The sequence below is a fragment of the Mastigoproctus giganteus genome, chromosome 8, assembly GCF_048544385.1.
Source record: "Mastigoproctus giganteus isolate SK-2022 chromosome 8, ASM4854438v1, whole genome shotgun sequence".
NCBI lineage: Eukaryota > Metazoa > Arthropoda > Arachnida > Uropygi > Thelyphonidae > Mastigoproctus > Mastigoproctus giganteus.
This window is the reverse complement of record NC_143582.1, coordinates 163286561-163574918: the sequence shown is the minus strand read 5'-3', so window position 1 is coordinate 163574918 and position 288358 is coordinate 163286561. Positions and strand designations below refer to the sequence as shown.

Below are 288358 nucleotides of genomic sequence, written 5' to 3'. Positions count from 1 at the left end.
TATGTAAACGTGGTAAAACTCCAGATCTTGGTCACCAGTCCATATTTCGACAAATGGACAGGAACAAAGCAGTAATTGGCAGTTGCCACTCACTGCTTTCCCCGCCCACTGTCCTCCTAGGTTGATATGCCTAAGGTGTTTATCCCTCCCCACTTGCCATTGTTTTTAAATTGCGAACTCGTTTTCTGATTTTAAAACAGCTGGATAGGGGATAAACTCCCTACCTAAGCTAAGCACCACCTCCTCCTCGACAACACAAAACAATCAGAAAGAAAACGCCTTCACAATAATCACCCAATCACAGAACTTGACTGTACAATCACTCCATTCTACAACCACGCCCACTGCGTGGAGAAAAGCGATACCCAAATAATGGAGTTTAGCAAAACGTGTATTCTTCCACAATGTCATTACTGTTGAAGAGGACAAATAAACTTTTTATGCACTTCTACATTTTTTGCACCATGTTCTACCTCATGAATAATTTCAACCTTTTCACCACTTCCTTTTGTTAGTAGACATGTTTCCGAAGGAAGGGTTCATTTCTAACTAATTTCATTTTAAATGACAGTAAAGTGATCTGCATACAAAGTTCTTAGAAGTCCCATTGACAAAATTCTTAGTCGTCATAAAAGCTAAGTTGCCTTTTTCATTTTTGTCTATTCCAAGAATTGGGTTTTTTCAACTACCCAATCAATTAAGAATGTTTGCATAGTTACCAAAACTTGTTTTCTATATCTGTGTAGTACACACGTTATAACAGTGAGCGACTGTATGAGAATATGCATAAATTAAAATTATTATGGCTTTTTACTCATTACAGCCGTGATCTCTTTATTTCCATGCTCATTATAACCAAGTTTGACTGTATAGGAATTTTGCTAGCAGAGACAAGGAGGTGTTATACCTTTGTATAAGGCAATGGTCATGCCACACCTTGTTCCTCCAGTACTGCATACAGATCTGGAGCCCTCATTTTAAGAAGGATGTAAGGTTGATAGAACGAGTACAGAGAAGGGCAACAAGATAGGTGAGAGGAACAAAGGGGGTTCTCTTACCAACAGAGGCTTTTAAATTTTGCAAGTTGCAGCACCTGGAGACTAAGCACCTCTGAGGTGATCTGATTGAGGTGTGTACAATGTCTTGAATGGTTTGAGCAGGCTCAATGCTGATGGAATACTTCCACTTGTTCAGATTAAGAACCTGAGGGGGCATAGATTCAAATTGAAGAAAGATAGTTGTAGAACAGATGTGCGGAAGTTTGCCTTTAGCCAGTGGGTAGTTGTTTGCTGGAACAGACTTACATCTGTTGTTGTGGAAGTTTATAGCTTAAATAAATTTAAGGCTGAATTAGACAAACACTTGGAGTGACCGGATGGGTGAAACGGGGAAGGTTTTTTTTTTTGTCTGATGCTCTGTAAGCTTTCTTTCTTGCATAATATGCTTCAACTAATGCTAATGCTAAACAAAAATCATGTAATTTTTCAATTTCAAAGGTCGACTCTTGAAATAGAAACTTTGGAAAAAACAATGACCACCAGCAGTAACAAGATCTGCTAAAACTCATCATTTTCTTCCGTTCAGCTCTTCTGAAATAAAATATCCAGAGCACAGAAAACTGTAAATAATAAGTTTTCATCAATTTCACAATTCCACATTGAAAATATTTTAGGTATTCACAAACCATTTTACCCATATTTAATCTTTAAATAATGTAATTTCTTTGCTCTGAATTTGTGGCCAGCTAAATTTTGCAACCAGTCCAGGGAACAAATTTTTGAACATTCTGATCATCTGATGTGCATAACACATTACCATTGTTGCACAATTTTTCAGAATATTTAATGTTTAATAATTTCTTATCGAATGTGCCAAGCACAGTGTTGTTAATATAGAAGTATGCTTCAAAATAAAGATGATTTAAAGAATTCTACAATATATTTCAGCAGTTTTTCTTCTGAAAGAAACAATGCCTACAATACTTTGAAAATTTTGAATACTTGATCAATTCATCATCATCATCAGCCATTTTCAATCCAATGCAGGATGAAGGCGTCTCCAGCAACTTTCCAGTTCCTTCTGTTTTGAGCACTGGCCATCCATTTACTACCCAAAAACTCATGAATTTCATCTATCCATCTTTGCCTTTGTCTTCCAGGTTTTCTTCTAGCTCCTCTTGGGTACTAGTCTGTTATTTTCTTAGTGCATCTGTCATCATGTCTTGGAGCTATGAGTCCTGCTCGAGACCATTTTAGTTCTTTAGTTTTGATAAGAATGTCCTTTGCTTGAGATTGCTGCCTAATCCATGTGTTTCTCTTCTTATCTAACAGTCTGATTCCCAATATAATTTGTTCCATTCTTCGCTGTATAGTTCTCAGCTTCTCTTCCATTCTTTTGGTGAGTGCACAAGTTTCACTTCCATAAGTCATGCTGGGGAGTATACATTGATTCATTATTTTACGTTTCAGACAAACTGGGATATGCTCTTCAGTATGTGACTATATTTCCTGAATGCTATCCATCCAAAATTTATTCTTCTCTTGACTTCCAGCCATTTATCATTATTACAGCTAATAACTTGTCCCAGATAAGTATATGACTCCACCTTTTCAATTACTGCTCCTTCAATCATTATTTCCCTTTCTGTGGCATACTTGTTCATCATTACTTTTGTTTTAGCCATATTCATCTTTAGTCCAAAATCCTTACTAACTGTGCATAACGATTAAGATTTTCCTCTAATTCTTTGGGATCGTGGTTTATGACCACAATGTCATCTGCAAATCGTAAATGGTTTAGGTACTCTCCACTCACATTGACTCCTTTCTGCGACCAGCCTAATCTTCTGAAAGCTTCCTCAAGGGCAGCAGTAAACAGCTTCGGAGATATTGTGTCTCCTTGTAAAACTCCTTTCTCGATTTTAAATTTCCTACTGTCTTTGTCTAGTCTAATAAAGGAGGTAGCACTCTCATATATTTTCTTAAAAATCATGGGGTATCTATGCCTTGTCTTTCCAGTGCCCGAAACATTGCCTTATGCTGTATGGAGTCAAATGCCTTTTCATAATCCACAAATGCCAGGCATAATGGTGTTTTATATTCATTTGCTTTCTCCATTAGCTGTGATATTACGTGAAGGTGATCCATAGTTGAGAATCCTGTCCTAAAGCCAGCTTGCTCTTTCGGTTGATTCTCATCAAGTATTCTTTCTAATCTGTTAGTAATGACCTATGCGAACAACTTGTAGATGTGGGATAACAAGCTAATTGGTCTATAATTTCCAATTTCTGATTTATCTCCTTTCTTATGCAGCAAAACTATGATTGCATTATTCCACTGTTTAGGCATCACACCTTTTCTAATGCACTTTGTGAAGAGCCCTCTCAGTTTTTGTGTTATGTCTCTTCCTCCCAATTTTAACATCTCTACAGTAACTTCATCTTCCCCTGGGGCTTTCTGATTCTTCATTTTCTTCAATGCATGTTCTACCTCATCAGGAAGAATATCAGGTATGTTGTATGTGTTGCTACTTTGCAATCCATCTTCCCCACTGCTGGCATCATTCCCTCGCTCCTTGTATAATTCTCTATACTAGTCTTCTGCTATTTGAATTATGCCTTCTCTGCTGTTTATAAGTACACCATTACTATTCTTCAATTTCAGTATCATTTGTCTTTCTGTATTACTACTCATGGCCGCTGATTTAAACCCTTTGTTTTCCCTTAATGCTTGTTCTACTTTTCTTGTGTTAAATCTTCTTATGTCCTCTCTGAGTCTCTTTCTAATGGCTTTGCATAACTCAGTATACTCAATTTTCTCCCTGTCAGTGTTTTTCCTGCTCTTCATTTGTCGTCTTCGGTTCATCGTGACAAGTGTTTCTTGACTAATTTTTTCTTCTTTGGATTTCTTTTTCCCTATAGGTTTCTTGGGCTTTATCACTTTCAGAAATTTGTAATATTCCTCGTCGATATCTTGGTCCTGAGCAGTCTGCAGAAGCTGAAACTTGTTCTTAAGTTCCAGTACATACTGCTTTTTCTCTTCCTCTGTTATTTCAAAGACCTTTGTATTATTTACTCGAGTCAGTTTTTTCCTTTCTTTTCCTACATCTATATCAAGTGTACATCTTACCATTCTGTGATCACTTGCAACATTTACCTTATTCAGGATGGTAACATCATTCACAATATATCTTCTGTTAGTGAGGATGAAGTCGATTTCATTAGTTGTTAATCCATTTGGACTCTTCCATGTCCATTTCTGTTCACCCTTTTCTTGAAAAAAGTGTTCATTACTGACAGTCCTTGAGATTCTGCAAATTCCACAAGTCTTTCACCTCTTTTATTTCTTTCACCAATTCCAAAATTTCCTATAGTTCCTCTTTCTGCACTGTTTTGCCTTTTTCCAACCTTAGCATTGAAGTCCCCCATAATAATAGTGTAGTGGGTTTTCTGCTCATCTAGAAGACTCAATTTCGGTCTACATTTCTTCAACCTCTTCATCATCATGGCTCGATGTTGGTGCATAAATCATTATAATCTTTAGCTTGTACCTCTTAGAAATCTTGAGTATTAGTCTTGACACCCTTGGTGATGTACTTTTGAATTCCAAAATGTTGTTTTTAAAATCTTTATGGACCAGAAACCCAACTCCACCTTCACTCCTTTCACTGTTTCCCTTGGTGTACAGCAGATTTCCACTTGATAAACTTATAAGTGATTCATTTCTTCTTCTTGTTTCAGCCAAACCGATGATATTCCAATTCGCATTTTCTAATTCCTTTTCCAGTTCTGATATCCTGTCTTCACCGATGAGTGATCTTACGTTATAACAGGCCAAGTTCAGTTTCCGTGCATGGCAGCCTGGTCGTACCCAGAGATTCTTAGCACCCTCTGCTTCCACTCTGATCCTCTTGCTGCCGTAAGAGGGAGAGTGAAAGCTGCTGGGGACTGAGGGCCATTTGCTTTGTCATGCTGTCATATGCTGGAGGGTTTGGTCTTTTCCTCTTCACGCTGACCAGACGTCTTGAAGAGAACCACTCTACATGTTCGTTGCCACCTAAGTGACATAACAGGGCTTACCATCGAGAAGGTGTGCACGAGTGGATTTTAGGGAGGCAGGCCAACCAGACTTCTCCAAAATCTTCTGTAATAGAGAGATATTGAATCCATCAGTGTTTTAGGCTGAGTGTCTGATAACACACAGGATACCTGTTCCCCTCTAAGCCCCCTTGATCAATTGCTTGGTGTCAATAACTTCATATATGAGGTGACAATAACGTTCCCGGACTGGTGTTTTTGCAGCCATGTTCAATGAGTTTTAAAATAAATGGAAGTAGTATGTTGTAGTTCAAACTTTTTCCAACAGATAACAGTACAGAGTTGTCCAATAGGCTGATAGATTGCAAGTAGCAGCCAGTATCATTAGTAGCATTAATGTTCTGTATCACGATTTTCTGTATTACTCACTGTTCTGTATCGCACAATGAAGCAATGAACAAATATAAAATTTTGCTGTGAACTGGGAAAATCTGCAACAGAAACATGAAATGTTGAAAAATGTTTAAGGAAATGAAATGTTAAGTCATACCAGTGTGCCTGAATGGTATAAGCAGTTCAAAATCAGGCGTGAGGATGTTTGCAGCGATCCAAGAAGTAGGTGTCTGTCAACCTCTCAAAATGAGGACAAGCTGCAGAAGTCCAGGAAATTGTGACAAAAGATTTGATCTTCAGAATGATAGCTGATAAGTAGGATATGAATAAGGAGATGATTCATCAAATTCTGCATGAAGATTTAGGGAAAAGAAGGTTTCTGCAAAATTTGTGCCGCACAGCTTTACAGATGATTAGCATTAGCATTAGTAGAGGCATATGATGTAAGAAAGCAAGCTTATTCAGCATCAGCAAAAAAAAAAAAAAAAAAAAAAACCACTACTCCCATTTCACCCCCCTCCGTTCGTTCGAAATACCTGTCCAGCTGAGCCTTAAATTTGTTTAGCCCCTGGCTAAAGGCAAATTTCCGCACATCTATCCGACATCCGTCCTTCCTCAATTTGAATTTATGCCCTCTCAGGTGATTATTCTGAGCAAGAGGAAGAATCCCATCGGCATTGGGCATGCTCAAGCCATTCAAAGCCTTATACACCTCTATCAGATCACCTCGCCGATGCCTAGTCTCCAGGCTCTGTAATTTGCAAAACTTAAGCCTTTCTTCGTAAGAGCAACCCTTTGTTCCATTCACTAATCTTGTTACCCTTCTCTGTACTCGTTCCAGCAGCTCTACATCCTTCTTGAAATGAGGCCTCCAGACCTGTATACAGTACTCAAGGTGTGGCCTGACCAATGCCTTATACAAGGGAATAATCACATCCCTGTCCCTGCTAGAAAAATTCCTGTATATCATTGACAAGACAGTATGAGCTACTCTTGCAGCTCGTCTGCACTGCTCAGAGAACTTCATATCTGCCTGCACAATTACCCCCAGGTTCTTTTCATTCTCTACCACTGTCAGCGTAGTACCACAGTTGATACGTTGATCTGGGGTACTGTTTCCCATATGTAGTACTTTACATTTGTCAATGTTAAACTTCATTTGCCACCTCTCAGCCCATCTGCTCAACCTTTCCAGATCCTGTTGCAGCAGCATAGTATCAGTAGTGTTCTTAACAACCCTGCCAACCTTGGTATCGTCTGCAAACTCGGACATTTTTTTTTTTTTTGGCTGATTCTGCATAAGCTTGCTTTCTTGCATCAAATGCCTCTAGTAATGTTATTAAGCCTGATACACCATCATCAATATCATTTATAAATACAGAAAACAACAATGGACCCAACACCGAACCCTGAGGAACTCCACTAATAACATTAGTCCACGTTGAGCAGTGTCCATTGATTACACTCTCTGTCTTCTGCCACTCAACCATCCCTTTATCCATAGCAGCAATTTGCCTCCAATGCCACACTTCTCCAATTTGTGCAGCAGTCTTCCATGCGCAACAGTATCAAAAGCCTTTCTAAGATCCAAATATATAATATCAAAGTTATTCCCTGCATCCAGTTCTTTTGTGACTACATCATAATATCCAATCAAATTGGTCAGACAAGACCTGCCCTTAACAAAACCATGCTGTGTCTGAGCTATAACTGAATTCTTGTCCAGATGATTCTGCAGTGCTTCTTTAACCAGTGCCTCCATTAATTTTCCTGGAACCGAAGTTAAACTAACAGGTCTATAATTACTTGTGTCAGCCTTTGATCCTCCTTTGTGAATTGGGGTTACATTTGCACATCTCCAGTCCACGGGTACCTCCCCTGAGTCCAAAGAAGCTCTCATAATTATGGCTAGGGGTTTGCTTACTTCCTTTGCTGCCTCCTTTAATATAACTGGATAGAACCCATCCACCCCAGGTGCCTTTTTTATGTTTATCCTCAACAATTTCTCCTCCACTTTCCTCTCAGTTATTAGAAAATAATCTAGCTCACTGCCAATGTTTCCTTCACCTACGACATTCCCCTTCCTGAATAACTCCTCATGTGTGAATGTAGATGCAAAATACTCGTTTAGATTGTTAGCCACCTGAGCTGGATCCTCAACTTTTGAACCATCAACATCCAGTGGACCAATCTGATTCATCCCTTTCCTTCTTGAGTTTAAATAGGTAAAGAACTCTTTTCTGTTTTTCTTTGCATCCTTTGCCAAGGATTTCTCATAATCTGCCTTTGCCTGCCTAATCTCCTTTGTGACTTGGTTACAGACCAACTTATATCTATCATAGGCTTCCATGTCACCCATTAATTTGTATGTATCCCATGCATTTTTCTTCTCTGCCATATGTCTCATTAGTCTGACAACCATTTAGGCCTGAACCTTGAACAATATTTCTTGGTTGGTATGTAAAGCCTGGTAGCTTCCAAGATTAGTTCCTTGAATGCTTCCCATTTTGAATTTGCTGTTGGTAACATCATCAGTTGGTCCCACTGTATAGAATTTAAATACTGTCTCAGACCATCATAGTCGCCTTTACGAAAGCAAAAACCCTTCCCTTTACCTCTGATGGTAGTTACCTCCTTGAGTAAATCCCACTTCAGCACACTGTGATCACTGCCACCCAGTGGTTCCTTTATCTGCAGATTCCTAATGCATGAAGAATCACTACTGATAATCAGATCAAGAGTATTACTCCCTCTAGTTGCCTCCCGAACATGCTGGTGTAGAAAACAATCATCCAATAAATCCACAAAAACCTTGCTAGTGTGTGAGTGACCAACCCACAAATTCCAGTCAATATCTGGGAAATTAAAATCCCCCATTATAAGACTCTCTGATTTACTGGCCCATTCTATTTCCCTGTACAGTATCTTATTATACTCATCAGAGTCATTAGGCCTATAGCACACTCCCACTCTCAATTTTGATTTACCTATGCTTATGTCACACCAAACTGACTCGACACTGCCCTGTCCATCAATGTCGACTGGCTTCACTTCCTTGGATTTTATGTGTTTTTTAACTAATAGCATAACCCCTCCTCCCCTCCTGTCCTGTCTATCCTTTCTATACACATTGTACTCCCCAAATTCCAGTTCTGCATTCCTTATATCTGTGTGACACCACATCTCTGATATCCCAACAATATCTGCCTTTGATGTTTTGAGCAATACCTCAAATTCATCAAATTTATTTACTAAACTCCTAGCATTGGTGTACACGCAAGTATACATGCACCTGTTTCTATTCTTAGCTACCCTAACACAACCCATGTGTTTACTTGTACCGCAATGACTTCCAGCAGTCTCTGAAATATCCTGAATCTTGTTTTTCAGGCTTCTGCTCATTCCAATAGAAGCAGTGCAAGAATCTCTTTCACCTCTGCCAGTGGCTACTGTTAATCCATTAGTCTTTGTCTCCCCCCAAGCTAGCAGTTTTCCGACCCACCTAACACTGCCTCGATAGCATCAGCAAATATTCTTGCACCCTTTCTATTTAAGTGTATCCCATCCCTGTAGAAGCAATCTCTCCTGTTAACAAGTACATTCCAGGCTGAAAAAAATTCTACCCCTTGAGCCTTGCACAATCTTTCCAGGGCCGAATTGATCGACAAGGCTCTCATCATATACTCCCTCCTATCGTGTCTGGGCAGAATTGCAGACACTTTCAAATTCAACCCTACTTCACGGCTTTTTTTCAACAGTGACCTGTACTTGTTAAGTAATTCCGCTGGTCTCCTACTCTTAATATCATTAGTGCCAACGTGTTGATAAGCAACAGTGTCATGATAAAAGACTTCGTCCAGACTTGTCAAGACAATTCTAATTTCTTTGACTGTGTTGTCACTGGAGATGAGTTTTGAGTGTCTCAGTACGACACAGAGATGAAGCAACAGAGCATGCAGTGGACTTCAAAATCATCACCAAGCCCCAAAAGTTTCATTTACAGAAGTCCAGAATCAAGACGATGCTGACTGTTTTTCAACAGTGTGCTTCACAAGGAATTTGTACCTGAAGGGGAGAGAGTTGATGCTGTGTTCTACATACAGGTATTTTAAAGACTATTGAAGCACATTTCCTGGATGAGGCTGCAATTTCGAGAGAAAGGCAGTTGATCTTGTTGCACGACAATGCACTACCAATTCTGCACTTGTTGTAAAGAGAAAACATGGCATTGTACTGATCAATTATCCACCCTACTCACCCAATCTAGCACCAGTGGACTTGTCTTCCACAAGGTGAAAACTGCCCTCAAAGGCAAGAGAATTCAAGATGTTGAGGACATAAACCAAAATGTAACCACTGAACTGAACATCACTTCTTTGAACACCTTCACTAACTCACTTTAGAAACTTTTAGACTGGTGTAATAAGTGCATTCCTTCAGGTGGTGAATAAAAATAAATGCATAAAAAAATCTTGATTTCCGCTTTGTTTTCTTTTTACTGCACCAGTCCAGAAACTTTACTGCCTCACTTCGTATGTTACAGCTCTAATGAATAAAATTTCTAAAATTACGATGTTGAACAAATTAGTAACAAAAACAATATCTCATCCTTGAGCAAGATCATCTCATCCCACCATGCAATACAGATTGCTTGTCTGCTGTCCATGTATAATTCTGCCTTTTAGCCCACAGGAGGGTCTGCTGCAGGATTGCATATGGTAGATGCACCAAAAATCTCACATCTGGTGAGTATGGGCTTAGCACACCCAGGGCCCCAAGCTGGATATCATCTCTTTCTTGATGATTCCCTTCTACTTCTGACTCTCTCTCTCTCAGGGTAGGCGCCTCCATAGCCAGGTGGGAAGGAGCAATGGTTTGTAGCACATGCTTCTTGATTAGACCGGGGTTCGAGTCCGTCACCACCAAATACAGAGGATGCGGAAATGTCAGGGAATGACCACCGCATATTCCCGGAGCAATATGGCCTTAGTTGCTAATGCTCCTAAACACCAAAACAACAAACAAACAAACTCTCAGGGAAATTCTGAAAAAAATTTTTTTTTTTTTTTTTTTTTGGTTGGTGCAGCATAAGCCTCAGGCTTCCTTACGGCTACCAGATTATCATAAGGCTAATAATAATAATAATAATAATAAAATAAAACTGCCAGGTAACTGTTATATTTAAAATTTAAGGTAACACCTGGTCAAAAGTGCATTCCCACTTTATATTGGCAATAAGATATAAGAAAAATTTACTGCTGGTAACATCGTCAGTTTATCCCACTGTACAGAATTTAAAAACTTTCTGAGACCACTGTGGGTGGATGGAATCTATCCAGTTATATTAAAGGAGGCAGCAAAGGAAGTAAGCAAACCCTTAACCATAATTATGAGAGCTTCCTTGGACTCAGGGGAGGTACCCACAGACTGGAGATGTGCAAATGTGACCCCAATTCACCAATAAGGAGGATCAAAGGCTGACACAGGTAATTTTAGACCTGTGAGTTTAACTTCTGTTCCAGGAAAATTAATGGAGGCATTGGTTAAAGAAGCACTGCAGGATCATCTAGACAAGACTTCAATTATAGCTCGGACACAGCATGGTTTTGTTAAGGCAAAGTCTTGCCTGACCAATTTGATTGGATACTATGATGCAGTCACAAAAGAACTGGATGCAAGGAATAACTTTGATATTATATACTTGGATCTTAGAAAGGCTTTTGATACCTTTGCACATGGAAGGCTGCTGTACAAATTGGAGCAGTGTGGCAGTGGAGGCAAATTGCTGCTATGGATAAAGGGGTGGTTGAGGGGGAGAAGACAGAGAGTGGTAATCAATGGACACTGCTCATCATGAACTAATGTTATTAGTGGAGCCCCTCAGGGTTCAGTGTTGGATCCATTATTGTTTTCTGTATTTATAAATAATATTGATGATGGTATATCAAGCTTAATGTCCAAGTTTGCAGACAATACAAAAGTTGGCAGGGTTGTTAAGGACACTACTGATGCTATGCTGCTGCAACAGGATCTGGAAAGGTTGAGCAGATGAACTGAGTGGTGGCAAATGAAGTTTAACATTGACAAATGTAAAGTACTACATATGGGAAACAGCAACCCCAGAGCAACGTATCAACTCTGTGGTACTACACTGACAGTGGTAGAGAATGAAAAGGACCTGGGGGTAATTGTGCAGGCAGATATGAAGTTCTCTGAGCACTGCAGACAGGCTGCAAGAGTAGCACATGGTGTCTTATCAATGATATACAGGAATTTTTCTAGCAGGGATAAGGAGGTGATTATTCCCTTGTATAAGGCAATGGTCAGGCCACACCTTGAGTACTGTATACAGGTCTGGAGGCCTCATTTCAAGAAGGATGTAGAGCTGCCGGAACGAGTACAGAGAAGGGCAACAAGGTTAGGGAATGGAACAAAGGGTTTCTCTTACGAAGAAAGGCTTAAGTTTTGCAAATTTCAGTGTCTGGAGACTAGGCACCAGTGAGGTGATCTGATAGAGGTATATAAAGCCTTGAATGGTTTGAGCATGCTCAATGCTGATGGGAATCTGCCTCTTTCCCAGAATAATCACCTGAGAGGGCATAAATTCAAATTGAGGAAGGACAGATGTAGGATAGATGTCCAGAAATTTGTCTTTAGCTAACGGGTATTTGGTTGGTGGAACAGACTTCCATCCCTTGTTGTGGAAGTTGATAGCCTAAATAAATTTAAGGTTCAGCTGGTCAGGTAGTTCGAATGAATGGAGGGGTGAAGTGGAAGTTTTTTGTTTTTTTTTTCTGGCTGATGCTGCATAAGCTTGCTTTCTTGCATCATATGCCTCTACTAATGCTAATGTTTCTTTTTGTTTCATCGGAAATGTTGATGTCCAAGTATTCTCCAAGGTTGCTTGAGGGAATAAACGATTCAGTACGTTGAACACTAATTTCTGACAAAGGCATATCTATGATTGTTGAATTATTTTCATTTGATGACCCTGCTTGATATAAATGATCCACAGATATATTTACACCAGCAGCATTCTTTTCGACATTTTCCGATTCAATATCTGGTCTTTTCTTTACCTTCTTCTGGACATAATTCATTACTATGTTTTGTAAAGAAATAATGTAATTTAGGTAATTTATTGACTGTTCATTCTTTTGCTTTCTTCGTTGTTCTTTTTTGGGCTCCACTTTTTCTTTTCATCCATTTTTAACTAAAAAGTTTATTAATTTATTAAATACAAATAGCAATAATAAACAAATACATTTTTGTATGTCAATTGCTGTTTTGATAGTGACTTTAACTTGAACAAACTTGAATTGAAATTAATCAACTAACAACTTTTGACCACCGTACATGGCTACATGTTTGTATACATGGGGCCTATCCCCCCCATGTCCTCCTGTCAAGTTGGGGAATCCCAGACACCATACGATATGACGCATACACATACAGTAACTGAATGGGTGTCTGATCGCTTTACAAAGTTGCATTTGTAAAAGCAAAATAAAGACTGCCGCCGCTTGGGTTTGTTGTTTTGGCAATAAGATATAAGAAAAATTCCTTCTTATTCCAGATGTATCACATAGTTAAAGAGCTCAGTGAGAAAAATATTTTAATTACATGTTGCGTCTATCTATAGACCCCTAGCGTAGTAGAGGCGGCCCCTACTTGCATCTGTTTATGGGCCCTGGTAAAGTAGGGTCCTTAGTCTTTGCCTACTTTTGCTATACAGTAGCTACACCCCTGTTTATAGTGCTCTAACATCAAAAGATACATATGAACAAGATTCAAAATCTGCATCACTTGAATATAATTCTATTTAAGTACCAGTTGACATATTATAAAGAGCTGGTTCAGTGGCATCAGCTTCAACATACTTTCCATCCCTGTTCCTTTTCAGTCCTGATGTCTCAGGGTGTGGATCTATTGTAACAACCCCTTTGGAAAAATTTTATAGGAAAACACTTTTTATGCAAAATTTTATCAGTAGACGCACACTAAGGATGATGTTTTATCTCACAAAGTAAAGAATTAAAATTCAGAAAGCATAATCTTCAAAAAATGTTACAATTTCTTCTTCTTGTGGAAAATGCTAAACTAGATAAAATAACTTCAACTTAAGTAAAATACATATGAAACTGTGAACCAAATATACAGCTTTTACAATTGCAATTGACACTAAGACACTTTTGCAATTGACACTAAGAAAAATCCCAGCCGTAATGTAAATAGCCCATGGTTCATAACTGATGAATCACATTACATGGTTCATACACTGATGAATCACATTACATGGTTCATACACTGATGAATCACATTAGTGTGCCGCTATCAAACAATTGTTCATTTCATGTGCCTTTCCTTTTACAGCACTCATTTATTGACCACAACTGCATGAACACATAGTTGCAGCAAAGCACAAAAATTGCAATTCACTTCGATGCAAATTTTGCATCCCGACAACACTTATTAACAGGATAGTTGTTTTTACAGGGACAGGATAAACACTTAAATAGAAGAGGTGCAAGATTATTTGTTGATGCTATTGGTGCAGTGTTAGGTGGGAGGGAAAACTGCTTGCTAAGGGAGGATATACAGACTAATAGATTAACAGCTGCCACAGGCAGAGGTGAAATTGATTCTTGCACTACTTCTATTAGAACATGCAGCAGCCTGGAAAGCAATGTTTCAGGGATTTCAATGCCTGCTGCAGGTCTGCATTGTACAAGCAAATACATGGGCTGTGCTGGTGTTACTAAGAGTTAAAACAGGTGCACATATACTTGCATGTATAGTAATGCTAGGAGCATAGTAGATAAATTTGAAATGCCAGTTAAGTCATCAAATGTAGAGTTTGTGGTCACTCAGGTATAAAGGATACACACTTTGAATATGGGAAATATAATGTGAACAGACAGGAGAGCAGGGAGAGGATTATGCTCTTAGTTAAGAAGCACATCAAATCTAAGGCAGTGCACCCAGTTGACATTGAAGGCAGTGCAATGAGAGTGGGCCGGTAAATAAGAATGTCTTATAATGGGAATTTTCACTTTCCAAATATCGACTGGAAGTTTTGGGCTGGTTAGCAAGCTTTTTTGGCACTAGTCTTTGTACACTGCATGTTCTGCAGATAAAAGATCCACTAGGTGGCAGTAGTCACAGTATATTGATTTTATAGTTATATAAAATGTAACTACTATCAAGGATAAAGGGAAGGGCTTTTGCCCTTCCTTTATCCTTTTTTTGCCTGTTAAGGTAACTAAGAGTGGTCTCGGACAATTTTTAAATTTTATACAGTGGGACCAACAGCAAATTCTAAATGGGAAACATCAAGGAAGTAATCAAGAAGCTATTCCTTCTTGTACTATACCTTTTATATTAACTAAGAGATGCCATTCAGTGTGCTATTAGACCTAATGTCAGATAAACTGATGACACCCATGGCAGAGATGTTTGTTATTTGGTTTTTAGGAGCATTAGCAACTAAGGCCATATTGCTCCGGGATATGCGGTGGTCATTCCCTGACCTTTCCGCATCCTCCGTATTTGGTGGTGACAGGCTTGAACCCCGGTCTAATCAAGAAGCATGTGCTACGCACTGCTGCTCCTTCCCACCTGGCTACGGAGGTGCCCCCCCCCCCCCCCCGACAGAGAAGAAAAATGCATTGGATGCATATGAATTATCAGAACCTTAAATGGTACACTGCCTTACAATAGATATAAATTAGTCTGCAATCAAGTCACAAAGGAGGTTTGACAAGCTAAGGCAGATTATTAAAAGTCTCTAGCAAAGAAAAGCTGCCAAGATTTCTTTACTTATGTAAATTCTAGAAGGAAGAGGATGAATCACATTGGTCCACAAGATATGAATGGTTTAATTGTTGATAGTAATAGCAGTAAGTATGGCATAAAAAAGCCACGGGGTTTTGCTGCACTGGCCCAAAAAAAAAAATAATAAATAAAATGAGTATACAAATTATTTGCTTCCCTCCTCACATAGGTAACTATTCAGTTAATATTTGAATTTATTTAAACTGTCAGCTTCAACCACCTGCATTTGCAACCTGTTCCAGCAATCAACGACTCACCGGCTAAAAGAAAAAATCCTACAATCTATCTAAACCTCTTCCCTCCCCTGTAATATGAATTTGGAATTTGTGCTTCCAAGTTCTGGAATTCTCTATAACAGTGAAAATTTTGCCTTCATTCATTTTACTAATCCCTCTCAGAGGCTTATAAACAATGGTGAGATGTGAATATTTTAACAATGGGCTCGCAGTTTTTCCAACTTTCTACCGAGTAAATTTGATTGGTCACAGAAATGACGTCATCTGTGGCTTCCACTAGAGGCACTTCCCATGCTCGCACTACTAGTAGTGTGTTTTTTTTTTTTTTTTTTTTATGAAAACCCCAAACACGAAAGGTATGAAAACCTATAGTACTTAGTACCATACATGGGTTGAAGAAGAAGTATTGGGGGGAGACTTTGTTCTAGAAACTAAACATGGGTTTCACCACTTCAAGCCTCCAATAAGCAAAGTGGTGGTATTGCACCGGTTGATCAGAGTCATCTACCGTGACCCATTTTTCATAACCTGTATGATATCTCGAGTCAGGGGCAGATGCGGCTTATTACCCCCTTACCCATGCTTATAAGTGAGCGTGTAAAACGTTCCTAGGTCTATCTAAAAAAAAAAACTTAAAAACCTGGTCATCATGCCTCACCTTACAATGATAACTGGATACAACAGTGTCTGGAGTTCTAACTTTTTAGAATTTTTGAATAGTATGATGTCACAATCATACTTACTGCAGTATGATTGGAACAATACAAATATTTGTCAACAATTTCTTTTTTCGTCTCGCATTTTCGTTACATTCCATTGTTAAGTTCCCCTAACAGCTGCGTATGTCACTTCAACTACAAGATCGGTACATCAATTGGTGCTGATATTTAGATATGTTGCACTGCAAATATACATCTCTTACTTTAGTTATTATAAATCCATTGTATCTTGTCTTCCAGAAATTATGAAAATCTGTGAATGATCAATAAAATATATACAATAAAAAAGCTCTTTTATTTTGTAATCGATATATATACAAATCAAGATACCTAAAAGAAACACGAAGGATATTTCGCATAAACCATCTACCGCACGTGCTCAACACACACACCTTTTTTATCCGTCATTTTGTTAACAACTAGGGAAATATAATGGATACATTTTTTTCATGATAAAATTTTAATATTGCAAATAAAAAATAACATGAAATATTTCCCATATCACAAATAACATAAAAACTATCACAAAGCATTCCACAATATAAAAACAAATATTACACAAAAAACAAACTTTCTAGAAAAAGTACACAAAAATCACAGATTAAATGAAAATAATTATTTCACAAATATTCAAGAAAAATTTATTCTAAAAATTCCCAATTTACTTCTTTATTAATATTTGTTGTCAATCTTCTGCTTTGCTCAATAGCTGAGTGATGATTACAGAGGAATGATTTGACATAACGATCCGGATCAAATTGAAGCAATGGTTTTCCATTTAGATGTCATAATCTGCAACGTGTTTAATTGTCAACATTATCCATTCATTCACTCAATATTATTCATTATGCTGAAAGCTCGCTCAGCTTCAGCACTGCTAATCACAATGATTTCAAAGATATTTTCAGGCTTTCTTAATTGAAAAGGTAATTTTACTCAATTTTAAAGATAAACTGTCTTCGACAAAATCATTAACTTTTATTTCATATTTTATCAGAAAACTTAAATTTCTTATTCAGTTTTCACCGTCTTGCCACCGAGATGAAAGTTCTTTCACATTCCACGATTTTGGGTAGCATATGTTTAAAATTTTTTTCAATGGTACTGTCATTTTCTTTATTTAATTTAAAATCACCCTGTTGCATTAATAACCTATCCTTTACGGATTAAATAATGCATTTAATAACTTGTCATGAGGTAATTTTTTTACTTTCAAATTTGATTCCTTCAAATTCTTTCCACTTCAACATGCTCTGAATTTTCGCTTCATAATTTCCTTCAGAATTTTTCAAATTATCAATAGCATTGATAGTTCAAATTATTAATTTATATGCTTTTACCATTGTGATTCTGTAAAGCTTCTGAAAGGTAAGAGAGCTCCTGCAGGATCATTAGTGCTAAATGGTTAAGAAATTCCAAATTTAAAAGTCAATTTAATAATCCGGAATATTTAAATTCTGATTCAAAATGTTTGCACAAAGCGAGATAATTCCTCCGACCCCGCAATTGCTATCTGCAAGCTAAAAGCTGCTCATCTTGGCCCAAACACACGACTGATCTTTATAGTTTCCACATCAAGTTCTTTAGCAATCATCCTTAATTTGCGCTAGTTTTTTGGAAATTGGTGATACAGTTTTTTTTTAATTATTATTGCCTATATGTCATATTTTCTACACAGTGAAAGGCTTGACAAAGTTTCAAAATCTGCCAACATTTCACCTTCGTAAAGTTTATATAATATCTTAGTTGCCTCAATCTCCCCTCTACGTTGCTACTGTCACTAGTTCTTTGAATACAGTGCAAAATGTCGGAATCACACGGATATTCTGCTACTGTGACCATGTAAACACATACAGGATAAATTTACTGGAAGGCATGGATCACTCACTTCTCCGTAAAACATACGCCCGTTTGTCAGAGTAAATGCGAACCACAACACAGCTTGACCAGATGCTGGTCAAGCTGTGTTATCCATGTTGGGAATCTTCTTAAACCTCTGACTGGCTATGGAAAGCATATTGACTAGCTTGACTTCTTGGTATGTGATTGCTTAGGTTTTACAGACACCACTAACATTGTGAAACGGTAATCCCTTTCACCCTTAATTCACTTTCTAATTACCTAAATTACCTAAAGGCCAGAGGTGAGAACAATGCATACAAAGTTGTCTCTCCTAATCCGTTCGTTACATGGAAATTTTCTTCATTCAGCAGAAACTATTTTAAATGTAATTACCAAGGGGAATCAAAAAAATTCTCTATAAAGAAGTTCGTTAAACAGAGGTCCGACTGTAATTAAATCAAAAATGAAGCAATTTGAAAATACATAACCGATCGATTGCGCCATTAAAATGCTGGGAATGGGGCCCCGCTCGCCCCACCGTTGTTTCTGCTCTGGATACTCAATAATTGCATTCAGGATTTCATTTGTAAAATAAATGATCATCTCAACAATGGGCTCGTAAATTTTAGAAAAAAAATAACAACGGGCTCTTGCGAGCCCACTATAGCTCACTACGGCTTATAAACCTCAGTCAGGTCACCTCTGAGGTGCCTGCTTGCCAAGCTCTATAGCCCACATAATCAGAGTCTTTCCTAATGGTTACCCTTTTGCTGATCTCACCATGCTTGTTGCCCGTTTTTGGACCCTTTCAAGAAGCTAAATGTTTTTTTCCAGATGAGGTCTCCATACTTGAACACAGTATTCCAAATATGATGATCCTTCTTAGGTTGCTGACAAACTGAATAGGTATTTTGTATCAACATTCACACATCAATTTTTTAGGGATGTGGATGCAGCAGGTTTTCAAATTCTAAAAGGGAGTTAAATGATTTTGTGATAACTGAGAGAACAGTGGTAGAGAAATTGTTGAAGCTAAATGCATAAAAGGCACCTGGTGTGGATGGGATCTATTGAATTATATTAAGGGAAGCAACAAAGGAGGTAAACAAACCTTTAGTCATAATTATGAGAGCATACTTAGATTCAGGGCAGATCCCCGTGGACTGGAGATGTGTAAATTGTATCTCCAATTCACAAATGGGCATAGAAGGGTGAAATGAGTAATTGCTGACCTGTTAGCTTGATTTGTGTTTCAAAAAAAATAATGGAGTCATTGGTTAAAGAAGTAATGCAGGAACAGTCGGAGCACAGTACAGTTATACTGCAGTCAGTATGAATTTGTTATGGTATAATCTTGTGTGTGACCAATCTGATTAGATGCTATAATGCAGTAATAAAGGACCTCAATATAAAAATAATATTGTTATCATATACTTGGATTTCAGAAAAGCTTTTGATCCTGTTGCACATAAAAGACTACTGTATAAATTGGAGCAGTGTAGCATTAATGCAAGTTACTGTCATGGCTGCTACGAATGAAGTGATGACTAAGTGTGAGAAGACATTTGCTGTCAACGGACTAATATTATTATTGGAGTTCCTCATAGTTCAGTGTTTGGCACATTGTTTTCTATATTTATTAATGATATTAATAAAGGCATGTCACTTTTAATTCTAAGATTAGAGATGATACAAAGGTTGGCATGATGGTAATCAGGACATGCTACTGCAACAAGATCAAAAATTTTCCAGATGAGCTGAGAAGTGGCAATTAAAGTTTAACATTGACAAATGCAAGGTATTGCATATGGATAGTAGTAATCCCAGTTTAACCTACCAACTATGTGGCACCACACTCAAGCAGTGGAGAATGAAAAATACCTTTAGGAGGGGAAAAATAATCATGCCGTCAGATATGAAGTTCTCTAAGCAGTGCAGATTGCTAGGATAGCCAATGGGGACTTTCTCAATGATATATGAGAATTTTGCCAACAGGGATAAGGAGATGATTATCCCATTGTATAAGGTTAAACCACATCCTGAGTACTGCATACAAGTTGGAAGCCTCATATTAGGAATGTTAGGATCTGTTGGAACAGTTTCAGAGACAAGCAACAAGGGGAAAACAAATGAGTGCTCTTACCAGGAAAGGCTTCATTTCTGCAAATTGCATCTGAAGACTTTGAAATCCAATTGAAGTATTTAAGCCTTTAAATTGATTAAGCTCAATGCTTATGGAATCTTTCCTCTTGCTCAGACTACACACACGAGGGGACGTAAATTGAAATTGAGAAAGGAAATTTGCAGAATAGATGTGCAGAAATTTGCTTTCAGCAGCAGGTAGTTGATTGTTCTTACAAACTTCCATCTGGTGTTGTATAAGTGGCAGTTTGAATAAATTCAAAGAAGAATAAAATTAATTATTTGAGGGGATGAACAAGTGATTTGGGAAGTTTTTTTTTTTAGTTTGCTTTCTTGCATAAGTATAACTTTTTTTTTAAGTAGAAGTTTGCTTTCTTGCATTATTTAGCACTGCTAATACTAATTTGCTTCAAAAATATGTTATGTGGATTTTATTGTACAATGTAGCCATTAAGTGAACCAATACTGATCATTAAATTGCTTTAATTGACTTTTAAAGTTGTCTTCACTTGTGGTTCATACTGTATTTAAACAATTTTTTGAAATCAGTTACATAATTTTTCTTAGAAGTTTGTTTGATCAGCTCATTGATTAATTTTTTTAAAATGACTGTTTCCATTTTAAATGATATTCCTTTTTTTCTCTAGTGGGATCTTTTAGCATTGCCACCAGGGCTGCCCTTGAGCCGATTGGGCCCCGTTCCTAGTAGAAAATTAAAAGTAAATGAAAAGACGAAAAAAGAATAGATTAAAAAGATAGATAAAAAGAAAAAACGAGAAGGAAAAAGTTTTTTTAGTTAAAGGGCTCCTGTGAAACCGCAAACAATGACTTTTTTTTTTCCATATGTTTAGAAGGGTGCCTCCGTAGCCAGATGGGAAGGAGCAGTAGTGCGTATCACATACTTCTTGATTATACCGGGGTTCGAGCCCATCACCACCAAATACGGAAGATGCGGAAAGGTCAGAGAATGACCACCGCATATCCCAGAGCAATATGGCCTTAGTTGCTAATGCTCCTAAAAACCAAAACAACAACAACGTATGTTTAGAAAATATGATCAGCATTTTATTAATGAGTACAAAGGACACAGACAAAACTAATGTTTTTATTTATTATTATTATTATTTATTTATTTATTTTTATTTTAATTCATAATATGTGAACAGCACAGTCTGTGTAATTTACAAAGGTGTGGAAATTTTGGCCATTGTCTAGGCAATTATCTCAAGCCATTTTTACACATCCCTTGAAATATCAGAAGTAATTAACTTTCACACATGTATACCCCACTTTAGGTATGGGCCAAACATAAGGTGGGGTATACATGTATGAAAATTAATTACTTTCATCTGGCTCCCACTGTATGGCCGAGCAACCCCTCTCGCCCTGCCGAATGCAGTATGCATCACTATAAAGTTGTATTGTAATGTTGGTGTGTTTTTATTTGAATAATTGTGCTCCTTATTGTGTAAATAAGTAAAATTTATATTATTCTTCATTTTATTTATTGAGTTGGAGCTGGAAGGCGACACAAACCCAATGGCATAACCAGGATGGTGCCGAGCCATTTTAGTACCTGAGGCAAGAATGAAAAATTTTGCACTCCCCTAAAATATTAAAAAATAAATTTTTAATTAAAAAAAATATGAGTTATTTAAAATACATTTCTGGTACACATTTTAATAAATATAAAAGGATGAAAAAAATGAAATAAAAACTGCTTAAAGTGATTTTTATTCTCATAAGCAGTATTTATTATAAATATACAGGTTTTTCAAAAATGATGGTCAATAATTTAAAGGTGAAAAGTACAAACTAAAATAAGCAAAAAGGTCTGAGTGAACATCGGGCCGCAAATGAACCGTTTTTTGAGATAATGCTCATTTTCTGTTAAGATCTGCCACTGACTATGGGAGCACTCTGGGAGGGTAGTCTGTATTGCTGAGATCTTGTGCATGCTGGATATGGTAGGGGTATGGTAACTGATGATGTAAAATTTGCCATGCACTGCTATGACTCAGTACATGCTCTTGCAGAGCAGCCCTCCTTGTCGAAATTCCTGGATTTTGTTCTATTCTTTCTAACACCATTTCCTCAGTATCAGGTATTATGTTTCTGAGCCTATCTGCTCGTACTCCATATGCGAAATACCCATGTTCTTTAAGGCATTGATGTACCCTGATGAATGTGCATCTGTTGGGCTGCCCTCGGCAGGGAAATGCTTCTTGGTACAAACGTGCAGCCTCAAGTACACTGCCGTTGGCTTTACCATACATGAAGTGCATGTCCGCATACTCTTCATTGCTGTAACCTCTTTCCATGTTGACTATCATTTGACAAGTACTAGTATGCCTGTCACGTCTCAGAGCTTTGAGAGTGGGGAAAGGGAGAGAATGAGCATAACATAACATAACCTAACCTAAACAAACAAGTTAGTGGTGGATCCCAACTCTGTACAGCTCACTTTGTCAGTGGTGGATTCCAACTAGAAAATGTGCAATATCTCGAAAACAATTCACTTAAGAACCCATGTTTACTAGACTTTTTTTTGCATATTGTAGTCTGTCAGTTCACCTTTATATTATTGAACATGGTTTTTGAAACACCCTGTATAACAGATTTATGCATGCATCATTCATTTCAAACATTATTTAATCTTTCTTTTGGCTCCTTTTTCAGCCTTTAACCTGAGGCAAGAGCCTCATTCACCTCACCTTCAGCACACCTCTGGGCATAACTATGCCAATACAGCTGCATTGGAACTGAGCTTGAAAGGAGTCTGTGAAATTCGGAAGACAGATTCATTTCTCAAGACAATTCATGATTTTCATTCATCAACGAGCAAGTTTTTTAAATTAAATGTAACACATTCTTATTGACCCAGTGACTGGCCACCACCCGAGTACTGTTTAGACTGATTCCAAGCTTATAGAAATATTAGTAGCATTTTTAGCAGCATTAGTAGAGGCATAGGATGCAAGTAAGCAAGCTTATAGCAGCATCAGCCAAAAAAAAAAAAAAAACTCTCCTATTTCACCCCTTAATTTTGTTCCAAATGCCTGTCCAGCTCAGCCTTAAATTTATTTAGGCTATCAACTTCCACAACAAATGATGGAAGTCTGTTCCACTAATCAACGACCCGCTGGCTAAAGACAATTTCCACACATTTTTCTACAACTGTCTTTCCTCAATTTGAATCTGTGGCCCCTCAGGTTCTTAATCTGAGCAAGAGGAAGAATCCCATCAGCATTCAGCTTGCTCAACCCATTCAAGGCCTTATACACCTCAATCAGATCACCTCGTAGGTGCCTACTCTCTAGCCACTTCAATTTGCAGAACTAAGCTTTTCTTGTTAAGAGCACCCCTTTGTTCCCCTCACCAATCTTGTTGCCCTTCTTTGTACTCGTTCTAGCAACTCTATATCCTTCCTAAAATGAGGCCTCCAGACCTGTACACAGTACTCTAAGTGAGGCCTGACCACTGTCTTGTATAAGGGGATAATCACCTCCCTGGTCCTGCTAGCAAAATTCCTATATATCATTGACAAGACTCCATGACCTTCCCTGGCAGCCCATCTGCACTGCTCAGCAAACTTCATATTTGACTGCACAATTACCCCCAGGTCTTTTTCACTTTCCACTTCCCTGAGTGTAGTACCACATGGTTGGTATGTTTCTCTTCGGTTATTGCTACCCATACAGTACTTTGCATTTGTCAATGTTAAACTTCAGTTGCCACTTCTCAGCCCATTTGCCCAACTTATCTAGATCCAGTTTGAGTAGCATACTATCTTTACTGTCGTTAACAACCCTGCCAACCTTTGTATCATCTCAAAACATGGACATTAAACCTGATATACCTTCATCAATATCACTGATAAATATACAAAACAACAATGGGCCCAACATCGAACCCTGGGGAACTCCACCAATAACATTTGTCCATGAAGAGCAGTGCCCATTGTTTTTCCATTCTCTGTTGTCTCCCATGCAACCATCCCTTTATCCATTGTAGCAACTTACCCTTTAATGCCATACCTCTCCAATTTGTATAGCAATCTTCCATGTGCAACAGTATCAAAAGCTTTCCTGAAATCCAAGTATATGATATCAAAATTATTTTTAGCATTCAGCTCATTTGGGACCACATCATAGTATCCAATTAAATTGGTCAGCCAAAACCTCCCTTTAACAAACCCATGCTGTGTCTTAACTATTACTGCAGTCTTGTGTAGATGATCCTGCAATGTGCTTCTTTTACCAGTGATTCCATTATTTTCCCCGGAACACAAGTTAAACTAACAGGTCTATAGTTATTTGTGTCACCTTTTGAACTCCTTTTGTGAATTGGTGATACATTTGCACATCTTCAGTCCATGGGGACCTCCCCTGAGTCCAAAGAAGCTCTCATTATTATGGCTAAGGGTTTGCTTACTTCCTTTGCTGCCTCCTTTAATATAACTGGATAGATCCCCTCCACCCTAGGTGCCTTTTTTATGTTTAACTTCAACAATTTCTCCTCCACTTTGCTCTCAGTTATTAGTGAAGGAGAAATTGTTTAAGTTAAAGATAAAAGAGGCATATTAGTAAATAAAAGATAGTCATGAAATATTCAGCAACACCAGTGTCAAATATTAAATATACATCACAGTCTGGTTTTATTTTAGTGTTGGTGAATTTACATTTTTTGTGTGTGCATACTCTGATTGTTGTCAGAGGGTAATATGTTTTATTTTACAATACTGTACACAAATTTGATGCATAACAGTCTGGCTGTGGACAGTGTTCTCGTTTTTTATGCCTCTCGTGCTAGATTTGGCTTTTTTCCTTTTATCTGAAACGAAGAACTGCAAGGACTAGGAATGATTTATTACTATGCTAACAAGAGACACATTTCAGTCACGGTTCGTTTGATCCTCATGTATGACATTCTGAACCTGACCAGTGTACAGTATTGGGAGGGACCCTTCCCATAATTAGCATTTATCCCATGGTGTTCAGAGAGGAATAAGCAATGACCAGGCAAAGTAAAGCTTCTACTTCAGTCACTACAAAGCATTAAGTTTTGTTAAGTTTATGGTTTTGAGGTTCATTTGCCATTTTGTACACTCTATCCTTTTCTACTGCCCTGTTTGTATACAACCAATAAGACCTGGACTTTGTTACTGGCCATGAAAAATACATTTTATTACCATTTTATATGTACTGTATCTGTTCTGTTTTTGTTTGTGGTGGAAAAATTTATTGCAAATTTAATTGGAGTAAGGTGGGAAATGAAACAAACAAATTCAGCCAATCACATAGATTTTCATTTGCTTTATTGGCAGAAAAAGTTCTGCAGCTCTTAGCATGCATCATGTACCATTCTATGATTCTACATTTTTAAGTTTCTCAGAACATGAAAAAATTTACTCATTACCACCATTTTTTCCAACTTGTGATAGAAAGGCTGAAGATGTAAGTAAATTTATTTTTCCAGGTTTCGTTCACAAATTGTGGATTCGTAATTTGTGAATGTGGGCCATTCACAAATTATGAATGATCCATGATGTTGTCTAATTTTGATACTGATATATATATATATATATATATTACTCATTGCGGTGGATTTATTTGTTTATTTTACTCTTCTTTGCATCCTGTTGCAGTTTGACAGAACAATTTGTAATTTTATTACTCTGGTGACAGTAATTTTTTTTTATTGAAAATTTGTTGAAGGATCATTTACAGATCAGAGAAAGAGATATGAATTTCAAAAAGCTATTTTTCTTGTCTCCACTTTTTTTCTTTTTTTTTTTTGCACTTAGTGAACAATGAACGAACACCTCTGAACAGAAAAGTATGCTGTGCTTTTCTTTGTGTGCAATGCAATGCCAACTTTGTAGTGATTCTGTAATAAGTGATTTTATTATTAATTGTAAGTGAATTTATTATTCCAGTTTTCATAAGTTTACATTATGCACATTCACAAATTATGAATGGTCCATGATGTCAACGATCGTCAAACTTTGTATAGTTTGTAATAACAATATATTATATTTTTAACCATATGGTACAAAGAAGCCTATGCTACACCAGCCGAAAAAATTCCGCAGTCACCCTGAGAGAGAGAGAGAGAGAGAGAGAGAGGGAGCGAGAAGTAGAAAGGAATCACCAAGAAAGAGACAAATGATGATATCCAGCTCAGGACCCTGGGTGTGCCAAGCTCATACTCACCAGATGTGAGCCCCTGGGGTTAATGTTACTCACTGCTGTAGATTTATTTTATTTATTTTTTTATCTATTCTTGGTCTGCGTGGACAGAACAGTGGTATCGCCACCATCTTTTCCCCACACCGGGTCGAAAAGGCCCAAGTTCGAATCCCGTCGATGCCGTCAGGAACTTTAATGGGCTTTTTTTCACTGCGTGGTTCAGTTAGTCAGTCTCAGGCGTAGATAGCAAAGTTTATTCCGCAGAAACTCGAGTTTTTTTGTCCAGCAAACAGATAAGTCAACCAGAGAACACACGCAATTTACAGACAAAATAAATATATGGGTATATGTAATCATTTACAGGGAACTCTACTATCTCTTTTTTTTTCTTTTTTTTTACCATTTTTTTGCATTTTGTTACAATTTGACAGAACGATTTGTAATTTTATTACTCTGATATCAGTATTTCTTTTATTGAAAATTTGTTGCTGGATCATTTACAGATTGGAGGAATATATTATAATATGAATTTGCATCAATCACTCAGAACTCTTCAGCTTCCTTTCTCTGAAACTTTTGTGATCAATGGCTCAGAGATGCTAAATATAAGAACTGACTGCAAATTTGATGGTGATTATTTAAAATGTTTTTTTTTTGTAAATATTGTACATGCACGCTGACAGCCAAATTAAGTGATATTGAAAGACATCGTAATTACAAATTACGATGTAATTTGTAATCTTGTAATCTTGTAATTTGTAATCTTGTAATCTCTAATGTCTTTCTTGTGATTACAAATTACGATGTAATTTGTAATCACAAGAAAGACAAAGAGCCCTTTAGTTTTCAGCATCAGAGAGTACTGCCATTCAAGAAAATTGGCAATACAGAAGGGGAAAAGGCAGAAAGCAGTATAGCATTTTTCATAGCTGTGCATTTGGTAATTGATCATAGTCGATCATTGGGTAGTTGATCATTTGAGTGAAATTTGTGAATTTTGTTTTTCAGACAGTAAGGTAAGTAAGAATTTCAAACTGTGAAGAACAAAATGTACTTCAATAATATGCAATGCTATAGCAGCACATTTCGTGGATAATTTAAACCCTGATTTAGGAAATAGAAACTTCAGTTTAATCATCAATGAAAGTAATGACATTAGTGTTATAAAAACGTTGGGATTTGTAATATGGTACTATTCAAATTTCAAGAATCGATTTTTGGTAACTTTTCTTGGCATAATCGAACTCAATGAATGCACTGCAGAATAAATATATGAATCTTTGAAATCATCGCTAAGAAATAATGGAATAAAGTTGCACCAACTTATTGCACTTGTACTGACAATTCATTCGTAATGGTTTAAATTAACAATGATGTATAAGAAATTAAAGGATGAGATTCCCTGTGTGCTTCTTATCAAGTGTATATATCATTTACTCCAACTAGTGGTGTCTACCACAAAACAGATTTTCTTATTGTTCTCAAACCCACCTGTTAAACAGGCTAAATACGTAGAAGAAGCTTTATAGTTTAATGAATGATGGAGTTCCACATTTTATCACTGATAAAGCACAAAGTGCAGTTATTTTATAAATTTTGTTATTCTACAACAAGTAAGTTGAAACAAAACATGCAAGAAATTTTTTCTAATCATCTGTTACCTTATAATTTCTTTTTAGACTGTAAAAAAAAAAGAATTGAAGCACACAAAGTGGCCCTGCTAAAAGGAAGAGGAAATTAGAGTCCACAGAAGCACTAGAAAAAGAATATTTCTAGTGCAATAAAATGCGCCAAGTATTTTGCTGTTATTCTTGATTGTACACCCGATATTGGCCATCAGGAACAGGGCCTGATTAAGGTATTCCTGTGCCCCGGGCAGAAAGATTATTTCGGTGCATTTTCATATCCTAGAAATCTGGGTTAAGGTGCCGACTCTGAGCTATAATCAGCTTATGAAGCCCCTGTGTCTGCACAGGATAGCACAGTGGTATTGTCACTGTCCTCCCCACACCGAGTGGAAAAGGCCCAGGTTCAAATCCCGTCAATGATGCGAGGAACTTTAATAGTTTTTTTTCACTCCATGGCTGAGTTAGTCGGTCTCAGGCATAGATTGCAAGGTATTTTCCCCAGAAACTGAGGTTTTTCATCCAGCAACAACAGGCAAATCGACCAGAGAACACACGCAATTTACAGACACAAAAACACATTGACTACATGGGGAGATGTAATCAATTACGGGAGACCTTAATATAATTTTTTTTTTTTTCTGAAGCCCCTGTAAGAATGATGCTCTGGGCGACTGCCCTGTTAGCTCGTGTTTAATCCGGCACTAATCTGGAACAAACATCCCGGACAATTAGATACGTCTCCAATGAACGTTCCCCAATACACCAGTCAGTGTGTATGAACAGTTAATAAAATTTATCAATGTAAAGAGCAGTACCGGGGAATATTTGTACAATGTGCTGAAACAGGAATTCAAAATATTAGGATTAGACGTAACTAATATCCGAGGGCAAGGTTATATGACATTGGAGCTAATATGAAAAGAAAAGTATAGAGAGAGAGACCGGCTTTAAACAATGCTTAGTTGGTGCTATAAAAAAATTATTATTATTGTTACCCGTATTACATAAACACGTTTTTGTGTCTGTAAATTGCATGTGTTCTCTGGTCGATTTGCCTGTTTTGCTGGACGAAAAAACCCCAGTTACTGGGGGGAAAACCTTGCTATGTATGCCTAAGACTGACTAACTCAACCACGAGTGAAAAAAGCCCATTAAAATTTCTCACATCGTCAGTGGGATTTGAATCCGGGCATTTTACACCCGGTGTGGGGAGGACGGAGACGATACCACTCTGCTACCCACACAGACTAGTTGGTGCCACAGAACTTGTGACAGAATTGGAAATATCTCCAGAATTTCTCACACAAGAAGATTACAAAAAAGAAAGAGGCACTTCAATTAACAGCCTGCTGATGAACCAATAACAAATCCTAAGGAAGCTTACAAGGTAAATTGCTTTAATAAAATCGCAGACAAAGCTTTGCACTCTCTAGAGTCAGGTTTCTAGCGGTTAATAAAACATAATAATCTTTTTGGTTTCTTTGGTAAATTTCTAAGAACTCCAAAGGACAATTTAGGAAAACATGCTGCAGATTAAGAAATCGCACTTTCAGATGCTAAAATCATTGAGGCAACGAATTGGTCAAGTCTGTGAAGGTGGCAGATATTGATGGCCATAAGCTAAGTGGAGGATCGTGCCATATTGATGGCCAGAATCGTGCATCAAAAATCCTTTAAATATTTTACAATTTCTTGCAACTAATGAAAGAGCCACTGGATTTTCGAATTTATTGATACCACTAAGAATATTTTTAACGATTTCAGCGGCTGTAGTGTCTGGGGAAAGAAGCTTTTCCCGATTAAAGTTAATTAAAACATAATTAATTAAATAATAAATATTTAAATTATAAATTATACAAATTATTTAATTAAAACATATCTAAGGTCGACAACGCTTCAAGAGAGACTCACCAGCCTTGCTATTGTATACATTGAAAGAGAAGAAGCAAGGAATTTAAATTTTGAGAAAGTCTTCAAAGATTTTGCCAATAAATAGGCAAGAAAAATATCCTTCTGATTAGATTTGTTTATATTATCAATATTTCTGGTCAATTGTTAACAAATTGTACTAATATAAAAATAATAAACAATTATTAATAGATTTAGTTTTTCATTATTTCAAAATATTGAGGGATTAATATTGAATTAATCCCTCATATCCCAATTTGGTAAATAAATTTGATGAATTTGAGGTATTGCTCAAAGCATCAAAGGCGGATATTGTTGGGATATCAGAGACGTGGTGTCACACAGATATAAGGAATGCAGAACTGGAATTTGGGGAGTACAACGTCTACAGAAATGATAGCTAGGATAGGAAGGGAGGAGGGGTTATGCTATTAGTCAAGAAACACAAAATCCAAGGAAGTGAAGCCAGTTGACATTGCTGGACAGTGCAGTGTCGAGTCAGTTTGGTGTGACATAAGCACTGGGAGATCAAAATTGAGAGTAGGAGTGTGCTATAGGCCTAACGACTCTGATGAGTATAATAAGAAACTGTACAGGGAAATAGAGTGGGCCAGTAAATCAGAGAGTCTTATAATGGGGGATTTTTATTTCCCAGATATTGACTGGAATTTGTAGGTTGGTCACTCACACACTAGCAAGGCTATTGTGGATTTATTGGATGATTGTTTTCTACATCAGCATGTTCGGGAAGCAATTAGAGGGAGTAATACTCTTGATTTGATTATTAGTAGTGATTCTTCACGTATTAAGAATCTGCAGATAGAGGAACCACTAGGTGGCAGTGATCACAGTGTGCTGAAATGGGATTTACTCAGAGGTAACTACCATCAGGGGTAAAGGGAAGGGTTATTCCTTTCGTAAAGGCGACTACGATGGTCTGAGACAGTATTTAAATTCTATACAGTGGGACCAACTGAATATGTTACCAACAGCAAATTCAAAATGGGAAGCATTCAAAGAACTTATCTTGGAAGCTACTAGGATTTACATACCAACTAAGAAATATTGTTCAAGGTTTAGGCCTAAATGGATGTCAGATGAACTGAGACATATGACAGAGAAGAAAAATGCTTGGGATACATATAAATTAACACGTGACACAGAAGCCTATGATAGATATAAGTTGATCTGTAACCAAGTTACAAAGGAGGTTAGGCAGGCGAAGGCAGATTATGAGAAATCTTTGGCAAAGAATGCAAAGAAAAACAGTAAAGAGTTCTTTTCTTATGTAAACTCTAGAAGGAAGGGGATGAATCAGATTGGTCCACTTGATATCGATGGTTCAACTGTTGATGATCTGGCTCAGGTAGCTAACAAACTGAATGAATATTTTGCATTGGCTTTCACACATGAGGAGTTATTCAGCGAGGGGGAATGGAAGAGGTGTATTCAACTGTAGCAGTAAGCTAGATAATCTTGTAATAACTGAGAGTAAAGTGGAGGAGAAATCGTTGAAGATAAACACAAGAAAGGCACCTGGGGTGGATGGGATCTATCCAGTTATGTTAAAGGAGGCAGCAAAGGAAGTAAGCAAACCCTTAGCCATAATTATGAGAGCTTCCTTGGACTCAGGGGAGGTAACCACAGACTGGAGATGTGCAAATGTGACCCCAATTCACAAAGGAGAATCAAAGGCCGACACAAGAAATTATAGACCTGTGAGTTTAACTTCTGTTCCAGGAAAATTAATGGAGGCACTGGTTAAAGAAGCACTGCAGGATCATCTAGACAAGACTTCAGTTATAGCTCGGACACAGCATGGCTTTGTTAAGGGGAAGTCTTGCCTGACCAATTTGATTGGATACTATGATGTAGTCACAAAAGAACTGGATGCAGGCAATAACTTTGATATTATATACTTCATTCTTAGAAAGGCTCTTTTGATACTGTTGCACATGGAAGACTGCTGCACAAATTGGAGCAGTGTTGCATTGGAGGCAAATTGCTGCTATGGATAAAGGGGTGGTTGAGGGGGAGAAGACAGAGTGGTAATCAATGGACACTGATCATCGTGGACTAATGTTATTAGTGGAGTCCCTCAGGGTTCAGTTTTGGGTCCATTATTGTTTTCTGTATTTATAAATGATATTGATGATGGTATATCAAGCTTAATGTCCAAGTTTTCAGACGATACAAAAGTTGGCAGGGTTGTCAAGGACACTACTGACACTATGCTGCTGCAACAGGATCTGGAAAGGTTGAGCAAATGGGCTGAGAGGTGGCAAATGAAGTTTAACATTGACAGATGTAAAGTACTACATATGGGAAACAGCAACCCCAGAGCAACATATCAATTCTGTGGTACTACACTGACAGTGGTAGAGAATGAAAAGGACTTGGGGGTAATTGTGCAGGCAGATATGAAGTTCTCTGAACAGTGTAGACAGGCTGCAAGAGTAGCTCATGGAGTATTGTCAATGATATACAGGAATTTCTCTAGCAGGGATAAGGAGGTGATTATTCCCTTATATAAGGCAATGGTCAGGCCACACCTAGAGTACTGTATACAGGTCTGAAGGCCTCATTTCAAGAAGGATGTAGAGCTGCTGGAACGAGTACAGAGAAGGGCAACAAGATTAGCGAATGGAACAAAGGGGTGCTCTTATGAAGAAAGGCTTAAGTTTTGCAAATTACAGTGTCTGGAGACTAGGCACCAGCTAGGTGATCTGATAGAGGTGTATAAAGCCTTGAATGGTTTGAGCATGCTCAATGCTGATGGGATTCTTCCTCTTGCTCTGACTAATCACCTGAGAGGGCATAAATTCAAATTGAGGAAAGACAGATGTAGGATAGACGTGCAGAAATTTGCCTTTAGCCAGTGGGTAGTTGGTTGGTGGAACAGACCAGACTTCCATCCCTTTTTGTGGAAGTTGATAGCCTAAATAAATTTAAGGCTCAGCTGGACAGGTATTTCGAACGAACAGAGGGGTGAAGTGGAAGTGGGTTTTTTTTTTTTTTTTTTTTGGCTGATGCTGCATAAGCTTGCTTTCTTGCATGACATGCCTCTACTAATGCTAATGCTAATGTTTCAAGGTGCCCCCCTGCCGGCATGCTCCAATTGGACCCCGCATTTGCTATGGCCGGCACTAATTGCCACTCATTCTAATTTTGTCAAACAATCCAGAAATGTGTCAAAGTATCCAGTATTACGACATTACACCCTTTAGGAGCACAGACTAGATAGAGTATCTGATCTGTGGTCCAAACTTATTCTATCAGAATTTAAAGTTGAAGCATTGCTTACATATTTTGTTACCTTACTACTAAAATCAGATTTATAATTATTAAGAATTTAAGATTTATCGATAAAAAAGTATTAGAAATATATCCCTTTCAGCTTATATGGTAGCTTATATGGCACGAGCAAAAAAAAAAAAAAAAAACCTCCAATTTCACCTACCTGCTCCTTCAATAGTTTATCTAGTTCTCCCTTGAATTTATTTAAGATATTGAATTCCACAACAACAACAGGAAGTGTGTTCCAACAATTAACCACCTGCTGGCTAAAAATCAAACTTCTGTACATCTGTTCTGCAACTGTACTTCCTCAATTTAAATTTATGCCCCCTCATGTGCATAGTCTAAGTAAGAGGAAGAATCTATCAGCATTGAGCTTTGCTCAATCCATTCAAAGTCTTAAACACCTCAATCAAATCATCTTGCAGGTGCTTAGTCTGCAGATGCTGCAATCTGCAGAACTGAAGCCTTTCTTGGCAAGAGCATCCCTTTGTTGTTCTCACCAATCTTGTTGCCCTGTACTAATTCCAGTAGCTCTACATCCTTCCTAAAATGAGGCCTTCAGACCTGTATGCAATACTCAAGATGTGGTCTTATCAGTGCCTTATACAATGGGATAATCATCTTGTCCCTATATATCATTGATAAAACCTCATGAGCTGTCCCCAGCCTGTCTGCACTGATCAGAGAATTTCGTGTTGGGCTGCACAATTGCCCCCCCCCCCCCCCCGTCTTTCATTTTTCACTACACTACCCTGAGTGTAGCATGACACAGTTGGTGTGTTAATGTGGGGTTACTGCTACCCATATGCAGTATTTTGCATTTTTTTTGACTGGTACAGCATAAGCCTCAGGCTTCCTTGCGCCATATGACTAATAATAATAATAATAACGTAACACGAGAATTTCCTAACAAAATAAAATGCAGAGGTTTCTCAATAATTTTTTTTTTTGACTAGCCAGTCAACAGCGGGGATTAAAAAAGGGTGGAAACGTTGGAAAATTACATACAACATAATAGCAGGGTTTCCCCCACAAAAGCTCAAAAATACCCTGTTATGTGAGGTTTACCGAAATTCTCTAACCGTGTTATATAAGTACTGTGCTGTGTTAGGATTTCTGCAATTTATGAATCATGTTAGAGCGAAACTGTGTTATAGAAGTACTGTATTATACGGAGATTGCCTGTATTACTATAGGCAATCTCCATATAATACAGTACTATACGGAGATTGCCTGTATTACTATAGGTTAGTGCAAATGCATCAGTTTTATTCACAGCCATCTATCAAAGTAGTTAAATTGGTATTGTTTTAATTATATCTCATATTGTTTGTTTGTTTGTTATTTGGTTTTTAGGAGCATTAGCAACTAAGACCATATTGCTCCGGGGATATGCGGTGGTCATTCCCTGACCTTCCGCATCCTCCGTATTTGGTCATGGACTCGAACCCTGGTCTAACGCACTGCTGCTCCTGCCCACCTGGCTACAGAGGCGCCGTCTCATACTGTGAATACCTTCACAATGAGTTGCCATGTTATTGCCCTACCAGGCTTTACTAATGGAGAAGACTAATGTTATTTATTCTCATAGGATACTACCACTCACACAGAACCATTTGTAAAAGGGTATAGGATAAAAAAAAAACTGCTATTCTCCAGGGTCGGATTAAGGATGAAATAGGCCCCCAGCCATATTTAAATTTTAAGCCTGTTTAATATACAGTATATATATATCACACGCATACATATAAATAAAAATGCTACATAGGTTTCTATATTTATATTGTTTATTTATATATTATATTGTTTTATTCATCCATACATTGATTGATACATATTTTTCCGCCATCTGTAAAAACTATTATTATTATTAGAAATTTTTATCACTACTTTAGAAAATATTTACACTGAAAATGAGGCCCCCTCTTCACGTAAGGTCCCCTGCCAAGTCCAGTTTGGCCATAGTGTTAATACAGCTCTGCTATCCACATTTCTGTCCATATTAGACTTAGGAAAGCAAAAAGGTAGAGGAAAGTGATAGTAGGAGAAGAAAAAGAAGAAATGCATTGAAAAGAGGAAAGGGGCAGTTACTCCTTACACTCACTCAACTAGATCACTCATAAACCCTTGAATAGGTAGTGCTTCCCCATTAGGGTAGACTGTTGCTACCTATTCTCGATAACTCGGGCAGCATCAAGATCCCTCGTACGGCACTGTTTCATGGCTTGTTCGCCACTCTTCGATGGGTGGGCAGGTACTGGTGTTACAATAGGGATAACCCTGTTGCGAAGTATAACTCCACAATACAAGAGATGCCTGATGGTGTACAACAGTATAGACATGGCTGAATTTAAACTTGTTATGGCCCTAAGCTATAACATGTATGAGGCCCTTCTATCTTCTATCTTTTAATATTGTCTCTGTGACAATATTAAAATGATTTTTTAAGAAAGTGCAAGGCCTCTTGTGATGTGAGGCCCTAAGCTGTAGCTTGTTTAGCATATATGTAAATCCAGCCCTGAGTATAGACTTAAAAGCATTTAAGGGCAAGAGCCTCAAGCTACAGTAGTATGACTAACATATAGACTAGCGCGTAAGTGCATCGATTTTATTCATAGCCATTTACCAAAGTAGTTAAATTGCCATATTTTTAATTATATCTAATATTGTGAATATCTGCACAATGAATTGCCGTGATATTGCACCACCTCAATGCTTCACCAGTGGAGAAAACTTATGTTACTTATTCTCGGTAGATACCACCACCCATATGGCACCTCTTCGAGGCTTATTGACCTCTCTTCAGTGGGTGGGCAGGTATCCTGGTGCAGTTGTGACAACCTAGTATGAAGTAATTGCTGATGTACAATAGTATAGACTAAAAAGCATTTAATGGAAAAATCCTCAAGCTATGTGGTAATATGACTAACATATAGGTTAGTGCACATGCATCAGTTTTATTCTATTGTACACCACAGACATCTCTCATATTGTGGAGTTATACTTCATAATTGGGTTGTCGCTACTGCAACAACCCAATTATGAAGGGTGACCAGGGTACATGCCTGCCCACCAAAGAGGAGCCAATAAGCCTTGAAACATCGCCATCTGGGGGAGTTTGATGCTGCCCAAGTTACCGAGAACAGGTAACAACAGTCTTCCCCAATGGGGATGCATTGCCTATTCGAGAGATTTATGAGTGATCTAGTAGAGTGAGTGTAGAGTAACTGCCCCTTTCCTCTTTTGATGGTATTCTTCTTCCTCTGCTACTATCACATTCCTCTACCTTTTTGCTTTGCTAGGTCTAATAGGGACAGAGATGTGGAGTTTTTTTCCTATACCCCTTTTGGAAATGGTGTCATATGGGTAGTAGTATCGGCAAAGAATAAGTATGATTAGTCTTCTCCATTGGTGAAGAGTTACTTATTCATGGTAGTGCAATATCACGGCAACTTGTGAAGGTTATGATATGAGATATAATTTAAATGTTGCCAAATTAAATACTTTGATAGATGGCTATGAATAAAACTGATGCATTTGCACTAACCTGTAAGTATAACTGGCATTGTGAACTCCTTGTGAACATTATTGTGAACACAAAATCTCCTTGGAACAGCAGTTAAACTAATAGGTCTGTATTTATTCATGTCACCCTTCGATCCCCCTTTGTGAATTGGGGATACATTCACACATGTCCAGTGTGCAAAGACCTCTTTATGGCTAAGAGTTTGCTTACTTCCTTGGCTGCCTCCCTTAATATAATTGGATAGATTCCATCCATCCCAAGTGTCCTTTTTCATGTTTAACTTTAACAATTTCTCTTCCAATTTCATCTCAGTTATTGCAAATCATTTTGCTCTCTGTTAAGAGTTTTATAAACTTTTAGCATTCACTTCCCTAAAGAATTCCTTGTGTGTGAATGTAAATCCTCATTCAGTTTGTCAGCAACCTGAGCAGAATCATGAACAGTTGAACCATTGTTATCAAGTGGACCAGTTTAATTCATCCCCTTACTTCTTGTTTACATAAATAAATATTAGAAGAAAGTAACTTCAAGTGTACTTTAAGTGACTTCAATCCACGTTTACCCCAATCCTGATCACTGTTTTGCTGCAGGGATATCTGATGAAATTGATACTCTTCTGAGTACCTTCTGCACATAGAGTGAGCTCTCGTCTTCCTGCGCATTGTTGGATGTTTGTTTGGTGTTTGGTTTTTAGGAGCATTAGCAACTAAGGCCATATTGCTCCGGGGATATGCGGGGTCATTCCTTGACCTTTCAGCATCCTCCATATTTGGTGGGCACCGGCTCGAACCCTAGTCTAATCAAGAAGCGTGTGATACGCACTGCTGCTCCTGCCCATCTGGCTATGGAGGCGCCACATTGTTGGATGGTAGTGGTATTATCAGCTTTCCATTTCCTAACTGAAAGTCAACTTCAGATAACGCACGGAGTTGTACTCTGTGGGATGACGCAGGCTTCGTCACACACTCACATTTTTGGCCGCAGGCTCTTCTGATTCCTACCTTTACCGACTATCCCCTATATATAAATTTATATAAAATATTATTTTGCTTTAATGATAATATAATCTACATAATTCTCAATAACAAAACACGGGATGAACAAACATATTTCTAATTCATCTTCAAAATTTATCCTTATACATTTCAAAGTAAACAGAATTCAAATATAATACATATTAAAAATCTGGCACCCTGTATGTGTTTACCCAGTCCGCTCGATACATAATCCCTTATATTAATGTGATGGGTGCGCCTTTATCTCTTGCTATGTAACTCATTCTTGGGCGCGCATAATCACATAACAGTGTTCAAATTCTCACGGACCATAGTTTACATGTCACTAGTAAAAAAAAAATATATATATATATATATATATATATATACACACAGGGTGTCTCAAAAATACACGGCATAACTTCAGGAATGAGTTCCTCATATGTAGACAATAAAAATATTTTATATCAACATAGTTGTCCGGAAATGCTTGGTTCCCGAGTTTTGAAGGTCTGTCTATGACACAACTGTTCACATCACCTTATAGTAAATGTCCACCTTCTGCCTGAATACAGGCCTCACATCAATTCTCTCAATAACACGAGGAACTTTTATGAGCATTTTTCACTCTGTAGCTGAGTTAATCGATCTCTTGGAAAGTTCCCCCCCCCTCCGGAAACTCGGTTTTTTGTTTTTCTTTTTGCTTGTTTTTCTACCGAAAAACAAGCAAATCGACCAGAGAACACACAATTTACTAACATTACACGTGGTCATATGAGCTGGTTCTCGGGCGGCTCTAAAATTACACTACTTTTTACGTTGACCCTTCTCGAATCTACGTGGCATGAGAGAACAAGTAACTGTGTAGTTCATATCGTCTTCGCCGGTAACACAGTGATATCGTCACCGTCCTCCTCACACTGGGTGGAAGAGGCCCGGATTCAAATCCCGTCGATGACACGAGGAACTTTAGTGGAATTTTTTCACTCTGCGGCTGAGTTAGTTGGTCTCAGGCGTAGATAGCAACTTTTTCCCCCCGAGACACTGGGGTTTTTCGTCCAGCAAACAGGCAAATCGACCAGAGACCACACGCAATTTACAGACAAAATAAATATGGGTTGATCATTTACAGGGGACCCTAATATCATAATTTGTTTTTTTGTGTAGTTCATATCGCATACACTAAACACCTATGTGCTGCCACTTTATTAGGTACATTCCTGCTGTGCACACAAATGGTTTGTCCCACAATGTTGCAAGTCACATGACCACAGTTGTGGATAGAAATGCAGCAGAACAACCTTTCTAGTCTCAGTTAAGCATACAAACCGTAGCAAGAATGGGGAAAAGGAGTGATCTAACTGACTTCGAATGTGGCATGGTAGTAGAAGCAAGACCAGCTGGACAACGCATCTCTGAAACGGCAGTTCTCCTGAACTTTTCACGCACCACAGTTTCACGGGTGCATCGAAAATGATGCAACCAACAGAAAACATCCTCTCAACGGCACTTCTCTGGAAGAAAATCGCTCGTTGATGAGAGAGAGATCAAAGGAGGATGGCCAGAATTGTGCAAGCAAACAGACGGGCCACAATGTCGCACATCACTTCAGAATACAACCTTGGTGTGCAGAACAAAATATCGCAACAGACCACTAGTCGCACTTCGTTGCGAACAGCCGAGGACCACATCGCGTACCAATGTTATCAATGGAGAACAAGAGAGCACGTCTCCTGTGGGCACAGCAACCCCAGCACTGGTCTATCGAGAATTGGAAAACAGTTGCTTGTTCTGACGAGTCGAAGTTCCTGCTGCATTATGTTGATGGAAGGGAGGCTCATAATTTGGCGAAAACAACATGAATCCATGGACCCGTCATGTCTGCCGACTACTGTGCAAGGTGTGTTATGGGAGAGTTTTATGGTGTGGGGAATGTTTTCTTGGCATACGTTGGGAACATTGATACCCATAGATTCACGTCTGAATGCCACATCGTTGCTGACCAAGTGCATCCGTTTATGTTGATAGTTTATCCTCAGTCAGATGATTACCTCCAGCAGGACAATGCACCGGCGCACAAAGCCGGAATCACTATAGAATGGTTCCAGGAATATGACAATGACTTTTCTTTGCTGCAGTGGACCGCTCACTCCCTGGATCTCAATCATATTGAACATCTTTGGGATGAGCTGGAAAGGGCTGTTCGCTGCAGGCCTACACCTCCGTCGACTCTCAAGGAACTGCGTGACACACTCATGTGTCTGCATGGTACTATATTCCTGCACAACGTTTTCAGCATCTTGTTCAATCCATGCCTAGATGAATTCAGGCTATTTTGAAGGCTAAAGGAGACAACACTCTACTAGGTAGGTGTACCTAATAAAGTGGCAGCACAGTGTAGATGGTAATAATAAGAAGCAAGTTAAAATAGTACAAAACATTAACTGGACACTTACCATTAACTGGGTAATCTAGAAGTTTTAATTAAATAAAAACTGAAAAATCCATTTTACAGTTTTTATTTGTTGAAAATAGATTAATAAATTTTTCATTCAAGTTTGGTACATTGTTCAAATCGGCACTGCTCGCTCCGCAGTTCATTTAACTGGTTTTATCACTTCTAAAAACTGCGTATTGGCAACCTGCCAACTAGGCATCATGTGGATCTGTGCGCTACACAGTTCCATCTACGGTTAAACTTCAAAGTTTAAAACGATTTCGTGTTTTATTCGTTTATTATTGGAAATAGATGAGTATACTATATGCTGGACCTGTTAATAAAAATATTCATTGCGTTGCATTTTCCCTGACAAAATTTCATATAACTCCGTTGACTGTATATTTAGATTTAAAAGATGGGGTGCTGCAGTTCCGCAGTGCCTACCAATGAGCTGCCCCTGTACATCATGTATTAACCAGATTGGTCAGGTATGACCTCCCCTTAACGAACCCATGCTGAGATCTGTTCAATATACTCTCCTTGTTGAATGGTGCTGAATCGCAGTCATAACTACAAACTCCGTGTTCTTCGTAACAACAAGTCAAATTCGCTGGCCTGTAATTTCCTTTAACATCACTTTTATTAGCTTGGGAGATATTAGCGCTTTTCTATGGTACGTCACTAGACTCCGGGATGATTAATCCCGGAGTCCAGTGACGCTCTAATTGAGATTTTCAATGGTTAGATACGTACACAGAGATTGACAAAAATCGGCGCCAAATGTGACAAAAAAACTGAAACCTTGCAGAGGACCAGTACTTGGAAAAGAAGAGTGCTGATCACACGGAAGAGAAAAGCAAGGACGGGGGAATGCAGCACAGACAGTAGAGAACAGACTAAACGCAGCACAGTTGCAAACAGCTTGATGGCGATCTGAAGAGGACACCCTCGCCCTCTTCACCTATTATTCCCACTTCCTTGGGGGGAGGGGACATTTTTTGTTCCTTCTCCTCCACCCCCAAACTTCTACTCTGGTGGGGCATGGGCATGCCCCACTGAAAACTGGGGCTATCTACTCTATTGGCCCCATATTTCTGTCTTTTCCCCCCAATCTTCGGTCTCCCTCCCCTCTCTACCTTCATCATAGCGAAAGCCCCACACGTCAAAAACTAAATATGATAAAATTACCTTACGCCCAAAACTCGGCCTAGCAAACCAAAGCGACATTACCCCAGCGCAGATTTTTTATTTACTTATATATTTATTTTTATTATTATTTTTTTTTTTTTTTATTTATTTTTATTTTTTTTTTTTATTTTATTTATTTTTTTTTTTTAAGGTCCTAGCCGCCGAAATCCCAGGAAATTAAGCGGCAGGATCTGCCAGAGTGAATCTACAGCTACTGGGTTCCTGGTCTGCCTCCACGGGGCGTAAGTGGGACAACGTTGGGCCTCAATAGGGGTCCAACGGCTAAATGACCAGATGAACAACGGTACAGAACACAACACATGAACAATTCCCACACACTTTTAAATCTCTGGCATTTCCCAGTGAACTGGTTCACCACAATGAAAGCAACGCGGAGATGGGGGAAACCCCTGGTGCCGTAAGACAACAACACACACTTACACTTACACTTACAATACTTTATATGAAGTTGTGTTGTATGTAAATGGATTTTTTTTTCTTCTTCTTTCTCCCCTCTCCCTTGTTTGTAATGGAAATTCATTATTCTCTGTAGAACAAATAAATATATTACACTGTATATACAGTCATTAAAACTGTTTTATAAGGAAATTCAGTACCAATCTCTGTTCCAAATTTAAGTGCAACGCAGGCCATTTAATAATTTTACTACACCAAATCAAGTAAGGAATGCTTATTTATTTATGTATTTATTTTAACTGAACCTCCTTCTGTACTCTGACATAACACTAAGGTGGCTGGCTCACTACTGATATTTTAAATTAGCGAAAACTTTTAATATGATAAGAATCCTCTACACTCTAGCTCCCATTACAGTAATTGTATCCAACCTGTTCTCGACTTAAGATCACATCAGTTTAATTAAACATGTCATATGTGACACCTACACAGATTTCTAATGTCTGATAGTATTGATTTTTGTAGGAAATAAAACAATTAATTTGTTCTAGTGCAAGCATGCTCACCTGCAAGTAATTTCAATGGTGTAACCTAATTCTGATAACGATATCCACGGTATTTTGCAAATATACTTACACCTGGGATTTTATAAGACAGCGCGCTGTTGCGTACAACAAAAGATAAGGCAGCAATAAACCTACAATTTTTCTTAAAATTTTAAGAAGTATGCAAAAATCTTGAATTTTGTAAGACGGTACTTGGTAAGCGCTCAGAAATTATACTTCGCCATCCCATTCTTTTATGTCTCACCGTGGGAGCCCCATAAAAAATTTATAGAGGAGAGATATAAAGCTTCGTGCACGTCTCTTCTGTTTCTTGAGAAGCGACATTAATGGAATTAAGCAGCAGTTGCCAACGGTATAAACCGGAACATTTGCATGTCTACTACCACTTGTGTTTCTCAGCAAAGGACCATGGGTAGAGACTTACTAAAGCTCACCGCTGTGTGAGCTATAGTTGAAGATTAATCGATAAATGCCTGCCTCATTCTTGTATCGAGTTTAAAATGTTACCATAGCTTCCACCACCACCACACAGAGGCAACGTTTCCCAGCTTGTGTAATGTGCGCCTTTTCGAACATCTGTGGATTACTTGAACAGACCTTCTTTTTGAAAAGAAGGCGTGCTTCTTGCTGTAAACGGAACTAAAAATGCACGCAGTAATAGTATTATAAAGAACCACAATAAACATGTGGGGTTCATATCGGCAGTCGCACGCTCCACATGTTTAAACTAGCATGTAAAATGACGCATGCTATGAAATGTTGCTTGAGAAATAAAATAAGTATTGAAAAACAGATCATCAGAAAAATTAACTATTCTGATAATCATTAACATTAATCGACTAGAAGAAGCTTAATCGACAGTCACGGTATCTTAGACTTTTGTAATCCCTGACTGGAAGAAGCGTTTGAACGCTAAGGAGCCCTTATGCATATTCAGTTATAGTTTATTGAACTTTTCGAAAGATAAACCATTGCTTTTATTTGTTGTCATGTTTTGCACCTTCCAAAATTCGTTTATTTATTTATTTTTTCTTATTTCAACATTATTTATTTATTGTCTCTAAAGCAAAGAAGGACAAAAAGAAAATAAACAGTGGTGTACAAAATGATCGAAAGTCTTTTCTCTTGTTTCTTTACTGTCATGAAAAGTTTTTCAAAATAAATGCCTGCATACCTTTTATTTAAATATACTTCACATTCGGTACTGTGATCTATTATAACCTTAATAAAAGATTCCTAACGCACCATACCGGACACTGTATGCCTGGAAAGAGCAGTGCTCTCTACAGAGTACTGGGCTCTTCCTTATTAGCAAAACTACCATGCCGCCAGGACCGTCACAGTGGGGTAAGGGGAGTGGGGGTCTGGAAGGTTGGTTTGGAGTGGTTGTCAAAGAACACAGGGGCAGGGAGGAGGTTTGTGAATTTCACAGAACGTAGAGGCCCAGAATTTGTAGTTTCACTGCTACTCTCCTTTCCAGAAATACGAGTAATTCCTGGATTCATTACTTTTCTTTTACTTCAAAAATAAAAAAAAATTAATTCAGTGTTGTAAAAAAAAAAAAAAAAAAATACAGCATTCGATTTCTTCATTATGTACGTTTGTTCAATGTAAGAAAAGTTAAGTTTATCCTTTAGTAATAGAAAACGAAAAGATTTGTCAGGTGTTTTTTATTTTTAAAAGATGGCACAGTCATTTCTAGCGAGAAACTATTTCATTATTAATGAAATAATAATGAAAATTATTTCATTATTTATTTAACTCTCTCTCTCTCTCTCACACACACAGTGGAAGATCCTATTATTATTTATTTATAAGTTATATTTCATATAACTTAAAGATTATATTTTGAAGTCATATTTCATATGACTTCAAAATATAATCTTTTATATGGAATTTCAAGTAGTGACTTCAAAAGATAAGTTATTTCAATATTTTATTTATTTGTCCTTTTCTTTAACGTTTAGTGCATAATATAGACTTAAATTAGGGAAACATTCCGGCGAAGGCATTACTACTTAAACGCATAGTAACAGAATAGTCTAATATAATTTCGGAAATACCATACGTGTTGATAATCCATGGATTAATTATGAAATAAAACACTTTTATACCATGTGAATAATCAAAGTTAGTATGTTAAATACTTATAATGTAGCCCTCGCGGTCAGCATAGACGATATAAACATTGCCTCCCCACACACCGGCTGGAAAAGGCCTGGGTTCGAGTCCTGTCGAGGATTCAAGGAATTTCACGGGCTTTTTTCACAACTGGCTGGGTTAGTCGGTTTCAGGGAAGGTTGCGTGATTTGTACTCCCGGAAAGTCGGGTTTTTCATCGAGCGAAAAAAGCAAATCGGCCACAGAATACATGCAATTTACAAAAAAAAATACAGTATACCAAAGCCTTAGTTCCTTGGCAGTTAATACAATTTGTACATACCTAACTTCTGATCTTATTACGTTAAATTTTATTACAAGGCTAACGTTTTCAATACGTGGCATTTCTCCATGGATATCAAACTAAGACTGCTGCATAAGGACGCAAAATGATAAAAACTTCACTGGTATTTTGCTTCTTTGTATACCAGTCTTAGAGTTACAGCTATGGAGTGAAAAGCTGTTTTAGCCGAGTTATTCATCTGATGAATAGGAATTTTGAAACGTCATCTTTGTATCAAATTTGGCACAATTAGGCCATAAGTACTTAACAAACTATCAATGAATTATTCACGTGGTATAAAAGTGTTTTATTCTATTGTTAACATCATGTGCTATTGAACAAGTCTGAATATCAAATTCAAATTGAATATTACGAGGGAAGGTTGCACGGTGTGCACTTCCAGAAGTTGGGAGGTGTAAACCCTACAACCTCGTATACATTTTACATTTTTTTTTTTTCGTTAAAATTTTATGAAACACAGACTTTGCACTCCATTTTTTCACTTTCACTTCCAAGGAGAAAAAAAAAAAAAAAAAAAAAGAAAAGAAAGAAACAAAAAAATAGTACTTTGTACTGTCTACATTCATCTTTCCGATAAATATTTGATCACTTGAAATAATTTAATTTTTTTCTGTAATTAAGGGCACTGCAAGAAGACTGGTAGTACTAGACATACACCGATGAACCAAAACCTAATATGATGTTAGTCCTGCACGTGCAGCCAAAATAATTCGTACTCTACGAGGCATGGGCGCTGCAAGATTTCCAAATGTATTTTGTGGTATCTGATACCAAACACGTAACCAGCAGATCCTTTAACTTCTGTAAGGTCCGAGGTCGAGACACCGCAGATCGGAGTTGCTATTCCAACACAAACCACAGTTGCTCGATGGGATTGATGTCTGGGAATTTGGAGGCCAGGCGCATTATTCAGCTGAAAGACGGCACCGCCAGAGGGGAAGACCGTTGCCATGAAAGGGTGTACCTAGTCAGCAATGATGTTTAAGTATATTAAAAAAAAAAAACTATTATATTTAGGCCACCCGAATAATTAAATTCATCTGCCATGCTGTGTCTTATATCTATTAATTGCGTGTGTTCTATGGTCGATTTGTCTGTTTTGACGGATGAAAAACCCCTGTTTCTGGGGGAAAATCTTGCTATCTACGCCTGAGACCGACCACGGAGTGAAAAAAAAAAAGCCCATTAAAGTTCCTCGCGTCATCGACGGGATTCGAACCCTGGCCTTTTCCACCCGGTGTGTGGAGGACGGTGACGATACTACTGGGCTACCCGCGCAGACAATGATCTTTAGGTAGACGCCAGAGTACCTGGCATATGGATGACTGGACCCAGGGTATCCCATCAGAACATCGTCCAAAGCATGACATGCAGCCACCGGCTTGTTTTTGTCCCACGGTACATCCAGGCGCCATCACTTCCCCAGGTAAACGACGCACACGTACCCGGCCGTCCACATGGTGAAACAGGAAAAGTGATTCATCGGACCAGACGACCTTCTTCCAATCACTCAAGGTCCAGTTTCGATGCTCGCGTGCCCATTGTAGGTGCTATCGCTGGTGAACCGTGGTTAGCATGGGCATTCAGAGCGGCCTGCGGCAACGTAGCCCCATTTTCACTCATTACTCCAGACGGGAGTAATGAGTCCATGTTGTGACTCATTACTCCCGTCACCAGCATTTCAATTACCGGAGAGTTGCGCCACAGTCGCCCATCTATTGCCACGTACCATCCGGAAGAGCCTTTGCCCACCTCGAGCATCGATAAGTTTTCATAACCTTCAGGTTTTTTTTAGTAATTTTAAACTGCACGAGCTATGCTATACTAAAAAAAAATGTTTTGAAAACTGCATTTTTATGTGGGAGTGCATGTTTAAAAAAAATAAATTTTTCTTTTGTTTATAATGTATTGATTTATTTTATTATATATATATTTTTTACTTCTGCGACTCGTATATCCACACTTTTGGTCGGATGGAAAAACGTTGATCGCATACAGTCAATTTTGCTTACTGCATTTTTCGAAAGTTAATGCAGATCTAATTTGTGCAAGTATTTATTAATTATTGTTTGAAAGATTAAATTGACTTTTATTTGTAGTAGGTGTCGCTCGCTAAGCTACATTGCGTTCAGGCTTCTGCTTACGTTTGCCGATTATCGGCTGATATTGTAGTTGAAAAGAATGTCTTTGAATGTTCAAGTCAAATAATATTTTGAATACACGTACGGTTGTCAAAAGACATTAACGAGATGGAATAATTGCATAATGCAGAAAACATCATCCCCTAAATGGTAGATATTTTTTTTTATACTGTAGTTTTAGTTTATTTATTAATTTATATTAGTAAGTATTCCGTTTAGTACCGAATACAATTAGTTTTTATGCGCTTTGTACAGGAATGAAATTCACCGAGTCATTATGACAAAAAAAAAAAAAAAAAGAAAGAAAGAAAAAGTATATAAAAGCTCCAGTGTAAACTTTCCTGTGTACTGGAGATATCAACATTCCAGTTTTTAATGTTTTCTAATTCCAGCTACGAGTATACAAAATACTGGAGTTAAATATATTATTACAAACATTAAAAATATTGGCATGGCTGAAATTACTCTTGGCATATGTGAAAAGCTAAATTTAAGATAGCCGTTTCAGTTATGTTAATAATATTTTCAGCAGTGTTTATTCAATTAAATATACATCGTACAGTAGTGACTTCAAAAGGTAAGCTGTTTCAGTTTTTTTTCTTTTTTATGTGCTACCCTCTAAAGTTAAGCATGTAATTTATACTGAAATTGGCGAACAGTACCGGAGAAAGTATTGCTGCTTAAATGCATTACTAGATTTGCATAAATTTCCAGAACCCTCTCTGGTGGATGTTATGAATAATTGACGGTGGTTCATCGCTTTGAGTACCGGGTGAATCTGACCTTCATGTTTGTAGTAGGGGTGGAAGGTAACAGTATCTGAAAACTTTTCATAATAATTTTGCTTTTCGAAAACCCAGTTGTTTAACTTTAAAATGAACAACAAAAAGTTGTTCATTTTAAAGTTAAACAACTGGGTTTTCGAAAAGCAAAATTCAAATTTCTCATTGTATTTACATAATACAGAGTGAGTCAGAATTATGCATAACTGACCGGTTCTGTAAATACCGTATGTACGTTAGTTCAGTAAGAATTGGTAAAGGTTGCTCAGTTTTTTTCGCTATACTCCAGAACATGGTGCACCTTCAGCCTGCCATGGTCTTGGGGTGTTTATTCTCCCCTTCCAGCTGTTTTAAAATAGGAAAACGAGTTCCCGATTTTAAAAACAGCGGAAAGGGTAAACACCCTAACTAACGCTAACCATAACAGGTTAGGCACGTGATTTTCGAAGGGACAGTGTTCTGGAGTCTTACCTTTTTTTTTTTTTCCTTTTTAATAGCAGAATAATAGTAAGCAACCACTTAGATCTTTGTGGTTGCTTACCAGCTGCGAATTGTAAATACTAAAATGTCCGGAATTATTTTATTTATTATTATTATTTTTTTTTTTTGATGAGGTCCAACTTTTAGAACGCGTTTGTAGATGCATAAAGCTGCTGTTGTCTTCACCATTTCATATCATAGAGCTAACTGCAACCATTCAATTCGTGCAGACTTTAAATTGCCTTCCTGCATAAGTTAGTCAACAACGTAATTAGCAGTTATGAGCTTCTTTTTGACATCCTATTTCATATGCTTGAGATAAGAATCAGATAAGAGTGACATTCAAAGTTCAACATGCTCGAAACAACTGCTTCCTGTTCTGGTTGATGTGGATTGGAAATGAGCCTGACATCGATCTGCATCTCAGCCCGAACCACTTCGAGAGAGAGAGAGGTGGTCAGCTGTACCCTTTAAGTCGGGGGATTGCAGGACTGTTGTTTAAAGTCTCTGAGATGTTAGGCTATGTCTTCTGATCTTAACTATCTAGACCCGTGACAACTTTGACCCAAGCTCTGTTATTATTATTCATATGGTGCAAAGAGGCCTGACGTAGCCGAGTGGTCAGAGCCAGAGTGCATAGCACGCGTTCCTTGAGTGGACCGGGGTTCAAGCCCGTGACTACTAAATACGATAAATATTTGTATTGACGATTTATTGTAAACTCTACTGACTTGGTTGTCGTGCCGGAGTATAAACAGAAAATTTAATATAAGCCGGAGGCTTATGCTGCACCGGCCAAAAAAAAAAAAAATTCCCGAGTTATCCTGAGAAAGAGAGCAAGAATCAGAAGTAGAAAGGAATCACCAAGAAAGGAAAGAAAAGAACGATGTTGTATTTATTCGCACTATATTTGGAAATTAGGCGCGTGTAAGTGGTTGCTTTAGCTCGAAGCATGCTATAAGCATTTCTAAAATGAAATATATCTGAAAAGTAGTATTTCAAGTGACGTTATTTGAAAAATATCTTCCTGCTCTAGATGGAGGAGGCCATATATTGGTATTTTAATTATTGTACCTGCTCTTTGCGACTTTTTACCTCTCCCAGAGAGAAAATTTACCCAAAATATATTTACCGCCAATTGCACACTGTTATTATTTATTTTTGATGTTTTTCCTGTGTATATCATTCACTTGCCATTTTCGTTAAAGCATCCTTGTTCAAATGGTCATTCTCGGGACTGGTCCTGGCTGAGGGCGGATGCAGTGGGTGTGAGGTACCCTGCCCGACTATTTAAAGGGATCCAACACATAAAAATAGATATATTATTTCATCAAAATCGAGGTAAGGGGCTCAACAAAACTGTTTGCCTCGAGCTTCCTACCGTACCTCCGGCCCTGGTCATTGTTTCTTAAATTAATCGTGTATTAAATGTGAGGAGATTACCAATGATTTGGATTGCAAAGATGGTGCAATTGTACAAAGAGTGACGCTTGAGAATTTGATACCAGTGACAAGTACAGTATATGCTGATAAGCTGACCGGGCTAGCCGGGTGGGTAAAGTGCCTGCCTGGCAACCCAAAGGTCGCAGGTTCGAATCCCGCCTCGAGCTTGGATCAGAGCACTGCAAAAACCTTGGGAGGTGCATTATGGCCACAGAAGCCGATGCGCCAACAACTAACTAAAAATATATATATATATGCTGATAAATAAAACAAGTTGTAAAGTTACGTGTCACTTTTACTGTGAGCCTCCTTCCTTCCTTTCTTTCTTTCTTTCTTTCTTTCTTACCAGCAAATACCAGAAAACCTCCACATCATGCCAATTAGTAACTATGGAACAGTATACGACTTACATTCGCCATCAAGGCATTTTACAAAATCAATGACCGTTCGAGACCGCTCGACGTTTATTTCGCGTTCACTTTATAGTTAAGCGTCTGTACTATCTGCTCATGCAATTAAAATATAGGTGCATAATTTTGAAGAAAATGGTTCTGATCGATCTCAAAAAGAAGTCTCTTGATTTAATAAGAAGTCCCAATACACCAGAAAACACCTCCTCATACGGAGCCCAATGTTTTGCACATCGGCTCGTTGAACTTATTCAATTATGCACCTATATTTTAATGACATGAGCAGATAGTATAGAATATTGACGCTTAAACTATAAAGTGAACGCGAAATAAACATCGTGTACGACGAATATTGCACCAGAATTTACACCAATGAGCCAAAAACTTCTCGACCACGAACCTTACAGGAGTTAAAGGATCTGCTGGTTACGTGTTTGGTACCAGATATCAAATACATTTGGAAATCTTGTAGCGTCCACACCTCGCGGGGTACGAACTGTTTTGGCTGCACGTGGAGGACTTACATCATATTAGGTAGGTGGTCATAATGTTTTGGCTCATTGGTGTACTTTACTCTGATTAGAAGGTACCGCAAGAATTAAAACCTCGCGGTCTCCTTACCTTCAAAATTTTTTGTCAAGAAATGCTAACTCAAATGAATGGATCATGAGGAAGCCTTTATTCGCGATGTGCGTATGTGTTGCGAAGCTCACTTTCATCTAAACGGTTTTGTGAAAAAACGAAACTTTCATTATTGGTCGGAAGAAAACCTTCGCCATTTCCACTAGCAACCATTGCACAGTGACCGGGTAACAGTCTGGTGCACAATTTCGTATAACAGCATTATCCGCCCATATTTTTTTTTGAGGATAATGAAAGGGTAACAACTGTGACGTCAGGCTGCTATTTTTAACACGATCGCAACCTCTTTTGACTAATGAACCAACTACTAGGTTTCTCAGTTAATTAGGGCAGTTGGTTTCAACAAGATGGAGCGACGTCTCATACCGCCAGGGTTCTCTCTCCCACTGGATGCCATACGACTGCATTTCTTTTCATAACCACATTATCTCCAGGAATAATGTGGTTATGAAATTGTTTGTCTTACAAGGTCCCCAGACCTGTCAGCACGTGACTTTTTCATGGGAAACTAAAAAAGCAACTTTTACTCTCATCGCCCACATAATAACGAAATATTGTGTGGCCGATGAGACTGAAAGAAGAATTCGTGAAGAAATTGCCAGGTTTCATTTGTAGATGCTACGCGGCATCATGGGAAACATGCTTGGAAGAATGCCTGCGCAGAGACGGAGGTCATTTGAAGGATATCATCTTCAAAATATAAACGGCATGCTGTGTATACTTAAAGATGATATATTTGTAATTTGGCGAATACAAATTCCTTATTTAATTATTGAGTTTTTAAAATCGCCGTTTCCCTGCATCACCCTGCAAATATGGGGTATTTGTCACTAATATGCTTTTCCTAAATTCTGCCTTTAAGAATATTGGTGTGGCTTATGATTTGAAAAAAAAAATGATAAAAACTGAATACTCCTGTGAAAAATTGCTATCATATTATCACGCAAAAAAAGAACGATCAGTGCCACATGGAGTATCTCATTTGCCTGACATGTAACGTACGGGTAGATAAGGCGTGCAAGGTATTTATGTGAACTTGGGCTTTCTGTATTTCTTAAATATAACACATCTGTACTAGGTATAGTATTGCGTTATTTAAGTGCTGTGCACGTGCTAGCCCCTATATAAGTTTGCAGGCATTAAACGGTTTTATTTGATAGCAGGACATTTTCTATTTCAACATTCTTCCAATTGGAGACAAAAAGAAAAATAAATAAAAAATAACCGAAGCCCGCAACGATTCATGGAAAGAAACGGAAAGATCGTATAAGGACGTTACTTAAAGGGAATTTGCACCATTTCGAAAAAAAGTTAACAGGATTTGTTCTCCTGTAATTTTTCATTGGTCACATTTTAGAGACAGGCGTCAAGCATTAGCAATGGGGGAGTGTTTGGAAGTTTTACTAACTCTGCTAATGGTTCCATTTCCTAAAGTCGTAGCAGGAGCTACACAGAGTATTGGAGTTTTCTTTCAGTTTAAGGCGCTACCAATTTTTATGTGAATAGGATTTTAACGAAATTTAGGTATTTCTGATTTTTTATTGTTGTTTGCAGCTTGTTCTTAAAAGCAACGGCTATTTCTAGTTGTTTCATGATAATCCGATCTTCATAAAGCATAAATTCTTACTGTAGAGCCTGGATACGTGGTAATCGAAGCACAGTAATAACTATTACTTGCCAAAAAAAAAAGTAGGTAAAGACTTGATTCGCACCTTGTTTTAAAATTGTTTCAGAAGTGTTGTTCTATTTTTGCTAGCCTATGCTTACGCTGTACTTTTGTGGGAGGAAAAATCTCTTTAAGATAAAATAGACGACGTTATTCTTAAGGCTCTCTTAGTATTTTTTTATTTTTTTTTTTCTCCAGAATCGGCCCCTAATTTCAGTATCCCCATGTAGAATTTACTCTCCTCATTCACCCCATGGCTATTCCGTTCCTGCTCTACCTTTGTTCATACAAATAACTTGCAAAAGGTATTTGCGGGGTTTTTCACAAATGGATCATCATTAACTTTTATGTTTTGGTGACAAACACAGTGTCTGTGGTCTTCACTACAGCTCTTGGAGACTCGCTGGCTTCCACTTTAGTGAATACAGTGCTTATACACATTACTTGCGTGCATGCTTTGTGTTGTAACGGGATTTTAATGTAATACTGTAGTGGACACGCTGTGGCATTATTTACAACGAATACCGTTTTAAGGAAAATATTTCTAGGTTCCATCCGGTTTTTCTTAAACAAAACTTCTTTAGGCGCGCTCCGGGCAGTTTTCAGATGGGAGTAACTTGCGTTCATGGATTGACAAAAAATGCAACGACAATGCGACTGTTTCCATAAGTAAACGCATAACGGGCATTTTGAACTGCCAGCTATTGTGCTACCTTAATGTCTCGTTTCTCTTACTATCACCGAAGTTGACCAGCATTAGGCCTGGATAGTAATTGGGAGGGTGGCCACGTGGTGTAGTTGACTTTTTTCTTTTTTAACTTGTAGAAAATATTCTTCCGATTTTCACGTGTCATTTAATTTTGTTAATTGGTAAGGTAATAAAGAGTAAATCTGTGCTTTATCTTTACTTTTATAGCCTGTGGATAATTTTTCTCCTATTTCGCTTATTAGAATCGCCGTTAATAAATTTAAAATTCAATTCGTAAACGTGATCAAAATGACCGGCCCCAGATACATATCGTATAGTGAATGGTATTTGGTTATGGAGTGTCCATCGTAAAGTGATTTGATCGTACAGTGAACCAATCGTAAAGGCGTAAGGTATGTTAGTGTCTAACGGCTCCTGGGATTGCTCCCATCTCCGCTGGTGTACATTGTATCGGGCCAGAGATTTGAAGGTGTGTGGAGGGCTTGTGCATTTTATTGTGTTGTGCCCTTTGTTCTTCTGGTCTATTAGCCGCCAAGCCCGTAGTGGGACCCGACGTTACCACACCGTGCCATTGGGAGGCTGACCTGGTGTACCACTGATGCTAGAGTACTCTGGTGGGTCCTGCCACCTACTTTCATGGGATTTCAGTGGCTAGGACCAGATTTGAGAATGAGATAATCGCTGTTACTTGAGCAACGGTTGTAATTTTAACAGAGCGTAGGGTTGTTCGCTGATAAATTGTTCTATGGCCTAATAGGTCGGGCAATAATTTTGATGTATTTAGATTTAGACCTGTGGGGTACATAAAAAAAAAAAAACGCCGTGTAAGAAAAAGGGGGGGGGGAGCGTGGCATGCCCAATTCCTCACCAGAGGGAAGAGTGGGGTGGCGGGGGGGACGAAAATCACCCGCGCGCGCACACAATGTGCAAGAGAAAAGGAGAGAGGCAGAAGACGAGGGTAGGAAATAGAAGGGGCCAATAGGGAAGATGGTTCCTGCGACAGTGTGGCATGCACAGTGCCTCATCAGAGGGGGTGGGGGACGAAAACCCCACCCACAAAAAAAAAGTGATATTCCGCTAGTGCAGGGAAGGCGCGGCCAGTCAGTAGGAGCCGACAACTTGGTGGAAATCAGAGTGGAGGCTCCAGCGGCGTGAGTGCTGCTATGGTGGATAGATCATGCTGGGAAGGAAGGTCTAGCCCAGGTGTCGTCATTGGGACTCTATTTGGCGAGTGTGTCGCATCCAGACTGAAGGCTGGTCCAGTAGTCCATGATAATAAATAGTGGGAAGGTCAAAACCGGTAGTCCAAGGTAGGATGGACAAGTCTACCGACCGATATTAGGTCTCTTCTTGATGATATGTGTCACGTCCAGTGGGGAGAAGTTGGTCCAGGAGTCAATGATGAGGAATTTGTCAAGGTATGTGAGGACCCTGTCTTTGTTTGCACCGCTTGTTGCCCCATCCAAGTGGGGAGACCAGTCGACTACTCGAAGTGTGAGGGGGGGTGTCAAGTTGGGTTCTGTGAACCAATCGTAAAGTGTAGTGTTTTTGGGGTCAAACGGCACCAGGGGTTTCCCCCATCTCCGCGTAGTTTACATTGTCGTGTGATACAGTACGCTGTAAAGGCCAGAGATTTAAAAGTGTATGGATATTGTACATGAGTGGTGTTGTGTACTGTTGTTCTTCTGGCCATTTAGCCGCCAGGCCTCTGCTGAGGCCAGACGTTGCCCACACTTCGCCCCGTGGAGGCAGACCAGGTACACCAATATTTTAAATAAGTACTCTGGCAGGTCCTGCCACCTACTTTCCTGAGATTTCAGTGGCTAGGACCTAAAAAAAAAAAAATAATAATAATAATAATAAATAAATAAATAAAATAAAAATTAAAAATAACTAAGTAAAAAAAAAAAAAAAAAAAAAAAAAGAAATTTGAGAGGTTATCGCGTGGTGGTTGTGCTAGAATTGTGAGGCCGAAAATTGTGGGCGAATCTAATTTGGCTGTAATTAAGTTTGGATGTGTGGGGCTTTCGCTTGCATGCAGGTAGAGTGGGAGGGAGACTGAAGGCTGGGGGGGCGACAGACAGAAGAATGGAGTCGATAGGGAGGGTGACTCCAAGATTTGGTGGGGCATGCCCATGCCCCACCAGAAGGGAAAGTGTGGGTGGCAAGGAGGGAAGGAGACAGAGGGACCGTCATCTCCCCCCCCCCGGCCAGGGAAAAGGAAGAAAAGTGGGCCAGGCAAGGGCGCCAATAAGGCTAGTGTGCAGAGAGGCTCTGCTGTTTTTTCAGTCGGTGGAATGTCATTTCCGGGACATTGTCCCGTCCGAGGTTTACAAAAGTCCAGTTTATTTTGTAGCCATTCATTGGTTAGGATCCCGTCTGAGGTTTAGTCCAGTCAGTTTGGATGTGCATTTGCGATTTCATTTTGTTCCTTCTGTTATGAAGTCGGATCCCTGCGGGTTTGATTTGTTCTAGTGGTCCTTAGTGGTGTCGAATTTTTTTTCAGATTATGGGCAGCTTTGATGGGTACTTGCATTCTCTTCATTGCAGTGGTTGCGGCTGGGGGAAGGTCCGTCTTCTGCTGAAGAGGCCCTGAGCGAATTTTGTTAGCGCTTTGTAGCTGTCTTCTTCTAGGATGAGGTGTTTCTGGTTTAGCAGTGTGAACCGAATTTCAGTGATGAGCTGGCAGCGTAGATCTTGATACAGGTGACAGTGATACATGAGGTGCTCCCATGTTTCTGTTTGGCCACAGTGGCAGAGAGGAGTGTCACTGAGTCGGAAGCCTGATAACTTGTCTGAATGCACCGTGTCCGGTGAGTAGGTATGTGACCAGGAGTCCAGGAGACAGCCAGTGGGGATATTTTGGATATACCGTCTGAATTGTCGGCACGAATTTCCGGGTGATTTCACCTTTGAGTTTTCCCAGCGGGTTTGCCAGGTCTGTTGGAGATGCAGTGTGAGTCGCTTCTTTTCCATTTTAGGGTCATTGGCTAAGTCAATCGTGTAGTTCAGGCAGGTGGACGTTTTTCCTTTGCTGAGGTGGTGTAGGATTCCACGGCGAACGATCTCCAGGTCCAGGGGGAGGGCACCCATAAGGACCTGCAGCGCGTGAGTACTCACCGTCCTGCAGGCTCCGGAGATCGTTAGCAGGGAACCAATCGTAAAGCGGGGGCTGAGTACACTGTAGTGAGCGTTGTAAGGTGTATATCGCACGTATACGTGCAATGCGCCGTGGATTGACAAAAATCGACAAGAAAATGTGACACGAAATTGTTCATTTCTCCCGTTGTATCATTCCGTACCACACACGAGCGACGCATGACCCAATCAGTACCCCTATTAATTGCGTCATGCTATTTCTTTCAACATTTTCCACAGTATTTAATAAAAAATTTCGACGGAAAAAAATTTACAATTCAACATGTCGAAGTCTAATAGCGTTGTAAGGCGTATACAGCACGTATACGTGCAATGCGACCACCGAAACCACCTCCGTTGAGTACAAAGGAGAGATCTAAGCTATTTCGACAGCGGAAGAAATTACAGCGTGCGATGGAGTTGAACAAAGAAGCCGGAGAAGGTCCATCCACATCTTCAGAAATGTTAGAAGTGAATTTGGAAGGAGTCGTCATGGAAGTTGATACTGCATATGAAAAATCCTCGAAGCAGAGTCTTAAACAAAAAGCAAAGAAGCCAAAACCGACTGCCAGAAGTACTCCATCAAATCGTTCAACAGGTAGCGGGCGTAATACACAGCCGGAGCAGCAACAGGATATTGAGAAACACCGAAGCATCCACGCACAGTTTAAACGTTCATTCCTGGATAATTATTTCATTTCAGTCTGTTCCGTGTGTGATCAGCTTTGGTTCAAGAACAATGTGAAGATTGTAGCAGCTCGAGATGACGCTCTTCTGCAAACAGCATTTTCAAACGGCTCCTTCTGTAGCCTTTTCATTTCATCCTTATTTGGGCTCTCCCGGGTATTTTGCCTTGGGTTAGGCCAGCAGGTGATAGTAGATCCTGGGCGTCTCCACGTGGCAGGGGTGGGACGTGGTGACCAGGTGTTGCTACTTCCCATTTGCTAAGAGCCAGGTACCAACCGACAATATATCAAATATACCCTGCTGGACATTGATTTTGTTCTTGTATATAGTGTAAATTCTTACACTTCAAATTCTGTAAATTCTTCAGAAATGTTAGAAGTGAATTTGGAAGGAAGTAGAAGTTACGCCAAAACCGGCCATAGGTATTGTTGAATACCTATGTGAAAATTACTTTGGACAGTGTATGCCTGCAAATTGTAAATAATGGAGGTTTTTTAAAGAAAAAAAAAAAAAAAAATTAAGATGCGTCAAAAGAATTTCAGTTTCACGCCCTCCAAGTTTTGGATAATTTTAAATGACTATGCTCCAATCCAATTTGATACATCGGCACCTTCCTTCTCCCCCCACCCAAACGCGGATGATGAGATGATTTTGTCTGAAGGATGAACGAGTCCTATTACTTTTATTAGTTGCTTTTCCTTTTTTTGTTTTGCAGCAGGGGAAATGCCCAACTCGAAGAAAATGGGTCACTAAACTGCTCAAAAAAAAAAAAGAACTTTAATGTCCACATTTTCAATTGCATTGAAGTTGAATTTTCGTATTAATTCGCGAAAAAAGGTTAAATATATAAGTTAAAGATTAAAAACAACATTTGATGTATTAATAAGTTCGAAGTTTAGCTACATTTATTATACCATATTTCTGACAGCGCGGTTCTTAAAATTTTTATACGATGTAGCATTTGGTCTTAAGGTGCGTTTACACCTAGACCATGTTGAGGGAGTCTCTTCTTGGTCAAATGTGTATGGAGTATTTATATATGTGTAGACAGAGCTGTTGAAATGAAGGGAACGGCCCTTTAACACGCACGTGACAAATCGGAGAGAGACAACTGCTCTCCAAGCGAAAGTTTTCAGTCAGGGGCACATCCTATCCAGGTATCATCGTAAAGGGGACATGAACACCAGGTTTTTGAGTTTTTTTTTTTTTTTAGATAGACTTAGGAACACTTATACCCATGTATAGGGGGTGAGGGCATTATTTTAAGGTGGTAGATGACTTTCATCAACCGGTGAAATACCACCGCTTTGCTTATTGGAGGCTTGAAGTGGTCAAACCCATGTTTAGTCTCTAGAGCAAAGTTTCCGGCATCCCCCTCCCCCCATACTTCACCTTAAACCCATGCACGGTACTAAGTACTATAGGTTTTGATACCTTTCGTGTTTGGGGTTTTCATAAAAAAAAAAAAAAAAAAAAATTGTGTGAAAGATGTGTCCAGCAGCGTATATGACACATCCGTGGCAGATGAGTCCGCGTCTGCCTAGAACATGCAAATATACGATGGTCAAGTACACATGTAAGGATTGACTTGGCGCAATATAGCCTCAAATTCTGATGCTATATTGTGCCAACCCTAAACAAACAAGCATATAGCGGATGGCCATGCACATGAAATTCTGCAACCGTGTACTTTGTAAATTATAGTTCACGAAGTATTTATTTCAAGTCAGTTGCTTCCTACTGCAAAGCAATATTTTGTAATTTCTTTAAAACACGAGAGAAAGAAGTTTCTTAGGGATCAATTACTAAAAAGGTTTATCGATTGATTCATTCAGTAACTGAAGTAGTTTTTTTTTTTTTTTTTGCAGGTTTTTGAAATTGTAGTGCTTTTTGCCGTTAAAAGTACCATTACAGGTGAGTTAGCCAATGCTCCAAAACAGTGAAATTTTCAAGTCTGATGTTTGTTTCATAGGGAAGAATCACAGGTGTGTTCATTTTCCTAATACAGTAACATCTTGCTTTAACGGGCTATATGTGAGTAAATAGGCTTGGAATGTTCTGGTTTCAATACATAAATTTCGTTACGTTTCGTTAATAAAATTGCCTGCAGATTCCCAGAGATCAATCATTGCAGTTGGGACGAATCTGTCATATCGACCGATTATTTGTCGCTATACAGAAAGTATTTTTAAATTTTCTATCGTGCTGCATGGTACAGTACGAACGAAACTGGTTCTGTAGACGCTGCTCGTCATATCCGAAGTCCGTTAAACCAAGAGTTTACTTTTAATAATGTTCAAATTTAAATAATTGACAGCCAATTTTTAGTCTCTTAATTTTATAATAAGTTTTGTTCGCTAAATAAATGGAATGACAGTATCTCCTATTAATAGGGGAGGCCCTAGACTAGTTTTCACTTTCGGAAGGACCATGCTAATTTACAATTAGCATGGTCCTTCCGAAATTCCAAGGGCAAATGTAAGCTGAGGTTTTTGGTAAATTTGGAAATATTTTGGCCCTTTTTTCCATTTTTATGTTTAAGTATTTAAAAAAAAAAAAAACTTAAGCTTTTTCTGAAGTTAATTACTCTGATTGTCCATTCATCAAACAATGTTTGAGATAAAAGAGAGACAAAAAAATTTTCGGAATAAATTTGTATACGACAGCTAGATGATGTTTCAGTCTGATTATAAATAAAAATGCATTATTTTTCATTTAATAATTAAAATCTGAAATTTTTTATACCTTTCTCAATATGGATACTTTAGATTTCCAAATTAGTAATTGCGTTTGAGAACCTACGAGGCGTCGCGCCACCATTTGTGCAACTATTTACTTGGGGAATAGCATGGGACCTGACAGGTGCTGACGTTGTACAGTTTCGAATTATGCATTTGTTTCTAATTCAGGGCCACTTGTTTTTCCGCTCCCGCCACTATTTATATAAATATCCACCGTATAAGTCGATCTCCTTATTTTTATTTTTTTATTGACAATTGTGCTTAGTCATATTTACCATTATAAGATGCTTTTTTTTTTTTTTTTACAATTATATTTTGCATCTCGCGTAGTGATCATTTATAGTAAATTACCACTGTCTACTTTTTTAGTTCTATTATTCTGTTTTAATTATATCGTAGCATTTTATCATACGTCACAGTAAGCAGTAAAGAAAGCGGTAAGCGTATGTAGTGCTCCTTGACTAGAAAGTCATGAAAGTAAAACTTACAGGCGACGAAGTGAATCGCCCTTATTGATGTAGTATGTATGCACGGGATACTTTGATTATTTAACCGAGCTCGAACTTAACTACTTCTTGTTGCTTGCCCTTATTAATGCTGTATTTGCTAATTTGTTTCACTATACAAAATGCCCTAAATAATGGAAGCGAATTTGCTATAGGAAAATGAAAATCTCGAGAAGTGAACCCGAAAACACAAACAACCCCTAGCTAATTCCATGGCATTTTTATGACTAATAAAGAAGAAAAACAAATTCTTTTTTAAAAAGGTGAGGAACAATGTATATTTGTGTAAAAATATGTACGCCATAAATATAAATATATTGGTATTAATTTGAAAATAGCGCTGCAGTTATTCGAAAAAAAGGTAGTCGAAAAAATTAAGATACAAACCAGCTGAGATACTGAATTCACGAATATTAACTTAATTCTTTAAATAAGTTTTTGCATAATTGTATATAGAAAAGTTTAGAAATGAATTGCGGAACTGTTTTTCTATTTCTACTGTCTACATTACTGTCTATCATGATTAATTTCAAACAACGTAAGACTGTCTGAGAAAAATGTTTTATTTATTCATTTATTTATTTGTTATTAATATTATTTTTTTTACAAAGGAGATACCTAATGGAATATATTTAAATTATCAAATACCCATTTATTTTTCCTGGTGAGCTGTACTGTGATAAGTACTATATGTGGAAAACTATTTCTATTTTTTTTTTTTTTTTTTGGCAGCCGTACGGAGAGCTCTAAAATTTTATATATATATATATATATATATATATATATATATATATAACAGCTGCAAATAGTTGGAGAAATTAAGAACAAAGGGAGGGTGGGGATAATGTTATCAAGTAATTTCAATTAATCTTATATTAGTTGAAATTACTTTAACAATCTTACATTTCAAGTAATTTGCTTTTACACTGTTCTCTAAAGAGAAAAAATTTTCTATGCTTTTATCTCCTCAAAGTAATTCGGGAGGGATTGAAGCAAAAGAAGCCACTTCCTCCGGAGGTGTACCCATAATCTGGAATATAGCCAAAATGAATGTTGAATCCGCCCTAAGTAGTACACAGATGAAGGAAACTTTGATCTATGAGTTTTAATCTCTAATAAATTATAAAAGTCCACTTTTATAATTTATAAGAGTATCTCTAGGTAGCAGTTCGTCTCTGTTGTTAATGAAATTTTTATTTTCCAAACAGAGCATAAATCCATCCAGAGTTTAACACATCACAAACGGCTGGCGTTTGTGTGCGTGTAGTGTATTTAGGCGCGTTAGCTAAATGCACTATGCGCTTATTATCCGCCCGTTGTTCGCATGTAACAATTCGACTCCCAGTCCACGAATTTCCTTTAAATTTTATATTTGGGCCTTTTTAAAAAGATTTGTGAAGCCATTCCAAACCTTCATTAAAATCGGCCCAATAGAAATCCAGCAATTATTATTTTATTTATTTATTATTATTTTTTTCCTGCCTGCTTGTGGAAACTATTCCCAGTAGATGAATTTTCATGAAATTTTACATTTGGGTCTTTTCGAAAGATTTCCAAATTTCATTAAAATCAAACCAATGGAAATTCGGCAATTATTTCTTTGTTCGGCCGTCCGTACTGGAATCGAAGTGGATGGATTTTCATTAAATTTTATATTTCTCTCTATTATATAAAGATTTGTCGACCCTTCCAAAATTTAATTAAAATCGAACCAATAAAAATCCGGAAATTACTATTTATTTTGTTTTAATACATATCATAGGCTGTATATATATATATATATACCGTATATTATAGCAGAAGAAGTGGATATTTGTTTATCGTCATGCACTGGTTGGGGAATGAATGGGCAATATGGCGGACGCTCAGAAACGAAATATTATCGGTTCGTGCTTTTTTGTTGTAACTAGCAAAAAGCAACGTAGTTGCTTTTTGCTAGTTACTATTATAAATCATGAATTATTACTATTTAAAATGTAACGCGCTGCTTACATTAACTAACTTATTATAAATTGTATAGTAATAAAAACTTCGTTTCTGTTATACTTATTCAACTTCACTGCATAAATGTAAGCACCTAATAAACTTAAATAAACGCTTACTATTTAATGCACTGAGCTTTTTAGAAATATGACATTAAAAGCTGAATAAATATTGATAAAATTAATAAATTATAAATATTAATTAGTATGTTTTACTTACGTTTTGTTTATTTATAAAAGCTTGCTGCTAATGTGCATCGTTGTCATACTGTGGAGGCACTTCATTGCGAGTTGTCTTGGTGTTGCACTACGCATCAGTGAAAGCATTGCTCCCACTGGAGCAGTGCTTAATATTTAAATTGCGTAGTGCAATATCAAGGAAAACTCTTGATGAAGATTCCTCCAATTTACAAGGTCTATGCACTCAGTGGCAAACTTAGCTTGCTAAAATTACGATAATGTTCGTGGACTTATACCTTTTAAACTCCTTGGCTCTATGTGGCCCTCCCGAAATACGAACGGAACATTTATTTTTATTATGAGCAGGGCTGATAGACAGACCACTCGAAACGAGAACCTATTTATACACTTATTCCGATCCTTGATCATTGCAGCATGAATACCCATGAGCTTTTCCTCCATAAACACTTTTCGTCTTTCACTAGTTAATCCATTTGTGACTGGAAGTTTTCTTAAATTTGTGTATAGATTGTTGATGGTGAACTTATTTCTGTGGTGGCTTCGTTTCACTCCTATTTCTAAGGCAACTTTCCAAAATTATTATTACTTGTTGCAGATTGTACACCATTCCTGTGCTGATAATCTGAAACAGGGGGAATGCTTCATTCAGTGAATTGAATTTTTTTAAATGAACACTATGCTATCAAGGATACAAACACTGGCTATTAGTATACCTTCCCACCCGACTTATTAAAGATCTCAGAAATAATTAATTGGCATTTTAAATTTCTTTTATATCCCCTTCCCTCCAGAAAAATTGAAAATTTTCCGATGATGATACCCATGAATGTTTCTAATGTAAAATGCAATGTATATTACCTGCAACAATAATCAATACTTAATCCACTTACTCGTTCGCTCATATGGATCAACGTAGTCTTATGATTTCGGAGTGCTTTCAGTTCGTTACTCTTCTTTACTACTTTTCCTACAGTACAGTACTACACTGTTTTTATATGCTGGAGTCTGATGCTTTCTTGTCTTTACAGCCCTGGAAACCGCGAATACCTCCCCCTTTTTCTTTTTTTTTTCCTTTTTCTTTTTTTGTTCCGAGACCAATGGTTAGTCACTAGTTGTTTTGCTCAGGAAAGAGCGCCTTTCCTCGTTCCATTTTTATTAGTTGTAGATCTTCGCACTCATAGCGCACATAAACTTAAGTGAAAGTATTTAAATTTTTTTTTTTTTTTTTTTTTTTGTTGTGTACCAGCCTTAAGAAGCTTCTTATACTTAATTTTATTACTGCAGTATTTTATTTTAGCTGGTCCTAGATGAAAATCGCAGATCTGCTAATATAGTCGTACTTAGTATCAGTACTTGGTGTTAATTTTTGTTTAAAATTAGTTATTATACTGTGATTTTAATTATAATTTTTATAATTGGACTAAACTCATTTTTCTAAAATCAGTTCAGAGTCACAATAGAGTGTGAAGCACAGCAATATGAGTTTCAGAGATGTCAGTAAAATAGTTGCCTGAATTCAGGTAAAGCTGTTCCAAATCAACGTATCCCACATTCTTTAGGAGCTTCACTCCGAAATTTTAAAATAGATTGAACTCTTTTAATGTTTTCCTGTACACCACTGCTTCAGCCTTCCCCAAAAAGCAAAAATGCTGATGACGCTCTATAGTATATCAAGAATTAATTTCTCTTCCATTTGTTGCCATTCCCTGTTCATTTCCAAAATCTCCAAAACACGTTTAACTGGTCAAAAATTAGCTTTAACTTTCAAAACCTTATCTTTAATCCCAGCCACTATGTAGCTGGGATTATGGTAGTCAAGTTGTCAACTCCGTCTGTTCCTCCCATTGACAGTAAAATTGTCTAGATATCCGACACCGTTTGGTAATTTTGTATAAGATTTTTTCCCCCCGAGCATTTCATCATTGTTTTTAAAGAAATTATCTGGCCAACCCAGTATGCGATTGACCGAATTTGTTTTTAAAATTCGGGCCCAATCACTATTGGTATAGCCCCCCCCCCTTTTTTTTTTGTTTCCATTTATTAATACACACAGTTTACATACATTCATATATATACAAAACTTACATAGATTTATATATATACATTTCCATCATGTGTGTGTGTGTACGGGTATCATGGTGGCTCCAGGGCAGTAGGGCGCCTCCGTAGCTAGGTGGGAAGGAGCAGCAGTGCGTAGCACACGCTTCTTCATTAGACCGGGGTTCGAGCCTGTCACAACCAAATACGGAGGATGCGGAAAGGTCATCAGGGAATGACCACCGCATATTCCCGGAAAAATATGGCCTTAGTTGCTAATGCTCCTAAAAACCAAATAACAAACGAACAAACCAAGGCAGTAGCCCATCTCCACCGTTGTTCTCTGTGTTGATGTAGAAACTCTGGGCCACTTCGTCACCAGGGAGCAGCAAACACCTGGACAGCTGCCGCCTGGTGCCCGTTAGTATACCCCCATTCCATTTATTAATAGACACAGTTTACATACATTCATATTTATACAAAACTTACATAGATTTATATATACATTTCCATCATCCAGGGCTTGTGTGTGTACGTGTATCACGGTGGCCTATCTCCATCTTTGTTCTCTTGTGTTGGTGTAGAAACACTAGGCCACTTCGCCACCAGGGAGCAGCGAACACCTGGGCAGCTGCCGCCTGGTGCCCGTCCCCAGGCAAGATGAAACCGGCCTGGGTCTGTATGTGCTTATGTGCACAAATTCCCGCACCCACCGGAGGTAGTGCAATACCGGTGGGTGCCAACAATCCTGCTGCCAGGTTGCTCAGACCTGAAAACCAGCAAAAAAAAAAAAAAAAAAATAATAATAATAAATAAAAAAAAAATAATAATAAATAAAAAATAAAAAAAGATAAAAAATAAAGTGGTATAGTTACCCTTAGTAGTACCACTACCTATTTTTAGGTAAACATACCACTCGATGCTTAAATTATAGCAATTTATCACAATAAATAAATTCTCTATTGCTAATAAGTACAGGACATGTACTAGAGATAGTAATGCTCAACACGGCGACATGGCCAGGAGTTTTACATTATAAATGAAATTATAAATGAAATTAATTGGCAAAAAGCAAAAAAAATACCGTTACATGGAAATTATGAGTTACAAACATGTAAATTATAATAATGAAAAATGAACTAAACGTCATATGGAGGAAATTAGCATTAGTAGAGGCATTTGATGCAAGAAAGCAAGCTTATGCAGCATCAGCCAAAAAAAAAAAAAAAAAAAAAAACCCACTTCCACTTCACCCCTCTGTTCGTTCAAAATACCTGTCCAGCTGAGCCTTAAACTTATTTAGGCTATCAACCTCCACCACAAGGGATGGAAGTCTGTTCCACCAACCAACCACCCGCTGGCTAAAGGCAAATTTCCGCACGTCTATCCTACATCTGTCTTTCCTCAATTTGATTTATGCCCTCTCAGGTGATTTTTTCTGAGCTAGAGGAAGAATCCCATCAGCATTGAGCATGCTTAAACCATTCAAGGCTTTATAAACCTCTATCAGATCACCTCGCTGGTGCCTAGTCTCCAGACACTAATTTGCAAAACTTAAGCCTTTCTTGGTAAGAGCACCCCTTTGTTCCATTCACTAATCTTGTTGCCCTTCTCTGTACTTGTTCCAGCAGCTCTACATCCTTCTTGAAATGAGGCCTCCAGACCTGTATACAGTACTCTAGGTGTGGCCTGACCATCGCCTTATACAATGGAATAATCACCTCCTTATCCCTGCTGGAAAAATTCCTGTATATCATTGACAATACTCCATGAGCTACTCTTGCAGCCCGTCTGCACTGATCAGAGAACTTCATATCTGCCTGCACAACCACCCCCAAGTCCCTTTCATTCTCTACCACTGTCAGTGTAGTACCACAGAGTTGATACGTTGCTCTGGGGTTGCTGTTTCCCATGTGTAATACTTTACATTTGTCAATGTTAAACTTCATTTGCCACCTCTCAGCCCATTTGCTCAACCTTTCCAGATCCTGTTGCAGCAGCATAGTGTCAGTAGTGTCCTTGACAACCCTGCCAACCTTTGTATCGTCTGCAGACTTGGACATTAAGCCCGATATACCATCATCAATATCATTTATAAATACAGAAAACAATAATGGATCCAACACTGAGCCCTGAGGGACTCCACTAATAACATCAGTCCACGATGAGCAGAGTCCATTGATTACCACTCTCTGTCTTCTACCCCTCAACCACCCCTTTATCCATAGCAGCAATTTGCCTCCAATGTCACACTGCTCCAATTTGTGTAGCAGTCTTCCATGTGCAACAGTATCAAAAGCCTTTCTAAGATCCAAGTATATAATATCAAAGTTATTCCCTGCATCCAGTTCTTTTGTGACTGCATCATAGTATCCAATCAAGTTGGTCAGGCAAGACTTCCCCTTAACAAAACCATGCTGTGTCTGAGCTATAACTGAAGTCTTGTCTAAATGATCCTGCAGTGCTTCTTTAACCAGTGCCTCCATTAATTTTCCTGGAACAGAAGTTAAGCTCACAGGTCTATAATTACTTGTGTCAGCCTTTGATCCTCCTTTGTGAATTGGGGTCACATTTGCACATTTCCAGTCTATGGGTACCTCCCCTGAGTCCAAGGAAGCTCTCATAATTATGGCTAAGGGTTTGCTTACTTCCTTTGCTGCCTCCTTTAATATAACTGGATAGATCCCATCCACCCCGGGTGCCTTTCTTGTGTTTATCTTCAACAGTTTCTCTCCACTTTACTCCCAGTTATTTCAAGATTCTGTAGCTTACTGCTAGAGTTGAATACACCTCTGGCATTCCCCTCGCTGAATAACTCCTCATGTGTGAATGTCGATGCAAAATATTCATTTAGTTTGTTAGCTACCTGAGCAGGATCACCAACACTTGACCCATCAATATCAAGTGGACCAATCTGATTCATCCCCTTCCTTCTAGTTTACATAAGTAAAGAACTCTTTGCTGTTTTTCTTTGCATCCCTTGCCAAGGATTTCTCGTAATCTGCCTTCGCCTGCCTAACCTCCTTTGTAACTTGGTTGCATATCAACTTGTATCTATCATAGGCTTCTGTGTCATGTGTTAATTTGTAAGTATCCCATGCATTTTTCTTCTCTGCCATATGCCTCATTAGTTCATGTGACATCCATTTTGGCCTAAACCTTGAACAATATTTCTTAGTTGGTATGTAAAGCCTAGTAGCTTCCAAGATAAGTTCTTTGAATGCTTCCCATTTTGAATTTGCTGTTGGTAACATCATCAGTTGGTCCCACTGTATAGAATTTAAATACTGTCTCAGTCCATCGTAGTCGCCTTTACGGAAGCAATAACCCTTCCCTTTACCCCTAATGGTAGTTACCTCTTTGAGTAAATCCCACTTCAGCACACTGATCACTGCCACCTAGTGGTTCATTTATCTGCAGATTCTTAATGCATGAAGAATCACTGCTGATAATCAAATCAAGAGTATTACTCCCTCTAGTTGCCTCCCGAACATGCTGATGTAGAAAACAATCATCCAATAAATCCACAAAAGCCGTACTAGTGTGTGAGTAACCAGCCCCCAAATTCCAGTCAATATCTGGGAAATTAAAATCTCCCATTATAAGACACTCTGATTTACTGGCCCACTCTATTTCCCTGTACAGTTCCTTATTATACTCATCAGAGTCATTAGGCCTATAGCACACTCCTACTCAATTTTGATCTCCCAGTGCTTATGTCACACCAAACTGACTCCACACTGCACTGTCCAGCGATGTCGACTGGCTTCACTTCCTTGGTTTTTATGTGTTTCTTAACTAATAGCATAACCCCTCCCCCCTTCCTATCCTGTCTATCCTTTCTGTAGACGTTGTACTCCCCAAATTGCAGTTCTGCATCCCTTATATCTGTGTGACACCACGTCTCTGATATCCCAACAATATCTGCCTTCGATGTTTTGAGCAATACCTCAAATTCATCAAATTTATTTACTAAACTCCTAGCATTGGTGTACACGCAAGTATACCTGCACCTGTTTCTATTCTTAGCTACCCTAACACAACCCATGTGTTTACTTGTACCGCAGTGGCTCCCAGCAGTCTCGGAAATAACATGTATCTTGTTTTTCAGGCTTCTGCTCATACTAATAGAAGCAGTGCAAGAATCTCTTTCACCTCTGCCAGTGGCTACTGTCAATCTATTGGTCTTTGTCTCCCCCCAAGCTAGCAGTTTTCCGACCCACCTAACATCAGCATCAGATAGCATCAGCAAATATTCTTGCACCCTTTCTATTTAAGTGTATCCCATCCCTGTAGAAGCAATCTCTCCTGTTGACAAGTACAGTCCGGGCTGAAAAAAATTCTACCCCTTGAGCCTTGCACAATCTTTCCAGGGCCGAATTGATCGACAAGGCTCTCATCATATACTCCCTCCTATCGTGTCTGGGCAGAATTGCAGACGCTTTCAAATTCAACCCTAATTCTCGGCTTTTGTTCAACAGTGACCTGTACTTGTTAAGTAATTCTGCCGGTCTCCTACTCTTAATATTATTAGTGCCAACATGTACAACTATATCACCTTTTGTGCCCTTAAAAGATGATATTCGCTCTACAACGTCATCAACCTTTGCCCCTGGCAGACATACCCTGGTCCTGTTCCACCTATCAAAATTATCTCAGTTCCACAGATGGAATCCACTCGAGGAGCATGTGACGGTATTTGTAGTCGGTAGCTAATTTCTGAAGGTCGACTCCAAGACGGAGCAGTGCCTGAATTTTGGGAAGTGCCTGGGCAGGTAGGAACCGACTACACAGTTTCAACCGGTTGTATTTGAGGATTAGTGTGGGCTCTGACCTCAAGGATGGCGTAGGATTGTGCCACTGACAGAAATCCCAGATGTTTGGGGCGTTTATTACTCCTGTGTACATTTTTACTGAAGTCATTAAACGCCTGCTGTCAATTAACCTCGGGAGCCTGGGTACATTTAGCTGCTCAGCCATGTCAGTTGTTCAATTGAGGGGGTCGGCGATGCTTATTTGTGGCCCATTTCAGGGTCCAGTATTCACACGAGAACACCGGTTTTTGAAGTGAAGGCGACGCAGATGCCCAAATTTCAGCAGCATATAAAATAGCCGGATAAACAGTGGCTTGAAGATATCTTGTAGTGGTTGCGGCATCGTTGGAATGAAGTAAGTGTTTCGCTTTCCAGCGTAGGGTGTTAAAACGCTTCCGGAGGTATTCTGTGTGATTATTAAATTTCAGCTTCGGATCAAAATAGACCCCGAGATCTTTATGGCAGGTAACCACTGGAATTAAAGTACCTAAAACTGAAGGTTGAATTATTGTTGGTTGCTGTTTCAATGAGTAAGTCATTATTGCAGATTTTGACGGGTTAAGGTTTAATCCAAACATCTTCAAGTAAGTTGAAAGAGTGGTCAAGTTCTCTGTGATGGAAGACGTAATTTCCATTGGGTTTGCAGACGGTGGGATTAAGGTAAGAAACTTTATCTCGTCGGCATATATTAGAGCATCATCACGATGACTCATGAAAGGAATCAGAATCGCTGAGAAGAGAAGGCCAGACAGGACACCACCTTGAACTCCTGCATTAATTTTTCTTGTAAAGTGAGTTTTCTTCAAAGTGAGGTGGACACTTCTATTCTTCAATGAGGCGGTGAGGAAAGCTAGTAGGTCTCCATTAATCCTGAAGAAGAATTGCAGGAGTCTGAGAAGGGCTGTGACGTCTAGGCTGTCAAAAGCAGCTTCAATGTCAGCGTGCACTATAGCTAATTCAGATTTAGTTTCGAAGGCTTGAAGAATTGATGTCTGTGCGGCCATGAGGTTTGTTATGGTGGATCTATTTTCGACTGCGAAATGGAAATGTTTCGGCTTCTGTGGCATCATCTGTTTGTTTAATGCCGGAAGGAGTACCTTTTCTAGAAGTTTGAGGAGGGTGGAAGAAGTTGAGAACAACTTAAGTTTAGTGATGACAGTGCCGAGTCCAAACAAGGCCTGTAGTAACACCAAAACGAGTATGACTTTTAACATTACATCATCTACACTATTTACAATATAAACATTTAGTTGTTGCCAAGGCCCAACTCGGGCAAATACAACGGCAACCAACACAGCATCTTACGTTTTAAGTTTTCTCCCAAACTGACGGCTTCTTTATAAGTCCTCACCTAAGAGCCATGTACTTACACAAAAGCATAGCTGTAGTTTAATTATAATTAGTACATGCTCGCTTCTGTCTCCAAAGCTGATCAGATGTGTCCATAGATGATATCCAACACAGAAAAAGCAGAAAGTGCTTTTGTCTCCAGTTTTGTCAAAAAGCAGCAATGTTGGTAGTATACAGAGCCGTCGAACGCGTTTCGCCTGAAGTCCACGTCCAAGAAGTCATTGAGAATGGAGTCCTGTTCACACTTAAGTCACTGTAGAAATTGCACCCGTTGTTTTATATTGTGGTTCTAGGTTAGGTGACTTGTCACAATATGGAAACTGTGCTCCAAAGCCGATTTCCATCTATAACTTTAGATTTTCAAGATCTATTAAGTGAATTGCCTAGCAGTTCACTTAATAATGTTCACTAAATCCAAGGTGGAGAAAATCTGTAATGCCTTGAAATTACTTTTATTTTCCACAAGTATGTTTACATTAGCCTCCGTGAGATCTGGAACTGCGGTTTGTAGGTCCAATCTGACCTGTGAGTATAATAGGCAATGGAAAAGTAAATGATCCCACGTCTCCAATCCTCCGCAGGTGCATTAAGGATCAGGTTTCAATCGTCTTTCGAAGAGCATAGAAGTGAGGGAACCATGACCTGTAAGTAACTAAGATGTGGTCATAGAGGGTGTAAACCACTGGAAAACTTGAAACTTTGAAACAAAATCAGCTTTAGGAAAAAATTTCCTAGTAACCAATCCGTGCTCACTTTCATCCCAACGTATTTGCCACACCTTTACAATTCCTCCCAATTCTCGTCTTTTCTATCTTTAAGTTGTTTGCTGGATTCGAGGAAATCCCCAATATTTCCGTAGCAAGGCCCTTGATGATATTATATACAGAGCAATGACTCAAGGCCCTTGAGTCATTGCTCTGTATATAATAAACAGGTCAAGGGGCATCATACCACTTAACACCTGTAAAGCATTATTAGATACTGTTCTAGGAGCACAATTGATAGCCAAAAGAACAGAGCGTTGTACAGATATCAGTTTGGTACGTATTTTCTTGGGGTACGTAGTATACCCCCAGGAAGAGTGGGAATAAACTGCCTCTTAGGCAGTTTATTCCCACTCTTCCTGTGGGTATTGTAAAATAAATAATTTATTCCCACTCTTCCTGGGGCACTTTTTATTGTAAAATAAATAAGAATCGTTAGCTGTTTAATACGTTATTTAGTGCAGCCACAAAGGCTATGCATTTTTTTTTTTTTTTCAAATATGATGGATAGTGACATTATCTAAGCATATCCTTAGCCTCGTGTTTCTCAACCAGCGGTCTTCTGTGACGCTGTAGCGAATTGCCGCTTGCTTTCCTTTCCTTTAAGGTTTGGGTCCAGTACATTATGATGAGCGTACACCACCGCTACCAACAGCCAAGGAAGCATTTCATGCCCCTCTCCCCTTCATCCTTCAGATCACTATTAGATAGACCGAAACGAATGAAAACTAATTTAATGAAAGAAATTGAATGAAAGTGTTAGATGAAAATACAAACTATGTAGCGCGCGCGAGAGAGAGAGAGAGAGAGAGAGAGAAAGGCAATTATCAAGCAGCACAATATTGGCAATTATTTTCTAGTTTTATATAAAATTACAATATATATGTGTCAATAAATGCAAATTAGTATTAGCCATACATGTAGTACAAGGAGGCCGCAGGCTTTGATGCATTGGCCAAAAAAGAAAAAAGTAGGTAAGAAAATACAAATTATGCGCTTTCCTCCTCGCGTAGGTAACTGTCCAGTTGACCTTTGAATTTCTTAACTGTAGGAGCCTCAGCTATCTGCGAAGGCAACTTGTTACGGTAATCAATGATTCGATGGCTAAAAGAAAGCTTGCTGCTAGATCTAAACCTGTTCCCTTTGTCATTTTAATTTATGCCTCCCCCCACTTCTGGAATTCTTTTTAATAGTGAAAAATTCGCCTTCATTCATTTTACTAATCTCTCGGAGTCTTATAAACCTTAATCGGATCTCCTCTTAAGAGTCCTGGTTTCCAAGCTCTGTAGCCCATGCAATCGAAGTCTTTCCTTGTACAGTCGCCCTTTTGCCGATCTCACCATGCAAGTTGCCCGTTTGTGGACCCTATCAAGAAGCTCAGTGTCTTTTTTTTAGATGCACTCTCTATACTTCGATACAGTATTCCAAATGCGGTCTTAAAATTGCCTTATACAGTGGGATTATGACCTCCCTATCTCTACAGGATATTATCCATAGGAACACAGCCGCCTATGGAATATTATCTGTGTTCCTGGCCGCCGGTTTTACTCTTCCCCCCCCCTCCCCTAACACATTCTGACCTAACTCGCGGCATATTTTCAAGCATGGTTCTATATTTATCCAACAAATCATTCGTGTTCGTTTAATGTCATTAGTCATCACATGGGTAATAATGCTCTTTTTAACCCCCTTAAAATCCGAAAATCTCTTGGTGACATCATCAGGCAAATACAACCTGGTTCTGGCCGCCTATCCTTATTACAAAAAAAATTACCCATTTCCCTGACAATAAAAAAAAAAAAAAAAAAAAAAACTGCAGCCATTATCAATCCACTTGTAGGATGGAAGTCTCCTTAACGATTCATGTTGAAGGAAATGGACCGTAATCTGTCACGCTGGTCCAGCGCGGGTTGGCAGATCGACCGTATTTAGCAGTCAGGGGCTTGAACCCCGGTCTACTAAAAGAGCGTGTGCTAGTGCACTCCAGACCCTGACAACAGTGCATCTCAAAATAAATCTCTTCCAACGAGAGCAGTATGCATTTGTGCATTCTGTTCTGGGACCCGAATCGATAGTGCATCACTTGGCAGGTCACGAGATACTTGTCTCTAACGAGCTCCCTTTTCCAGGGATTCGTTTCCAGGGCAAGCACCCGTTTCTTCAGGGCTCAAATTCTTCTGGTAATGGACCAACTTTTTAATTTGAGATCGGTACACTCCTTACATCGGGTGCAAACAACAAAATCGTCAGTTGAGCTTTGTTTATTTGACTACTAGAAGAACCTTAGAATATATGCCATGGGCTGTACAAGGAACGAACTCATAAGTCACATCGGAAATGTCCGCAGGCGTTTTCGTTTGAGTCAATGTTCTTTAGCGATGCATTGAAAGTGGATCTTGTAACAACCATTACAGTATTTAGGTAAAATTTGAACTTAAGAATAAAGATGACAGAAATTAAGCTGTTACCAAAACTTTATTCACTAGTGAAGTTAAAATTAGGCTACCTAAGTTATCGGAAAGAATTTAACTTTGCAAAAATACTTTATTAGAAAATTTAAGAATTAAATTTACAAAATACTGTACTATGATGTGGAACCAGGTCGGTTAAAGATGTTAATATGTAAAATAGGACAGTTAATAATAGGTCAGTTAATATACAAAATAGGAAAATGTTATGTTTGCTGTGGACATAACAGCAAAATAGTTTGGGGGTGTACAATAAAGAAAAAGAAATAAACTTTGTTTTTAAATATTTCTTGATTACATAAAAACAGTACATTCCTTATTCTGTGAATCGGAGTAAAAGTTATCATTAATGTAATGTTTAAAGTTGAATTGTGAAGTATGTGGCTGTATTTGAGAAATTTGCTGCCGAACATTTGACTTCAATGATATGGTAAATAACTGTACAATGTTATTGAAATATGCGTCTTTTAGTTGGTTTCTGGTATTATTTATTTGTATTCATGATTGAGAATCCTTGCTTACATATTTAATTGCTTCCAAATACACTAGTGTACAAACGGTATTATCCAAAATATTTGGGTAAGAGTCATAAAATAGTTTTGTAAAACTATTTCGATCGTAGCAAGTCTTTGAATATCAGTTAGTTCTAACTATTAGTACTCCGTAGCCGAGTGGACAGGAGCGGGAGTGCTACTGTGTGCCCTAGTGGGCAGGAGCGGGAGTACTACTGCACTCCCGCTCCTGCCCACTCGGCTACGGAGTACTAGTAGTTAGAACTAACTAGTGCAGTAGCACACGCTCTTTGAGTAGACCGGGGTTCAAGCCCCTGACTGCTGAATACGGTCTATCCTGCCAACCCGCACTGGACCAGCGTGGCAGATTATGGTCCACTTCCCTCAGCATGAATTGTTGAGGAGGCTTCCATCCTGCAGTGGGTTGATAATGGCTGCACTTTACTTTTTACTAGTACTTGTTAGATTTACTTTGAGCAACTGCAACTAGGAAAGAATTATTTTCTAATTCTCAATATTATTGACGTTAAAAAAAAAAGGTAAACTGCAGTCATTATCAACCCACTGCAGGATGGAAGCCTCCTCAACAATTCATGCTGAGGGAAATAGACCATAACCATAATTTAACAGTCAGTGACTTGAACTCCGGTCTACACAAAGAGCGTGTGCTACTGCACTCCCGCTCATGACCACTCGGTTACGGAAGCCGTACTTGACGTATTGCGTCTTAATTCTATAAAATATGGTCACCTTGATGTAGAGAATCCCAAGAAGTCAGTCTACTACAGTACATACCCAAAAGAATTTGTGTTCTTGTTTTTCAAACATTTTCATTGAGTTTGGAATATGAACAAAATTATTTTTCAGAATACGGAATGTATTTTTTTTTTTTTTTTTTTATGTAAACAAGATTCGATTTCAGGATTTGAGAAAAATCTTTAAAAAATTTTAACTTTAATTTTGCAATATATGCATTCACTAAATTAGTAATGTCAGCTAGAAAACTTGGATCCCATTGCCACTTGGGATCTTTAATATCGGTAATCATTTGATTTATTTATTTTTTTTTGCGCATAAATATCATAATTTATTCCAGTAGACTTCTAGTGGACCAGCTTATTTCGCAGTGGTGGACTTGGTCTTTGTAGTCCGCTTCGATTTCTTCATGATTTTTTTTTAAATAGGCAATGGCTAAGCCCTTTTGATTTTATGAGATTTATTGCTTTTGTAACTACCTTAATTACGTTTTCAAACCCAAGATATTTTCCATATAAAAAATGTATAATTCAATATCAGTGGCCTTTCACGATCACCAAGGTAAATAGATAAAAGTATGACAAAACCGATATTTATTCCTATCGTGGATGGGGTTACATTTACTATTTTTTTTTTTTTTTTTTTTTTATCTATTGATACGCTATTACACTTTTGCAGTACAGCTTCAAACTGACCTTTTAGGTGATCTCTTTTGCCTGTTTCGCCACTGCCATGTGATAGTAGAACAAAACTGCGCAAACTCAACTATAGATACACGTTTCGCCACTAGCAATGCGATAGTATGATATAATCTGAGTGTAGCGCACGCTTCGCCAGAGGCGCCTCCGTAGCTAGGTGGGAAAGAGCAGCAGTGCATAGCGCACGCTTCTTGATTAGACCGGGGTTCGAGCCCATCACCACCAAATACGGAGGATGCGGAAAGGTCAGAGAATGACCACCGCATATCCCGGAGCAATATGGCCTTAATTGCTAATGCTCCTAAAAAATATACGGTACCACAATGACTGGGTCTCGTGGCTTATAACAACTTTGACTTAATGAATCCAATTAAAAAAAAACAAAAAAGCTAGATTGTCTGCAGGCCATAGTTTGTGCACCATGGGTTAGGAGAATTTTTGTTTTTTAAAGAAATTCTAAGAAGTTTTGTATAACATCCTCATGCATTGCATTTTACAGAGAGAGAGAGAGAGCCTAAACTGATGCATTCGGTAATGCCAGATGCGTGGATTGTTCTGCTGTCCTCTTTGCTAGCCCATCTGGTTTGTCTCCATTTTCCCCCCTAGGGAAATAAACTGTATACCGACAAAACATACTGCTACAGTCTACACAATGTCTTCAAAACATTTGCACTGCAAGTGTAGTTGTACTCTTTCCTCCAACATTGCCATAGCTGAGAAACTTCCAACTGAATGTAACAGCTGTGCTGCGGAATTCTGTGTGATTCACATAGCTTAAACTTCCATTGGTCAACCATACCGAGCAGTGTTTTATGTATTGACTCAATTAAGGCAATTCATTATGTATAACGGAAGAAAATGAATGATAACTTTACTCGAACAGATCTGGAATATTCTTAAGAAATTAAACGACAGCAAGCAAAGTATCCTGTCTTGTTGGATTAGTGCTTACGCTGAGTAAGCGAACGTTCCCAGGAAGCGAACGTGTGCGGCTAAGGCCGCACACGTTCGCTTCCTGTGAACTGTTTCCATCCATCCTTCCTTGATTGCACTATTTGCGAATTGTAGATTTATTATAAAAAAACGATGGGTTGAAAGGAGACATATCTGGCAAAACAAGGTGTACAACAATTTATTCCTGCGGCCGTAGCCTGGTGGTCCAAATGCGAGGACACAGAAGTACATGCGCTTTGAGTGATCATAGTTCAAGTGGAAAAGCCCGCATGATTATTGCGGCAGTTTTAGCATTAGTAGAGGCATATGATGCAAAAAGGCAAGCTTATACAGCATCAGCTAATAAAAAAAGAAAAAAAAATCCCATTTCACCCATCCATTATCTCCAAAAGCTTGTCCAGTTCTTCCTTGAATTTATTTACGCTATCAACTTTCACAACAACAAATGGAGGTTTGTTCCAGCAATAAACTACCCGCTGGCTAAAGGCAAATTGCCACACATCTATTCTACAACTGTCATTCCTCCATTTGAATTTATGCACCCTCAAGTGCGTAATCTGAGCAAGAGGAAGAATCCCATCAGCATTATTGAGCTTGCTCAAGCCGTTATACACCTCAATCAGATCTTCGCAGGTGCCTAGTCTCCAGATACTGCAATTTGCAGAGCTTAAAGCCTTTCTTGGAAAAAGCAATCCTTTGTCTCCCTCACCACTCTCGTTGCCCTTCTCTGTACTCGTTCCAGCAGCTCTACATCCTTCCTAAAATGAGGCCTTTACACCTGTATGCTGTACTCAAGTTGTGGCCTGGTCATTGCCGTATACAAAGGGATAATCACCTTATCTCTGCTAGAAAAATTCCTGTACATCATTGAAAAGGCCCCATGAGCTGCTCTGGCAGAAAACTGCACTGCTCAGAAAACTTCATATATGACTGCACAATTACTCCCAGGTCTTTTTCATTCTCCACTACCCTGAGTGTAGTACGGCACAGTTGGTACGTTACTCTGGAATTACTGCCACCCATATGCAGTACTTTGTCGATGTTAAGCTTCAGTTGCCACCTCTCAGTCCATCTGCCCAACTTTTCTAGATCCTGTTGCAGTAGCGTATTGTCGTTAATAACCCAGCCAACCTTCGTATCATCTGCAAACTTGGACATTAAGCCTGATATGCCTTCATCAATATCATTGATAAATATAGAAAACAACAATTGGCCCAAGCCCTGGTTTTGCATCTCTGTCATGTGAACTGCACTAACTTTCTGTAGTCCTCCCTTAGTATAAACAGAAAACTTATTTTTTATATCAAACCGTGGAAATCCACTTTCCGCGATAACAGATATGAAGAAGACTGGCTGGACTACGGATAGGGCACACCTCCACTCGACTCATTTTCTTACATCCACTGACTGGCGATAGTACCGCATGGATTTGTTATCTACTTTAAACGGATAAAATGTTGTAAAGCCGTCTAGATCTCAATCACAAAAGTTACTGATGAAGTTTTACCTTTGCATGACTGATTGTCATTTTAATGACACTGTAATTGTAAATAGTATGTCATGTTATTTTATTAATTTATTTCGGTTTTTTTTTTTTAACTAATGTGTAAATAAAATTGTGAAGAAAATTTCAACTTATCGGGCTCTGGGCACGCGCCGTTGAGTAGTGGTGTAATGTGCGTCTCCTTCCCTTCTCGGGAGGGAGATGAGTGTTCATTTAGAAGTGTGAACTAACGTATTGGGGTTTCTTATTTTTCAATCTCTAAAAATATGCCCATCTAATATTTCAGTTTCAGAGTTTTGACGTTTATTTCTTAATGTTAATTTTAACCCGAAGAATAACTGTCAGCTATAATGGCAAACTGCTGGAGGCATTATGTACATAATCTATAAAAGTGCTGTTTTCGCTTCAGACATCTGTTGTGAACAGAATCGAGCTATCTGCCAGTAAACAAAAGGCTCCTATTACTACTAGTGGACAGCGCTGTTCGGATAGTGCACTTAGACATGATTTAAATAGCGACTCGTGATCGCTTTTCTTAAGAGCAGCAACAAAAGAATTATTCGCTACGTCCGTTCTGTCGGAGATATATACGTCTATGTTACCCCTCCGGGTGCGATTTATTTCTCCTTAACGCTCGTCGCGTTTTTCGGGCGAAGTACAGATTGTAGTAACTTCTTCCACAATAAATAGACCAATGTTTTGTGCCTTTTCATCGTAAATGTCTGCCGATTTCAGTTAGGCCTTGGCATAACGGATAGACTAATGGCATAATAATAATCAATGTTTTGTGCCTTTTCATCCTTAGTATCTGCCGATATCAGTTTTCATCACATTTAATATTTGTTAATGTAAGACGACCAGTAGTACAACCAAAGTTTTTATTCGGATGAAGCCTGAGCATCGAGGTCACTGCTTAGAACAAGGAAAAATTCCTGTCTTTTTTTTTTTTTTTCTCCTCATCGACTGACGAAGGTCAGTCGACGATAGTTAAGTCCCTGTTTTTTGGGGGAAGGGAAAGGGAAAAGTGCTACTGGCCATTCTTGCAATGGAAGAGGAGAGTGATGTTCAGCTTTGTGTTGGACCACAAAATTCTGTTACAAGCAACCTTCAGTCAGCTTGCTGATTTCTTTGAACAAGGTCTCTCTCTCTCTCTCTCTCTCTCTCTCTCTCTCTCTCTCTCTCTCTCTCTCTCTCTCTCTCTCTCTCTCTCTCTCTCTCTCACACACACACACGCACTTTTTATTTTGAATTTGTCGAGTTCTGAGTTTTGTCAAAACAAAAAAAGCCTAATAGGGTAACCATCAGCCAAATTGCGAGTTCCCGCAGGAAGCTATAGGATCAGCCTTGCGCTCTATCTTGAAAGTTTTACGTTTACTTTATTTCATTGGTGTTAATATACACCAGATCCAACGTCAATTGTTTAGTAACTTTTCCACATGAAATTTACACATTTTGCTACCGCTGCAATCTTATCCTGGATATAATTTTGCATTTTTACACGAATCTTGTATCCGGAAAGAAAGATGTCTGTTAAGCCACTAGTTGATCGAATACGAATAAACTTATTTTACAAATGCTTTACGTAAAATATAATGAATAATTTCGTAAAACCTATGGACAGGAATGGAGATGACTTCCAGTATTTGAAAGCCATCTCCATTTGAAATATGTGAAAGCTTCGCGTCGTTATATTTGCTGTGCAGCAAAAACTGAGGTAGCAAGGAGTGCATTAGGGATGCATACCATTAGGATTGCTACTAGACTCTGGATTCGTTTGGATTAGAGAAGTGCGAATGTCTCATCCATTCATAAGAGAGGGGATAAGTTGGAAATGAGTAATTATAGTTCGGTAACACTGACTTTTGTGGTGGTTAAGATCTTGATAATAATTAATAATAATAATCTAGAGGGAACCCAATGGTTTTTTTTAAAGGAAAAAAGAATCCTGCCTGAAAAAGCCTGTTTAATACTGCGATGAAGGCGTGAAGTTTAGGTGGTGGAAACAATTTCCATTTTGTATATCTAGATATTAAATCTTTTGGTTCTGTTCCCCACGAGAGGCTGCTGTACAAACTGAGTATTCTGGGACTACTGAGAAGCTCCTCAAATGGACTAGGGGCTGGCTAAGTGAAATGAGATACACAGCGGTAATTATTGGACATTCTTGAGAGTAGACTAATATGGCGAGCGGGGTATTTCGAAATTCAGTGTTGCCCCCACCCTCTTGTTTCTGATTTTCCTCAGCAATATTGATGACAGTAAATAAATATAACCCGCATGGGCAATGTTAACAGTTTTCCGATTTAAAATTAGGTAAGATGGTTAACAAGATCAGGTTATTCCACTTCAGAATGACTTAGATTGGTTGCCCTGAAAGATGGCAACCTTGTTCTGAAAGATGGCAACAAAAGTTCAATCCTGTTGGTTTTGTATTTTGGGAAAAGAAAGTGGGACGACATATACGCTAGCTCACATGGAATTAATGGTGCTTCAGGAAAGATTTATGGGCTATGATGCAAGCAGATGTGAAGTTTTCCTTGCAGTGTAAGCCGGTAGCCAGAAATACTCATTGTGTTCGACAACCAGTAGGACCTTTGCCAGCAGGGAGAAGGATGTTATTGTTCCTCTTTATAACACGATAGTGAAACGTTTTCCGAAATATTGTATTCAGGTCTCGAAGCCTCACCTAAAAATGACAGACATTCTTGAGAGGGTCCAAAGAAGGATATCTAGATTGATTGGGAGCGCTTAGGTTTGCTGTGCAGCAAAAACTAAGAACGTCTAAGATGTCTACTGCAGATCCTGGAGACTAGACACCTAAGGGGTGACCTGATATACGTGTTAAAGTCCTTCAAGGAACAAGCAGAATGAATGAGAGCGGTATTTTCATATTGGCAAGTGAAACAAGGGACAAATATAAAATTTTGGAAGGCAACAGAAGATTAAATCGCAAAGTTCACCTTTGGTCAGCGTGTGTTGTTGAACATTGGAGTAAGTTGCTTCACAAGATAGTTGAGATAGCCTGACAAGGTTTGAAGCAGAAATGGAAGATTTTTTGGAAATGGGAAAATTTTGATTGACTCGGGGTGTCCCCGCTCCCACATTTTGCTGATGCAGAATAAGTTTGCTTCCCTGTATAATTTGGCTCAATTAATGCAATTTAAAACAAGTTTTCACATATCAGTGAAGTCAAAATGAAAGGGTTTTCGTCACTTCGCAGATCAGAGAGCTAAGTGAAAGATGAACATTTTGAAAGGGTGTTAATCCTTAGGAATTGGAAGCTTAGAAATCCTTCAAGAAAAAAATTTAAACTTTTTTTTTTGGTACAACAATTGACTAGACAATTATAAAAAATTTTGATTGAGAATTTATTACAAGTCTACCAAACTCTCGGTTGCAACGTGTTTTTAAAAATACAATCCCCCCCCCCCATTTCCCTCTAGAGTTTCATATCAGATAATCTTTGATAGGTTAGTGATGGAGAAAGCGAACGTTTTCTTCAAGATCTTGATGCCACGAAGAAACTTTATCAAGGAATGTGGAAGTTCCGTAGGCTGGCAGACTATTACTGAACTTTTTTTTAAGACTGCTGATCAATAAAAAAGGAAACTAAAAATGACTATATTCACACAGTTTATTGTACTTAAAGTTTAATTAAAAATTTCAATAAGCATAAGCTGCATTCCTTTCTAAATTTATGAATGCTAGGCGCGATATCCGACTTCAAATATGGATTTAGCTCATCAAAATCCCTGAGATGTACCATATTTTGTAAAGAAAAAAAAATCAAAAGATTAAAATTTATTGCCCATTCTTTTTTGTGAAGTAAAACTTCATTTTTCTTCTAAAAACCTTCCTCCACGTCACACTCAAGACTACATGGCAATTATTAGCATCCTGGTTTATTTTACACACAGCTCTTGTTATGCCTCGAGTAAAACTAACTCTCGCATGATGCCTTTAAACTGATTGTGAAATTGAACCTGTTGAACTCCTAGAGGTAAGAAAGCTGGTGCTCGCACACAGTTCTGTCGTCAGGCTAATACATCTACACGTATTAGCTTGATGAATTTTTCGTTTCGTTATTCGTTAAATTTTCCATTTCAAGAAAAAGGCCCAGACTTCCTTCCTCACTTCATACTCTCAGTAGTATCACTCCCCTCTCCTTTTTACTTCTGTGCAATAATCCAAGTCGTATAACTATCAAACATGAACATCGTGCTACAGCTACTCATAAAGACTTCAGTAGTTCAAGGGACTATAAGTAGCTCTTATATTGAAAGGACCTGTTTTTTAAAGACCAGTACTCAATGGTTAACTGAATTAAAACAATTTTTGCTCTCTCTCTCTCTCTGTAGTTGAAACAACATTGTTCTATTCTCTAGTTAAAATTTAAATTGTGAGAGACACTGAAATTAGTTTTTTTTTTTTTTTAACCTTAGTACTATAAACAATATTTCAATCCTGATTGACCTATCATCAGAGTTATGATTTTGTTGCCTTTTTTTATTTATTGTACCAGGCGGTTCCTGGCAACCTAGCCTCACATTTGAATATCATGCAGAGAATGAAGTACAATAACATGCAAACAATATCATACAGATACAGCCTTTTTTTTTTTTTTTTTTATGAGGGCGGTCTCAATCCAGACCATGTCAATCCTTCCGTTTTTATGCCACATCAGCATCTTAGGCCATATTGCGCCTGTGTACAAGTACTTAGGCGGATGTCTTAAGGCCAGAATGGACAAACGAGACTATTATTCGTCATGCTGCTCAGATGGTTCAGTATTTCTGGGAGAACCAAAATAAACAATGTTGACTGCGATGAGATTTTAGATATCGCGAACAACTTTTACCACAGAAGTTAAAATATAACAAAATTTAAAAACATTGGTTGTAAACACTATTTTTGAGAATTAATTTCAATCGGGCACGAAACGAATGATGGAATGCCGCTCCATTCGCCATAATCATTGCGTAATGTCATTCATACGCGTTAATCTGTGGTTCCGCGTAAAGATGTGCCAATTTCTGTATTGGCGGGCGTTTTGCATTATCGTCTGCTTACTTGCCTCTCCACTTGGCATGCGTATCGTTTCCACGGTGTCGTGGGTTTTGTTATACAGTATTTTAATCATCCATTACTAACAAGCTCAAGTTGGGAAAAGACCTGTTCCCGAATAACTTCTGTAAGGAGTTTATTTTATGATTTACCTCCTGTTTGTTCGTTTTAGTTGGTTTTATTACATTATTTTTTATTAGACCACTTTATTTTATATTACTTTAATAAAAAAAAAAAAATTATCCAGCGCCGATATGCATGTCGTGTAGGCGAACTATAGCCCAACAGCTCGTGCGCTATTAAACCCCCATAACACACACATGCTAAAAACTAACTTGAATAACTCACGAGAAGAAACTTTACTCCCTCCACCTGAGATCGGGTGAAGCGAGTGAAGTTTTTCCTCGTGAGTTATTCGAGTTTTCAGCACACACACACATGCATATCGGCCCACGATCATCACGGCAGACTAATTTTAATACCCGACTCAAGAAGTCGAGTATTAAAAATGTACTGAAAATTTTTTGCTATTTATGTATCCATATTTATCCTTTCGATATCGGAGTTTTCCCTCTACTTTTTGATCGATAATAAAGGATTTTATAGATAACTGTAATTTAATATAATTAATGTTTAATAGACCTATAATGTAAATTTTCGTTAAATTATTTAATTAAATAAATTTAGTTTAACTATTGAATAGCAATTTAATAAACAATGAAAGTCAAAGACGCATTTCTGATATTTGGCTGTCGGCGTAAAAAATCCTAATTACTCTCTTGAAGATCTGGAAACAGTATGACCTCATGTATAATCGAAGCGATTTGTTCATAATCGTACACAGCGACAGTTAAAATTCGTTAGCTTTTCAGTTATCAGATTTATGAAATGCACAATAGCCTGTTGTGAATATCCTTGCATTGAGTTATTTTAGCAAGATATAGTACCTATCACAGATGACAATGCTTTGATTTACGTTGTTGCTGCGCATTACCGACTTGTCTGTTGGGAAAGGATTAGTATTAGTAGTGGCACATGATGCAAAGAAGCTCATAATGGCATCAGCAAAAAAACTAAAAACTGCATATCTCATTTGTCCATCCCTTCTAACAATTTGTCTAATTCTTCCTTAAATTTATTCACACTACCCACCCCAAAAACAACAGAAGTTTGTTCCAACAATTCTCCCATCTATTACCCTGCAATCATTCTTTTTCAATTTAAGTTTAGGTGCCCTTTTATGTGTCGGCTGAGCAAGTTAGAATTCCATCGGCATTTAATTTACTGAATCTATTTGATGCTTTAAACACCATCTTCCCGCAGGTTCTTGATTTCCAGACCATACAACTTGCAGGACTGAAGTCGTTCGTGATAAGCGTACCCTTTTCTCGCCCTGACTAATCTCGTTGCTCTTCTATGCAGCTGTTCCAACAGATTCATCCTTCCTAAAATGAGCCTTTCAGGTCTGAAAGCCTCATTTTTGGAAGGTACTCAAGATGTGGCCTAGCCATTGCCTCATACAATGGCACAGTAATTTCCTTGTTCTTGCTGGCAAAATTCCTGTATATCATTGACAGAGCTCCAGGAGTCGTCCTGGCAGCCTGTCTACACTGCTCAGAAAACTTTCTACAATTACTTCCAGGTCTTTTTCTTTCTCCGCTACCTTCAATGTGGTACCACCTAATTGGTATGTTGAATTAGTAAACATTTTATAATGATCGACTTCTTTAAATATTTTTAACTTGAATTGTGATCCAATATAATGTCTTACTTATAAAACCGAATGTTACACATAGACAAGATAAGTGTTTTTATCCTCAGTGTCAACAGTTATTTCCCATTGTGCAGTGGACTTGATCAACATGTAATAAACTTGAAGAAGAGTAGCACTTACGAACTGAATGTATAAAAAAACAAAATTAAATTTCACTATTGAGAAAGAGAGAGAAAAAAAAACTATTTAGTATCCCGTTTCATCTTTGTCAGGACACCTCACCCAAAAATGGATCGTCTGGTCACCCTACTGTAGACCATAAAGCAAATTTGTCTTCAATTATGAAATGAATGCGAGAAATGCAAGGTGGGAAAGGCGACAGGGGAATTCTCTTTGAATTAAGGCAGTACAGGGTATTCTTTGTAGTTTCATTATTTCAGCCAGACTTAGAAAGTGTAATATGTATTGCCATTTTTATATCCATTTTCAAGAAAGGGACCTCGATTTCCCAGAGAGTAGTTTATATTTTACCACTGAACTTTTTAATATTTAAATTTTTATGTTATAGATTGAATGCTTTCACGTTTTACCTAAATTACTTAATTTTCTACTATTAGGTATTTTAATTCAGGGAAGGCCGGAATGCGGGAAATGCAATTAACACGAGATTCTCAGATCCCGTGGTGATATTTAGCGTTTTTTCCAGTTTCATGAAAGATGACGCATATGTGAATTGTTAAATTATTTCTGTTAAGATGCTTTTTAATTATTTTGAAACTTTACTGATTTTTAAATGGCCGTAATGTTCACTGCAGTGCATTCAAAATGCTTGAAACAGCAGATAAAAATACTGTAATTTTTTGTTTCCCTAACTGTAGCGTATGTGCATTTCCACCTGTTGGATCAAAGTTTTTTCCATTTCGTTTTTACTTCATTTAATAAAATAATTTATTTTAATGTGGCTACGAAAAGTTACAAGTTGTCAGGCGGAGATACATTTTATGGAAAGCTTGGTACAAGGTTACATAGGTATGTGTCTTTCAATTTCACGGGACAACAATCTCTCCATATCATTATACATAATCCCATTCCTCAATGATATTCCGGGTACTGTGCTTTTTCTGTACTTAGTTCCTAAGTATAGAATGTTATTGTTATTTGGTTTTTAGGAGCATTAGCAACTAAAGCGATATTGCTCCGGGAATATGCGGTGGTCACGGGCTCGAACCCCGGTCTAATCAAGAAGCGTGTGCTAAGCACTGCTGCTCCTGCCCACCTGGCTACGGAGGCGCCAAGTAAAGAATGACGCTTGTTCCATTAACGTAGTTTTTGAGTGATTTTTAATTAGTGTTAAGCTTTTCTTATGTACTCATAATTTCATTATTTTTAGTGCCGATCATTGCTTGTTCGCGTTTTTCTGCCTTTAGCTTTAGCCAGTGTAATTGGTGATGGAGGCCTTCGAAAGAAATGTCTCTTTTGCCAAGTTTGGGACGTACACCTGATATCTGCACAGGATACACAGATCAGCGCTTCAGTGCAGTAGTACTAGCATTTGTTGACCATGGTTTCAGTCCTCGTGACCGCAAAATGTGATTAATGATAATGTTATTGACAAATAAATAGTTCTAAACTCCTCTGACCTATGTGATCGCGCCGGAGTTATAAACATGACTTTTTTCACATTTAGTTAAATGGATCCATTGTTAATTCATATCGGACGAAGTTATAGAACTGGGAATATATTTATTTTTAAAAATAAATGCCAGAGAGCTGCTCGGGGATGCAAGAATCATTTCGTATCGCTGAAAATCACGTCAAAAGAATCATTATTTGCAAATCAATTCTGCTTTATTTTACTTATATATTTTAAAATCGGTAATAAATAAAAGTACGAAATATGTGTATTGCAAAAATTAAATAAAAAACTTTGTTCAGAGAGCATAGTTTTAAAAACTTATTTTATTTATAAGAAATGCCGTACATTCAGAATACGGTTCACTAGATAAATTCACTGTTACTTTTCATATACTGATACGTGATTTTTGTTTTTAACGTTACGTCTCCCCCCCATGCATTTATAAGTCAGTATAGCAACCGAAAAATGTGGATATATAAAAAAAAAAAAAAAAAAAAAAGCATAACGCATTCAGAAATGTAGTAAAGGAGTGATGAGTTATTTGCTGTATTTTTTAAAAATATATTTTCTCTTTTTTTAAGTGAATGCTTCCATAGCAGTACTGTATTTACAAATCTGGAAGAGTGCCGAAATAATGGTCAAACCTTTAAACTGCGTAAACGGATTAAGTTCGTGGTCAGCCCTTCGGCTAATCACGAGCCACATCGTGTAATGAGAAATTCTTTTATTAAGAGTTTACTAATGGTAGGAATCATTAAAAAAAAAAAATACCTCGTTCTTTTGAAACGTCATAGTACCATATGAAGGTACAAAGGATGAGTTATTTTGGGTTTGAAACAACTTTTATTTTATGTATGGTAACTGATTTCTTTATATAACAGAGACTAATTCAACAATGACTGTTTTCTAGTTTATTGCTCTATTCGACAACACACAACACAAATAAAATCCAAAAATTCCATCGTCTACTGCAGTGGTGCGCAAACTAAAGGGGCGCAATTCCCAGAAGGTACGTATGTTCACGTGCTGCTGGGGGAGGGAACACGAAGGCGTAACTACAGGCTTGTTGTAACCAAGTGGATAAAGCGAAAGTACTGTATTGTAGTAGACTCATTTGAGTTGTCCGTAGTTGTCGTTTCTAGCTTGTAAATTTCTTTATAAATTCTGGTCCATTTCGGGTGGTCTTACTGGCCCCCTCCCCCCGGTGTTTAAAAAAAAAATGGCCGTCACCACCCAGCGATGACGAACCTGCCAGTTTAGCAGTCTCGCCACTGAGGGGATTTGAACTGCTTATTGTGGTGTATCCTTTTCTCGAAAACGCAATGTTAAAGATTATACTGTGAAAATGGAATTGTAAAGTAACAAAAAAAAAAAAAATATATATATATGCTTTTTTCTTTCATGTTCCACTTTCAGGCCTGACGTAGCCGAGTGGTCAGGAGCGCGATAGCACACGCTCTTTGAGTGGACCAGGATTTGAGCCCGTGACTGTTAAATACGATTAACAATCTGTATTGATTTATTGTAAACTCTACTGACCTGGTGGTCGTGCCGAAGTGTAAACAATAACTTTTTATTAGAATCTGCAATATGCTTCCAATGAAGAATTTAACCAGTATACAGCGGGGTGACCGTATTTATAGGAATAGAGGAAAGTAGGAGGGGAGGGGAGGGGGGTTGAAGGAGATAGCGACCTGAAAAGTTTGCGCACCTCTGGGCTACGATATATTCGATTACTAAGACAGAGTGAATGACATCATTTGGAATAAATACTGTAATTCTTCATGGAAATTTTCGTAAGCTGACTGGAATTATAACCAAGGTTCTGAATGATGTTTTAATTAATTTTGTTAATGGATTGTTTTACTGGTAGAACAGGAACTCAGTGTATTGCCGTAGGCTGGATTCAAGCTTACTTATTATTTATTTATTTATTATTATTTTTCCGTTCACGAAATTTCATCTTGTTCAGGAACATATTGAAAAGGTGGAGATCCTCTGTGCTGTGTCGCATCCTGGGACACAACATTCTATTAACGTTAAACCGAATTGGTGTGCATGTCTGAAACAAAAATGACAAACTAAAGCATGTTGAAAATACACTGAAATGTGTGCTTTATACATTTTTAAACGTTTAGACCTTTCAGTTTAAAAATTTGTCGATATTTTTTAAAGTAGACTTATCGAAACACTTGTTGCTTCTCGTAAGATAAACAGAGATGCCTGAATGCGCGTGACAGTTTCTCAGAGTAGCTCGAAGGAGAGAGAGAGGAACATGATAGAATGAGTGCGAAATCAGTCAGGTCCTTGGGGTCAGCAATGCACGAACTGTTTCTACCATCATCAGCAGCAACGAGCGAGGGGTGGCAGGTTCGTGCACGTTCACGGGTGATTTATCCAGTTCTGGGTAGGTAATTTAGGATGCGTGTTCTCGGGATTTCATAATGCGTGATCCTGTGATGTCAGGCTGGCTGCTGATTGAACCGTACTACATAAACATAGCGTCCGTAGTCCGAGTGGCGGGCGTTATTACTTTGCACGCGGCCTCTACTGTCAAGTAGTTCTGGCCTACACCTAATCAGCAATCCCATTTTTACGGCCCCTCTGGCTTAGAACTTTAGTTAGAACGCTTGTCTGACCTTCGGGTGGTCTTCCCGCTCGAGGAGGGAGCGTTACCTTTCATTTGCAGCGTTATTTACAAGGAAGCCGTGCAGGCCCCGCAGGAATTGAACCAATCAACATCCTCCCTGCTGTAGCGGAGAACAGCGGTGCATTCACTGTCCTTCATCAGTGCGAGATCGGAGGCGGTAGCGGCTGTTCGGGACCACGACCTGACGGTGGCTGCAGGCTGCTAGCTGATTGGTTAGGGAATGTTCAGAAGATGTGCGACGATATGTCTGGTTTGCTGTCGGTCGGGCTCAGGGGATAGCTGGCTGCGGACACAGGCACTGCCCCTAACACGCCAGGGAAAGGGGCGGTCGGGCAGGCAGGAGGCGTCGGAAGTACGTGAGGACTCACTGGAGCTACGGGGGGTTTCGGCTGTGGACATGGGCTTGGGCAGGATGCATTCCACTTGCCGGTGCAAGGAGACTCGGCGGCCACTACCTTGCCTGCAACGAAATAGTAACAAGTTCATTTAGGAATGAAAAACAGAAATTATATGTAATTAATAAAGCTTTTTCTTTAATATTCGAAATGAACAGTTTATAGATTTGCACATAACACTATTCTAAAAACCCGAAATATTTCTTTTTCTTTCTCCCTACAGTACCATATTTATATGGGGAATGTGACCTATGACATATTGGCGGTGCTAGTGACAGTAGCTAATATGACAGCGTGTCATAGGCACGAAAGCGACAGAAGCACTGCGTGTGATGATGCATTCATTGATTACTGGAGAAGCTCACGCTGCCGCTTTCATGCGTTTCAGTATCCCTGAAGGAGAAATTCACATCAATATGGCGGTTAATCAGACCCACAGAAAATGCTTTCTTTCCATGATCATTGATTTTGTGATATGCACAAAAGCTTTGCTCTGTTATGCTTTCCTTGTACTTTTCTCTTAATGGCGTTTTGTTTCTACATACAAATAAAATATTTGCATATGCAGTACTCATAAAATAATTGCATTAGTAATCAGTAAATTAGATGCTTTATCCTTAACAGATTAAAAAAAAAGAGAAAATATGAAAACAGCATATGATTTGTGACATTAAAATCATTTGGGAACGCTTATTTTTTTTAATAGATTTCAAGACAGCCTAAAAAGTTATACTTGACAAGGAGAATAACCTTCCAACGCTTAAATTTTCAGTGGTATCCACTGAAAATAAATAACAGAGGCGTTATTTATTTGAAGTAGTGAAATACCAGCTATCTCGTTGTGAAGGCAACTACAATATGAGATACTATTAAAACGATTCCTTTTACACTACATATGTAGTTCAAATTTATGGGTAAACTATGGTGTATCTACACCGATATTATATAGTAGCTTTAACTGAGGAATGATTAGCAACCAGTTAACCCTTTTAAGAAGTTCAGAATATCCGTTTATACAAAAAGATCCTTCAGAAAACTGATGCAGCGCCGCCTCATATTTTTTTTTCTACAGGCAACTTGTCAATAGTAGAATTCAACAATTACTTGAGGTTTATTATTGTTTTTAATGTATAATTAAAGTATCCTCTCGAATGGTTATATCTGCTCAGCAGACGTTCTTGACCAGAGAGAGTGAAATACTTAAATTTTACATCAAATATTATGAGGAGGGGAAAAAAGATCCTAAAACAAACGATCAGTGTAATAATTCCTGATAACAGAGGATTTTTCTTTCTCCGGCAGACCTCGTGGTTTTCGCTCTACTTAGAAAATCCTAGTGCTCTAGAATTGGGAAAGTTTTTGAATCAACTTAGTCTAACGACAGGCACCTGAAATTCTAGCAGCTTGCATTGGTGGACAACGGTGAAAATAAATTAACCTCCTAGAATCATTAGTACGCAGAAATTCTTTAAAAAGCTAAAAACGGCATAGTTTTAGTTGTATCTCATATTGTGAATACCTTCACAACGAGTTGCCATGATATTGCACTACTTCGATTAAGTAACGCTTCACCAATGGAGAAGACTACTGTTACTTATTCTCAGCGGATACCACCACCCACCAGACGGCACCGTTCCAGGGCTATTTGGCCCGTCTTCGGTGGATGGGGCGGTACCGTGGTGATGCAATGATGACGAAACAATTCTGAAGTATAATTCCAGAATAAGAGATGCCTGATGGTGTATAAAGTGAATTAGACTAGAGCACTTTAAGGGCTTAAGCCTCAGGCTGCGAAAGTACAAACTTGTATGTTGTCTAATTCTTTTGCAGTCTGAGGCTTAAGCCCTTAATGTCTGTTTATTTAATACTGCTTTTATCACTTCCCACATCGACTTTTAAAGCAAATGTCTTTATAGATTCTTTTTGTTTTTTTAATATGACAGTCTGTTGGCCAATACCAATTCTCTTGGTTTTTTTTTTTTTTTTTTTTTCCAGGACCACCATTTTCAAGTTGTTCTATCACTTTGATCATGTTAATGATAGTTCAAGTAACGTGTTTTCTTTTTATTCCACTTTTCAATTCTTTAGAATTGAAATATATAAAATATATTTACTTATGTACATATATACGTATAAAGAAGTATGCAAATGAAACGATATAAGCAGTAATATCCGTCCGACTCAGAGTCAACAGCGATACTGAACTACACGCAAGACAATGTAATGTATTGTAAGAGGTAAAATCTTACATGTTTAATATTTAAAAAAAAAAAAAAAAGTGAGATTTATGTAAAATAAAGATTAGGAAATGGCAATATGGGGGAGCGAACCTTACAAGCCAAGGGATTAAATTAGACAACGTCTGTACAAGGGGAGCGGTAAGTGGAAAGCTGTTAGCAACCTGGGTACACTCGATTCCCAGCTCACACAGACAAACCAAAACAATAGAAGCGCGTAACTACTGCTATTAGCAGAAGGTGGCAAATCTGGTAAACAATAGCGCCGTGGAACATGCTACTGTCAGGACATTTCTTTATTCGTGACACCTGGAGAAGAGAAGATAGTATATACGGAACAAAATGCTGGGAATTAGATTTAAGGCTGGCTGTCGTAATGGCAAAGTTGTTAGATCGTGGGAAATTAGTCTACCACAGTGTAACTATAAGCGGCTGACTTCAAAGGTACTGACAGCCTGAGAAAATTTACAAAGTTCTTAAAATAAGAAGGGATAGGGCACAAAACGGACACCGTGAGAAAGATTAAAATTAGCTCTGAAGATACATACAGCTTGAGAAATTTTAAAGGACGAATAGAAAATAGGGAAAGTTGATAAAATGAATAAGATTGGTTAACTGAAAATTAGAGCGGATTTGACATATGAGGGGCGTTGCCGAATTGAGATGAACAAAAAGTGAGTGAAGAGGGGGAGAGAGGTGAGACCCCGCAGTTGAGCAATAGGTGGATGGTTATGGAAATGAGTTAGACATGAGACCCCGCAGTTGAGCATTAGGTGGATGTTTACGAAAATGAGTTAGGGGAAGACAAAGTGAGATTCTTGTGGGTGTTTGGGGAAACGAGTTAAGAATGACAAAGTCGAGATTCTTGTCAGAGAGAGTTGTAAAAATGAGTTAGAACAGACAGTTGGGTTTTTCGTCGATATAGGTAAAAATGTGTTAGTAACATGTACAGTTGAGAGTTCTGTTGTAGTAGAAAATATGTGTTGGAAAAATGAGAAGGGTAGCGCCCTGGGAAGTTTTCTTCTGGAAAGAGTTTTAATAGGTGGAGCGGAAAAAGCGAGGGTAGCCCCTATGAGCTTTCTCCTTGTGAAAGGTTTTAATAAGGTGGAGAAAAAGAGCGAAAACTGCAGAATTAGTAGCTCAATGAGAAGGAAGGAAGCAGTGAATGGAAGGTAGCCGAATAAAGTGGAGGAAGGACGCCAGATCCATGCAGCAAAGAGTTCCTGATAATTATTTATAGCAGTTCCAGGTGAAAGCAGTTGAAGGAGAACCTCAGTGAGCCAAAAATGGAAGTTTGAAACCTCCCCGGAAAGGAAAGAAAAAAGATAATAGTAAGTAATGTAAGTTAACAAGGAAAGTTAACAAGGACTGTTAGGAAACAGTATAGTGATTAATTAAAATGAAAAAGAGTGGTAACACTAAAAGTAAATTGATAGAACAATTATCTCTGAAGTAAATTATATATATACAAACAGAGTTTAATTATTTAAAAAAGGCTATTGTAGAATGCAAGATAAACGAAAGATAAGTAAGAGATTAGATTGTTGTCAAATGATTATATAATGTGTTAGGAGGATAGTAAAGTTAATATGAGAAGGTTTTATAATGTTTTAAGGATAGATAATTGAATATAGGGTTAATATTAATGAAGAATTGTTGGTTCAAAGATAATAATTGAATTCAATTAGATAATTGATTGTTTTAAAGATAAATAATTGAATATATAGTGTTTGTATTGATGAAGAATTGTTGGTCCAACTGAAAGACTAATAACAAATAGAGACTTTAGGAAAATTAAGATTGGTCTTCAGTTATTGTAACAGAATGGTGAGAACCCAGAGTATAATGAAGAAAATAGCATATTGATTGTTAATATAAGAATAATATATGCAAGGTATCCTATATTTAACTTTGTATGCATATTACATGTTTTTTTTATTCAATTGCTTATTATGTTGTGTGTGTGTGTGTATGTATATATATATATATATATATATATATATATATATATATACATATACACACTATATATATATATATATATATATATATATATACATATACACACTATATATATATATATATATATATATATATATACATATACACACTATATATATATATATATATATATATATATATACATATACACACAACATATATATATATATATATATATATATATATATACATATACACACAACATATATATATATATATATATATATATATATATACATATACACACAACATATATATATATATATATATATATATATATATATATACATATACACACAACATATATATATATATATATATATATATATATATATATACATATACACACAACATATATATATATATATATATATATATATGTGTGTGTGTGTGTGTGTAAATAAACTTTGTTGCTTATTAAAATGTGTTGTTTGTTATTCCTGAACACTCAGCCCTTCCGAAGGGAATTATAATTGAGAAGTTCCCTTGAATTTGGAATTCTCCTGTAAAGTAAAGTCAGATGTGTAAGTGGGGAAATTAAAAAAGGTGGATAAACAATATAAGGGAACATTTAAAGAAATAAAATAAAAATAATCATTTAAATTTTTCCACCCCCCACAGTATGTTCCGTGTCTCTCTCTCTACACAGTCAGAGTGACTTATCTGGCTTTCTAAATACCGTGTGTCTTTCAAAGTATTCAACTGTGAACAGAATTTTTCATATTTCGATCCGGATTAGCGACGGTTTACTGTGTGTGTGTGTGTGTGTGTGTATGTATATATATATATATATATATATATATATATATATAATATTTAATTCGAATCTTTTCAGGATTTTGCCCTTGTAACAGTAATATATATCTGTCTCAATTTACACTACAATTTAATAAATTGACTTTAAGATCCTAATGTATCCCTAATGCAAATCTTAATCCTAAATTATTAACATTAATCATAAGCCTTATCTCTTTATACTAGTTTAGAAACTTTTTTTTATCAATTGTATTTATGTATTTTGTAGGAGCGCACAATATCAGGTAAACATTATTCGTTTGGCCTTATTTATTAGAACTGAAGAATTTCTTTTAAATTTTACTCGTTATTTAGAATAATTTTAGACTGCTTAAAAATTGGCTCTGCACTTTGCTGTTTGGTAGTCAATTTAATTAAAAAAAAAAAAACATTTGAGTAAGAATGGAACATCCTTGTAGCATGCTTTCGACACCTTGTTGAGTACATACTGCGACGAATCTAGGTCGTTCTGACTGCTAAAGGGGGAACTACTCCCTATGTGGTAGTGTACCTAATGAAATGGCTATTCAGTGTATGTTCCTAAAATTAACTTCGCGTTACAGAGACAATAAAAACTTGCCCATGACTGTAATCGTTGAAAAATAGCACGGCGTTATAATATGTTAATTTATTTCTTTATCTTTTATATATAAAATCGTTTATTGCCATCCAATAAATTAAGGGAAATACCACAGTACAGCCAAGTTACGGGATTACATAAATTGAGTGATAATGATAACATACAAAATAGACATCAGGGTCAAGATTAAAGCAGGTGGCTAGCTTTACGGAGTTGTTGATGAATGAAATATGGAGATTTTAGACTGTAGAGATGGAGTGGCTCTGGTGGTGTTGGGTGGAATTCGCTACTGAAGAAAGGCCCCGATATTAAGGAAGTCGCTTTGGCCAGCGAGTATTTTTTTTTATTATTATCATCAGTTTATTTCTCTTAGGAGAACACCCGGTTCATGACAGCGCCTTCTTTTCGCTTGTTGCTTTGTATTCCACTTCCGGGGCATCTCTTGTTACTGTCCAAAAGTAGTCAGCGAGCATAGAAGCGTTCCACCTACCCTGATATTTTCTTTCCATTGCTTAAATGTCTTGGTGGAATCGCTCACCGTGCTCGTCACTCACTGCACCACAGTTGTCAGGGAAGAAGTACAGATGAGAGTCGAGAAAGTGGATTTTCAGTGACACGTTGCAGCCTAATTGATGATACTTTTCTAGCAGGTTGTTCAGTCTCAACATAGTTTCCAGCTCTTCGATTTCTCAGGAAGTCATGCACAACACTTTCAAAGGCTTCCCAAGCTGTGTTCTCATTACCCTAGAGGATTCGTTCCAAGTTTTCATCCTTTAAAAGTTCACGAATTTGCGGACCAATAACGATTCCTTCTTTAACCTTAGCATCACTCAACAGTGGAAATTGTCCTCTCAGGCACTTGAAAGCTTCTCCATTCTGATTCATCCCTTTAACAAAGTTCTTCATGAGTCCCAGTTTGATGTGTAAAGGGGGCAGAAGAATTTTGCTTCGATCAACCAGAGGATTGTGCTCGCCATTTTTTCCCCCCGGGGCGCAGATTTGCTATACCAGTGGGTGTTGACAAATGAATTACTAGTGGAGAACTTCCACAACTTATCCTCACTAACACCCAGTAATAATTATATTAAACAGATATATACAATACTTTTTTTTTTTTAAATATGCTCAGTCTCAGAATTCCTCAGAACCAAGAAAACAATATGTAATATACAATGGACAATTAACAACACTGTCTACCCTGTCCGCTGGAACTTTCAAACCTGTTGACAAGCACAATGAGATAGCTACTAAATGATTCTCATAAACCTTGTGTTTCACAGAAACCAATCTTTACAATAACATTTGACATAAATCTTTGGCAATGTTGCATTAGCCAAAATCAATGCAACATTAATTAACACAAATAAACAAAATAACAATCCATATAAGTCATCACAATAACAATTAATTTAAATCTTCTGTTTACACAAACCTTTTTTTTGTCTTTTGGTCATTTGTGAAGTCAATTCCCAGAAGAACTGAAGTTCTTAGTCGAGTCCTCAATATGAAAACTGATCTTGAGAAGGTTTGCAGAGCAGTCAAGTTATTATGGTCTTCAACTAAGATATTTACATTGTTCTCCAATAAGTTTGGAACCGCAGACATTAAATCCGTTCTAAGTTGAGAGTACAATAGACAGGTCAGGAGTACATGAATCCACGTTTCATGTTCCCCACATGTGTAGTACGGATCAGGCTCCAGGCCACGCTCAAATAATTTAGCCCGAAGGACCCATGCCCTGTTAGCAGATAAGAATTTGTCATAGAAGGTCTAAACCACGAAATAACTCCAGGGGTTGTTGAGAATTCCACTTGCGCAATATACTTTCATGTTACCAGCCCAAATTCGTTCTCATCCCATATTTTTTTGCCAGACAACAGTAAATTCCTTCCAAAGCCTTTTTTCTCCCTTTTAAAGTCGCTGGCTGGGTCAGTCGTAATTCCAAGCATTGTCTTAGACTGTCCTTTTTTAGGTACTAAAGCAAATCCCGAAAAGCAATATACAAGGTGATTCACTACCAGTGCGACAAACTTGCAGGAGGTGTAGGGGGCACAAAGACGAATCGGAATCACATAGCATTACAGGGTCCGAAATGCCTTCGTCATGCGGTATAGGACGTTAAACGGGAGGTCGCGTGAACAGCGATCTCGCTGGAAGTCAGCATTTGCGAACGGTTTCTGTTGAAGAAACCAAGTAGCAAAAGTCCTCCGGAGTGGATAATCCGCAGGCACCAATGATTAGACGCGTTGCAGATGGTATGAACTCATTTGGTTTGTTGACAGTATCCTCCATACAGTGGATTGGGAAATACCCAATCGTTGGCCTATAGCTCGAGTACTCTGATTGCCTTCTGCAAGACGTAGGTCATTCTCCTCATTGTCTGGCGTCCTCGTCGTTCGCTCTCGATTCGTGGCACCTCTCGTGAAACAACCAGTCTCACGTAACCTTCTGTGCACACGTGCGAAAATCGTATGATGAGGAGCACGCCTGTGCGGGAAACGTTCCTGGTACAAGCGCAGAGCGGCGCGCCCGTTACAGTCCGTAGCTCCATACGCGAGGTGCATGTCGGCCAGTTCAACGTTTGAATACTCGTCCATCCTACTGCCTCGGGAACCGGTTCGCAAATGCTGACTTCCAGCGGGATCGCTGTTCAGGCGATCTCCCATTCAACGTCCTATACCGCATGACGAAGGCATTTCGGACCCTGCAATGCTATGTGATTCCGATTCGTCTTTGTGCCCCCTACACCTCCTGAAAGTTTGTCGCACTGGTAGTGAATCACCCTGTATAAATCTACAGGAATGTACCGCTAACGCCAAGTATTTGGAGTGTGTTGTTTGAAACAGTCCTTGGAATATAATTGATCGTCAGAAGAACTGATCTTTGTGTGGAAATAAGTTTCTGTTTCACTTTTACCTTTGATGCTTTTTGGTACCAAACACTTGCTGCGTATGATATAATAGGCAAAAATATGGTTTTATAATAAAGGTTCAAGGTTTTCTTTGATAATCCCCTCTTTCCTGGAGACTGATAACTGAGGCTGTGAAAAAAAGGATTTATGTATCAAAATTCCCTGAGTTTTGAGACATTAGGCAGAAAACTGAATTTATTATCTAAGGTGATACTCAAATATTATTATTTTGGGTATTATTTTATCGGATTCTGGGCTAAAATGGTTCTTAAAAGTAATAAAACTGGTTTTACTGGGGGATATTTTCAGTTTGTTGACTGTAGCCCATGACATCAAGTCATCTAAGATAGGCTGTATTTTCTCTTCAGTTATTCTTGTGCTTCCATCAGCAACGATCACCATGTCATCCGCATAGGTTATCTTAATGATACCATTGTGTTTCCTCGTTAACCACTGATCCAGCACAGCGTTCCAGAGGAGAGGTTCCAGCACTGATCCTTGGGGCATCCTCTTGATATCTGAGCCCAGTATGTAAGATGTTTTGCCACCACCTTAATATGTCTGTCGCTAAAGTACGATCGCATAACAATGTAGATATACGCATCACACTCTGCGGATCTCAAGCTCCTGAGGGCACTTTCCCACCATAAAGTGTCAAACGCGCCCTGAAAGTCCACAAACACAGCGAGTACATATTTGGTAGGTGAGTTGGACACAGTTGGTCAGAAGATTTATAGCGTCTTCAGTCGACCGTCCTTTCTTGAAGCCGTATTGTGCTTCTAAACATAACTGATGATCTAGCATTTTTTTTGATTCTTGGGGCTAACATTCGCTCAAACAATTTCCCCAGGTTTGCTAAAAGCGAAATAGGTCTGTAGGCCCATGGATCTGATATTAATTTCTCAGGCTTGTGCAGTATCTTTAGTAGAGCTATTTTCCATTGACGAGGAAATATTCCTTCTAGTCACTTATTCATCAAATTTAAAAGAATGTGTGGAAAAAATTCAAAAAATTTAACTATGACCATTCTCAATCAGGTCAATTAACTATGACTATGACCATTCTCAATACCTGGGCATTTCTTACCATTTAGCTTTGCCACGACAGAGCCCAAATCCAGGAGTGAAAAGGGTTCAATGTCTGATTGTCCTTCGTACTTTTCATTATTATGACGTATTTGCATTTGTTCAGGTGAATCTAGATCCAATATATTTTTGGGGAATAGGTTGTTAATTATGGAATCCACCATAGACATCCAGTCTTGAGTCTCTCCTGAAGCCATTTTGTTCCTTGATATCCGGTAAAGCAAGCCCCGCGGTTCTTTATTTCCTATATCCGTTACAAAATTTTTCCAACAACTTTCTTTTGAGTTGGAAATTGCCTTTTGATAGTTTTTGCTTAGAGTACTTTAAGCTAACCCTGAAGGTCCGAACATCCTCGGCAGAAAGATGCCTATGTCGCTGGAATTGTTTTCTAGCCTGTTGAACTTGCTTTCGCAGGTTACTTTAGTCTGAAGACCACCAAGGAACAGAAGTTCTTCTGGTCTGCTTTCTTTTGGATGAGTATTCCATTGTCAAATACAGGTGGGTCTGGACGAAATTTGTAAATTCCATTGCCGTCATAACATTTAAACTATCTACAACATCTGCAGAGAAAATAACGAGAAGGTAATCTCTGAATTTGTTCAATTTAATGGTATTCATTGAGAAACGTCTAAGATCGTGTGGTTGTGAATCATTATATTGCTGTAGAGGCTTCAAACCAAATACAATAGCGCGGTGGTCTCTATTCACAAGGCTTGGAATAACATCTTAGTCAGTTAGAATTTCATCTATTTTAACCGTGGTAAGAATGACATATATGTTTGATTCGCCATTCACAGTAGATAATGTGAACGGCTTGTCAGGCAAGTTTTGCACACTTAAGTTGTAGGATGAAAATAAATCCTCGAGAGCTAATCCTCTAGGGTCGGTAAAACCGCTGTGCCAGAAGTTGGATTTGGGATTTAGATCCGCTGTTACTATACGATTTTTAGAAGCGAAATTAGTACATATATTGTCCAAACGATGGAGAGTCAATTGCATGTCTTCACTTGGTGGACAGTAAACAGATGCAATGTAAAAATTTATGAAAGTTGTAGATCTCATTAAACAGATCAGTGTCAGTGCACATACCTGTAACGTTGGTAACAACCAGATCATTATTAATAGCAACTATGGAACTTTTTGGAGGTTTGTCAAGCGAATGAATAATTCTTGCTGAGGTGGGAAAACCCATAACTTTGTTTACCCCACCCTCTACCTGCAAAGAATGAAAGGATTCCTGTATGCAAATAATATCAAAATTATTTTCAAATGCTGTTATTCTAATCTCATCCATTGCCACTCTGCAGCGCTGACCATTTATCTGAAGAACTTTTATCCCCTCATATATAATATTACCTAGAATTGGATTCTTATTGGCCAACGCTGTTGCTGAATTTGAACCATTATCACTCATGTTTGGTTCTGCTATCCTTAAGTTATACTGCTTTTAAGTATTCTGGACACTTGGCATCCCTTACAGAATGATTGTAATTTCTACCACGTCTCTTGCCGTTGATACATTTTGGAGAGTCTTCTTTATGGGGACAATCTAAGGCTGTCCAAGAGAAGAATGCTGCATATAGTAATTGGCTTGTTTCTAATTCTTCAGTTTCATTTTCTGCCTACACCAAAGTTCGCAACAATTGTAAAGCAGTTATTAATCAGTCCAAACTAGAGTTTGAACAGGCTAAGAGTAGAAAACTTGCTTCTTGCTCTAATGGTAGCCGAGCATTCTGGTCTCTTGCCAAAGCTATTGGCCGCAACTTTTGCCCATCTCTGCTCCCACCTCTGTCCAAACCAGATGGTTCTGTTGTCACTTCAGCCAAGGATAAAGCTGACCTGCTAGCATCCCATTTTTCTTCCAGCTCATGTATTAATGATCTTGGTAAAACACCTCCCACCATTCCTAACACGCTCCATTCAATGCCTCCTGTGGTCTTCCGTCAAAAGGATATCAGAAGGATTTTGATGAATCTTGATGCTAAGAAAGCTCCAGGTCCTGATAGTATTTCTCTACTTGTTCTCAAAACCTGTGCTCCTGAACTTAATCCTATTCTTTGCCGCCTTTTTTCACTTTCTTATTCCAAAGGTGTTTTTCCTTCTGCTTGGAAATTTGCTCATATCCAGCCAGTTCCTAAAAAGGGTGACAAATCCCTCCCATCAAGTTATCGTCCCATTGCAATTACTTCTACTCTTTCTAAAGTAATGGAGAAATCAATTAACCGCCAACTCTTAAACTACCTAGAAACCTTCCATCTGATCAACGATCGCCAGTATGGATTCAGTCTGTGTCGATCCACTGGTGATATTCTGGCTTATGTTACCCATTTATGGACTAATTCAATGGAAAGGTTCGGTGAAACACAAGTAGTTACTTTGACATCTCAAAGGCTTTTGATCGTGTTTGGCATAAAGGTCTTCTAAACAAGCTTCCATCTTATGGTTTGCCAACTGTTTTTAGTAATTGATTATCCAGTTTTCTCTCTGATCGCTCACTGAGGGTGATGATAGATGGCTCTCTATCTTCTAACATCTCCACTAATGCCGGTGTCCCCCAAGGTTCAGTTCTTTCCCCCACTCTTTTCTTCTTGTATATTAATGACCTTCTTCCATTGACTGGAAATCCTATGCATAGTTTTGCCGATGATAGCACATTGCATTCAACTTTCCATTTTGAAAAATCTTGTCCTGCTCAATCAGCTTCAAGTTCTCGAAAATCTGCTGCCAATTCCTTAAATGCCGATCTTCAGGTAATTCTCCAGTGGGGCAAAGACAACTTAGTTGATTTCAACCCTTCTAAAACTCAGTCTTGTCTTATCTCGCAAAAAGGATTCTTCTGCTGCTATGCTTATCTTTAGTGACACTCCGATTTCTAGGCAAAATGATATATCTCTTTTGGGGATTACCCTGACTTCTAATCTCTCTTGCCACAAGCACATTACAAATATTGCTTCCTCTGCATCTAAAAAACTTGGATTTCTCTTTCGTTCTGGGGGTTACTTTTCTTCCAAACAGCTGCTCACTCTGTATAAATCGCAAATCCGCCCTACCATGGAATATTGTTCCCACATCTGGGGTGGTGCCCCCAAAACCTCTCTCAGACTTCTTGATTCCATTCAGAAGAGAGCAGTTAGGTTAATTAATGATTCATCTCTAACAGTCTGTCCACTCGCTTTCTCATAGACGCACTGTTCTTCTGAATTGGCTTCTATAATTCCCGCTCTCTCTTTCAAAACAGTCCGAACACGTGCCGCCAACATCCATTTACTGTCCAACTTCAAACCCACAGAACCAACTTTTCATCTTCCTCATTTATTCATTCAACTGCCGTTTTCTGGAACAACCTACCTTCATACGTATTTCCTGAAAATTACAATCTACAGAAGTTCAAGTCCAATGTCAACAAATATCTTTCGTCTTCTCAACCCCCAACCCAAGCACGGTACTAAGTACTATAGGTTCTAATACCTCTCTTGTTTGGGGTTCACATAAAAAAAAATCTCCGTAGACATGACCACCCTCTGTACAGTGTCCAAAAGAAACTGCCTTATACGAACAAAACTGTGCCGAGTGGCCATACCCCAAACAACGGAAACACTTGCTTACAATCGTAAACTTACAGAACCTGTGTGATGTGAATCCTAGATAGATTCTATTGCTATCTAAAATATGCCGCATCATGCAAAGACTAAATCCAATCGCCCAATTAACCACTAAATCTGAAAGTCACCTCGTCTTTAACTTCATCCTGCGAGAAACCACAGTCAAGTTTTTAACGAAAAGAGGGACACCATATATTAACACTGTTGGATCAGATAACCGAGGTTTCTCCATCCTAAGACCTATCTCTTTCAAAGTAGAAGCAGAATAGATCCTATTAACATCCACCGAATTTGTGGACTCCACAAGGATCCCCCTATTCCTAAGGAGACGAATACTTTTTACGTTCATCTCCTTTTGGTCACGCTTAATGACTTGAGTCACCTTCTGCTTTATATTCTGACTCGAACTCAAGGAAGAGTCCTCAGTAGTCCTAAAAATAATCAGATTCTGAGGATCAGGCACACCTCTAGGAACTGATAAGGATCTATCCCGACTTACACTGTCAGTCCTCTGTTTGGATCTTGGTTTATTCTGAATGACAACAGGATCAACCAACTTGAGATACTGCCGCACTACCTCTGCATAAGACTTATTATGAAGTTCAGTCTGGCAATCTAACATTTCTTTTATCGGAGAAGCACTCTTCCCCAGATCCCTAACTCGTACCTTAAGGCGCTCATTGTCCACAACCAAAGCTGTGGTCACTGCCTCCACGTCAGCCCAGAGATCAATAATTCTATTAGATGCTGGTTTTGTTATTTTACTTGAATCTTTACACATTATTTCTCCCAAAGCCCTTCTTATCTTAGCCAATGTCACATACACCTCCGAGGCATGGCGCCTCCGTAGCCAGGTGGGCAGGAGCAGCAGTGCGTAGTCACACGCTTCTTGATTAGAAGGGGGTTCGAACCCGTGACCACCAAATTAGGCCGCCGTAGCCTAGTGGTCAGGCGCGTGGGTGCATAAGTACACGTGCCTTGAGTGACTGGGGTTCAAGCCCGTGACTGCTGAATACGGTGCTGTTTCTTGTATTCTGTCTATCTTGTTAACTCCTCTGACTGTTTGGTCGTCCCGGAGTATAAACAGAAAATTTATTTATTTATTTAAATATGGAGGATGCGGAAAGGTCAGGGAATGACCACCGCATATCCCCGGAGCAATATGGCCTAGTTGCTAATGCTACTAAAAACCAAATAACAACCACCTCCGAGGCATATAATGATTCTCCGAGGTTCAAACCATCTATAAAAGAAATCTCTTCGTCCTCCCTTCTACAAACATTAACTATCTTATCCCCTGTACCACTTGAAGAATCAAGAACTCCATAGCCCTCACTGTTCTCGGCTGTGCTAGCTCGAACTTCTTTAACGAGAGACTGTCCTTCATGTGAACAGGTATGTTCGCGTCAGACGGCACCTGGGATTTCTCCCATCTCCGCTCCTTCATGTGGACAGCATGGCCTACAGGAATTGAAGGAAGAACGTTGCCATTGTGGAGAAAAGCAGCTTTTAAACTTAGCTTTGATGAGTCTATGAATAGTCTCCAGTCCTGTGGGTTGTGCTCCACATTCAAAGCTGTCATCAAACCGTTGATATCACAGCAGGAAACAAGGTTTTCACTTTTAAAATATGGAATCAAAGCATTCTGCCTGCTCCTGTACACGGACACCTCGACATTTGGTTGCAGAAGATTCCACTATTGGAGCCTTGATCCCAGAAGTTCTGCTTTATCTTTCGATAGCTCTAGGTCTCGAAATAATCACTTAATTCACCTTGAGTGATTCTGTGCGACTCACTCGGCGACTCAGGTTTTGGCACAAAATCAGGATCCTGTGATGTTGAAGGCCCAGGTTGACCATCATTCCTCACACTGTCCCCATCTTCTTCAGACTCCAAAGTGTACTGTTCTGTAGGGTGAGGTACAAGCAGACCATCCCCATGTGCCACTGGTCGGATAGCTGACGGGATGTTGGGGTATTCCACAGTCCATTTTTTTTTTTTTTTTTTTTTTGACATGCCATGCTGAAGAGGCGGCACCATGCAGAAATAAGTCATTTACATTACTTGAAGGCTCCCTCCAAATCATTGGAATGGCAAAAAGCATTGATCGTCCTTTGTTATTCAACCATCCACGGTGATTTACAGCATATGTGTTGCCAAGGGTTTGTCTTCATCCCCTACCTTACAGCCAAAACAACGGTAGTCGGCTGTCTTCACAAGTGAAGTCAATTGGCGTTTCTGAGTGAAAAATGTCATATCACCACACATTATGTGTGGTGATATCACATTTTATCACACTCTTAACACATTTACGTAATTTTTGTCCATAAACCTAAAAAAAAAAAACACATACAAAAAATGGCGTATCGGTTCCTGTCTCGTGTTATCAACCTAGACTTCTAGACTCCAAAATTCCCTAGTATTCAACAATATTTCCCTAAATCATAAGAGAGGCTATATGGTGGAACCAAGAACTAAGAGTTTTAAATGTTATATTCGTTTTTCTCATGCTGAAATTAAGAAGAATTGACTACTTTCAAGCCAGAAACATTTTTGGTGTTGACCAGTGTTACCGATGTTTATTGCTGCTTCTTCGAGATCTAATGTTACATGAATTTCTGGGCATTTGTATAAGCATGGCTTAAATTTTCAGCTGCGAGGGCTCTCCCCGTTACGATACATCACCGCCAGTGATGTACCGTAATGTTAGTTTTAACAAATGCCTAGTTCAGTAACAGAGAACAGCAATGAATATCTGACAGAGAAAAAATCTCTCGCATTGCACGATAAAAAAAAATTAATTCTTCTTAAAGAATAATTACAGCAGGGTTTGTGCAGCTCTTATTAATTTACAGAACACTTTGATTTTCATAATGTACTGTGGAGAAGCGCATACTAAACAAAGATCGCCAAATGTTGATTTTTCGCCATTATAACTAGTCATGTGGTTGACGAAATGTATGTGACTAGTTATAATCAGGGATGGGATCCTCTACTAATCGGTACACTCGTCAATAAATAATCAAGTACGTACATGACATTACCGATACGGCGTTTTCGTCCATTTCGAGTCCTGGTTATGTGGTGTGGAAACAGCACTAAAAACAAAGTTATTTTTCTACAGACTCTTAAAAACAAGTGCGATTGTTGATACGAGTACCAGATGCTTTCTTAATATTTAAGGAAGTTGCAGAATTTTTAATTTGCGTATCAGTGGTGGAGCATTCACTACTGATATGTTATACATGAACTTAGTGGTAGTCTACAAACTGAGGGAACAAAAGCGCAATAAACCCTAACAAAACCCAAAATAACATATGCCGCAAGAATGAACATCGGAGACCACCTCTAATTTCACTACAACCACCACAACCTGATGCACCAAGAGAAAGTTACACCAATCATCTGTGACTAAACCTTACTTCTAAATATTGTTCCATGGACGGGACATAGTTCCCATGAGAGAACTGAAACAACGAATGACATCACCTGCATGGACTGAAATCGGACTTACACCCAAATCCTAGCTGATTGTCCAGATTTTTTACTTACCGATCTATGGACGGAGTCACCACCGACGAGGACACACCCATTGTGCAATGACTAACGGACGGGACTTGTGTCCCACGAGTGAATACCTAACCAGGACTTGCATAAATCACTACCAAACCTAGACATTGGATGGAAACACCCTCGCTGGACCGCCTGGGTTCCCGGATGGCACAACCCTGTTGCCTTGGCACCCAGCCTGCAGCCTCTTTGCATCCACGCCCTATTGGCGATCTGGGCCAGTCCCCTTGTTTTTCTCTCTCTCGGCGGGGGGAAAGAACGGTTTCGCCGTCTCCCCCCTTCTGCCACCCCTCTTTTCCCTCTGGTGGGGCATGGGCATACCCCACTGTAAACTGGAGTTGCCTTCCATTTCGGCTCCATATTTCCATCTATCTCCCCATTCTATCTCACAATAACGTGAACACGCCCCACACAATGTGAAGTAACCAATCCAAATTAATTTCGCCGAACATTTTGGACTTCTCCTAGTGCTTCCCTCGACGCGTACGCGATCATAATTTTTTTTTTTTTTTAAGATCCTAGCCAGTGAAATCTCAGGAAATTAGGTGGTAGGACCTGCCAAAGTGAACTATATACTAGTGGGTACCTGGTCTGCCTCCATGGGGCGAAAGTGGGGCAATATCGGGCCTCAGTAGACGTCTGGCGGCTAAACGATCAGAAGAACAACGGTAGGCATCACACATGTACAAAGTCCATACACTTTTAAATCTCTGGCTTTTCCAGTCAACTGGTTCAGCCACAATGTAAACTACGCGGAGGTGGGGGAAACCCCCTCTCGTGCCTTTGACCCTAGACACACTTTACTGATATGTTATGGGGCCATTAGAGGAAAGTTAAAAACAATGGGATTAACAGACAACCCCTCAGATAGTCCAAAACTAAATCATTTTGCATCTACATTCACACATGAGGAGTTATTTAAGGAGGAGGAGAAGGCCAGATATATCAAACTCTTAACAGGGAGCTATTTTGTAATAACTGAGAGCAAAGTGGAGGAGAAATTGAAGTTAAACATAAGGATGGCACATGGGGTGGATGGGATCTATCCAGTTATATTAAAGGAGGCAGCAAAGGAAGTAAGCAAACCCTTAGCCATAATTATGAAAGCTTCCTTGGACTCAGGGAGTTCCCCGTGGACTGGAGATGTGCAAATGAGTCCCTAATTCACAAAGGGGGATGAAAGGGTGACACTGGTAATTATAGACCAGTTAGTCTAACTTCTGTTCCAGGGTAAATAATGGAGTCACTGGTTAAGGAAGCGATGCAGGATCATCTAGGCAAGACTGCAGTTATAGTTCAGACACAACATGCGTTTGTTAAGGGAAGTCTTGTCTGACAAATTTGATTGTATACTATGATGTGGTCACAAAGGAATTGGATGCAAAGAATAATTTTGACATCATATACTTGGATTTTTGGAAAGCTTTTGATACTGTGACACATGGAAGACTACCGTACAAATTGCAGCATTAAGGGAAAGTTGCTATTATGGATAAAAGGATGGTAGAGAGAGAGAGATTGATTGATTATCAATGGACACTGCTCTTCATGGACTAATGTTATTAGTGGAGTCCCCCAGGGTTCAGTGTTGGACACATTGTTGTTTTCAGTATTTATCAATGATATTGATGAAGGTAAAAAAAGTAAAGTAAACTGCAGCCATTATCAACCCACTACAGGATGGAAGCCTCCTCAACGATTCATGTTGAGGGAAATGGACTATATCTACCACGCTAGTCCAGTGCGGGTTGGCAGCTCGACCATATTTAGCAGTCAGGGGCTTGAACCCTGGTCTACTCAAAGAGTGTCTGTTACTGCACTAGCGCTCTTGACCACTCGGCGACGGAGGCTCCGGTTAATGTCTAAGTTTGCAGACGATACGCAGGTTGGCATGGTTGTTAATGACAATAATGATAGTACAAACTTTGTATGCTACTGCAATAGGATCTGGAAAAGTTGAGCAGATGAGCTGAGAGGTGTCAACTGAAGTTTAATATTGACAAATGTAAAGTACCGCATATGGGTAGAAGTAACCCCAGAGTAACGTATCAACTGTATGGTACTACACTTAGGGTGATAGAGAATGAAATGGACCTGGGGGTAATTGTGCAGGTCATGGAGTTTTGTCAATGGTATATAGGAATTTTGCTAGTAGGGATAAAGGGGCGATTGTCCCCTTGTATGAGGCAGTGGTCAGGCCACACTTTGAATAGTGTATACAGGTGTGGAGGGCTCATTTTAGGAAAGATGTAGAGATGCTGGAACGAATACAGAGAATGGCAACGTAATTGGTGAGTGGAACAAGGGTTGGTGTTACCAAGAAAGGCTTAAGTTCTGGAAATTGTAGCTTCTGGAGACTTAGGCACCTGCGTGGTGATCTAGTTGAGGTGTATAAGGCCTTAAATGGGTTGAGCAAGCTGAATGGTGATGGGATTCTTTCTCTTGCTCAGATTAAGAACCTAAGGGGGCATAAATTCAAATTGAGGAAAGACAGTTGTAGGTTAGATGTGCGGAAATTCGCCTTTAGCCGGCGGGTGGTTGATAGTTGGAACAAACTTTCACCTGTTGCAGTTGGAGGTCAGCAACTTAAATACATTTAAGACAGAAGTAGATAAACATATGGATGGTTGAAATGGGAAGGGTTGGTTTTTTTTTTTTTTTTTTTTGGTTGATGCTATATAAGCTTTCTTTCTTGCATCATATGCCCTACTAATGCTAATAAGGATCAGTGTACGATTAACCCTGGGGAGGGGTTTATCTTTCGAACCAAGAGTGAGCCTATGTTCCCTACTGAAAAATGTTCTGGATTTTAAAGTATCTGGTACGTGCAGGATTTTTTCTTACATAACTATTATTTTGTTTCGTAATAGCGCTGCTAGACTACGATTTCTTCACAACGTACATCACGAGTGTTGTAACAATATATAGGGTGATTCACTACCAGTGCGACAAACTTGCAGGAGGTGTAGGGAGCACAAAGACGAATCGGAATCACATAGCATTGCAGGTTCCGAAATGCCTTCGTCATGCGGTAGAGGACGTTAAACGGGAGGTCGCGTGAACAGCGATCTCGTTGGAAGTCAGCATTTGCGAACGGTTTCTGTTGAAGAAACCAAGTAGCAAAAGTCCTCCGGAGTGGATAATCCGCAGGCACCAATGATTGGACGCGTTGCAGATGGTATGAACTCATTTGGTTTGTTGACAGTATCCTCCATACAGTGGATTGGGAAATACCCAATCGTTGGTCTATCGCTCGAGTACTCGTACTCGGATTGCCTTCTGCAAGATGGAGGACATTCTCCTCATTGTCTGGCGCCCTCGTCCTTCGCTCTCGATTCATGTACCTCTCGTGAAACAACCAGTCTCACGTAACCTTCTGTGCACACGTGCGAAAATAAATAAATAAAATAAAATAAATAAATTTTCTGTTTATACTCCGGGACGACCAAACGGTCAGAGGAGTTCACAAGATAGACAGATTATAAGAAACAGCACCGTATTCAGCAGTCACGGGCTTGAACCCCAGTCACTCAAGGCATGTGTACTTATGCATCCACGCGCCTGACCACTAGGCTACGGCGGCAAATCGTATGATGAAGAGCACGCCGGTGCGGGAAACGTTCCTGGTACAAGCGCAGAGCGGCGCGCCCGTTACAGTCCGCAACTCCATACGCGAGGTGCATGTCGGCCAGTTCAACGTTTGAATACTCGTCCATCCTACTGCCTCGGGAACCGGTTCTGAAATGCTGACTTCTAGCGGGATCGCTGTTCACGCGACCTCCCGTTCAACGTACACTACCGCATGACGAAGGCATTTCGGACCCTGCAATGCTATGTGCTTCCGATTCGTCTTTGTGCCCCCCCCTACACCTCCTGCAAGTTTGTCGCACTGGTAGTGAATCACCCTGTATATGTCTACATAAGTTTAATTTTTCTATGTTTTCTGGTACCGTTCGCCATAGTATGATACATCACCGTGCACGACAACGCACCTACACGCGCAGATCCATTCTGGTTAAACAGTACTTCTCTAAACATGGAACAAAGTGTTAGAACATCCACATTGGCCACTAAATTTCTCGTCATGAAAATTTTTACAAGGTTAATAAAGTGCTGAAATGCATTTGTTTTAAATATGCTGATGAATAAATGTTACCAAATGAGGAGAGAATTAGTCACGTGTGCTCAGCACACTTGATTGGATTGGTGCTTCAGTGTTGGTTTGTTCCTGCCAGAAGTTCGCGTTGTCAAATCGATGTTTTTTCCAGTTTTTGTAATCTAAGAATAGGAAAAATTAATAGTTCCACAATGAAACCTTCATAGAATTCTTGATTTTGTTTTTTTTTAACTATATTTTCCTGGTGTTCAAAGCAAAGATATTTTTTATACCTGAGATTTTTACAGACCTACCTGTTTTTCGTATTTGTTAGTGACCATTTCCAAATAGTAATAATATCAGTTAAAACATAAGTCATACTTTTTATATATAAAAATGCTTTACAGTAGAGTTTTTCTAAATTGCGTCTATTTAAGCTCGGATATCTCCGGCTACTATTTCTTGTCAACTCGCCCCAGAAAATTTTGAGCTACTTCGATAATGTGTTCAGATTCCTCTGTCTGGTTACAGTAAACAACCTACTTAACTTTTGGAATTCACGGCTATGCACAGTAATCTCCAGGAAATAAAGTTTTCCATTTCAGCCTTTAACTGACTTCAGAGATGGGTGCGTAAAGAATTCTTTGATCTTTCATTTTTCGGACTTCTTGTTGTTGAAAAACACAGATCTGGCCGAAAACAGTGACGTACCGTATATGAAATTTATATGATTTACAGAACTGCAATCTTTCGAGGTTCTTTAGAAGTTTGCGGTTTTAATGCAAGCTACACGTAACCTACAGCAGTGAGGCACGCGTGATCCCGATACTCGAATCCCTAGTGAGAAAAACAGATGCAGAAAACAACTTCTGGCAGGAATTTCTTCTCTGCTAACATTATTACAGTTTGCGAGTATAATAACGTTATCCGTATTTGCACTTTCATAAATTACCTTTAGAATTGTTTCAAAATAAAGCGCACTTTTCTACAGTTCCTTCGTTAAACCATGGCATTATTTACAGTCATCTACATTTTACTTGCCCAACTGCTTTTCTATTCTCCTAATTTAGTGACACATTGCAGCGAAAAACATTTTTCATAAGAAAATAATTTCCTGTCATTTTTCGACATATACGTGTCCTCGAAGGGTACATTCTTACGGATTCCGCCAGGGTAGATACGTTAGTAATGAAAAATTATTAGTCAGATAATTTCAGATGTATATTAACACCTATACCCAGTTTAACACATAGTAGTACTTGTTATATTCATCCTTTTAACTAAACGGTTGTACAGGAGGGAATATTGATATAAAATAAACAGATAATAATAAGTTTTTTCAGTTTGGTTTTTATTAGTGTATGTGTTCGAAGAATTTCAGTATTTCCTGAAAGAAGGTACTTTAATAAGATCTTTTCTAAACAATTTTCTGGATGTACAACCATTCTTTTAATTTATAATTCTCCTGATACAATCACCAAACTTGAGCATTTCACCAGAGAGCCCTACACCGTCTTTTTGTTTTCACTCGTGGATGAATCAGCGGTAGAGAAAAATCTATTAGATAATGTTTTTTTTTTTTTTTAGTATATTTCTGTTATTCAAAGGCTGATGACGGGTTCCAAACAATATTAATAAAAATATTCAAACTCTAGATGTATCAACCGTAGTGAGAAAAACAGATCAATCATATGAATGATATAGGATAAATGTGGGAGAGATGCTTCGGCAGGAGAGACCCCATTGGAATTATCTCTAGGTTGATCCAGTACAGGGTAGTATTAGTTGTTTCATTTACCGCTGATTTCTCGAAAAGTTAACTTTTGCAGTGGAAAAAAATAATAATAATAAAATAAATAATATATATATATATATATATATATACACACACACACACACCGATGAGACAAAACATTATGACCACCTAACTAATATGATGTTGGTCCTCCACATGCACCTAAAACAGCTCGTACCCAGCGAGGCATGGACACTACAAGATTTCTACATGTCTTGTGGTATCTGGTACCAACACCATCCTTTAACTTCTGTAAGGTCCGTGGTTGAGACGCCTTAGATCTGAGTTGCTGTTCCAACACAAACCACAGATACTCGATGGGATTGATGTCTGGGGAATTTGGAGGCCAGGGCAATATCTGGAAGTTTTCCTCATGTTCCGTGAGCCAGTCTCGAACAATCCGGGCGGTGTGGCATCGCGTATTATCCTGCTGAAAAACGGCACCGCCAGAGGGGAAGACGGTTGCCGTAAAAGGGTGTACCTGGTCAGCAATGATGTTTAGGTAGGTGGTAGACATCAGAGTGCCTGGCACATGGATGACTGGACTCAGGGTATCCCAGCAGAACATCGCCGAAGGCATGACATCGCTGCGACCGGCTTGTATTCGTTCCACGGTGTATCCAGGCGCCATCATTTCCCCAGGTTAACAATGCACACGTACCCGGCGGCCACATGATGCAACAGGAAACGTGCTTCATCTTACCAGACGACCTTCTTCCAATGCTCACATGCCCATTGTAGGTGCTGTCGCCAGTGAACCGTGGCGCCATAAGAGAAACTCCATGAATTCGGATTGAGTGACACCCCCTATGCCACTGCGGTCTACGCGAGACATGGGGGCACTTGATGTACGACTGCCCACTGTACGAGGATCTCTGCTGCCAATTTATGACCACCACCCAAATAATGCTACGAGACCAGGAATATCTGATACTAACTGAAAAAGATACCTATAGTGCCTTCACTCAATATGCGCAAGACCTCTTCACAAGAAGGTGACTCTCCCGCATCCACTACCACAACAGAGAAACAACCATGAAATGAATAATCTATGACAGCAAACAATAGGAACCAACAACTAACTGCCTCAAAAAAAAAAAAAAAAAAAAAAAACATGACAAGAAACCAATCACACGAACCGGACCTAACCCACGAAAAGTGCACACCCGATATGTGGACCTCCACCGGAGGGAACGCAGCCTCATGAGTGACTTTCTACTCAGCTGAATTCCAACCAGCCCAATGAGGCCACAGAGCTTTCTGCATATGCCAGTCATAATGGCAATCGGTGCCGGCGCTCTTGCTGGACCCATCTTTCTTTCTCCCTCCCTCTGGGGTAGGGGAGGAGACAGGAGGCTGTCCCTCCTGCCTTCTCCCCTACTCGCCAACCCAGATTTTCTCCTGGTGGGGCATGGGTATGCCCCAACCCATGCCCCACTGACTTATAATGGGGTCGTCTCCTCTATTGATCCCATTTCTCAGTCTCCCCCCCCCCTCTCTCTCTCTCTCTCTCTCTCTCTCTCTGCTCGCCAGCATATACCCCACAGGTCAAAATTTAATAGTTCGAATTAAGTTCTCTCACATTTTGGTCTTTCAATCTAGCGATCAACCCACGCAAACGTAATTTTTTTTTTTAGGTCCTAGCCACTGAAATCTCAGGAAACTAGGTGGCAGGACCTGCCAGAGTAAACTACAACTACTGGGTACCTGGTTTGCCTCCACGGGGCGAAGTGTGGGCAACGTCTGTCCTCAGCAGGGGTCTGGCGGCTAAATGGCCAGAAGAACAACGGTATACGACATCACACACCTCCAGATCCATATACTTTTAAATCTCTGGCCTTTACAGTGAACTGTATCACACTACAATGTAAACTTTGCGGAGATGGGGGGAACCTCTGGTGCCACTTGACCCTAAACACACTTTACACTTTACGGTCAGAGGACTGGAATCTCTTCAAAGAGATTCCAGTCCTCTGACCGTACTGACCAGATCAGCTGACAACTTCAAATCCAACAGCCTTAGCCCAGATCAGCAACAGATAGAAAAACTTATAACGGAAGCTGCAAATGCAGCCATTGAAAAGAAAAAAAGCCTGCTTATAAAGCTGTCCCCTGGTGGTTATCTGAACTGCAAGCACTAAGTCACCAAGTTAATACCAGCCGAAAACGCTTTCAGCATGCTCGAAGATCCTGGCCTCAGGCTGAAGTTGATGTCCTGAGACAGTGCTACCATGAGGTCAGGAATAAGTTCACAGCCAAAATCAAGCTCCGCAAAAGGCGATCCTGGGAAACTCGTCTCCACGGAAGGAAACACTGGCCCTTGGGGAGAGGTGTACAAAGTCACCACCAACAAACTCCCCAGGGGAGAAGTGGTCTCTGCCACTAAACTGCCACAAGGATCGTATACAAGAACATGGAAAGAGTCGATCAATAATATCGTGGACACTGTCTTGCATCCACCGGTTGACCCCCACACTCCGGAACAGCTAAAATTCTATGAAGAGAATGAAACTTACCAAACATCAACCATAGAAGATCCATTTACCCTGGAGGACCTCAACACAGCAGCATCCAAAACGCGAAACAAGAAAACACCGGGTGAAGGTGAAATCGAACCCGAATTAGTCAAAAAATCTGTTTAATTCATACCACATAAAATCCTTGATCTCTTTAATCACTGCCTCTCAGAGGGCACCTTCTCCTCTGATTGGAAAACTGTCAATGTCCGACTCATACCAAAAAATCCGACCAAACCTCAAGCCCTCCCAGGGTCATACTGGCCCATTTGCCTTGCTGTCAATGCTGAGTAAACTACTCGAGCGACTTCTTCACCACAAAATAAAAGCAAACTATCAGGAAGCTGGACTCTCATCACCGAACCAATATGGATTCCGGAAAGGGCGCTCCACTGTGGATGCACTCGAAAATATCACTGAAGCGGCCAAAAACTGTGACTGCAAATACTTCCTAGTTATATCCATCGACTTCGCTGGAGCCTTTGACTCCCAATGGTGGCCCAGTGTCCTGGGAAGGCTCCAGAGAGCTCATATACCTGGTAACCTCTATCAATGCATCAAATCCCATCTTAAGGACAGAGAAATCACTGTTAGTGCCCCATACTGCCATCTTTCCAAGCGAGTCTACAGGGGTCTGTCCTAGGGCATCCTCTTTAACCTGGTCCTGGATGATTTTCTTAACCTTGACCTTCAGGGTGTCAGAGCCCAGGCGAACGCAGATGACCTGGTCCATCTGACAGCAGGGCCTAAATGGAAACCACGGCAAACCAAGCTATTTTCATCCTACAAGAATGGGGCAGCCAAAATTTCCTCAACATCTCGGCAGAGAAGACAAGTTCAATTCTCCTAAAAGGCTCTCTAGACCTAAGAAGCCCCCACAAATCAAGGTCGGAGGCACGACCATAAAGCTCAAAACTGAACTCAAACATCTTGGTTTGGTTCTGGACAAGAATCTCTCCTACACACCATACCGCTATCTACGAACCAAGATAAGAAAATTTTCTGCACTCATTGCTAGGATTACCCGGAGGGACTGGGGCCTGAAAAGAAAAACGCTCTCCCTCTTTTAAAGGGCCATCTTCGTCCCGGTACTGACCTACGCAGCGGTTGTATGGTATAAAAAGGCAACTACAGTAGTGAATAAATGCAAGCTGGAAACAATTCTGTTAACGATCACTAGAGCATGTTGTACAGTCAGCACCCATGCGCTCCAGGTCCTTGCAGGTACTCTTCCCCTGGACCTGGCAATTGTCTGCTGTGGGCTGCTTTTTCAACTGTCAAAAGGCAGAACAACCACCTGCATTGGCTTCACTATAGACCCAACAAGCAACAAGAACCTGGAAAAGGTACGACTAATGACATTCCTGAAACAATCCTGGCAGGACAGATGGTCAGCCTTGACAAAAGGCACAGTTACCAAAAAATTCATCCCTGAGATTAATCTGGTATATCCACATCCTCCGGCCTGGTTTACACCTGGACTACACACTACATATCTCCTGACTGGACAGCTCTTTCAGGAAAAAACTCTGACTTTGGAATCTCGGAAACACCGCAATGCTCATGCGGGCAAGAGGAATCGTGGGAGCATCTCATACACGTCTGTGAAATCTATGAAGACCTGCGATGCCAGCTAGTCACAAGGATCCACTCCTTACTCCGAAACCAGGAACACCTAATAATACAGGAAGAAGAATACTACAGGGCATTCACCCAATTTTCTCAGGGCCTCTTTTCACAACAAAGATCCCTGCCACTTCCATAACAACTACTGATCTCCCGACTCTGGCCGACACCCCAACAAAATGGCGACGGAGTTGCACAGCTGTGTGACAACAGTACCCTACAAAGACAATATCAGGAACAGATAACCATGGCGCAGCAAGCCCAAGGATTCCAAACTCAAAACTCCAGGAAGACTCTCTGTCCCATGACTCAGAACTGGACAAGACAACTGCAGCATTCCATCTGATTGCCAGTCCCTGAACCCCCGTACCAGACTCTCACTAACTGCAAACTCAACCACTGAACATCGGCATGCAAACTGGAACTGTCAATGGACTCCAACAAACTTAACAGAACAAGGACTCTGAAAGGAGTGGACCCCCTGTCTTCAACATGACACTGAACTGAAACGACGAAATAGGAATACTGAAGTCCCCTTACTTCAATAAACAGAGACATCAGATCGGACTTACACTGGATTGGACTACCTTCCAACTCCTCAGATTGAACTAGAAGAATTGACTACCTGATATGACTTCCTCTTGCAGCTATGGTGCCAAGGCGCCCACTGGCGATCCAATACCATGCTCCCTTGCTCGGTATTTTCTTTCCACCACCTGGGGAGGAGGAATAGACTGTCTTCTTTCCCCCCTATTTTCTACCTCCTGGTGGGGCGTGGGCCTGCCCCACTGATCTTCCCAGGGGTTATCTTTCCTATTGACCTCCTACTCTGACTTTCATCCCCCAGTCTTCAGTTCTACACGTACTCTAAGTCAACAGCGAATGTCCCACACAACCAAAATTTAAAGCATCCAAATTAATGCGCAGACTCTCTCGGCCTCGCAATCCTAACAGCATCTCATCCCGTTTTTTTTTTTTTTTTTTTACAAATAGGTTCTAGCCACTGAAATCTCAGGAAATTAGGTGGTAGGACCTGCCAGAGTAAATAACTAAATACTGGTGATGACTCGACGAGGCATAGTGTGGGCAGCGTTGGGCCCCAGCAGGGGTATAGCGGCTAAATGGCCAGAAGAACAATGGTACACAACATTACGCATCTCAAGATCCATATACTTTTAAATCTCTGGCCTTTACAGTGAACTGTTACACCCACAATGAAAGCGACGCGGAGATGGGGAAACCCCTGGTGCCGATAGACACGAACACACTATACACACAGAGGAATTCACAAGGTAGAGAGAATACAAGAAACAGCACCGTATTCAGCAGTCACGGGCTTGAACCCGGGTCACTCAAGGCACGTGTACTTATGCACCCGCGCGCCTGACAACTAGCCTACGGCGGCCTAGGTAATAACAACAGCTGACCTTGAGCATCCCACCAGCCATGCCGTTTCGGATATGCTCTGACCCAGTCGTCTGGCCATTATAATTTGGCCTTTGTCAAATTCGCTTATGTCCTCTGCCTTTCCCAGCTGAAGATCAAAAGTAACACTGATTAACAGAGCTCAGTATCAGGTGTTTTTTATACCGTGTGCCGACCCCGTTCACCTGCAGTTGCTTCGATTTTCATAATAGTTCGCTGGTCATAATGTTTTGGCTCATCGGTGTATATATACACTCGTATATATCTTTAATTGTGACCGGTCGTGGATCATTGAATGAAAAACTTTATGTTGGGGCTTCATCATATTCCTTTTTGTGTAGAAGCCGAAAGCATGTGTTATACGATTTCTTCAGTTATATAGACCTAAGGCGGCAACTTACAGAAATTGTTGGCTCTATTTCTCCTGGAAAAGAACATACATTTGTATTTTTAGAAAATGTTCACCATTTGACGGTATTGCACACTTTTTTGCAAAAGTAGTATTCACATCTGTAGCTGTTACATCATCGATGTACTACTACACATTTTTCCAGAGAATATTGATGGAGGAGAACTTTCCGAAGCTGTGGAAAAGCTGTTTTGTAAAACCTATTCCCAAAATCTGTAAAAGACTTCAGACTAATCGCTGTCGGATGCTCTCTGCAAAAAATCTTTGAAGAAACAATCCTGCACACCATTATCGAGCATTGCTTTAAGCACAAGCCAGAATATCTGCTCACTCATTACTGCCACAGAGATCGACCATCACCAACCTTATGGGGACGCTGCTAAGGATCTAGCAAGCAGCAATTGGATATAGTCTTTTTAGATGTGGCAGCCGCATATGATAACATATCCATCCCAGCTCTCATAGTCATTATGCGGGACTACTTTCTCATTACCAGAAATACCATCCATTTATTAAAGAGCACCCTTCGGCGCAGGCATATTACTGTGACAAACGAAAACATGTATGCAACGTATGAGGTTGATAAAGGTGTCCCGCAAGGCGGAGTCTTGTCTGCCACAGCCCTTGAACCCTTCTTAGCCCAGAACAAGAAACACTTCATCACATACGCCGATGATATAAAATTTTTTATTGTCTCAGAAATCAGCTGACTACCACAACCAAGTGGCTAATACTAAAATAAAAGAACTTCAAGAGTATCTAGATTGTATCGGGCTGCAGTTGAATGAAAAAAAAAAGACGGCACAAATGACTTTCACAAATAAAATAAAGCCAAACAAAATGGAAATATATGTGAACGGCATCCTCGTCCAAAAGGCGCAGTCACACATTGACATCCGTTGCTTTGGGCAACCAGGCAGGAGCTCACTGGTATTAGAGACCCCGGTCTGATGAAACAATACATCAACTGATGTGTTATTTCTATTCCCCCTATACGTTGCACAAATCTGGTCTTCAGCTCCCGAAATCAGTATCAAAGCCTTTCTAGGACTCGAATACTGGCTCTTGAGATGGCTAAACAGAATTTCAGCTAAGCCTTTTACCATCTCAAGAGCTATACTATACTCCAATTTAGAGGTCACGTCAAGAAACATAATGACGCTCGCTCAGCTTTTAACGGGACGGCTGGATGCATCGAAAGCCCGAGAGTGGATAATAATACCCGGCGAAGAACCAAGACGAGTTGCAGATAAGGAACCGCAACTCAAAGCGGCATTTACGCAGTTGGATAGCCTCGGAAGATTCTTTCCAGCAAACACCATCCAGCTATTCAAAAACCTCAATATCAACCTGAAAGGCTCTGCACTTTCAAATCCTGCAGAAAGGAAGTTCTCGAAAACTCCTACTTGCAAATACAGATGTAAGGATATCGTTTCAGCACCTTGTTCTGCCAGGCACGAGCCACTGGGCTTTAGGAAACCCGACCTCATCAAGAAATAGATATCAGGATTGTCCTACCCACCCCACTCTAATTCCCAGAGAAGAACCAGACTGCTGGAAACAGTAAATTGAACTCTCAAATTTTTATTTTGCTGTATTGCGGTCATTTCTGTTGTCATGATGTTTCGTATGCTGTCCGCTGTTTTGATTGTAAATATTTGTGTATATGTAAATATGGTGAAACTCCCACTTGTGTGTGTTTAAGCAGAAGGTATGCTTTAATTGTCACGGTATTAAGTTTTTACCAGTTTATAGTAGTTAAGTAGTAAAAGCCTTAGCGGGTAATTAATAACTCAAGTATTGTATATTCCAGATAAAATGTACTTATAAATCAGATAACATGTATTTTATAATTGTATAACATCTTGTAACATAGTTGTATATGTATGATCACCCCCTGGCCATCCTGGATTGGCTGTATCCGGGTGTTCTCCTAAGAGAAATAAACTGATGATAATAATAATAATAAAGAAAACGAACAGTTTTGAATATCTCTACAGCATAAGTTGTGGTTAATTATGTTTTGGAATACGTAGGAGTTGAATAGTAATATTTTTTTTTTTTAAAGCTTGGGTGGGATGGGTTCCCAGAGGTTTCTTGTTGTCTCATAATTCTGAGACCATACTGTCACAGCTACTGGATGGGACTGGCTCACCTTTCAGTGGTGTGGACGAGTACTCAGAAGCCGCTTTCCAGGAGATCACTGCTTCTGAGTAGCCAAGTGGCCAGAACAACATAACCAACGCCACACACACATATCTGGCCCCTTTTGCAGAGTTCTTTCCATCATCATAGAGGCAACGAGGCGGAGTTGAACGTATGTTCTAGGTGCCGCCTTACCTATCCACATACATGTCCACACATCCATATCCTTTCAAGTACGATTCCGTCTTTCATATGATCTCTCGAGCATAACTAAAAGAAGATGAGAATTTCCCAAGGCTCTGTGCCACACTCTTTGCCGTCAGGATCGACTGTAAACCTGACACAGTTTATGCATACTTGTATGCTAACGATCTCGCCGTCCCATGTCATTCTCAAAATATACGACTGATCGAAAGACAAATACACGGCACCATTAACAGAATAGTCTCTTGGGTCAAAAACAATGGATATCGACTTTCTAAACCAAAATCAACTGTATTGCTCATTGTATTACTTTCCAGCCTAGTTTTGGATTGCTTGGTTTTATATTTGATGGAAAAAAAAAAAAAAAACACTAAACTTCCTAGATCAAAAGATATTCGTACCAGTGGTCTTAGGAAACTCGATCTTCTTAGAGTAATTTTTTTTTCCCTTCTATGTCATGGGGTGCAGTTCATTATGTTGCTTTATCTGTACTGCTCACTAACCAGATCCCAATTAGATTATGGATCTCCTGAATATGCCTCAGCCACAGCAAGTGCTCTGAAATAGCTTGATCCCGTAAATCACACAGAACACTACGAGCTGTACTGGAGACTTTCGCACACATTACCCATTTTAAGTCTCTATACAGAGGCCTATGAACCGCCACTACATCTTCGATGACAGGTTCTACCACTAAATTATGCAGCCAGAATTGGCAGCCTTCCATATCACCCCATGTAGCAATATCTATTCATGTCAAAACCGACTGAACATACTATCTGGCCCTAGTCTGCAAACCCTGAACATGGGTAACATACTTCAGAAAAATAGCATGGAAACCTAGCCAAGGCAAATGGCCCCGATACATACTGATGAGGAAAGGATAACCTTCCAGATATCAACATTAGGCAGTTACATGTAGTTCATTCTACTCGGTTTAGAAGTTCCATTGAGCTATATTCAGATAGATCCAAGACTGGCAGTACAATTGGTATAGATGTAGTCCTGCAAAATGCCATACTTCAGAGTTATATGGTATCCTAATAAAAGAATATAAAACAAGCCTCACATACTCAATCCATCATATATACTGATCCATTAAGTGCTGTAAATGCTCTGCGTGTAAATCTTCCTCCGGTCATCCTCCGCTACAGAAAATTTGGGCACAGTTAATAAAACTTCATGTATGTGGTCAGCTCATAATTTTTTCTTAACTCCATGGACACGTTGGAATCGCAGGAAACTAACAGGCAGATTCAGCTGCAAGAAGAGAAACCAAACAGTGGCAGTCCAGTTTCAGAGGAAACAGAAAGGAAGAAACCATTCCAACTAGACTGCGCATTTAATAAAATAAAATTTCTGTTTGTACTCCGGGACGACCAAACTGGATCAGAGGCGTTCACAAGATAGACAGAATACAAGAAACAGCACCGTATTTAGCAGTCACGGGCTTGAACCCCGGTCACTCAAGGCACGTGTATTTAGCACCCGCGCGCTTGACCACTCGGCTATGGCGGCTTGGTCATGCATATCTCATTCACAGTTAACCTACTTATATTACGTCTCACAATGTAGTACCTGTTTATGCCCACTCACAGTAAAGCACATCATCATTATCATAGAACGGAAAACTGCTTTCTTCTCACATCTTCATAATTGCAGTCAGTTAATAGCAGTCTTCTAGGAGATTGACAGGCCACGTATAACATTTACCCCTAAAACTGATTATTAAATATCACATTATCTGAACTTCTGTCACTTGTAAAAGAAATGAGTAAGATATAAGACAGTAATCAGTGCATAATAACCTAAGTTGTTGATGCACCAACAACAACATAATAATTCATTAACATCCAGTGCTACTGATGCTCCGAATTCTCCTATCACATCAACCTCAGCTACATTTTCCAATGAAGAATTCAATTTATTTCCCTTATTTTCCCTTACACCTATCTTCTAACAGAAACAGACAAAAATATTAAAAAAAGATGCTTTCTCCAATCAGAACAGCAGAAAATCAATGAAAAGAAAACAAGATGTTAAAAGTATAGTTTAGTGCTATAGCCTCAGGGTAATGTAGGAAGTTGACTAGCGTACAAGTTAGTGCAATTGCATTTCAGTACACAGCAAACTACTTAAGTAGTTATATATTGGCATCATTAAGTATATCTCATATTGTGAATACCTTTCACAACGAGTTGCCATGATATTGCACTACCTCGAATAAGAACCGCTTCACCATAGGAGAAGACTATTGTTACTTATTCTCAGCGGATACCATCACCCATACGGCACCGTTTCCGAAACAATCAATCAGCTATAACAAAATAGGCGAATTTAAATCTTCTGCAAAAAAACAAGACTAATGGATTCAAATTTGATCAAGGTTGAATGCTATACTGGACGATTCAAAATTCTCATAACCCGTATATCAGTAATTAAAATGCTTTAATTCTTTTACTATCAGATTATGTAATTAAAACAATTATGGTAGTAATTGTAATAATAAATCTTATAAACATCAACTATCTTTTCATCACGTTTTATAGCCGCCGTAGCCGAGTGGTCAGGTGCGCTGGTGCATAAGTGCACGTGCCTTGAGCGACCGGGGTTCAAGCCCGTGATTGCTGAATACGGTGCTGTTTCTTGCATTCTGTCTATCTTTTGAACTCCTCTAACCGTTTGGTCGTCCCGGAGTATAAACAGAAAATTTAATTTAATAATGAACACAGGCCCTTCCACTCGGCAAACAATCACGCTACAACTGTGCTACCGTAATCAAATCTTGATTCAAACATTTATAAAACAAATGTTTAAATCAAGAATAAACCAGTTAAACATCTGGAGGAGGAAGCAAGGAACTATCCTCTCCTGGGTGGGGGTAGCTCCCGTACGAGAACCTTGAAAGTTCAATACCCCTAAAACGGGGCATTAAAATTTCAAGAAACGCGAAGTGTCGTGGTCTGTAACCTCGTGTGTGTGTCGGGAAACCGGAATACCCGGAGAAAACCTCACTCCACGGCCTGAGATCGACTAACTCAGCACCGAGTGGAAGAAGGCAGGAAAACTTACTGAATACCTTCTACTGGATTCGAACCCAGGCCCTTCCACTCGGCGAACAAGCACGCTGCAACTGTGCTACCGTGAACCGCACGAACAGCGAGCGCAAGTCAAATTATATGCTTTACGGGGGGGAATGTAATAGTGGTATCATTATAGGTAAGCGAATCATTCATCTTGCGATGCTACAAGCAACTTAAAATTGCGAAACTCAAATATCGTTAATTCTTTTACTTTTAGATTATGTAATTATAAACATTGAAAATGTCAAACTTCTTGACAAGGAACAGTTAATGTTTTATCATCAACTCCGAGAACTACAGGTTTAGCAAACTTTATATATATTGTATATATTTATATACAGGGTGTCTCAAAAATATTGGTACAAACGTTTAGGGGGAGGTAAGTCACATCTAAAGGAATATGAATCGCATAGGAACCCATAACCGGAAACGTCACGGGAAAATAGTAGCAGAGGCACAAGAAGTAGAAATGACACAAGACAGTAATTAGTGACAAATATTAATTTGACATTATATTAACAATGGAGTACGAGATGGATGCATTTCATGATGTTAAAACAGATGCTCGAAGGTTCCACCACGAGACGCGATGCATGCGTGACACCGACGCAGCATGGATTGGAGGACACGGTCGAACACACCTGGAGTTTCTTTGACAGTAGCAGCAGCGCAGACGAGTCTCGCCACGAGATCCATTTCCGTCTCCACAGGCGATTCATACAAGATAGATTTGAGGGCCCCCCCACAGAAAGAAATCAAGGCTCGATAAATCAGGTGAGCGTGGGGCCAGGCAACGGGTCCACCACGGCCAATCCATCGACGCCGAAAACGCCTGTTCAAATGGTCACGAACACACCTTCCATAATGGGCAGGCGCCCCGTCATGTTGAAACCAAATGTTGCGTCTCACATTTGCTGGAACATCGTCAAGTAACCCTGGTAGAACTTGTTCAAGAAAGATCCGATATTTAGCGGAGTTCATGCGGGATGGTAACAGGTATGGGCCGACTAAGCAGTCACCGACCATACCTGCCCACACATTTATTGCGAAGCGATGTTGTGCCGCATGGGGGCGCACACCGTGTGGGTTGTCGTGAGCCCACACATGAGCATTGTGCTGATTGAATAACCCTTCCCGAGTGAAATAAGCCTCATCCATGAACAAAACATAGGTTGGAAAATTCAAGTCTTGAACACTTTCTTGGAGAAACCACTGCGCAAAAGCCACACGTGCAGGATGATCTTGGGGAGCAGTAACTGAACCCTTTGGAGATGAAAGGGGTGTAAGGAATCGTCGTGCCAGACACGCTGTACACTGCAACGAGGCACTCCTAAGGCAGAGGCAACGGCACGTGTGCTGGTAGTAGGATTATTCTGGACGGCATTCAACACACTTTCTTCCATGGCGGGAGTCCGCGTCGAACGTGGTCTACCCACACTACTCCTGTTACCTCTAAATGACCCATAATCGCAGAAATTTTGATGCACACGCGCAAACAAACGGTGGTCCGGTACATGTCTGTCTCAGAAGCGTTCTCCATAAATTCGTTGAGCTACTCGTCCATTGCCCTCTGCTAATCCATACACTAGGTGCATGTCTGCCAGCTCACAGTTCGTATATCGATGCATGCTCTTCGTACTGCTTGAATGAGTAAACCAGAAATTTTCACTCTCGCGAACTGATGAACTGCGCCGTGTACCGACTTACGGTGACGTTTCCGGTTATGTGTTCCTATGCGATTAACATTCCTTTAGATGTTACCTACCTCCCCTAAACGTTTGAACCAATATTTTTGAGACACCCTGGTTGGTGCTTTGTACTGAGATAGTTGTAGACGAGTTGCAGTTTAACCCCCCCCTTATTCCCTCATCTTCAAAAAATATATTTTTCTTTTTATCAAAAAAAATATATAATATATTTCCTTTTTGACTTTTTATGGCACTATATCCGTATTAACGAAAGAAAGGGACTGACAGTTAAGCTTGGTGAGGAAACCAAATCTAAGTTGGGGGGGGGGATATTTATTTATTAATTTTTATTTCCTTGTACCTTAGTATCACCGTCAGTGGCCAGTGTTATGATTTTCGTACAGAAGTGCCCCACAAGTTACCTAACTGCATTAAAAAATGAGAATTTCCAGGAGCTGAGGGATATTCCCCCCCCACATACACATGAGTATACTGTATATATTAGATGTGAGTTGTCAGTTTCTCACGTTCATTTACATCTAATCCATTCATTTTTCTCATTTAATCTGTTAATACATGCTATCATTTCCATAAAGTTTCTCTGAATTAACAGTCTAAACTCTCTCTACAGTTTCAAACACTAAACTGATTCAATCTTAATCACTTTCTCATTTTCTCTTAATCAGCAATATCAATTCTCTTCACAACAGCAATCCATAAGTCGCTAACTTAATACTAACAATTTCATGTAACCTCTCTTAATTTAGCAATATCAATTTTCTTTACAACTTCAACCAATAAACCAACTCAATACTAAACATTTCCTTATTTCTCGTGTTTCCTCAACTTAAACCTTACTCTAAACTAATCTCCCACTTTATCTAAGTACCATTTCCAAAACAGCACAGTTCAGAGGACTTACTTTCCTTTTCTTTCACGGTGGGATTCCTTTGTGTGGGTTCCTTCCCCGGAGTACGGTGATCTCTCCCTCCCTTCCTCCCTCCTTAGTTACAGTTCTCTGTTAATACTGAAGGAAATTAACACAGCAGTAGTAGAAGCTAGGGTACTATCTGACTGGCTTGTTATTCAACTTCCGGATTAACTTCTAGCACAGGAACATGCCCGACGGAACCCTTCCTGCTGGACACTCCCAGAACCGGACCCGAACTGACCCCAGAACTACCAGTGGAAGTTTGCAATCCCTCCGAACAACAACCACAAACCCCTCTTCTGGTGCGAGCACCTTATTTATTTCCTTCTCATTTATTTATTCATTGAATTAATTGCAAATTACAATCGACCCATGTACAACTTTTTTATACGCAAACTTATGTGCAAACCCCTCTGGGGTTTGCACGTATTTACCCCTATCTAATTTAAACCTGACCCAATCACGGTGTTAGTCTTTAAACTCACTCCTGTTCCTTTGGTGGGAAAAACAGAATATTTTTCCCGCACAACGAAACGCTTTCATCTTTTACCTTTACATCATCTGTTCACAATACCTTTTGAACTGCTCCATACCGACACCCTTTCCCAAAATGAATTAAGTGTCGCATCTTCAAGTAGCGAGTAATAGAGGAATTCAACTATTGTTCAGAAGCTTTTAATTTTAACCCTTCCGCACCTGCCATATCATTGTTCACCATATTCCTTAATTGCCCTACCAGGCCTACTTGCCACTAATGGAAATATTTCCGTAATGATGTTTTCGTTATTCCTTAAGTGTTTTACTTCCACACACACACTATACTTACTAAAAGAAATATATTTGTAAGATTTTGTCTTATAGTTTCATGACGTTTTCAGGTTTCTGTTGCATTTGTACTGTGTATAACAATCCCTCATTTTCAAATTCAGCAGTATTAATGATTTATTGTTGTCGATTTTATAACCCTTTATGTGAATAAATCATGGATAATTATTTTTTAAATTAGTACCGAGAAACCTGTATTTTTGTAACAATACCGGGATTTGAATACCGAAAAAAAAAATTACCGGGATCTCGGTATTGTAAACCCTACTCCCCATCTCCTTCAACCCATGCACGGTACTAATTTCTATAGGTTTTGATACCATTCGTGTTTGGGGCTTTCATGAAAAAAAAAAAAAAGACTGTTTGTGAGACACACACACATATACAGCTTTAAATTTTAATTGTAATGATACATATCAGTTGTCAGCAACCTTTTTTGTACAGCGGGTCACAGCCTGCTTTTCAATTTTTTTTTTTTTTTTTTTTTTAATGGGTCATAACAGTCGATCGGTAACGAACACTGTAGTATAGGTTATGTAAAATGTAATTAATAAATAAATAAATCATTCACGAATCTTATTTTTAAATTCAGTTCTATGTACATTTATTTATATACACGTAGTAATAATAATTTTTGTAATGAAGTGTAAGAATTTTTAATGGCTTCCTTGATGCTGAATTCATCATCAAGGAAGCCATTTATTTAGGAAGGTTTACTAAATCTGTTTTTTTTTTTTTTTTTTGTATGTTTTTAACCGCACACACGATTCTGAATTGTCTCTTGTTAGCCTGATTCGTAATGCGTTTAACATGTATTTCATATGAGAAAATATTTCAAATAAATGGCGATTGAAATTTAGGGTGTTACACGCATTCGTATCAGCAATCAGGAATACAACACGCTGTTGCATACTGCAACCATGCTTGCAAGGTGCTCAGTTCAGATTGCGTCGTGAATTTTTAAATGAATTAAAATATTCTACGGGTCGTAGGTTGCCGACCGCTGATATAAAGGGTGTTTCAAAAATGATTGTCAATGATTTGAAAATTTGCCTTTAGCCAGCGGGTTAATTGCTGGAACAAACTTCCATCTTTCGTTGTGGAAGTTGATAGGTTAAATAAATTTAAGGAGGAACTGGACAAACATTTAGAGGGAATGGTTGTGTGAATTTTTTTTTTTTTTTTTTTTTCTTGGCTGATGCTACATAAGCTCATACGCTTGCTTTCTTGCATCACATGCCACTATTACTAATTTAAAGGTGAAAAGTACAAACTAAGGTAAGCAAAAAAGTCCCAGTGAACAGCGGGCCGCAAATGAACCGTTATCGAGATAATGCATATTTTCTGTTAAGATCTGCCACTGACTATGCACTAGTTTAGCAAAAAGCTGTGAATCCTTTGCTAAGAGTGGTTTTATTAAACATAAGATAATACATTTTTAATTTTTGGTTTCAACACCACAGGATTTTACAGATGTTACAAAAGGTGGTCAAAATGTTGCCCTTGCATCCGTACGCTGCATTGAGTTGCGAATCCTCTCAGGCATTCCTGGTTCATTTCTGATTTGCTACCAAAAATCACCGCTAGTACAGCTGTTAATTCCAACAAGTATTCAAGACGACAATAATTATCTGTCGCAAAAATTGTCTGAATGATTCGCGGAACATTCTTAAGATTTTCAACATATACCCAAGCCTCCTAATTTTCAAGATCTGAATCCAGTTGAGAATGTCTGGGATATCTTGGAAAGGGCAATCCGACTGCGCAGTTCTCTGCTGACTACAATACAGTTGACAAATATACTGATGAAAGGATGGCCAAATCTGGAGGTAGACTCCCTGGGACACATAGTGCAATCCACACCACGACGTATATGGGCTGTAATTTGGCAAAAGGTGAAGATACTGAATAGAAGTTTATAAATTTTGGCTTAGGAAACGGTACTTGTAAAAAAAAAAAAAAAATTCCGTGGATCTTGAAAGCCACTCTATATCTAATGAAGTAGAAGAAATATGCTTTACTAGATGTAAATAAGTATGGCCACTTGCTTTTAATTCCCACAAGTTGCAGCAAATGAGAGCATTCACAATTTGTGGAGAAACATTGCACACGGAATTGTAGGATTCGTGAAGAATGTGCTGATGCTGAGCCATTACAAGGTGGCACTCAGACTAACGTCCATCTCCACCTGTATATTCTGTATTCAAGTAGAACCTCTACAAAGGGGCCTGCAGTGTAAAGTGTGTGTAATATGTTATAAAAAAAAAAGGCCTCTGCCACCAGGGTGCAGGCACCACCTGGTGCCTATCCCTACGCACGTGAAGCCGTGCCAGGGTCTACTTCACTGTCTGCTCTAACACCCCGCACCCACCGGAAGTAGTGCAATACCGGTGGGTGCCAACAATCCCGCTCCCAGGCCTGATGCTCAGCCAGATGATCTTTATTATCATTGTGTATTGCCAAACCAAAATATTTAAGTCTAGTATGTCCAGAGCTACTATCTATGCTTTGCCAGTCAACAAAAATGTTACAGTTAGTGTTTTATCACTCGTCGTCAATTTATTATGTTCCATTTTTGTTTTCATAATGCAAGGTTGCATGACCTCTATGTATTACTTTATAAAATATATTTTTAAGGAATAATATTAGTATATGCGTAAGTGTCCAGGACTGCCCAGTTCTCCCTATATAATCACCCCCTCCCCACCCGTTTACGGCAAGAAATTACACCACTAATGGAAAATACGCAATTTAAAGTATGTCAAGGTGTGTTTGATTTAATTGCGGTCTCCAGCATTTCTCCTATATGCCGCTGTAGAACTCCTCTGACCGTTTGGTCGTCCCGGAGTATAAACAGAAAATTTATTTATTTATTTTTTTTATCTGAAAAAGCATAAGGCCAAGGCCGGCGAGTGTATGTATGTATGTATGTATGTAGGTGTGTGTTGTTATGTTGAGTGCCAACACCTGGCGACTTTGCAGCCAGAGGGCAGGGAACACCAGGTATCTTCCCCCTGACTCCCAACCTTGGCCACGAGAAGGCGTGCCAGGGTTGGGAGTCAGGTCACTTTCGCTGGGGCTATCAGGCAAGCCTGGGAACCCCAAGGTATTCAAGAAGGGAAAATAGAAGTAGTATTGGATGTGGAGGGGGAAGGAAAGTGGAGAAAAGCAAGGGGAAGGCATCTCCGGAAAAGAAAGTGTTAAAAGTTAAGGTTATAAAAAGAAATAAATACTAGTGGGCCAAACTGACACATTTCAGTAAGGCCACCAATGGTTTCAAACAACAAATAACTAATGCTTATTTTACAAGGCCATCAATGGTGATGCTTCTCACAACTTGGAGAAGAAAACAAATATCTTATAAAGAATGTCAAGGAATGTAAAGTGTGTGTACATTCACTTTCCTCGGTTGTTAGACTCCACAATTTGGAGTCTAACAACCGAGGAAACTGTTCCTCATACACTGAGAGAAAAAATTAATGATCTACATTTGGTCAAACCTACAACCCAAATACAACTCAATTTTTTACAAAAGATCTCGGTCAATTAAGTAATTGTATCAGCAGTTATTCAATTTATATCTCCAGGAAACGGAGAAAGGAATTACGGAATAAGAATCAACACCAACTTATTACTTATTCAGCACAAAATCAAGTGTGTCAGTCTCTAACATAGTTCTCACTAAAGCCAGTTTACATGAATTGAAAAGGCAAAGTAACGTTTACATAACATCTATTTGAAAGCTCGTATATCACAGTCAAAGAGTTCCAGTAAAAAGAATGAGCAACGTAGTAGAGCTCAACTGCCCTCAGACTGGAGAAAATAGCTGACAATATTTACATGCAGATCACTTTACAAAAAGTGTACTCAATCTGTTAGTGCATTAAAGGTCTATTTAACAGTCAGTGACAATATACTACCCTGCATTGAAATATCAATGTCCAGGTAAGAAACTGATAGATTTATATCAGAACCAGAACAGCAAAGTATAAAAAATTTATATATTTACAGATCAGTTCACCACTCGTGGGGGAACCACAAAATATTATTAGTTTAACTGTTTAAAATACTAACACTTCAATATTAACAATACGTTTCCTTCTCTCGAATAATTTATCTCCAAAAGTAGATAATGCCATAAAGCTTCCTTATTTTCAAGAAACCTAGCAATATTATCTGAGTCATAAATACCAGTTAAAAGCTGTAATTCGTTTCTAATGTCTGGATATGCATAGCAGTCAAATATCAGCTTCTCCACCCTTTCTGGAACACCGCAATGACAAAGTGGAGAGTTAGCTAAGCCCAAAGCAAATAGTTTACTATTCAGGCTACCATGACCTGTAATAAAAAAAAATAAAAAAAAAGTGGTGTTTAATCCAGGGTTAAACCAATTAAGGTGTTTATTATAATCTGAAACAATCTGTATAAATTTATTTGTAACCCGACCAAGTTCAAAGGTAGACCAGTTTTGTTGCCACTCTCTCAAGAATTCATTCCTGAGTCTATTTAGTTCATCCTTCTCTTGTAACTGTACAGTGGCGGACAAAAAAAAAACAAAACAAAACTGCATCACTTGTGAATTTTGCAAATAATGTGTTTTGTGCTGCATTGTGAATTGCAGAAACGTTCGAAATTCATTTGTTTGATGGGATATATATATATCTTTGAATGAAATCTAATAAAAAGATTCCACCTGATATACCTAATTGCCATACATAAATATCTTCCCAAAGGTTAAAATGAGTAATTAATGGAAATATCAGAAATCATGCCAACCAAACATACATTTTATTGCATTTACGTGTACAAAATGAAATGACAAGTTAACGTAATAGTATTATGTATTGTAAATCAGCAAAATAAGTCCTCAATATTTTCTTGAGGAGAAGAAAAATGCATGGGATGCATATAACTTATCAGGCGACACAGAAGCCTATGGCAGATATAACTAGCCTGTAATCAAGTCACAAAGGAAGTTAGGCAGGCGAAGGCAGATTACAAGAAATCTTTGGCAAAGGATGCTAAGACAAACAGCAAGGATTTATTTACTTATATAAACTATAAAAGGAAGGGGATGAATCTGATTGGTCCACTTGATATCGATGGTTCGACTGTTGATGATCCTACTCAGATAGCGAACAAACTGAATGAGTATTTTGCATCTACATTCACACATGGGGAGTTATTAAGGCTTGAAAATTGCAGAAGGTTATCAAATTGTAGCAGGGTGCTTAATGATTTTGTAATAACTGAGAGCAAACTAGAGGAGAAATTGTTGAAGTTAAACATAAGAAAGGCACCTGGGGTGGATGGGATCTATCCAGTTATATTATAAAGGAGGCGGCAAAGGAAGTAAGCAAACCTTTAGCCATAATTATGAGAGCATCATTGGACTCAGGGGAGGTCCCCACGGATTGGAGATGTGCAAATGTATCCCCAATTCACAAAGGGATCGAAGGGTGACACGAGAATTACAGACCAGTTAGTTTAACTTCTGTTCCTGGTAAAATAATGCAGTCACTGGTTAAAGAAGCATTGCAGGATCATCTAGACAAGACTGCAGCAATAATTCAGACACAGCATGGGTTTGTTAAGGGAAAGTCTTGTCTGACAAATTTTATAGGATATTATGATGTGGTTACAAAGGAACTTGATGCAAAAAAATAATTTTGATATCATATACTTGGATTTCAGGAAAGCTTTAGACACAGTTGCGCATGGAAGACTACTGTACAGATTGGAGCAGAATGGTATTAAGGGTAATTTGCTACAATGGATAAAAGGATGGTTGACTGGGAGAAGATAGAGGGTGGTAATCAATGCGTGCTGCTCTTCGTGGACTAATGTCATTAGTGGATTCGCACAGGGTTCGGGGTTGGGTCCACTGTTTTGTATATTTATCAATTGATATTGATAAATATCAATTGATAAATATACAAAAGCTTAGTGTCGAAGTTTGCAGATGATACAAAGGTTGGCAGGGTTGTTAATAACAGTAATGGCAGTTTGTTACTGCAACAGGATCTAGAAAATTTGGGCAGATTGGCTGAGAAGTGGCAATTGAAGTTTAACCTTGACAAATGCAAAGTACTGCATATGGGTAGATGTAACCCCAGAGAAACGTACCAACTGTGTGGTACTACACTTGAGGTGGTAGAAAATGAAAAAGACCTGGGAGTAATTGTGCAGTCAGATATGAAGTTTTCTGAGCAATGCAGACAGGCTGCCAGGGCAGGTCATGGGGTTTTGTCAATGATATATAGGAATTTTGCTAGCAGGGAGAAGGAGGTGATTGTCCCTCTGTATAAGGCAATGGTCAGGCCACGCCTTGAGTACTGCGTACAGGTCTGGAGGTCTCATTTTAGGAAGGATGTAGATTTGCTTGAGCGTGTACGGAGAAGGGCAACAAGATTGGTGAGGGGAATGAAGGGATCCTCTTACCAAGAGAGGCTTAAGTTCTGCAAATTGCAATGGCTGGAGACGGAAAATGGCTGCAAAGGACAAATTGCAATGGCGCACCTGCGCGGTGATCTGATTGAGGTGTATAAGGCCTTGAATGGGGTTCAGAACGCCTGAATTCTGATGGGATTCTTCCACTTGTTCAGATTACGAACCTAAAGGGGTATAAATTCAAATTAAGGAAAGATAGATGTAGAATAGATGTGCGGAAATTTGCCTTTAGCCAGCGAGTGGTTAATTGCTGGAACAAACTTCTATTTGTCGTTGTGGAAGTTGTAAGAATAAATAAATTTAAGAAGGAACTGGACAAACGTTTAGAGGAAATGGTTGTGTTAAAATTTTTTTTTTTTTTTTTTTGGCTGATGCTGCATAAGCAAATACACTTGCTTTCTTGCATCACATGCCACTAATACTACTACATTATGTACCAGAAATTTTCAATAGGGTTCAAATCTGCACTGTTGCCGGGCCAGTCAAACAATAATGGCAGCATTTCTAAGGTATGACTTGCACCTTAAAGGAGAACAAAATGAGGTAAAACATTGGTGTATGTATGTTTTGAGACAAGAAGACAAACCCATCATTAAATCTAAATAGCATAAAACTTACCAATTTTTCTGTGCAGCAAGGTGCTGAGTCCTGTTGAAAAATGCAGTTTTGGACGTGTGTGGTGATGATCCCTAATTACGGGTTTTGAGGTACTCCTCCAAGGTAACAGTGTAGGTTTCTGCATTCACCGTTCCGTTAATAAACTTAATTCGCCCCACCCCTTTGCTTGTTATGCATCCCCAGACCATCTGACCGCCAGGGAACTTTACAATCGGTGTTATGCAGTCAGGATGGCATGCCTCCGATTTTCATCTTCCGACATATCGCTTCCCATCCGATCCATGCAGATTGAATTTCGATTCTTCAGAAAAGATGACTGTGTCCCATTGATCTTTTGTCCATGAAACATTCGTTTTAGCCCAAGCCAGTCTCTTGCTCTTCCTCATTTTTTGGGTTAACAAAGGCTTCTTCTTTGACATAGGGGCATGCAGACCACATTCCGAATGCCGTCCTTGGATAGTTCGTGCACTTGTTTCAACACCAGAGGCCATGTCAAAGTCCAGTTTTAGAACAGGAGCACTGTATGGCAACTCTTCACATCACCGGTTTCTGTTGACTGGTGGCAGCCTATTTTATCAGCGATAGCACGCGTAGAAAGCCTTTCCTGGTACAGAGCAACAGCTACACTTTTTTTCTTGGTGTCAACTGAACATATGGAGCCATGCTTACACCTCCGCAAAACAGGATACTAATGAGCGTGTATACCCTTCCAACGCCGTATTTATAGAAGCGACTGACGCAATACCTTGCAATTACTGTCTGACGCAATACCTTTGCTTTGCGATAAACAAAATAACTGTAATCAAACAATATCTTATACGTCTTACTAAAAATATTACTTTTTTTTAAGGTGATGCAGTTTTTTGTCCGCCACTATAGATCATAAGTAAAATTGTCCCCCCCCCCTATCAGGGAGAGTTCTCCTACGATGATACATTAAATACTGAAGCATCATTTCATATTGGATCGTGATTATCTCCAGGTAACCATGACAGTTTAAAATACCATATATGCAATATGTCAGTTCACAATGTATGTTCTCTCCAGTGTAATTCTAAACCAATAGTAGACATAAGTTAGATGATGTCACGTAGAGTATGTCAGCCTCCTGTAACGTTTTAGTGCCAAAACTTCCCGCCTCTACGCCTTCCTAGTCTAGTAGAGCAGCGTTTCCCAAACTGATTTCAGTGGAACTCTAGGAGTCCGTAGACCAGTTCCAGGGGGTCCGCGAAACAGCGGTCGACCATATATATATATAACATATTGCATATGTTATATATAGGAGTCCGTAAACTTTTTTTTGATTTTTGAAAGGATCCGTAGATCTCAGTAGCCTGGGAACCACTGTAGTAGAGGAAGAAGATAATATGGCCAGAAAATTCATTCCAATGTTTGTTTTTTAGCAACAGCAAAAATTATGAAAATAAACCTATGCCAGTACAATTTTGTAGTCAAATATAGTTGCCTGACTGCGTACGGCCGCCCATGTTTCCAAAAATATAACTAAAAACCTTCCCAAATCAGTATTTGCGGAGAGCACACAGTATTTGTGAAAAAACAAAGTTGATAGTTAGAAAAGCCATAGGCGCCATTATGAAAACTAAAGAGAATTCCAAGGTATCAGACAGTTTTAGAAATCCATTTCCATCCTGAAAATAACTCCAATTGTCAACCTGAAAATTATCATTCCTGGGTAGCCAAAATCACACAAAACAAACAGGATATCCCGGAGCTAACTATAAAGCTAAAACACCAGAAACAGAATCTCCCAGCACTCAATTTAAGGTGTACTAATCATGAGTTCCAGGGTACAGATAGTAAATTTTCGCACAAAAAAAAAAAAAAAAAAAACAGCTAGATCCATTTCAGCCAAAGAGTACCTTGTATAAATTTTCTTCTTTACATAAGGCACCCAATTCGTTTCCACGATATTCCTACTGAGCATCATTTTAATTTGCATATGAACTGAGTGTTAACTGCTGCACTATATAACGATTTAAAATCTGTCATTTTCAGTTAAATATCAAAGCATTTTTGTCTGCAGCTGCTTTCACACTAATTCCGATAGTCAATATCTGCAAACTCAAATGCATATATAGTTTCTAATAGCACTTACCATTTAAAGACTTGGCTTCGGAGGGTGGAGGCATCAAGGAATTGACTTTATTTTCATTTCCATGGTCCTTGCAGTTGGCTGAGTTTGTTGTACTAGTAGTGGAGGTTGTGACAGTTGTTGTGACCCCAGTGTTGTTCGATGTCGTGCTGCCACCGGCTGGGGCCTTTTGAGTGTTTTGCTGTGCTTGTTTTTGTTGGTTTAAGCGTTCTTGTTTCCGGAATTTCGCTCTTCTATTTTGAAACCAAACCTATCAGAAACAGAAATGTAGATAAAATGTTAATCTCATTCACACAAATTCTAAACTGGCGAACAAAAGTTCGCCATCACTTGTCCGCAAGCCGCCTTGCGGACCAAAAATAAATTGAAATAAAAATATAACAATTTTCGCATATTATTTAAAAAAAAAAAAAAAAAAATTACTAAAATAGTAAGCAGTCTTTATTTATAAGTAACGTAACAGTGCTTAATAAGTTTCTAATGATGTCTTCATTTCTGTATAACTCTGCACGTCTGTATAAGGTTTTCACAGCCATATTGGCAGATGAGATCGAAAAACAAAATTGTATTCAGAGGAAAAATGTTTTTTATCAATAAATAATCTATTCTAACACTTTAATAAAGTGCTAAAATAGATTATTTATTACTTAACATAAAGTTACTTTATACACCCGATAAATTAATTTTAGTAGATCAACAATACTAGGCTGCAAGAATGCTAGACAGAGACGTCTCTTATGACATGACGTTAAGTAGTTTGAAAAACGCATATTTGTAATTCTTGTTCTGTTCCTTGTGCGTGTGAAGAAGAATTCTCCAGGTAAACGGTTTGTAGCGTAATGCTCATTTGTCGTGGTGTTAGCGTTAGAAAAGTTTATTTCTTGATGGATATCACCTAATTTAAAGACATGATATTAACTGTTATAGGTGGCCTGCGCCCGTGTATATTCCTATGCGAGCTATTGGTTCGCCATCCCTCTTGCTAGAAGCACTGGTCTGTAGGATATAAAAATATATTCTAAAGTAACCCACGCCGACCACACTGCTTTGCAGTTGTCGGGTGTGTTACTGGATTCAGGCGCCGAAAGCTCCGTTCCACGACGTCCCTCAGGCTGAACTGTGATGAGATCGGGCGAGTCTGGAGGCCATGAGAGGACTGAGACTCGAACTATTTGCAACCTTTCAACAAGATAAACGCTTCTTGCGACCCAAAGCGTCGTCTTGTTGACTTCCCACGGAGTGCTGGGAAGACTGCCACCATAAACGGGTGCACACATCATCATCATTTATACTAAAGCGTTCCATGAGCAATCGCTCATTAACGCTAAAAAAAAAAAAACATCACAATCAAAATCTAATTTACTTTGACCATTTAGCCCGCCCCACCGACTGAAATTCAGCCTTTTGTGGGGCAGTTACGGTCATTATATCTAGCATGCATTAGCTTATTTAAAAAACACTAAATTTTAACTCATAAACAAACTCTCTATTTACAAATATTTGGCGAAACTTTATACATTTAAAAACATATATATACAGTATACGCCATAAATATAACTATCACTTTGCATACGCTACGTATATTATACATTCAAGTTTCTTTTACAAAGCTAATAAAAACCTCATAATACCCCTCTCACTTCAAAGAACCTCTTTAGGTCACTTTCCTCCATTACACCAACCCGACTAAACATCTCGGATCTACATCTCACATAACAACGGGCAATATAGCAAAATGTGAACAGAAGTTTCAGGCTCCCCACATCTACCTCAAGGATCTTGTTCTTCTAATTGCAACTCAAAAAGTCGCCTTCTCAAACCATGTTCTGTTAATATCATACATTGATACAGACCAAAAGTTGGCGAATTTTTCCTTTCCCGCATTGATAACAATGCGGGAAAGGAAAATTTAGGAATCAGGAGATAAGTCGCTCTCCCGACATCGGAACTGTCCCAGCGACCCTGCAGATCTGAAATTCTAACCCGTTCCTCTTTTATCATATTCGACCTCTCTCTGGACAAGACCTTACTCCAAATATTTTAGTTGGTATATTTCTTTTTGTCCTATAAATCAGACAATCTTCTTTATTAACAAAACAACAAGCGGCCCCTAGCCAGAAACTGGCAAATCCGCTATATATATATATATATATATATATATATATATATATATATACTATGATATATACATATAATCGTGTTAATTACAATGTTATAAGTGTAATGAACATGTAACATGTTCACAGCAAATCCATCACGCAACTAATTAGAAGTATTACTTGTGGCCCAGGGACCACAAGACAGCAGTCTTTTCTGTCCTAGGAAGAACGAAAACCGCACCCACTGGAGGAAGTGCCGTACCAGGGGTGGGCAACTTTTTTCGTCAGAGGGCCGAATGAAATTTTCGTATCATGATGCGGGCCGAATGAAATTTTCGCATCATGATGCGGCCCGGAATAGATTGAACGATTTAATAAAAAAAATCAGAACCTAAAAAATGTTATATTACTTGAATTACCAAATTATTAATGTATTTTTAAAAAAAATATCTGAATGTCCAATTATCATTGAAAATGCGGCATTCGGCATCAATTTTTCTTTTTTTTTTAATTGGCTCATTTTATGGGCTATAAATTATATTAAATTAAAAATTGTAATAATTAGAAAAGGCATAAAACATAAAATATCTCGCACCAATATTATTTTTTTCAATAAAAAGTCAAACCCAAAGGAACTTCGTTCGATCGATGCTACAATAATAATTACGAAATAACTCTTTGACGCTGCGTAGAATCACTTGGTTACTGTTGTACTGGCCGCGATTCCCGATTGAACCGAATTAAGCCGAACGTTTACGGCGAGTGTAGTTAGGTATGGATTTTCTATATTTATGCATTTACCGAGGGGGCCGGATTCAACATCGTTGCGGGCCGGCTGTGGCCCACCCCTGTGCTATACCAATGGGTGTTAGCTAATCCTGTATCCACAGCTGCCCAAACTGGGGTACCAGCTTAAATAAAATGAAAAAAAAAAAAAAAAGTAGATGGCAGGCGATATCAGTTTTAAGAAATATCGATAGACATTGCAGGTGTTGGATTTGGTTCCTTGTTGCTGATATGTTGATAAACTTGAGAAGAGTTGCTTTCTTTTGGTGAAAACAGCAGAACAGAACTGTTGTAGAGCTGAGAACGATTGAGAATTTTCAGTCAGCGCCACTTCATTTCCTTCAGAGAAGTTGCTGACAGCAGCTTGTAGTGTAGATCTGTCATCGTGGTAGAGGGTGCAGCGATACAGAAGGTGCGTCCAGGTTTCCTCAGCACCACACAAGCAGAGATTGGTGTCAGACAAGCCAAATTGAAATAGTTTGGAGTTGATGGAGCCGTGCCCAGTAAGTATATACGATGTTGTTAGGCTGGGAGAACACCATTGGCAGACGTTCTTATTGAGAGGGAAGGTAACTGCAGGAACAAAAGAGCGGGTGACTTGACCAGTAGTACTGGAATCCCATCGTGATTGCCACACACTGACAAGTTCATTCCAGATTCTCCGTTTCTCGTCTTTGATGGCACTTTTGGGGCTTATGTCCGCACTTGTATTACAACACATACGCAGAGTTCCAGATGTTTCCTCCCATGTTAAATTCCTTTTTCTGTTTTGATGTTTTCTCAGGCAAAAAAAAAAAACACATTTTTAAAATCTAAATCTTCCAGAATGAAACCTGCTTTGAAGGAGCGGAGAAAAAGAAAAGCAAACTTGGGCCTACTGTGAAAGATTTAATTTTCTATGCATACTTTATCAAAAAACGACTATAACACGTATAAAAAAAGCTCTTCGAAGCCTAGAAGAGGTTTTGAGCTATCTCGAACAGAAAGTGGCTACGTTTATTCAGGAAGCAGTGCAAAGTATGACAAAAGTATGGCAAATTGAATGTGATACTGGGATTCTGAAACAAACTGCATCTTACATAGAAGACGACACTCCTGTTTTTTTTTGTTTTTTTTTTTGTTTTTTACCCCCCACTTTCTCTCTCTCTTCTCTTACGCTGAATGGGTTTCGTCATGAGTAGAAGGGAACAGATCTGTGATTATCACTTCGTGGATTTCTTAAGAGTTTGTCCGTATACTTGGCCATGCGGCGCATCACAAAGCTATTGATGACTTTCGTTGGAGATTTTATCTGTGAAGTGGGAAAAAATAATAATAAATAAATAAAATAAATCAGACATTAGAATGTCTGATTTATCTATTTACTCATTTAGTCTCAATCTAATTATAGGATGGAACTTCTAGGATAACCTATATATTCTACAAATATCGATTTCTATCATTTAAAAAAAAATTGTTTCTCAGTTACGGGTAACTGGAAGGTACCTTTTTAGACTATTAAAAACTTAGGCGAAAGTTCAGTTTCAGATTTGTAATGCTAACAGTATGCGTTAACTGGCGTATTTAGTATTTTTTTTTTCGCTCTTTACAAAATAGTTAAACTTTTATTCTTCCACATTTAAGGCCAACCAGCAAGACGAAATAAAGTACAGATACTTTTAATATCTTGCTTTACTATTTATAGCAGTATGCTTATGAAAACATTTCAGTTACCAGTAGATATTCCTAATTTTGTTCTCTCTCTCACCATTGGTTATTCAGAATAATCGATTTCTAACTTGCATCCAAATTCAACATGTGTTACCTGGTATGGTATATAGTTATAATCAAGGCAAACGACAGAAATTCAGAGATCAAAGAATTGCACACAACTAATTTTCGATTTGTTGTCGTTCGTAGTAGCGTAATTTTTATTTAACTCACTGTGCCCTTCCACGTGGTGTTCCATGTATATTTGAATTCTTTTTCACCGCCAGTCCAGCACGCATTTGAATATTTCAAAACGATTACTTTAGTATATTAGTCTATGCACTTAAGATTATCCACATCGTACCATCCACGATCACGTGGTTGCAGTTAAATAATCCACGGACCCGGCTACCCAGTTGCCTGCAAAACTTCTTTGTCCGCCTGCCTTCATGTTGACTCGAACCACTAATTGGAGTAATGATATTACGGTAATCGAATCAAGCTGGGAAACTACGCTAGCCTGCGTAAGCCTATCTTGGAAGTCAACAGAAGCTAGTGGTCTCTAGGGTAGAAGACACGAGCCAGGAACTCACTTTCTGTTCAACTTTTGTTACAACGTTTGATCAAATTTCACAAACGAGGACAACAAAGTGCGACAGTGAAACATACCTTTCCTCTAAGCCGAGGTAATTCTATGAAAGGACAGTTATTTATCATTGTTTTGAAATGAAAAAAAAAAAACTGAAATGACAGAGCATATAATAAATACTATAAAAATAAATTAACAGGCCCAGATGAGCATTCATTAGTACCATAATATATTATCCATAAGAGCATCGAAGTGCAGTTTAAAAATGTCCAGAAATACTTTGTGTTACTCCAAAAATGATAAAAACAAACAAAACCCACTTGATAGTTTTATGTGAGTATCTAAACATCATATTATTATGCAGGTATATTCTATTGGCATTCACCAATGAGGGGGAAGGGTACGGGAATTTAACTTATCTATCCGTTTGGAACCTTACTATAATACATGGACCCAGCTATGCTGATCCCCATTCGAATTTTCTGAGTACAATTCCCTATGTAATCGTTCTCTATACAGTATTTTAACTAAGGCATTAGGGCATGAACGAATAAACGTTCTGTGAAAATGTACAGGGCATTTTGGTAGAACATGGTCTGATGTAGCCGAGTGGTCAAAGTCAAAATTCATGTGATTGTTAAATACGGTTAATGTTAATATTCTTGTCAAAATGATAAGTTGTAAACAACACTGAGTTATGCGGTCGTGCCAGAATATAAAAAAATTGTTTATACATGTATTCTGTTCTATTCTTTATGCTGAAGAAGGTAAAGATAACCTTTATCAATCGACATGACAAGTGGAAAAGAGCTCAGCGAATTTAAACGCGGATGAGTGATGGGATGCCATAAGACTGGACTTAGCACACAACAGATTGTGTTTCTCAACGTACGCAGAACCTTCGTCCGCAACGCTGTATGCAAGTTGAACTTGACCAGGGTAACTGCTTATTTTGACAACAAAAAATCCTCGAAAACAGTTGGGTGTGAATCACTGTAGGCATCTTTAACGTACAGGATCAGTTGCCATAAAGCATACTGCATCAACAAAATTTTCCCATATAGCTGTCGCGATCGCTGTCTTTCTACACTGAGTATAAAAGCTTGTATTCGAATCCTGTAAAGAGGAGGAATTTTAGGGCTTTTTTTTTTTTTTTTCCCCAAACCGTGGCCAAATTAGGCGGTCTCGGCAGAGGGTTACATGGTTTTTCCACCCGGACACTCAGATTCCTCATCCAGTAAAAAGGGGAAACCGACCAAAGAATACACTTAGTTTACAGAAATTATACGTACACTTACGCTTCATAATCTTAGTTCATTTGGCTCAAAAACAAAATAACCAACCATTTAGGGAGTCAACCCAGGACTCGAATGAGAACTCATGAACAGCTACAGTGTGGTAATGTTATGATAGGAGGAACTGGAGGTAGGCCGCCGTAGCCTAGTGGTCAGGCGCGCGGGTGCATAAGTACACGTGCCTTGAGTGACCGGAGTTCAAGCCCGTGACTGCTAAATATGGTGCTATTTCTTGTATTCTCTCTATCTTGTGAACTCCTCTGACCGTTTGGTCGTCCCGGAGTATAAACAGAAAATTTATTTATTTTAAAATGAGCGACTGACCTCACTATGCGGTGTTTTTTGATCAGTTAAAAATAAAACGCGGCATGTGGCGTCAATCAAAGAAATGCATCATTCTGTTATATCTGTAAAGCACCGTTCAGCCATTTCTTAGATTCGCTTGGTGGGTTGGTTTTGTTCACTAGTTTTTGTGAGTATTACTCTGTTGGAAATACAGTATACCCTATATCATTCTTGACGCTGCTGCTCTTCCTATACTGGTGACACTATCGCGCAGACTGAAGAGGACATTTCCTTCTGTCACAAAGCTCGATGTGTTATGACTTAATTTAGAGAGAACAATGTAACACTAAATGGACTGATCAGCGCAGATCACCAGAATGATCACCGTGAGTTGAATTCCAAAGATGTTCGCGCTCGTACATGAAAGCCAGCATTACTTGCCTAATTAGAAAACTGTCCTGCTGGAGAAATATTTCTGCTCACGTAAACTGGCGTAAGGTGTTCTATGAAGATTATATACCAGGGGTCGGCAACCTGTGGATCTTTAACTTTTAGCCCACATGAAGCAAAGAGGACTTGAAGATCAAGGACATGTATAGTGCAAGACTAAAATACCTTAAAACTGAAATTGAGGATTTGGAGAGGCAAAAGGTTGCCCTTTCAATTCTACATAAATGGATATCGATAGACGAGTTGAAAAAGCAAGACCAAATTGTGTTCGATGCGTGGTGTAGCTTACCGGACACGTATATAAATTCGAAAATACTTGCGTTTGGACTTCTCTCAGTTTTTGGTTCGACGACGAATATCTGCGGGCAAATATTTTCGACCATGAACTGAAAAAAAAAAAAAAAAAAAATCAAGAAACTGAACAATGCGAGTTTCTCAGCATGTTTAAAGATGAAAATTACGGCATACACGACTGATGTTGAAAGACTCGCTCAAGAAGTTCAGCAGCAAAAGTCACAATTAGAAATATTATTAATAAATAATATTTCAAAAAATATATTTTTTTAATAAAACACCTTTACATTTCTTAAAAAAAAAAAAACTTCCCCACCCCTCTTCCCCCAGCTTCAGCTGAATGCGGTTCTTCGGAGCTTTTTTTTTTTTTTTTTTTAATTAATTAGATTAAAAATGGCTCTTCACTCAAAAAGGTTGCCGACCCCTGTTATATGCTGTTTTTACGTATTAAAATGTGATCTGCATGCCGCTGTCTTTTTTTATTTTTTTATTTTCAGCATCCCAATTAATAGCTCTCTATTATCAACATTTTTGGTAATAAAGCAATAAGTCTGACAATAAAAGTAACTAGACTAATTCTTTAAAGAAGAAAAAACGTAACGTTCAGTGTTATGGTAACCTTTTGACTTTATACACAGACATTTCAGTGTCTCTGTCCTACCTGGAAACATTACTAAAAATCACTTTCTGAAAGACCTTGCAGGAGATCCGGCATCTCTCATTGTAATTAAAACCGTCAATGGGTTTTCTGATGAGCTGCCAACAAGCTCCGAAACGGCTGGGGGAGGTAACACATTACTAATAAGTAACATTACGCTTATTATTAGTAGTAAGGCAACACAGGGAAACTCATGGTGGCAGCCGTACAATTTGAAAGAATCTTTTAATTAGACAGCACATTTTTATTGTATTGTCTGTGCTGTACAACATGGATGCAAATTCTAGTATAGCTAAACTGTATCATTTACAGACTGGCTTAGAGTATTTTATTAGTTTTTGAGGAGACAAAATACACAGCATGGTACCTCTCCTTAACAGCACACTGCACAAATAGCAGACTTAGTTTTGAATGTACTAGACATGACTAATAAAAATTAATGTGGAAATATTTTTTTTTTTCGAAAAGCCTACAGTAACAACTTTTCAACATAGGAGAATTTGTTATTTTCTCTCTGAATTTTCGGTTTCTTTCCAGTCAATTGCAGTCATGCCCTTGTCCACAAACAGTGATTCCAAAGCGAAGTTTCTCGCCAAGTGGTTTTTGTCGCTTGCAGTTAAGGAAGTGATGCTTCTCTTGAACAGTGCTTTTCTCTCATTCGCTGAGGCAGGCGACGACAGCTACTACTGAAACATGTACCTCTGAGACCAGACATGGGCTTGCTGCTAGTGAAAGCGCGGGAATTGAATTATTGTGAAGTTTCAACTTCATGCGAACGACAATGACATTTTGTGTTCACGTGTACATTTGATAATTTGGAAATTATTTTCGAAACAAGAAGCGATGGCTAGTGTTAGTATGCAAAAGTTATTGGAAACTTTTTTCAGATAAGAAATATTGAGAACAAAAATTATGTGATTGTATGTGGGCAAACCATGCCTTTGTGCTCATCCAAAAAACAAAAGAAAAAAAAAAAAAACACAGGGGTTACGCCTCGAGCCCCTGGTTATTGTCCCCCCCCCCCACCCTCTCCCAAGGCCTGTCTGCAACGAATAATACCAATTGGTGAGCATGATTGATAAGATTTCTTTCCAGTAGCCAGGCTGTAACGAGAAACAAAAGTATTAGAACATATCAAACAGATCAAATAACTATGCGCAATGCAAAAAATTAAATCATATTTATACAAAAAAAAAAAAAAAAAAAGGCTTAATTTCACTATGCAAGAAGCAACAGATAAAGAAAGGTGATTTAATTCAAACGACTTCAACTAGCTTCTTTATGAAGGAAAATTATTTATTAAAATTCCCTATTCTCTCCATTATAAATTCTTTATTTATAAGATTTTAGTCTGTTGGATGCTAAATGTCGTATATTATAGATTGTCTTCCTTTTGCTCTCGAAAATTTCTAACGTTATAAATTTTATAACATTGTCTGGCTTTCGAGAGCAAGTGATGTAATTTAATTAATATTTTTAGTTTTGAATATTTTAGAATAGAAACCTTTCACGAGATTCGGGTAGTGTGTATGCGGGGGTCATGGTCGAGGCCATGTTATGTCAAAGATCGGGTATATTCTTAACATGTGTATGCCTTATCCAAAAATTTAATTACTTCATACAGCATGTCCCACCCACTTTTTCTTACTATTGAATTACTTGTGCATTAATCCCACTTAATGCACAAGTTCGGCTGCATTAATTTTATTAACGTGAGTCTGCGTACTCCAGTCGAAATAATGCGCATACAGTTCTATTAGTTGGTAAATGTTACAATAACAGTATTATATGATTAATTCCCTATTCTTAATATGGGTGATATCCTGGTTAATCCTCCACGTAGTTCGTTAAAGTTTGGAATCGAATTTTCAACGCCTGTAGAAAAGAAATTATCATAAATTATCCCAAGATCTTCACGATATACCACTGAATTAAAACATCATCGTTATCCGGATAAATATTTGTTCATCGGATTTTTAAGGGTTACTGAGAAGCGCCTAGATTTATTAGCATTTATGGATAAATTAAATTTTTTTATGAATTTCGTAAGGATATTTTAAAGTATTACTAGTGAGAGCCTGCTTTGAGAATTCGTAGACCATGAAATGTTATTATCACCTGCAAAGGTGATATTAAGAATGTAGGATAAATTTGGTCCTTGACGTTGTCACAGACATTCTCCAGACAAGCTGTACTTGCTACCTGGGAGTCTAAAACGCTGATGGAACTGATATTCGGGCGACATTCAAGTCCAGTGGACCCAATTTCGGCGAAGTCCGGACGGTCTGTGACAGCCAAATCCTTTGCTTGCACCTTCACGATGGTAGGACAGTTAGTAATCTTGCGTATAACCTCCATGCACAAGTACATGGTGGGTGACCACCCAGTTGTGAACCAACGTAAGCAGGGGTCGAGGTGTGGCGTCCACATCACATAGAGGAATGCCGCCCCTCTGTGTTACCAGGCAGTACTAGGTGGTAGACGACGCTCATCAACCGGTGCAACCGGAAGCAACCACTTTGCTTATTGGAGGTTAGAAGTAGTTGAACCCATGTTTAGTCTCCAGAGCTAAGTTCCGGTCAACCCTACCCCATCTCTTCCATCATGCAGTATGACTGATGACTTTTGAGGTTATGATGAACATCGTGGCGAGATCCAATATTCCTTACATTCCGAGGGTACAGCTCTAAAACAGTGTTCGCAGGCCGGCCGCTAGTTAGTACATTGGACCGAACCTATTGGTAACTCTCTAGGAGGCTTCCAGATCAGCTAGTGTATAATCTTGCTACCTCTACTCTGCCAGATAGTGCCTGGAGGGAGTCCGAGTAGTGTGTATGCGGGGGGGCATGGTCGAGGCCACGTTATGTCAAGGATCGCCTTATCCAAAAATTTCATTACTTCATACAGCATGTCCCACCCACTTTTTCTTACTATTGAATACACAATGAATTATCAAACTAATAGAGCAAGCGTATCAGCGAAAAGATGTAAATCTCCCAAACACTTCCTAATTCATTTCACAAATATACGTGGTCTCAATTCTAATCTCAACGATGTCCATTTCCACTCTGCCAAACCCCATGTACTTTTTCTGACAGAATCTCAGTTATCGGTTGATTCAACTATTGCTCATCTCAATTGCCCAAATTATTCGCTGTATGATTCCTTTCGCCCCAAAGTTGTATTTGTGCATATGTCCGTTCTGATATTCCCTGTCAAAGACTTGGTAATTTGGAATCTCGTCTGGCTTAAATTCTCTCTACTTTATTGTGTCAAATTTATCTGTTGTCTCTACCGTTCTCCCAACTCCACTAATCACTTGGAGCTCTTTGACTTCCTCTCTTTGCAACTTGACTTTCTCCAGTCCAACTTTCCTAACAGTGAGGCAATTTTCCTTGGTGAATTTAATTTTCACAACTCCAGCTGGCTTCCGTTTTCTAGTCACACAGACCCTGCACAGATTGTTCATTTACCTACAAGAATACCGGACAATCCTAACCATACAGCCAACACGCTTGATCTTTTTGTCACAAACGACCCTTCTAAGTATACGGTCGAAGTGAGAGGTCCTTTAGGCACCTCAGATCACAACTTAGTGATTGTCTCTTCTCCAATGGTGCCTTTATCTCATGGCTATTCCCAACCTCGTATTGTTTGGCATTACAAGAATGCAAAATGGGATGACCTGCGAGATTTCTTTTCTTCTTTTGCTTGGTCGGATTACTGTTTCAAAACTTCTGATGTCAACGTTTGCTCCGATCGTGTCAGTGAAATTATTCTTGCAGGAATGGAATCCTTTATACCACACTTCACTTTAAAATCTCGTCCTTTTATCTAAACCTTGGTTTTCCTTTAAATGTGCTAAGGCTCTTCAAGAGAAGAACGTTGCATATCATAATTGGCTAGTTTCTAATTCTTCAGTTTCATTTTCTGCCTACACCAAAGCTCGCAACAATTGTAAAGCAGTGATTAATCAGTCCAAACTAGAGTTTGAACAGGCTAAGAGTAGAAAACTTTCTTCTTGCCCTAATGGTAGCCGAGCGTTCTGGTCTCTTGCCAAAGCTATTGGCCGCAACTTTGCCCATCTCTGTTCCCACCTCTGTCCGAACAAGATGGTTCTGTTGTCACTTCAGCCAAGGATAAAGCTGACCTGCTAGCATCCCATTTTCTTTCCAACTCATGTATTAATGATCTTGGTAAAACACCTCCCACCATTCCTAACACGCTCCATTCAATGCATCCTGTGGTCTTCCGTCAAAAGGATTTTGACGAATCTTGATGCTAAGAAAGCTCCAGGTCCCGATGGTATTTCTCCACTTGTTCTCAAAACCTGTGCTCCTGAACTTACTCCTGTTCTTTTTAACTTTCTTATTTCAAATGTGTCTTTCCTTCTGTTTGGAAATTTGCTCATATACGGCCAATTCCTAAAAAAAAAAAAAGGTGACGAATCCCTCCCATCCAATTATCGTCCCATTGAAATTACTTCTACTCTTTCTAAAGTAATGGAGAAATCAATTAACCGCCAATTCTTAAACTACCTAGAAACCTTCCATCTGATCAACGATCGCCAGTATAGATTCCGTCAGTGTCGATCCACTGGTGATATTCTGACTTGTTACCCATTTATGGACTAATTCAATGGAAAAGTTCGGTGAAACACAAGTAGTTGCTCTATACATTTCGATCGTGTTTGGCATAAAGGGCTTCTAAACAAGCTTCCATCTTATGGTTTGCCAACTGTTTTTAGTAATTGGTTATCCAGTTTTCTCACTGAGGGTGATGATAGATGGCTCTCTGTCTTCTAACTTCTCCACTAATGCCGGTGTTCCCCAAGGTTCAGTTCTTTTCCCCACTCTTTTCCTCTTGTATATTAATGACCTTCTTCCATTAACTGGAAATCCTATCCATAGTTTTGCCGATGATAGCACATTGCATTTCACTTTCCATTTTGAGAAACCTTGCCCTGCTGAATCAGCTTCAACTTCTCGAAACTCTGCTACCAATTCCTTAAATGCCGATCTTCAGGTAATTCTCCAGTGGGACAAAGACAACTTAGTTGATTTCAATCCTTCTAAAACTCAGTCTTGTCTTATATCTCGCAAAAAGGATTCTTCTGCTCCTATGCTTATCTTTGGTGACACTCCGATTTTTAGGAAAAATGATATCTCTTATGGGGATTATCCTGACTTCTAATCTCTCTTGGCACAAGCACATTGCAAATATTGCTTCCTCTGCATCTAAAAAACTTGGTTTTCTCTTTCGCTCTCGGCGTTACTTTTCTTCCAAACAGCTGCTCACTCTGTACAAATCACATATCCGCCCTACCATGGAATATTGTTCCCACCTCTGGGGTGGTGCCCCCCCCAAAAAAAAACTTCTCTCATGCTTCTTGATTCCATTCAGAAGAGGACAGTTAGGTTAATTAATGATTCATCTCTAACAGAGTCTCTCCACTCTCATAGATGTACTGTTTCTGCTGCATGCCTCTTCTACAGATACTTCCATGGGCACTGTTTTTCTGAATTGGCTTCTATAATTTGTGCGCTATTTCAAAACAGTCCGAATACGTGTCGCCATCAGCCAACATCCATTTACTGTCCAACTTCAAACTCACAGAACCAACTTTTCATTTTATTCGTTTATTCATTCAACTGCCGTTTTCTGGAACAACCTTACTTTATACGTATTTCCTGAAAATTACAGTCTATCGAAGTTCAAGTCTAATGTCAACAAATATCTTCTTTCGTCTTTCCAACCCAAGCATGGTACTAAGTGCTATAGGTTCTACTACCTCTCGTGTTTGGGGTCTACATAAAAAATATATATATATATATATATAAAATTTAATTTTTCAGTTTATAATCCGGGATTGCCACATAGGGTCAGAAGAGTACACCAGTTAGAGCAAATCCAAGAACAACATTGTAGTATTTAGCACTCACGCGAGCACAAATGTACCTCCGCCTTTGACCGCTTGACTTGACCACTACTTGATGAAAACTTTTGGATTTCTTCTTGCTGTGATTCTTGGTCCTTTTGAAAAAGGTGGCTTTGTTCACAATATCGAAGTGTACCGCTTTTTATTGATCGCTGAACGAGAAGTCTAGAGATATTTTGCTTCACAATGGGATTTATTTCATTCAGCTATTGTAGTTCACTCATTACGTATGAAGGAAGACTATGAAATCTCGAGGTATGTTGGAGAAGGTAAGTTGCAAGTGAAATATCTCCGAGGATGTTAATTTGCTGGGATTATTGTTTCTTAACACTTACAGAAATTTGTTTGTTGATTTTTCAATGCTTCTTTCATAATTCAGGTGCACTGTATGCAATTTCCTCATTGATTTTGCTGCAGTCATGATATTTAGAAGGCGTTATCGGTTCTAGGCAGGTGCACAAAGTGCAAGGAACTCGCCGCTTGCATCCATCTAACTCTGCCACGATTTGTGGGAGGCCAATATCCGTATTGACGGGATTTGAACTGAGGCCTTTTTTTCCTCACAGTGTGGAAGCACAGCGATTGCTATCATTGTGCCAGCTGCGACTTTTTTTTTTCTACAATACTGTTAGAAAAGAGTATCACCTAATTATGCTCTTTTCTAACAGTATTGTAGAAAAAACTCTCCAGACTTCCATAGATAAGAAACTTTGTGACGAGCTGATGCTATTTTCATAACACTGGCAGTTTTTATCTTTCAGTGGAGCCCCCCCCCCCTTCATCTCTCAGTGGGTAGATTTTTATGGGACTTTTTCACAATGTGGCTGAGTTAGTCGGTTTCGGGCAGCATGGTTTTTTCTCCCGGAAACTTGTTTTCGTTCAGCAAACAGAAAATCGACCACAGAACACTATATACAGTATGTATAGAGCAATATGGTCTTCATCGCTGAGACTTCTAAAACTCTACTACAATAACAATCCCCAGTGGGTGCGCCTATGGTAGTATGCTGGAATTGATTATCAGGTTTGTAGATGGTGCCAAAGTTTGATAGCAGATAACGATGTCATTTCTAACGTAAGCATAAGCCCACGCCTTGAAAGCCTAAAGTCGGTCTTTCTCTCAGTGGAAAAAGGAAGAAATTGAACATAGAAATGCGTACAATTTTCCAAATTGTTTCAATACTTATGTTGAAACGTAATCGCTCAGCATATCTGCTTAACCAATTTAAATATCACTTGTATAAAAATAGGTTCTTATAATGCAATGCTGGAATAGTCTAAATTTACACAATGGTAAATGCTTGGAAAGATGGCAGTAATAGCATATTGGGCCCTAATGCAATTTAATTAAATTATATAACATTCTCATTTTCCTTGTTAGCTTTCCTTTACTTAGGACCTGGTGCAGTTGCACTATTGGAAGATATATAACTAGGTAGTTATACATCATTCTGATATATTAACATATTGATAGCAAACATTTGTTCTTATTCCTTATATTCCAGCGTTCGACTTTCACTAAAATTAATATAGCGGGATACCTTAGGGCAATGAAAGAATCGCAAACAAGTTGCAGTTCTTTGTGGGTGGAGTACTAACTTAACTATGTTCACTGAAGCATGTCCCGAATAGTTTGCTCCGTGCATTGGTTATTACAGTTGGCATAATATTATCAATAGTTTCAGACTCATTTGAATGTAGTTTGCTGCACTGTGAGGGATAGTTCTGCAAAGCGAAAAGACATTGTACTTTCATATTCCAAAAGGCAAGAAAAACTGTCCTCTCGTTTATGCTGAAGACAAAACAAACAGAATAGTGTAGTTTCTAATCCTGGGGTGAGCAGAGACAAACAATTCCCTAGCGTCTCGGTTAAGTGGCGACCGTCCGCCAAATTATGAAGGTTCACACCAGCCACCGAAGGCGGCCTCCCACATTCTTCTCATGTTGACACAGTACTGGTGGTTGAATGGAGCTAAGGGGGCGCAGGTGTCGGCACACGTGCTAGGTCAACACAAATGCCGGATTCTCTCTCTCCGGTACTCTGTCCACGACTTCTCTTTGCAGAGGCTGCAGGGTAGTAGTATTCGTTGAAATTCTTGTAGCGAACACGCTCAGAATACACAGTACTACGCCATCTGTCGAGAGGTCCCCCTAGAGATGCACTGACAGATGTTGGTAAGGTGACATATAGCTTGCATTGTTTTCGCTGTTATTTAACATCTATTATTCATCATATTAGCCACTTTCCATCCACTTTCAGGCAACTGTTTCATTAAATTTAAAATGAATGCACGAATGTCCCAAGGTTTCAAAAATAGAACCTTCGCGATATCGTTCCTTTTGCCCCATAGCGTGTGTTAAATAAGCCTGGATTCGATTTCCATCGTCGGCATTTTTCACATAGTGGCTGGCTGTCAGTTGGTCTCGGGCAAGGATTTCTTCTTCCAGAAATTCGAGTTCATCATTAAAATAAACAGATCATACCCGCAGATGCCTCATGGCCCCTTAGGCGTCTACAGTTGTATGTCCTGTCTTCATAACTAACAGTAACGAAGACTGTTAGTTGCCTCTGCGCAAATTAGTCTAAACATCACGATTCAGAAATTAAAAAAAAAAAAAAAAAAAAAAAAAAATATATATATATATATATATACTATCCTTCTTATCCGGTAAAGCCCACATTCCAGATGACAATACAAAATGCTATTTAAGATTTTTGCATTTTATAATAGCATATTAAATGTTAGTAGGCATACAATTATCTAACCAGTTGAGGAAGAACATTTTATAGCTAACAATCTTCACAAAATTAAACCCCAAGTGAATATGAATTAGAAATAGTTTCAAGGTAGTACCGTGTAAGCTAGATAATATAGTATTAGCCATATAGTGCACGGAACCCATTGACTTTTGCTACACCGGAAAAAAAAATTATAGAAAATACAAATTATGCTCTTCCCTCCTCATGTAGGTAACTGGTCATTTGACCTTTGAATTTCTTCATACTGTTCCAACATTCAACAACTCGCTGGCTAAAACAAAACTTTATACAGTCTAGTCTAAACATCTTCCCATTTAATTTGGATTTATGGCTCCTACTGGCAAATCGGCTACAGAACATACGCAATTTACTGGCATGTTATGTGCGGCGCAAAAGGGCCTAGTTTGCTGATGAGCCTTAAAAAAAATTACTTGAATCTGAAGAATATCCATTAATCACAACACTCTCTGCTTATTTTCTACGTTACAGTCCATCTTAGAATCTTTCCAGTAATCCCGACATGTCTAGCTTATATAATAAATTCTCTTGAGAGAATGAGTCAAATGCCTTGCTAAAATCCAAATAAACTATATCGAAAATGTTTCTTGCAAACCAGCTCGTGAATAACAATGTCAAAATAGCTTAACGAAACCACTGTGTGTAATTCAGAATGCCATTTCTATATCAATGTCCCTGGATTGCACTCTTAATCAATGCAAAGATTTTCCCTACTACTGAAGTCAGACTAACTGGTCTGTAGTTGGTGACTTCAATCTTGGAATCGCCTTTCTGTATCGGCGGTAAGTTGGCACTTCTGCAATCCAAGGTAATCTCTCCAGATGCCAATGGTGCCGTCATAATTGACCTCAATACACTCTCGGGATGCTTTCCTCAAAATTACTGGGTATATGCCATCAACTCCAGGACAGAGCTATAGTGAAGGGTATACGCCTTATACCCTCTGAATTTTTTTTATGTGAATAGCGTATAACTTCTGGTTTTTGAAAGACTTGAAAAGACAAACATTATTAAAAGATTTACTGAAAATTAAAAAATAAATTTATTAGAATTTGATTCTTAGGCAATGCTTACTTTTATTATTTTTAATATATATGACGTGTATACACACGCACATACGCGGTATACCTTCTGCTAATTTTACGACTACAGCATGGCTCCAGGAGCAAGTTTTTCTAATAAACAGATCTATGTAATTTCGAAATTATTAATTTTATATGTCAGCTCACTCTCTCAGCATGAAAGGGCTTTCGTCAGTAAAGACCGATGCAAAGTACCTATTATACACTGGTGTGCAAAACTTAAGGACCAAGACTATTTCTAAAGGTTACAACCACAAAATCTTTATTTAAGGTGCTCTTTACTGATAAAAGTAGATTCAGTCTTAGCAGCGATTCTGGACGTCAGCTAATCTGGCGAGAGGATGGCACACGGTATCACCCCGAAAACATTACTGAAAGGGATGGATATGTGCGGTCGAGGTGTTCTGGGGAGGCGGTACTGTAACCGATGTACGCTACTGTACTGAAGTAATGCTTCGCCATTGGCCCCGAGTTCGTGTTTATGGATAATAACGCCACACCCCATCGCACAGCAGCTATTGATATGCTTTTGGAAAGTGAGGACATTGTTCATATGGATTGGCCTGCCCGTTCCACCGACCGATTTAAATCCCATCGAACACATATGGGACGCTCTGGGGAGACGCCTAGCGGCACGTCCACATCCACCAGAAAATGTTCATCAGCTGAAGATGGCGCTGACAGAGGAATGGACGATATTACCACAGGAACTTATCAACAACATTGTTCTAAGTATGGACAGGCAGTGCAAAGCCTGCATCAACATTAGGGGTGGCCATATCTCCTACTGAGGACCGCCTCTTACCTTTATTTAATCTTTGGCAGTGATGCATCTGTATCATGGCAACCAGTGGTATGTTGCCATTTTTGAATAAAGTCCCTATGTACCGTTTTGTTTCCGTTGTTGTTTCCTTCATTTCTGTACCTCACGGGGTTCCTTTGGTATGCTTTTCCCATATCCAGGCCACTCCTGTGAGAAGCTACAGGTGAAAACCTGACTGGTCCTTAAATTTTGCACACCAGTGTACGAGTATATACTTTATTGTATAATGTAAGCTTATTGCCTAGACAAAACTAAAAAAAAAAAAATGGAGGATCATATTTTGTACAGGAACACTTTGCTTTTAGGACTATTTTCGTGAAGACCATTTTCTGTGATGTGTGCTGAAAATGGTCCCTCCAGTGTACTTTGTTGATGCCAATGGTCTATTTGTATAGCAAATGGAACTAATGGAATGTATATAACTGTGCATACAGTTCAAACTGCCAATTATGGTGAGCGGAATGTGTGGCGCAGGTGATATCAATGAATTCCAAATGGCCCTAATTTGTGGGACCGTGAATTTTGGACAACTCGACAGGCTGCTCAGCCGGAATTTAACTGATATATTAAGTAAAGACAGCCTCTAAGGTATTTCTCATGTGAAAACTGGAAGGACAAATATGGAACCACAAGCATGGGCGCCAAGAGCCAACAACGGCCCTAAAATAAAAGCCTCACCGGACTAACTAGCCTTTCTCCACAGGGCGTTCAGATTCCAATTTCAGGGACCGACGACGTATTTCGCAAATTGTTACAAAGAGACAGTTAAGCTACGGTAGACATTTTGACCACGGAATTGTGGTCAAAATGGCTACCATAGATTAATAAGGTTTTGAAGTGACTAGGGCATTGCATCAAGAACTGCATATACAGTGTATCCACAGCAGTGCACCTGTTCAGATACTTCTCATCTTGCAAATAGTCACAAAACGCCGCCTATGGTGTCTGCCGCACATATTGTGGCTGCTAATCAGTGTTAAAACGTAATGGCCAGATGAATCAAAATTTATGTTAATATACGCTGATCATAGGGCCAAAATTTAGAGGAAACCTCATGAATGTCTGCATCAAGAATGTGTCACCTCTGTGGTTAAAGGAGGTGGTGGCTGCATAATTATTTAGAGTACCATTTTTTGCAGTACCTCGCCATGGTCACGTGACTTCCCAAACGTTCCTGGCGCTTTAACTGACCATAATGCGCCCATGATGGCATCCCTCTATCCCACATATGATGAAATCTTCCAGGATAACAATGCTACTACCCCGACCGATCCAAAAAAAAGATCTTGAATGGTTCCAAAGCGTGACAGTACTCTTCGAACTTTTTCTGGAACTCCAATACATACCCTGGCCCCCACAGTCTCTTGATTTCAGTCCTTTTGAACACGTCAGAAAAGAATTAGGCAGCTGGAAAACTTCCGTATTTCGACCTCTCGTTTGCCTGATGTATTGTTGTAGGTCCCGAATCCTCCTTAGACAACGTGCACCCTCCTGCTGATTCAGTGTCACGCCGTGTAGCAGCAATTAACAAAGCTCAGTTAACTTCCTCGCTTTGATTGGGCTCGAAATTAACCCCCTTAAAACTACCCAGATGTCCTCTAGAAAGCATAAAATACATAACATCACCATTCTCTTATATGGCCAACCCATCCAAAAAGCCGATCACCACAAGGATCTGGGAATTGCATGGGACACCAAGTTATCCTTCACTGAGCATTTCACTATTTATTACCAGAAAGAAAACACTGGCCACCATCTGGAAATCAGTTAGGTGTGCAACGATCTATACGCTTCAGTTATCTGGTCTTCAGCTCCTGAACCGTACGTTAAAACCGTCTCTAAACATTGTATACTGCTAGTGGATAACACCCCTGGTGATATACCTCTCTTTATAATCATAGTCAGTTACCTTGCGATATAATAAGTATATTTGCCTTGAAATAATTTTTAATATATGAAGCAATATTGATACATTGTCGATGGGTTATATTATGTCAAAGAAGATGGTGTGTCTATTTGAGACCTGATGCTGATGGATGGCGTGTTGAATCAGAAATAACGTATTAAGGAGGCTTATTATTTGTAGATCTTGGTTACAGTGACGTGTGGACATGTGGGGGTCGACAGTTGTAGGGAGTATATTTTCAAAAATTTTCAGCAGAGAGCAACCAATGGATATAGTACAGAAATCAGTTGGTAACTTTGGATATTTGTTTTTTTTTTTTTTTTTTTTTTTTTTGGGACCGGTTTCACATAGTAAGTCCTGCAAATAGAAGGAACAGTAGCAGTTTCTAAAACCTAGTATACGCTGGAAAATGTGTAAAACGTTGTCTAAAATACAAATTTAACATATTTTGACCGCAAATAAGGGGAATCCGTCTGGCCCTGAGTAGGTAAGCTGGCAGTGACTTCAAATTAGCTGCTTTGTCATAGTCATTTCGTTCATGTGCTATGAGAGACTGAGTTGGAAAAGAGAAAATCGCTAAATTATTTCTGTTTATTATATATATAGAAAGATAGGCTAAAACAGTTTATAAATTAGGTAAGCTATATTATACCGTATAAGCCGAGAAGATTTATCAATAAATCAAATCAAAAATTATTACACTTTAGATTAATAAAATTAATTCAGCAGAAGTACAGAGGTCTCACGAATGCATACTGCTTACTCAAAGCTTAATTAGATTTTGATATTGTTCATATTACTATGCAAAAGGACAGGTGCAGTGATTGTAAATAAGAAACGGTTAGGAAGATGGCTACGATGTCGTTGCACCCAGTCATTATAAAGAGCTATGCGTGGGCTCTTCCTGCTGCATGATTGTGTTGCTGATATGGTGTTGGCACTTCACAAATTGCTCTTGGACACTCGCTAATTTTTTGTGACACGCGGGTATACAAGTTTTTGTGAGCTGCGCATTCTGTAGACAAAAGTGTCGTTTATTTTAATTCATCCATAAAGAACGCTGACAGCCGTCACTTTGCATTTCTTCCCGTGACAAACGAACTAAGTGTCAAAGGCTGTCAAGTTACAGATGAAATACAACAAACTTTTTCCGGTGTTTCTAGATTAAATGAGAGATGCTTTGATAGTGGACGTTGTGCAAATTGGACGTGACGGGATGTACGAAGAGTGACATGGCTGTTCCACTGAAATAAGATATATTGTAGCCTTCTTATTTCTCCTTTTGAAAAGGATGACGCCTGCTCGCAGAGCTTTCGAATGCGTAAAGTATTCAAATATGCGAACTTGAAAAAAAAAAAAAAAAAAAAGCCGTCACGTTAAAAGGCAAATATTTATTAATGCGCAGATGACAGAAGTTAACAGAATTATCTGCCCTTCAGTAATTATCATTACTGGGCAAATCTAGTTATTGTAATGCACTTACGCCGTGCAAGCAAAGCTCCATTGATGCCTAATTTAGTTTGCTCGTAAGTAAGTTCAGGCGCTATTAAATCAACATCCACAATGTAGCAGAATGACATTGCTAACGACAGAATGGCGCACAAAACTACAAATTCTTCTAGACACTCACAATGGGATACAGATATTAATGGAATACCCGACATTTCCTGTAACTAATTATTTTTGTTGAGCCAAAAGGAGCCTATTATGGGACAGCGTTTATTTGAAAAGAATTTCATAAAAAGAATCCTTATTTTGGTCAGCGAAACTCCTTATGTTACATTTTATTGACTGCTAGCAAAAGATCTCGATTGCACTCGTGGATTAGAAGACAAACAATCATCTAATTCCCAGTACATGAAATATCACTACACTTAGTCTCTCCTTTTCTTAAAAAGTGACTGATTTTCGTCTGCTAAAATTGTGTCGTGCTGCAAATGTTGCTCTCCTAAACTTAAAACGAAATTTTCTGGATAAATTACCCTTGAAATGGATAGATGGGATGATGATCTAGTATTTCAATAACGCCCTTAGTTCTGAAGACTGATATAATTTTGAGAATAAAGTATTTTTGTTGCCTCTATGTTAACACCGGAGTTATAATTCAATGCTTTTCGGAATTCAGTTTTAATAAGATCACCACATCTTTCATTTAGAAACTTTTGCAGAAAAATTATGAAAATGGAAACTTTGACCATCAGTGATGTTCAAAGTGGAGATATATATATATAAAAGATGATGATGGAGGAGATAAAACCTCTTTTCCGTCGTGAGCAGACAAACATTTATGTCTAGTAGCAGATGTATAAACTTTTTGTCTTTTTAGTGGCCATCGCACGATTTTCTGACGGGAGAGGATATAGCAGCGTTTAAGGGGATCATTACGCTTTAATCATCATGTAGCATTAAAAAAAAATCCACATACATTAGTGCAAACGTTTTCGTTCTGAAAACTTCCTCTTGGGGATCCCAACGCTCTTCTGACCAGAAGAGCATTGGGATCCCCATTTTAGCAAAGGCAGCAAAGAGTTCTTTACTTATGTAAATCCTAGAGGGAAGGGGATGAATCAGATTGGTCCACTTCTTGATGATCCTGCTCAGGTAGCTAGCAAACTGAATGAGTATTTTGCATCGAAATTTACATATAAGGAGTTATTTAGGGAGGGGAATGCTAGAAGTGTATTAAACTCTGGTAGCGAGCTAAATGATTTTGTAATAACTGAGAGCAAATTGGGGAAGAAATCGTTGAAGATAAACATAAGCAAGCCACATGGGATGGATGGAATTAGGTCCAGTTATATTAAAGGAGGCAGCAAACCCTTAGCCATAATTATGAGAGCTTCCTTGGACTCAGGGGAGGTAACCATAGACTGGAGATGTGCAAATGTGACCCCAATCTACAAAGGAGGATCAAAGGGAGACAAGTAATTACCGACCTGTTAGTTTAATTTCTGTTCCAGGGAAATTAATGGAGGCACTGGTTAAAGAAGCATTGCAGGATCATCTAGACAAGCCTTCAGTTATAGTTCAGACACAGTATGGGTTTGTTAAGGGGAAGTCTTGTCTGACCAATTTGATTGCATACTATGATGTGGTTACAAAGGAACTGGATGCAAAAAATAATTTTGATATCATATACTTGGATCTTAGGAAGGTTTTTGATACTGTGGCATTGGGGACAAATTGATGCTATGGTTGAGTGGCAGAAGACAGAATGGTAATCAATGGACACTGTCTTCGTGGAGTCCCACCGGGTTCAGTGTTGGGTCCAGTTTTGTTTTCTGCAACAGGATCTAGATGGGCTGAGAAGTGGAAACTGACGTTTATCATTGACAAATGTAAAGTACTGCATATGGGTAGGAGTAACGTATCAACTGTGTGGTACTACACTCAGGTTGGTAGACAATGAAATGGACCTGGGCGTAATTGTGCAGTAAGAAATGAAGTTTTCTGAGCAGTGCAGCCGGTCTGCAAGAGTATCTCATGGTGTCTTGTCAAGTGCAAAGTGTGTTAAGTGTCTAACGGCACCAGGGGTTCCCCCCATTTCCGCGTTGCTTTCATTGTGAGTGTACCAGTTCACTGGGAAGGCCAGAGATTTAAAAGTGTATGGATCATGTGAGTGTGTTGTGTTATGTACCGTTGTTCTTCTGGCCATTTAGCCGCTGGACCCCAGCTGAGGCCCAACGTTGCCCGCACTTCGCCCCGTGGAGGCAGACCAGGTAACCACTAGTTTAAATTTGGACTCTGGCAGGTCCTGCCACCTAGTTTCCTGGGATTTCAGTGGCTAGGACCTTAAAAAAAAAAAAAAAAAAAAAAAAAAAAAAAAAATTGCATGGGAATATTGCGCTAGAATTAGAAAAGCCAAAATGGTGGGCGAACAGCGTAATTTAGACACGGTTATTTTTGGCGTGTGGGGCATTCGCTTGCATACAGATAGAGTTGGGTAGGGAGAATGAAGACTGTGGAGGGATAAAGACAGAAGAATGGGGTCAATAGGGGAGACGACCCCAGGTAGAATCAGTGGGACATGCCCATACCCCACTAGAGGGAAGAGTGGGGTTGGCAAGGAGGGGAGGAGACAGGAAAGCCGTCACCTGCCCCCGCCGGGGTAAGGGAGACGAAAGGGCCGAACAAAGGAGCCGGCTCAGATCACTAACATGGCGTGTATGTAGCAAAGCTGTGGCTTCGTCAGGTCCATGACAGTGTACAGTCCATTAGTTGGTCAGTGTTGGGATAGGATCTCATCCACTGCTGTTCCAATAATCAGGGTGCCAGTTTGGGATGGTGTCACTAAGGGGATATAGGTCTCATCCAGTAAAGTCATTGTTGTCCGTTTCAGTTGTCAGAGTTCCAGTGTCGAGTTTAGGGAAGTTGTGGTAATGCTCGTAGTCTGCTGAACAGTTCGTGCGCAAATTTCGAGAGGGCTCTATAGTACTCCTCCTCCGACAGTACAAGGTGTTCCCGATCCTTCGGGTTGAAACATATTTTTGTTATAAAGTGACATCTTATATCATCAAAGAGGGAGCATTCATGCATCAGATGTGTCCATGTCTGATTTTCACCGCAGTGGCATAGTGGTGATTCTTTTATTCCGAAGGTCGAAAGTTTGGCATTAAAGGAACCATGTCCCGTTAGAAGGAAGGTGGTGTAGAGCCCCGGTGAGAACCAGGCCGGCTGGTGGGGGTAGATTTGGGTAACGTCCGGGATAAATTTCCGGGTTATGGCACCTTTAGTTGATTCTGCCCATCGGGACTGCCAGGTTTGCCGGAGATGGTTGATAAGACGTTTTTTCTCTATGTTGCTGTTGTTGGCTGGATCGGTAGTGAAGCCGATGCAGGATACACTTTTACCTCTGGACAGTTGAAAGAGCATGCCGCAGCGGACAATTTCCAGGTCCAGGGGGAGTGATCCTGCCGGGGCCTGCAGTGCATGAGAGCTGACAGTGTAGCATGCTCTTGTGATGGTGAGCAAGATGCTACGCTGTATTGATTCTAATTTCCTTTTGTTCACAGCCGTGGTTGCTTTGTTGTACCAAATCCCTGCAGCGTATGAGACGGCAGGGATGAAAAAAGCCTTGTAAAAGAGAGACAGGGTCCGTTTCCGTAGTCCCCAATCTTTTCGTGTGACTCTTGTTATGAGGGCTGAGTAGTTCCTGATCTTTCTCTGGAGATAGATGAGATGTGGGGTAAAGGATAAGTTTTTATCCAATACGATTCCGAGGTATTTTAGTTCTGTAGTTAGTTTAATCGTGGTTCCTTCTATTTTGATTTGTGGTGGCCTTCTCGTGTCGAGAGAACCCTTGAAGAGTATTGAGGATGTCTTGGTTGGTGATATTGTTAGGTGGTTCTGTTTCGCCCATGGTGTCTTGTCAATGATATACAGGAATTTTGCTAGCAGAGATAAGGATGGTTGGTTTTTAGGATTTTATGGAACATTAGCGTCTAAAGCTATAATGCGCCAAGTCAAGCAGGGATAAGGAGGTGATTATTCTATTGTATAAGGCAATGGTCAGGCCACACCTTGAGAACTGTATACAGGTCTGGAGGCCTCATTTTAGGAAGGATGTAGAGCTGCTGGAACGAGTACAGAGAAGGGCAAAACGATTAGTGAATGCAACAGAGGGGTTCTTCTTATGAAGAAAGGCTTAAGTTTTGCAAATTATAGTTTCTGGTGACTAGGCACCTGTGAGGTAATCTGATTGAGGTGTACAAGGCCTTGAATGGTTTGAGCAAGCTCAATGCTGATGGGATTTGTCCTCTTGCCCAGCTTAATCGCCTGATTGATAAATTCAAGGCAGAAGTAGACAAACATTTGGAGCGAATGGATGGGGGAAAGGTGTTTTTTTTTTTTTTTTTTGACTGACGCTGTATAAGCTTGCTTTCTTGCATCATATGCCTCTGCTAATGCGATCGGTAGTACTTAGACTTCCTCCTAAACTCTTTAATCTGGCTAGTGCGTTCAAGACTTAAAATCTGCGATAGGAATGCTGCAGCTAGTAGAGTATAGCAACGAATGGAGGCGAATACAGTATCCTCTCCCGAAATGTACGAAGCATTGGAAACAAGTTCGAAACGCTGAATATCCCACTACTAGAAGAATTTTCTGTCATTTGTCTGGCTGAACTTCGAAAAATAACTAAGCCGCTTTAATGGCAAATACAATTTATGACTTTTTGGCAGCCACAGTTCGTAATTCCATAATCGTAATCACTGTTACCAGAAGCGAAATTAACAGTTATGAAGCTATTTCTATAATCTTCTTGTGGATATATGTGGAAAAGCCCATTAAAAATACGAGAATGCATGTCGCTTAATCTATCTTCAGCTGGAACGTAGCAAAGGCGATAGAACCGAACTGTTTTCGTGGCTCACACTGTACTGAAAACAAGGAATACCAACGAGATCATCGGGGGGACTTTAATTTGCCTTTCTCAAAAAAAAAAAAAAAACAAGGGAAAACAGAAATTGAACAACCTCCTTTAAATTGGATCCACTAGAGGTGGCCAAATCGTTGAACTGACATAACACTACATTCCCAACATAAAGACATTGGAAACTTTGTACGCTTTTCATTTTACCAGTTTTAAAAAATAATAAATATCCAATCGATATACTCCCAAACGCACAACCCACGCAGCAGAAATTCATCAACTCAATTAAAATTCTTGAACCAAAATATGCTGAATAAAGAACGGGTATTACGGCTTGGTGAATGTCGATAATACAGAATTCCTTTGATATCCCCGATAGAAACAGAAAACAGAAACATCACTGATGTGTTCCTGAAAACCTTTAACGTAATTCTAGAACAGGTGATTTACTAAGAATTCGGAAACAATACTATATTAGGTCATTTCCAAAGACTGCCAAACTTACTTTCTGGAAGGATTACAGACATATCTCGATTACATTTTTCATTATAGATAATCAAAAATGTAATCACTTAAACACTTCAATAAATTTTGGGAAATACTTCAAAAACCACGGCTCCAGAAATAGTCTATTTACGCTCAGTTTTCGTAAAAGCACAGGTCTATGCGATTTAAATTGCAAAATATCCTTAACTCGGGAAAGTAATTAGACATTCTATTTCTAGGCATCAAATCAGCGTACAACACTATTGCAGTATTTCACCCACCCCATCTCATTACTCTGCTGTAGACTTGCTAATAACTAAGTTAGAATACACTGCCTGAATTTTGTTTTGAATCAAGGAGTGCCGCAAGGAGGTCCTTATCCGCGGCAACCCTGGATTTCTTTGTCTGGCCGCGCATAACAAATTTGTAGTGTCCACAGATGATTTCAAGATGTTTGTTCTGTCACAAGGCAAATAGGAAGCATCCATCCAAGCAGAGAGTGCCAGAGAACTAATTAAAAACTCTTCACTAAATGCCTGAAAACAACAAGCCTCGTCTGATACTCCTCCTCGTATCTCATGATGATAGTGTTATTTATCTTCAACAATCTTACAAGTGCAAGGTCTGCCCTACCACAGTACATATCAAAATACAATAAACGGTAACAAAATAACTCCATTGTCTTTCTCTTATAAAATCTTTTTAAACATCCAGTGGAAGATTCCGCCATCAAAAAAGTCAAGAACCGCAAAGATCTACGAATAATGTAGGACAAACAACTTTCCTTCTTGTAGCATATACCTAAAGCGAAAAGAGATTAACTGCCTTATTAGACTGATCCTCAAAAAGCAGCCACGAAGCGAACAACCCAAAACTTATAAAAGCATACATCCAGCGATGTATTGCATCAGTAGCACTCTACGGCTCCTCTACGTGGCCCTTTACCCCCATGCACCTCAAAAATTATCTCAACACAGAATACCGAATAGTACACTAGACTATCTCCAGACGAATTTTGTCAATCTCAATTAGAAACTTTGAGATATGATATTAAAAGAAAAAATATATATATTATTACTCTTTCTCACCTATTAACATGACCTATTATCAGAATCGATGACCCACCATTAAATATCCTTGTTGCCTTTTGCCGTCCAAGAAGAAATTACAGGAAATGTCCCGAACTACCCAGTTTTAACCTACAGAAAGCTTTCTGCCAGCATTCACAGCATTTTATATGACCATCTGCACATTTCTAAGATTTCCGCACGATGGGTTCCAAGATTGCTAACGCCTTTGCAAAAGCAATGTACTCGTCAACTGTTGGATTTGTGTAATGCAGATGTTGAGAACTTTTTTGATCGGTTGGTGACAAATGCCTAGTGTACTAGTATGATCCCCGGAGACCGAAGACATGTGGAAGCTCCCCACCTCCCAAAAAGGCAAAGACCACTCTATCTGTGAAGGTGATGTTGTCAGTGTTTTGGGACAGAAAAGGGGTTTTCCTGACAGATTACCTACCTCGTGGTTCCACACTTACCGGAGAATAATACAGAAATCTTGTGAAAAAGTTACGCGATGCTTTGAAAGTGAAAAGGTGTTCGTCTTCTGTCAGACAATGCACCAGCTCACACGGTCATTGCCACCACCAACTTTGTTTCCCAGTGCGGCTTCGAACTGCTGTAGCATCCACCCTATTCTGTTCTTCTGACTTAGCACCGTCAGACTTCTTACTGTTTCGAGAAATGAAGAAACCATTGCGTGGACGCCACTTTGATTCGTCTCAGGAAGTCATCGATGAAGTGGAATCGTGGTTTCAGGCAAAAAGTGCGGACTTCTATGATCAAGGCATTACAACTAATCCACAGATGGGAGAAATGTGTTACTATACATGGAGAGTATAGTAACAAAGAAGGAGAGAAGAACATCCTTCAGAAAAGGATTAAAGTTCATATGAAGTTTCACCTTTCTAGGGCTGTTATTTCTAGGTAAATGTTTTTTCTAGGTAAACGTTTTAATACCCTCCCGTATCTCATGATGATAGTGTTATTTATCTTCAACAATCTTACAAGTGCAAGGCCTGCCCTACCACAGTACATATCAAAATACAATAAAAGTTAAAATATGAGTCGAATTAATTCATTACGCGTAGTATCGCAAAATCTTTCTTTTCGAACTGCCTGACGAGGAATCGAGTTTATGGTATTGAACATTTAATAAATTCATTTTAAATGACATAATTTGATAATCTCTTTATTATAATCAAATTGCACGATTCGGCCGCTTAGCTATTCTGGTGTGGTGATAGAAGATGCATTTAAATTTATTTTTTCCAAAAATATACAAGATATAGAAATGAAAATATAATTTTTTTCAACATAACCTCCAAGTAGGAACACATTTTTCCACGATGTGAAAGCCGCTGCAGAGGCTTAGACTTATTTAGCGCACTGGTGAATGTTTGTTTGCCAGAAAACGTTCTGCGAAGAAGAGCATCTTTCATCGTTGAAAACAACCAAAACGTCACCACATGCAAGATCAGGCGAGGATGTAGGATAATTTTGTTTCCAGTAAACATTTTTACACTTTAGCAGCACGGTGGGGCGGAGCATTTTCCTGGTAGAATCGGATGCGATTCAGGCACTGTGAATAGTTTTTCTCCTCTAATTTCAGACTTCTTTCATAAGAGTTTTCTGCCACTGTAATGCTCTTGGGATTACAGTGTAGTGTCTTATGTAGGGCGGCTCCAGAACTTTAGTTCAACTCCGCCGTGGAGCACTGTGATGACACAGAACTCTGTAAACGGTCAAAAAGGTGTATAACATTGTTTTTTTTATTTTGTATCTGGGCATTTAGTCACCAGAAAGGCAATCACCTTGAAAGCCTGTCCAGTGTCTGTTCACACAGCGGGGAGATTAGCCACAACTATATATGTACCATAGCTAACTTTAACAATCTCGTATTCCGGTCCCGCAACCACTGGAGGTAGTACAATACCAGTGGGTGCCAGCCATCCCGTAGTTAAGACAGCCCACGTCTCAACCACAATGTATAAACATTATTCTAACAATATTCCAGAAAACAGCAGCGATCATTTTCTTTGCACTTGCAGGACACCGAACGTTTGGGCGGCGCTAAGCCGCCTAAACGTTCCGTGTGGGTCTAACGAATGAAAGCAGGCTGTGTAAGCGTGCTTCAATTGGGTGAACTGACGCTTGGCTTCTGAATTGAACAGTAGAATCCATATGTCATCCATCACCGTTACAATCGAAGAGAAGAAACAACCATTCAGCGAAGCACTGCTTCACATACTTCAAACGAAGTCTTTTTGTTTCTGAGAAAGCTGTCGTGGAGCCCATCAAGCTGATACCTTGCACAGAGCCAACAGAAATGCCTTTAGCAATTTCAGTTTCATCCACTGTCGATCTCCTGCCGCTTAAAACAATTGACCACAGAACGAATGGTTCGAGGTCTTCGTTGAGCTTCGTTCTCCCAAGACTTCCTTCAGTCACTTAACTTGCGCATATTTTTCATATATATATATATATATATATATATATACACTTTATTATTATTATTTTCATTCAATTGGAAGATTTAATAATTGAACGCACTTCATAGACAGGGTCAGGCAGGATAGTTTTGGTCTCTGTGTCTGAACAGTGTCCTCAACTGAATCCCTTATGTAAGCCGACTAACGTTGCCTGTAAGTCGACTAACGTTGCCCGGCCGCCTGGGCCAGTCTATCCTTGGTTGTAAATCTCAATACGATTATTAAAAGCAGTATGGTGTAATGAGTAAAGGTGTTCAAATTTAACCATGAATACTGAGTTTGTTTTATTTTATTATTAATGTGGTTCAATTCATTTTTAACATCATTTGAACGGCTACACAAAAATTGAAATTTTATTCTTTTGACGAAAAACAATTAAATGACGCATGCATGGTAAATTCGAAGTTTATGGGTTAAATAAATTAACCATTAAACGTTATATGTCTGAAGTCTAATCGCCAACCTCTCCGGCTGTGAAGTTACAGGACAAAAGAGATTTCAATAATAAAAATAAAATCCATCAGTTTAACTTAAAATATCGAAGAATCACTATTTCCACTACAGACTCGTATTTTAAATTCAAAAGTGAGCATTTATTCCATATTCGGACAAGAAACATGTTTTCTTTAAATGTGCTACTGTTTTTATAGTTGTGCATCAGTTACGTAAATACGTGACAGGTACTCACTAGCTAGAGAAAACTTACACCAGTATTATATTTCGAAATTGATACCCGAACATGACGTGGCAGTGTTTTCTTATGGAGTGATGCCTAAAGGAAATGTTTCGACTGATTTCTGATCCAAAAATACTGGACCAGCCTGGGTAATGACACTAGTTCACTTTTTTCGCCCAGTTTTCACATCAAGGTACTCAATTTGGATTCTCTAGAGGACAACACTATACCTAAGGAACACCAATGATATTTTTTCTTAAAATCATTTCATGTTATTTGTTTGATGAATTTTTTCGTAATATGTACAAATGGCGTTATTATCGTATGGTAAGGTAAATAACGCCGTGTCAGATTTGTGCTTATTAAACAAATTCAATCTCACACAGCATTCCAACTATACTTATACCATAATTCACAAATTTTATTTGTAAAGTTGTTGAGGTGAGGAAGGGTGTTCCCTTTCTCGCCCCAACAATTTTACACAACATATACTCATAATTATGAAATATTTCGTCGCGTCAATTTGAGATCAGCCAACAAGTCTGCAGTATAATAAGCAACTTGGAAGCATATTTAGACCGCAATGGGTTACAACTAAATGCTCCTCTACATCGGGTGGAAAAAGCCTGGGCTCAAATCCCTGTCAAGTGATGCGAGGAACTTTTGCTAAGAGCCTTCTTCATAATGTGGCTGAGTTAGTTGGTCTCAGAGGAAGATTGCATAGTTTTTCTCACGAAACCTCGGGTTTTCGCCCAGCAAATGGATCACAGAATATGCATTCCAGGAGAAAACGCTATGCAACCCTCGCCTGAAACAGACTGACCCAACCATTTATGGCAAAAAAAAAAAAAAAAAAAAAAAAAAAGCACAACGACAATTTAAAACTTCTAGTGTCGTGACAGGATTCGAACTCCGCCCTCTTCCACCCAGTGTGGAAGAATGGCAATTCTAACTACTGTGCTATCCGCAATATACTAAAGCCATCGTCGATTTTGTCCTAATGCACTACAAGAAATACATGAAGGAACACTGTGCCAAAGACTAGAAGTATAACTGATCAATCAGGAAGAGAAAAAGCCAGTTGGAATTCCATTGGCTGGCTTTTTCCTTCTGGAAAAAGCCAGCCAATGAAACGGCGAATGGATTATTGCTCAATGTCTAGCAAACCTAATGGCGGCTACAATATATGCGAAAGTTCTTTAAGAACAGTAGACATTCTCCACTAGCTGGGAAGTCCAGTCCACATGCAACTAGCATATCAATCATTGTAAAACTATCAGTTCTAAGGTTCAGAATGTTAGAAGTGTGATGAACAAGATCCTCTTACTTCAGAATATACACTGAAAGGCCATTTTTTGAGACAATACATCTACTTAATACCAAGCAGGCCTGAGATAGGCTAACTCACCACCGAGTGGAAGAAGGCAGGAAAACTTCCTGATTCATTATGGCATGGACCTATCAAGGTGTCGAAAGCGCGACACAGGGACATTGGTAAGCGTTGAATCAACTGGTTCCTGCAATCGTTGCAAACTGGATGTTTGCAGATCTCTGAAAAATTTATTCCAACTCATCTCCCAGGTGCTCCACTGAATTGAAATTCGGCGAATGGAAAGCAATCGCAGTAAGCTGAAATCATTTTCATGTTCCTATCACTAGTTCTGTATAATTCTAGTCATCCTGACATGGCGCATTATCCTTGAAAGAACCCATTCGTCGTACATGAATATACTGCTGCTATGATGAACGGATGCGTCTTAAAAAAATTTCCAGGTAACCAGTAGCATTCAGTTTTTTCAATGGCATCAGGGAAGCCCAGTATGCACCACGAAAATATTTCCTCCACTATCATCGTGAAACAGCAGGAGCAACTGTAATTCATCAGACCAGGCCAGTCCACGAGTGTTAGCGTTTCTGAGCCCACTTTAACCGTATACCTTCTTGCTTTTGCTGACAGCAAGAAATGAACCTGATTCGGTCGTCTGCTGTGATTTCCATCCGTCATAAGACACGTAAAATGCTTCTTTAGATAGTAATATTGTATCAACTAGCTGTTTCCGATCGCCATTAGCTGAACGTTATTGGAGAAAACAAGATGTAAAAAGATTTAAATGAAGAAGCAAATTCAAATGATCTAACAATAATGCAGACTTTCAAAAGAAATTGACAGCAGCAACAACTTTTTTACCACTGGACCAAATTTATTAAATGTGGATAATGGTTCCACGAGAGCTGTATGCATCTCATGCGGAAGAGAAAATGTTTGAAATAAAATATTGATGTGGCATACCTCCCTAAAAGATCCGACAGCTTTTCCATAGGTGACGGAGAGAATAAAAAACACATTTTTCTTTGAATTTAAATGTAATTACAATGGCCATCAATCAGCTATTGAAAAAATAGGTCACGATTTAAATTTTCTGCAAAAAAAAAAAACAAAACAAGACTAATGAATTTAAAGTTGATCAAGGTTGAACGCTTATACTGGATGATTCAAAATTTGCACAACCCGAATATTAGAAATTAAAACAATTATGAGAGTAATTGTAATAATAAATGTTGTAAACATCCATCATCCTTTTATCATATTTGATGATTCAAACATCAAACCATATTTTGTAAATGTTTGAATCAAGAATAAACTAGTTAAACATTTTCTGGGGGGGGGGGGTAGAGCAAGGAACTACCCTCTCCAGGCGAGGATAGCTCCTGTAGGAGAACCTTGAAAGTTCAGTACCCCAAAATCGTGTTTACACACGAGGTTACGGTCGATTTTAGGTCTCTGAGGGGGAATCCGGAGTACCCGGGTAAAACCTCACTCCATGGTCGGAGATGGACTAACTCATCACCGAGTGGAAGAAGGCAGGAAAACGTCCTGAATACCTTCTGCTGGTTTCGAACCCAGGCCCTTCCACTCGGCGAATAAGCAGACTACAACTGTGTTACTTGAACCGCACGTCAAGTTATATGCTTCACAGTTTCCCATAATAGTGTGATCGTTACAAGTAAGCGAATCATTCATCTTGCGATGCTACAAGCAACTGAAAATATCATTAATTAAAATGTGTTAATTCTTTTACTTTTAGATTATGTATTTATAAAAATTTATAATAAACACTCTTGAATGCAAGCACGGAATCTTTTCATCATATTCTATGGTATCTTTTGTATGTTTTTTAGTGTGTGTGTGTCATAAGAACGGGTAAACAATCATGAAATTTTTGGTTTGTTTGGTTCTAGTGAATCTTAATATTTGCTTGAAATCTCATTTGGCTGAGATTGTCTAAGTGCAACCTTACAACCACTGCTCTCTGCATGCAAGGATGTACGAATTGCGTTTTATTATCAAAATGAGACAACCAGATTCAGCTGAAATATTTTCTTACATATTTCGGAGAGAGATAATAATCTTAAAACTGATTATGATAAGTAATTGGGAAAAAAAACCCTGAAAATTAAAATATTAGTGTTATTACATCCCTTTTCGGGGTATTACTAGTAGGAGAAAATGAGCAGGGAAGCTTATGCTCATGAGCTAAAATATTATGACTAGCTGCCTAAAAGAGTTAGACCACCTTTTGCCGTGATAACCGCTTACACCCGGAGCGGCATGACTCCACGAGAACGCACAATGTGTTCTCGGCTATGCTGGACCAGTGCTATAGAAAGAAGGACGTCCCGAAGTCCAGCAACGGAGCGAGGCACTGGCGAATGTGCATTCCACAAATGTTCGCGGTGGTTGATGTTGGAAGAATTTGGCGGCCAAGGGAGCACACAAAATGCTTGGACATGATCCTAGAACCATTCCTGCACAATATGGGCCTTGTGATACATCCTCTTGTTTAAAGCGTCCAGTGCCATCTGGATACACGTTCACCATGTAGGGCAAAACTTGGTCCGAAACAATGAGGTAAAATCTCGATGTGAGGGGGGGGCCTAAGTGATGGCATGATACCATCGCCGCCGACCAAGTGTGCAGTCTGGTAACACAGTTGGATGATATTCAAGTACCGTATTATTATTAAAGAAGGCCATTGACGACACATCAGAACAGCCTAGCAAGATAACATTCCTGTATGAAAATTAACTGCGAAACAATGAAAGATATAAATACTATTAAATGAAATATTTATAATTTCAAGAGAACTTCAGTAAGTTTTACTAGTTTTCCTGCAAGGAACAGTTAATGCTTTATCATCAACTTCGAGAACTACGTACATGTTTAGAAACATGTACGTAATCTTAGCATTATATACAATATAATGCTAAGATTAGGTGGCAGATGACTGTCGTCAACCGGTGCGATACCACCACTTTGCTTATTGGAGCCTGAAGTCCATTTTTTTCCCATTTATTTGTACACACAATTCTTTACATTTTATATACAAGAACTTACAGAGAATATATATATATACAATTTTATATACATTAGCATTATCATTCTCATTATACCTATATATATACTATATTATATATGAACACGTGTGTGTGTGTGTTTTACCTGTATCAAGGGTGGCTCCTAGGCCTTAGCCCATCTCCACCTTGCACGTCTGTGGTGGTGCAGAAACTCAGCAAGCTTTTTATCGCTTGTGCATGTCCACCTTGCCACCAGGGAGCAGCCAACACCCAGGCAGCCGCTGCCTGCCCCCAGGCACAAGCAGCCAAGCCTGGGTCTACTATTACCTTTAGTGCCATGGGCACAAATCCCACACCCACCGGAGCCTGAAGTGGTGAAACCCATGTACGGTACTACTAGTACTAATACTAGGTGGTAGATGAGGCTCATCAACCGGTGCAATACAACCGCTTAGCTTATTGGAGGCTTGGAGTGGTGAAACCTATGTTTATTTAGTCACCAGAGCAAAGTTCCGGCATCTCCATATACGGTACTAAGTACTATGGGTTTTGATACCTTTCGTGTTTGGGGTTTTCATAAGAAAATCTCGATACACCCGAGACATAGTCATATGTGGAAACTCCACCAGGGTTACAATTTCTAAGATGTTCATACCGACGCTTCTAGCACCGGCTGTTATGCCACGTTCATAGTCATTTATGCATTGAATTTCATACACACAGCATTCCTCATCCGTCGTACGATCCTTCTGGCTACAGAAAGATCGTATGACGGAGGATGGATTCTATCCGCTAGCACCAATCGCCACTGGTGTGGGATTTTAAAGCTTATTTTAATCGCCATAGCGATTCTGATGCTGTGGGATGCCTTGGCTTACCCTACTTTGGGGTAGGGCCGTTATTCGTCTGCTATCATAGGCATTTACCTGTGAGGGATATTCTGGCTTTGCTGTTTGATGGTGTATAATGTTGACTTCTGCCCTGACTAGAAATGGGATCTTCATTGACATCGGAATCTCCCGGCGCGAGAAACCGCTACTGCTGGTGACGGTCAACTGACCTACTTAGCCCCTCTGCAAAATCTTCCGGTTTTGCAGAACTCTCTTCCTCCCCTCCTATCCTTTAATTTTCATTTCCCACTACCGTAGCTTTCCCCGAATTCACTCTTTAACTCGTGCTTTCTACTTCACTCTTGTATGCTTTACTTCTAGGGATGCCTTCATTGTTTCTCCGCTGTTCTCTCACTTTCATAATATTTTACACTCCATCCAATAGTATTTTCAAGGGTTTCCCAACGTCCTGCTTGACTACATGTTTAGAAATATAACCTTAGACGCTAATACATCATAAAATCCTAAAACAACCAACCGAGCAGCGTCCTACCTATGCCTGACAGTAAGCAGCCCCCCCCCCGTTCCAAGATGACAGTCCTAACCCGTCTCTACGTGGCTGGCGTTGGAACTAGGGAGTAGCCTTCCAAGTGCTTGCGGTCTCCCTGGTTGCTATGGACAGTAATACAAGACACCACCCCTAATACACCTGACTGCTTTGGCAAAAAGTAGAGTTTCTTTTCAACGATACCAACGCAGATGGTATCGTTGATGTGGGAATCCCGCCTCGAGGTACAGTACAATCCCTATAACGATACGATGTGATAATGTTACTGAAAGAATTCCATTTTATGAAAAGGGTAACTGTACCTAAGTAGACATAGTGTATTCACTCAAGCCGAAATTTACATCTACCACGAAGAGACATGAAATATAGACCTCATACAGTAATGCAACCAGCTGCAGAGTCCAGTGCAGGAAATTATGCTAACTTTAAAACAGGTTGTATGAGATTGAATAATAACCATCAAATACAAATTTTCCTTATTCAGTTTAGTTAAGACAAAATCATTAAACAAGAACAGAGCTCATTACTAAATTGTAGGTAACCTTGTTACAATGATTTCAGTATCAAGATATTTGGATACATCTGCAGACTCTCCTCTTTCAACATCATTTGTTTTGATTTAGGTTTTTATGGCGTAAGTGTGATGCGCCAAGTCTACAACGCCATCAAGCTTCAGTAGAAAAGCAGTACTACTAATCAAGCTTTTGGTCTCTTATTCTATAATATACATCTCAACATTTAAGCTTTTTTTTTCAATTACTTTCAATTTGAATCAGATCACAACGTTCAAATACAAAAAAGGTTCACAGACTGCAGATGAGTGCTGTACGACGTTTTATTATCACCATCACATCTGTGGTTCTCGTTTTGCTGATTACCTAACGTCAAGATGAATATTTCAGTTTAATTTAGTTCTTTACTAAGGACTACTTTTCAGTATTGAGCGTTCGTTTTGCTATACAAATGAACTATGCTAATGTTGGTCATTCACGGAAAAAAATGAAAGAACTCTTTAACTTAGCTTTGTAATGTGCTGGAATCTTTCTTAAACACTATTAAAATACACTGGTGCGCAAAACTTAAGGACCAACACTATTTCTAAAGATTACAACCACAAAATCTTTACTTAAGGTACTCTTTACTGATGAGAGTAGATTCAGTCTCAGTAGCGATTCTGGACGTCAGCTAAACTGGCGAGAGGTAGGCACACGGTATCACCCACAAACATCACTGAAAGGGATCGATATGGCGGTCGAGGTGTTCCCGTCTGGGGAGGCGTTATCTTGTATGGAATTACACAACTCCAGATACTGTAACCGGTGCACGCTACTGTACCGAGGCTATCCTTTCCCATATGCGTCTGTTCCGAGGTGCCATTGGCCCCGAGTTCATGTTTATGGATGATAACGCCACACCCCATCGCACTGTAGCTGTTGATATGCTTTTGGAAAGTGAGGACATTGTTCGTATGGATTGGCCTGCCCATTCAATCGATCTAAATCCCATTGAACACATATGGGACGCTCTGGGAAGACACCCAGCGGCACGTCCACACCCACCAGAAAATGTTCACCAGCTGAAGATGGCGCTGACAGAGGAATGGACGATGTTACAGCAAGAACTTGTCAACAACATTGTTCTAAGTATGGACAGGCCAGCATCGATATTAGGGGTGGCCATATCTCCTACTGAGGACACATCTTCCCTTAGTTCCATCTTTGGCAGTGATGCATCTGTATCCTGGCAGCCAGTGCTATGTTGCCATTTTTGAATAAAGTCCGTCTATACCGTTGTTGTGTCGATGTTGTTTCCTTCATCATTTCTGTACCCCACGAGGTTCCTTTGGTATGCTTTTTCCATATCCAGGCCATTCCTATGAGAAGCTACAGGCGAAAACCTGACTGGTCCTTAAATTTTGCAAACCAGTATATAATATTTAGAATTTATGTATATAAATAAATAATAAATTCCTCTTTATAACCTTGAATGATATAAGTCAGATCGAGATACAAGAACACTGCCCTATTTAGTAGCCAGCAGGTTTTAACCACGGTCACTCAAAGCGCGTCTACTTCTTTACATCGTTGACCATTCAGCTACGGTAGTATCGTAAATGCTTATTGCTAGTTTGTGTACCCTTAATATATATGCGTGTAATCCTTGGGTTTTGTGATTTATATCCAGAAAATGAACTTATCAATATTTGGTAAACTAGACGGGATATTCTGGAACGAATTTGTGGTAACAATGTTCGTTCCAGAGGTAACGTTTACTATGAAACAGCGGTTTAATCCTAGTATGAAAACTTTTCATAATCACAGGGCATGGATCATCAAAGGTTCTTTCAAATGGGCCTTTCTGACAACAATTTTTGTACCTACAGTCATGTAGAAACATGTACTGTACAATCTATTCATATTGCAGAAACAAACTTAAAAACAGGGTTATTAATTCGTCTCCTCAACACCAAGACTACCCTGACTAAACTAGAGTGCTAACACCACTGAGTGCGGGAGATCTGCCAGGATACCCTGGCAGCAACGATTTGATGGGATCACAGGGGAACTCGGAGATAGATGAACTCTGTATAAATAGCGGACAATGACTTAATTTCAGGACGCAGACAACCTCCATTTGGCTGGTGAGAATAGTAAGTACCACTGGCCATCTGGGATTAGACCGGTAGGGCCTCATGCCTGTCGTCTAGAATGAATTGTTTAGTAGTTCTGGGCATATCTTACTGACATGGGCCCCCTGCGGCACTGCAGACAAAAGCTGTAGGCCCATGCATTTCTAGGACCAGGATGTTGGATTTTTCTCTGTCAGGATGTTGCTGACTCCCGACTATGTGGGAGATCCGGAGGAGAGGGCCTTCCTTTCTTAACTGCGAAATTTCTTAATTTTTTTTCTGGGCCCTTCCTGGGAAGCACAGGCGATCCTGGGGTTCACTCCACCAGAGTCTATTCTTCCTGCTGACCCGGCCCGCCTCCCTGTGGCGAAAGGGCGGTAACTAGAGGTTGATGGTTCTACAGGCCCTAAGCTAATAGGTCGGATGAACAACGTTACCAACACAACCCTCCACAAACACTAACTCTCACTATCTGGCCTTTACAGAGTGCTGTATACGTCTCTAAGTACTAATCGCGGAGTTGGGGGAAATCCTCCCGGTGCCTCTAGTCAAACTACATTATACAGTCTGACAGAATGTCAGGACTCGCTGACATAATATCCCACCAGGAAGGATGAATTTTAGATCTACTAGAAAAGAGGGGGCCAAGGCAGAGTGTCAAGGAATAATCCCACCCGGTAATAATGAGGCCGAGTCAGCTGGTCAAATAGCACTAAAGTAGGTGGCATTCAGAGTTGTACTGTACTGATTGTTTATAAGAATCAAGACAAGCTACAAAGAAGGCTGTGGTCTGTCAGATCCCACCTGGAACAAGGTTTTCCAGATCAGCACAGAAGCGCAGCAAGAGCACCGGCCGAGTGATATACGATTATTTGTACCTTCGTAGATGCAAAACAAGGCAAATATTGTGAACAAACATATATTGAAGAATGGTTTTGATAATGCACAATAAGCAGCTCACTATGTACTTTCTATTAACTACCGACAAACACGCTAAACTTTTTATTAAGATAAATAAAATATATACTAAAACGGATATAAAATTAAAGCGTTAAATACATGAAGGCGTAAAAATATATAGATAAAATAGTAGCTTTCGGGGCGATGTGTCCCTTCTTCAGCTAGTCGGTGAATCTGTACTGCGTATATATATATAGTAGGTAAAATTTACAGGAGTTGATGAACATGATCATGAATCTGGTGTGGGTAATGCAAAATTACGTATACGTGAAGAACGCCAGCGCTCATAGCACTGCAGAATGGTGGACTTCGTAATGGGGTGCATTTTGCACTCCCCTATTACGGTTCATAGGTCTATGTCAATGCCTCAGCCTTGATCGCTGGCGATCACCTCCTCTGACCGTTTGGTCGTCCCGGAGTATAAACAGAAAATTTATTATTATTATTTGCAGTATATTCACACATATGATCACATATATTCCCGACTAGCTGAAGTAGGGACACCTTGCCCCGAAAGTTTCCAATTTAGTTTATATTTCATATATTATATTCTTTTATCTATATATTTTTACGCTTTTATTTTATGTATATATTTTATTTATCTTAATAGAGTTTAGCTTAAATCAGTCGGTCGTTAATAGAAAGTATATAGTGATATGGAACCCGAAGCTCAAGGCCTGTTTTCTAATGTGCAGATTACAGCTAAAAATTATCAAACCATGTTTCTATAGATTTTATTTATTTTATATATCAATTGCTGTTAATATATAAAATTCGTCGAATTTGTAAATATTTTCATTAGGATCCTTTAAAAAGACTTGAACAAAAAATGCAACTATATTAAATCAAATTCTTTCACTTACATTATTATGACGCCTTCATTTGCACATTTTAAGGCTATTCGGCATATTTTTCAGCACAAATTCTCATTTGTGTCCATTCATTTTAGAACGTATGGATTACTAACGCTTCGAGAAAAAAACTGCTATATAGTGCACCAATTAAATTCGAGATGAGCTCTCATTTAGAAAATAAAAGGTATTCTATTAACGCATAGCGCTTGAATGGATTAATACGAACTATAACTTTCATTGGTAGCCATTAATTTAATGCTATTTGTTTTATATAGATGGAAATTCTGATGTTTATAGTTAAAACAGAAATGCAGGTGAATAAATTATGATAAAAGTTATCGATTCTGCTCGTCTTTCTTTATGTGACTGCTCACAAGAGTGAAAACAGCAGTTATATTTCTGCCAAACGTATAATCGATATGTTGTCATGGCAGGATTTGCAAGTACAAGTATTTGTGATTTTCTAAAGTATTCACTGCTGTGTCACTTTGTATAAACTGCCATCATATTTCTAGTAGATACACGAATGTTAAAGGGGAGGGGAAAATCACAGCCGAATTGTTTTACTGTGTGCGTTCCAACTTGGCAGACTTCTGAGTACGAATTGTAAATATTCATAACAGCAAATTCTATTGGTCTGAACGAATACCAACAGAATAGCACGAGTCGTCTATGGGTAGGGCAGAATTCTAGAGAGCGTCACGTGAATATCGTGCAAGCTCCACTTGCCAAGATGATAGAGTGAAGCAGACGGTGGCGGCTGGATGACAAAAGCCAAGATGCTCGCGATGTGACGGACAAATTTTCCGTGATCTCCACTACTCACATCGGATAACTAAGGGCATCATCGATCTGTGTAAGCGGAGGAGGGTTGTCGAGCGTGACAAGTGCCAACCCTCGTGAAAGACGGCAGCACTAGGAGCGGAATCCACAAGCTTTCTGGTCGATAGTCAACCAAATTTGTCCCCGCCAGTTGTGTTCAGACGTCGAGTCACTTGTGTGCTCGAACTGTCATGGCGGTAACTTCAGTGATGACGGTAGTGTAGGTGGGTGAAGGAACTGACTGCAGGTGCCTTTGAAATTCTGTGGTTTGGGTAACGCTGGTGGTGCTTTATGGAAAAGTTCCTTACACATAATCTCAGGACCAAAGCTTTAAGGTTATGGGTATTAAAGGCGTCATCAACAAATCGCTATTGTAACTTATTGAATAGTTAGTTATAAGGACAGCAAAAAAATAGGTAAACAATATTAAATTCGAAAGAAAAGTATCCGACAAATTGATTCATACTTAAAAAAATTGACGTTTACAAGAAAAGATCTGATTCACTAGTGTCCATTAAAACTACAGGAAGTTGAATGCATCATCGTCTTTTCTAGAATAAAGGCATTTATCGTTTAACCTTCTTTTGTAAAATGGACTAGACTGAGTCGCTACATTCATAGGATGACCTTAATTTCTTGAACAGCTGTAACTTCCTTTGATTCTGGACAGTCAGAACTGTTTGTTTGTTGTTTGTTATTTGGTTTTTAGGAGCATTAGCAACTGAGGCCATATTGCTCCAGGAATATGCGGTGGTCATTCCCTTGACCTTTCCGCATCCTCCGTATTTGGTGGTGACGGGCTCGAACCCCGGTCTAATCAAGAAGCGTGTGCTACGCACTGCTGCTCCTTCCCACCTGGCTACGGAGGCGCCCAGTCAGAACTACTGCTGTTACACCAAACCAGACATTCAGAAATAAAGATGGGTGGGGGGTGGGATATCGTTCGATAACCCACTTTACAAATATCTAAACAAAAAAATTGACAAAAGTGGAGCTTGCGATGCTAGTTGTGGCGTATGTCAAGTTGCCGTATTACAAAATGGAAAATGAAGAAGAAAACCATGGTAATAGTTCAGGAAAAAGAACTGATACAGTATTGCACAAATAATATGAGATAGTGACAAATGCGCGCACACAGACACACTCTGTCCACTAAGTTCATTTGTGTAGGTTCTCTGTTTTCATGATTTTATCATGGCTGCAATTTGAAATAATTTGTAATGGACATATATCCCATTGGTTTGGTTTTTTTTTTTTAGGAGCATTAGCAACTAAGGCCATATTGCTCCGGGATATGCGGTGGTCATTCCTTGACCTTTCCGCATCCTCCGTATTTGGTGGTGACGGGCTCGAACCCCAGTCTAATCAAGAAGCGTGTGCTACGCACTGCTGCTCCTTCCCACCTGGCTACGGAGGCGCCTCATATTTCCTATCAGTTAATCATTAGAGTACTACCATAATAACGCAGAAGATAAATAATTTATATTTTAATAGTTTGTGTGTTAAGTTTTAATGTTGTTGATTCAAAAGTAAAGGAATTACAAGAAAACGTAAAAATCACATTAGTAAACAGGAGCAATACCAGGAGTGTAATGTATAAGCAAAGCAATAGCTGTAAGTCCGTCTTTTTTGAAAATTATCCTAAAGTATAAAATTGTATAAACAAGAAATTGTATTCATGATTCATCCTTTACGGCTGTACCAGGATGATTTGTAATAAACAGATAAATAGAATTAAACTTTGTGTTAATAATTTAAGACATCGGCAGTAGAGATCACATTTCTCAATAGCACAGTTCTGATGCCATGATTAGGTGGTTGTTTAGATTTGTGGCGAGTTAATTTAGGCTATGAGACGTCACTCTGTTGTGTCCGTAAAATTGATAGTGCCATATGGGCAATAATACACCTTCGCCGGCGAATGAAAATCGCTCTTATTTCAGAAGGTCGCAATAAATTTCTTCCATTATGGTATGGATTCATACTCGATTTTTCCAAAGGATAATTAGTGGAAAATTAAAAATATATATACATTTAGGGAGGCCTCTAACGGCACATCGTAAAGAAACATTATTAGGGCAAAACAGCTCAGGTTAGAAGTAGTAAGGAATCCATATTCAAGCATACATATACTATACATTGCATGCCACATTACTGTATTTAGAAGACTTTTTAATAGATGTTCTTAAAATCAGAACTTTGTTAAATATATATCTCTTACCGAGAAGGCGTCTCTTTTAGCACTAGAACATGAGGAATGGTGACTACTCAAGTTTGCATTTCCTTTACTTTAAACAACAACAAGGCCAATTCCAGGAGTAATTAGTTAACTCCCCCAAACTGTTGGATAAGTGACTCTCTAGGCAAGTGAGTAGGACTAATACTCTTCTTCTGCCAGTATGCATTATCTTTGCTATTCTTACTTCAGTAGATCAGCGTTGCAGCTTAAGGCAACTGAATTGACTTTTCATTAGTAACATTCCCCTTGTGTAGGAATGAACTGGTCTGTGATGCTGGTGAAGACTCAAAGTTGGGAACGGCTGATATAAGAATGTAGTTCTCACGTTTGGGAGGAGGAATGGGTTGGTGTCAAAATATTTTGGTCTTCGAACGTGGGCTGATTGTGGGGACAAGACGTGCCCACAATCGCATTTAATCGTGTTGGTCGATGAAGACCAACATGGTTAAATGCTCCCACTAATCTACCGGACTGACTCAACAGAGATCGACCAAAGGTCACGTGTGGCGCATCCACGTGTGTGTACGGTCGACGCCCGTAGTAGAGTGTGTGTTTAGTGTCAAACGGCACCAGGGGTTTCCCCCATCTTCGCGTGCTATACATTATGGGTGTGAAACGGAACACTGTCAATGCCAGAGGTTTAAAAGTGTATGGATTTTGTATATATGTAGTGTGGTGTATCGTCGTTCCCGTGGTCATTTAGCCTCTGGGACCCGACGTTGTCCCACTGCGCCCAGTGGAGGCAGACCAGGTACACCAGTATCATAGTTATTTACTCTGGCAGGTCCTTTCAGTGGCAAGGATCTAAAAAAAAAAAAACGCTATAGATAGGGGTCAGCCAAAACAAAAGGAGTACTAGTTGGGCGATTTGATGTTAAGTTTTTGGGTTTAGAGATCAAGCAATTTAGAGAAGAGAAGAGAGACTGAAGACTGGAGGGAAAAAATAGAGATATGGGGTCCATAGAGCAGATGACCCCAAGTCGGTGGAGCAGGCCCATGCCCACCAGAGTGAAAAAAGAGTGGCGGGGAGGAAACCAGGGGTCACCTCACCCTCCCGCTCAGGAAGTGGAGGCAAAGGACCACGCAAGGGAGCGTGGCTAGGAAGGCCTAATGGCAGCAGCTCAGCTGTGTTGGTGGTTGTGTCACTCCTGTGAAGAACCAAGCAAGGAGATTTTTTTTTTATCTCTCTCTCTCTCTCTGAGAGGACTGATATATCGAGGAAGTTTCTTATTTTGATCTTCAATGTGTGGTGTTTGGGCGCCTAATCCGTCTAGTAGTGAAGACAGACTGCCCAAACTCATAAAGGCGGTGTAGCGCTGCTCGTCCATTCTCTCAGGTTCTCACAATGCCGGCGATTATCTTGGATTTTAGTGGCAAACCTTAGCCGGAACGCGTCATATTCATGGCAATCATACGTTACGTGATCCCACGTTTCTTCAGCCCCGCAGTGACACAGTGGATCATCTTCTGTGCCTAGGGATGTTAGCTTTCCTTTAAAGGGTCTGTGGCCAGTGAATAGAAATGTAGTATGGAGGACTGATGAGGTTCACAGAGGGAATGAACTTTTTGGTTATTGATCCTTTATTGGTAGTGTCCCATGTATTTTGCCAAGTCCTGTACATAATTTCAGAGATTCTCTTCCTTTCCTGTTTGGGGGGTTGTTATCAAGGTTAAGAGTGATGCCTGCTGTTTCGGTGGGAATACTCTTCAACCGTTGATACAATCCTTATTACCTCTAGGTGTAGGGGGTATACATCCAGCTAGCACCTGTAGAGCTGGGTCGACGCCCGTAGCGTCTCTTCTCGTAAGAGCAGCGAGTAGCACAGTGGCTAACCACCAAGTACAACAGTACAACGTAGGAATAGCAAGACCACATGGAATTATGCGCCGGACATTATAATAATAATAATACTGAATAATTTTTATTATGGAAAGAAACCATATGTACCCCTTCACGGCATCGGAATGCTAGGGGTTTACAATTTGAGTGAGGCGCTTAAAGTAACACATTACAATTAATAGAAGAATTACACGGAGGGACAATACGTAACTAAAACACACCCTTACATGGGCAGGTCAGCACCAACACGACATGTGGAAACGTGTCGCCTGGTATGATGAATCCAGTTTTCAACTCTATAATGCTGATGGGCGTATCCTCATTTGGCCATGGCACCTGGGTGCACTTCCAGCCTTCCGAACACCAACGGTGCACTGTTGGTGTTCGGAGGTGGTTGTGTTATGGTTTGGGTACTGTTTTTGTGGCATACTCCAACTCCGTTAATCTCCGGCTCTATGAGCATGCCTACATTTCTATCGTTGCCGAACGATTCACACTTGCATGGTGATATGATCCAGACAATTCCGGCGTCTATCAATAAAACAACGCGCCATGCAACAAGGCCTGGTACGTTGCTAACTGATTTCAGGAACGTGACAATGAATTCTCCATCCTCCCATGGCTCACCAACTCATCCAATCTCAACCCAATTGAGCCTTCCTGTAAAAGGACATTCGATGCACGACCATCTACCTGATAATATGCGGACATTGTATAACGTATGAGTAACTCTACCACAGGACACCATCCAACACCTTGTGGAGTCCATACCAAGATGTGTGCGGGCTGTATTATGGGCAAAAGGGGGCCCACGAGGTAGGTATTGCTATGGCAAAGTCAACTCAGTGCAGACTTATTTCTACCAGATACTTCAGTATGGAAATGAAAACATATCGTGCCAGTTCTGCTAGGAGCGAAATAATCGAGGGATGTTTAAAAAGCACGAAAGCATTACGGTGCATAGGAATCACGTGATGTGGATTACATTTAAAAGGAGATAGAACAGTGATAGAGCGGCAACAGCAGTAGTTTCACAAGTTACGCTAATGGGACACGTAATGCTTTATTCAGGCGCTCTGAGTTATGATTAAAAAGTAAAATCAGTGCTCTTGGCTAAAGATTTGAGTTGCACAGGGACGAAAAGAGATTTCCATGGTTTGCAGAAACCATGATGAACAGCGCAACCCAAGCTCTTCTCTTAAAAAAAATCATACACCAGGAAATATGAAAGCGATGCTGATTATTGCATACGAATGGAATGTTCATTCTACGTCATATTATTCCATAAGCCAACATTAAGTGCAGGCTGCGTACTACAAGCGCAAATTTTCCTGAAAAAAGAAAAAAAAAAACGAAGAGACTCGTAAATATTGGTCATAAACAAAATACTTCTTTTATGTTATTGGTTAGATGGGCGAATAGAAACGCTGATGTTATAAAAAAAGAATGTAGTATTTCTATTCATTTGTTTAGTCGTAACTTCAGGAAAAATATCAAGTTTCGAATAAAGTTAGCAAATAAGCAGTACATCTTAGTAAACATTTGGTCGCTTTCTTTTATTAAAAAACGTATGTGCGAGATATCAAAAAAAATACAGTATATGTGACTTGGGTGCATAAAGAATCTTGATGTTTTGCCAGCAGCCCTGCAGTACATGTAGCAACTATGTTGTTGTCAGACACACAAGGGGAGATGGGTCGAGAAAAAAAAACATAACTTTATCAAAGTGCATTCATACATACTTTGGAATTAAGCTAAATTTGAAAAGTCCTTATTTTTCTAGGTTTTAAGTGGACCTCACACTATAAATCTATGTTAATTTGGAGCACAGCAAAGTACATTGCTGTGAAACGCACACGAAACCTTTTCAGCTAATCATAGGTAAAATGAATTTTGTAGAAAGAGGAAATTGAAATTTAACAATACTCAAGGTGTGGCTCAATCAACAATGTGATAATCATCTCTTTATCCTTGTTAGCAATTCCTGCATATCACTGAAATCCAGTGAGCTGTTTTCTCCATTGCTCAGAGAACTTCCTGTCAGACTGTACAATTACCTCCCCGAGGGTCTTTATCAATATATACTACTTTGAGTTGGTGCTATGCAACTGGTATGTTATTCCTGAATTACTATAATCCAAATCCAGTTAATTTACATTTATGAAATTGTACCTCAGCTGTCATTTTAAGCCCATCCAACTAGTTTATCTACATCTTTTCAAGCTGAGGAAGTAGAGATTCTCTTGTGTCATTCCACGTTTTTCAGCCCGCAAAACATGTAAATCGGCCAGCGAACATACTTTTACACACACATGATCGAGAGCGGATTTAGGTAACGTCCGGGACTGTTAAAGTAATAATAATTATTATTATTATTACACCGAAATAGTTCCTGTTTTGAACAGCATTCAGAAAATTTATCACTTTTTATGAATACGGCAATAGAACTAGATCCAATGACTGGACTAAGGATATAGCAACTGAAATTATCTAATTTGTAACTGCCATGTAATTTTAAAGGGCCATGATTACACTTTGTTTATTTTTTTATTTAGGCAATAAAAGATATAAAACAATAAAAGACAAAAAAAAGAAAATTAGCATGGCAAACATCGGTGGTGACAGAAACAAACGGGGGGAGGGATAAATCGAGATAAAGGGTGTTACAGAAGGAATGCGCTCCTAAATGTAGAAAGGATGCAATTAATAAAAATATCAAATAATATACATTTATAAAATTCCTAATTAATTCAAATTTGGCGGGATCCCCTCGATGGCTCCAGATTAAAATACATCAAATTCACACACTGTGTATTTGTATTTCAACTTTTTTCGGTACTAAAACATTGCACGAATCCACGGGCGCGCTATGCGTAAATGGACTACTGGTTTCGGTTGGGATTGAGTTTGCTAATCTCGGGCGGAGAAGTGCGACTTTTTTTCCGTGGATTATTCTGCAAGCATAATTGCAAATCAGCCTGTGAACACACAAAATACAGTATACTACAGGCGCGGAAATAACTAGGAACCACTGCGTTTAAGGCTGATCCCCTGTATAAAGGCGTATTTATGTGCGCGTTTGTTTGCTCCGGTATTTATGCACTTGTTTTTCACGCGTATGCATACGCGCCCAAATCAGGAAACTGAGCTCAGCCGGGAGAGAAGAGATGGTTTTCTTCTGAGAAGTGTGAAGACGCGAAATTCTGCGCGCCTCTGCATAAAAGCTCCAATTCCTTTCCATTGCTCTTGATACGCACGTCGTACGCGCATACATAGATCAATTCAATTCTATGGATTTAGAAACGTGCGTAGGAAAACGGGAGCACCTCGGAACCATGTTTGTTTTTTTTTTTTTTTTTTTTTTTTTTGTTGTAGGCGGTCACAAATTGCATAGGTTTCCTCTAGTGTTAAAAGCTAAGTTTCTAACACATCGTGGATGTTAACAATCTCACGACACAATTTTTATTCTTTCAACGTCAGTAAAATAGTTCAGACACTTGTAACGGACCTCCTGTCATGCTAATTTAGTAATGTGTAAAGGTAGTTATCTATCTATCTTCTGTTACATTATTAAAACCGTTCTCTATGTTATTCATAAAATTGGCCTCGAGTTTTGCATCTACAAAGATATTTCATATATTAATCGAAAAGTCTCAACCAGGAATCGAGTTTATAAGATTACCAAAAAGTAATAAGTAATTTTTAAATACGAAATTAAATAATTGGTGCGTTTGCGCAAAGACAGTACTAACTGATAGCAGTTAGTACAGTGGTTGAAAGAGGTTCATGTGTGTGCTTGTTTTTTTTTTTTTTTTTATTACTTCGGGTTACATGTGATCAAATACAGAAGCACGCGGTTCCCCACAACAACGTGCCCAAATCCTTGATTCTTTTGATTCAGAAAATTGAACAAAGTAATATAAATGAGTGACATAAACAGAAAGTGAATGAGAAGGAAATCTACCGATTAAATAAATTAATCACTGAACGCTAAACGGGAGCCTTATTTTTGACCAGCTTCCGCGGCATCCTACATCATTAATCACAAATATTGCGACAAGTCTATCAAAGAATCCGCCATACCTCCGGTGTAAAGCTAAATGACTGCTTTAGTTATATGATGTAGAAGTGGTTATGGGACGTAGTAAAGACATGGAGTTTCAAAAGAGCATGATTGTGGGAGTTTGTGCGTCCGGTGTCTCCATATCTAAAACCGCATGTCTTGTTGGTTCTACACGGCACATTGTGGTTAAGGTGTACAAAGAATAATGTCGAAAGGATCAAACCACCTCCCGCCGACAGAAATGTAAAGGGCTACTCAAGGTTCGTCGTGAGCGAAGGGTGCAGCGCGTGGTACAGCTTTAATGGCAGGTCACTGTGCGAAAGTTGACATCGCAATACAATATGGGGAATGCAAGGACAATATCCAAATGTATATTCGCTGCACACTCAGACGTGTGTGGGGGGGGGGTTTCCACAGAAAATGAGTCAAGAGTCACGCTGATCATCGTCGACAGCGAATGCTCTGGTGTCAAGAAAACGCTGGTTGGACACTGGAGGATTGGAAACGAGTGTGCTGGTCGGATGAGTACAAATATCTGATGCAACGCGCCGACGGACGCCTTCGTATATGGTGCCCTCCCTTTGTTCTGCAAACTGTCTTTCTCTGGCAATGGGTGGGCTTCCAATGCCAGGGGTGATTTCCCCCTCTTTGCTCCACCGGAGGATGCCTTCTTGTTCCCACTTTGATTCCACTCCATCTCACCATCTTTTTTTTTTTTTTTTTTTTTTTTCTCCATCAGGAAGCTCAGGCTACCCCTGACGGAGAGCAGCCAGAGTACTGGTGGTGGCGAGCAACGTGGAGGCTCACTAGGGGCCCTGTGGCTAAGTATCCAGAACATAACAACAGAACTCAACAACACTTTTTCTGGCTTTTACAGAAGTTCTGTATACATCACGAGTACTATGGCGCAGATGTAGGAAACCACCAGTGGTCGTCTTACCCAAACACTATGTGCATGATGCCCATCCAGGCAGGTGGTAGTGGTTGCTGGCAAGGACCTCTGGTGCGTATATACCAACATTTCACTGGTCAGATCTATCGGTAGCTCTTAGGAGACAATGTGCACCCTGCCATGTTGCATTTTTTCAGGGACAGAAACGGGATCATCCAAGTTGATAATGCGCTGTCATCGGGCCCGCACTGTTCACGAGTGGTTCGAGGAACTCAGTGAAGATATCGCCCATCTTGATTGGCGTCCATATTCTCCTGACCTCAGTCTAATTGAACACCTGTGGGATGTTTTGAAACGGGAAGTGAGGCGTATGGAGACTCAACCGTCATCTATTTCGATACTGTGGAAAGCTTGCAGGTAGCATGGCTGCAGATTCCTACCGACGTCTTCAGACGTCTAGTGGAATCAATAGTTAGGCGAATAGCGGCTATTATCCGTGCGAACGGTGGTCATAATTCAGTGAGGTATATATTACAAGGGGGATTCAGAGCAAAATCTACACCCAAAAAATGGTCTATCAAGAAGTTTTATAAAATGATGGATTTTGTTAAATAACAAATCCAAACTAAAATTCAAGCATTGTACATAAAGGTGTCGCTAATTCTTATTTTTAAGTTATTCTTTTATTGATTAATAATTACTCATATCTTTAATTAGGCTTTACCGAAATATATTTGAGAATGTTATTGGTAAATGTTAGGAGTTCGTATTGGCACCATAGTTATAAATTTAACATTCTTTTGAAAAATCGATATAAAAAAAATTAACTGATTTTTAAAATTGTTCTATTCATTTATTTTATTAATAACAGCTTCTGCAAAAAAAATGCGAGCTAATAGTTTAAAAGATATATATGCAAACTTAAATTTCGTGGCTAAACAACGTATCTAAAGTAGGGGATATGTGAGCGAGAGCATTTCAGCACACGTTTTACATTATAAATTGCATCTGAGTGGAATTTTTTTTCTGGTTTTCATCGTTTTGGTAGGGTTCGATTCCTGTTTTAAAGTGAAGTATCGCATTGAATTCAAGTCTTGCTGCTAGTCAATATAACTGAGAAACTGAAAACTCAGTCTGTCTTAATAAGATCGTTATCCGTGACGCACAATATTGTAGTCGTGAATTATTTATAAATAAAATTATGTTAAATCTCAAACAAATGACGACTTCTGAAATTACAAGTTTTTCTGTGTAACGTTAAAGAAAGCTGAAATATAAGTTTAAGGAATTTACTTTGAAGGAATTGGATTACAGGAGAGGATATAAAGGGAGATAATCTCATACACTAATCACAAATATAGCAGAACAGTTAGAACCCATTTGATTACATTTCGTTTTGTTCTATTTCTTTGTCGTATTGAACTTCAGAACCATCACATAAAGGTGATAACGGTAATCAGTCTCAAAAAAGGGAGTGGCACAAATAGCTAAAATAAAGCAAAAAAAGTTCAGCAAAGCAAGAAGACTTCCTGAGAGGTACGATCTCATAAAACGATTGCATCAATTCCATCATGTCCAGTGGCACAACTAAGATCAATAGAAAGTAATTCCCTGAAACAAGCTTTCAGATCAGACTTGTCGACGTCCTAACAGATTACATCCTACTATTCGCTAACTGTAAACATGATCGAAATTCGAAATTCTTTTCACGGTAACAATCATTATCGAAACGATGGCGCAAATCTGAGAATTAATACAGAATGCATTGTTTATAAAATATATAAAAGGATAGTAAAATAGAGAGAGCTCTGGTTCTGTAAGTCGCTAATTTCATAGCAATAAAAACATTTTTCAATCTAACAATTCCCCTCCCCCCAAACACACAAACTTTTAAACACCAAAAACATTGAACAAACAAATAATAATGTATATTACGTACAAAAATATCTGTATGCTGTACTTTATTTTTTTTTTAAGAACCGAGGGCGCACGTTGGTAGAAATAACATAAAGACATCAAGTAATTAAGGATGGATAAACAATAATTTCCCTGGGGTAGAGCGCTTGCCAATACTGGTTATACCCGCACTACGTGATTAGGCATATTTTATTAATCTAACTAGTATTGCACTTCAAAGTACTTATAATAAAGCTAACGAATGTCCACCACCATCTTGCCTTGCTAAATAGTCGTGTTTAGTTTTACACACAAGGCGGTCTACGACGTAATGATAGAACTTCAGAATCATGTTCTATTCCTATATTTTTGCTCTAGAATTTAGAACGAAAAATATCCTATAAACCACCGTAAATACAGTATCGTAAAGGTTTACCATGTACATCATAGTTTTAGTTAACATTCGATTTATTATTTTAAAATTAAACATTTATATACAGCTAAATATTGGACCATGTTGAAAAAGTGCAGCGAGTTAGGCCAGAATGTATGTGTCTGCAATTCTGCCCAGACACGATAGGAGGGATTATATGTTGAAAGCGTTGTCGATTTCCTCAAAGCTTGAGGGACTCTGTAAGGCCCTGAGAGAAATTTTTTCAGCGTGGCCCGCACTTGTAGGTATGAGGAATCTATTTCGTAAAGACTGCATTCATTTGAACAAACATGGTGAAGGGTTTTGTATCATTGAGGATACCTTAAAAAATGTTCAAGGAAACTGCTATTTAGGATGGGAGAAGGGTAATATACTCACGCGTTTATCTGGTGATATCGATCAAAGTAATACTTATATTCATCTCGAGAATTCTTATTTGTGACCGAAACAGCCGATGTTGGTAAGATGTTCTGAGGGCGGGAACGTTTCAAATGAACGGACAGATAAAGCTAGAGAAACAAGCCTAAATAACTTCAAGGAGAGTATCACAGGTATATTAAACAAAAATACTTAGCCTTAACTATAGTAATGTTTAGAGTGTTGTTAATAAAATTAGTGGATTCGAACTCCTGGTTAAGACAACTAATGCTGACATAACAGAAACGTGGTGCCACCTGGAAAGTGGAGACCATGAGTTCCACTATGGTACGTATAATGTATTTTGGAAGGAGAAGGAAGATAAAAGGGGTAGTGGGATCATGACTCTTATAAAAAACATGCCTGAACACGAAATGAACTTTTTTAAGTCAGAAGTTATATCTTCCAGCACAATCGGTGTCGTGTGAGTTCTTGGAAGCAAGGGTAAAATGACAGGGGGAGTAATCTACAAACCAGCTTGTGAAGAGTCAAGTCTCTACATGCAGGTACAATGGGCAAGCAGGTGTTATTATTATGGGTGACTTCAACCTTCCCCTAACTGATTGCAATAAGTGTGGGGGTTGGTACAAATTTTTTATATAAACTAGATAGTTATTATTTGTACCAGCATGCTAGAGAAAATACTAAGAATATTATAACTCTCATCATTGCTCACGAATCAGATGACATCACAGAGCTTACAGTACAGGAACCAACCAATGTCAGGTAGAAATAAAGCACTCTGAGCAGGTAGAAATCAAGAAACACGTCATCTACAGAGGGGAGTCCCCCAAGGTGGCGTCCTTTCTGCACAATTTTTTGCTGCCGCTTTGGACCCCTTCCTCTCTACGCATCCTGACTGCAGCTTTTACGCAGATGATATAAAACTCTTCATCTTGTCGAAACACGGTGACAAATCTGACGTAATCAACGCCCATGCCACTGATAGAAGAATTTGACCATTATCTTGAGAATATTGGCCTATCCGTAAATCCGACCAAGTCAGCAGAAATGTCTTTCACCAACCTGAAGAAGAAGAAGATGAACATAGACATCTACATCAATGGTATTAGGGTCCAAAAGGTCTCATCACACTGATCTAGGGCTCACCTGGGATGAAGGCCTGACCTTCCAACAGCACTTCGCAAACACCAAAGCAAAAACTATGTCAGCAATGTGGACGATAAGACAGGAACTTACTGGCATACATGGGAATCGGAACAAGACATACAAACATGTCTTGTTCCGATTCCCATGTATGCCTCGACGATCCGGTCCTCTGCACTAGCATCAAAAAATTCATGGGTATCGAGTACTGGATTTTAAGGTGGTTGAGTCGTGTTAATGGCCACCCTTTCACCATCTCGAGATCAATCATGTATGCTAACCTTGGTTGCACTTCTTGGAATCAGTTGCTCGTTGCAGGAAATCTGCGCAATCTCTGTCAACTCACCGATCGCCTTGACGCCCCAAATGTCCATAATCTTGTTGTAGGCCCTAGGTTTTCCCGCGTCCTTTGCAATAGTGCATGGATTCCCCTAAGAAGCTTATTACAGAATTTAACTATGCTTAGAAGATGTTTTCCATCTAACATCCTCCAAACGTACAACACCCTGAAGATTGATCTCCACAAGTTCTGTGTTGAGAAAGCATACAGATCTGAGAAGATACAGGACATGTACCACCTCATGCAACTGTAGAAGTTTCCTGATTATCTCCTTCAGGATGTAATCTCCCATGAACTCTACTTTGCTGAAGAATTAATTTTTTTGTATGTATATATTAGGATGCGTATGTTTATATGTCTCTACCTTTTGCTTGTGTCACTGTATATATTTATATGTGCTTTTTTGCTCACATTAGATGTTATTTGTTGTATTATTTTATAGAAACTAATGTTTATATATGCGTAATTTATGTACGACTTCTGTTTGCTGTCTAAGTTATAATGTACAAGTGTATATAGGCACCCTCCTAGCTGAAGGCTGTCCAGGGGTGAAGCATATGCAATAAATTGAATAATAATAACTGGAAGATGAAGAAAGATTCTGCAGTAGTTAAAAGTAAAGACTGTTTTAATTTCACAATAGGGGACTATAACAATTTAAGGCTCTATTTTTGAATGGGCGTATTGCAGAGGGAGGGCGAATATATTAGAATTTTGCAATACGTTTAAAGCAATAATTGCAGAAGTCATGAACGCATATATACCATTAGGAGGATGCTGAGATGGATGTATACAGAGGTGGCCAGTCTAATAGAGCATCAAAATATAACATGGGAAAGTACTAGCCTTCAACAGCTACAAGTTGATCTGTAACAGTACTACTCTGGAGTCCGCAATTAATCAAACACACCTTGTAACAGTACCACATATAAGGTTAGAGAGGCCAAGGCTGAATATGAGAAAGCGCTGGCTAAGAGAGCAAAGAATGGGGAATTTTTCATATATGTGAATAGAAAATATGTGAACCGTATGGTAGCCAAATTACCGGACTTTACCAGATTTGACACCCTGCCTCTGGAACCCACTTTGGCTCATTCCCAGGAGACCATATAGTAGGAAAATAACCAAATGTGACTGATGGGTATAAAGGCAGGCTGGTACTGCCCTCATCATAAGTTACGTCTAACCAAAATAGACCGAATTCCCCTACTTGACAACACTCACAGAAAAGAACTTAAAGAGACTGGTATAGACATGTGCAGCCAGGGTTACATGTCAACTGGAAAAAATTAGTAAGCTACAGGTTTTTGAAGTATGCTAGTAGGAATGACGAAGGGCGAGTGAATGATAATGTATAACTCTGGGGATGGATGTGTGAGAAAGTGTAAATGTGGAAATCGAGTGAAATTAGTTAGGTGAAAGTAAACGGTGTGTGTTGCTGAGCGAATGACAGTGGAGTCTGAGTGAAATGGGCGGGCTATATGCATGTAAGTAAGAGTGAATGAATGCGAGAAATAGTGTGTTGAACGTAAAAGTACGATAGGAAGTTTGTTTTATAATTGTTATATAAATGTGCGTGTTTTTGTTTCATTGTACAACTAGATATGTATTTAAATATTGTCCTGAATGTGATTATTTCAATGTCACTTAAATCAGTGTAAGTTTTCTTTATTTTAAATTGACAGCATACCCACTGGTGTGAATGAGAATGATGGAACAAAAAAAAATGGTGTGTGAGCGAATGATAAAAATTGCATGTTCTCCACGAGACAGACGCATGGCCATGGGAACTGTAAGGACCCGTCCTTACATTAATTAATAAAAATTGTTAAATATTATGAGAATTTAACTGTAATATGAATAGTGGTTTTCTGGTAAAAACAACATCAGTTAAGTAGCACTGGAATTCAAAAATACCTTCCAGTCACTCCCTGTTTAGTTGTAGTTTGTTTGTATGGAAATTCTTTGACGAGTCAGTAAAAGTAAATAACCGTGACAAATCCCCATTAAGACAGAGGCAGATGCACCATAGTAAGGGCCAAGAGCACTTAAGTTGGCTCTCTTAGAAATTTCACGGTGAAACGCCATTAGAGGTGGGCGACGTCACCAGGTGTGCGCGCGTGAGGTCACGGGAAGAGCTGTGACGTTTCTCAGTTAACCTGAACTTCCGCCTCTCGTTCTAGATGGTTCTCGTATATTCTAGGCCACGGAAGTTGGGAAGAAGACCCGCCCACGGAAGATGAGAGAAGACAAATGAGAGCACAGGAAAAGGGATGCGCAGATCTCCTATTGGCCAGGAAGAAAGTGGAGGGAATTTTGAGAGGGAGATTAGGAAGAAGCTTTCGTGGCATTCAGAGAGAAGCTTTCGTGGCATTCGGAAGAAGTTTCGTGGGATTCGGAAGAAGTTTTCGGAGGAGTCGGAAGAAGTTCTCGAAGCGGTCTGGAGAATGATTTGAATGAGTTGGAGAACGATACAAAGCAGAGCAGTAGTCTAATTTGGGTGATAGCTGCAGCCCTGAGGTAGATGGAAGCAATGATAGAAATTCTGCGTATCCCGACAGCCCGTAGGAATGTTCACCTGTAAGCATGGAAGCCGTAGCAAGGAAGAATCACATCCTGAAAATTATGTAGGCAAAGCCAGTCGAATGAGTGGTCGAACCATTGACCTACTAGACAACTCCTCTATCCACGGAAGAAGAAATGCTGACCGGTAAAGAATATACGACCCTGATTGATTCCAGCCGTGCAGTATCCGGTAGGGAGACACCATAAATCACCGAGATCCCCAAATGAGCGCCCCCGCATTCCAGTACCTGAATGACCGATATGAAAGGAAGCCGAGCAGAGAGGAAAGTTCCAGGCCAAACATGTAAGTGCTATAGAGTTTACCGAAATAGGTGTACCTAATTTATTAAGGAGAGGACTTTAGGAGAAATAAATATATATAGTTAAGGAGGGAGATTTAAGCAATGAATATATGTATAAAAGTGTAATGTATTTAAGACGGACGTAGCCTATAATTTGAAGTGAAGCTCCTCATAATAATGCTTGATGGAAGGAGAGGGTTTAATAGATAACTGAGAATTGTTTAAAGTTGGGAAAGGTTTTTATATTATATATGAAGTTAAAGGTTGGAATTGTGATTTATAATGAGTCGATTTGTGGAGAGTATTTCTGATTTGAGTAGGGGCTAATTAAAAGTGATATGTATAAAGGTATAGAGGATTAACGGTCCTGAAGGGTAATGTTAAATTGAATTGATTAATATTTCCTGTTAACCTGATTGCAGTAAGGGTGTCTAATTGAATAAATGAAATTTTCGTACAAATTGAGACACGAACTCTGAAGGGTTTTGTGAGCCAGTTCATTGGCTGGTAGTTGTTGGTTTGTTATACAGACTGTTCAGAAGAAGAGTTGGAAGAATCTATGTAAAGTGAATACCACGACCTATCGAAGTCCCTGTAAAGAACATGAAGAGACACCATAGCATAATAAATAATAATGTGTATTAGGATAGGATATCTGATGGTGAACATTTGAGTTTGAACAAGATAATTACACATATAAAGGTTAATGAAATAACAAGTCACTATTATTAGTTTCTGTATGATATGTTAATAAACATTGTTTTATTTTACATTCATGTGTTGGAGTCTGTCATTCCGAAACTCAGCCAATCCTGTGGAGAAATACTTAAAATAATTAAGGTCCCCTTCGAGTCAGGTAATCTTCTGAGAACAAACAAGTCAGATGCTAAAGTGGGAGGATTGGACTAAGGGGATATACATATAAAAAAGGGGATAATATATATAATAAAATAAAAGATAGAGATAGATTGTTACATCGTTAAAAATTACCCCGCCCCCCACAGAACCTTATGTTGTTGTTGTTATTTGATTTTTAGGAGCATTAGCAACTAAGGCCATATTGATCAGGGGATATGCAGTGGTCATTCCCTGACCTTTCCGCATCCTCCATATTTGGTGGTCACATGCTCGAACCCCGGTCTAATCAGGAAGCGTGTGCTGCTCCTGCCCACCTGGCTACGCAGGCGCCACCCACTTTTTATTATATATATAAGTTACTTAAATTCATGAAACTTAGAGGCCTAATATATCTATCTGTTTTATGTACCTTAATGATACCGAAATTATACGGAAATCGATCAATAAATAATCTTGTCCTCCAATCTTAACCTTTTTTAATTCATTCTCAGCATGTCCTGATTTTAGGCACTTTTTTTATCCTGTAAGATTGCAGTTGGCAAAGTTAAAAGCATTGGTTTTAATTTTGGGAAAGGGGTTTATGACGCTACATGCACTATACCAACTGAGCAGTTAGCACAGAGAGAATGAATAGATTAGAATTATGGAATAGTTTTAAAGCAATAGTCACAGAAGCCAAAAATGCATGTATACCACTAAAAAAAAAGTACGAGGAGGATTCCAACATGGATGAAAGCAGAGCTGGTCAAATTAATTAGAGTAGAAAAAGATGGCACGGGGACAGATCAATGAAAAGTAATAAGGATTATAATATTTGATAGTACGAAACAGAGCTATAATGCTCAATACGTTCTACGTTGATATCAATATTTGTAAAAGAATAAGAGAAGTTTACCTCAATATGATACTCTCCAGAAATTAAAATGAAAACAATTAAAAAATCGAAAATCTTACATTACAGTAAGAAATAATTAACAATAATTTAAAATCAATTTAACACAATTAAAAATAAGTAAAACTTAATTTAACGAAAAAAATTGCAAACGATTTTCCTTCCTGAAGCTGACAATGCTTTTCGACTGTGTCGTTGATCACAGGAATGAAAATTACCTAATAGGGGTAAGCATAGAACTTAAATAGGGATTTTTGTCTTTGCGCATAAACGACCACGAGTCCGAGATTAGATATTATTATTATTATTATTAATATCAATTTATTTTCCGAAGAAATGTCCCTTTACAGCTATGCAGCTAGAGGACATGAGTTACATACAGAGATAATACATAAAATACAGACAAATACATTGTATACAGAGCCAGATAGAATATACGGCCTTAAACAGCCACTGGTGAAGATACAAAAACATAAAGTTACAACAAATACAAAAACATAAAAGTTACAACAAATAAAAGTGCATACGGATACATCGGAGCGTGGATAGTGCGGCATAGTGTGTTGCGAACGAGGAAAGGACTGAGCGATTGTTCCATATAATGTGTTAATATCCGTATCTTTAGAGAATATGTTAAGTTGTTTGTGCCACTGTTCAACAAATGGGATAGAAATAAAGTATTTTTTGATATTACTATTGTTAGTTGGTGTATTTCTTTTGTATTCTATCCTTAGGATACAAGCTACGTATGTCTATTATAGCCAGTGGGAAATACAAATATTAACCAGCAGATTCTTAAACCCCTGTTTAAGAATCTACTGGTTAATATTTGTATTTCTGAGCACAAAGCAGATTCCGTGGTTGAATATTTACAAGCATTGAGAAATTGATTAAAGATAGTCGATCTTTTGTAGTTGAACGGGTGATTGCTGTTATAATGCAGAAGCATACCGGTGTTTGTAGTTTTAAATTGGATTTTATTCGCGTCCCGATTAAGCGTAAAAAACTTAGAAAATTTAACGACTTTCTATCCGTATTCTCCCTCTCCAATGTAAATCTGAGTCTAGAATGAATATTATTAACCGAATGTAAAATGTCTAGCATAGTGCTACTATCGGTAATGACTAGAACATCGTCCAAATACTTCCCATAGTATGTGATACGGGGTAGAAAAGGCACGTCAATTGTATACGTTCAATCGTTGGGAGATAATCTCCGATATTAGGCCGCTCAGGCTTAATCCCATGGGTTGGTAACCCCTGTTACCCACCAACAACAGTAATATATAAAATATATATTTTTTATTTCTGTCCCATATGTTGAACAATGGCACAAACAACTTAACAGATTCTTTAAAGATACCGAAATTAAAATTGTAGCCAGGCCAATACTGAAATTACACACTATACTGAACAATCGCTCAGTCCTTTCCTCGTTCACAACACAAATAAATGACCTGGTATACAACATTTCTTGCGGCGATTGCGACTCCTCTTATCAGGGTTCTACGCGGTTTCCTCTGAAATTTCGTGTTAATCAACACGCGGCCTCAGTTCTTGCTTCTCGTTCAGCAGCGACAGAATTAGCCTTTCATGCCGTTAATGAAAAACATACTTTTTTATTTAACGAGGCCAAATTCCTTAGTGTCCAACGTAATTATACGAGACTATTAATTGCAGAAACCGTCGAAATTAAATTATATGAGCTGGGCCTACCCGATACTATTTAAGTAATCCCATGATTTCCGTCCACTCAGTGTAAAAGAATGGTACTCTAGGCCCAGTGTCTTGAGCAACGTTAGCAAACAAAAACTGCAAAACTATAGTAAGCTAGAATAATATTATGATGTGGTTATTATGATGTGGTCACAAAGGAACTGGATGCAAAAAATAATTTTGATATCATATACTTGGATTTCAGGAAAGCTTTTGACACTGTTGCGCATGGAAGACTACTGTACAAATTGGAGCAGAATGGTATTAAGGGTAAGTTGCTACAATGGATACAAGGATGGTTAAGTGGGAGAAGACAGAGGGTGGTAATCAATGGGTGCTGCTCTTCGTGGACTAATGTTATTAGTGGAGTCCCACAGGGTTCGGTGTTGGGGCCACTGTTGTTTTGTATATTTATCAATGATATTGATGAAGGTATATCAAGCTTAATGTCGAAGTTTGCAGATGACACGAAGGTTGGCAGGGTTGTTAATGACAGTAATGGCAGTGTGCTACTGCAACAGGATCTAGATAATTTGGGCAGATGGGCTAAGAAGTGGCAACTGAAGTTTAACCTTGACAAATGCAAAGTACTGCATATGGGTAGAAGTAACCCCAGAGAAACGTACCAACTGTGTGGTACTACACTTAAGGTGGTAGAAAATGAAAAAGACCTGGGAGTAATTGTGCAGTCAGATATGAAGTTTTCTGAGCAATGTAGACAGGCTGCTAGGGCAGGTCATGGGGTTTTGTCAATGATATATAGGAATTTTGCTAGCAGGGAAAAGGAGGTGATTGTCCCTCTGTATAAGGCAATGGTCAGGCCACGCCTTGAGTACTGCGTACAGGTCTGGAGGCCTCATTTTAGGAAGGATGTAGATTTGCTTGAGCGTGTACAGAGAAGAGCAACACGATTGGTGAGGGGAATGAAGGGATCCTCTTACCAAGAGAGGCTTAAGTTCTGCAAATTGCAGTGGCTGGAGACTAGGCACCTGCGCGGTGATCTGATTGAGGTCTATAAGGCCTTGAATGGGTTGAGCACGCTGAATTCTGATGGGATCCTCCCACTTGTTCAGAATACGAACCTACGGGGACATAAGTTCAAATTAAGAAAGGATAGATGTAGAATAGATGTGCGGAAATTTGCCTTTAGCCAGCGGGTGGTTAATTGCTGGAACAAACTTCCATCTGTCGTTGTGGAAGTTGATAGGTTAAATAAATTTAAGGAGGAACTGGACAGGCAATTGGAGGGTATGGTGTGATTTTTTTTTTTTTTTTTTTTTTTGGCTGATGCTGCATAAGCTCCTACACTGCTTTCTTGCATCAAGTGCCACTACTACTACTACTACTAATATATTATGTATTGTATATTACTATACTGTTCAGAAACTGCCAAAGCCAAAAAACACAGGACATGATATAAGAAGTGCGAGCTGTTCATACTAGTGAAAATTCTAAAGTTATTACTGTTTTCTGCAAGCCCATCTCTCAAATTCTTTAACATAGATAATAAAATGAAATAGTGCTTCATCTTGTATAAAAATAATAAATCCAAAACTGTCTCTTCCCTGCACCTTTGAGATAACATGAGTCACAAATGGCATAAAATTGCTTATCAATTCCACAACATATATTGAATGAAGCCCGGCGACCTCTCGAACTTGATGTGTATCTTCTTTAGCAGATGTACGTGAGTTGTGGCTGTTGGTTGCACCATGCAGGTGAAAGCACGCCTCATAAGACACTCTGTAGTTGATCACTCCGTTTAAAAACACTGACTGTTGGGTAATAGTATTACATGAATATTATTAGAACCCGGTGGCCTTTTCAACATCTACGGCATACTGGGTCTTAAGTAGTAATGCATTCATCAATTTTATATTTTTCTCAGGTCGATTTCTCGCTCTAGGAACGAGGAAACTGTTTTGAGTTTCTTTTTTCCATCATCTATCTTAAAGTTCGCAGCGCCATGCCGATGCAACAATTATGTTATCATCAATCTCACATTTTAATATAAATAGTTTGAAAATCTCCAAATTAAAGAATTCTGTCTTTATTCAATCGAGATAAAAAGGTATACTTATGTGGATGAATAATAAAATAAGTTCCAAAATTTTGTTATTGTGGCACCGTTGCTTACAAATTCCTAACACAAGATTTTTATTTACTTTATCGACAAAAGCATTTTTTCGAGAATTAAACCACATGTTCGTTAGCAGCATTTGGTCCTTTTCTTATGGTGCAGAGGATACTGAATTTTCATTTTGTACAAATCAACCTTCTATCGGAAGGAGGAAAAAATCCTTTGCAACCACACAATTATTAATTCATTTCTATGATTAGCAAGCGTAGTTTAATATTCAAATTTGCATAATATTTTGTTTTACAAGGTTTTCCATTTTGGGACTTCGCCTTTTTCTCATTATAATACATTTTTATAATTCGTGATTTTCTCAAGGAGTTTAAAAAAGGAAGTAATACGATAAACTGATATTCAGAAAAGAACATATGCACGTAGGATCAGCTCTTCCATAACGAACGTTTTTTTTCCCCTTGTAAAGATTCCTTGTTATATTTGATTCGTTTTATAATCATTAAAGTATATTGGCTATTTAAATTCTGTTAACGGAGTTGGAATTTAGCTGGTCGATCATATAAATGAATATATTTTTACACTTTATTCATTCAGGAAAAAAAAAATCGATAACAATATTTTATACCGTAAATAATTCATTCTTGTTATATTATCAAGTAATATCGTTACGTTTTTTTAGCAGTTCTTAAGACTTATTTATATAAATATGTATCACATAAAATGAACAAAATTGAATTATTTGGTGCGGCAATCAACAATTAAATTTTATTATTTGTGTGCATAAAAATGAGAGAAAATAGGCTGTTACCAATTACGGTTGTCTAATAGCATTTTTCTATTCCTGAAAAATGAATGAAGATCATATTACCACAGTACACAAATCATTCAGGGCAGCGGTTATCATGAAATGACAACGATGAGCACCTTTAAAAAAAAAAAACGAATACTTTAAGGAACGGATAAAAGCAATTCTTTTTAATATCTTTATCTGTAAAGGAATATCAAGTTGGAAATATTCGAAGTTCGGTATACATTATCCGAATGAGTGAACGAAAGAGTGAAAATCCATCTATTCACCATCACTGGGACAAACTATCTTCTCGGAAGTGTTGCATACATAAAAATTTTCACATATTTTGATCAATTTAGAGAAAATTATACTTTTTTTTTCTTTTTTTTTTTTTCAATATAAATTATATAGTTACTATGACGTACACGTTATTTATTCTTTGTTATTTACAGTTATGAGTATCGTAATAAGTAAATAAAATAAACTATTTTTTCTTCGATGCATCCTTATTTTTAAAAGTTTCTTGCCAGACACTATTGTAAACCTTATGTATTTATTAATATTAATTCCAGCTTCTCATTGAAATTTGCTGTTGGTAAAATAACTGTTCTAGTATACTTTTACTTACCAAAGGTGCGCTCATTTAATTGTAAAAGTATGCACATGCAGTTTTATCACAAACTAAATATGTATTTTAATGAGATCATGATAGACTTTATTCACTAATTACAATTGATAATTAAAATAAATTTTCTGTTTATACTCCGAGACGACCAAATGATCAGAGGAGTTCACAAGATAGACAGAATACAAGAAACAGCACCGTATTCAGCAGTCACGGGCTTGAACCCGGGTCACTCAAGGTACGTGTACTTATGCACCCGCGCGCCTGACCACTAGGCCACGGCTAGTCCTTAGTTTACGGTTAAAGCATTTCTTCAGATGTACCGCTAGAATTTCTAGACGAAATATCAATGCCGACCCCTATGGAATTAAAGAATATGATTATAGATATTGATGCTTATAATGGCAGCATAATCGCAATGGAACAATCCAGAGCTTTAACGCATTTAAAACAGTAGATAATATGTGCCTTGAATACAAGCTGATTCAGAGGAATTCTCTACGATATTATTTACCAGCTGGATTTGTGATTTCAGTTCGACACCTTTGAGATAACACGAGTCACAAATGGCATAAAATTGCGTATCAATTTTATGCCATCCAGAATTTGAAAATTTCTCTTTTCTCAAACAAAGAGATATTTCCCCAACATACGATAGCAGTTTTATTTTATTTGTTGTTAAATAATTTAAAAATATTTTAGCAAACAAAAATGGGGGAAAAATGACTAGAAAGATCTCGGAATGAATTCTTACTTGGTTAGTAAATACCGATGGGGTGCATATTTGACAGCTAAAAAAAGTGCACAGGAGAAAATACAAATTTAATTAACATATCGATCAATATAATTCTGAAAATGGCGTTACGCACGTTCGGTGAAATTAAAAATTTGAAGTCAAATTAGGCATTTTTTTAAAATGACCTAACTGAAAACGTATATTAGTATTGGGTACACGAGCATTTACAGCAAGAGGTTAATAGTTCGGAAAGCACTCTTTCAAGTTACTAAAAAAAAAGTTCTTACATTTATTATGATAAATACCTCCTGTTTAATTCTTCGAGCGCTCGATTTTTTCCCAACTCCGCGAAAGGATTCTCGAAAAATAAGAAGCAGTAGCTTAGCATCATCTTTCTATTGAAAATGAATGAACTACTCTGCAGTGCAAGGGCATCCGCATCCCAACGACTACCCCGCTATGAGTATAAGAGGAAAGCTGCATTAAATTTTTGATATAGTCATTTCAATGTATTGAAGCTATTTTGCTATTGGACTATAAAAGGTTATAAGAAATTTGTGCGTTTTCTTATCCACTTATCATAAAAATGAAATAAAGCTGGATATTTCCGGATATGCCTATTTTTCGGACATGATGTATAAAGTGCTGAGAAAGGGCTCGATTATCACACCATTATAGAGGTGATATGAGGACCATCAATGCTAAACGTGGTTTCATTGTTTTTTGATAAAAGAGCCATGATCCAGACAAGAATTATTTTTTTTTTTTTTACAGAATTTTGCGAGCGGAAGGAAATGAATTTCATTAACAGTATATGGGGTAAAACATGTTACTTATTAGGAAGTTAATTGACTAAATTCTTAAGTTATCTCAAAAAAAAGTGCAACTTTTAACTAAAACTATTTGCAAGTAAAGTAAATCACGAATAAAGTTCCTATAGAAGTTAAATGAATACCATAATTTCTTTGGTTGCAACAAAATATGACTTGTATTCAGTGAGTCAGATTACAAAGAAGTCTGTGCGAAAATGAAATGAATTCATCCAAAATATTAGTGATACCTTGTTGCCAGCTCTCGCAGTAACACAGTGGTTATAATTGCCCTCCTCCCACACCGACTGAAAAAGGCTTGAACTGTAATTCCATCATCAATGACACGAAGAATTTTATGGCTGAGTTAAGTTAGCCTCTTGCATGTTTGTTGTTTTTTTTGTTCTCCCAATAATCTGAAACAGCAATCTTACAGAAGAATACACCCAGCGGACACAATATACTGAAGCTTCATAGCTAAGTTGCTCAATACATACTAACTTTTTGTGAAGTGTGAAATAGAGAGAGAAAGAGAAATGATACACAAAGAATTATATCCAAATTTCTGCGAATATTTTATTGAAGCAGCAACTTATGCTTCACCTATTTGAATCCTCTCCGTCCAGGCTTAAATGGTAGCATTATTTTAAACAGGCACACAACGCCCGAAACTGCTTTCGTTATGCAAGGTTGCTCAGTAAACTTATCGTGACATTTTAATATCAGAAAAATGAAGAGAAAATCACGATTGGGAGGAACAGGAGAGTGCTGTTTTGTTGACTACCACCTCTTTCAAAATATGGTTACTGCTCTTTAATCTCCTTTAATAAACGATAAAAAAACACACACTATACAAATATTATCAGTAACTGCCCTGATATAAAAATATTTGGCAGCCCCCTCCGAATGTAGTGAATGATGCGAGCTGATTATATAGAAACGGAAGATATGAACATGTAAGACAATCAACAAAGATAATAAGTAGCAGCAAAACGCTTATGGAATTCCAAAAAAAAAAAAAAAAAAAAAAAAAAACCCACATATGATTGCCTGTTGCCATATCAGGAATTTGCTGATGCCTGCTACAGCAGACTGCTCGAAATTCTAAAATTGGCAATGGTCTGGCCGATGTTTTTGCCAGAAGACTAAAGATGACAGCAGTTAAAACATGATCCAAAAGGCCAAGAAAATTTAAGGAACCTGGATGAATACCATAAAGAACTCATCTGAAGGGGATTGGTTTCATATTCTGACAGTAGTATAAGACCTGACATCAGAGCAGCTGTTTTAATCGACGATCTGCAGCTCAATAGCAACGTACGTCAAATGTCGTTGTAATGGTGTATTTCCCGTCGTCCTGGATCGTGGCACAATGAAATGCGGTTCTACAGAGAAACCAGTCGCTCTTCGCAGTGAATGTTCAGAGGATGTTATGATGTAGGGCTGCTTCTCGTACTTTGTATTGAAACAATCATCGTTAATACGATTTCGTATAATTCAGTGCCTTTCATGATCAGCAAATAATATTCAGTCACATGAAGCGAGGGCTTGTGCGCACCTGTTCTTAGGAAAACCAAGTTCCACAAATAATAGATCTGAATTCCTAGAATATTCCCGAGACAAGCTCGAACGCACGCTGGATCAAGAAGAGGCCAGTATAGCCACTACCATTGCTGATTCCTGGCTTTGTGAGTCTCTCGCCTGTAGATTTTATCCCTTACAAATCTGGGGAAGTCACACATCAATGGAAATATTTTTGGGAGTTAAAGATGTTGTGTGCTAGGAGGGCAGGTTTTTGATAAAAGAACTGGTTGTGGTATTCGCATTAAATTATTTCCCAAACATTGAGAGGATTCAGATCGCCGATGAGCATTTCAATAATTGTTACCTGACCGTGCGTAATAAGATTTAACCTCTAATACTCAACAGCTGTTGCGTGCGCAATTCTGAACGTATCTACAGTACACTTCAAAAGCTAAGATTCTGCCGAAAGAAGGCAATGCCAGAATTTTCACTGCATAATTTTGCAATCCTGTATGCAGCAAGTGGACAATTCTGCTGTCATATTTAAATAATAGTATTCAAATCGGGGACACGTAGTGAGTTCTGCTTGCATGCTGTCCCACTGTAGACATCTTTGTATGTAGATAGGTTACATATCGTGAAAGGTTAACTTGCAATGACGGATAACAAATTTAAAACTTACGCGTTACAGTTACACATCAGTTCACTTCGACCTTGTCTTCTGTAATGCTTTTCCTTCTGCTAATTACCTGTTAAAATTTAGTATAAATACTTTTTCATAATAAAGAGAACCATTTTAGTAAAATGCACATTTCTTCACAGCCAGATAGCAAAAAAAAAAAAAAAAAAAAAACACTGTACGGACTGCCGAAAAAAAATCTTGATGGTTGCATAGATGCTCGTCCTTCAACTAACCACAGGAAAAAAGCTAATAACAAAGGACAAATCGAAAAGCATTGTTTATGGGGCTGTAAAACTAGTTGGTATAAAAATTTCCGATAAAGACTAATTAGGAAAAGCATATCGATAGCGATAAAAAAATAAAGCAATTACAGGGCATCTTAAAAAGACCCACTTTCATTAAGAACTGAAGTAAGTTCTGTTCCCTCGGTGCGCGGTATATCTCTCACGTGCTGCGACAGCACACCAATAATTTCGCTGATTACAAAGAAACCCCAAGTGTACAGGAAACCACTCCGCCAACTTTACTGTGGCGATAACCGAACATCGTCTTCTTTTTTTTTTATTCCCCTCTATTCTGCCTCGCGTCCTCCTGATCAGATTTTTATGAACTTCCCTTCTCCCCTAATCCCTCATATAAACAAGAACCTTCAGACAGCGTGTGTTTGCCACGTGACCACTACATTTCCTGGTCTCTTTTGCGTGAATGAACAAGAATCCTCGTGCAGATTTTCGACACGGCCATCTGTCACTACATTCATAGGTGGGAGGCCGTATGTTCCAGGCTAACTGGGCGCAATGAAACATCCTTCGTCTACAATCTTCAAGATTTTATCTAACACGTCGAGGAAATCTTTTGAGGGAAACAGGATTTTCATCATTCGTGCTTTTTAAGCAACAGAAAGTGGGAGATCACAACACAGTATTTTTTTTTTTTATCTTAACGGAATATTTTAACGAAACTACATATTTCGATAAAAGCATTACTGGTATAGTTCCGACTCTTATAGTAGCAAGATCGACTTAGTTTTTTAAAAAATCTCGGATAAATAATTTTTGTTATTGTTTCAGCATTGTAAAAATAACAGAAACAAACCGCTCACCATTCGACAAGCCAAGAGCTTTATAGCCATAAAATTAATTACAATTTCATGGCGATTTACAGGCATAAAATGCAAAACAGAAATTTTCTGATTATTTTGTTCTGCGATCAGGTTGTATTTAGTTTTTGCATGGAATTATAGGTTAGGTAATTTATCATGAAATTAGGTGTCGTTTTACTCTCTTAAATATTTAGCGTTTATTAACTAGCAGTTGTCTAAACACGAAAAAAAAAAAAAATAATAATAAATAAGTAAACCAATCCGTTAATGTAACTTTATTATTTCGATATATTAAAATGCAAAAACTTTATCATATTAAGTACTTGTTTATAGTTTGAAAATGAAATAAATGTGGCTTGCTAGTCCATATTTACTCCCCTTCACAAAGGATAATGGATATTTTTTATTTTACTAAGATTACTAAATATCGTAGCTGTGGTTAATATAAATAAATCCGGATAATTGTTCTGTGTTAAATTTACTTAAAAGTTTTTAAGTGAAAATATGCAATGCATGCCGTAAGTTGTTGATTATATATTTTTAATCAAAGGTTCCTCAGATTAATTTTTAATGCATATTTATTGGAATTAGAAGGCCACTAACAAAATGTGAAAAGAAAAAAAAAAAAAAAAATATATATATATATATATATATATATATGAAGGCATACGTGGTGTTATGAACTGAAGATTAACAAAACAATCTAACACGTGGAAGATTTTGCTCCTAACTGTAAAGAATAATGTTAGTGACGTGCTGTAATTAAACAGCCTATAAAAAGGAAATATCAAAAATAAAATCTGAAAGTCAATACTCACGATAGGAAGAACAACTGCAAAGAATCTCGCACAAGGTGGCCAATGCTTCGTAAACGTGCAAACCTAAAAGGAAAAATGTCGATCCTCACTTCAAGTGGAGAAAAGAAAGATAACCAAAGAATGGGGAGGGAGCACGGTGACCATGGTTAAAGTCAGCGTGACTGTTACATTTGGTCCTGTTTCTTGTATTCTCTTTCTCTACTATGTGGTCTTGGAGAAAATTGAATCAGAAAAATTTTTTGCCCTAAAGTAGCCGAGCGGTCAGGGGAACGAGTGCAGTAGACCGTGGTTCACGCTCGCGTGATTACTAAATACGATTAAGAAGTGTATTCATGAATTACTCTGGCGCCTCCGTAGCCAGGTGGGAAGGAGCAGCAGTGCGTAGCACACGCTTCTTGATTAGACCGGGGTTCGAGCCCGTGCCCACCAAATACGGAGGATACGGAAAGGTCAGGGAATGACCACCGCATATCCCCGGAGCAATATGGCCTTAGTTGCTAATGCTTCTAAAAACCAAATAACAAACAAACAACAACAAACATGAATTACTGTAAACTCCTCTGGCCTAGTGGTCGTGCCGGAGTATAAACAAGAACTTATTTTATTTTTATTTTAACTTCATAACGGTGGCATCGGCCACTGTTAGCCCTTGGCACCAGATGGTGGTTTTGTTCCTCCGATCGTACAGGGGCATCCATGGTTAGTTCGCTTTCTCCTAAGCAGGCCATGTCTGAAATACGGCCGTATGGGACTCTGGGTGACCGAAGCCACCTTGACGAAGAGGTTACTGTGGCTCTCTCCCCGTTCTTTGGTTATCTTTTTTGAGGGTCGACATTTTACCTCTAGTTTTGCACGTGTTGGGAGTCTTTACCTTTTGCTGGCTGCTGTTTTACCCCCCCCCCACCTCTGCCCCTTATGCGAGGTTCTTCGCAGTTGTGCTTCTTGCCGTAAGTATCGGCATTCAGTTTCATTCTTTATTTTCCATATTTTAAATCTTTTAATTCTCCCTCTTTAGTCTTTTCTTTGTCCTGGCTGTTTAATTACAGCCTGAACAAAGCAATTATCTTGTCGCAGTTTGGAGCAAAATCCACCAGATGGCATAAAAGCGTTATATTGAATCGTTAACCTAACAACATTCTTCAGGTTCCATTTAAAAAATGACAATAAATTACTAATCGTTAGTCATGTAATGACTAAACGATTTAGCATCGACGCTACTTCTCTTCTCTTTGTTGACATTTACTTACTCGAAATCAATTCGGTAATAAAAATATCTTTAAATTGTATGATTATATATAAACGATCAGTAATTTCCTTTAATGCAATTTTGATTTTGGTTAATATTTTTTAACTATAATCAGTAACATGTAGATAGTTTTATTATTACTAATAAAACTGACTATAAAATAATGTTCAAGAGAAATTGACTCTTTATACTCTTTAAAAGTTCCTCCAACTCAGAAATGTTGGAGGTTAAACTTACAAAAAACGTATCCCTGCCTAACATTATACAGACTGCCGTTACATTCTTGTGTTTCTGACAAATTGTTTATTGCATATTCAAATATTTTCCTAGTTCAGTTCAGTTTTCTCAAGCACACCTCTATCAAGGGAAATTTTTGATTTACCATCTTTTAATGCCTTACAGCTAAAGCCGTGCAAAGTATACTCAGCAATTCTGAAAAGTAATGCAAACCTGAAGTAAATATTGTCTTTACTTTTATTATTAAACGAGTGCCACCTACTCATTAATGCGATGGATAAAAAATATATATATCTATCTTCCGTGCCTCAACACTATTTCTTCTCCATACTGACATTTCGAAATGCAGAATTATTAAAAATTATTACGGTCTTCAAGGTTATGGATATTTTAGTGTTTCCAACAAATTCTCCTATTAATGTAATATAGTCACTTAATGTAAAAAAAATTGCTACCATTGCGTAAGACTGAATAACTGAGCCACCATTAGAAGAAATTCGAAATAAGGTATTTTCACACGGCAGAGCACGCCATGCTCGCTGAGACAAAGGTGAAACTATACCCCCCTTCATATTACTCTCAGTTTCTATTGTTATTGCTGCTGCTGTAGGATTTTAGGTGCATCAGCGACCATATTATGTCTGTAAACTGCTTGTGCCCTGTGATTGATTTGCCTGTTAGATTAAAAACCACAGTTTTAGGGAGAAAAACCGAACTACTCACGCCCGAGACCAACTAACTCAGCCACGATGTGAAAAAAAAAAAAAAAAAGAAAAAAAAGCCCATAAAAATTCCTAACGTCATCGAGTGGATTCGATGACGCTTTCTCCAACCAGTGTTAAGGGTTTCCATGGTAATTTAATATGATATAGTTAGTTTAGGAGGAGGGGCATAGAAATATCTCGCCCTGGGTTTGCGATTTTCCATAATGTAAAAAAAAAAAAAAAAACGTGGGGGAGAGGGAATCAATTCTAAGGGAAATTAATTTCACGGAATATATCCGCCGAATTAAGTACCGTATGCGTTTCTAAGGCTATGGAAAAGAGGAAATTGATGACTAGAAGGACAGAAAAGAGTGGAGGAACAAAATTAAAAAAAAAAAAAAAGTTAGGTCCAGGAAAATTGTTGATACAACGGAGAAATCAGAGAAGAAGAAGTGTTTCTAATACTTATTCCCTCCCCGTTCGGGATATGGAAACGGCATGAACTCTCGAAAAATTTATGGTTGGTTTGGGGCTACTTTGGTCTTAGTTTCTATGCAAACCAAATTTTCTATGCAATTTAACCCGAGACCTCTCCCAATGACACGAAAGTGGCGAACCAATTATACTTTCACAGAGAACAGAAATATACAGATTTGTATGTCCTGTAATATAGTATGAATCAGAGCTGTAATACTCAATATGTTCTACGTTGATAATAATATTAGTAAATTAATAAGAGGAGTTTACCTCAATATAGTACGTGGAACACTTCCGTATGATACCCTCCAGAAATTCATACGGAAGTGTTCCACGTACTATATTGAGGTAAACTCCTCTTATTAATTTACTAATGTAATCTGTTATATATTATCAAAGTTATCCTTTCTTTGTACGTTTGTCTATCGATCTTAATCTTGAGTTTTGTAGACGCATATCATTCGGAAAGGCCTTGGACAAGGAAAAATTTATGATATTAATCAGAATTTACTAAATTATGTAACTGAATGAGACGTATATCGATTTTGCCATATTATTAGAGGTTAGCAAGTTGGCTTCTTGAGTATTATGGCATGGAAGTAAATCTCAATAAGTGTTTAAATCAGTTTATTAAGAAATTGCATAATGCTTTACATCAGACACAGCTAAAATTGGACATGTTGACAAAGTCAATAAAAACACAGTGCTAGAAACTTTTCAGTGGTATAAAGAATATCTAATATACACTGAGTGATCACTGAATTATGACCACCTACCTAATACTTCGTAGGTCCTCCTTTTACCCTCAGTACAGCAGCTATCCGACGTGGCATTGATTCAACAAGATGTCGGAAGCGTTTGGGAGGTATGGCCAACCAAGCTGTGTGTAATGCGGTCAGCAATGCAGGTATGGAGGTGACTGGTACATCCAGACGCCTGATATGCCTTTCCATAGTGTCCCATAAGTGCTCTATGGAATTGATATCGTCGGAGTTCGGAGGCTAATCGATATGCTGGAATTCAGAACTGTGTTCCTCAAACCAGTCCTGCACAAGAAGTGCCCGAGCCATCGGGCACTTGTTGTAGGAATGGTCACCTTGGAAGACACCATCCGCCATTCTGTAAAAAGTGTAACATAGCGGGGTGTACACAGTCAGCAAGCAGTTGACGATAGCGGAGACCACTGATACGTTGTTCCACACGCACCAGGGGGTCCAAGTTCCAACCAGTGAAACATGCCCCACACTATACAACCGCCTCCACCGGCCGGTACTTTTAATACCATGCATGATGGATCAAGAGCCTCATGTTGTTGATGCCAAATCCGTACACGACCATCCACGCGTGGAGTAAATAACGTGACTCATTCTTCCAGTCTTCTAACGTCCAACTTGTATGCTCTTTGCACCAGGCGAGTCTTTTACGCCGATGAACCTTGGTTAGGAGAAGATGCCATAGGGTTCGTTTGCTGGTATAGCCCATACATGCAAGCATGCGACGCATAGTCATGCCAGATATTGTTCCGGGTTGGCCTGTGTTGTATTGGGTAGTCAACTCTTCAACAGTGCTGCGCCTGTTTGCCTGTACGAGTCGTCGTACCCGGCGCTCACCTATAACATCAACCTTTCGCTAACCTTTGCAGTTTTGACCATTTTGACGATAGTCCTGGTACACTTTAACTACGGCGGCTCTCGAACACCCCATCAGAAAATCGAGGCACCAGCTTGTCGAGCACCCACAATCTGTCTTTTATCAAAGTCCGATAAATACTTCCTTTTACCCATCACGGTCGGAATTTTACTACCTACTGAACCACTGACACCTTATCTATGCTACGTAGGTCGATTAACTCCGCACTCTCGTACCTCACGTGGTCAACGAGTCGCATTCAGTTTTCATAGGGGTGGTCATAATTCAGTGATCAGTCAGTGTATATACGAGCATTCTCATTTGGTTCATTTCTGAAAGTAAACAACTATTCTCTAGTTCGGTCTGAAACCATCATCGTTAATTTGGCTCCGTATTTTGGTACTGGGTCAATTCTGTAGAATAGTATCTTTCAAATGATCCATCACGATTATGCTAGGTCTCATGTGAGGGCTTATGTGCACTTGTTTTGTTTTTCGCCAATTGTGGAAAACAAAATTTCACAATTCGGTTAGCCACCCAAGAGTCCAGATCTGAATTCCCAATGACAAACTGCAAAGCACGCTGGATCAAGGATGGGCCAATATGGCAACTTCTGAGAAACTTCAGTATACTATACTTGTAAAGTATTATCTATTTATCCCGAAATCCATTGGTCAGCTTGTGCCGAAGTAACATTAAAAAAAAAAAAAAAAAAAAAAAGCAAGCACATGCTTGTCACTGCATACGTAGTGACAGTTTTAGAGAGGTGGCAGGAGACAGTCGCATTGTGACAAAAGTGATGCTTGACAATACTGCATTTATTAGTGGGATGCGCAACATGGGTTTTTCACGAGGTGCTTATTTTGGAACATTACCTTTATCCAAATAATTTTTGCAATACAACACACATTGAGTAATAAATATCAAAACACGCGTACCGAAGACTACATTTACGACATTAATGAACCTGCTCTTCGTAGAGTTGCGTCAAACATACTTCCAAAATATTCTGTAACAATTTTAATTAAATTCTATATTCGTTTTTAATAAAATTTTGCTGCATTTTAATTGGATAACATTATGTAACCTACATTTGATCTAAATATGCAAAGGAAAGTGTTCTATGAATTTAGAACTGTTTCATACTTTTTTCCCCGAACTTTATGTACTACTGAATTAACTGAAACTAGAGTTTAGTATGCATATCAGCATATATAAAATTCCTATTGGGTAAACTTTATAATTCTTGAATGGCAATAAATTCCCTCAGACCGATTCCAACTCGATGTCCACATTTCAGCCACTCTCGGCAATGTGTCCAGTCTTTGGACCTTAATAAGTCTGCTTGTGACAGGAAATACTGGCGCCGCATCCTTGAATTGTTCTTCCCTGTCCCTGATCCTTCTCCTCTAAACTTGTCTTAATGCCGCAAGCCAACAGTACCATATATGAAGATAGCTTACTAACTTTTCCGTTTTCCTCCTATATCTTCTTTGTACATTGTGGTGTACATAACTGTATTATACTTTGAGTTTTGAGCTGTATTTCCTTATGTTTAATTTATCAATGTTCTCTGTTTATTATTCATTCATATTATATTATCACTTTTAACCCCTGGCCTGGTGGCCGTGAAGGGCAATATTGTAATGTATCGATTTGTATTATTACTGCAATAAAGATTTCTTACATAAATAGACAAAAACGGAAGTTTCAAGTTCATATTAAATTCATTTACTCTAAATGACAAACTGATCTATGCTTGATAGAGCAAATGTTTTCGTTTCTGTTTACTTGCCTCCTCATTTTTATTTTATCATTAAATTCTTTGGTTTGTTTTTATTAAATATTTTGAACTCCTTAATTATCTATTTCTTACTGTCACTCGAGAAATGACCAACAATGCCTCAAAATGAATTATCGCGCTTCAAATCAGCGTAATAGTGAACTGTACTGAGTGGAGTGTTGCAATGTGATATATATAAAAAAATATTGTACAGGATACCCGAGTGGAGGACTTTCTACCAAAAATGCTAATGAAAATATATTACTTAAGTATTCATTGGGTAAGGTTCTAGTTCTAAAAGTACCTTTTCCGGTTCAATATTTACTGTATGTTTATCCTTTCATTTGGATTAATTTTACAGAAAAGTATACCAAATCCAATTTAATCTCGAACACTGTTCACTTGGTATCAGTGCACAACCGGGAGGATTGCTTTTTTTCTCCCTAAAAGATAAGTGAGCTTTATTTTTCTCGACATCAAACGCTTATGCATCCTCTTGAAAACCTCAATACAGTGATAAATATTTCCCTTGTAGTGCACACTGCGATATTCACAACGATAGGTATCTTCAGGTCGCCAACAGATGGTCATCTCATCTCATCTCATCCTGTTCCGTACAACTCTGCTGCACTTCGGCCGTAGCTGGGTGTTGTTGCTTCACTGCTAGAGCCCCTTTTCTCAAGCAGGAGGGTGGAAAACAGACCACGTGCAACACGGAGTACAGATGATGAGGGGATCGCAATTTGATGAGCCACTCATGCGTTTTGACTATGTGTGGTCGGCACGTGCATTCTCTTGATTGCTCTTTTGTCCACAACCGCCTAACGCACCGACTGAATAACCCACCTCGGAAATCGTTGCGCCCATTTAGCCGATCTCGTGCAGCGGGAAACTGGCGATGATAAACTCGGAAAACGGGTGGCACAGGCTACGGCAAGATAGTACTTTGACAGTGGACCCGTACGGCCTCGAAAGCGATGTGATTGTGTTGAACTAATGGTCCGTATATGAGCTGGTTGCAGGGTGCCGGGATTAGAATTCAATTACCTTTGAACAGTTTAAATATATTGCCGCCTCTTTTCCGATCGATCTCAGTTCTGACACGGCATCCTTTCTCTTTGTTGGGTACTAAAACTGGAGCTTTCTTTTTTTTTTTCCCAATATGAAAATGAGAATGTCACCTGAAGTTCTAAGAAACTTTACAATCCAAATTTTGAATTATAAAAGCCTTTTTTGCTTAAATTATGGATCAGCAACCTTTATACTGCCAAGCCAAAGAAATTTTCTACTTTTTAACCAGTGTGTCACTAGAATTTTATTTCCATTATTATTTTTCCAGAAACACTAATATCGTAATAAACTTTAATATACTAACGTAATAAACAGCCCTCTGAACAGTAGTTTTCCCTAGAGGACAACCTTTTAGGTTCATATGTTCTTGCAGAGTTATTCCGTTTTAAACACTGCATCATTGTGCATCCGTAAAACAGGATGTCATGCTGTCTGAATAAATGCAGTATATTTTCATTTAAACACGCAAGCATTACGTGTTGTTGATATACATTGAGTGTTGTACTGATCAACATCTAGCATACAGTAAACAATTATGAATCAAAATTTTGTTTTACCTCACGATAAAATTCCCTTTTAAACTTTAATTACTTACCTTGATCATCGTTACTTTAAATTTTGATTTCTAAGATCTAAAACGGCTGTTGCTGGGCTGCATTTTATCTTTCATGCTTTACTCTTGCTTTTCAAAGAGTATAGCGAGCTAATCTTCAATATTTAAATAACAATTGAGCAAAATACAACTTAATCTAAGTCTGCTTCTGCAATGTTTCCGCAGTGCGTATAACAACGAGACAGGCGATATCCAACGTGCATATTATATACTCATTACAGTAAAGAGGGTTTGCTGCATACTTATTTGCATTCTGTATACCTCTCCATTATATTATTGCAGTTTGACGATACTTCATCTTCCAAACATGACTCCCTCGTTTTGGAATATTCCCCTGGGTAAACATTTAGCAGATCTGTTTCACGAAGTAGCATTTTCGCAGTGAATTGAATAAACATTATCAGGTAATCAAGTTGAAGTTCTCTGTGACAGTCGAGTGGTTTCGTCAATTGTCACTCGCTAGGAAAAGGTCCGGGTTTAAAATCCTGTCAGAGCCTAGAGGGTTATTTACGGCCTCTTAAGTAGGGAATGTATTTAGCCGATCTCAGGCGTAGGCAACAGGGTTTTCTCCGTTATTCTGTTTTTAACAAACACAACATGTAAATCGGCCCGTGACGATTTGCATTATACACAAGACAAGATACTTGCTACCCTTATTAAGACAAGTCAACAATATGGGGTGGAGAGATGGAGATGTCTACAGACGGAAGCAAGAAATTGTTTTCCTGCTCAAAACAACAGTTCAGAGCAGGAAAATCATTCCAATTCCTTTTTTTTTTTTTTTTTTTTCCGTGAGGAAAAAAAAAAAGGAATTTGAATCAGGTTGAAAACTACTACATTGTTCCTTAACCAATGGTTTTATAAGGTGGGGGCCAATAATTTTCTATACCATACAGTAGTTACCGAAAAGTTTCATACTTTTCAATTTTTTAAATAATTTAGAATGATTTTGAACAGTTCTACAATTTTTTTAATAGTAAGGGCAGGTTAGGCCAGTGAAAAAGTCAGCATCACAGCAGAGACAATGACGTTATCAAACTTTATTTTTTGAAATAATGCTGCAACCCATGAGGAAGGATACTCTGAATGATACATATATTTCTGAATGGAACTAGGTGTCTTCCACTCCCGCTGGGCTGACGAAAGCACTGAAAAGGGGTAAAGGATTGTAATGCCTCAGGGGCTGACTTCCTGAAGGAAGATATATGTAATAATATCTTTCTGTGAGTATTGCTTGACCTCTAATACTGTTTGAGAGGAGTTTTCTTTTTGAGGGTTATATTAAGTCTGGAGAGGCCATGAATGAAAACAATTCGTATCGACCTATAGCTTTGCTGCCGATTGTGGGCAAAGTTATAGAGAGACTAGTACTGTGGCGTTCAACGGTTATGACGCTCAGGGCTTGGCCTCTCCAGACACACTGAATACGTCATTTGCTGATTAGTGCAAGTTAAAAATGAACACCCTGGTTGATACCTCCTGGGGGTTTGTTCCAGACCCCATGGTGGAAAGTATCCTCTGCAGGATTAGGACATCCCTTTTCCCGAAAATCCTTACTGTTCGATAAGGAGTTGTTGGGTTTTAGGAGCATCAACGACTAAGGCTATGTTGCTCCGTGTATATATTGTCTATAAATTGCGTGTGTTCTGAGGTCACACTTTCTGTTTGCTGGAAGAAAAAGTTTCCGGGAGAAAAAAAAACTATGCTACAATCGCCTGAGACCGACTAACTCAGCCAAGTTGTGAAAAAGACCCATAAGAATTCCTCCCGTAATCGACAGGATTAGAACTGAGGTCTTTTCCACCCGGTGTGGGGAGGACGGCAATCCTACTAACTGTGCTACGCACGAGGGCAATAAGGAGTTATATCCAGTAGAGATATGTCGTGGTGTCTTTCCTCAGCACTCTAGCTGTGCTGAGGAAAGGCATCCTGTAGGGCAGGCTGCCCTCAGGGGACTATATGTTGAACCCATGTGATTTAATGTTCTCACAAAGGAATTGAGGGATAAGGCAGCTGCCTGTAATATCTCCTTCAGTGGAGTTCCCTACATAAGCTTGTGGTCTCTTTACAGAAATCAGTAGCTATGTTGCTGAAGGGTCACCTCAACTTTCAGTTTTTCATTATGGAGGCTTCCCAATGAGATATGTCAGATAAACTAAATATCTTGGGTTGTGCCTTGTGGAACGCCTAAGTTTTATTGCGCATGCAAAATACTTATTCTATATAAATATTTATATTCAGATGTATATCTTGCATCACATGTATAGATATGTTATCATTCTTAAATGCACTGTTATTTAATTTGTCATGTAATATACTGCACATATACATTGTCACTGGAGTTAACTCTGTAATGTATATTATTGAATAAAAACTTATACCTTAAGGAGAAGAGTAAGGCACAATAAGCCATCTCCGAAGGATAATTAGACCTGATTGCGTTATTAAAGGCAGAACGTATTCCAACCAAGCATTACATATGATTACAGAGCTTGTTGGAGGAGTTAAAGTGACACATAGCAGTGTCAAAAGACATCCTAGCGCTTTGCGCTCCTCGGCATAACCCGAGCTTGTAGAACCGTTTCTACGGAGGGCGTTGAATTTAATAAATTAAAAGATTCCAGCAGATTTGCTAATGGATAGATCTTGTTTGAGATATGCCCTCAGGAGAGGCATTTCTGTGGAGAATATGGGCGTCCGATCGGGCCCAGCTCCGTCAGCAGATGATGGCTCTTTGATTTCTAAATGGAACGCATCAACGGTGAATTGATAACCATATGGCAGAACCATGGTTTAATTCTCAGAAGGGAAGAAAGACTTGTTTTCCTGCCCTCTGCTCTAACTGCAGACTATAGGCGTAGGCCATGGCTAGTTTGTGCTGGTTACTTGCTTTGTCCTGAATGGACATAGCTATAGGTCCAGGCTAAGTCAGTTAGGATAGATGAATCGGAACTGTGTGAATGTGGAAAGCCAGAAACCAGCATCTATATCATGGTGCACTGCCCATGTTATACGGACTTGCATGCTCGTTTGAAATGACTCTCGTTCAAGCTTTCGAAGCGATTATAGTCTCGCTACGCTTCCACTCCAGCCACATTGATATCGCATCTGTGTATATTCCCCCAGGGCCTACAATTGAAATTATTGAAGATCTAGGGAACTGGCTCTTAAACCATCTTCGTCCGTCCGCACAACGCCTTGTTTGTGGTGATTTTAACCTGCCTCCAAACCGACATCACCTCTTTATCAGGCTCTGCGAGTTCTTCAAATCCATCAACATGACACGGGTCAATAAGAACCCCACCAGGGGATTGAACCTACTGGATCTCGCTTTTGCTTCAACACCATGCACAGCTGAGGATGATCCCGTCGCATTCTTCCTGTCCGATCACCAGCCCATAGTTTTGACATGGTCATTGCAGGTGCCAAACTTCAACATCCCTGACAACAAAATAGTCAAATACGTTTCAGCACCTAAATACCTTAATCCTCAACTCTGTAGAAGCAGCATCCTGCATTCCTTGGGATGTCCTCATTGACTGCGACCTCAGCCTCGCAGTGACACTCTTGTCCAACTGGATTAAATCCGTCACCGACTATGCTGCCACCAAACGAGTAACAGTAACTCCCCGTTCCAGATCGTGGTGGACTGCTGACCTCAACAACATCTTCAAAATGAAACAAGTCCTACATAAGAAATGGAAACTTACGAATGGCAGTCAAGACAGAATCGCCTTTTCCCGCGCCAGGGCCCATTTTAATCGAAAGAAAGCTGCTGCAATTCAAGTAAATCTAAACCGCACTCTGAGGAAAGGAAAGCCATTCTATGCTGCCCCATATGGTGGATTCAGTCATATGCTTGACCCTCAAGAATGGCTCAAATACATCGCCAGGTTTTCAAATACAACAACAGTCCCATCTACAGTTGTCCAGCCTGACTATGAAAACCCTTCAGATGTCCTACGGACTATCCAGATTACTAGCTCATACGTGCCATCAATTCCCTTCCCACAACAGCCACTGTTGGGGAGGATGGAATTCTGCAATTTATGATCAAATGCTTGAGCACATTCATCATAAACCCTCTTCTCTCGATCTACAACAGATGCCTCACTGATCATTATTTCCCACCCCAGTGGAATAAGTACAGAGTGTACCCCGTCCCTAAAAACCAATTTGCCACAAACGTCAGCCAGTTCAGACCCATATCAGTTGCCTCTTGTCTGTTAAAAACCCTTGAAAAGGCTTTGCTACCCACAATCACTCAACAAATCCTCCAGACGAAACCACCTGAAATTCACTATGCCATCGCAGGAAAATCATCAATCACTAACTGGGCAGCCACCACAGAACGCATCCTCTCAGCATTCGAACAAAGAGCTGAGCTAGCAACCACATATCTCGACATAAGCGCAGCCTTTGATGCCGTGTCGATCCCGGCCTTGCTCCTCCTACTTAAGGAGAAATTTCACATTCGGGGTGATATGCTGTGCTTTTTGGAATCTCTTCTCTGTCACAGGGTACTTATTCTCCATCGGCAACAACACACCCTATCCTATTACTGCTGGAGTACCGCAGGGGGGATGTCCTATCCGGTGTCCTGTTCACAGCTATCATCGTGCCCATTATTGCCTCAACGAATGGTCTGCTATGCTATGCCGATAACCTCAAACTGCTGACTCAAATTAACCCTAGCGACAACCCCGTTCAGCTCAGCAACAGATTCAATTCCCAGCTTAAGGATCTAGAATTGTACCTGGCAAACTTCAATCTAAAAATCAACCCACTGAAGTCTGCTCAGGTTATATTCTCCCTTAAATCCATGCCGACAGTACTCAACGTTTCACTCGCAGGGGTACGAATACCAAACGTACCCTCACACACAGACCTTGGCGTTCTGTTTGACCAAAAGATGTCCTTTGTCAACCAGATTGACAAAATCAGTACCAGATTTTCTCGTCTACGGTGGTCTCGTCAAAGCAGCAGCTGCTACATGTCCGACATCCTGTCACTGTTAAAAGGTTCATCACCTCCACCGTCTACCCCGCCATTCTGTATGGTGCAGAAATATGGGCCTCTGCTGCACCTACAAACCTCTAGCGGGTGTACACCGCTGAATACTGGCTACTGAAATGGGCCAATAACAAGCTTCGGCTACCTCCTGCTACCACAACCACCATGATGGCACAAGCACTCGACATCCTGAGGTTGAAGTTCCTGATCGTGGAAAAGAGGCTGGTCTTCACAGCCAAACTCATCACAGGTCATATATCATCTCCAAATATTTGGAGGATTCCACAGCCAAGCCTAAGGTCGGTACCAGCACTCGTGGCTCACCACAACAGGCTTGTACTCACTGACAGATTTCTTCCCAAGCAGATGCTCCCCGTACTCAACCGTGTGGACGCCGACAGCATAATAAGGACAGACACAACTTTATCAAAGCCCTTGAACCTTGATATTTATTTATTTGTATTTCTTATGTATTTATTTCTGTATTTGTGTCTAGCTCTGTGTTTTTATGCTGTATTTGTATTTCTGTTGCATTTGTGATCGGTATTTTGTAGTCTTTTTGTATGTTCGCTGTATTTTGTACGCTGTACTTATCTTACCTATATGTGAACCCCTGGCGCTCGTCGCCGTGATGGGATATTGTGCTGTAACTCTACTTCACAATAAAGATTTATTTATTTATTTATATGATGATGACCTTAATGAACCGTTTAAGGACCAAAGGACGTTTGGCCTATTTAACAGGTATATGCCGACCGGGCTAGCCGGGTGGGTAAAATGCGTGCCTGGCAACCCAAAGGTCGCAGGTTCGAATCCCGCCTCGGGCTTGGATCAGAGTAGAAAATGCAAAAACCTTGGGAGGTGCAATATGGCCACAGAAGCCGATGCGCCAACAACTAACAAAAAAAAAAAAAAAAAAACAGGTATTCAAAACGAGAACTAATAGATGACGGTGGTGTCCTATTCCCTCCTGATGGAATGGAAACTGTATTGGGAATGTGATGTACCCATTCCCACTGCGGAGGCCAAATGGCGAAGGTTGAAATCGCTGTAAATTCCTCCTTTACGTGTGGAAGTGATCAAATTGAGGAATTTAATGATGGGTGTCTTCAGTTGGGCTGGGTGGACATTATGGCCATTGTGCCAATGGAGGCCACGTCTTCTCGGAATGCACGCACAAAGAGGAGCCGCCAAAATGTGTCAACTGTAAGAGGAGAAATCGAGATTTTCAACATTCTGTTCGTGATAGCTGCTGTCCCGAATACATAAGAGCGGTGGAATTGACAGAAAAGAGAACACGATATGAGTAATACGGCTAATCTAAATCCTCTTTTGAGTGTAAATTATACTTACCAGGGCATTAAAATCCTACAAATTAACGGCCAAAGAGCAGCTATGGACGAGATAAGGGTGGCGGCGTTTGAGAATAAAATGGATATTATTTGTATTCAGGAACCTTATTGCTCTGCACAAATTGGTGGTAGAGCATTTAAGGTAATGGGCTTCCCAACGTCTGCAAGAATTGTGCATTCGCTTGACAGTTCGCCCAAGACAGCTATCGTCATTTTGAATAACGATTTGGTGGTCACCTCTATTTCTGGTGAGTGTTCTCAGAACGCAGTCTGTGTGCTTGTCTCCTCGAAATTTATAAATTTCTACATCGTTTCTCTCTATTGCCCGCCGTCAGAAGATTTCCAACTGGCTCTGCACAATATAGATAGATTATGTACAAAGTTTGCCTCGAAAAACTTGATAATTTCTGGTGATGTAAATGCAAAATCCAATATGTGGCATAGTGGGTTTACAGACGCTCGTGGTTCGGCCCTGGAATATGTTATTCTTGCTCATGGGCTTACTGTTCAAAATTTGCCTAATAAACCCTACACTTTTTCGACAGTCAACGGTGAAAGCAATATTGATATTACTGTGACCTCTGTTAAAATTGATTGTTGTATCTCTCATTGGGATGTTGTCCCAGAGTTAATCAATAGTGACCACCATGCCATAGTTTATGGTCTTCTTCCTGGGCAACGAGTCGATGACCTTCAACTTACTGATCTTAGGAGATTTTCCATTAACAGTATTAAATGGAACAAATTTAAAGATTTTCTCTCTGCTGACTTTACGACAGAAATGATCGAATCCCTTAATACATTAATGGCTGAGGAGATTGTTGATTTTGTTCAAACCCAGTTGTATCTGGCCACGGATTATGCAGCGAAGAAAAAACACAACAAGACAACTCCTGTCCCTTGGTGGAACTCAGATCTTGCAAATTTAAGATCGCAAGTTCAGAACGCAAGGAAGGAATATCAAAAACACAGGCATCTGTCTCAACAGGATGTTCAAGCATACAAGGATTCTTATAGAGATCTTCGGAGGAGATACCACAAAGAAATAGCTAATGCTAAAACAGATTGTTGGCAAGGATTTGTCAAACAGGTTGGGAATTCAGAACCGTGGGGATTAATTTACAAAATCTCCAGAAACAAACTAATCTGTGGAGAAGTGTACAATACAGTAAGAATAAACGGAGCAGAATCTGAGGGCTGGAGCTCTACGGTACATGCTATAGTGTCAAGTCTGTTCCCTAAAGATATTCCAGAGTTGGATACATTGGAGCAAGGCCAGATACGTCTTGAAAATAGTATGTATATGGGTTCAACAGATATTGAGTGCTTTAATCTGTTGGAATTGGGTTCTGCCATAGCTAGACTAAACAGCAAGAAATGCCCCGGAATTGACCTTGTGGAGAATCTTGTTATCATCAAGTTTTTCAACTTATAACCACAAGTACTGCTAAATCTCTTGAACAAATGCCTCCTGGAAGGATACTTCCCAAATCAGTGGAAATTGGCATTGCTCAAGATTCTTCACAAGACAGGGAAAAACACATCCGATCCCCGTGCTTACAGGCCAATTTCCTTACTTGCTAATCTGGGAAAGTTATTCGAACATCTTCTGGCTCCCAGAATACTAAAGAAATTTTAGGAAAACCAATTATGCTCAAGCTGTCAGTTTGGCTTCAAAAAAGGGAGGTCCACCGACAATGCTATTCTTACATTGACTAACTTTATCCAGAATTCATCTTCTAAATATGTTTTGGCAATTTTTGTGGACTTTGAGGGCGCTTTTGACTCCCTCTGGTGGGAGAGTGCCCTCAAGTCTTTAAGGCTGGCTAAATGTGATAATTATGTGTACAGGGTACTGAGATCATACTTTAATGAGAGATACATCATGGTCAAGGCAAAGCATCTGTCTTATAAGGCCCAGGTTTCGAGAGGATGCCCCCAGGGGTTGGTGTTGGGCCTCTCCTCTGGAATGCCGTATTAGATCAGTGGCTCACGAGAACACACGAGGATTCTCTAAAGGTGGCCTACGCCGATGATCTCGTGATTGCCATAGAAGGAAGGTCACGCAAGGTATTAGAGGACAAAATTCAACCCATCTTAGATGATTTGGTGGCATGGGCTGAAATCAACAAGCTCAAGATATCTCCGAGTAAAACAAATTTCATGACATTTAAAAACCACTTTAATTATGGAAGACCACCAAGAATTCAACTGAATGGTTCACAGATACCTTATGTCCCTCAAAACAAATATCTTGGCATAATCCTCGATGATAAATTAACCTTTCTCCCTCATGTCACCAAACTGAAGGAAAAAATTAGAAATTTTACTGCTTCGGTCATAAGAATCTCCAAAAGAGACTGGGGTTTGAATAAAAAGACCATGAAACTATATTATGAAGCAATATTTCTGCCTATAGTTTCGTACGGAGCAGGTATTTGGCACCAGAACATCATTAAGGTGAAAATCAAAAATAAGCTACTATCAATTCAAAGAACAGTGCTTCTGGCACTAAATAATGCCCTCCAAATCCTTGGAGGAGAACTGCCTTTAGATTTATTTATCTTATACCGTTGCATGATTTATAAACATAAGAAAGGACTGCAGGTATCTATTATGGGAATTAAAACAGACCCAGTTAGTAACTTGAAGACAGAACGGAAAAGAATATGGAGTGAAATGGTTAGTATTTGGCAAAGTAGATGGAATGAGTCTGTGCATGGTGAAGTCACAAAGAAGTATACAGTATTTAAAATGTTGAGTTTGCTTCTACTCAACCTTCTGTTTCATGGTTTGCACCAAGCATGTTTACGACGTATTTATTAACAGGCCATGGATCTTTGAGGGCCAAACTTTTCGACAGAGGTTTGGAGCCGGACCCTTTTTGCACCTGTGGTCAAATGGAAGACTGGATCCATGTTTTATTGTTTTGTCCGCAATATACAGACCATTGAGTATTGCTACTTAATCAGGTTCCAGGTCTAGCTGAGGACAATGTAAAAATACTAGTTGAGAACAAAACAAACTTCGAGACTTTCCAGACTTTTGCGGAATCGGTCTTTAAGAAAAGACTTGAACTAAGAACTCAAATCCAAAATCGAATATAAATCTGACAGCTGAGAAGTTAATATATGTTTGTATCCCATTAAATATAAATAGAATGACTTGTTATAAGATATGTAAATTTAATTGGATTGCTAGGATTTAGAGTTAAAATTCTATTATCTTGTACAAATGTAAATAAGTTTATTCGCTAAATTTATTGGAGTTTTCCAAATTGACTTGTATCTGCTGAGGCTTGGATATTCTTACTCTTTTTTTTTTTTTTTTTGTTGCTGGTTTCCAGGTTTGGGCTACCTGGGAATGGGATTGCTGGCACCCACCGGTATTGCACTATCTCCCGTGGGTGCAGGATTTGTGCACAAGGCACTAAAGGTGACAGTAGACCCAGGCTTGGCTGCTTGTGCCTGGGGGCGGGCAGCGGCTGTCTAGGTGTTGGCTGCTCCCTGGTGGCAAGGTTGCTTCTACTCAACCTTCTGTTTCATGGTTTGCACCAAGCATGTTTACGACGTATTTATTAACAGGCCATGGATCTTTGAGGGCCAAACTTTTCGACAGAGGTTTGGAGCCGGACCCTTTTTGCACCTGTGGTCAAGAGACTTTCCAGACGCAAGCGATAAAAAGCTTTGCAGAGTTTCTGCACCAACACAGACGTGCAAGGTGGAGATGGGCTTAGGCCTAGGAGCCACCCTAGATACAGGTAAAACACACACACACACACACACACACACGTGTTCATATATAATATAGTATTTTATATATGTATAATGAGAATGCAAATGAATATAAAACTGTATATATATCTTCTTTGTAAGTTTTTGTATATAATTTGTAAATAACTGTGTGTACAAATAAATGGGAAAAAAAATGGCTGGACATTAGATGTTTAAGATCTGCAGAGCAGAGCCACTGACATACACAGTAAAAATTATTCGACTGGAGCTGACTGATTGCTTGATGGTGAGATCATTCCTAATGAATATTGCAGATACTCTTCCTTTGCGAGATTTACGTGAAGTTAGGAAGGGAGAGTTGGTGGGGTAGAAGCAGTGTGTCCTCGAGCTCAGAATTTGTCTAAGTTTCAACAAGACAAACAATATGATTAGCTGCATCAATCAGCATTGCCAGTAGCGTAGAGAATTCATTGTTAAGGCTTCGTACATTCTGTACATAGAGGTTGATATCTTAGGTTTGAGTTTTTGGTACACATTAGAGGATATTCTGATAGTGACTGGTGAGTTTGTAGCTATGCATCTAACGGGTCAGCCGGAATTCCTGGCAAAGTAACTGTTGCTCAGTGTCTTGAGGGCATGAGATTTTAATGTCTGAAAAGCTGATGGGTATATGGCTACAGAGAATGATTTTGCAAAAGATTCTCCATAGGTATTTGCAATATTGATGGAATCAGTATTATTCTTTCCTTGCACGTTATGCATAGATAGATTTGAGTGGGAAAATTTGCAGTACATCTGTATTCTATTGTTATTATTTGGTTTTTAGGAGCATTAGCAAGTAAGGCCATATTGCTCCAGGAATATGCGGTGGTCATTCCCTGACCTTTCAGCATCCTCCGTATTTGGTGGTGACGGGCTGGAACCCCGGTCTAATCAAGAAGCGTGTGCCACGCACTGCTGCTCCTTCCCATCTGTATTCTAGTTTCAATTTGGTGGTTTTCGTAATTGTGGATGCGAAATATCCGAGATTTGCATAATGAAAATCCGTGAATGCCTCATGGAAAAAAAAATCCTAAATATCTCTCCCTCCTCCAAGACCTGTCTCTAGTGAAAATGTCTAAAAAATTCTAATATTCATCGACTCAATTAAATTCAGACCTTTCAAAACGAGTGACGAAATCACTATACCATCACAGAAGATATTATGATAAATACATTTCTTTTGCTTATACTCCGGGAAGGTCGCATAGGATTAGGGGAGTTTACAAGCCAGAGGCAAAATTTTGCTGTATTTCATGGTAATCATGTAGATTTGAACAAAGCGTGGATTACTGTACTTGCTGCCACTTGGTTACAGTGGGCTTATACAAGCAGTAGCATATGTGCGTCTAAGCAGAATAAAGATCATATCTAATTTTTACAGACCACCAGTTAATAAATATTATTTTATTCTAATGTACTGAGAGAGCCATATTAAAATTTAATTAGGTTAATTTTGTCTTAGGAACTCTGTGCTAATCTCTCTGTGAGGCTATCGTTACAAGTTGTCTCCAGGAAAACTACTTCTCCGAACAGAAATATTTTGCAGTTATTTGTAAAGTTGTGCCATCCGCCTACCCTTCCACAGCTGCATGGCATTTCGGCTACTATTACTGTCAATGGAAGACTAGACCCAATTACTGCAGCACCCGAAAACGAAACTCACAAAGCAAGAGATCTCAAACATTTTAGAGCATAATAAGCATCGTCATGTCTTTCAAAATTACGAACTCGATTTAAATACATTACGCGTTTTATAAAAGTTAGATCACATAAAACCAAAGTTTACTTTTCAAAAGGAAATCGTTTACAAAATATTCATACTTCTCAGAGAAATGCTGTTTAATTGTGCGACAGTAAAGCAGTTCATAATAGCAGCCTCGCTTTTGCAAAATTTGATATTAATTTTTCAGAAAAAGCAAAAAAAAAAAAAAAAAAATTGGTTTGCTGTAGTCTATAGTTTATGAAAAGTGTAGATAAATTTAAGCCAAGTTTGTAACTTAGGAATGACGCCTGTTATGTTTTAAAATTTCTAAGTTAGGCTACTATAAACTGTTTACACGCCAAGTCATTGGGGGGGGGGGGATATTTCAAAAATAAAGCAAGAGCGGTATATATCACAGCATACATTATCACGGAGAGGAGTGTTCTTTTGCTCTTAAAGTTAATTAAGTAATACAGTATTAATGTCAAATCAGTCACCACTTACACGCTTAGAGAACAAAAACGTGAAACTCATTAAAGCAAAGTGTTTATGCCAGCTTTTGCTCCAATGTTTCCCTTTTTTATTTCGAAATTTTATCGAACTAGAAGAACATTTTACAAAATACAAATGGTAACTATGTTCAATTAAAAATTCAAAGTAGTAGCAATTTTTAAGGGAAAAATGTAAAGCGTGAGTATGATGCTACCTGAATACCTATCTTTTCCGAAAACATTTGTTTTATTTAAATATAAATGAACTCCGTTGTAATTTCTGGTTAGCGATGAAAATTTCACATGTCAATTAACAACTATTTTCATATTTTCCTGCGAATTCTTTAATGAAGATATGGGTCGCAAAAAAAAAAAAAAAAAAAAAAAAGAGTAAAAATTCCTGTAGAAGCGGTTACAAAAATGAAAGACAGCAACTTTAGTGATATCATCAAAACGAGTGCTTTAAATTATACATTCAGGGATACAAAATGAAAATTTCTTCCATTCAGTATTACGAAGAATTTGTAAGACGGCATACACTAGAAAATTGGGAACACATACAAATGAAAAATATTGCAAAATCGAAGATAATTACCAACAACTCGAAAAAATGTTTCCACATGACTTGGGAGGCTTTCAAAGAATGGGCGGATCGCACCTTTGGAAATTGCGGTGATTTACCACCTAGCACATGACAATCTCTAGAACCAATTTGGAGAAGCTATCCATCCCTAGCCAAGAAATTGCAGCGGTCATCAGAAGCCTACCAAAAAGTGCACCACAGGCCTAGATAAATTCCCCCTTATTACTAAGATATGTAGAGTCCTTACCTGCTGGACTTATTGTGACATACTTTCAACAGAATCAGTGAAACGTCCCCTCTCCCTAAGCCTGGAAAACGTATGAAACAAAACTAACAGACCAATCTCCATAGGGTGCAACTTATTAAAAATCTTTGAGAAATCCATAATCAAACAATTAAATAATCAATCTTTTGGCCACTGTCCATCATACCTTCACTCAGTCATCGAAAACAAACCTCTTAAAGACAAGCTGCAGGATCCAAACCGCCCTGAACAACAAAGGTCAGATGGATATCCTCTTCCTGGACATTAAAGCCGCATATGACAAGATAGCAATTCAACTCTTCCTCCACTCCCTATCGCATTACAGGAAACTTATTCACACTCTTGCCAGAATTACTAACAGAGATGCACGTTATTCTTAAACATGAAGATTTTAGCATCGATTACACACTAAATGGAGTTCCCCAAGGAGGGGTTCTCTCTGCGACACTTTTTGCTGCAGCCCTTGATCCGTTCCGTTCCTAGGTGGTTAAACCAGATCTTCCAATTTCGCTTCACTATATCAATGGCATTCTATATTCAAATATGGAATGGACACCCCTTGGAAATTTATTGTTATATTGTGATTGAGTCACAACAGTACTAACTAGAACCCATAGTTTCTTGCATGCGGTGCAATTAAAAATTCAGTTGGGAAGCCTTAAATTTTACAATAATTTAAGGGAACGTTAAATTATGCAATAACGTTTCGGGTATCTTACCTATATCCATAATCAGATCGGTAAGATACCTGAATGTATAGTAGTTTAGCTTAATAAACTATATTATTAATTTCACGTGGTATAACAGTGGTATTATATTTAGTAATAATCTTAATGGAAAATAACCACGTAACGTCTTTTCCTAACTATATCAAATCTATGTACGTCAATGTTTATGCAACACTTGTTCACTGGGTAGACAATAACTGGTTATTCAAAACCACATCAAGGATAATGTTCTAAATTACAGAAGGTAACTTACTAATTTGCTTAAGAGCAAATTAGTAATGGGGGTATAATTTCAAAGTCAAATAACCTCAATATTTCAAGGCCATTTTTTCCTGAAATATATATTCCTAATTTTTGAATATTTTTTTATTTCCTGTTAATATTTATAATCATATAAATAACTTTCTTTCGCTATTATGTAAAAATAATTGGCTTATAATTGCAAAAAAGGAAAGAATAAATTGATTTTCATTTGAATTAAATTTGAAACTTAACCTAAATATTTTTTATCATGAAAACGTGAATTTACAAGGTTCTGTCTGAGTGATTTATCTTACCTGGACCCTTGCTTCTGTGAGATCCGTTTTCATGGCTATCTCTTCTCTCGTGTAGATGTCTGGGTAGTGAGTCTCCTGGAAGGCCCTCTCGAGTTCTTTTAACTGAGCACTTGTAAACGTTGTTCTTATCCGGCGTTGTTTTCGCTTTTCTGTGAGTACCCCCTCATGATTCGGATAAACTTTATAGGGAAGTCCCGCTATGATGGGGGAAAAATAAAGCTGTGTGTTAGAAAAAATCGCCACATAAATACTTTTAATACAAATATATTCGAAAAGCACAAAAGGGTTGCATTGACTGGACAAACCAATTGTTCTAATCAGCAGTTACAAGATCATTAATATAGAAAAAAAAACGGTAAAGGGCAGCTATTATCAACCCACTGCAGGATGGAAGCCTCCTCAACAATTCATGTTGAGGGAAATGGACCATAATCTGCCACGCTGTTCCAGTGCGGGTTGGCAGATCAACCGTATTCAGCAGTCAGGGGCTTGAACCCCGGTCTACTCAAAGAGCGTGTGCTAGTGAAATGACTGCGAGTCCGTTTTCATATATGTTGTCTTCATATTTGTATATAATAATAAAATAAATAAGTATTGTGTTTTCATTGTGTGTGTGTAGTGTAAGGTAGTTTTTTTTTTTTTTTTTTTTTTTTACCAATGTAGATTTGTCAGCATTGAAGAGCAGTAGAGGTAGACTAGCCAAATATGTATTCCTCATCTGGAATACCTTATTATTTGTTGATCAAGTTGTGGAAACCATGCATTGAGTTATCGTACAGGTAATTTTCTCTCTCGCAGGCAAGAATTGATGTGTATTACGTTTTACATGGTGAAACTGAGAATTAATTGCCCATATCCTGATATGCGAATTACTGCTGAATAATTTAAATAACGAAAAATTAATTCCTTTTCAAATTTGAATGAACTTTTGATTTTTTTTTTTCATTGTGTTGATGTTATATGGCAGAAAAATCCAGTATGATGGTTTTCTTTACGGGAAATACTTGCAAGGTCCTATTAAACAGTTTATTTCAATCATGGAAGCTCACGGTAGACCTCACCAGTGAAATGTTGGTCCATACGCACCAGGAGTTCTAGTTTGCCGGCAAAACATATCCCGTATTAAGCAACTATGGCCACCTGCCTGGATATCATAGGCGCTGTGCGATGGGTCCATGGACTCGTCTTGCTTGCTTGAGCCATACACGAAGGCGCCCATCCGCGTGTTGCACCATGTATTTGGATTCATCCGACCAGTCCTCCGGTATCCAACCAGCACGTTGTTGACACCAGAGCATTCGACGATGATCAGCGGTAAAGAGAGAGTGTCTTTTGGGTTGTCTGTTGTGGAACAGCATATGTGTGAGTGTGCGGCGCATCGTCATTTAGGGCATTTTTCTTGCATTTTCCATATTGTATTGCGATGTCAGCTGTCGCACAGGACCTGCCGTTCAGCCCGTACAACGCGCTGCACACTTTCCCTCACCACGAACATCCACCTTGCGTAGTCCTTTACAGTTCTGTTGGTGGGAGGTGGTTTGACCTTTTCGCCACCATTCTTTGTACACTTTAACTACAGTGGGCCGTGAGAAACCGACAAGACGTGCCGTTTCTGATATAAAAGCATCAGACGCACGAGCCCCCACAATCATATCCTTTTGAAACTCCGTGATATCTTTACTACGTTCCATAACTTTATCACTTTGACTTGCATGATCAGATGCAAATTACCACTGCTCTAGCGCAAGAAGCGGTTCTGGTTTTTATAGTGACTCTCTTGGAAGGGTCTTTATAACGACCAAGCTGGTCTTATTTGAATTTACTCTTTCAGCTTAGATTTAGTGGCAGCCTAGAGCCTGAAAGAGCTGCTTGTGATCTAGCAACAAAATCTGAAGTATTTATGAAGGGAGGCTGGACAATAACTTGAGCCAATGGGATTCTTGAACAGGGCGAGAAGGAACTATCATGATTGATTTTGCTGGAACAACAAATCATGATGGCGCCTTCAGGTTTACAACAGGATAGAAACCACAAAAATAGCACCGTCTTTCGTAGTAATATGTAAATTCGAACAGACTTGCTTTACTCTATTCCTGAACGACCGTAGCCGAGTAGCTACGGTCGTGCAGGAGTCGCCTTTATTTTGAAATAGAACCAACAAAATATATCACTGTCACTTAGAAACAAAAAACCTCACCTGAAAGTATGAAAGATTTCCTTTTATTACGTATAGTGAAAGCAGCCAACACCATCGAAAATTGCTTTACTTCATATTTTATATATAAAAAAATTAAGCTAAATAAACAAAATATTATATACTAAAATTTGCTAAATAAAATAAAGCAAAGGGGAAAAAAAAACATTTTTTAAAAAATTCTCCGTTTTTTTCTGAAGCAGAGTTTGGGGTTGGGAAATGCCGAAGAACATTTTCAACGGTAGAATCATCCTAACAATAAAGTTTTGGAGGACTTGTCGTGATATAGTATTTGGTGTTTTTTGTTTTTTTTTAGTGTTTTTTTGGCGCAGTGGCATCTGGGGTCATAATGCGCCAAGCCACAGCGTAGGTAGCTGATTCGACTGAGAAAGGGGCAATTCCATTGTACCCACACATGCCTCGCCGGTTCTATGAAACAGAGCCTTTCGCATCACGATAACGTTCCGTCCGATGAAACCAGGTGTGCGCAGCTGGTTTGAAAAAAAAAAAAAAAAAAAAAATGAGATTCCACAATGGTCTTTTTGAAGAAGGAATGTTGACAAATTCCATTTTACCTTTATCGCGTGTCCTCTACGCTGGACCAATGATCAGACTAAAAGGGTTGGTTGACCCACACATTGATAATTTTTAGAAATCATTGTTTCCTCAATGCGCTGCAGGTGCTGGCTAGAACCCTACCACTCGACCTGGAAGTGGCCATAATCGGAATCCTCTATGAATTACCTAAGGGGAACGCCTGCACCTTCATGGGCTTCAATGCAGATCCCACTGCTAACCGAGCGACCGAAAAGAAAAGACTCACTGCCCACCTCACGCAAATATGGCAATCTACATGGGACAACTCTTCCAAGGGAGAGAAGACTAGGAAATTCCTCTCCAATGTGGAGAAATTACATCCGAAGGCCCCGCTGTGGTTCTCACCGTTCAACCCTGGACTTGTCAAAGGAACACACCGACCGGGCCTTTATACAATCTTTTTACTTACCGGACACGGAGCATTCAAGCAAAACTCACAGCCCTGGGCATCACAGAGGGCCCCGCTTGCTGCTGTGGAGAGTCTGAGAGTTGCCGGCTCTACGATGACCTTCTTGCCCAGAGACAGGGAAGAGCACCTACTCGACAGTAAAGAGCAATACATTGCATTCTCCAAATTCGCAGAAGACCTCTACAAGGGGAGACGTACCCTCATCGTACAACAACCAAACCGTGACCAACAGCAATAAAACAAATTCAAGCTGAGAACTGATAACGACTAGGTGTCATGACTGCCGCATCGTGGAACCTACAAGGAAACCGACTCTACTAAGAATAAATGACACGGCTTACAACCGTACGAATGACTTCAACCCTGGACTTGTCAAAGGAACACACCGACCTGGACCGTGCAGCTCGCTGCTGGGTGGCGCCTCCGTAGCCAGGTGGGCAGGAGGAGCAATGCGTAGCACACGCTTCTTGATTAGACCGGGGTTCGAGCCCGTGACCACCAAATACGAAGGATGCGAAAGGTCAGGAATGAGCACCGCATATCCCCGGAGCAGTATGGCCTTAGTTGCTAATGCTCCTAAAAACCAAACAACAACAACAACAACAGCAGCAGTTCGCTGCCAACAAGCTATATTGGCGAAAAAAATCGAGCACCTGACTCGATTACTTTAAACCCAAACCCAGGCAAGAAAAGGGGAGACACCCTGTCCCCGCCGACCCTCCTTTTCCTTCTGGTGAGGCATGGATATGCCTCACTGACCACCTGTCACCCCCCAGCCTTCTGCCTCTCCTCCCCTACTCTACCTATACACGACGCGAACGTTTATGTAATATATATTATATATATATATATATATAATATGTTGTTCACATACCGAGATTATCCCTTATCAAACTTTTTTAACATCTCCCGGCACCAAGTCACACGTCGTGTCATCTGCTCTTCAGTCAGTTGATGCGGCACCCAGAGAGCACAAAGTTTCTTCACGTGCAAATGATCTTGCAGAATCGAACGAATTGCTGGTACATTTAGGCCCAAAGTATCCTCTATCTGTTGGTAGGTCACTCGCCTGTTTTCGTCAAGCATTTTCCTCACAGCAGTAACGTTTTCCTCCGTGAAGAAACTTTGTTCTCTCTGGGTGCCGCATCAACTGACTGAAGAGCAGATGACACGACGTGTGACTTGGTGCCGGGAGATGTTAAAAAAGTTTGATAAGGAACAATCTCGGTATGTGAACAACATCGTGACAGGTGACGAGACTTGGCTGTACTATTACGATCTGCAGACCAAGGCTCAAAACAAAGTTTGGGTCTTTGATGATGACGACACACCCGTAATTGTCAGAAAATCCTGATCTGTAAAGAAGAAAATGATAGCTGTATTTTTCAAATCAAGTGGAATTGTGGAACGTGTCGTTTTGGACACGCAGAAGACAGTCACAACTAAGTGGTATACTGAACAATGCCTGCCTAAAGTCATTGGATCTATGAAGAACCTGCGGCCAAAGTCAAGAATGGACACCTGGTACCTCCATCACGATAATGCTCCAGCTGACCGCGCCAAAGCCTGCACCGAATATTTGACCACGACAGGACTGAAACTTCTCGAGCACCCTCCCTACAGTCCAGACCTTGCTCCCTGCGACTTTGCACTGTTCCCGCATGTGAAAATGAAGCTAAAAGGGAGGCGGTTTTCCAGTGATGAGGACCTTCTACGGGCTTGGGACAACGAGTGTGCTTTACTCCCTAGTGAAACTTGGCAGAACTGGTTTAAAGATTGGTTTCGGAGGATGGAAAGGTGTATTGAATGTAGAGGAAATTACTTTGAAAAAATTAAATAAACAAAGCTGTATTGCAAAAAACTTTCCTAGTACCCTTTGTGTGTATATATATATATATATATACACACTTATAAGTATACCTTCAATTTTTTTTTTTTTTTTTTTTTTTTAGGTCCTAGCCGCCGAAATCTCAGGAAATTAAGCGACAGGACCTGCCAGAGTAACTTTAGTCAAGTGAGTTCCTGGTCTGCCTCCACGGGGCGAAAGTGGGGCAACATTGGGCCTCAGCAGGGGTCCAGCGGCTGAGCAACGGTACACGACACCACACAAATACAATTCCCATACACTTTCAAATCTCTGGCTTTTCCAGTCAACTGGTTCACCTACAATGTAAACTACGCGGAGATGGGGAAAACCCCATTTATTGGTGGGGGGAGGAGAATTTCTTTGTACATAGCAACTTCTTTAAAATCGCGGAGATGGGGAAAACACATTTATTGGTGGGGGGAGGAGAATCTTCAAAGCATGACACACCTCAATATATCACAGTTTAATTATATAAGATTAAAGTTCTTAAGCGAAGTAAAGAAGGTAGCCCTATGGTGATTTCTCTGCTTTCAAAACATCGGTTGTGGTCAACTAGGGTTTAAAATAATTTTTATCCCATAAAAGTATTATTAATTCGTACCTCTCTATGCAGTAGTGTGTATTACGTGATATTAATTTGTTTTCTTCCGTAATCAGAAGGTATTACTTCATTCTGATCTTTTGCGCGACATTGATATTTATTTCTACATTAATAACATGTAGAAAGCTAATTTTATCATAACTAGGAACACCTTTACTTAATAGATTTTATTTTTAAAAGGCGTTTCATTTGGCTTCTGAAAGCATCCGTTTTCTTTTCATTGTGTATATTATTGTTATCCCAGTTGCTTCCTTCTGCGTGTAAGTTCAGGTTTCTCTTCAGCTAGAAACCGTAAATTATGCCCGCTTAATATGGTGCTGTTGAAGAAAGTAGAAATGATTAGTGCCTTCATCCATGGTCATATTTATGTAAGTCCTGTGGAAGTTTAGATAACATCATAAATCAAAAAGAAGTTATTAAGTACACTATAAAATGATTAATGACTGCTGGACGTCGCTGTCGAAACAGCCTTATTTTTCCGATCACTGGAATATGTAATTACTTCTTTGTACATAGCAACTTCTTTAAAATTCTAAAAGAAAAACATAACTTCTTTTTTTCTCATGAGTGCTTCCTGCAGAACGTGCTCTCATAGGAACCCATCTCCCCATGATAAATTGTTTCCGCTGATTTCTAGGAGAGATCGGCAACATGGTCTTTCTAACGGATGAACTCTTCTTTGCCATTGGCACCTTTCTTTCAGTAGTGTTACATCCATCGAGTAGATACAGTTTGATTTACAATTTTATTGGACACAATGAGTACAGATATTACTCAAAGCCATGAATTAATTGTCTGATAAAATCAACTGAAGATGTCTTATGATAGAAAAAAAAAAAAAGCAACACGATCTCTTCCAGAGACAAGAAATTTTATACATTCATTTATATATTTAGCACTTAATATGGTGCCCGAAAGCAAGGATGCTAATTTTAATGCAAGCAAAAAATTATAATGGGCAATTACAGGGAAATTACACCAGCTGAAATGTTGGAGCGTTTACATACTGGAATATGAAGGCAGATTTTTTTTTTTTAACAATACCATACTATAGATGACGTGCTATTCTTCATCAGCATGCATCAGATGTACTTTGACGGAGACGAGGCATTATATTGCGTGTGTTCAGTAGGCAATTTGCCTGTTTGCGGGAGGGAAAGAAACCTTGAAACCCTCGCCCGAGACTTACTAACACTGCTGTTGTGTGGGAAAAAAAATAAAAAGCAGCAATAAAAAAGTGTCTCCCTCCCGTCTGAAATCTAGACATTTTTTGCCCTAACGACGGTATGAAAGAATGGTGCGCCTAGTAATTTGTGCTTTCTGCAAAGGCTGCTTGAAGAAGTGGCTAACATAAATTTCCCAAGCGCTTCATAATTATACGAGTAGTTTTGTAGATACACTTGTTGTTTGGTGCTGCATTACAGTCGCCAATCGTATTTAGGATACGACTGATCCCGTACCTTTTGAATGGAATCGGTGGTTCATCTGAGTTAAATCTTTATATTAACATCATGTAATTGCACTTTAAATGATGGAATGACAGTATATATATTAACAAAGAAACGTTTTTGGAGGTTTACTTACTGAAGCAGTTGATTATAATCGAATTGTTATAATCACTCACACACACACACACACACTCTCTCTCTCTCTCTCTCTCTCTCTCTGAGGGTGTGTGTGAACAGGGGCTTATAACGTAAGTATGTCATTGAATCGTATTTCAGCGTAGTGCCGTTTTTTATTGCATAACGTCGTGCTACATCAGAAGAAACAAGTGGAGCAAACGATTGAATCCAAATATCAATCCCATCTATGAAGAATGTATCAAAATTACGATGATCGGTATTTGAAATCAGGGATCCACAGACCATATTGAAGATTAACTAAGGGATCATGAGATGAACTGCTTTTCATACCCTTTTGTTTCTTATTAAGACTTTAGCATCGCTTCAATTCCACACTATGTTGTATTGGCATTCATACACGAAGAGGAGAACAAAAAAAGCACTACATCACTTAATATTATAGACGAACATGACATAAATACAATATCCATTTGGGATTTCCAGTCGTTCCTCGATGTTTAAAAACATGCCGAACCGTATGTTGTTTTTCTCCTTGTAAAACATCCAGATCTATCTATAAACACTTGTACAGATGCACAGACATAATACACGATAGATCATAACTGCACATTATAATCAAAAAAGCCCAAAGTAACTAATCAGGAGACTATGTGCAAGGACTAATTTTGAAAATATCTAGTACTGATCTACTTGTTTTAGTAATTCCACATAGGTGCGTATGACCTTACTGAAACTTCTCAGTTGACACATATGTAAAGAATAGGCAGGAAATTCTTTATTATATATTAATAAACGATAGATACCCAAAACTGAAGTGTAAAAGGAATCCTGCGAACATTGAGAACGGGAATTGCCGTTCAGCTTACAAGATAAGTCGAACTACAGCAGTCAGAAAATAATAGGCGGCTCAAGGTCACTAAATTGGCTTCCCACTCCGTCCTAACGCTGTGGAAGAAAAGGACTAGTGGATGATCTTGATCTGCAAGGTGGTTTTTTCCCTGCTATAGTATATGAGTTTCCATGACCTCATTTGACTATTTTCATTCATCGACAATTAAAAGAACTCTAGAGTAATATGAAGAAATTAAAATATCAGTATTGGAAGAGTTGGTTGGTTTGGAGATGGCGCATATTGTGGAGCCAAGGTCATAGTTGGTCAGACCAGTATTAGAAGGTAAAAAGCTCCGTTGTAAGAGTTTATGTGATGACATCTAACTTTGCTGCAGTAATTGCATATTATTAATTTCTTTAAATAAACTAAACTTCTAATATACCTCTGAACGCTAGAAACAATGTAAGATTTTTTTAGAAATGTGGATATAAGAGGCCCGACAATATTATTGAATTCGTGTTGTAACTCAATTTCTCTTTCAGAATCGAATACTATTCGCATATGGTTGAAGCAGAACTAGGAGGTGAAGAAAGACAAATATATTCGATACACGCTTGCAATTACTGTGAGTTCCAGAAATTTAGCTAGTGGTAAGAGTCTCATGATTTTGCCAACTGAATAAAAAAGACAAACACCGGTGAAATGCGCACTGGTGTCTGCCTTTCATATCTTGAGGTTTTGGTTAAAAAAAAAACATCCTATTTGGTTGAAATTTTAGAATTTGATGATCAAATTGGACTAAAGCATTATCGTTTAATTTTACGTAATAAACTGCATTTTTTCGGTGTGCTCGGTTTAGCCTAAAAATCATGTGTGCTTCTGAAACGAATAACAGCTGATGATGTTAGAGGAAACACACACACAACGGTTATAGCGTAAAGTAACTCACGCTATAACCGTTCTACACAGCTAAAAACGTGCGTACTGAAAACTGAACTTCATCACACACAACCGATTTTTTCTTCATTCTTCAAATAAAATCGGTTTACGTTCGTTTCAGAAGTACGCCTATGAGATTTTTAGATAAAATCAGAGGTATCCAACTCGTAGCTCTTAATTGTGTGGACTGGCCATGTAGGCTACTGTAAGTTTTATGCACAACTTCCAGAACAATATTAGTTTTTTTCAGTATTTTCCTCATTATTTACCATGTACGCAATATAGTACAATAGAGATTTCTTCTATTTCGTATTAAATTGTTACATGTAAAAATTCAAACTAATAGCCTAAACTTGGTCAATTTAATTCAATATTTAATAATATTATTAAGCCCGTGTAATAATTATTATTGTCATGTAACAAGGGTATTTCGTATTTAATTATTACATGTAAAAAATTAAACCAATAACCTAAATACAAACATTGGTCAATAAAAATTAAAGCCGATTTTTAAAAATGCATAATAAATAGTAAGGAACATTCTTGCGGCTCGCTGCCTGCAAGAACCCAAAACAGCCTTCAGCATTTTATGTTTTGATCCTTAGCCCAAAAACGGTTATCCACCCCTAGAATTAGTTTGTTACTTGCTAGGATCAACTGTGGTGATGCCATGAGAGGCTGCTTCCAGTCCAAGAGACAATGTTCGGGCTCAGTGAGGTGCGGATATATTGCTTTGTATATCTCTGGCGATTTCGAACGCATTTATTTTTGACAGATAACAGGTATCACCATGGGTGAATCCGTGGTGGGTGGAAAATTCCAGATATTTTTAGGAATGAAAAAAAAAAAAAAAAAAACAGTTTCCAAGCAATACCATGCACCACCCGAAAACGACTAAACAAAAATATAATAAATCTAGTAAATAAAATATTCTTTCCTTATAGCGATTGCAGGATACAACGACGATGGTACTGTTCGTGATGACGAGTCAAGAAGCACTCTCAATTATGTTTCGGTTTTTAACAAGTGAATGATTACGGTATAAAATAAATGGTCAACATCAGTCTAAACTGTGGCATATTTAAATTTTTTCAACGTCATTTAAGGACCACCAGGAAAGGGGGGGGAGAATGAAACATGAATAGACATACTGTAGTATGATGTAACCATGACGTTCATCAAACATGTCAAAAATTGGTACATTAATTTCAAATTAGGTACAGAAAACATATCTACATTTCTTATTACAGTTGATACTTTGAAAGATGTAAGTACCAAAATTCATTTTTCTACTTGCCGTTTGATCCAGCTTGTAAATTCATTTCTCAACAGGAATAGTTATCTTGGGACGTTCGACAATCAGACATCGATATACCACTTCTCTTTCAGTGCCCAACATATTTTGCTATATCCTACAATCGATTTTTACTAATTCTATAGTCATGTCTATTGGTGTATAAACGTTGCTAAAATACTGTGCTTAGGGGAAAAAAAACCTAACAAAGTTAAGTATTAAAGCACTAATAAGATTGATTCAATGAAATACCAATAAATCACAAATATAGAAAACTTCATTCGCATTCCAAGTTTACTTACAAGAGCTTCACTTTATGCCGCATTTTAAATTCTTTTTAAGTAGCGCACACTTTTCTTGTATCATTTCTGAGTTTTATAGAAATTCAGAGAACTAACTAAGGATTCAAAGTTCGGCATGTTATTCAGCAAAGCAATTAAAAGAAGTGAAGAGATCCAGCAACTTGTTTTCTTCATGGGGAAAGCGACCAGTAAGATATCGCTACATGTTTTTCCTAATGGGAAGATATTAGGTTCTATAGAATGGTTATCTGTGCTGGAAATCACAGAGAATGATGATTTGATTGTAGCACCAACCTAAAACTACAGAAAGATTATAATAACGAATTTTTCGGGAAATGTTGCTGTCTATCGCACTGGAGTTGCTAAATGCTCCAAAATCTTAATTTCAATGATGGAACTATAATTTTTGTCGAATACGGAATAGAAAAGGGTTATATGCACATACACTGACAAAAAAAAAAAAGAAACAAAAAATGCGAACCTTTTATTAAGACAGTCGCAAAGAGAAGAAATGCAAATAGATGCAAAGAAATCTGCGAAGTGGGGTGATGACGTGTTGCCTAGCCGAGTATAAGACTGCACATGCTGGTCCACTGCAGTAATCGCAAGCCAGATTGGGGAAAACGCGTGATGAATCAGAAAAAGACTTTATCGCGAGTGCACGTTTAGGAGGAGCCACGATTCAAGAAACGAAAGATATAACTGGTTTCTCAAAAGCATCTCAAAGATTTTTAATGATTGGGATGCAAGCGGTTCTCTCACATCTTAGAGATGTAAATGCGGCAAGAGCGAAGGAGAACTGTACGGAAAAATAGGACAATAGAGAGAAATAGTGTGCAGAAAATAGCATCTGAATTCAACCAAGTCCAGAACTGCCCTATTTCAATCCGTATCATGCGCAGGGAATTGAAAAAAAAATAGGTATTGGCAGTTGCCTGCCTATTCTGAAGCCAACTGTTTCAGAGAAAAACAGAAAAATACGCTTACAGTGATGCCGACGTCGTGATTGGACAGTGGAACAATAGAAGAAAATCATGTGGTCAGACGAATCACAATATACTTTGTTTTGAACTGATGGAAGGTAGTGAGTGTGGCGAGAACTTCACGAAACGATGGACCCGCTTGCCTTGTTAAGACATCCCAAGCATCTGGAGGTGGTATCATGATGGAATGTTTCGTTGGCCACAGACTGGGTCCGTTGATAGCGGTGGAAGGTCGAATGTTATCCAGGGAGCACCTGAATTTTGTATTAGATCTACTGCGCTCTGCAACGTTACACTTTTATCCCGAAGGTGATGGCCACTTATGGATGACAGTGCATCGTGGCAGAATCGTACAAGAATTGTCCGGAGAACAGGACTCGGATTTCTATCATCTTCTCTACCCCCCCCCCCACATTCACCTGATTCCAATCCTATTGAGAATGTGTGGGATATGCTGGAGAGAGCTATTTCGAGTCCTCTTCCTTTAAATTTGTGTTAGCAATGCGATATTTTGCTGTAAGAATGGTTACAATTAGACCAAAACACATTAAATACCTTATAGAATCCATGCCGCGCCACACACTGTTATTAGAAACAAAGGCGGCCCCGATTCGATACTCAATAACTTTTTTTTTTTTTTTTTTTGGCCAGTGTGTTATATAATTATAATACAAAATAAGAATATGCCAGTAGTATAGCAAGCTAGTCTGCGCGGGCAGCAGTGAAATCGTCACTTTTCTTCCCCACACCTGGTGGAAAAGGCCCGGGTTCGAATCCAGTCGATGACGCGAGGAACTCAATAGGCTTTTTTTCACTCTGTGGCTGAGTTAATCGGTCTCAGGCGTAGATAGCAAGGTTTTCCCGCAGAGACTGGGGTTTCTTTCGTCCAGCAAAACAGACAAATCGACTAAAGAACACACACAATTTACAGATATAATACATATATAAGAAATTTAACTACAGCAACAAACGAAGAGGAGGGAGATAAATCGAGACAAAGGGTGTCGCAGAAGAATGAGCTCCTAAAATTATTTAGAAAGAATGCAATGCCACTTAATTCAAATATAGAGGCACCTGGTGCCACTTTTAATGGCACCAGGCCCAAATTGCCTGAAATATTACTATAAACAGAGACGAAAACCAAACAATAAATAAATTAGAATAAATGACCAGTGTCCCATCTCGTTGGAAGGCCAACAAGGACTAGGGAGTCACTGCATTTCCAACATTAAACAAATCAATGTATCGCCAATCTGACAGAAGCAATCAACCTGCCAATGTAAGAGATTTGAATAATGGTGACTTATACCATAACAGATCAGAGTAATTAGAAGGCAACACCACACCACACCACACCACACCACAAAATAACTATTACTCACCACTAGCCATGTAACAAAAATAAAAGTAAGCTTTAAGGAATAAAGAAAAGAAAAAATAAAGTTGGTATAACACACACACAACAGCCTCAAATCTAGCATCTTCGGAGCCATAGCACGTTACGGATTTCAAAATCCTAAGGTACTCTTCTGACCTCTGGTCGTGCTGGAGTATAAAAATAAAATTCGTTTGTTTATTTTATCAATTAGTTATTTTTATTAGATAATACAATAACTCTGGTCCCTATAATCTTTACATAACGATAATTACCAGTATTAAACCGAAATGGTAATTAAACTATCAAACCAGATTAGTTCAGTTTCCTAAGATATAGAGGTCGTAGGTTTGCTGCCTCCGCAAATTGGCGGAGTTGCGACTGTCCAAATTTTTTATTATATTTTTAATAAGGAGGTATAAATAGTGCGATATTATTTCAGCAATCGAATCGTCTTAAAAATTAAATGCATACTACTGTAGTATTTAATACTATACGAAATGAATGCTACAACGTTGCAGATGCAGGGTAAAATGACATATAGCCTAGGAAATATACACAACAGAAAGAAACCGAGTGTTTGGAAATTATTAAGAACATAATGCATAAAATTGGCAACTGCAGTACTTTTGTTTATCTATATCTATATATATTTTTTTTTTTTTTTAAGTCCGGTTGGCTTATTCTCCCTGTGCCCTTGTAAGGTTCTACTGTATATTGTTTTAAAAAATAATATAAAACTACCTGGCTCAATCTACAAGTTCATATTCAGTTCTTGCGATATGGTCCAACTAAGGAAATCCAACAGCCAATGAATTATAATTAATTTCCTGCTGGATAAGTAATTATTTGGTGCCCTTCATCCGAGGGGCTTTAAATGCTTCGCTGGCTGTTGATTTCCTTGTTATACATTTATCATAATGTCCTTCTCCATTTTCAGTTTGATTTGGATTAGTATTTAATGGCGACAAATATTTTCCTCATTATCAAAAAAAAAAAAAAAAAAAAAAAAAAAAGTGATAACCTTAAAGAGTTAAGGAAAATAACCTACAGCTAACGTAAATTGATATTTTTTCGATTAAATTTGAATTTTTGATTTTTTCGAAAATTGATTAAAATAAATTGATATTTATTACTTAAAGCGGTCCCAGCCAACCAATGGCAACCCAGCTGTCAGTTACACATATTTTAGCAGTACTCTTATATACTTCCTCTTGTTTGCCCAAGTACAGGGAGGGAAAAAACCTGCCATGAACAAACTTGAAAATAATCAAATTACATAAAAAATAAATATACATATGTTCAAAAGCCAGCAGCTGCCGAGAACAGAAATTCCAGCACAAGGGGCTGGAGCTGCAGTGGATATAGCAGACTCAAGCTTCCACGATTTCACAGAATTCTAGGTAATTCGGCATACACCATACCGCATTACAAATCCAAGGCTTCCAGATGCAGAAGTGTCTTCCACCTAAGAAATATTGCAGTTGCAAAGGCTTGGAAAGCCAAGAAGTTCTCCTGTTTATCAACTAGAATTGTCTCGCAGCCTTCTGCCATAAGATTGAGATTACTAACCCGAGATACCAATTCGATTCGTAGATCGCTGTACTCCTCACAGTTGTACATAATATGTTCCCATGATTCTCTTTCGCCACAATGGCAACTAGATCTTCCAGTAATTCCTAAATCATGCAACTTTGCATTAATCGAACCATGACCAGTTAATAAGAACATAGCTTGTAAGTTTGGAGCAAACCATTTGAATTTTATCGAGGCTGCATTTCTTAAATGTGGGAAAAAAATTTGTGTAATCTGCCCTTTATCACAAACACTCCAACGCTCCTGCCAGACTTTTTACAAAGCATCCCAGATTCTTGTCCTTTCCTTCCTGGGATCTGCCAAGATGTCCACCTGTATATTCAGAAAAGAACAGGGAATGCCACGGCGGATGGAGAAGCCAATGCAGATCAATAGGCAATTTTCCAATTCTTCACAACCTGCAAAGCTGGGGTCGACACAGTTCTGCCTGCCATGCACACCCTAAGGAGCATTACTCTTTGAATGGAACTGAGCTTTCTAGTAACCTGTAGTTCATGATTTGAATTTAGTTTTGTGAATTGTTCTAAAATGCCCAAAAAAATTATTGCAGAGTTGAATGAACTGTACAGAAAAACCGCTGTTTATGGAATGTTAAATTGAGCGATTATACAAATCCGTATCAAAAAACTAGGAAGTTTGATGTGCCTGTTGAAAAAGCCAAGCAGGATTGACATCATCCATGCTACTTCTATATAACAATAAACACACTAATATGATGAATAAAAATTGTCTGCCGAAAAAAAATAAACTGCGCACAAATTGATTATTAATAAATTTTAATATTTATGAAATAGTGAATTTGTAGCTTTTTTTTTTTTTTTTTTTTTTAGAGGGAGGTATCATAGGGGTTGGTGATATGGATGAAATTTACTCTTTTTTGTTTCATTCATGAGGCTTTATGTAAATGGAGTCATGTATTTATAATTAATGCGATAATTTTGTGCCTTACACATAGATATTAGATGTGTCAATTTGAGTGAAATTAAGGGCGAAAAAACTTTGAAAAATAATTCCGATAAATGTAATTCCACTGTATTCGGTATTAAATGAATTTGGAATTAAAAAAAAATTGTTATGATAAATGAATTAGAGAAAGCCGCAAGTATCTCTAATTCATTTATGTATGCGATTATCTCTAATATGTCTCGATATTTAATTCATTTTTATTTACAAAAATTACCATAAATCAGGTATGGCTACTTATTTTAATATAGAAAAAAAATTGGTAGGCTTTCTGTAACATCAAATGGGGAAGTTATTTACACAGCTGTTGAACTAAAAATTTAATAAAATACAGGACAGCAGTAGGGCTACTTGTTGCAGTGAAATTTCTGGGACGAGAGCCAATATATTCAATTTCTTTCTTTGTTTGGAACTTCGGATAAACAACCATCTACTATAATAAAATATTGCTGTTTACTGTAAAATTATAATATATTATTAATTATACCGACTATAGTATATAACTAATTCCTTTTCTCGTTCTAACTTCCATATAGGTTCGCCAAACCGGTCAGCAGTGTTTATCCCCTGACTTTATGGGCAGAGACTACGTGTATTTTGGATGTATAAACCCGTATCTAAAGCATTGTATACATCAGAGATTATAGTAATTTATTAAAGCAGAGACTTTAAGAAATTCCTCTAGTCATCGATGGAATTTCAATCAAGACCACTATAGTGGCATGGAAGTTTCAAAACTAACAGATCGTAGGCCTATCTCAGGCCGCACAATATGCAAATCAGCCCGTGAATACACTGCTACAATATTGCCTACGCTGCTGATATGCCGTAAAACAACAAAAAAAAATTTATTAGCAATCTATCTAATAGAAAGACCTGAGAGCAATACGTATGGCGACATTTTATCTTGATATAGTAAAATTAGTTAAAATTAAAATAACAGGGCTTCTCCCCCCCCCCCCCCCCCAGCTACTCACGACACTTTAACATCTCTTTTTCACACACACAAAATATGAAATCACTTCCATACCAGCCTGTTGAAAAATTTAATAAAATTGGGATGCCATTATCCAGTGCACAAAAAAAAAAAAAAAAAAAAGATGCATAGACTATCAGTTCTCGCCACATCAAAAATTTCTGGATTTGGATTTTTTTTTTTTTTTTTTTTTTTTTTTGTGGTGCGTACTGATACTTCCTATGCATCTTTTTATGCACTGAATAATTGTATCCTATATTTAATAAAGGGTTCAATAATCTGATAGGTAACGATATCGCAATTAATGATTATCTGAATATCTATACTTCTCATGTGACGGTGTAGCCACACGTCGACTCTTACATTAATAGTAAGCTTAAATTTTATGTATGCAATAAAAGTAAGTGTTCACAAGCTGTAACTAAATGTTAGTTTACAAACCACAAGGCAAAGCCCAATTCATTGCAATGTCAGATATCTAAGTAATTTGCATGTATATTTGGAAACGTATACTGCAAGTTACGCGCTTTTCATCTAAAACTAATTTACATTTACTCTTTCACTAATAATCGCACTATGTTGAAATTTCTGGGATACTAGACGTATGCAAAAAATTTAATTAAGTGGCGTTTCAAAAGTAAGGGAGACGGTGTCTCGTCTTAGCTAATTTTATTTATTTATCTTTTGAATCACTTTCTGTTTATAAAGATGCAAGATTTGGACCAGCGCATTTTCAATCAGGAAAAATCTGTTTCTCGTATTTATTCTGCTCACCTCTTTGCGAATGTGTTTTGTAAACTGCCCACTGTTTTTACAACACAGTATTCCCATTACAATTAACTTTTTCATCAACTAGTTTTGGAAATACTATATCGGGTACTGTTTAATGCAAACATTTAAACTTCTTTTCTTACTATATCTTAAGAAATTGTGGTCCACCTTAGCAGTTAATTTTAATATTTAAATTGGGAAATTTCCAGGACAGTACACCATATCAGAAAAAAACAAGTAACAAGGTTTGAAACATTCTTTCTCAACTCCACAAACAATACACTGCAAAAGCTGAAAAACTCCTTTTGTTGAAAATAAACGCTAAAACCGGATAATTCTTTCATCTGAGACAGAGGGAGAAAGATAAACTAGTTTTGTGTAATTGAATTGCGATGTTATTATTAGTTACATTTCCTCCGGAAGCAAAGCATAAATTCATTTGCGTTCATTCAAATTTCCAAGTTTAATAATTCTCCAGCACCTGCTAATCGTAGCGAATTTAGTACATGAAGAAGCGGCGTCATGATCAGCTTTGGGGAAGAGCTATTGTATACCGAAAACTTTTGTGTAAATTTGAGATACAGACATGGACTTAATTATAGAACTCGCAATTGACCATTCTCCGATAAAATTATGATTCTAGTACTGTAGAAAATACATAGGTCTCTAGATATATGCATTAACTAATTATTCAAGCGAGCATGTGGTTTCCTTTCTGGGCCGGCTTGTACCAAATCTAGGATCAAATAATTTATTCGATAGCTGGGTTTTTCTTTGTATAGGGTTTCCTTTATTTTCGTGATATTATCGCACTAGTTACATTTAACTTTTCATTCTTTGCAGTCCAGCTTGCGTGTATGGATGGATATTTTTCCCTCATATACACGAATTCATATTAATCTTTAAATTACAAGAACATTCGAAATGCAATCTTCCGGAGGAGATAGTTTAAAAAGCTGGATGCATTAAAAACAAATTAATAATAACATAAAAGTTGATACACACGAAAAATAAATTTTGTCCTGATTAATTTACCAGTAAAATCTATCAATGAGAGAGATGAACTTAAATGAATAAGTTTAAGAGTTAAAAATTTCATTTGTCTGGGTTCGATTACAGTCTAGACTGGAGTAATTTCTTAAGTCCTCTTCAATCAAGACTGTATTTAGGCTGAGAGAGTAGATCTGCATGTTCTGCGGGCTGAAAAACCTAGAATAACTCACTGGGTTTTCCCATGCGTTATTCCAGGTTTTTCAGCTCACACAACATGCAAATCGGCCGGTGAACACACACTTGTACAAACATAATATACATAGTGTTAGGGGTCAGGGGCCACCTGTGGTTTCCCACATCTGCGCCGTATGTGTGCTGCGAAGAAATACAGTACTACTGTAAATGCCAGGATGGTGTTGAATGTGTATAAAAATATTATATTAGGCCACCTGAATATTTAAATTCATATGCCATGCTGTGTGTCTAATCGTGTGTGCTCTATGGTCGATTTGTCTGTTTTATTGGACGACAAACCCCAGATTCTTGGGGAAGGAAACCTTGCTATCTACACCTGGGACCAACTAACTCAGCCACGGAATGGAAAAAGCCCGTTAAAGTTCCTCGCGTCATCACTGGGATTCGAACCCAGGCCTTTTCTACCCAGTGTGGAGAGGACGGTGAAGTGTTGTTGAACGTGTAGTGTTGGGTTCTGTTGTGTGTCCTGGCATTTGGCCGCAAGGCCCCTGGTGGAACCTCACGTTGCCCGCATCACTGCAAGGCTCGCCTGAGCTTCCTGGATGGAGACAAAAAAAAGAAAAAAAAAAGCAGGGTCGGGGAGTACAGAATGTACGCAAGGGGGAGGGTACAGCTAAAAATATGGAGGATATAGGCAAAAGGGGAGGAGAATAAATAAGACACACACAGCAAGAGTGCTGCTTGTAAGTCGCCACTGGCGCATCAGGTGGCCCGAGGGTCACTTAACCCTATCCCGGTTAAGTTCGGTTAGGCAGTTATACACAATATACAATTTTAGACTATGTATATATTAAGTGCAATAGCATCATTAATACACAGCCATTTCTGAATAAACAGAATATTTATAAGGCGGCATCGTTTTAAGTTATATCTCATATTGTGAATACCTTCACAACGAGTTGCCATGATATTGCATTACTTCGAATAAGTAACTCTTCACCTAAGGAGAAGACTAACGTTACTTATTCTCAGATAGGTGCCAGACGGCACCGTTTTGAAATGTGGTATGGGATAAAGTTCTCGGTTATCCTCATACTATTCCTATTAGACTTAGAAAAGAGATAAAGATGGAGGAAGGAAATGCCGTAGAAAGAAGAAAGGGACAGTTGCTCCTTCAACTCACATATTCCTCGAATAGGCAACGCTTCTCCAGTAGAGAACATTGTTGTTACCTATTCGAGGAAACTCAGTGGCCATCAGGCCCCCAAGACGGCACCGTTTTGAAATATGGTATGGGATAAAGTTCTCGGTTATCCACATACTATCCCTATTAGACTTAGAAAAGAGATAAAGATGTAGGAAAGTGATAGTCGGAGAGGTAGAGGAAGGAAATGTCGTAGAAGGAAGAAAAGGACAATTGCTCCTTCAACTCACACTCAAAGCTCATATATTCCTCGAATAGGCAACGCTTCCCCAGTAGAGAAGATTGTTGTTACCTATTCGAGGAAACTCAGTGGCCATCAGGCCCCCAAGACGGCACCGTTTCAGGGCTATTTGGCCCTTCTTCGGTGGATGGGTAGGTACCTGAGCGAGAGATGCCTGATGTGTTTAGACTAAAGCCTCAAGCTGCAAGCAAATTTAGACTATGTATATATTAAGTGCATCATTAATACACAGCCATTTCTTAATGGCTGTGTATTAATGATGCACTTAATATATACATAGTTTAAATTTGCTTGCAACTTGTTTAGACTATGTTTAATTTATTTTATTTAATTAGACTATGTTTAATTTAATTTATTTAATTTATACATAGTCTAGCAAATTTAGACTATGTATATATTAAGTGCATCATTAATATATTTATAATAAATATACATTAATAATAAATTTGCTCGCAGCATGAGACTTTAGCCCTAAACACATCTTAGTTTAAATACATCATACACCATCGGGCATCTCTCATATTCTGGAGTTATACTTCATAACCGTTTTGCCATCATTGCATCACTCGGGTACCTACCCACCCACCGAAGAAGGGCCAAATAACCCTGAAACGGCACCGGGGGGAGCCTGATGATGTCCGGAGTTTCCAAGAATAGGTAACAACAGCCTTCTCCACTGGGGAAGCGTTGCCTATTCGAGGAGTTTGAGTGGTGTGAGTTGAGGGAGTTACTGTCCCTTTCATTCTTCTACACCGTTTCTTTTCCTCTTCCACTCCTACTATTACTTTCCCTCTACCTTTTTGCTTTTCTAAGTCTAATAGGGACAACTGGATAGTCGAGTTATTATCCCACACAAATACAAAATAACCCTGAAACGGCACCAGGGGGAGCCTGATGATGTCCGGAGTTTCCAAGAATAGGTAACAACAGCCTTCTCCACTGGGGAAGCGTTACCTATTCGAGGAGTTTGAGTTTTTGAGTGGTGTGAGTTGAGGGAGTTACTGTCCCTTTCATTCTTCTACGCCGTTTCTTTTCCTCTTCCACTCCTACTATTACTTTCCCTCTACCTTTTTTCTTTTCTAAGTCTAATAGGGACAACTGGATAGTCGAGAGTTATTATCCCACACAAATACAAAATAGCCCTGAAACGGTGCCGTCTGGGGGGCCTGATGGCCACTGAGTTTCCTCGAATAGGTAATAATAATCTTCTCTACTGAGGAAGCGTTGCCTATTCGAGGAATATATGAGCTTTGAGTGTGAGTTGAAGGAGCAACTGTCCCTTTCTTCCTTCTACGGCATTTCCTTCCTCTACCTCTCCTACTATCACCTTCCTACATCTTTATCTCTTTTCTAAGTCTAATAGGGATAGTGTGAGGATGACCGAGAACTTTATCCCATACCATATTTCAAAACGGTGCCGTCTAGGTGGTGGCACCTATCTGAGAATAAGTAACATTAGTCTTCTCCTTAGGTGAAGCGTTACTTATTCGAAGTAGTGCAATATCATGCCAACTCGTTGTGAAGGTATTCACAATATGAGATATAAATTAAAACGATGCCCCCTTATAAATACTCTGTTTATTCAGAAATGGCTGTGTATTAATGATGCTATTTCACTTAATATATACATAGTCTAAATTTTCTCGCAGCTTGAGGCTTTAGCCCTAAACGCATCTTTGTCTAAATAATATACAATGGCGTAATATAGTCTAAGTCGCTGACGCGCCAAAAATGCCACAGTAACGACAACTTACTTCTATAAAACTGATTTCTCAACAGCTGATATTTTATTTTATTTCATTGTGGAGGTTTTTTCCCCTCTATCTGCGAAATGGTTTCTTTTGAAATAATTAAAATAATCTTTAATATACAATGACTGTAAATTGTAAACCTATCATTATAGGATTGGTCAAGATATTATGATTGAATGACCTGGCTTGTATAATTTTAAATTATATTTATAGCTGGAATCCTTAAGGATGATGTCAAAGTTCGTACGACAATCGCGAATGTACTGTTTTAGTAACTGTTATGACAATAATTACCCAGAAAATTCTGGACCTTTTTCAAAAGACAGGCAATCAACTTTTAGTTTAATGTGAGGAAAAGTCATTGACTCTATAATATCAGTGCTCTTAAAATGCTAAAACGTAATAGTTTAAAATAATAAACTTATCAATTCGTAAAAAATAATTGACTATCATTCATTTTAACACAGAAAATTCATTTCTACATTTAAACAAATACACCAACTGGCGCAAATATCTTTTTAAACACGGGAGCTCTTTACATACGTTTTGTATTGGCAAAAAGGTAACCACAAAGTAATACGCTGACTGGCAATTCTGTTAGAATAAGCAGATCTCAAAGGAAGTCATCGCTCATTTCTTTGATCATGATCATTCAACATCATGTATTGCTTCATATTTCTTCAATGAGGTAATCGGGGTCGAATATCTCGGTTCAGACACTACGATAATCTTACAGTAATTTACTACATGATGTCACTTTCTCTCTATTATGGGTATAGGGATCACACGAAGAGGCTGAATTTCAGGGACTTGTCGATGAACTAGGGAACTAAAATGTGGAGAAGGGAGGTGTCATGCAACGAGACAAGATGGATTATAAGTGTCAAATGTATGGTGTTTATGTGTGTGGAAACTCTAAGATTTTTTTAGTACAGTAACCCATAGGGCGGATGGACGAATATAATGAAAATGTTATCAGATAAAACACCGAATATAGATTAGACCTGTACTGAAAAGTTGCCTTCTGAAGATAAGAAAACGAAGGATATTTTTATTTGTCTCAGTTGCCCGGTCAACGTTATAACTTATATTTTTTCCACTTATGCCATAACGCATTAACTATACCAGCAATCGCTAAAAAGCTTTATTCCTAGTACTTTCAATATCTTCAGTATAGTGCAGAAGTTGTAAAAATATCAGTAATTGTATATAAGGACAGAAATAAAATTTTAATGTTCATATCAGTAAGAAAAACAATGTAATTTTAAATATTCCATATGATAATACATTCATAAACATCAATACAATTCTTAAATGTAGAAAATAAATATTTGACATGATCTACAATTACAGCAATTTAGACTGAACTGAAGATGAAAAATTAACTTGGAACTCAGTAAAGAATGATTTTCTAAATTATTTTAACAAGGAAAAGATATCTGTGAATGAGTTCATTCTCAAGAGGAAGTTTCAATGAAAAATAGGCGTCGTAATCTCCGTAGCCGGGTGGTCATGCGCGAGGGTACAAAAAATACACGCACTTTGAGTGACCGCAGTTCGAGCCCGCGTGACTAATAAATATGGTGCTGTTTCTTGTATTCCCTCTGTCTTGTGAAACCTTTTGATCGTCCCGGAGTATAAATCGAAAATTTATTTTATGACAAATAGCTACATAGTTCCCAACTATTAAGGCTTGAGAAGTATAGAAAACTCAGAAAAATCATAAAAGGTAAATCTGACTTGAAGAGTTTTTATGAAACCACCAAACACGAAACGTGTTAGAGAACTTACAATATTTAGTACTGTGCATGGATTGAAAGTTGAGAAGACAGAAGATATTTCTTGGCATTGAAGATTATAATTTTCGGGCAATACATGTGAAGGAAAGTTGTTCAGAACAGAAGTAGAAGGGATGAGTGAGGAACAAAAAGGTTGGTTCTGTGAGTTTGATGATGGAGGTTGACTGGTTAAAGTAAGTTTTAGAACTGGCCTGGAAAAGAGCGGTGGAATTACTGATGCCAGTTCAGAAGGACAGTGCCTGTGGAAGTATATCTATAGAAAAGGCATGGAGCAGAATCTAAACGTCTATGACACAGAGAGTGGGATTGTAAGAGACAGGTCATTAATTAACTTGACCGCCCTGTTTTCAATAGAGATTAGGAGCCTGAGAGATGTTTGGGGAGGAGGAAACCACCCTAAATGTGAGAACAATATTCCATGGTACTATAGCTAAACAGAAGTACCGAGTTATTTTAAGGATAAATTATTTTGATTTTTTGAAGTATCCCAAAAGGCTTATATAATCAATATCAACAGGTCAACTTGTTGCTTAAAGAAAAGATGGAATATGTGAGGAGACAGAGAGGGTTAAAAAGAAAACGAGAGTGGAAACTCTTTGCAGGAAGCCACTGCTTATACAGTATTTCCACATACTTAGAATTAACCGCTGTAAAATTTTAACAACCAATTTTTATACTCTATCGCGATTCTATTATCGCGTTTGCTATAATAGAAACGGCATTACTTTACAAATAAATAGCACTATACTTCTCCTATGAGAAGTGGCGTTTATTGTAACGCAAGACTAGGGAAATTCATAACGAAAGCATCACTGATCTGAGAGATTGTTTAGTAAAGGATATAAAGCAGGGATTCTTACCTTTTTTTTGTAGTCATCTCCCTTTCAGTTTTGCCCTGTCACCTTACCTTCCTTATTCTAGTTTCAAAATTAATTTGTAAACGCAATTCACAGTCAGAAAATAAAATGTTATAAACACCTTTTGTTGTTTACAGTCACATTATGCTCATTAAACAATTTGAAAAGGAATAGGTAAAACAAATAAAACTTTTAGTGTGCTTTGGGAGGCAGCCTCCTCATTCTTATATTCCTGCATCACCTCCTCGGTTAAGAACTCCTAATATAAAGAGGCTCTTGTAAATTTAAGCAGTAATATTATTTCTTGCTGCACTGATGGAACAGAAAAAGGAGAACGAGAAATATATGATCCCCTAGGCCTTTTTGCCAATATGCAGTTAAGACTTAAGTTTCAAGGTATTTATATTAAGACTATAAACATTACATTTATTTTAGTTAAGAAAGTTCAAGTACTATCTTACTATAAATATTGGCGCATGGTGGGAATGAAAACAAAGAATAACAAAATTGTTTTTATGAATAAAAACTTTCTCGATCTGATAATGTTAAAAGAAAGTCGCCTCTAATTAATTTCAATTAAATTTTTTATTTCGAATTTTAAAACAAAATACCTGCAGTCAGTAGCCAATAAATTCTATTCGAATATGTTATTCACTTGTATAGTGGAGAGTATTAGAATCAAATATACAGCGAAAGACATAATAGATTTTGCTTCTGTGTAATATCGAAGTGACTGTTCAGCAGGAATTAGTTTGTGCATTAGAATAAGAATTCATCAGTTCGAAAATAATGCCTGTTTATTTCTTCTAAACGAATAGTATTTCAATTTGTTTATTTGCATTGATAAATGACCAAACATCCTTGTCCATTTTTAAAGCCAATTTACATTAGCATTGATCATCAGTAGGAAAACTAGCGTTCATAGTAGTAAATATGACCAATACTACGTGGACTCGCGACTCTTTGCCATTTGTAAAGGTCTACATTCAAAATCAGCTGCTGAATGGAGGAACCTCAAAGTCATTTTCACTGGAGCTCACTTAGCCGGTCCTGAGCTATGACGTAGGAGTCTCCCGAAATTTATTCATATTATAATTGATTCTATCACTATGGCCAGTTATAATATATCCTTATGTACAGCGCCGGGAGTACAAAAAGCTTGGATTTGATTCCCGTCGCTGTAGAAATTCTTCCCGTTTGGACGGGAGGAACTGTTACGAACTATTTTCATGCCTTAGCCGGTTAGTAAGTCTCGGAGAAGTATGGCTAGTTTTTTTTTTTTTAATTACCTCTAGTTAAAAACCGTGCTAGAAAAACAGGCACACTGACTCATAGAATATACGATATATAGATATTGGCGCTTCGTGGTCATAGTTGCTCAACGCGAATTCTAAACATTTCAACCTAGTTATAATAACAGACCCCATTTACGGTTATTCTATGGCATATGTTATTACTTGTGCTAATACTGATGAAAAGTTTTCTTTTGAAAAAAAATTTAACGTGGCTGCACACGAAATATCTTAACTACACGAGGTTTCTGAAAATTATACTCTTTTTCTCCATTTCATTTCTTGTGCGCGTTTCTGCATCTGTTGAAAATTAGATTAATAACATTTTATGTAGCCTTACAATTTGAGAAATCAATTCCTTTTCATAAGACTGCGTCTTTTTTATACCTGGGTTTTAAAATAAAGATGTAAATCCCACAATCAGACTGTATTATTTATGTCAAGTTCAGAGTTCTCTCTGCTGGTACTTTGAAAGGGCCTAATTTTTATAGGTTCAGGTCAGCACTAAAACCGCAACATCATACAAATCAGTGGGTAGAACAAGAGGACTTACTCTCTCGGGTACGAGCCACAGTTCCAACAATCTGACAATTGCACATATAAGGGTGCGCACGCAGACACACGCCGAAGAAGGCAGAAAGTAATTTTCCGAAAGCTGTGTAGATACACGTTACATTTCGGTTGGAATAACACCAAATTTTCCTTAGCTCATGATAGTCAATCACAGAAAGCTTTTCTACAGGATACTTGCAACAGTAAACGATGAGGGATTTACATCGCAGAAAAATAAATTCATTCAAGGTTTTGCTTATGGTTAATTCCTTCTTCTTGGAAAAAAAAAAAGATTCCGGCAAATCATTTGAAAGAGAGAATCATGTGAGCATCAAGAGTTTTTGTTTATGTTAAGCAGCAAGGATTTTATAATTATTTTCTAACAGTCGTACTGTGTTGTTACAGAGATCAAGTACTTTCAGAGAATGTGGAATTTTACCTCAGAAATAATCTTATGTTCTAATTGTTAATGGTATGTTTAAGCAAAAACTGAGCGGGTCGATTTTTATCATTATAATATCAAACAGAAGAGCTAACAAACTCTATAACATATAACCTGATATTTCATTACTTTAAATAATGATAAACAGAGATCCTTTGTTTATTAGCATCAGTTTTCATTTAATAAGTACAGTAAACTCTTTAAAATCCGGATTATGATAACAGTTTTAGAGGAACATATTTCAATAAATATTAAACACAAACAACTAAACATACGAGGTGCGGCAATAAAGTTCCCAGACTGGTGCCGTTGTGGGCATGTTCGATGAGTTTGAAAATAAACGGAAATGGTATATTGTACTTCAAACTTACTGCAACATATGGTGGTACAAAAATTTTCTAGTAGGCTGACAGGTTGCAAGTAATAACCAGTTTCGTTAGTAGCGCTAACGTTCAGTAGTTACAATTTTGAATGGAGTAACGAATGAATATCAATATCAAAATTTTGCTTTAAACTGGGAAAAGCTGCAACAGAACCGTATGAAAGGTTAAAAACTGTTCATGGCAATGAAACATTAAGTCGTACCAGTGTCTTTGAATGGTACAAGCGGTCCAAAGACCGTCATTCTCTCAAAATGAGGACAGAGTTGCAAAAGTTTAGGAAATTGTGACAAGGGATTGGCGTTGATTGACGTTGAACTGTTATGACATATTTAAATTCAGCGTACCACAACACACACTGCGCTTTCTGTTGCACGGCCATCTTATTGACACTGACTGAGGCGGTGCGCGTAGGAGTCATTCTGCGCACACTCGCGGCGCAGCCAAGGTCATTGTTGAGATGTCAAATAAAACTTATTGAGTTACGCTGTTTGCTGCTACGATCACAGCAATCGATCAAATATTTCCGAAGATAATTAAAAGGGAAATCACGGACATTTTTTTCGATGACACTGTATATTGTGAATTGTTGTGTTCTGGAGTTGAAAACTCCATGCTACCTTCGCCTGAGACCGAATAACTCAGCCACTTTTTTTGTGAAAAAAGAAAAAAAAAGGCTCATAAAAATTCCTCCCTCATCGACGGGACTCGAACTCAAGGTCTCTTCCATCCGGTGTGGGGAGAACGGCAATCCTATCAACTGTGTTACTCCGAGGATATGCCCGCTGAAAGACATTTCTAACGAAATACGGCATTGTACAGATCAACCATCCATTTTACTCTCCCGATCTAGCACCATCTGACTTCTTCCCAAGGTAATAACTGCCTTCGAAGGAAAGATTTCAGCATGTTGAGGACAAAGAAACACGTAACCGCCGAACTGAATATCATCTCAGAGCTTTCGCTAACTCTTTCAGAAATTTTAGAATGGTGTAATAAGTGCATTTAATCAGGTGGTGATTACTTTGAATAAAAATAAAACCATTTTTCAGCTTCTTCACTTTGTATTCTTTTTATTGCACCAGTCCGGGAGATGCACACCTCGTATTTACTGTAAACTTCTATAATGACAACGCTATCTTGCCTTTCATCTGTTTTTACGGAGTTAAATTTAAACTGCATATCAAATGCGCAATGGTCGCAATCTTGGAACAAAACAAACTCTCCTATCTAACGTATTGCTTTAGTATATTACAACTTTGAAAGATTTAGCATCGAACGATTTCTATACAACTGTTTTGTCTGAGTGTTGTCAGTAGAGACCACTTGCTATTTAATGAGGAACATGAGCCTGTTCTTGAAACAGGCTGTCATAACAGTCTCGTCACAAACAAGTGGGCAGGTAATCTTTTTTGCGAGGCCATCTGTTTGAAAGTAGTGCAATACCAGAGAAACTCCTTATAAAGGCAAGGTTGTTCTGCTGTGAGAATTAAGACCATTGCATTATGTATGCATTTCAAACAGAATAAAGGAAATGTGTCGGATTTTCCAGAGTTTACTCTATAATCCAAACGTTTTTTAAAAGGAATGATCATAGTTTAAAATCAAACATAGTTTAAAAGGAATGATCCATGGTTTCAAATCTCATTCTGATAGCAAAAATTTATTCCGTATTTTTATGAATACCTAGAAAGTCCAAAAGAAAAAAGAAAGATGGAGAAAAACTCTTGTTGAAATAAATATTGTCGACCGTTGTGTAAATCGTATCACTTCTACACGAAACAAACGACTGACTTCTGGGTCAGAATTTACAGCAACTTAATAATTTAAAACAAATAAATCATATCACAAAAACGCTTAAAGTAGGATGTGAAAGTAAATTCTGCCTTTCCAGAACATGCCCTATCCCCCCCCCCCAAAAAAAAAATCCCTGAGTCGGTCGTGAGTACATTTAAAAGTGCAGTAGTAGTTGGAAATGAAATATTTATCAGATAATGATGGCATATTTACCTGAAGAAGGAGATAAAATTAGATTAACTTTCAACGTATCCTCTACAGCTTTCCCGGGCCAGAAATGAATATCAAAAGAAGTATACCGAAACCAATGCCAGCAGAGCTACTTTTTACTTAACACATTTGTACATATTGAATTCTGACTACAACTTCGCAAAATCGGAAAGTATCCACGTTACCGAGATACGCAGATCTGCTGACACTAAATGGTAGAGCTGGGTAAGGACTAAAGCAACACAGTGAAGTGGCAGTGTTTCTTGTTTGTGAAGTGTGTTCATAGGCTGGTTTGTCTGTTTATCGGATGTACAAAACCTTGGAAATATCAAAGTGGGAGAGGTCTCCACCCGAGACAAAGTTCCATTAAAATATATCTAAGCTTGTTTCCTCCATTGATTGAACTCGGTTCAATTGCATTATTTTTTGAAATTAATTATGCACCCCACTAAACAATACAGCACGTTAAAGATAAGACTGTTCTTCACAACTATAATTAATACTGCAGTGAAACTCGCAAGATATTGAGCGGTTCGATATTTCTGATAGTTAGTTGAAAGGAAAAAATATCAAAGTGATATTTGAAATGAGTTATCAAAGTTGTGATAATTCATCGTTTTCATGATACAGGGGTTAGGCTATATTTATGCGTTACACCGTAATGCAATTTTTTGCACCCCATGTTTGAGAATAAAAATTTGGGAAAAAATAGTAATTTTTCATTTAATCATTCCCGAGTTCACTTATTCCCATATGTTTTCTTATTCATCGTCGCGCATTTGAACGAGCGTGCTGCTAAGCTCTTTAATAGGATTGAGAAGATACAAAACTTGTTGTTTGGGAGTATTTTTCAAAGAGACTACTTGGATCATAGTGCATGAAGAGTAGAAACTGTAATACGAGACGGTTTCTTGTAGAAATCGTAATAAAACTAGCAGCTATATAATTTCGGTGATGACTGGTTGCTCCACACCGCTTGGTAGTCAAGTTGGATTGTCTTAGATTGTAAATTGCACCGTATATTTTCTAAGATATTTTTCTGGATAAAAGCACATTCAACCCTTGCCTATGACCGACATACACGGCAGCGGTGTGAAGAAAAAACAAAAGTTCCTCCCATCCAAACGTATTCCTTAACTTCAGTTGACAACGCAAAGCGAATCTTGGCTTTTTCTGCATGGTTTAAGACAGAAATCCTCGACGCTATCCACTTCACTATCTGCGTAGATAGTGAAGGAGGGGCGGTGGGGAGGCGGTTAAGATAGATACTGGCAACGAAAAAAAATTATTCAGTATCATTTGGTATATCGAATGGACAAGTTTCTTTACATAATGAGTTTAAAGACTTATTACATAATATACAAACACAACTAAATAAACCAGATTGAATGTATACATAATTATGTAATAAATATTATTGGAAATCCGCAGTTCAGTAAACAGAATGAACGGAGATTTATTACGTGAAAAGAAAAATCATTCCTTAAGTTTATACATTCATAAATGAAAGAATTATTTTCGCCGTAAGAAGTGGGCAAACGAAATTAACTACGTACGGTAGATGCGTAATTATAAAGAGCGAATGTATCAATATTCACCGTGAGGAATTAGAATTCGGTAAAATACAAGGAAAATTCTAAAGAATTTCATAAAGCTCTTCTACTTTAATTATCGTGCTTCTTGAAGCAGTTTCTTTGGTTATGCAGGTAACAATTTCAGTATCGCTGTGGTCAAATGTATTATGCTCAAAAGGCTCAGATCTGCATCATGATTTCTCCAGAGATTTTAAAACATTCTGACATTCGAATATAATCAGCAAGTTCTGTTCACTTGATAGCTCCGCAGTGTTTTTTCTTGGTTTTCCTTTTCTCCTGTCACCGAGCATGAACGAATTACGCTATCTTCCCAGTCTTCCAGCACAACCCGCAGTGTAGGCCTACTCTCCTTTTTTTAGGTTACCGCTGGAGAATACTGTTTATTCTTTTGTCAATGAAGCTGCACATGAAACAAGCTAACGCGTGCAGTGTGCCATGTGGTACGGCTAAGGAATCACAATTAAAGAATCAAGAAAGTATCGCATCCAGTGTTCCTAAAAGTCAGATTTTTATCTGTACTCAATAATCCACGTCGACTCTTGTTAGGTAAACAACGTTCCGGTCCTAACACTTTTTGATTTCTTGAAAATTTCAATATTTTATCCATATACATTTAAGAAATGCAAAAGACCGCCTTTTAAAGAGGATTGCCATTCTGATAAAGTCGCTGCTTATCTTTTGCGGTATAAGTAGTTTGTTCATCGATAGATTGTTGCTGGTGGCTTTGGGGTCTTTCTTTTCTTTGCAGTTTATACGACTCCGAAATACAGCATGTGTGAAGTCCCTTCGAGGCTTGTTCCTATCGTGATTCTTCTTTTATATTCTTCTCCACCGGAAGATATACGGCAGAGACTTTCTAAACGCTCATTTTTTTTCGAAGTTACTGCAGGGAAATATTGCATTACTGGTTTAAGTTGCTATTTTTTTTCAATCCAGAAGCAACCTTCGGTCATTTTCTTTATTTAATATTCGAAGTTGCAAATTATAATTAAGAGAAAACTTGTTTTCCTAGTGCAGATAACTGTCTCATAAAAGGAAGGATATTTCCATTCAGGAGTCCAAATGGAAATTTTTACGAAACGGAACGTCGGTTAATAAAATATCTTATTTTTAAAAATCAAATATATATATATATATGACAATACCGATGCGTGTGAGCAAGCAGGAAAGCGTTCCAGTTCATTCCGCTTCCTTTTGAAAACTTACTACAATTTCAATGAAAATATCGCGATAAACAAAAAATCAACATGGCTGATCTCTCTCTGCTTCTACTGTATTGACAGAGACAGTTCATAATTTGGCATAACTGCTGGCAGGGATAAAATGAAACCGCTTTCAGTTTTTTGGACCTGACAAGCGACTTCAATTGTTTTTCTTTGGAATAATGTATACATTACAGCGATAGATGAATTTATCTGTATGCAGAAATATTAGGGAAAATAAGAATCAACATTAGTGTACAATAATAATATTTAACTATTTACAGCTTTGAACAAAATATAATGAATATGGCTTGGTTAGATTAAATTAACATAATATGCAACTAGTATAATTTTTTAAAAAAACTATTTTAGCACATAAAGAGTCAGCTTTCGAAAGAAATTTTTCGAGAGCAAAAATATCAATCCTGTGAAGATCAGTTTCATACATTGAAATATTGGACTCGTAAATGAATAGTTCATTCTAACAAGAGGAAGGAGAACATGTATAGAAAGTGGGAATTTTTACGAGGCACATGCTGAGGAATAAGAGTTAGAAGAGGCAATAAAATTGTGACTAAATTATAAATAAAACTCTCCAAACAAAACTGAAGATTACATCGTAAATCAGAGGAATTAATTCGTTTTAACCTGTTCCAACAAAGCATTGTAATCTCCGCGATGGAACTCGATGTGTTTCTTGAAACAAAAGAAAGGAATAAATTTTATATGAATATGTTAGAGTAGGTCTGAAAGATATTTCTGGGATGAAGACCAAATAAAGCCAACGACAGGTAAAATTAGTTGCTTGAAAAGGATCAAGAGTTCAGATGAAACACCACTGAACTGTTACTTGATCTGAAATTAGAAACATATGGAACAGATCAATAACAACATGACGGAAGATTTAACACAGGTCACATGAGATAACACTATGCTTTTATAATTTTCATCAACAGCATCAACCAACATCAGGTCAGTCACACTGTTTATGAATGAATACCAACTGCACACTTATAAAATACTATGATCGCTATATGTTTAAAAGTGACCGCCAGCTGAACCATGTACATTGTTATTAGCAAAACAACACAAACATTTAAAAGGAAAAATAAACCAAATCTACTTTCCTATACACTGTATTCCTTGCAAGAGGATTCGCACAAGAAATATACTTGAAATTTGCATTCAAAATACCTTTTGATGATCTCCACATATCTAAAATATTACAAAGAACTTATAATTCACTGAAATAAACCGAAACCAGTTCACTCAAAAGCGAACAGCAGACTTTACGAAAGCACAAGTAACATTGGGTCCTCCAGATGAACGTTGGTACAGGAAAGTAGCGCGATGTTTTGCAGATAAGATTTGGCAGGGCAAAATAAAGGTCTCAGAAAAATCGTATGCAACCTCGAGATTGCACCATCAGATGCAAGATGGCAGGACTACTGTAAACATGATCAAAATTTACAAGAGTGGAGCGTGATCCCAATTCTTAATGTTAAAAATACCAGAACGTGGAAACTGTCGCCAACTGGTGAATGTGCACGGACCAAAAGTATCCGCCTGAGAGGTTCTAGGCCACCATCAGCCATACATTTCTGATCTCACACCAAAATGGAACATCTAGCTTGACCAAAATAACGGTTGCCTAGATGAAGCCAGCTGCAAGCTGGCTTCATCTAGGCCTATCAGTATAATTCGTTATTAAAAAACTAGATAAACCAGATTGAAATGATGTTTATATTTACTGACCATAATCAAGTATTGACTCACATAACAAACCAAATTTCTCGCACTGACTACAAACTAGCGTTTCCAAGCCATGTTTTCGGGCTGACTGTGGTCATAGGATAACGTACATGACCCATGACAAGATTGAGACCTACAATAAAATGTAAACTCCTCTGACGGCAATTGCCAAACCGAGTATAAACGGCTGTTTCTTCGCTTACTGTATAACAAGGACATGCTTTTTTTTTATTATTTCAAAGCTTCCTTTGCCCACATAGTGGTAGCCTAAAACCATGAATATATTAAGTGAGAATTTAAACTGGTACACAAATATTTCACTGTCATGAAGGCTCACAATAGCCTTAGATGCTGATGCGCCATAAAATTCCTAATAACCAACCAACTGTCATGAATTTAAAAACATCGAACCAAGACACGTTCTGAAGGCACATCCAGAGGCGAATGATATGATTCAGTGAATTACTGGTAATGTGAAGCAAAAATACTTTATCTGAAATTAAAAAGACCCGTCTCAGAGGGAGCAGCCTTTCTTAAACTGTCATAAAGAGGTGGGCACGAATAACAGTTTATCCAATATTCCCAGTGTCTACGGCTGATTTATTTATAGTAGCCTTTTTTTAAATATAATTTTGATATTCCAAGCATCAAAAATACAAACAGGCCTTCTCAGATTTATTTACGGAGTTACGTTGAGTTTTTGTTCAGACCGTCACGGCTATAAGCAACTTTGTATTTAAAAAAAATCGCCTGTTCATTGTAATGGTATTATAGTCTTGCAATTTGGTGGTTGGAAACGTGCTAATATTCAGATGCGCCTTCTCTGTTTCCATTAATTGGTCTGTACACGCTTTTTGATTTTCTCAAGTATGTAAATGCGAGTTGAAGCAGGGTATGCACATTTACTGACCAAAAAAATTATAAACCTTTATTCAATATTTAGTATGGTCACCTTTTTCCCGAATTACAGCCCGTACACCTCGTGGCATGGACTCCACTAGGTGTCTGATGAAGTCTAGCTCCAGATTCAACTAAGAAGCCTACGAAAGTGTAGTAATCATCTGATACCAAGGAACTTTCGACAACTTACACTTACATACTGTACGTTTAATTATCTTTTGAGACCAACTGGTTTAATTTTTTTGGCTAGCGAGTGTAGAATTCTTATCAACCACGTTGATAAGTTATTATGTAACCACATTAATTTTGTTTTTGATAAGAGAAAAATAGTTCTCTTTTGTCCACGTAATGAGTTGGGCCTGGAGTGTTAAAAAACACAATTTCCTCATGATTATAACTCTTTCTAACAGCCCTGTCCTAGTAATTCAGATTGTAAATCTTCTGAAAATGTGTGAAACCGTGTTTCAGTAAAAAAGGACAATATCTGCTAATATGCGCATATCAGCCCAGATTAGTAGGCGTGTGATATATTTTTGAAACTAGATTATTAAGTGGTTCTTTGTAATAATAAAAAAAGTACATCCTTTATTTTTAGTATTCTCTTGCCATCTGTTGTTCTATGCAAGGGCAGATACGGTAGGAGATAACCGAGGTAATTTCTCTCCTGTCCCTTTAAAATTATTTCAAAATCATGTTTTTGACTGTTATGCTGCTGAATTTTCTATAATACAGAACAATTTAATGCTGTTAACCCGTAGACTAAGAATTCGATCTCCCTTCTTTTTCTGTGCTCTTACACCCTCCACCTTGACCGGAACAGTTTTCAGCAACATTAAAACAGCGTACTTGTAATTAATAACTTATTTTTTTGTTTTAAAAATACATACGTACGTATTTAGTTACAATTATTTTAACTGAATGTATCTTTCTTAACTTCGTACAGGATTATAGTATGTACTAAATTGCATATTTTTTGGATTAAAACATACAACAGAATTTAAAAATTATTGGTTTATACTTTGTATTCCGTACATTTACCTTTACAATCTCGATGTTATCACTTTTCTGCAGAAAGTACTCAATGCGCATGCCTTGGGTTTATTTTAAATAGTAATTGATAATGTAATAAATGAGACTTTCAGATTTATTACATTATCAATTACTATCAAAAATAAATAAATACACACCAAGAAAATTCATGTGAAATCGAAAATCTATTTCCGAGTCAGAAGATTGCGAACTAATACGTGTTTTAAAATCAAATAAGATCGCGCGAATTCATCTCTTTCGTTTTTTTCTTTTAAATGTATATCATTGAGTCACTATTTTTTGTTTATTTGGACACAGTAGTTTTTTACTGATTCTCTTTGGTTTCTTTTAGTAAACTGTAGAAAAGCACTACTGCTATTTCTATATTTAAGAATGCATTAATCATGTAAAATTTGATGGCGCACTAAGGACTAAATTGCCGACGCGCCGAAAATTCCCAAGAACATTAAGAACAAAACTATTGAATCTTTTCAAGAGTAAAAAAAAAAAAAAAATGCGGGCCTTTTGATAAAAGATTCATTATCATTAATGGCATTACAAACTGACCAATGTCCTCAATCTAAACAAGTACTGTTAAGGCGGTCAACTGTAATTATCTTATATATAATTACGAAAATGTTGAAAGTATTTACATTTGCCGTTTTATTGTTGTTCGGAACCCAAACCAAAGCAACAAAACCAAATAGCGCGATGTTATTTTTATGAGAGACTGAAACATTTATGCGATTATTATTTTTGTATTATCAGTAATACGACGTGAAATTGTTTAATAATATTTTTGTAGAAATACAATGATTAATCGTCGACTTTAATAATTTTTGTTTCTTGTTCCTGAAATTATGAAGTTATGGCCGCATTGTAAAGCTAGTCGGACCGCGTTGTAGTCATCGCTGCTTTATATAACAAAATATTTTGTTTAGCCTTACTGAACAAAATTACGAAACATTTTACTGCACTAACCATTACTCAAGAATGGCCAGTTTCCTAACCAGCAATACCTCTGAAGCTTTGTATAATGCTCAATTATCAAGCACCATACGATCGCTTTTCATATAAGTACTTACAGAACTCTGAAATTATATATAAAAACTTTTATATAATTTAAAGTTTTTTTTTTAAAATGAAATAGAATATTTTATCCTAACTGAAGCTAAAACTTGTAGATTAATGTTAAATTCTATGTGCTTGTTTGTTTATATATATCTTTAAAACTGCGAATTGGAAGAACTAGGAAAGCCAATATCCAGATTACAACATCCTATCGATTATATAAATTTGGCCTTATTGCAGTTCAATTCAACGGCATCACTTTCCCCTTTATTTCTACGAAGGGCAATTAAAATGTAAATGAACATCAATTAGGTATAAGATTTAAAGAAGTACAAGGTCTGTTCCCCAATTTATAGGAACAGAATAAACATTAATGCGAAGAGCACGAAGAATGAGGGAGAACTAAGGAATCACACTGCTGTAGTTCTTTCTTGGTTCTTGTGTGAAGTAGAATAGGCAAATCCACGAGAAAGTGCCTCTGCCCATACTGTGTTTTAGGCTAAGTCCGGTGACGAAGCAAAACACTACGGAAACTCCAGCAGCACGACGCAAGCGGCAGAGCAAGTTGTTTGAAAGGCGAAGTATTTATGCGCGTTGTTAGAAAGTTACGACATGCAGTTTGTGACATTAACACGGTTATAATTGTGGGAATTCTTGCCTAATTTAATAAGTAGACGGTTCTGATTTGATTCCAGCGTGCACAAACAGGGAAGAGAATGCGACCGGCCTGCAGGTGGTGTGTTTAAAGCAGAGACAATCAAGTTTAATGCACCAAATGACGGCCTAATTGGTACGAATAGCTCAGGTAGCAAACGGATAGAACAAATGGCAAGGAAGACAAGCACGGACTTTCTCTCATTTTCTTAGAAACGTTTTATGGAAAGGTAGCATAGAAAGCAAACAGTAACTTTCTCTCCGGAATGATTTACATCCATCCCAAGTTATGCTAAGCAAATCTTTACACAAATAACGTCATTTTCTTATCGTAGCCTATTTAGAAACACCCATGAAATATAAAGTATGAATGCAGTTGCACTGAAACTCGAAACTTTAGCAGGAAGATGGATGGATACATTCTTAGAAAGAGTATTGCTGCTTCTAAAGCGAACGATCAATCTAGTGAAATGTAATTTATCTAGCCACTTTGAAACGCTGAAAAGCCACGAAATACTCACAAAAGGTTATCACGATGCGTTCCAGTAATTTCACTTCAATGAACTGAACTGAAGAAATTTGCACAAAGTTGCATATGCAATATTTACATTGAAATACACTGTCAGCAAAAGTCAACAATCTAATCCACACAAAAAATTTAAATCACTAAAGAAATGTGACTACAAGGACTACACGAGAAGTAGTCAACTGAGAAGTCCATTCGTTAAATAAGAAAGTAAATTTACAATAAATGCGGGTACGGAAATGACATTTTAACTAAATCAATTATTATAAAAGCACCATCTCACGGATAATAATTTAAATAATATTATAATTAATTCAAAATTATTAATTAATTAATATTATAATATGACTAGAATTTAATTATTTTTATGAAAACAAAGGGCATTTGGTCATAGGTTACGATTAGTTGCCTATGACCAAAGTTACGATTTTGATAATCATAACGCACAACTTACTGAAGAGAGCATTAATCAAAAAAAAAGAAAAAGGGAGATCGCGAAACACTGATTACAAGAGCATAATAACAAATATATATCTGTGTTTTAAAATGGTCCAACAAACTGTTATATATTCGATGGCCTTTGGCCCTTTTCCATTCCCTGTATGACTCTGCTTAAAACGGCGATATCCTATTAAGTTTAGATTTTTTCTAAATTATTGCAGACTAGTCAGCCTAATATTAAATTTAGAGCTTCGTGTATAAATATCAACAGAACCTATTACTGGATTATTTCCCGACAGTCAAGATTACCCACTCTCTGTTAACTTTAGAAGCTTTAAACGGTTCCATCTTATTATGTAGACGTATTTCTACAAGTTTACAATGTATTAAATTTAGCGGTAGTTTTCGAAAGGCTTACGTTAAAAGCTTTTAAATGACCATGTTTACAATAAAACACTAGTTGATACAGTATCTTATATTATTATGAATAAATAGATCCCATTTAACGGATATCCGCCTGTTATACGAGATTGCGAAACACCATCCATCAGTAAAGTCATTGCACTAACTTGAGTATTTTGTGTACGACAATTTCAGTGAACAAGTAAGTCTCATATAAAAAGGATACAATTCCTTTAGTCTGAAATACAAATGAACAAAAACTCACGCAATTGCCCAAAACATTTCAACATATTGCCATGTCATCCGCAACTCTTTTGGCGGAGTAAAATAAACGCCTTTGTCGCTAAGCTCCGTGCCGCTCCGGCATAGTGCGCTTTCCGCCGGAAAATGACCTTTCAAGAGCGGCAACCGTACGGATTCTCTCTTCGCGTTGGTCAGGCACTAGCTGAAATACGCGGTAATCTTTAAAATAAGCTCGAATGCCAATTATTATTATACTATTCTTCATTTTGTTTCCTTCCTTACAAGATCCTTAAAATGATTTCAGTACAATCAAGCACTCTTTTAAAGATATAAAACCTCGTTTTGACAGATGAAAGTTAGAAGAACGGTTATGAAACTAGGTTAGTGTTTAGGTTAAGTGGAAATTGGAAATTTCTACTTAACCTAAAATACGTAACATGAAATATTTAATTTGCACTTGAAAGCTAGTATGAATAATATGACTGTAATGAAAGTTAAAAATCCAGCACTAGTTGCTTCGCATCAAAATTTCAGAATGACAAGATATAATTTCAGGTTTAACAAAGAAAATGTGTAACAAACTATATATAAAATAAGACAAAATAGTCACTCAATAACATGTAATAGATCATTATCGAATATCATGGCTGCAAGCTGGCTTCATCTGTAGGCCTATCAGTATAATTCGTTATTAATAAACTAGATAAACCAGATTGAAATGATGTTTATATTTACTGACCATAATCAAGTATTGACTCACATAACAAACCAAATTTCTCGCACTGACTACAAACTAGCGTTTCCAAGCCATGATACTCGACATGCGTCTCAAATTAATCAGTTTTAGCAATTTTAAATTTATAAACAATGCAACAATATAATATAACAATAAATCCTTAAATTGAGAATTAGTGAAAAATTATAAGAAAGAATACGCTTCGTAATAGCATATTTATCTTACTGCTGGATCATCATATTATAAAAAAAATTAATAGGAAAAGTTCGCAAATCGCAGTATTTTTGAAAACAGGAAGGTTGTCTTATTTAATGCTCATATTTTTATGCGATGTAGGAATTAACAAAAAATCTATTTTCATTGAAAGAGAAGAAAATGCATTTTGGTTCGTAAAAAAAGAATGGGATCAGTTTACTACGAACGCTACAGATTATCTAAACAAACGTTAAAAAAAAGAACTCGTAGCACTTCTGAATGTATTCTATGACTGCCAAAAGAATGCTTCAATTCAAACTTTACTCATTTTTATTATGATTACTAAGATTGCTATCGCTCTTATTACTGGCTTTAAAAACAATATTAATCCGCTGCCCCGCCCCTGTAAATCTCTCTTACCTGAATGACTTAAGTGTATTCCGCAACACCCATTCGAATAAGTGGAGCGCTTGACGCAAAGAAACTCCGAATTCGCCTACTAAAATGCTCAGTACTAGCTACGAGGAGAGACCTGAACAAACCCTTGACTAGCACTGAGGTATTCCGCCAAACCTCTACCTCTTACCTCTCCGATGGCTGGCGGTATGAAGGAGCGGTCAGAAGTGCTTCAGATTTATGTGCTGCAGTGGGCCTTGATCAAATTTGGGACTTGTGACGGTATCGAGTCGCCTACAGGGCCGTAATTCGGGCTCGTGCCGTTCTCCGGTAACTTGGTTAGCCCGGGCGCACTCGGCCGGAATTGATTCTAAATAAGAAAAATGATGAATATCGGGCAAAGAAATATGAATCGTTAGAGGCGACTGGTAAGCTAAGTAGCGTCACAACTAATCTTGCAGGAGAGGAACAAAAAGTTCGCGGATGAAATCAGGTTAAGATGATATAAATAGACGGCAGCGCGGCAACGAGATTATTCACAATCAACCTTCCGTATTAAATTATTTAATTTTCCTTGAGCGCAGCGCCAGGTCGCCGCCCTAACCCAGTTAGGGCTGGGCAGCAGGGTACAGTGGCAGCACGCGCTGGGTGGACTTACTCTGCAGATTCATGCCAGAGGGGAAGACGGTCTGTGTCTGGGGGTCGTGTCTGGACCGGGGAACCATGCCGCACGAACTTGGTGGGATGATCGCAGTAGGTGGTGCAGAGAAGGAGCGTGCCATAGGTGTGGAATAGCGATATGCTTGGGCTACCTGTCCGCACGATCCAAGGTCGGCATATGAGCAGGGCAGCTGACAGCTGGGAAGGCCAGGGTCCATAGTGGACAGTGAACAGCTACTTTCAAAGGTCGCCTGGTTTAGGTAAGGGTACTCCATAGCTGCGTGCAGTCCTTCCTCCCCCAGCCGAGGGTATCCTGACATAGTCACGGAGAGCTTCTCACTACGGAAAGTGTAAGACGCCCGATTGCGCCGCACGGTTTATAGCGGCAGAGAGCGAGCGAGCATGTCCCCCTCTTGTCTTGCGTCTCCTCCCCCCCTCACTCAGTGCCGGCAGCGGAGAGGGAGGGACCTCACCACCACTACCCTAGACCAGGCTTCGCGCCGCCAAACTTTGGATTGAAATCAACTTGTTGGGGTAGCGTGGCAGCGCGTGACGCCTGTCAATCGGTCCCTTGCGCTCATTCAAAACAGTGACGCTTAATTGAATTATAATTCGCCGAGGTTCGGACTAGCGCTGACGAACATTCTCTCTCTCTCTCTCTCTCTCTCTCTCTCTCTCTCTCTCTCTCTCTCTCTCTCTCTCTGATAGTCGAACGCCCGACAGATCTAGGGATAGAGGACTTGCGCGGGCTGCCAATTAGGAAAATGTTGGGTTTGCTTTCTACTCTTTGTCCTGGAAGGGAAGTTTAGAGAGCAGATGCCACAAGCGAAGAGACATAAACATTCCTATTTAGTTCGCCTCGAGCAGACGCTAATGGAGTGCAGTCAGTTGCATCCGTCTCTGGTTTTACCAGAAACCTCGATTAGCAGTTTATGCCATACAAAAGTTAAACCTTTCCTCTTACATTTATTACAGATTGGCATTGCGTGCGTGTGTGGGTGGGTGGGTGGGTGTGCAAGCCGGAATGAAATTTTCGAATAACTGGATCATTGTAGCTATAATTAGGAGTCAACTTTTGAAAGTCATTTTATCCTTTTAAAGTTCCTTTTTATACGATTTATGGTCTGAAGTTACTTTTTGTTTCAGACATTTTTTGAGAGTGATATCATTTAAAATGAAAGCATAAAAAATAACGAGAAATTACCGAAAATTTCAGTGCGTAAATATTTGTAATTGATTGCAGTTATAAAAGAGCATTAAATTCTTTCGTTAAAACTTATTTGTAGAATAATATAACCTTGAATAAACTCCGTGTATTGATGAGAGGGTTTGAAATTTTCTTACTGGCGAAACGGTTAGAGGACCGGAAAGAGAGCACATCAGTCATCTTTTCCTTTTTAACCGCTAACGTAAAACTGTGCCAGAACATCATAAAGATGATTCTGAAGGATGGTTACTTTTCCTTGATATGGCGTTGATGTTACTGGTATGGCTTCCAGTTTAGTCTTCTACGAGGCGAACGTGGTAGCTGTCGTCATGGTAACTGATGGGCAAGCGGATACAGGAAGGCGGAGCTGTACAGGGAGTAACCAATAGAAAGTAAAAGCGTAAGACAGTGGCAGTGACCTGTGTAAAAGAGAAAGACCAATAAGTAGAAAGCATTACCTTAAGGAGAAATACCGAGAATCCATAGCAGGTATAAGAAAACTGAAGCATTCTTTCCCCTCTTCCACCCCCCCCACCCCGAATGAAAGGACCGAAATATAGCAGAACTAAAAATTTAGTCTTTTCTTCTATTAGAGAATGACATAACTTAGACATGGATCTTTTACGTGAACAATGACCGGGATACGAGCTTCAAGTTCAAGGATTTTTGTTAAGAATGATTTCCAGAAATTGCTTGAAAGAAAGCGCTAATATTTTTCTATCTATCTTGTCAGCTATTCAGCCCATTTCCATCATTTTAAAGTGAAAACATACGAAAATGGTCTTGCCATTTTAATATGTTGTGTGCATACAATTAAACAACATAAACGGTGGTAGTTTTAAATATTTCAAGAATAAAAATAACAGCTGCAATATTTGCAGGGAAGACAATTATTTTAGTGGTATAGACTGCCTAGTGGTTCTAGAATTATATTTAATACCATCTGATGTTATAGAGCTGAGAAATTGACAATATTGGGTACTTTGTGAAGTGAAAAAAATATGCAAACACAGAAACCATCTGAGAGGAAAAAAGATGAAAATAATTTTGACTTTCCAGAACTGGTTTGCTGACTCTTTCGCTTTGCTGTGGATTTTCTCAGAGGAAAAAAATCTGTAGTTTTAGGGCAACTTCATTTGGAAGACATTTATGCAGTATAGAAATTAAATCGTTATTTTATTTGATATATGACTTTTTCAAATTAATCTAAAACAGCTGCTTGTTGCATTTTCTGTTCCCACTTGTAGATTGTGAAGTATTAATACAACGGAGAAAAAATTTCTAGTGAGCTCATTGGTGTTAATGTACAATTTATTTATTTATTCAGTTTATTGCATTTTGACAATCACCCCTGAACAGCTTGCATGCTCTTCAGTGGGTGCAATCATAAATTATATATTCAAGGATACAGAAACTGAGCAGTCGTGTAAAGTAAGCCATAGAGTCCAGGCAGAATTGCTAATTTCTTGCTAAGCAATATTAAAGAAGAGGAGGGCAAAGAGTGAAATTTTACGACAACATCAAGGAAACGGCTATAAATAATAAAAAAAAGAGAAAAGTAGAGCCTAAAAGACACACTAAATTTTAAACTGAAAATTAACTTGAAAAGTTACCCTTTTGCAAATTGTGAATAAAAATTATGGAATTAATTGTTATTTTTTTTGCATGGAGAAGAGTACTGCATATATCAAAATCTACTTAAACTGAAAAAGTTACATTACGGAGGTCGTACTTCAGGTAAACGCTGCTTACCACCACTGCATGGCTTTCAACATGCAGCACAGTAAACGTGGACATCTCTAATCACCTAATCAATGCTCCAAACGAGGTTTCCTCTTAGTGGTGAACGAAAACTTGTAAACATTGTCCATAACAAACGGCCATCAGACTACCTTCCCCGTAGAAGGTAGTTCATGACCAGTCACCGCGACCTATAACAACTCTCCGCATTTCAGTATAATCCATCACTTCTGGCCCACCCCCGGTATTTTGCTCCTCCACGTGCCGTGTCTTCTGAACAATCTAATTTACTGAGATCCTGTCATTTGTCAACCTTAGGCCTCAACCGCGCGACACGTCGCGGAGCCGGCCATTAGTTGACCAGCTACTGTCGTCCAGCATCCATTACCAAGTAGGCTGTCGTGTCTCGGCACTAGCCTCGTGGTGGCTCCGTGCTGTCCAGAAGTCATTATGGAGAGCCACTTAGAGCATGCTAGCACGTACCCATACACACTCGCATACATTAGGAAATGATATCCTCTTTGGTGTTCTGTAGCAAATTAGCAAAAGTAGAGAAGAAAAGAAAGGACATCCTCTTGGTCTTCCGAGGACTTCTCACAAGTGCATTTTATTTTATTTTCGTCATTTACACCGCATCGATTTTTCCCCATAAGCAAATGGTCCTTTTTTAACCTTGTAGGGCATGCGCGTTGTGTTTTATTATTTATCTGTTCCGAAGGCGTAAGCAAAATGATAAGTAGTAAAGTTTAGATACAGAGTTCATTTGTCTTTAAAAAATACCATTTTATTGTAATCTGAAGTTTCTTGTGTAAAGAAGACGAAAATTTCCCTTCATTCTTCCAAGTTTTAAATTCCAATTCTTCCATTTTAAAAACTCTGTACAAACAGAAATAAAATATACTAGTACAGTGTCGTAGTTAACAACAGGTGGTTCCTAACCAACTTAATAGGTCAAAAGTTTTCTAGGAATTAATCGATATAAAACTTTTTATTTTTATTACATAAAAATCATAAAACTCCTGTGGAAAAAACGATCTACAGAATAAATTATCTTATTTTGTAACTGCTTTATCTAAAAAATAATTTTAGTAAAACTGAGGATCAAAGCCTTCTTGGTCATTCTATTTCATTTAAAGTTCTGTGTTAATGGACTTCTCCGTTGTCTTTGAGAGGTTATTTGGTGAAGACTACATTTATACAAACCGTATATATATTTAAACTTGCAGAGGCAAAACTTCTGCAAAAATAAATAAATATAAATTAGAGCACTGTTGCAGGTATTGCTTAAGGGCGTCATGTTAGTAAGAAAAAATGTTTCTGAATAACTTCTATTTTTTTAAGTATTAAAATTAGAAAGTAAACTAAGATTTCGTTGCTCATAATTTACATAAAAATCTAAACATTTTGTTTATATAAAAATAATCAATCGATGAAAGTACCAGCGATATGTTATTAAAAGCCAACTTTATACGTGTGTGAGAAAGAGAGAGAGTGTTCGCGGCAGACATTTCAACATCTGCCGTAACTTATTTTTCTTTCACCAGTTCGAAATGGCATTTATCATTTTCAAAAAATGGCTGTATCTTAAGTGTCGTAAGAAGCCTTCCCTAGCAGCCGAATCACTACGATACGACCACCGATTTGGAGAGGTTTGGGTTTGATTGCGTCGGCGACTGGAAGAATTTCTTAAGACCTCTTTATTCGAGGCTGTAGTCAGTTCATGTAAAGTGGTTGCCCCCCCCCCCATGAATTATTCCGGTTTTTCAAACCGCACAACATATAGATGGAACCGTGAACACACGCTTCTACACACATAATAAACTTACGGTTATAAGCATATGGTATTAACGGCCCCCAAGCATACGCTTTGGTGACGTTAATACAGATATTTATGTTTTGTTTTTTTTATTGAAGTGTCATACGCAAAAATAAAAGTTTGGGTTTCCTACCTTTAAGATCATCCTTAACTAAAAACTCTGCAGACTAACATCAAATCCGGCGATAGTAATTTCAAATAAATTTAAGGAGGACTGATTTTCCCACCCAACATTTAGCAACTTATAAGATAGCCACGAACACAGGGCCGGCGCTAGGGGTGCATAAGTGAGGCACTTGCTACAAGCGCTACTTAACACATATATATATATATATATATATATATATATATATATATATATATATATATATATATGTGTTAAGATACGATATAAATTAGGCGCCTGAGGTATATTTTACATATGCAGCCCCTGCATATGTAAAATATACAATCAAAAACATAAGAAAATATTGAGTATACGATTAGTAATGGTTAAAATTCACTGCGAAGAATAATGACATAATCAAAACTTCTATAAGCGCTGGATTTTCAGAATACTCACATTTGGCAAAGAATGTACACATGTAACTAAGATCAGGTCATAGAGTATTACTAAATTAATCGAAATTAAAATTCAGAATGTAATTTTAATTATATTACAGGGTAAAAGTCTAATTAATTGTCATTTGCCATTATCTTTGCTGAAAAATGGCTGTTATTTAGGGAATAACAGCCATTAGTGCATTGAAAATTTTAGCATAATTTGAACAACCTTTATGGCAGGAAATAATATTTTAATTATTTAGAAACTTTATGGGATTTTACATGACCTAGCCTAAAAAAATCTTGAAATAATCAATTTAATATTTAATTTATTCCATAATGATTCTGGATGAAATATTACTCAGTGACAGCAGTATGTATCTGAAGAGTCTACTCCTCCCCTCCCAGGAGTCTCATGACCGTAGTCATGAAACTCCTGGGAGGTCAGCGAAGAGTACTCGAAATTTTATATAAATATTTAAAATCAGAATATATATATAAAGCTAAAAGGCAGTTTGTAGATCGCTAAATTTTGAGAACCAATACATTAAATAAATAATCCAGTTTATAAACAGTTATCCAAGTAACTGTTTGTAAATTATTATTATTATGAAAATCAGTTCATTATCAGTAAACACCCTTGAAGAGATGCTTAGCTAGGAGATTGCATTCTACGTACAACAATAATAAATATACAAAAACAAATAGTAAACTGATTCTACATACACCATCTAAATATCTATCCAAATTATTTTTTAATTTTATATACAATGACAACTTGTTCAACATTTAACTGCCTCCGAAAGAGTGGATCATCGAGTACGTACTACTTCCCAGAATCTGCCTCCTCCTCACAAAATTTATTTTGATCAATTTTCAGTCTGTTGTAAGAGTCTTACAACAGACTGAAAGAGCCAGGAAGAATCATTTTCATTCCATCAATGTGGTTTTTACGGTACTATGAAAAAGCAGGCATGGATCTGTGGACTGCCTTCCTGTCAGTTGAGGGTACTTCATGTCCGGAAATGAGTTTGGACAAAACAAAGCTGTCCTCGCTAAGATAAGCTGCATCCAGAGGGGAGGTGGTCGAGTTGATCAACAGAATTGATCTTGATATAGTAAACGGCTTTCTTGTTTAACCAGCCAATATGCGAGACCGAGAAATTTTCTGATATGAGCGAGTAGTAATGATGAAGACCATATCTTGGAGGCGTACATTGGTATTGATGTAACGCATCGCTATATATATCGAGCTGATTTGCGAATGCCCCACAAGCTCCTGTATCACAGCCCATATTGCGCATTAGGGGAATTGAAACGTTAACGCATCGTTCCACATTAAGCTGGGTGACAATTTACCTCCTTAACAGTAGCTCCCTAACTTTATATTGCTGTTTAATTTTTATTATAGTGAACGCCAGTCTGCGCTGATTTTGTCATATTTAACTGTTGGCCTATGGCTTCAAAATATTCTTCACGCTCCGAAATTTGAGTATGGTCTTTGGAAAAAATTCATCTTCAGCATAAAAACGTATAGTTACATTGCTGATGGAGGAACGGCTCCAAGACAGCAGCGAAGAACAAGACCGACAACACACTACCTTGGGGCACATCTCGAATGATGTCGACGTGCATTTGGTAGTTTTGGTGTTCAGCAATTAGTTTCCTGTGTTTCAGTATACATGTATTGAGTAAGTAAATAGGAAATCGCATCAACATTTAAAAAATGCACATGAAAGAGCGTTTCTGCCAACACAGAAATGAATGTCCACATGACAACACAGCTACATAACAGAATGATAACTCAAGTGTTAGGGAACGTTCTCCAACCGAATAGTGAATAATAAAATTTGATATCGCGAAGATCAGTCTTTTTTACATCGAATTACATTTTTTAAACTACTCATAACATGATACTGTGCTGATAATTGAAAAATTATTCCTTTCCAACAAGAGTAGTCTCAAGTACACGGATAGCTTTAGTTGGAAAAAGTAAAACATTCTGCATATTAGCTGATTTCGGAAGAGTTATGAAATGAAGGGCGTAAAAATGTCAAGTTTTAACTTAAAATTATTATCTTGTGCTGCTCCTTATTGCTAACGTCGAGGAGTGAAAATCTCGGTAAAGACGAATAGAAATTGGGCTGGGAATGTGTCAAGAATGACATACAAAAAATTGCAGAAACGTGTATAGAGTACAGTATGAAACAAGGCTAAGCTGTTTGTTGGTATTAAGTAATTTATATAAAGGCAATTCTTACTATTTATGAATCGTTAACTAAAATATAATTACTCCTTCTTAAGAAGAAAGATATATATTAAAATATAAGAGTTCGGCTCCATATAAAACAAAAACAAGTTAGGTAATGTTTGCATTACGTTAAATTTTAGGCGCGTTCGATTTTTCTTTTCTAAAATCAATTTGAACTTCACTATTTTTTGTTATTAATAGAAGCGAAAAGTAAATAGCTAATTAACTTATTACTAATTAATTACTAAGCTCTGGGCAATCCATGGTCTGCCATTTACAGGTGTCCAAAATGATAATAAAACTCTTTGATTATAACTACCTTGTACATACAGGTAGTTTGGTCCAAAGCAAGAATAATCGTACAGGTAGCTAGGCTCCTTCCATAGACGCATTCGAACCCTGGGGTTTTCCACGCGGTATGGAATAACAGCTATCGTAGTAGCTGTGCTAGGCGTTATTTCACGTTCATTAATTACGAGATAGGATGTGAAAAATACTGCAAGTTGAAGGTAGTTATTTTCTCAATTACGGTACTTGTGTAGAAAAAGTTAACTTGAGAACTTAGAGGCCAAACTATTTCCTGCAAATAAAGCTGTTCAAGATCATCTGATAATTTCCCGACGGGCGGAACACTTAGTATCATGTGTACATTTGACATGTAAGCTGTTGTTGTTATTGTTGTTATTTGGTTTTTAGGAGCATTAGCAACTAAGGCCATATTGCTCCGGGATATGCGGTCGTCATTCCCTGACCTTTCCGCATCCTCCGTATTTGGTGGTGACGGGCTCGAACCCCGGTCTATATCAAGAAGCGTGTGCTACGCACTGCTGCTCCTTCCCACCTGGCTACGGAGGCGCCGACATGTAAGCAGTGAAGATATTGGTTATTGACGAGAAAGTAACGTTTAAAAAAATGACAATACTTCATTAGAGAAAAGCACTTAACGATGACTAAACAGAAGCGCTAAAAATAATAACTGTGAAAAGCTGTCCAAAGTGAAATTACACTCATCCTCGGAAAAAATATATTTAGCAACACAAACTAAGAGGTCCCATTCTCAGGGAGTTCCTTATCGAAATCAACACGTGAAGAGGGAGGGAAAGGGAACCGTCTAAATCTTACTTCATATCGCAATATGGAAACCATCCTCCGAAGGATAGTTTGCATATTAAGGTTCCTGCAAATTTAACTTGGTCATGACGCGTCTCGTGCCCGCAAACTGAGTGCCATCTAAAGTCAGTTTTCTCCATTTTCCACTAGTGATGACATTTAGTCTGAGGAATCTACCTGAAAATTGAACGACTCATTCCCAAGGAAAGATGTCTTTCATTATATTACTTACACAGGTTCACGCCTGGATCTTTCTACTCAGCAAGCAAGCGTGTTTTCTTTCCATCGAATAAGCTAAAGGATTCCTGAAATGAGGATGACTGAAATTATCTCACTGAGCAATGTTAAGCTATAGAATGTACTGAAATATTAAAACAAAGCAATCTAATAAAAATGGATGTCCAATAACCTAAAACGTACTTCTTAAGTATCATACAATAGGCTTTCATAGCCTCTTACGATATATTACTTTCATATTTCTCTGAAATGAACCCGAAGATCTTCATAGATAGTTTTAACATGAATTAGCAATATAACAATTAGTATAGACAATGCCCTTAAATTCATCCCACCTATAAATGAAAAACTGAGGGTTTTTTATTTCCCCACGTTGGATACCGCTTTGCACAAAGAAGATGCTAAAGCCTTCTATGTCCAAACGTCACGCCACGCTAAACTGTGTGTCATGACAGCCTTGCTATGCTTTGCTCTATACTAATCCCAAAGGAGACAAGCTATACATCTGAATCGTCGCTAAAAGCAATGTAAGTCCTACTTTCGCGCACGTGCCGTCATCCAAACTTGGGACTGTGACGATAATTTCATTAGCCGTTCAGTGCCGCGAGCGACCGAAGCGAAACAAAGGTCTGTGTTTCCCAGCTTAGTGTGGACCGCCTGGTTTTTGTCAGCTGTGGCAAGCTACAAGCTATGCAACATGGCCTCCAAGGCTGCTTCTTAATCTAATTATACATGGTGACCCATAGCGTAACTTGTTTGCCGACGTCGGTGGAGAATGTTACTTGTTCGGAAACGCCGAAGAGTTCAGCAGGAAGCAGAGTTAAACTTGACCCAGAATATAATATAATGCACTTGGAAATGCTTCATCATTTAGTCTGAAGCGCTACCATTCAGTGCATTACATAAAACCGTATAAGTGTGTATTGTAATATAGATATTAAATAACGTTCCTGCCAAATTAAGATACATTTAGTACAGCGTAACTTTTACAAAACTGAAAACGATGTGCAGTGACGTAATGCAAATTGAACGGAACAAACGTCGAAATGCGTTTCTTATCAAAAATGGTTGGTTGGGTCCCTAAGCTGATTACAAGCTTTGATATTATTAGTGCTGTTGGATTTTAGGAGCGTCAGACTAAGGCTGTTTTGCTCCGTGTATATTTTCGGTAATTTGCGTTGTTCTGAGGTCGATTTTCTGTTTGCTGGACGAAAAACTCAAGTTTTCGGAGAAAAAAAAAACATGCTACTCTCGCCTGAGACCGACTAACTCAGCCAAAAAAAAAGACCAACTAAGACCCATAAAAATGTCTCCCGTCATCGACGGGATTTCAACTGAGGTCTTTTCCACCCGGTGCGGGGAGGTCGGCAATCCTGCCCAACTGAGCTACCCACGCGAGCCCATATAATAGAAGTGGGTAAGATGTCCTGATGTACGCTTCCCTACCATTAATATCTACAAATAATCTTTACTTAGAGTAAAAGTAATTAATATATGCGAAAACCTTTATGACAGTCTCTAGGGAACACTTTCCATCGACATTTTCTGCCATTCAGCGTTCAAAGTGGCGACCCGTTCTGTTCTGTGGGCAATCTCGCCTCACGCGCCCGACGATCCAGTGTATCCCACATGTTTTCTATAGAATTGAGTTAAGGGCTTTAGACTTGCTAGTCCAAATTTTCGACGCTCATGTCCTCGAACCAGTCAGTCACAGCGCGAGTAGTACAACACAGAACGTTATCCTGCTGATACAGATATGGGCCTTCCGCGACGTGTTGCTACAACACAGATAACTTATTATTGTCCAAGGCGTCTAGATAGACCTCAGCTTTCATATTTTGGTCCAAAACTAATAGGCACGGGAACCTGAAAAACAGTCCCAGACGATCGCACTGCCTTGGCCAAACTTCATTGTCGGGACGATACAGTCCGTTAGGTAGCTTTTATTATATTTATTTATATAAATTAAAAACCAAACTTTTTTGTTTTAAAAGTAAAAAATAATAATTTCTTACTTTTAAACAAAAAAAGTTTGGTTTTTAATTTATAACTGTAACAATTTTTAGCCAACAGCAAATTCATACACATCACATTATCAAAAGAAATCCACAATCTGAACAGTCCATATACTGTACTGTCTCAATCGTCTCCCTAAGGGCCTGTGTGTGTGCGTGCGCTGCGACAACGTCGACCTCCAAGCAGACGTTTCTTTGCATGGTTCTCCTGTCACTTTCTATCAGCTTTGGAAGTTTTCTGAGTCGTTTCCCCTGGCTGTTTCAGCATCACTCTGCTTCCAAAGGGGCTCTGCAGATGACATCACCAATCATCAACCTAGGGATCTTCAGCACCGTTAAAATATCCCGTATAGACCTTCCACGCTGGAAGTCTAACTCCATTGATTGTGGCATCCTGCATTCACATCCGTACTATTGTCTCCTTGAAGGCCTACGAGCATATTTCTAGTTGTGTCTGACACTAATGCTTGGATAGGATGTGACCAACCATCAACGGAGGAATACCCGTATATTACTTATAGTAGCGCAGTGTACGTCTTTATTATCGCATAGTCATGTTGCAGATCGTGCTTTGCTCTCCATCTGAGTTTGACAGCATGGAAATACAATTTGTACCTATTTTTATCTATCCCTCTCCTTTATAAACGTTTAGCCAGGATCTTTGAAACTGGAATCTTCGTGAATTTGAATGAATACATCCATCATTCTTTATGCCCCATAGCTCAAGCTGCTCCAATGTGGCCTTGTTTTCGCACTAAGATTCTTTCTAAGTTACTGTCTTTATGGAGTGTTACAACCTTTACTTGACTGTATAATTAAGTTTTTAAATAACAGGTCGACAAATGTTATTCTCGAAGAAATTAATCTTTTACTGTTTTATCCTTTTGCGGAGTACCAAAGGGGCTCTACACTGTTCGCCATATATTTCGAAAGTGTGGAACAGTGCTCCACACTTTCGAAGTTAAACGGTAAATTTTTACTGATGACCTTAAAATTTATAAGGTCATTGATTCGACAACCGCTGCTCATATTTTACAATCTTTTCTCGAATTCATCTCACATTGGCTCAATTGAAACAATACAAGTACCGGAGGTGCAAGTTGTGTCAGTTTTATCCCAGATAAGACGGCTTAAAACTTAGAGATCGGAGATCTTGGTGTTACAATGGGATATAATCTTCATCCAGCAGTATAAATAGCACAGTTGACAAATCTTTTCGGCTTCTTGGTCTCCTTAAACGCACTACCTCGGCTGCTTTCAATAATAAGGCCGCTAGTGCGATCTTTTTTAGCAACCAACTTTAGCTGTTGTTGATTATTGTGTCTGCACTGTTAGCACAGTGGTATCGACACTGTCCTCCCCACACTGGGTGAAAAAAGGACCGGGTTAGAATCCCGTCGATGACTCGAGGAACTTTTATGGTTTTTTTCACTCCTGAGTTAGTCGGTCTCAGGCGTAGATAGCAAGCTTTCTCCCCAAGAAATTGGGTTTTTTGTCCAGCAAAAAAGGAAAATCGACCAGAGAACACACGCAAGTTTATCTAATAACTTACCGGATGACCCTAATATAATAGTTTGGTTTTTGTTGTTGACTACTATTCTCTTCTTGTCATCTGAAATATCTTTCAGACTTATCGAATACTGAAATCAAATTTATTAATTTCCTTTGTTTCGGGAAATACATCAAAGATTACAACACTGCGCGACAGGTTTCGTTAATTCCTCTTAGCCTACGGCGTAATCTTCAATCTTGCTGTTTTATTTATAATTCAGCATTGATCCCCCCCCCTGCCCTTTAACCTCTTATTCCTTGGCATGATCTTCTTGCGAATTCTTGTCTTCAAAACTACTGCTCGCTACTTAAATTAACTATGAGTCGAGTTTTTCATGTTATAAAATTATTGACCTTCGCATGTTTCGTACCTAAAAATTGATTCAGGAAGCTAACTTTTGACTAAAATAACCTTTCTGCAAATTCTTTCTTTCGATTTCTAGCGATTAAATTGAGCACGAGCGATTGACTTATTTATTTGGTCCAAAACCTCTCTTGATTGTTTCCTTATTCCACCTTGCTGTGAAGCGTGATATGTTTTCGTCTTTTTGGAGGAGGAATAATAGGCCATTGCGTTGATCGATGCTGTGAAGAGTGTGATTGCCAGGGTTGGTTCATACGTTTCCAGCACAAAATTCAGTGGGTCCGAGCTTTCACAGACTGTATAGCTTCATATCGTGCAGGGTGGTCGGCTAACAAGATAAGAACCGCTGAGATAGAAGCATTATCAACGAGGCAACTTTTTGGAGCACCAGTCGGATACATGTGATGGAGGAGAGAAAAGGGCATGGATGTGATAGTTTCTCTCCAGTTGTTGTTCTTGTAGGGTTTTAGGCGCATCAGCGAATTTTACCATATAAATATATATGTTAAAAAAAAATAAAATGAACGTTTAGAGAATAGTAGGTTAAGTAAAAAATTTGTGTAATTTATAAATAATAACTTTTTTTAAATGCGCAGCGAGTTAAGCCATTAATATTTATAAATTACGCAAAAAAAATGCTTACTTAACCCACTATTCTCTAAAAGCCTATTTTATTTCATTACAATCCTGTCCGCTATAGCTGCTTGCTTAGCGCTGGTCAGAGTGCGGTCCTATACATTCTACGTGTTCGCCATACCTTTTGTTTCCCAAGTAAAATTTCGTAGAAAGCGCTCCTAGGCCTTTGCCCATCCTACCACACGGTTCTTTACATTGAGGCAAATGCACTAGTATCTCACAGTACTGAAACCGCAACTATTCATCCTCCTGTACCCATAAAATTCTTATGCAGTATTACTACAACAGCTCAAGCAGTAACTTATGTCTATTATATATACAGGGTGATTCACTACCAGTGCGACAAACTTGCAGGAGGTGTAGGGGGCATAAAGACGAATCGGAATCACATAGTATTGCAGGGTCCGAAATGCCTTCGTCATGCGGTAGAGGACGTTGAACGGAAGGTCGCGTGAACAGCGATCCCGCTGGAAGTCAGAATTTGCGAACCGTTTCTGTTGAAGAAACCAAGTAGCAAAAGTCCTCCGGAGTGGATAATCCGCAGGCTCCAATGATTGGACGCGTTGCAGATGGTATGTACTCATTTGGTTTGTTGACAGTATCCTCCATACAGTGGATTGGGAAATACCCAATCGTTGGCCTTTCGCTCGAGTCCTCGTACTCGGATTGCCTTCTGCAAGACGGAGGACATTCTCCTCATTGTCTGGCGTCCTCGTCGTTCGCCCTCGATTCATGGTACTTCTCGTGAAACAACCAGTCTCACGTAACCTTCTGTGCACACGTGCGAAAATCGTATGATGAGGAGCACTCCTGTGCGGGAAACGTTCCTGGTACAAGCGCAGAGCGGCGCGCCCGTTACAGTCCGCAGCTCCATACGCGAGGTGCATGTCGGCCAGTTCAACGTTTGAATACTCGTCCATCCTACTGCCTCGGGAACCGGTTCTCAAATGCTGACTTCCAGCGGGATCGCTGTTCACGCGACCTACCGTTCAACGTCCTCTACCGCATGACGAAGGCATTTCGGACCCTGCAATGCTATGTGATTCCGATTCGTCTTTGTGCCCCCTACACCTCCTGCAAGTTTGTCGCCCTGTATATAAGATACTTAAATTCATGAAACTTAGAGGCCTAATATATCTATCTGTTTTATGTACCTTAATGATACCGAAATTATACGGAAATCGATCAACAAATAATCTTGTCCTCCAATCTTAACCTTTTTAATTCATTCTCAGCATGTCTTGATTTTAGGCACTATTTTTATCCTGTAAGATTGCAGTTGGTAAAGATAAAAACTTTGGTTTTAATTTTGGAAAAGGGGTTTATGACGCTACATGCCTATACCATACGCGAGGTGCATGTCAGCTAGTTCAACGTTTGAATACTCGTGTGTGTGGTATGGGTGTTTAATGGCGCACAAGCTGCTGTGGCTATATTGCGCCTTTGAATACTCGTCCATCCTACGGCCTCGGGAACCGGTTCGCAAATGCTGACTTCCAGCGGGATCGCTGTTCACGCGACCTCCCGTTCAACGTCTACCGTATGACGAAGGCATTTCGGACCCTGCAATGCTATGTGATTCCGATTCGTCTTTGTGCACCCTACACCTCCTGCAAGTTTGTCGCACTGGTAGTGAATCACCTTGTATATACACCGAGTGGACAGAAATCATGGGATACCTACCTAGTAACGTGTAAGCCAACATTTCACCTGGAAAAGGGCGACGGGGCATTGTGTCCACCAGTTCACGAAAGCGTTCTACAGGTATTTCTATCCATAATTCCGTCGCATTCCTGGGTGCAGGATGTAAAGCTCGAACGGACCTTTCCACAGCATCCCAAAGATGTTCCACAGGGTTCATGTCCGATGAACGGGGAGGCCATTCCCCATCTGCGGAATGCTCTTCAAACCTAGTCACCACGACTCTGTGAGGAGGTGCATCATCCTGCTGGAAGAGTCCATTGCCCTATGGGTGCACGATGACCATGAAGGGATGCAGATGGTCTGCAAGGATGGGCACACGTAATGCGTCTAGACGTACCAGAGGTCTCAACGTGCATCAGTTGAACACGCTCCAGACCATTACCGATCGTTCACTTGCCTGAATAGTTCCTTGTTGACATTACGGGTGCATAGCTTCGTGCGGTTTCCGCCAGATACACACCCTCCCATCCGCTCGAAATAACTGAAAATGGAACTCATGGGACCAGAAAACCCGTCTCCAATCGCCCAAGGTCCAGTGCCGATGTTCTTTCGCCCAATTGAGGCGTAGAGTCCTGTATCGTGGTGTTAGCACTGGAACTCTTGTGGGTCGGCGGCCCCCATAACCTATCGCGGCTAATGATTGCCGGATGGTCTTAGTGGAGACGTTTCTGGCACGTCCTTCGTTGAAGTAGACGGTAATTTGTGCCACTGCCGCTCTCCTGAAACGATGCGCACAAAAGATGTCGAGGACCAAGTTCATCCACCATGAGATGTCATTCCCGATACACTCTTGATACTGTCGAACGGGGATAGTGCAATTTCTGTACCACCTCCGGAACAGAATGAGCACGAGTCGGGCAACTCACGACGTTTTATCCATACTGACATCGAATTACCATCTATGTGAATGTAGTGTGCCTATATACCTGCGAAGCGGTGGATTCGTCCACTAGCGAGAGGGGGTGACAGCGTTGCGTCGCCCAGGAACCCCATGAATTCTGTCCTTTCGGTGTACTTATATATTAAGTCTGTAACTGCGCGTACTGTAGTCGATTTTTCTGGGTGCTGTGCGAGAATATGGGTTCGAATCTCATAATTTGGATGCAGTAACGGTTTTTGAGTCGTTGCTGTTAACTTCCGGCTCACACAAAGCAGTTTTAGGGATAGTGGAATTTAGTAGAATGATTGCTTATTACTTCTCCATGCAAATTCACTCACCTCCCAAAAGTGTTTCCCTTGTGGGAGGTGAGCTTTATATGACTAAGTGCACATTACAACTGGTCAGTTTCCATGAAGTTGGCAAATATTGAGCTTCCGTGAAGGATAAAATGCACGTGTAGCAATGTTCGGAGGAAGAAGCAGCTGAAATCAAAGATAGGATGGTCTTTTCAAAGATTTTTTTTTTTTTTTTTTTAAGGAATGAACATCAGCGATTATTGGCCTACCGTCATTATGACTCATTGAGCAATTCTTAGGCACTGTAGTGACAAAATAGGCGTTCCAGATTGTATAGTATGGTCTCGGTGTGACGTATGACAATAAAGGCATTCGGAAGAGGATCCTAGATTAAAGTGCTACAAATCTTAATCAAGAATATCGAAAGTCATCTGAGTGGGCAGTAGGCTTGTTCGGTAGTTCTTAAAAATTACATGCGTATCTTCGCGGAAGTCACACTGCCGTTGACGCAATTAGATTATTTGGAAAATTAAAATCACCGTTGCGTATTTAGGAAATATTTATTCTTTGAAGTTGTTGAATTATATTATCAAATTTAAATATGCTTTCTCAACGTTGCAGTTGTTTAAGAATACTTTTAACTTTGTACCAGAAGAAAGACAGTTCACAAAGTTAAAGCAGATAAAGATGATTTAATCCTCAATAACAGATTTATGATTAAAATCACAATTGGTGTACAAATAAAAAATATTGCTGTATGAAATTGCATCACGTATTATATATGATTTAAGATTTTATGTTAAAATGTTATTTTCAGTATAAAAATTAAAGTTATTTTGTTTGTTTTTTTTTCCTAGAGGAGTGAAACCAAATTCCTGGAGCCGGCTATGACCTAGATTGCTAAGATCCGTCAAAAAAAAAACAAGAAGGATTTATAAGACTGTAGACAGAAATGGACCTCACTGAAATTAGAACTGAGACTACGTATAGTTTGTCTTGTGCTCGGTTTGTTTGTTTGTTTTGCATACTGAAAAACTCGTTTCACGAATTTGTTGGAGGAACCGTGCAACCCTTGTGCGAGAGCGACTAACTCAG

General features: G+C 38.6%; 1 protein-coding gene across 1 annotated transcript; it reads right to left on the bottom strand.

Moving 5' to 3' along the window:
- Positions 1-89496: 89496 nt before the first annotated feature.
- On the bottom strand, positions 89497-271245 carry LOC150081976 (uncharacterized). The gene is made up of 4 exons (XM_090380386.1): positions 270912-271245; positions 230114-230310; positions 136376-136622; positions 89497-89732 (listed from the first exon to the last, which is right to left on the bottom strand). Exons 1-4 carry the CDS (start codon positions 271231-271233, stop codon positions 89497-89499), a joined length of 1002 nt encoding a protein of 333 aa, XP_090236512.1. The 5' UTR covers positions 271234-271245.
- Positions 271246-288358: the final 17113 nt, after the last annotated feature.

What these genes read in the sequence shown, in the direction of transcription:
- LOC150081976 (XM_090380386.1), bottom strand. Translation starts at nt 271,233, where the DNA reads ATGTCAGGATACCCTCGGCTGGGGGAGGAAGGACTGCACGCAGCTATG. An exon ending in TCACAGAAGCAAGGGTCCAG is followed by an intron (nt 136,623 to 230,113) that starts GTAAGATAAATC and finishes TGTTTCTGATAG; the next exon opens with GTTTGGTTTCAAAATAGAAG. An exon ending in CGAAGCCAAGTCTTTAAATG is followed by an intron (nt 89,733 to 136,375) that starts GTAAGTGCTATT and finishes ATTTCGTTGCAG; the next exon opens with GCAAGGTAGTGGCCGCCGAG.